The sequence below is a fragment of the Aethalodelphis obliquidens genome, unplaced genomic scaffold (genome assembly GCF_003676395.1).
Source record: "Aethalodelphis obliquidens isolate GAN/ISIS:26980383/991018 unplaced genomic scaffold, ASM367639v1 scaffold8, whole genome shotgun sequence".
NCBI classification, from domain to species: domain Eukaryota; kingdom Metazoa; phylum Chordata; class Mammalia; order Artiodactyla; family Delphinidae; genus Aethalodelphis; species Aethalodelphis obliquidens.
The window spans coordinates 22,012,136-22,276,866 of record NW_020837952.1 but is presented as its reverse complement, the minus strand read 5'-3'; the positions used below and the strand labels follow the sequence as shown (position 1 = coordinate 22,276,866).

At 36.3% G+C, this 264,731-nt stretch overlaps 1 protein-coding gene and 1 pseudogene across 4 annotated transcripts; both read left to right on the top strand.

Annotated features, from left to right (window-relative positions):
* The first annotated feature begins 5,803 nt into the window (after positions 1 to 5,803).
* Positions 5,804 to 7,001, top strand: LOC113621270 (cyclin-G2 pseudogene; annotated as a pseudogene).
* A 21,871-nt stretch (positions 7,002 to 28,872) lies between these two features.
* On the top strand, positions 28,873 to 227,328 carry KCNC2 (potassium voltage-gated channel subfamily C member 2). Of its 4 annotated transcripts, none has more exons than XM_027107058.1 (5): positions 29,007 to 29,552; positions 30,710 to 31,412; positions 216,585 to 217,512; positions 219,583 to 219,747; positions 225,231 to 227,328. In XM_027107058.1, exons 2-5 carry the CDS (start codon positions 30,729 to 30,731, stop codon positions 225,290 to 225,292), a joined length of 1,839 nt encoding a protein of 612 aa, XP_026962859.1. In that variant the 5' UTR covers positions 29,007 to 29,552; positions 30,710 to 30,728; the 3' UTR covers positions 225,293 to 227,328. The 4 variants fall into 4 exon arrangements, with proteins under 4 accessions (XP_026962857.1, XP_026962856.1, XP_026962859.1 ...); XM_027107057.1 differs by having other exon boundaries at positions 224,363 to 227,328; XM_027107056.1 differs by lacking the exons at positions 29,007 to 29,552; positions 225,231 to 227,328 and adding an exon at positions 28,873 to 28,971 and having other exon boundaries at positions 219,583 to 220,723.
* Positions 227,329 to 264,731: the final 37,403 nt, after the last annotated feature.

Genomic DNA, 264,731 nt, shown 5'->3' with positions numbered 1-264,731 from the left:
GTGTGTGTGTGTGTGTGTGTGTGTGTGTGTGTGTGTGTGTGTGTGTGTATTGGAGGGAGTTTAAGTAGATTATAATGGATATGGGTCCACCTGGAGTGGAAGAGTAAAATTTGAGTTTCTACTGGGACAGAGAAGGAAAGGGTTTTCCTATGCTAGATCTTCATGATAACAAAGTAGAATAAAAGATGCTTTCTGTCCTCAAGAAGGCTTATGGGTCCTGGAGACTGCAGATCCAGAAGTCAATGATTATAATAAGTGTGACAAGCGATTGACAACATAGATATAGAAATAATACTCTAGGTGAGCACATGTGCATTTGTATATGTGTCATGACAATGGGGGAAGAGACAAAGAAGATGATACGTAAGCAAGTTTAAATGGAGCTACCTAAGGCAATGAAGGCTGGAAGGCAGAGGGAGGGTAAGATTTTGATGTATTTCCTACTTATGTTTTTCTTTTGTATTTCAGTATCACTTAGAAGGTAACTATTCTATTTCTGAAATTTCTTGTGAACAATTTAAAACCCACTTTCAGGTTTCATCTGTAATGCCAGAAATACTAGAACTCCTTTTTTATACCCTCCACAACATTCTCTTTATCTGTTGTATCACTCTGCCACTAGTATTTGTCTAAATCAATTATTATCTTCCTTGAGAGGGCAGTTGACATTTTTAACTGTTCATCACTATATTCTCATAGTCTAGTGCAGTTCCTGGTTTTGTGTCTGGCACATAAATAGAAAATAAATATTTGTCCACTGACATAATACATAAAATTGTATCTACCTCAACAATCCCACTACTTTTGGATCATTTTTATATCATATATTTTATGTTGTTTATCTTGTCTATCCTGTCATATTCTTTATGATTTCTATATGAAGAACTGATATTTTTGAAAGTTATGTTCAAAAGTTACTGGAGTTATTTAAATTCCACACCAACTTCTTATAAATGTTTGTATTTTACCCTTTTAAATGATCACTTTTATCTTCTTTTTATTATTTATGAATCAATAAAGTAGTTTATAAAACATCCAAAGACTTTTTTTTTAGTTTTCCTGTAACCTTTTAGTTATTGATGTTCTAAGTGCTATACTCTATTGTCCTCTGAAGAAAGATGTATGAGTGGAAAAGATGTTGGAAATTGGCCTTTCTTAGTATGGCTCCTATAGCCGCCATGCAGTAGGGACAACTTGAGATTAGTCTTAGATCACCTGCTTTCTCTTTCAGGCTTTTGGAGACGTCACTCCACTGTCTTTGGTAGTCTGAAGCACTCTTAAATTTGGTTTCCTGGTGGTAATGTGTTCACTCTCCTTCTGCTTTTGAAGTTTAGTGAATTCTTTTTTCTTGAAATTTAAGGCTTTTATTAGGATACATCCTAGCGTTGATTTCAGCTTGTTCATTTACCACCAGACATAGTTTCTAATTTTTCCATTTCTCACCTTAGTTATTTTTCAGAATTTTTACATTATAATGTGGATTATCAATTTTGCTCTATTATTTTCTTTGCATATGTTAAGGTTGGATTGCAATGTTGTAATATCCATATCCATATTTCTTAAATGTTTGCTGTTTTCCATATTTTCTTGACTATCTTCTATTTTATAAACGGCACGTTCATATGTCACTATATCCTTTTTCTGTATTAAAGGTCCAAGTGTATATGTCATTATATCCTTTTCTTGTATTAAAGTTCTTTCTTTCACAGTGGAGTCAGATTAGTGTTTTCTGGTTTTCCTGTTACCTTGCAAGCTCTCCCGTCCCATCCCCAAGTTAGGACCTATCAATTGCATCTCCTGAGCCAGCTTTTCCTCAGAACTCAGTAAGAAGAAGTTATCTTTTAGAAAAGTGAAATGCATACACACGTGTATGCATGTGTGTATGTGTACACACACATTTATTTTGTACAATCCCTGTTCAGTATTATTTTCCAATTAAATCACTGAATTGTAGTTTCTTCATTAAGAGTCTCACTGGTGTTCCTTATTGTTGGCTAATTCTGAAGCTATAGATAAACACTGATCTTAATTGAAAGTATTTAGCCTAATTGTTTTTTACCCTTAAGCAGGCCCATAGTACTTCTCCTTTGTTATTTCCTTCAGCAAATATATACTGAATACTTACTATATATGTCAGGCACTGTGCCAGGCACGGAGAGTATACAAACACAAACCACATAGTTACTACACTTGTGTGACTGTCTCATATGGGAAACAGCTATGTTATACAAATATAAGCCAAATTATAAAGTATCAGGAACTAAGGAAGTCCCAGTAATGTAATGGTGGTGGCTAATCAGAGAAAAGTTCTTACAGGAATTGAAACCAGAGATACTTCTTAAAGGACGAGGAGGGGTTATTTAGTGAATACCAGGGATGGAGATGGGAGAAGTGTGGAAGAGAAAGGCATGAGCAAATGCACAAAAGTAAGGACCAGTATAGTACATGAGGTGTGTGTGTGTATCTGTGTGTGTGTATGTGTGTGTGTGCGTGCTCCCATACAGTTTAGTTTTGCTGGAATTTGACTAGTCCAACAAGGAGTGGCAGAAGCCCAGAGTAGGTCCTGGAGAGCAGGTCCTGGAGAGCCTTGTATGCCTTATAAAGGGACTTGGATTTTATGCTGAAGGTGAGTGGTTCTTAATCTTTGGATAATGTTCCCCTTTGAGAATCTGTTGACAGCACTGGAACCTCTCCAGAACAGTGGGGGGAGACTTACACATGTTCATAGATTAAAGGGCTTGCACTCAAGACACTTCATATCTTCTGCTCCAAATACAAGCAAATGACAAAATATTAAATGAAATTAACTGACAATAAAATGTTATTTTGTGTGCACATTTAAAATAAAGAATAAAATGAAAACTGTAAACAACAATAACATTGTGCAGGAAGAGATTGTGAAAGATGACATGATTGGCTAGGGGTAGAGGTAGAAATACTGTTACATTTTGCTAAAAATTATAGTTAAGTATTCATATCAAAATTTTAGCAGAAGTCACCAAAAAGAATAAAAATGTCATCTACAGTTTTAAAATCATAGATAAAAGAAAACATAAAAATATTTATCAAATGGAAGGTAAGTAGGGAAGGAATCTAAGAAAAACTTTGGATAAACAGAAACCACAAAATAGGATTGTAATAAAATCCTAATATACTAGTAACCATAATAAATACAATTGGGCTAATTTCACCAGGCAGATTTTAACACATTGAATAAAAAGAATAAAACTTTTAGCCACATACTACTTATAAGGGACACCCAAGTTAAATAATTAATTACCTAAATCAAAACCACACAGAAATGGATAAGGAAATATATACCATTCAAAAAATAACCAAAAGAGGGCTTCCCTGGCGGCGCAGTGGTTGAGAATCCGCCTGCCGATGCAGGGGACACGGGTTCGTGCCCCGGTCCGGGAAGATCCCACATGCCGGGAAGCGGCTGGGCCCGTGAGCCATGGCCGCTGAGCCTGCGCGTCCGGAGCTTGTGCCCCGCAACGGGAGAGGCCACAACAGTGAGAGGCCCGCGTACCGCAAAAAAAAAAAAACCAAAAGAAAGTTTATCTAGCTAAACTAATATTGGACAAAACAATGTAAGGCAAAAAGCATTTATGAGAATAAAGCAAGGGCACTACCTAAGAATAATAAGAAGATAAAAGGGAAGATTAAAAAATATGAGGTACTGATGGAGTACTAGGTAGCTTGGGACAAGATGGGGTCAAGGGTACACATGATGAACTTTAAGATTCTTGGGAAAGAATAGTGCAGATGGTTGAGAATGGGTGTAACCTAATTGTTGGCAGTCCTCTCTTGTGGTTAGAAAAATTGGGGTAGAGATAAGGAGGCGTGCATTTTCACTTGTGTCCAGTGGCTATTCAGAAAAAGCTCACTTTGAAGTTTTCCCAAGTTATTCTGGGAGGCTTGAAAGTGGTATTTCATATGCTCCCCGGACCATTCTGCCAGCTGCATTAACTGAGCTTATGGTTCAAGGATAAGTTCCTAGTCTTAGTACTGGATCGGCTACCTCCTCTCAGGACCATGTGGTTCACATTTTTCTTATGGGTTTGCTGAAAGCAAAAATAGGAACTGCATGTACATAATAAGCACAAGGAGGCTGATTACTCAATGAAAGTTTACTACTCTTATTTTGACAAAACTACAAAACATCAACCAAGATTGTTCTTGTCATTGGAGGTTCATGTATTAAAGATCTTTTCTTGTATTAAAGAGGCTTACCCATTTTATATTCTACACCCCCCTTCTCTTGACATAGAATACATGGTTGTCAGTGGTCTATACCCCTTCTACAGAGGGCAGCCATGAATGGGAGTTAAGGGGCTGGTGAGCACATATTAAGGTGGCAAATGAATGTCAGGTTAGATTGAAATCTGGGGGGAAACTGAAAGCCTATTCCTTGAAATGACTGCTAGGCATCTACTCATTGAACAGTATAAGCATTAGTTAGGACCTCTCCTCCAAATGCTAGCAGGCATAGTATGGGAATGAAGTCAGCTATTGGGCAGATTTCAGGCATCAGGATAAATCCAGATTGGCTTTTCTCATTTGCTACATTATCTCAATCCACATGACAGATGGTAGTGTCCTGGTATAAAATGATATCACTGGATTAGGATGACAGCTATTGGGGAGTTCAAATTCTGATCATACTTTGAAGATAGAGTCAAAAGGATATTCTAATGTTGCAAATGGTATATGGCATTACCTGTTGCCCCCCAAACCACCCATATGTACACTTATGATGTTGTCCAATGTTTTAGAAATAGCAACAGTTAACTACTGAACCCTTCCCGTTAAGTTTGGCAGATTGACCACCCTTGCCCATCAGCTCTCCCTCCAAAAACTTCATTAAAATATCAGTGAAGAAACAAAAAAGTATTAACCACAAGGGTAAATTCAACATAAGGGAAAACCATGGATGAAAGATTTCAAAAAATGTTTAGACAGCAAACTGATGGAGGAGATTTAATGAACTTACCAGACTAGAAGAAGTAGAAATCCAAATACCTGCAAGAGGTGGGGTACCTATAAGAATTTATCTAATTTGCCTTGAAGAATGCCTAGAACATGGGCTGAGGTGTGATTGGCAACATGATTGGTTTAATATCTGTACATCAACTGGTTGAACTTGCCTGCTCCCCTGCACTTCCCTGAGCAGTCAGAGAACGACTCTACCCACCTCCATCGTATGCAGCAACAGGTTTAGTCTGGAGAAACTAAGCTCAGGAGCTCTGGATTCAGAGACAACAGACACAGGATAAGATAGGGGTGAGTGTTGGAGCTAAGAATATTGGAATTATGTAAACATCTATGTATTGAAATACTGGACTAGCAGGCTGCTTCTCCTGCTTTGCTCCTAGAATCCTAGACAGCCAGGTTGCTACCCTCCACCAACACACACCAATGCACTTATTCCAATCAGCTTCTCATTTTTACATATAAAGGGAATGCCAATAATCACTGGACATTTGAGAAAAGACAACTCAAGAGGCAGAGACAAAAACAAACAAAAAAAAACTTGGACAAAAACAATCAATGGAACAGAGAACCAAAAAAATTCATAGTTAATATAATCAAAGATAGAAGAAAAGATTATCTGTTTATGAAGCCAAAACGGGATCTTATAGAAAAGGGAAAATCAAAGAACAATTTTTAACTTTGGAAATTAAGAATATGATGAACAAGAACAGGTTTGCTTCAGCTTCTGCTGATGGCATGGCATGGCCCGAGAGCTGCTGGGAGACCAGAGTCTGCAGGAGGAGATGCTGTCAGTAGGAGGGTGGGCATGGGCAGCGGTGTGAAGCTGGGCTCTGAGGCTGCGGAGGAGGTGGCAGAGGCAGTGGAGGGTTGGATGCTTGTTGGGGACACTGTTGAGCTGGTGGGTCACTGACCCAGGGAAGAGTCCATCGTGTTCTTCTGTGCTCAGCTCTCCCCAGGCCAGATGCTGCCTCTCCCACCTAGTGAAGGATCTGGGGGCATAGGTCTTGGCAGGCTGGAATAAGTTCAACTCTCTGAGCTACTGAAACTCTACTTGGAATAGGAACAGAAATTCCAACCACAAAAAAGGACTGAGCTTGACGAAGGCTTCCCCTGAGAACAATAACATTGTGTGTTAAAGACAGAGACAGGTCAAGATTTAAGGGATTTAACCAACTTTTTTATTTTCAATCTTGCACATAAACTTTTATCCTGGTTGTCAATATTTTGGACCGATCCTTGGCTTTTATGAAGGTGAAACCTAAAATTTGTCTTGCACTGGAGTCTGTTGTTTTTGCTGGCTGCCAGAAGAGTTGAAGAAGAATGCAATGATTCATCTTCTCATGAAGTAGTCTGGATTAGTCAATGTAAATGCACTGCTTCTGACAGAAAATGAAGGAAAAAAATAACTTTGGAAGAAAAATTAGAACTATGAAATGGAACATACTGCTGTATTAAACTTTTTTTTTTCTTACACAAGACTATTATACTTCTTCATATTTCGGAAAGGAAAGAAATATTGAGCCTTGATAAACTGGAAGCTCAGCTGAAAGCTTGCAATTTTCTACTAGTCTTTGCAAAAGCAAAGCCATCCGTATTAACTTTGTGTCTTCTCAATCTGGAAGTAGAAACGTAATTCATTAAGTTATCGCAGTTTCTCCAGCTTGTTATAAAGTATTCAAAGATTAATGATACTGAGTCCTTTTACTGGAGGTAAGTAAATAGTTTCTAAATGACTAGCTGGATATTTTCTCTTGAATGTTGCAAGAAGTTGGTTTGGATTGTCTATAGGCAAGAGCCCAGACCCTCCAAGACAGCAACTTTGGTGTTCCTGAGTTGTCAACAATACCAGAAGATTGCTGTCTTGATGAAAGTGAAAGTGAATCCCTTGTGGATGTGAGTTTTAGAGAATGAAGTCTCAGCAGTTCTCTCGCCATCTCAGTGACCAAAGATGCACGATCTTTTTCGACTCAAAAGTGGCACACTCTCTGTGTTTTCCATTTTAGAAATCTAATTACATTGTGTCAGAATTTAAAGTATACATATAGTTTATAAGCAATAAATGGGGAAGTAGGTAGTTTTTGGTCCAGCCCCTATCTAGGTAGGAATACAAAGACTGGAACACCTGCTGTCTATAATTATTCAGATCAGATCTGGTTTATTTTCATATTCTAAGCTATCAAATAGGTTAGGACCTCTCAAATGATTGAAAATGATTTAAATTTTGCACTGTAGTTTTTTCTTTGAATAAAATAATTTTTAGCTACTTTTCCATATGGATAATATATTTTGCTGGTAAGGATGTAGGGAGGTAAAGAGAGAACCTTTTTTTTCCCCATGATGAACTATAAAGCAGAAGACTTTGATATCTGCTGAGAATAAAAGAGTCGAGTCTGAGTGAAGATGAGGTTTGAGGGAGGGGAGTGGTGCAAGTTCTGAATGTGTTTTGAGGGGAAGGTTGGAGGGAACTAGTCAAGGAAAGTAAGAGTACTGAGGTTGATGCTGAGGTCCTAGCCAGGGCTGAAAATCATGAATTTATAGTAGTGCAAAATCAAAGAATTGGAAGATTTTTATCCAGTATTCTCAACTATCAAAATGTAGAAACAAAAAAGATTAACTGTTACTGCTCCAGGATTTGGGTTTTGCAGTTGCTGAACTTCTGAGGTCCAAGCTCAGTAAGGAAGGAAGTTAGCCTAGGATGGAACCGATAAATCCAAAGAAAATGGGATCCAGGGACTAGAGGGTTTGTGGAAATTGTTGTGCAGATTTGGTGGGAAGGATAGTAGGAGAGAGGTGAAAAAACAAAAATTTGTTTACAAAGTATAGAATATGAAACTTTGAAATTTCTGAGTGAGCTATTAAAATGTGTTCTTTAGAGGAGCGCTGTAATGCAGAGGAGGAAAGGGTAAGGTGAAAGAGGTCTAGGGAATTTGAAACTAGGATGCCATCCTTTGTCTACATGAATGCTAAAATCTCCTAGAATTACGGCAGAAGTATGGCAGAAAAATACTGTGAGCCAGGTCTGAAGGTCTACATTCAATGAAATGAGCTTAACAGGGATGATGTACAATAAATAGCCTTAAATGAGGATGGACTTTTACAGGCAGATGGAAGAGTAAAAGTCAGGAAGAAGAATGAGGGAATCAGGAGAATGTCACCTCCACTATCTCTCCATATATCCACTTTCCTGTGGACATCGGAAAAAGAATAGCTTTCAGTAGAGAGGCTTACGGGAGTACTAAAAGTCACAATTAATCAAGGTCTGTCTTCCTGTAGCATCAATTTCCATGCTTGGCAAACAATTTCATACATCTCAGATTAATAGAAACTCAGATGCATTTTGAAGTAGGATGCTAAATTTCTGTACATTAATGATAAAACAGCAAATGACAAAGAAAATTTACACTTATGAAATGCTGCTTTGGGCTAGTCCTATGGTTCCTTCCAAAGACTCTCTTTTCACCGTCACGTATGTGGAAAACTTTAGAATTATCTAGGAGGTAAGGGGAGGGGAAGCGGTCCTGAAAGAGAAGGACACAAGGCAGTTCATTATCCACAGAAAGGACTCTTGCATGGCAACGAATAAGGTGGAGGTTGTGTTGTTTAATAGAGAGAAAGATCAGGAAGAGACATTTGAAAACAGTAATAGTGCAGGTGCCCAGGGAAAGAAAAGAGGAGAAAGTGTAGGATGCTGCAATTGTTCAGTGATTAAGAAAAACAAGAATGAAGATTGTTCACAGGTGATTGTTCTCAGATATCTTCCATTCTAACTTTTGCACAAGTCATTTTTGTGTGGGAAGTACTGTACCCTGCTTGTCTTAGGCATGTGGTAAGGACTATATGTGAGGAGATTTCAGCCAGTGTTAAGAGTGCTGGTAAATCCAGGGTTTTTCATGGTGTTAGAAGCAGAGTCATTAGTTTAAGTTCCTTCCTCATAACCCTCCACGTATCTTATAATTAATTGAAATGGTGATGAGATGACTTAACTTTAGCTCAGTAACTCTTTTCTGTCAGGTCAGAGATAACCAATGAAGACCCCAAGACACGATTTCACTTTTTGAAAAAATTGGTTTTCATAATGCTTGTCTCTTCAACCTCCTTAGGAGAGACAATAAATGCATGCAAGCTACTAACAATGAGTTTCTCAGCACGTTTAACTTGTTAAGTGCCCAAGTATCCGATCTTTTGGCTTTCTGCTCACACAGTGTCTTAAATCCCGGTTCTTTTGTTGGAACTATTTGCTTTTATCAAAAATTACAGCAACACTGGTATTTTTTTCCTCCTTAAGGGTTATTTTGTCCTCATGAGAGATCTCTAAAAATGCATCAGAGTAAAGACATAACCTCAGAACCCTTGAAGCTCTTTTCCTCTGTTGCCCAAATGATTCTGCTATTTTGAAATTATGCAGCATTTTTCAACCAGAAAGCTTCGTGAAGAATACTTCCTTCCTCAAATGTTTTTGGGTATTGAATTATAGTCCCTGTTTTCCCTGTCAGTGAAAGTGATCACATTATCTTCACATAAACTAATTTCATGATTTATTAATATCATATGGCAGTAATTTGACCTGGTATGGCTATGAATGGTGAACTAGACTTTTTATGAGAAACTCTGGAATTTAAAGACGTATATTTTTGATCTAGCCTGAAAGAGCGGCAGTCATTTCCAGAAGGACTGAAGGCGAGTCAGCTGAAAAATATTGTGAGTTTGGAGCCACTGATAAAAGGGAATTTTTCTAAAAAGGCAGGCAGTGGCCTCAGGAAAGGAGACTTGCTAACGGTACTGGGTACAGACAGGAAATAATAGAATTGCCAAATTGGGTTTTTGAGGATATCAGGATGAGACTTAACCTGGAATTATTGAGTTTAAGTCTAGAGAGAAAGAACAGAGTAACACCTGGGGCTGTTATCAATGGTCTGCTAGCCCGAGAGGGTAATAACAAAGTAATGCTAACCCTAGCATAAATTGTTTAATTTTTATTTTTAAGAGATACTCTTCTCACCTAGGTACAATAAAGCAACAGCTGACATCTATTAAACAAAATCCATACTTACTCAGTCATTTAAGCATCAACTGATTTACTGAATTTTTAAAAAGACTTAAAATTGTCCTAGAAAATTTCCCAACTGTATTGAGAGGTAGTGGGGATTTGTGATGGATGTTTAAAGATGATGTGACTTTGATAATTTGAAAAAGAAAGTGTGTGACATAAGGACTAGGAAGAAGAAAGGCAATAGCTAAAAACAAAACAATGGAAGTCATATTATAAATATTAGAAAGCTATTTGAATGATAGATTGTTTGTATTTTTTTTCGAATGGTCACAGAAAAATACTATACATCCCCAAATAGAAAAGTAGCACTGATGTAGGAATCTTAATCAATGATGTCATGTTGGATGGGCGAGGATTATATAGACAATAGGGTGACGGTGGTGGCTATTGCAATTACATAAATACTACGTGAACCTCCCTTGCAGGGCAAGCAGTGATTATGGAAAAGTAAAGAAGGAATAGGTGTGAGAGGCTGTGGTTGTAGCTGATTGCATTTAAGCAAGCTGTTTCCACCATTGGTTTAAGATAGATGTGGTCTGTGTGATGGTGATTAGGTCTACCAGAGTCTATCCTGCCTAACTGAGGAGGCTTCTTGGATGAAAACTTGACCTCAGAGAAGAGGAAGTCAATGACTCAATCTGTAGATATTCAAACCAAAACCAGGCATTTTTCATCCTTGGGGAATAGTGATGCTGAGTACACATCATTTTTGCCAGTTAGATTTGTCTCCTCTATGGATCTATATTTTAAAGTAAAAACTAAGTTTTTTAAAAAAGTCTCTAAGATGGGAACAAGCAACTTGGCTGTGTTATCCTTTAGTAGAACATAACACAAAAAGTGGAAAGAAGCATTTTCCTCCAATTCAAAAATTTGATGCTTCTGGGATTTGAGTGCCACTATTGCAGCATCAGCAGAAATGATGGGCAAGGCTAGGAACAGTGATCGTGATCCTCCAAGGCTACATCACTAACCAGAAGACATGCTTGTATTTAATGAACAAGGCTAAGGAAGAAAAGAGGAATAACAGTACAGGTGAAACTTTAAAAAAATATGACTTGGTTTAAGTACATGCGAGGTACCTGGTGGAACTCCCAGAAGTGCTTGGAAGGAAAAGAATTTTGCATAGGATTTGTCCTAAATTATGAAATAAGGGGGAAAAAAGCAAAAAAAAAAAAAAAAAAAAAAAGGATGGGGGAGGTGATATTTCAACTGATTTGGATTAGATGATGTGATAGATAGAATAATGGCTCCACAAAGATGTCCAAATCCTAATCCTCAGAGACTGTGAATGTTACATGGTGAGGGGGAAATTAAGGTTGAGATTGGAATTAAGATTGCTAATCAGCTAATGCAGGAAATTATTCTGGATTTTGCAGGTGGGTTCAGTGTAATCCAAAGGGTCATCGAGGAAGAAGGAGACAGAAAAAATAGAACCAGAGAAATGGCAGCACAAAAAAGATTCAACTAGTCATTGCAGGCTTTGAAGATGGGAGGAGGCCATGAGCCAAGGAAGGTGGGTAGCCTCTAGAAGATGGAAAAGGCAAAAAAAAAAAAAAAGAATTCTTCCCTAGAACTCTCATAAGGAATGCAGTCCCACTGACACATTGATTTTAGCCCATTTCAGACTTTTGTCCTCTAAAGCTGTAAGATAATTGATTGCTGTTTTAAGTTGTTTTAAGCCACTAAGTTTGTAGTAATATGTTACAACAGCAATAGGAAATCAATACAGATATGAGTTTATGGGAGTTGATGTGATTGATCAGGGAAGGAAAAGAGAAAAACAAATATATGAATCTTTTTTTTTTTAAATTTAAGTGGTCAATTGGGATAACAATGCATCCAGAGAAACCAACCATAATTGGCAATGGGAGATGTTTCGGGGTAGAAGATAATGAGAGTCAACTGATTTATGTTGAGTTTGAGGTAGTAGAATGTTATGAAAGCGTAAATATCCAGATGAAAAAATAGATTTGGATTTGGAAATTGACAATATAGAGAAGTACAAGAATAGAAGATTAGTCTAAAGAGTATTTTAGGCAAAAATATGGTTTAATTTTAGAGATTTTCAGATTTAGAGGTAGATCAAAATTATAAAAAATAAAATAATAGAGCAAGCAGAAGTGGAAGGGGAACCAATAAAGGACAGGGATGAGTTTTAAGAGAGTTTGTGGAATGTAATTGGAGTTTGGTAAACATCTGTTGAATGAATAAAAGAGAAATAGCTTACAAACTAGATAAAGGCTAAGACTGGGGTGGTTAAACGTGGCCTTGATAGTCAAGAGCGGTGAAATTGCTCCTATAAAATAATATAGACTTAGAAATTGACTAGTTTATTATACATTCCAAAAAAACACAGATTAGAGTTTATGTCCTGAAAAGTATCATCTAATAGCAGTATATGTGAGTGCTTGTTTCACTATGACCTTGCCCATGTGGAATGTTATAATTTGAGGAGGATCTCAAGTGCATCCAACTAAATTGAGGTATATTCCTTGGTATATTATCAGTCAGTATATGACAAATTTTTATTTTGTATTTTTATACCCTTCATCTCCCAGCATGATCCCATCCCCTTATGCTTTCTTTCCTTTTGTGCTTAACTTTTGTCCTGCCAATTCATACTTCCATAAATGTCTTTACATGTGTCAAGGTAAAATATACAGTATTGCTTCATATAATGCATATATACTTATATATGTATATATAAATTACATAAGTTTCATATAAATATTAGATTCATATATTACTACATGTGTTGCATTACATATCTTACTTTTTTCATTCAGCCCATATGGAACTGGATTAAAAAATAAATATATTGGAATTATCCTCTTTTAGTACTCACCTAGGTTATCTAGTCTTCTATTGACTGATACCTAGATTGCTTCCAATGTTTTTCTACTGTTGTACTTCAATGAGCATTTTTATTCATGCCTATTTGTGTACCTGAACAAGAGTTTCTCTAGAGCTTGTTTTTGATTCTAGGAGATGTACATACCCTTACTGAACTAACAGATTTTATTTCCAAAATGAATGCTACTGATTACATCCAAAAATAGTGCATCAGGGTTTTTGCTTCCCTGAACCTGCAACAATACTTAATATTATTTGAAGTTTTGCCAATATGATAAACATGCAGTGTAGCCATTGTTATTTTTACTTGCACTTCTGTGATTACTACTGAAGTTGGTTTCCTTTTTGTATATTTAATGGTGTTTGTGTCTATAAATTGCCTATTCATATCCTTTCTCAATTTTTTGTGGTTTCCTTATTCTTTTTTAGTCTTTTTTAAAGAATTGAAGTATAGTTGACTTACAATATTGTGTGAGTCTCAGAAGTACAGCAAAGTGATCCAGATATATAATTTTTTTCATATTATTTTCCATTATAAGTTATTACTGGTTTCCTTTTTTCTTGATAATTTTTAAGACTTCCTTGATATTCCAGATCTTAATCCTTTTGTCACTTTTGGATGTTGCAAATACCCTCTTACTGCTAACGTTATCTGAGGGGCCCTTGTCTGAGGAAATCTTTATTTTTTGGATGTAATGTTATACATGATTTTTCTTTACCTCATTAATGCCTTTTGGTCTTATTTTAAAGTCATTCTCCATAGAGAGAGAAAAGATGTTAGAGTACACTTTCCACTAATTCTGCTTTTCTTTTCACAATATGTCTTCGATCCATGGAGCTTTTTTTCTGTGAAGAGTCATAATTCCTTTGTGTTTTACATAGTATAGTGAACCAATTATTTCAACATCATTCACAAAATAATCCATACTTTATCCTCTATATAGTACTTTAGTCTTTTATCTTTTTACATCCAATGTTGCTCTTTGGGAACCTCAGCTCAATGATTCAAATTTAACATTACCATTTTACCCTACAAATGTTGAGAATTTCTCTTTGTGTTTAATGTTTTTAAATATTTCTGTACTATTTATAAATATGTATTATTTTATCTTTTCTGGTCTGCTTTGTACTCTATGTGGCTTCTCACCTGAGGGCATGTATTTTTCTTTAGTTATGAAGATTTCATGACTATTATATCTTTAGTTTTTCCTCTCCATTATCTTTTCCTTTTTTAAATTTTTGGCTGCGTTGGGTCTTCGTTGCTGCGTGTGGGCTTTCTCTAGTTGTGGTGAGTGGGGACTACTCTTCACTGCGGTGAGTGGGGTTCTCATTGCGGTGGCTTCTCTTGTTTGGAGCATGGGCTCTAGGTGCACAGGCTTCAGTAGTCGTGGCGCGTAGACTCAGTAGTTGTGGCACACAGGCTTAGTTGCTCCGCGGCATACAGGATCTTCCCAGACCAGGGCTCGAACCTGGGTCCCCTGCATTGGCAGGCGGATTCTTAACCACAGCGCTACCAGGGGAGCCCCTCCTCTCCATTTTCTTATTTTTTTCTTTCTGGGATTTCTATTAGATGGAAATTGATACTTTGACCTTTAGTGTTTGTATCTTGTAACTTCCATTTTTATAGAGTTGGGCTGAGGGTTTGTACAAGTACATAAAAGTCTATCTCATTCATTTAAAAGGCCATGTAGTGGGAGGACCTTCAAGATGGTGGAGGAGTAAGATGTGGAGATCACCGTCCTCCCCACAAATACATTAAAAAATACATCTACATGTGGAACAACTCCTACAGAACACCTACTGAACGCTGGCAGAGGACCTCAGACTTCACAAAAGGCAAGAAACTACCCATGTACCTGGATAGGGCAAAAGAAAAAAGAACAAAGACAAAAGAAGAGGGACAGGACCTGCACCTCTGGGAGGGAGCTGTGAAGGAGGAAAAGTTTCCACATACTAGGAAGCGCCTTCACTGGTGGAAACGGGGTGGGGGTTGGGGGAAGCTTCGGAGTCACGTAGGAGAGTGCAGCCAAAGTGGAGAGATTCCCGCACGGAGGACCGGTGCTGACCAGCACTCACCAGCCCGAGAGGCTTGTCTGCTCACCCGTTGGGACAGGTGGGGACTGGGAGCTGAGGTTCGGAATACGGAGGTCGGATCCCAGGGAGTGGACTGGGGTTGGCTGTGTGAACACAGCCTGAAGGGGGCTAGTGCGCCACAGCTAGCCGGGAGGGAGTCCAGGAAAACGTCTGGAGCTGCCTATGAGTCAAGAGACCATTGTTTTGGGGTGTGTGAGGAGGGGGGACTCAGAGCACCGCCTAAATAAGCTTCAGAGATGGGCGTGAGCCACGGCTATCAGCATGGACAACAGACATGGGCATGCAATGCTAAAGCTGCTGCTGCAGCCACTAAGGAGCCTGTTTTCTTGAAAATGGTCAAAGGTACTCCTAATACCTAACAATTAAAACAAAAAACTATCAACATATAAACTTGGTATATGTAGCTTTAAATGCATGCATGACTTTGACTCTTCAAAGTTAGATACATTACTAAAGAAGCAAATGTATGAATAACATTAATTTTTTCTAGAGAATGGACTTGTGTACAAACTATTTTGTAAATAGTCTTGTAGTTCTGATAAAGTTGGTTTGTTTTCTGATGTTTTCCAAATAATGCCTTGACAAATATATGAATCAACACAAGGTTATTCAAGGACAGACTGAACAATATCTACATATGTTTAAGTCACTCTTTTCTATTAAATTTGTTAATCACAAAGGGCTTTATTTTGGCATAGTAAGTTATCTGAAGACTTAAGACTTGTTCCCTATGAAGAACAATAATTATAAAATAACAAAGTATTTTTTTCCTGTTGGGTCCCTTCTTCTTGGAATCAATAATGACAAGTGATTTTAACACCTATGAAGGATGTCAATGTCAATACTTTACATTTGAAAATGTTACACTTTTCAGTGTTCTTTTATGTATGTGATTCATTTGATTTATTTTAAAAGAAATCCTGTAAGGTAGACAATATGGGCTTTTTAAAATCACCATTTAAAAAACTGAGGCTATTGAAGACCATCAAAGCTAAATGATATGTCTAATGAATAAAGACGTTTTTGCCATGAGTAGGCATTAGTAAAGCCAAGGCTAGAAACTTTAAAATTCTAGTCCAGTATTCTTTCAAGAATATTCTTTATTCTTTTAATAAAGTCATTTAACTTTAGGTAACTATTGCATATGCTTGAAAAAGCATAGTTACTTGCCCAATTATTTCTGTTTTCCTCCAGGGATTTTAACATTCTTATTAGGCCTTTTACAGTGTCCCATACATCTCCTATATTCTTCATCTTTTATTCCTTTTCCTTGTATGTGTTTCAGTCCTGATATTTTCTACTAACTCGCTGAACTTCCACTTCACTAATCATTTCATCAGCTGTGTCTAATATCCTGTTACACTCATGTAATAATTTCTTAATTCCAATAACTATATATTTCATTTCTAGAATTTCTTATATTGTAACAACTAATATAATAAAGATTAATTCAGGCAAACATTATACATGAATGCTAAAACAAATAAAATGTTGGGAAAAAGAATTTTCATGTGATCTCAAAGAATCATCCCACAGATTACTAATTACCACAGTAAATGTACCTTTACCTGAAAAGATTTGGTGGTCACTTGATTACCAAATGACAACCTTAGCATCATCAATAGTAGTATAATTGGTTATTGCATGTCTTCAGATGTGATACAATAAAAAAGTATGCTATATCATCTATTATTTCCAAAAACTGTAATTGTATCTAATAATAAGAGAACAATCAGACAAATTCAGAATATGAGACATCGTGCAAGACAAATGGCCTGGCCTCTTTGAAAACATCATGAGAAACAAAGGAAGGGCAACAAGTTCCAGATGAAAGGAGATTAAAGAGACCTAATGAACACATGCAGATGTGTAAACATCGATTAGATCCCAGAATGGGAAAAATTCAATATTGAATGTTTATTAGACATTATTGAATTATTGTTAATTTTGTTAGGTATTATGGACATATAAGAGAATGTCTTCATTTATAGGAAATACATATTGAAATATTCAGAGGTGAAATGTCAAGTCATCTACAGCTTATTTTCAATTGATTCAGCAATATACACACACATATACACATACATATGTGTGTATATTTGTATATATAATGTAAGTCCTTATACATATAAATGTAACTAAATATACATATTTAATGAACAAGTTAAATTCACTGATAATAAAATAAATATAAGGTAATAAAACAATAAAGTATTTTCCTTCTATATCAATAGAGAGGATAAATTATGCTTCTTCACACAATTTACTAAGGCAGAAAATGTGAAATACATTTTAGGTAGCTTTTCTTAAAATATTGAAAAGAAAATATATGAAATCTAAAGGAATAACTGCTACATGTCTTGAAAATGTGAACTATCAGAACATTCACCAGCTATCCTAGATATTAGAAACAAAATCTTAACATTATATGTTAAGTGCGAACTGACACTTTTTTTCTGGAAGTAAAATGTTCAAGCCCTGTGGGGTCTCTTATCTCTTCCAGGGTAACATATGTGTAGTGGACATGTTGTAGTATCATTTGACAAATTATATTTCTGGCTGTCCTTTCTGGCCAGAGTTCCATCATTCCACTTTCATTGCAAGTATTTGTGCTCCAATAAAGTAATTTTATCTTCACAGGAAGAGAGTCAAGACTTTTAGTTTGCTAGCCTGAGAATGGGGCTTCCAGGTACACTTTCTTAATGGATTATACAAAGTTACTAGCTTCACCTATGCTTTTTAGTCTAGCAATTGCACAAAGATATTTCTGTATTGCTTTTTTTCACTGTGTAATAAATTCTAGTATGATTCCCATGAGGTAGATTCTGTGGAAACATTTTCCTTACTAAGAAAAAATGCATGTGAAATTAACTTGCTTCTAAATCCTGGTGGAAGTGATGAAACTTGATGTTTAATGATGTTTCCTTGCGATTTAAAGTGCACATTTCTAAGACAGGGACAAGACTACAATTAAATTTCTAGTTTCCTCTATTGCCTAGAGGGAGAGTTCATCCAAGTTGATCCAGGCATTACTTTCTAATAATTTCTTTTGCATCTGCTATGACAACACAACACATCGTACTTTCTTATAACCACTGAAGTCAGAATTTTTCCCTGTATGTCTAATGTAATTTCCAAACTAGCAATTTCATTTGGTGTTCTATTGTTCAGATGAGAGATAGAGTTTAAGAAATAGTATTTGAATGAACAAAAATGCGTAAGCATTTGTTTTATACTGGACATTTTCTCTATCCTTCATATATTATTGCTGTTGCTCAGGGTATGGGAGTAAAACAAAACAGGAAGATGGTAATTGACACAGTTGATGGGAGGAAGGTTGAGGGGTTTTAGGGCTGAATATTCTGCTCTATCATCCCCACTTTTTAAAGCCTGGATTCTAACTTATTTCTTCTATTTATAATTACAACTTCCCCAAACCTATTAGGTGAAGGACAAGAAAAAAAGGGGTATATGATTAGACTGTGAATCACTTTGCTTTTCATAAAACCACGAAGATTCAAGGAGGGGAAAAAAAAAGTCAGGAAAAAAATAAAGTCATAAGTAATTGCAGTATCTCACCGCCTGCAAAAGAGGGTTCTCTTTTTCTTTTTGACCTCTCCGCTGCACACCCTGCATCACATTAAGAAAAGTGACATGCTTCCCTGGATTCTGGGTGACTGATGCAGGAGGTAACCATGTCAAGACAATTTCCATGTGATGATGAGTCTGAGCAGAGACTTGAATGACATAAAGGGCAATCCAGGAAGAGATCCATAAAAATAGCAATTCAGGCAAAGGAAACAGTAACTGAAATGGTCTCAAGATAGGAACTAGTTTTAGTACATTATGGAATAGAAATAAAACTACTAGGACTGGAGCTTAAGGTTAGGTTTGCATCATCACAGGAATCCTTGTCGTTTCTACCATGATCTATTGGATTTATTGCTTCTGAAGCCCTGAGCTTCAATGTAAAGTGTATGACTACCCTGGGCTGCCATACTGGAAAAATTACATGGAGACATCCCATGAAAAGACCCTGAGACTATGTAGATGGCAAACTCTCAGTCAGTCTCAGCAGATCCAGACCACAGTCATTTCAGTCTTCCCATCTGAGGCCTCAGATATCATGGAGCAAGGATGAGCCATCCTTTGCCATGGTACCTGACCCACAAAACCATTAGAGGTAATAATAAGATGGCTCTGGTTTTAAGCCACAAAGTTTTGGAGTAGTGTGTGATGCAGCTCTAATCAGAACAGAATTTGGTTCTGGAAGTATAGCACTGCTGCCCAAAGCATTTTCCATTGGCTTTGGGACCCAGTGGTAGACCAAAGCTGAAAGGGTCTCAAGGAGACTGTTAGTGGAAGCTGGAAATAACCTTGAGGAAACCATTGGCGAGGGCTTGAAGGAAAGTGAGGAAAATGTCACTGGAGATTGCAAACAGAGGTTTCTTGTTATGTAGTGGCAGAAAGTTTGACAGTACTGTTGCCTACGGTCACATGAGAAATAGAAAGGAAACCTAAGGAACTCATAGATCTGGCAGGGGAGATTTTCAGGCAGAATGTACAAAGTGACAACTGGCTTCTTTTTGCTGCCTGTGATAAAACAGGAGAAGAAGAGATGCACCAAAGAAGAAGCCTCTAAATTTCTGAGCAGAATTTAGAGAAATTACATGAACCAGAAATTGCTGGATTTGAAAGTAAAACTGTTTCTTTTCTCAATCTTTCCCAATAAAAGAATACCAAAGTAAGAAATCAAATTAGATAGGGCTGTAGCATCCTTTGTTAAAATCCTCAAAAGATATAAGTTGGTATATCTCATAGATACTTTCAGTTAGACAAAAGCCATCTAAGGAATTTAAGGGTATGCCACATAGACCTTCCCTGTTAAAACAATAGAACTCCTAAGACTGTGAAGGGTTTTGTATCCTAGCAGCCTCACAGGGAACCCAAGATTTAGATGGGTTTTAAGAAAAAGTATATGAATGTATCTTTTGTTTAATGGAATAGATCCTAATTTGATGCACAAAGATTTAAAAAGAATTATATTAGATTGGGCCAGAAGTGGCAGGGAAAGTTCAAAATGAAAAGAGGCTTTTGGACTCTAACCTGCTTCAGATAAGAAGCAGGCTGAGAAGCATCCTTATATTTTGGAAGATTTTCTCTTCTTATTTTTTGAATATAGATGACATATTAGAATAGGACATTAATTGAAAAATAGTGTCACTAAGTTAATTTTAAAATTAGAAGGACATTGATCTATAAACTTCTGAATACCCATTAAAAACCTTTTACTTTGTAAACGTATTGTATATTATGGGTTTTGTAATTTTCCAAGGAAATAATACATTTAGAATTCTTAAGAAAAGGAAGCAGAGCTGAGAGCACTAGGATTCCACTGTGAATGAGTAAGATTGAATCATCAGAAATCCAATGGGAAAAGAATCCAATATCTAAAATTCTCGGTTGTAGAAACTCAAACTCATAAAGAGCAATTTCCTCCACATGGCTTGCAACATTCAATAAAATTCAACACAAATATTATTGAAAAAGACAACCTTTGCAGGCAAAACACCTGGATTCAAGTCTTATTTCCTCCAGTTACTAGAGGTTTGATTTCAGGCAATTTTAATAACCTTTCTATACCTACATAACTTTACCTCTAAAATGGGAATAGTCATTAACTTTAAAATGGGAATAATCATAGTACATATACTAAAGGATTGTTGTGAGAATTAAACGGAGGAATAAATGTAAATCATTTAACCCAGAATCCGGAAGATGGTAGTTACACAATAATATAATTATAATCATCAAATGCAATATAGTCAACATTGCAGTTATTTCATTATCATCATCATCTTCATTATCTTCATCATTGATCATTGTAAAGCAGGCATTAACCTGGGCATTGGGGATATAATTGTAGCCAAGAAAGCCTTGATTTCAGCCCTTATAGTCTAGCATGGGAGATAAGCAATTAAACAAGTAATTGCAATTCTGACTTCTAAGTGTCCCGATAGAGAAAATAAAGCATGCTATGTGCATATGCATAGTACTGAATCCACAGAACACAACATATTTTAGAGGACTGAGGAAGCCTGTGAGGAGATAATAATGTTTAAACTGAGATCTGAAGGTTGAGTAGCAGTTAGACATGCGAGGAGAGATGGGAAGGTTCTAAGAAAAAGGAATGGTATCTGAGAATTATCCTGAGGTAGTTCGAAGAAGGAGAAAGCGTCAGAAAGAAATGACCCAGGTGAGATGGACAGGGACATCTTAAGGAACTTGGGTTTATCCTAATTGCAAGAAATAGCCATTGGTAAGTAATAAAATAGGGCAGGGCATCATGAGTGTCTTTATTCTCTGAAAGACCATTTTGACTGCAATAAGCAGAATAGATTTTTTTTTTTTTTTTTTTTTTTTTTTTTTTGGTATCAATACTGAGGGCAGAGAGCTCTGTTAGGGAGCTGTGGATATTATGCAGATAACACATGGTGACTGCCTGGACAGTTAAGAATGGAAGGAAGTGAGCAGACATGAAACCTGCTTAGGAGAAAGAATTTTTTGAACATGGTGACAGAGTTGATCTTGGATGTGAGATAGAAAGGGATTGAGTCATGAATGTTTATTTTCCAAGTTTTTAGCTTGAGCATATCAATACCACTCATAGATTTCAGGAGGAAGTTGGAAAAGCTGAATTGGGGATTGAAGATAATGGATGATGAGTTTAGTTCTAGGTATTGTGTTTGCAAGGCCTTTGGGACAATTTTTTTATTTTTAGTTATTGTCCACCACTATGCTTGCTTGCTTTCTTTTTTTTTTTTTTTTTTTTTTTTTTTGCAGTACGCGGGCCTCTCACTGTTGTGGCCTCTCCCGCTGCGGAGCACAGGCTCCGGACGCGCAGGCTCAGCGGCCATGGCTCACGGGCCCAGCCGCTCCGCGGCATGTGGAATCTTCCCGGACCGGGGCACGAACCCGTGTCCCCTGCATCGGCAGGCGGACTCTCAAACACTGCGCCACCCGGGAAGCCCCCACAACTATGCTTTCTAAGTTGGTTCTACTGCCTAATACTTTTTTTTTTTTGGTCATTGCCTAAAAGGGGACAAAATAATTGAAATGACTACTAGTAAAAGTAGAAAGTATTGCCTTTAGGGTTAGGGAGGAATATGTATTGTGAGTATTCTCTTGGTTTAATATTTCATTAATAAATGTGTCACCCATCACAGTAATGAAATGAAATCAACTAAAGATGCTCTTAAATCTATTTAACTAAATGTGCAAATTTAATTATGGCAATAAAAAAAGATTCAGGACATTCAGAGAATGCTGGACTTTTAAAGATTATATATCATACTACGGAGTTAAAATTGATGCGTGTTTTTCTTTTTTTTTCTTGATAGAAATTTGAAACGTGTTTTATATCTCTTGGAAACAATTAACTGTGTGTTTCAGTATGGGGCATAACATTTTCTCTGAGAGGTTATTTTGTCATGCTAATTCATATGGAGTTTTAAACTATTTTTCACCTCTGTTCCCAAAATTGCATGATATTCTATGCTATCCCATAGTTCCATTTCTTTAAAAAAAAATAAAAATAAATTGAAAAGCAGGTTTCCATGCTCTGGTTAAAGAAGAATTTCAATAATATTTGTCTCTGTCTGGTTCCTTTTTAGAACTGCTCCTTTGCCCTGATATTATTTTTACTTCACTCAATTCTGTTTGAAACCTGAATATGGTAGCTTTTCAGAAGCCTGTTTTCCTACCTGTCTAGTTCTATTTCTAAATAATGAAGCTAAAATGGTGTGCTTATATTTGCTTTAGTCTTATTGCAAGTCTCTTTCAGCTTTCCTCATTCTTTGAGCTCATACTTTTATTTCCTGGGGAAACCCACCAGATTATTTCCGACCTTTTGCAAAACAATATTTGTGACTCATCATTTCCATTCTTCTCCTCTTGTATTAAATAAATCCAAACAAAGTCCTTCTTAAAAATCTGGTTTACTTCCCTACTTTGATTTCTGCTTTTTTTTCGTATGCTGTTTATTAAACAGAAGGAAGAGATACAGCTCTGAGATACTGTGATAATGGGTTTTCAATTCACTATACAATTGGTATACTTCAAATATGGTATTTATTTTTTGTTATGTCTATTTTCTTCTATTTCCTATTCAAATCATGGTTCTACATATATTCAAATCACGGCTCTACTATTTATTCTCTGACTAGGACACAAGCATTGAGATTAATTGCCTGTGTGTTTGAAAGTTACCATCTGTGTCTTATTAGTCATGTGACAAGTTATTTTAAAATTACGAAATCTCAGTCTCCTTATCAGTAAAATGCTGGTAAAATCATAGGTTGAGGATCAAATGAGTTACATCTAAAGCTCTTGGCCTTTTATTTTGCTCTTAAGTACTTAAAATTGTTTTGACTACTGCAGTTGCTAACAATTCTCTTTCCTTAATCACTCTGACAATCCCTGGCCTAATGTGAAGAAAATAAGTGTTTCAACACTTGCTTCTTAGACTTACTGTAATACTAATAAAATAATACATATATATGTCTATAGTTTGTCCTTAATAAATGTTAGTTCCCTTCCTGCTCCAGTCCTCTCTAATATATTCTGCAGATGCAATGTTCAGCTAATTTCTTGTTACATATTTATAAACATTCACTTCCATACAGCTTCCTAGGGACATTTCATAAAGTGTAGGATGCTTTTTAAAAACACAGATTTCCGGGCTTTCCTGGTGGCGCAGTGGTTGGGAGTCCGCCTGCCAATGCAGGGGACACGGGTTCGAGCCCTGGTCCGGGAGGATCCCACATGCCGCGGAGCAGGTAAGCCCGTGCGCCACAACTACCGAGCCTGTGCTCTAGAGCGCGCGAGCCACAGCTACTGAGCCTGTGCGCCTAGAGCCCGTGCTCTGCAGCGAGAGAGGCCACCGCAGTCAGAGGCCCGTGCACCGCAACGAAGAGTAGCCCCCGCTTCCCGCAGCTGGAGAGAGACCGCGCGCAGCAACAAAGACCCAATGCAGCCAAAAATAAATAAATAAAATAAAATAATTAAAAACAAACAAACAAAAAAAAAAAAATCAAAAAAACCCCCACAGATTTCCAACTGCAGAAACTGGTGCAGACCAAACCAACTGAATCAAAATCTCAGGGTGGAGACTTGCATTTTGAAAGGCTTCTTAGGGGAGTCTGATGCACTTTAAAGCATAGAACTCTCCAGCCCGGGGAGAGGGAGAACATATAAAGAGAGGGAATCTATAAATGTATACAACGTAGTAGAGTAAGCCATACAGATATGAAATAATTAGCAGGAGAAGGCAGGAAAGTACTAAAAATACAGATTATAAAATTTTAATGAAATATCTTATCTAGCATCCATGACCTATTGAGGAACAAGGACAATAGGAAGTAAAGTGCACCTGCCAATAATTTAACCCTTAGCAGTAAAACAGTTGGTTACTCTAGGAGAAACTACTGCAAATTGACCCATTTGTAAGTTAAAATGACATCAAGTAGTGCAGCGTGAATAACGGGCTGTTCCATTTACCAAAGCTTACCTACCTATCTACCTACCTACCTATCTATCTATCTATCTATCATCATCTATTTAAATGAATGGTTGGCACAGAGGACTATGACCCAGAATTTTTCATAACAAGAGGCTATTTTCAACTCTTGCTTTTAATGGTCATCAGTCAACATGATCCTATATTAGTGGGAAATTTTTCTCATCCTTTCTAAATGCCTTTTCTTAGCACTCTTGCACATTAATTTTATAAGCATACAGTAAGCTCAAATTGGCTAAATGTCTATGTTGTTATGCTGAGTATTTATGCAGAGCCTCTGACTCTTGATAACCAATGCAAATATGTATTTCTTACAAATTAAACGACCAAGTTGTAAAACTAGTAATCCATGAATTCTTTGTATTTAGGTCTATCTTATCATAATTGTCACAAGTAACTATGTTGGATAGTAAAAAAAAAGGGTATTGCATAAACTAGGTCATTAAAAGATGGTTAATACATATATTTTTAAATTAAAATAATTTGATAAGAATACAGACATATTGCAAAGATTCTAGAGTTTTGGTTTCATTACATCGTTATGGACTATTCAATATTTGAGCTAGTTTTGACCTCTCAGCAAGGCAGTGTGCTATAACAGATAAGAGTTAGGATTGCCATCAGAAAATACGGGTTATGGTCCTGCTTCTGCCAATTAGTAACTATGTGATTTTGGGGTGAGACTTCGTCCTCATTTGACAGTGAAAGTTACTATTCATAGATGCTTAAAATATGCCAGAAACTTTTTAAGTGTTTTATTGGCCTTATGCCATTTAATTCCCATAGTAACTATAGTGTCATCTTCCTCATTCTATAGAAGAGAAAATTGAGGCTCAAGGAGATGGGTAATTTTCTCTAGGTCAGACATCTAGCGAGTGACACTCAGAAGATAAACTCCATTTTATCTGTCTCCAAGGCCTGTGGAATCAACCACCGTAAAATATTACCTCTCAAAAAGTTATCGTTTAAGAAAATGTATATCATATATTGTTAGTTTTTTTAGAATTCACAATACATGATATAAATGTTAGTTATTGTTAAGAGGTCAGGTAAGTAGGCTCGTTTTTTACTTTTCAGATGAAGGGACCTTAGAGGATGAATCAGCTTGTATAACAAACCATTCCAAAACTTAATAGTCTCTACATAGTCTTTTCTTTAGTTCTTGATTCTGTGGGTCAGTGCATCTGGGCTTGGTTCAGCTGGACAGCTCTTCTGGACACATGTATAAGGGCAAGGCAGTTCTACTTCTGGAGATTAGCTGGGTATCCTCCAGGGGCAGAGATGAGAAGTTTTAGCTGTTGGTGCAGGGTGCTTTATATCTTTTAGGGGTTTATTTCTTTTAAATCCTTATTGTATTATGTCCTCTTACTTGTTTTCTAGTACTATTTTTCTTTGTACCAAAGAGGTGTGTGTGTGTGTGTGTGGTGTGTGTGTGGCCGGGTGTGTGTGTGATGGTATATATGTCTCTCATCATCAAGCAGGCCAGCTAAGGCTTGTTCTTGTAGCACTAGGGTAGGGTTCCAAGAAAGAGAGAGAGCAGAAGCACACAAGACCTTCTGAAGCCAAGGCTTTGAACTGGTACAAAAATCACTTGCACTTTTTCTATTGGCCAAAGCAAGTTACAAAGCCTGTATAGATTCAAGGGCTGGAGAAACAGACTTAATGGGAGCAGATGCAAAATCACATTACAAAGGGGCATACCTAAAGGAGGGGATGGGAACTTCTGGCCATCTTAAAAATCTACTGCAGAGAAATTTTGCTTATGAATATGTTGCTTTCTGAAGGTGAATAATATTTAAATAATCATTATACTGGACTTTAAAAGAGTTAATTTGTTAAAGTGTTAACATTTGACAAGTATGTCATTCTGACAGTCACAATGTGGCTTTATGAGATCAATCCACATTTCTGGTGGTGATGTAGCACAGTTTCTGTAGCCTTCTGTGATGCTGACTCAAGGATATAAAGGAAGCAGTATTTCAATTGCTTCTCTGCAAGAGGTAATGTCCATACATCTTTTAAATCCTTGCTCTACACAGACCAACAAAGGAAACCACAACTGTTTTTTCCTTCTCAGTTTTCCATTGCCATCTTTCAAAGGTTTGCTTCCCCGCCGTCCCACACACTTTTATGTGTGTTTTACAGCAGGATCAATGGAGTTAGTTAGCTGGAGGGGTTTTCTGTTCTCTCCTGTCTTATATAATGAAGCCTGGATATTTGTCTTAGGATCTTCCCCTCTTATAATGACCAGGAAAAAAAAAATGCGAGACTGTTATTTCATTCACTGTTTCATTTATCAATTCTCCATTGATAAGGACATCTCATCCTTTTACCTTCCCACATTCTTATTTTCAAATTTATCCAAAATCTTCTCTAATTTCACATCTATTTCTTTATGAATCACAAGAAAATTCTGAATTCTTCTAAAAGATGATCCTTTTGCCATTGCGATTATTTCCAGAGAGCTTATATAACCTCAGACTCAACTTGATTCGTTAGATCTTTGTTTTCTCCTTTCCCCCCATGAGTCCTTTGCATTATTTTTCACTTTTCTTTTGGTTTCTATATGGAGCCTTTCTAATACAAACTTAACATTATCAAGCTAAAAGCTTTAATTACTGATTCCTGCCATCTGTAGGAGTTATCTTTCTGGAAGTCTTGTAATTTAGTGTAAATACTTCCTCCATTTAAATTAACAGGGGTAATTTATGTAAAGCATTTTGCACATAGTAAGCTCTCACTAAATGCTATCTATAATTATAAATGCTGCTGCTACTACACTTACTATTACTAATTTATTTTAAAGCAAACCATATGCCTTTTTCTCCCTATTGAATTTACATTAAGCTATATAAGGAACTATCTAGACAATATGAGAATGCATGTTAGAATCTGAACATAATTTTTCTTTGTAAATTTTCTGGCAATGGAATTTACTATCACTGCTACTTTTAGAAATGCCTCAGTGACTGTGCAAAACTAGAATCATTCCCTCAGTATTTAAGCTTTACATTTTTTTTGTTAGTAAAATTTATATTTTCACAAGGTTAGGTAGGTTATTATTACACATTTACTGTCATATTGTTAGTAAATTTCTTATAAAGGTATACTTACCATATTCTCTTGCATTAGTTTCCTAGACATTAGTGGCCTTCCAAAGACTTTGTAGTTTGTTTAGTTATTTACTGTCATAACAGGTAGTTTTCTTTAGTGAATTGTTTATATTTAATTGCCTGCCTTGCAGCCCTGTATATTGCTAAAACTTTTTCATTAGTAACTCACAACTCTTGCTCTTTCCATAATGTCAATATCAGTATCTGTTTTTCAAAGAGACTTCCTCCTACATAAAACCTGGTGTTTTACCTACTCCATGGACTTCAAGTTCAAGCCTATCAATCTATCTCCATGGACTATGGTCTCTCCCTTCCTTCCTTTCTTTTCTTTCTAGAAATACACACACAGACACAGAAACACATAATCCATTGGTGGTAAGGTCTGATATGGGCTGCTCTATGTCTCAGCCTTCCCCTCAAACCTCCCCTCCCCCCAAAAAGAGACGTGGGAGTCCTAACCTCCAGTACCTCAGAATGCCATCTTATTTGGAGATAAGGTCTTTACAGAGGTGTCAAGTTAAAATGAAATTAATTAAGGTGGCACCTAATCCTATACGACTAGTGTTCGTATATAAAGGAGAAATTTGTTCACAGAGACAGGCATGCATAAAGGAAAAATGATGTAAAGAGACACAGAGAGAAGACAGCCATCTATAAGCCAAGGAGAAAGGCCTTGAAGAGGTCCATTTCTCACAACCCTCAGAAGGAACCAACCCCGACAACACCTTAATCTGGAACTTCTAGCTTCCAGAACTGTGAGATAATAAATTTCTGCTGTTTAAATAATCCAGTTTGTGGTGCTTTTTATGACAGCCCTAGCAAACTAATACAAGGTGCAATAAAAATTTGAGAAAGGGAGAAATTGGCTAAAGAGATCATTGCTTCGTTACTTGGATATCTGTAGCTTGTCTTTTTAGCTTCTGATAAACCTGAATTTTTACTTGCTAGAGCATTATGTTCCTGGAATAAACTTTTAAAACTTGTTTTGTTTTATATAACCATGATGTGGTGACTGGAGACCTACATTTCACTGAAAAGAACAAGCCAGAGCCATGGATAAGACGCGAGAAACCGGACACACTTGTCACCTGTAAGTAGAGCTCTCTCCCTTCAGCTGCCATTAAGAAAAAAAAAATGCACTTTGTCTTAGATTTTCTCTCTCACTTGTTGGGAGGGGTGCGGCAGCAGGAAGAGAAAGGGTGTAGACAGTGGGGTGTAAATAAGGCAGACAGACGCTCCAGAGAGGGTGGGAATACAGCTTCACTGAAGAAAAATAGAGGAACCTGGTTGGTACAACAGAGCTTCCCCAGGTCCACCCACCACCCACCGTTCCCTGAGCTCTGGGCTTTGGCGGCGGGGGCTGAAGGCGAGCGGCGGGGAAGGGACAGCTCCAGCAGCGGCTGCTTAGCGGGGAGAAGCGAGACCTGCAGGTCCAAGTCGGAGCCGGGTGGTCTCACCTTCGAGTGGGTGAGCTCTCCGGACCTCGGGTCAGCTCCGCGGCAGCCAAGGCCGGCTGCTCTGCCGGCTCCCGGCTGGGTCGCGGAGCGTCGGCTGGACCCGCCCCGAGCTCCATGGTCCGCCCGGCCCCGCGCGATGGTGACTCTGGGCGCCGAGGTTGGCGCGGAGCGAGCCCACAGCAGCTCGCACAATGAGGGCGGGTGGCGCGGTGCGCGGCCGGCGGGGGCTGTCTCCGCGAGCCCAGCGCCACGGGAAGCGGCCCAGCCACCTGAACCCGAAAAACGCCAACAAGTAGTTTCTCGCTGGAGAAGGGCGGCTCGGCTGGGTGTCGGGACTCCGTCCGGCTGCCCGGAGCACCTCGTCCACTCGGACACCATAGCAGAACCACTTTTCTCTCGGTCTCGTTAAGGTACTTAGAGGCGGGAGGGCAAGGGGCTGATTTGCCGGGAAGGGCGTGCTGACCCTGCAAGGCAGGCATCCCCCCTCCGTTCCGCAGTAGGATTGGAGAGGTGAAGCCCAGGGGAGAGGTGGCTGGGAGATCGGAAACGGGGACACTGTCAGCCAGGACTCCCAGCTCGGGGATGCAGGGGGTGTGCCTCCAGCAGCTTTTCCCCGGGCCTCGCTCCTCCTAGAAAGCACCCCTCCGCCCGCAAGACGTTTGCATTTCTTGGGAAAGGGGGATGGGGTGGGATGCACTGATCACTTCTGCTCCCCAAAATGGATCCTAGTCAGTAGTTTCCTTTCCCAAGTAATAATAATTTCAACAATAGCAGTAATGTGAAAAGGAAATTGGATCAGGAAATTTGGGAGAGGTCTCCCTGGTGAAAGGCACCAGCAGGGACTTTTTTTTTGCTCTGACTTCCGCGTTCAGTCTATTTGCCTGGCCCGGGAAGGGGAGTAGAGGTCGCGCAAGGGGCACTCCCCGCGAGCCGGCAACAGCAGGCTGTCCAGAGTTCACCGAGAGTACGCGTTTAGTGGGGGCTCGCCGCCCAGTCTGGGGGTCTCTCACCCAACACTGCCAAGTTGCCTGGGCAGAGAGAACTCCCTGCCTAAGGGAACAGCCTCCCGGAGAGGGTAGGAGGGAGAGGGTCTCGGACTATGAGGGAGGAAAGGGACGGGGCACTGGGAGAGGACGGGGGGTGGGGAGAGGGGGAGGGGAGGACTTAGGAGGGAAAGATAAGGGGTTTGGGGAGAGAGAGAGGGGGAGAGTTAGGGGCTGGGAACAGGTGAGACTTGAGAGAGGACAGAGGGCAGAGAGGGTGAAGGGTGAAAAGATGAAGGAGACAGAGCAGAGGGAGAAAGGTGTGAGGCGGGTAAAAGGTGTCAAGGAAGGTCAAGGAAGATTCGGACTGCTATCTCCTCAGTTCTCTAGAAACCTGGGAAAGGTATGATGCTTGGGGCGGGGACAGGGCTGGGCGCCAAACTCATCCTGGGAGGGCCCTTTGCCCCTCGCCTTTCTGTCAACCCTGCATCTTGGGACTCTCGGGCTGGGAGTGGGGGTGGGAGTCACAGCGCGGCTCCGCCGGCCGAGATCTTTAACTTGGTGCTGTGTTCGCCTCCCCCCAGTCATGTCTAAGGCACAGAGATGGGCAAGATCGAGAACAACGAGAGGGTGATCCTCAATGTCGGGGGCACTCGGCACGAAACCTACCGCAGCACCCTCAAGACCCTGCCCGGGACGCGCCTGGCCCTTCTCGCCGCCTCCGAGCCCCAGGGCGACTGCCTGAAGGCGGCGGGCGACAAGCTGCAGCCGTCGCCCCCTACGCTCTCGCCGCCGCCGCCGCGACCGCCCCCGCTGTCCCCCGGGCCGGGCGGCTGCTTCGAGGGCGGCGCGGGCAACTGCAGCGTCCGCGGCGGCGGCGACTACCCCCGGGGCAGCCGCGAGTTCTTCTTCGACCGGCACCCGGGCGTCTTCGCCTATGTGCTCAACTACTACCGCACCGGCAAGCTGCACTGCCCCGCCGACGTGTGCGGGCCGCTGTTCGAGGAGGAGCTGGCCTTCTGGGGCATCGACGAGACCGACGTGGAGCCCTGCTGCTGGATGACTTACCGGCAACACCGCGACGCCGAAGAGGCGCTCGACATCTTCGAGACCCCCGACCTCATCGGCGGCGACCCTGGCGACGACGAGGACCTGGCGGCCAAGAGGCTTGGCATCGAGGACGCCGCGGGCCTGGGGGGCCCCGACGGCAAGTCCGGCCGCTGGAGGAGGCTGCAGCCCCGCATGTGGGCCCTCTTTGAGGACCCCTACTCGTCCAGAGCCGCCAGGGTAAGGCCAGAGTCGCCCCCTTCCCTGCTGCGCCAACTTCTCCCAACTCCTTCCGCAACTTCCTGTTCTTTTCCGCCGAGGCCTCTGGGATGGGGGCAGGGGGAGAAGAGAACAGGGTTCCCTAACCAGGAGACGAGGGGCCCCTCCCGTGCAGGGTAAACTCAGGGACTCTGGCCCCGATCCTCCCTGCTCCCTACCCCCCGCCCCCCAGCATCCCCCTCCTCTCCTCCTCAACTGCAACTGAGATTTACTTCAGCAGATGGGACCGAAAGGGCAAATGTCGGCTACTCTGGGCGAGTCTGTCCGGACCCCTGTTCTGAAACCGCTATCACACTTTCTGTTGAGTTTCTTTTTCTAACTCTTGTTCCAACGTTTTCTTTAGCTCGGATGGCCCTTCAGGCCTTCTGGTCATCACTATTGGACCTTTACAGTGAGACCTCACACTGCTGCGCACCTGACTCCCCCAGAGCAGTGGCTCCAATTAGGGATCTAATCTGAGGACAGTAGAGGAGAAATGGAATATATGTCCGTGGTTGGGCCGGGAGAGGGTGTGCCAGGAGGTTCATTTTGTGAAAATCTCCCGAATGTTGTTTGCGCCTGTGTCCTTCCAAGAGAGAGCAGTGCTGGGTTTGCTTGTCCCCGTGAGTTGACGGGATAGCCCACCTGCACAGTGAATTTTGGAGTCTGATGCCTTTCCCCTTGTGCTGTATCTGTGTTTTCTACAGGTTGAACGCCAATTGGTCACTTTGGTGATCCTGGTTTAGTGGGAGTCTCTAAATTAAAGACTGGGTAATTTAGATTGTAGGCAACTTTATTATACTCTATAGATTGTGATCCCATCCTCAATTTTTCTTTTCAGTCTTTAGCTTGAGTGACAGTTTAAATTTAGTCCTTGATACCCACGATTAATTCTTCAAAATCCCAATGAAGAGATTATAAAAGTAACTAATAATGGTTTCTCTAGTTTTAAAGGAAAGAAAAGAAATATAAACAACCCAAAATTATACAGTATGTGAATGGTTTTTAATTATATGTGAGAACAGAGTACTGTATTTAGTTTAATCTTTGTAACTGCATGTGTCTGGTTTGCTTCTGACACCCAGAAAAGATTCCCCTTGGGCAGAATGGGAATTCTCCCAGCTTAACTTTGGCTATATCCTCATTATTGTGTTTCCCTGAATGTCAGAAGTCTCTGCATCTGAGATGTTGTGCAGCTGATAACATGTCAGAAGATGTGCTTCTGATACCACTTTAGTAGAAGTCTGAGGATATGTTTTGTTTTCAATTTGAAATAGAATATCAAAGAGACAATTTAAAGCATTGCTACTTTATGGGATCTGGTATTTAAATGCATACATAAATTCTAGTATGCCCATGTTCTCATATTTGAATGTAGAATTACTAACTTCAACTCTGAAATCTTCCTTCTAAGACCATTCTATAAATTCAGCAAGAGTTGGCATTCAGGGGAAAAAAAGTGCATATTATTTATTTAAGTTAAATCATAGACTCATGACCCTTACCTCTGTTGTTTTGGATTTCAGCCGAGTGCTACAGTGCTCTTTCCACTTGGCAGCTAAAAAGATAATCTGCATTTGTTTTCAGACTCATCCTATAATTTTCTTATTTTATGTGGTACAAAAAAAGACAGGAAGTTTTATTATCTTTCCTCATAATAATAGAATACATTTTATTGTAGACCAGGTTGCACAGCAAAAACTTTAAGATGTTCAGTTTTTATTATTGCTATGGTAATTGATTCTATTGATTATTGGTCAATGGCTAGACTATTGAACTGAAAATAGTTTTTTTTTAAATCTTACTAAGATTTCATTGTAGTAATATTAAGGATTTGACCTGCATCCCTTTTAGGTGAGGAAAAGAACACAGATAGATTAGAGATTAATACAAGGTCAAAGAGCCATTAGAAGCAGAATCAGCTCAGAATCATAGACCTGGAAAATTTCTTTGAGATCACCTCGTGAGGACCCTGTATTTTGTAGATGAGGAAAATGAAGACTGCAGATACTAAGTGAGGGCCAAGGTCATACAGCGAGTTATTAGCAGAGCCAAAATTATGCTGGAGGTCTCATGACATCCCCCCCAGGCCCTTTCCACCACAACCACTGATTATAACTGACTGTCTGGCTTGTGAAATCTCTGCATATAGTGTTGCTCTTGAGATTTAATGCAGCATAGGACAGTCACTAGAATTCTAACTTTGAAAGGTCATCTATGACATATGTGTGTATATATATATATTTTTCCAGGTCTTTGGCTGTACCACCCAACATTAGAGTGCAAATATGGGATTCCAGTTTTCTTAAAATGAAGCCTGTTTTAACTTTCCATTTTTATTGACCAGTTGATATGTAATGTTTTCCTTTTTGTTCAGATTGGCTAACATTTGTGGGACTTGTCTTCAAGAAAATCCCTTTTCAAATTATTAGGGGTTGCCTGAAGAATACTCAGAAGTCACCATTCTATTTAAATGTGATTTAATATTTTTATATGGACACTTTTAGTTCAGATGATTGACAGACAATGTTATCTGACTACTTTGATAAATAGAATTACATTGGGAGGTCACTGGATGAAATTATATTTTGCATGGACATGATTCTAGGAGACATAAAATCAATTATCAAGTGGTTTGTTTTAGCTGTGGTCTTACTGTCACAAGTCTCATTCTTAATAGAAGTATTTAACTTTTATAAGCCCTCTTACTTTTCATTTTACATTAGTTCATCTTTTATTGATATACTTGAGATGAACAATTTTAACTGTCCAAATTCTATTTTCAATTTGTTACACCTGTTTCAACATTGTCCTTATCCTTTCCCAACATTGAGGAGATTGGCTCAATTTTATAATAGACATGTTTAATTTCTAACTTTTATGATCTAAAGTGGCAGACTGAAACAAGAGTGATAGGAACTGGATAATTAATTGAATTCTACAACATTGTATTTTTGCCTTTTGTTTTGGTTGGCATTTCCCCCTCCTCTATTACTTTTAATTTATGATGTAAATACATATTTGAGAGGTCTAAATTGTTCAGGTTAACTTGGTAAATAAGTTTATACTTTTCATTTATGAATTGTATCCTTAAGAATAGTATTCCAAAATAGAAATTTATAAAAATTTAAATATAAGTTGTCATGGAAACCTGTTGTTCAGAAAATGAGATCAGGAAAGAAAAGGTGAGATTATTCCGTTGATGCCATTGAGTGATACTTACAAATAGTAAAAAACAAGGAGGCATAGATGTTTTTGTAAAAATGTTCTGCATTGTGTATTTCCAATTTAATGTCTAAGTTTTAGAAGGAAATGAAGCTTGTATGCGCTTTCCTATGAAGGCATATAATAGTAAGTGAACAGGCACCAGGCAGAAATTCTTTAATAGAACTTCTAGATTTTTTAGAAGTTTGAAAGATAATATAAGCACAAAATTTCCCAATATTACAGAGCTAAGAGTGGTTATATTAGATCTCCCTCTTCTTTTCACTTATTTTTTGGGGGAAGGAGGGAAAGTGATTGAATTAGGTTCTGGTCTAGAGTGTGGCCCTTCCTTGGCAGCATGTGTATCTTTGATTACCTGATAGACCTTTTTTTTTTTTTTTTTTTTTACTCTCAAAGAGAATTTTAGAAAAGAAAAACAAAACAAAACAAAAAAACTGCCATAGAACCATATTTAAGATGTTGGCTTTTTGGTGTGGGTCTGGATCACTTCGTATATGTTCTCCAGACCTTTATCTGTATACCACTATATGCAGATAATCCTGACTATACTTGGATTATGATAGTGAATCCACCATTTTTATAATCTTGAAAATATACTTTATTAGTATTTTAAATTGTTTATTTCCACAGCATTACTAAAATATACTCCTTAAAACTATTAAAATTTAAACTTAAATATCTAGAATTGGATTCAGAATTGCAAATATGTAATTTACTTTCTATGGGCCATTTTTTCCTCTACCTCAAAGCACCAAACAAAACAGGAGAGAAATTATCTAAGTAGCTATTTGCTAGCTTTAAGTGTAACGTTTAATTTTAAAAAATCATAATAAGGCAAAGACAATTTGAGTCATATATTAAGATTAAAGAAAGAAAGTGTATTAATTCTTGTTTTGTGAGCCTTGCTCCAGTTAAAAGAATTAATGGTCAAATATAGCTTGTTTATAAAATATTGCTCTTAATTATTAAAATTTTAGAATGTTTATTTAGTCAGTGAATACTGATTATGCAGTCACTGTACCAGAAGCTATGTAAGCTACTGGGAATGCACGAGAAGATATAGTGCTTTGCCCTCAATAAGCTCGCCACTCTATTTATAATAAGATATCTCCTAAAACATTATCTATTCAATTAAAAATGCAACAAAATAACAACAAACAAAATTCCAGAAATATTATAGATGTTTTCCTCAAAAAAAAATCTCACATAGAAATATTGCCTAGATGTGCAGGAAAATATTCCATCTAGAAATGATGGTCTCAGAAATTCCCTGGCGGTCCACTGGTTAAGACGCCCGTGCTTTCACTGCAGAGGGCCCAGGGTTCAATCCCTGGTTGGGGAACTAACATCCCACAAGCTGCAGGGGGTGACCAAAAAAAAAAAAAAAGAAATGATGGTCTTAAGGTATTGCTAGTCTTTATTTTATTATGTGAAAATGTTAGGCTTTTTCAATCTTGATTTTTCTGTTTTTCAAAGTGATTTATACACTCTCTTTCTGCAGCATTATTGAAGAATATGTTAAACGATGTACATATACCAAACAACTGAATTATTTGCAGTGTGGTCGAGTGTCTTCATCCCTTGCATTTTAATTACAAGTTATGACCAACCATATGACAATGCAAATCCAAACTTCAGGCCCCTAAAAAGAGTTTGGTGTAATAGTCTGGTGTGTTTGCATTTGCTGTATAAGCATCTAAGTGTCCTTTGACCTTTTCCAGGCCACTAATTGTATAGTTCACAAATTAATTTTATTCTTATATTCTGAGCATTGGATAAGATCAGAGAGTGCCTCATTCAACATATAATTTTAAAAAAATAGGTAACTCTAATAGAATTGTATTTTCAGTAGTGTATTTTATCACAAACTAGGTGATCTGATCCATTGCTGGGGCATTAGGCATGCCAAAGGTGAATAGCTGGACAGATTAGGTATGACTTTTTTCTGTTATATTTTCCCAAGAGTTCATCTGTAGAACTGAGTTAACAATACTAAATGAGAGTCAAGGAAATTTTTCTTCTCTGTCAAGAAGCTTATTTTCAAAGCAACTGAAAACAAGGAAATGTGTAGGTTTATAAAGAAACGCAGGTCAACCTTTCCCATTAGAAATATGTATCATTACTATTTATTTTTACTACTGCAAATAAAGTAAATGCAGTTTTTAGATCTCATATATTTTTCAAATTCTGAGTCATTCATCCTTTTTATTATGGCAACCTTTAAAGTATATCTGAATGAAATAGTAAAGGACACTAAAGGACTGATAACATATAAAAACAGATCTCCATAAGGAAATATAGAGTGGCAACATAATCTAAACAATAACCATCAATATATGATATAAACTTAATTCAATTCTTTTTGACGTATGAAGGGCTTTTCTTTTGGAAGAGCAGTCAAGATTTTTTTTTTTTAATGACAGGATAGCATTGCTTTTTTGCTTTTCTCATAGGTTGAAGGGTGGTGATTAATTTTAATACTCTGTAGTCAATATTTTCTCAGAAAGTGACTAAAATGTGGGTGTTGGGAGGAGAAGAGACTAGAAGTAGAGAATATATGGAAACAGCATTGGAAAAATGCCTGAGTTGGAATCCATGAGACCTAGGCACTAACCTTGATTTCACAACTAGCTGTGTGACCTTAAAGAATTTACTTCATCTTCTTGAGTCTTGATATCCTTCAGCCTTATTCTGAAAGAAAAAAATGGGGATGACACACTGGACTAGATAAGTATCCAAACTTCCTTCCAGCTCTAAGATTTTGAGGTTTGGAGGAAAAATAAGGATAGTGATTGCTAAAAATCCCTTGGGTGGGGGGAACAGTATGTCTGCACTGGTTTTAATTGTACTCTAGGGACCATCACCCTAATAGGGTAAACTAGTATGGATTTCTTTTGTTTTTTGCATTTTAACTTTCTGCCCTTCTTTTTCCCTACAGCTGTTGGGTAACTGCTGCTCTGGTTACCATAGAAACAGGTTAGCTCCTAGCTTCTTGTTTCCATTGAAAACAGCTTTCTCTCAACCACATATTGATCTCAGGAAGTCATTTTGCTGTGGCTCTGTCATGAAACCCATAAAGATGATCGGCTCTGTCATTTCCTAAGTCTAAGATTCAGTGCAGGTGTATACCCATCCACCCACAAGGATAACTGATTAGATAATCTCAGTTTTATTTCCATTTGAATAGAGCCTTGTCAAAGACACCAGCGTTTTCCCCTTCCCGTATCTTATACAGAAGGGAAAGTCTTACTCACTTGAGGATTTACAGGTATGCCTAACACATTGAAGTGTTTACAAAATAGTGTCAAATTATTTAGTCCTAATCTCTTTCACAGCTCACTCTATCAGAGTAAGCATAGAGAATGGTATGCTGTCTAGCACACTTCATAAGCTTGTATTTTAATGTACTCATTAATGAAGACTATTTCAAGAGAAATATATGTAGGTATTATATAGAGCACCATATTTCTCTTTTGGGAAAAAATAGTTTTTCTATTTCAGTATATACATATTTACATAAAAACATATATTCACTGGCATACTGTAGATACACACTCAGGGTTTGTATATGTTTATAAAATTTTTATATGGATAAATGAAGGAAGAGACTCATGGGAGTATTGCTTAAAGTTTTGATTGAGGATATTAATTTGTATGTGTGCATGTGTATATTTATATATATAATATATACTCTTTGAATGAGATTGGTATATAAAACAGACTTCTAGTGTGCATGAGACTTAGAATTGGAAGGAAACTGGTGATCACCTGACACAGTTACCTCAACTCACAGAAAAAGCAGCTGGCTTGTTCATAGCCTTGGCTAGTTAGTGACAGTAGCAGGGCTAGAATTTAGATCTTCTGACCCCTGGTGCTCTTCGCATTCAATCTTGATTGCTTAGTCTGGGTTGGGTTTAACGTTAGGTGCACAGATTTTAGCTTCTGGGAAGCAGTAAGTATGTTAGTTGGGGTAGGGTCTGTCCTCTTCCATGTCCTATTGTCACTGTTTTAGATATTCCCTCTATTTCCAGATCCCCTCCAGATGAATCCTTCCATTGCTGCCTTCTCTACCAGTTCTATATCTTACTGTTCTACTACCTTTAAAGCCTCAAAACTAACCTGCCTGTGCACTTACCTCCTGTTTTTTCCCTTTATCCTTGTGTGTGTGTGTCTTTTGTAATATGTTTTTCTACTTTTATTGGACTTATTGCCTTTGGAATTTTTAAATGCAGCCCTAGTTCAACCCATTGGTGATGGTTAATGTGTTTTATAGAACATTCTTTTCTCACATGTAATTAACCAGATCATGGTTGGCTTTACACAGGAATAACTGGTAAATCAGAGTGAAAGATACTTGGAATGGTTTTTAAGATCTGAAAATGAGATTATATATTGTTTGAGGTCAGCAAATACAGGACAGAAAAACTTTTCCTTCAACCTTCTTTTAGTAGACAGTTATCCAAAGGTGGTGTTTCCTTCCCTGTGGTGGGATGTAAAGCAGCATTATAATTTTTGGAATATTTGAAAGAATGCATTTTATGGGAATCAAAACAGAAGAAGTTTCTGGTAATATTGGGAAAAAAGTACTCCATAATTGCTATGGTTAGTTGACTGACCTTTTCTTCTGAAAGCTCATAATGATAGAGACATCTTTGTAATCTGACATTTCCTCAGTGTTCATGTATTAAGAAAATCCTATGCAGACACCTCAGTGTCATCTTCATTTTCTGTTTGAATACTCTGGTGGGTTTGCTATCAGATCTTGGAGCTTTGCCATTCTTTATGTATCTGACAACGTTGCTGATATCTTTAAAAACTGGAGCAAAGGTCAAGATAGCCCTTCTTGGCAAGTGATATGTGATTTAGTCTCAGCAACGGAAGGTGTTCTCCTTTGAGTTGTCTCCATGGGGAAAGTCCAAGTGACGAAAATATGCCACCTTTTGACCACAGACATTCTCTTATTTTACACCAATACTTTGTCCAGAATTTGAAAGTTATTCACTAAATGATAAAATGCAAATTTTTTTGTATAAAATAAAGTGATCCTAGATAATATTGTCATGATATCCAAATAATATTGTTAATTCTAAATTTAAGACATGTTTATGAATTATGTTTAAGCAAAAACAATTTGGACGAATATAAAATTATTCATTGAGTAGTTTGTCAGATTGGGCTTAATGAAAGGGACAGATTATTCAGAATTTCTGTAAATTTTGTATCTGTGTTTGTAAATTATACAACAGAAATTCAGGTATAGGGTTGCTTATATTTCTGTTTATTGATTAAGGATAAAATGCCATTTGCTAAAAGTGAATATTGTGTAATAACTGTATTGGAAACAATGGCAAAGTAATCATAGCAAGAGGAAGCTTCCTTACTATTGGGCTGGCCAAAAAGTTCATTCGGATTTTTCAGTAAGATGTTATGGAAAAACCCGAATGAATTTTTTGGCCAACCCAATATATTAATTTGGATAAAATTGTTATTTAGGAAAACAGAACAATGCATCATTATAGTTTGATTTACTGTTTAAATTGTCCTGCTTCTCTCTTGGGGTGAACAGTGAGAGGGCAATTATGAAAATTATTAAAATACTCTTAATGAAACCCATCTTTCATATAAATTGAGTAGGAAATGGACAGAACAGAGATTTAGCTGGCCCTTTTTTGGTGCAAATGGAATCTAAAGTAGCAAGTAGCCTTTTTTTTTTTTTAGCTGGAACTTTATTATCAGGCCTGAGTGACCTGTGAGGGTCATATAAAATGATTAGTGGGTGCATCAAGTTGAACAACCATCATATTTGTATCATGATGGAGAAACATTTGTGAGCTTATGCTTAATTCTTAGGTTCAAAATGGTGTTGACTGTGCTTTGATATTTGGAGTACAATGCTAGAGATATAAAATTCATGCAAATTAATGAAATCAAATATATTTTAATGTACTAATAGGCTGCAATGACATTCAAAATGGATTAGTCTTAATTCAGAAACAGGATTCTTTAGTTGTTTCACCTTCTCCTGAGAGTCCAGTGCTCAGTTTTTAGTTGTAACATGTACATACTATCAGTTCTTTAGTTTTTTTAAAATTTAGTGATTGTTTTCAATACTCATTCACTTTTCTATTTATGTATTAATCATGGATTTAATTCATCTTAAATTTCTCTATATAGGTGATTTCTTGGTAACTTTACTTTTGAGTACTTGACTTTGTGCTTCACTGCTAGGTTTCTTTGTCAACAACATTTTGTGTTTCCTCTACCTTGGCTTGCATCACTTGGTTGATGAAGTAGTGTGCTGTCACCAGGTATTAGTACATTTTTCTCAGCTAAACAAACTGGAAGCGTCAAAGATGAAAGTTTTCAAATGCCTTTGAATCTCTCTGCTGACAGTTATTGAGCTTCAACTATTGGTCAAAACTAGGTTAGTACTGAGAATGCAATGGTTAAAATTTGGCATTTACCTTCAAAATGCTTGTATTCTATTGGAAAAGAACAACTGTATGTCCATAGTTACAATATAATGCATTAACACTATAATAGAGATATTGGTATAGTGTGGACACACAGATTTGGGAAGGACCCAGTCTCCTATACAGAGGAGATGAGATTTTAGTTAACGAGCAAGAGATAAAGTTTTTCCCAGCAATCAAGGATTAGGTTAACAGAGTAGTGTGCAAACATGGAAGTTTGACAGAGAATACCATGCCATGTTATATGGGGTAATAAAAGGATCAGAAGGCAGGAAAACAAGCTTCAGAGGAAGAGAGGGCTTCTGGGCTTATAAATGAGATTTTCTAATGAGATGGATATTCAGTCCAGGGCAGGAATAAACACTGTTATCTCAGTTTATTCCAAAATAGTGGTTCTGAAACTTAGATAGGAATAATTTAAGATAATGACTAAAATTTTTACTTCCCGGGTCTCACTGCAGTAGGATTTGGATAGGATTCAGATAAGATGAACATCTTTGGGGTTGTAGTTGGCTACTGACCCAGTACGTGACAGTACTGTGATGTGACTGCTGCCGAAGCAAATACAATTTAACAGTGAATTAAGATAATAATCATGCTTGGACCAGTATCAAAGTGTGTTTTCTAGATCTGCAGCTCTTCAGGGTGTTAACAGATGTTGCCCCTCAAAAGAGTTCCATGGACAGATGAACTCAGAGACTAGTTTAAAACAAAGTTAACTAGGTTTTTATTTTTTAATTTTATTATTATTATTAATATCATTTTTACTACAGCTCTTTTTCAGGCCAAAGAGTTGAAGGACTAGCTGACAGTTGGTTTTGAGATGCGAGTGAATTAATGCGAAGTGAAGTGGTGTGAATTAAAACTCAGTTGGCTGAGTTCGAATCCTGACTGTACCACTTGCTTGCTGTATAACTTTCACAAAGTTGCTTCTTTAAGCCTCCCTCTTTTCATCTGGACTGGGGAGATAATAATTTTATCTGACTCAAGGAATCGTTAGAAGGGTGGATTGAGCATAGTCATGTTCAGAAGCCAGCATAGTGCCTGGTTCTCTAAATTTTAGCTGTAATATTATTATCATCATCGTCATCATCATCACTATTCTTTACGACAAGCATTGCTTATTTTGGGAGATAGCGTGGTTACAATAGCCCACCTTAAGGGAACTTTCTAGCATTTAGAATGTTCATAAAAAAATAAGTTGTCTGTTCCTGAGATTTTTCGTATGGGTCTTGGATTACTGTCCAGAAAATTGTAGGAGTAATTCTATCCCTAATGAATAAAGGGTGATTAATTAGAACAATATCTAATGTGTATGTATTATATACCAGGCATTTTACGAGTGGCAAGGTAAAGGCATATTTCCCGCCTTTAAGGAGTTGTGGTGTCCTGGAGGAGAACAGAAGGGAAATGATAGTGCAATGTCAGGAGAGCTCCAGTAGAAGTTAACGTAGTCTTGCCAAGGTGGGAAAAAGACTTCCTGGAGGAAATAGGCCTCTGTTGGTACCAGAAGATGAAGAGGAGGAAATAGCCAGACTTTTTAGAGAGAAGAGCTGAAACAAAGTCCTAAAAGGGAAAGAAGGCAAGGCCTGTACAAGATACTGTAAATAATTCAGGACAGCTACAGCATTGCGTGAGGGATGCGGAGATAGGGCAGGAGACAGAAGCTGAGGTTGGATCCAGAGGCTTGGTAAGCTCTGTTGAGAAGGTCTGGTCTTCCTCTGGTGGTAGTGGGGAGCTTTTGAAGGATTTTAAGCAGAGTAATGGCAGGCATGTTTGTAATTGGGAATATTATTCTGAAACCTTTATACTTGAAGAGGGGATTGGGCTGGGGAAAATGAGTACAAGTTTCTCAGAAGAGCTACAGTTTAGCATGTTATTGCAGTAATCCAGGTCAGAGATACCTGTGATCTTAATTAAAACAGTGGCCAGAGGGATGAAGTAAAATGAACATAATTAAAGTGGAATTGTCTATTAATTACATGCAGTGAATGAGGCAGAGAGAGACGTCAAGAATGTCTCCCTAGTTTCTGTTTGCACAATGGAACAAGACAAACTTTATGACTTTTTTCTAATTCAAGAGTCAGTGGTTATATGATTTGAGAAATCAACAGTTATTCTTTCATGGGATTTAACACTATTATATATATATATATATATATATATATTTTTTTTTTTTTTTCCTGGTACGCGGGCCTCTCACTGTTGTGGCCTCTCCCGTTGCGGAGCACAGGCTCCGGACGCGCAGGCTCAGCGGCCATGGCTCACGGGCCCAGCGGCCATGGCTCACGGGCCCAGCCGCTCCGCGGCATGTGGGATCCTCCAGGACCGGGGCACAAAGCCGTGTCCCCTGCATCAGCAAGCGGACTCTCAACCACTGTGCCACCAGGGAAGCCCTATAATATTTTGTATTATGTTTTGTGGTTTATCTTTTATACTTCAGTACCAATTACTCGATTATTAATAGCTATTTCATAGATTTTATAGTTGTGAAATTAGATGCAGAGTATGCCCCTTAAATTTTTTGGTTGCAGTAATTCACCACCATAAAAAGGTGGTGAGGAGTAAGAAGTCCTCTGTACAATAAATGTCAGCTTTTTTGGTTTAAAGCCCAAGAAAATAATATTAATTTTTGCATAATTTCTATGAAATGGAACTGACTAGTTCAATATAGTAGCTCATGTAGACTCCAAAGCTAGAAGCGTAAAGTGAATTGGAGATTTAAAACATACCAATAAGATTCTGTGGCTTTAAAATACTCTTTTAAATTGCTTTAAATAAATATTTCCTTTAGATAAAAGTCCAGGAAGGAGCAAAGGTAGTGAGGAAGAAAAGCAGAAATGAAAACAGGCACCAAAGGAGTTAAAATGGGAAGAAGATGGTGTGTTCAGATCCAAGGCAGAGTAATTCCTTCTAAAGCATTAATGTACCATGCTATTTTCTTGCTTACAACCTTGTTATCCCTTTCCTTTGGCTACATATTAAACTATATTTTCCTTAGTCTGGCTCTCCAGAATCTGCCCATCATCCATAAACATAATAATAGCTCTCACAGCTCTACCAGTCAGACTGCATGCTTTGCCATTCCTGAATACGAGATGCATTCACACTGTTGCACATTTGTGCACTGTTTTCACAGCCTAGAATACTTTCTCCTCCTCTGTGTAACAGGTTGATTCAATCATCTTTCAATAGCCTGTATAATTATGAAGTCTTACTTGACACCTTCTAAACTCTCTCAAAAGCAGTTCATTTCTTCCTCTGAGTTTCTCTATCACTTTGTAGATACAGTATTACAGCATTTAACTGGCTGTATTAGTTTCTCTGAGTTGTTGTAGCAAACTACCACAAACTTGATGTCTTGAAACAACAGAACTTTATTCTCTTATAGTTCGAGAGGCTAGAAGTCTGAAATCCAGATCTCAGCAGGATTGGTTTCTTTTGAAGGTTTTGAGGGAAAAATCTGCTCCATGGCTCTCTCCTAGCTTCTGGTGGTTCCTGGCAATCTTTGGTGTTCCTCAATTTGTAGACACGTCACTCCAATCTCTGCCACCCTTTTCACAAGCTGATCTTCCTTGTGTGTCTCTCTCGGTTTTCTCTTCTTATAAAGACACTAATTTTTGGATTATAGCCCTTAATAACCCAGTATGACCGCATCTTAATTTAACTAATTACAATACCTCTGCAAAGATGCTATTTCAAAATAAGGACATTCTGAGGTTTGGGGTGAATATGCATGTGGGTTGATACCATTTAACCCAGTACACTGACTTTTCCATTTGGGCAACATTTTTGTAGTATCCAATAAATCATTTATTTTCTGACTTCTCCTTTTCCATTTCAGTATGTTCTCATTTAATGGATAGAGTGTCTTCAGGAATCTCTGTGAAGATACCAGTTAAATAATTTTTAAAGTTCTGTCTCATTTCTGGTATTAACTCTGGTCCCTCTATGGGTATTTTTCTTCTATTCTTTCACCTTTGTTCTTTTTTATAGTATTTATTTTCTTGAAATATCTTTTCCTTTGAAAGAGAGTGGGGGTGATTATAGTGTTTTGTGGGTAGATAGGCAGGATCATGCAGAAACAAAGAATTCCCTTCAGGGTGTGTAGGGAGGAGCAGGTGGGCAAGCTAGGGACCCTCTCAAGGCCTAAGAAAGGAAGCTGTATTTGGGGAAAGAAATTTAGTGAATTTCAGTTAATGCAGGGTGACCTTTCTCTTTTCTTTTTCTCCATGCTCTTTGAGGAAATCTGAGGTACTAAGAAGTTTACTTTACTTTTCTCTATCACACGAACACACCTAATAGAAACTGTCTTCTCTACTGTTGAATCTCTACATAATTTAGAGAGCTATTCTTGCTGGCTATATCCTGAGGGAAAATTCTGTAGCCAGCCACTAAAGTAATTCAGGAACTTCCAAGGAGTTGTCCCACAGCCAGCTCCTTGTCTTAGGGCCCGTTGCCTCTGGTTCCTCTGGCTTCTGGATCTCTGTGGGAAGAATTGGACCAACTCCCAGAAAAGCTTCCTCTTGCACCTGTATTGAATTCCATTCTCCCTCTCCCCTGAATCTGCATCTCGATTCGTTCAATTCTGTTTGCTTTATATCTTAATATTTCTGGGTCATTGATAGCAATGTTTCCTGTTTTCTATCCCTGTGATACCTTTTCATCACTTTTAATGAGACGTGGCCAAGGAGATGAGGTATACTATCTTCCGCTAGAATTTGATTGTATGTATATAGACTTCTTGCCCATACTCATTACGAACTTCTGCGTAGGGGCACCGTTCCGTTCTTGTTGTTGTTCTCCAGAGTCATGCACAGTGTCTGGTAGTTTTCTCAGTGGGTTTTTATTACCATATGAACAATTCCATTAGTTCTCTTGTCTACAAGGATGTATTCCTCTATGATTCTTCCCTACAAAGTCATTGTTTCTTCTTACCTTCTTTGGGCCCACCTTCTTTATCTACTTTTTGTCTCTTCTGGTCCCCAAATATATATTCCTAGTGAAGAAATTCAAAGCCGACGTGTAGCGTGTGACTTTATCATTGCTATAAGAAGCTTGTTAGAGTAACATTAATATAAAATCCTAGAAAATTATCACTTGGAGAACAGTGACACTTTATCATCTGTCCACTGAAAATACATTTGTAAGAACATGAACATTGATGGTTAAACAGATGTTTGTGGTACTTAAAGTTCCCCAATAAAGTAACAGCATCAAGCTGAAATAGTGTTTACATATTAGTGTGCTTTAATTTTTTACACAGAGACATTGCCAGTGGGACCAAATGCTTAGTCCTTATTTTACAGAGAAACATCTGACTGACGATAATAGATGGCACTGATTGTCCTGCTTATTACATGGAAACGGGACCTTCAGTGAAGGGTGCTGTGTTCTAAGAAAAGACGCTGAAGAATGGACGTTGTAGCAGCAAGAAAATTAGACAAGGAGAACAGAAAAAAAAAAAAGATTCTTATGCATCAGAGTATTGTTATCTCATTTCATTTAATATAATGGAAATATCCAAGGTGACTTTTTCCTCATGCTACCTAGAATACAGTTTATCAAACCAGTGCAGTAATGAAGACCATTACATCTAAAACCTAATTATGCTCAGATATTCTCTCTAAATTGTGGCAAATATGAAGACTGAGAAAGACATTTAAAGAAACATATATACATTATAGTGGTCATGCAAATAGAAGGAATTGGAAAAGCCTTCATTTATACAAATATATTGTATATATTATAGACATCAAGTAAAACTTTATTGTTTTTAGGAAAAACCATTGTGAGATAGTAGGTAAAATAAAAATTATAAAATAAATCATAGTATTCAAAACGGAATAATTTTAGGACAAATTTGTTTTTAAGATAGGGGATCATTGTAATTTATTTATTTATTTATTTTTTGCGGTACACGGGCCTCTCACTGTCATGGCCTCTCCTGTTGCGGAGCACAGGCTCCGGATGCTCAGGCTCAGTGGCCATGGCTCACAGGCCCAGCCGCTCCGCGGCACATGGGATCTTCCCGGACCGGGACACAAACCCATGTCCCCTGCATCGGCAGGCGGACTCTCAACCACTGCGCCACCAGGGAAGCCCTATTTTTCTTTTTAATTTATTATTTATAAATTTATTTTATTTATTTATTTTTGGCTATGTTGGGTCTTTGCTGCTGTGCGCGGGCTTTCTCTAGTTGTGGCAAGCAGGGGCTACTCTTTGTTGTGGTGCGCGGGCTTCTCATTGCGGTGGCTTCTCTTGTTGCGGAGCATGGGCTCTAGGCACACGGGCTTCAGTAGTTGTGGCACGTGGGCTCAGTAGTTGTGGCTCGCGGGCTCTAGAGCGCAGGCTCAGTAGTTGTGGCGCACGGGCTTAGTTGCTCCGCGGCATGTGGGATCTTCCCGGACCAGGGCTCGAACCCATGTCCCCTGCATTGGCAGGCGGATTCTTAACCACTGCGCCACCGGGGAAGCCCAGGAAACCCTATTTTTAAAATAAAAAGTAGTCTTAAATCATAAAAGTAAATGTTCTTATTATGGACAATTAAGGGAGTATATAATAGACGAAAAAAGAAAATAGCCATTTTGTCCCCCAGAGGCTATTAGAAATTTACTATAATTATTTTATTTTTATTTCCTCTAAGATAATTTTAGTCATAGGGGTATAGAGAGTTTTTTTATCCAATATTTAATCTTTGTAATCAGGAACACAGTACCTTCCGATTTTATTCAAATCTGGTTTTACATCTCAAAAAAGAATTTTATCGTTTACTTCATATACGTCCTATGTGTTTACTTCAAGTATTATACTATATATTTTATGTTTAGTTGGTATTGTGAATGGGATCTTGCTCTCCATTACATTTTAACTAGTTATTGATGGCATATGAGTAAGAACTACTTTTAGTATATTAATCATATGTATAGTTATCTTACTGAATCCTTATTGATAGAAATAGTATTTCAGTTTATTGTTTTAGGTTTTGTGGATATGCCATATATGTAAACAATAATTCATTTTATAATTAATATATCTTTTATTTTTTATTTTTATTATATGTATATAATTGGTAACTATATTTATGGTCATAATTTTCAGATATATTTGTACCTGTTTAAAAAATGACCACTATTACTTTCTGTCATTATTTCTCATTTTTGAGTCAATTTGGAAACACTTCTTTGTGATACGCTATATATTTTAAAATTTATTTTTTAAGAATGAGTTGAGTATGATATATTTTTGTGGGTATTCATAGATCTGAGGATATCTTTCTGTTGCACTGACCTATGAAAATTGTCTTGGCTACGTTTAGAATTTTTGGATACACAATTTTGATCACTAGAATCTGTGGTTTCTGTCTCATATTTAGAAATAATGAAAATAGAAGAAAAAAGAGAATAGGGAAATTCCCTGTGCTATAAGCACAGGCAGGAGCACTAAACAAATCTTGGCCCCAAGAAGGACATCTCTTTCTGCAAGTTCCACTTCTACTTCCACCTTTAGTCTCCAGTTTTCTTGGTATTCTGCAGCCAAGATTCAGAATTGTCCTGAATTTCCTCCTAATCCATTTATGTCCTAGCATAACCTCTCTTAAGAGGCAGCATATTGTGGTGGCTAAGAGTAGAGATCTTGGCATCAGACAGAGCTGGATTTGGATATGGCCCTACGACGTATTAGTTGCATGACCTTGGATGATATAATTAACTTCTTTAAGATTTTGTCTCATTATTTGTAAAAGAACCTCCTCATAAGATGGGTATTATGAGGATTAAATATGAGAACTAAATGAGATAATGCATTTAATGTGTGTAGCAGAATGCCTAACATAAAGTAAGCCTTCTGTAAATGGTAACTATTATCATATGAAGCTTGAGAGCAGGCTGATGTGCAAAATCTTTAGTCTAATAATTGGTGGCATCTTTCAAATGCTTGTTGTATCCCTAGATCTTGGGACAGGAGAGCCTCTTTTCATTGGATCATAGGTAGAAAATCCAGGAGGCTGTGGGAGAGTTTCCGAGATTATTTGCATTTTTGTCAATAGCTTTTGGAGCACAGCTGACAACTTTCTATCATTGCCTTGACTATAATTCCACTAAGTTTAGACCCTGTGTTGAAATGATGTAAGATAAATATTCCTGATACCATTGCATGCTTCTCTGAAAGACATGAAGGGAGTAAAGATCATGAAGCACAGGGGAGACTGAAATTACTTTTTAAAAATTTTTTTAAATTTTTATTTATTTATTTGTGGCTGCGTTGGCTCTTCGTTTCTGTGCGAGGGCTTTCTGTAGTTGTGGCAAGCAGGGGCCACTCTTCATCGCGGTGCGCAGGCCTCTCACTATCGCGGCCTCTCTTGTTGCGGAGCACAGGCTCCAGACGCGCAGGCTCAGTAATTGTGGCTTATGGGGCTAGTTGCTCTGCACATGTGGGATCTTCCCAGACCAGGGCTCGAACCCGTGTCCCCTGCATTGGCAGGCAGATTCTCAACCACTGCGCCACCAGGGAAGCCCTGAAATCACTTTTGTTTAGTGAATTACTGATGCCTAGGACAGACTGAAGGTCCTCAAAGAAGTGTTTCCTGACAGACTGGCCACTGATTATTTTGTAAGTGGTGAGGTATACTTCCCAGCATGCAGTGCTCCAAAGACTTCTACTTCTTCATCTGCAAATGCATCTCTGAGGGGAGCAACTAGAAACCTTTCTTCCCGCAGCTCAGTGGCTCCCTGGGATGGTTGTCAGACAAGAAGGAACAGAGGACTCTTGAGCATTGTTACACTGCTGGTATTGGAGAACATCACACACTGGCAACTCTCTCCACTTCTGAACTATCAAATAATTGATAGTTCAGCACTAATTTTTGAAGCAGTTAGTGTTCAAATAGAGACAGATAACTTCTCCAGCTGTCCAGTGACACCACTGCCAGAACAACAACAAAGATGGTTGGTTCCTTGCCAGAGGTGATTTCTGTGGTCCCAGAGGTGGAGAAAGGGTAAAATTTAATACCATTTTCATTCAAACGTTATTGGACCAACATATCCCTGTATTTTTTTCTCTTCTTGTTGGCTTTTATACAACTTCTGCTTGCATGTTAATAGTCTCTTCCTAGTATATTTTACTCAAGAAACGTATGATGATTGCAAAAAAGAAGACTTTTAATTATTACTAAATAATTGCTCATAAAGGCTATGTTATTTGAGGAAAACTCAGTAACTGCTAATGAGCTATATAGAGATGCATCTTATTTCAGGTGTGTTTTAAAATATATGGGTATATGCATTCCTAACTTCTGGAAATTTGATTTCTCATAATTTTATTTTATAGTCCTCAGGTTATTATATATTTGTTATTAGTTGTGCTATTTTCATGCAGGCAATAGTCCGTGGGCAATTAAACTTAAATTAAGCAGTCTGTTCCATGATGTACTTGGGGCAAAGTAGCATCTTGCCTCTGCCTTCAGTTTGGTTCCACAGTCATTCCCTTTGGCCTTCACCGTGTCTCTTCTGCAAATAACTCTCCTTGCAAGCAGAGTCAGCATGCCCCACTGTGAGTTCCGCATGGTTCAGTAAGTGAGGAATAGGCAGGTGAAGGAATACAGCCGAGAAAATAAGGACAAAGAAAGAGGTTGGAACAAAAGAGCATACGCTATAACTGTAATTCAGTAAGACTGATTTTTCTGGTGTTTGGTAACTTGTCTCTTGGAGTTGGTTCCAACAGAGGATTTCTAAAAATGCTTTAAACAATGGCAATGTCATACTAAGGGCATAATCTCCTGAAGAGGAAGTGTGTTCTTCAGTACACAAGTCCTTTGAGATGCTGCATCATAAAAAACAAATTCTGCTTGAGAAATGAGTCACACTGTATCTCCACCTGTCGATTCACAGTGCACATTGTGCATTAAGCCTCTGAGAAATCCCATTTAAAACAAAAAGGAAAATTGCCTATCTTCCAATTTCCTTCCCCAAAACATATAGTTTCAAGGCGTATCTTTCATAAATACTGTCCTTTGGGCACTTTTTTAAAAGGAGATGATATCATTGCTTATCTGAGTTTTGATTTGTGTGTTTTTAAAGCCATTGCTGTGGAGTCACATATTGCAGGAAAGGTGTTAAAATGGCTAATGAAAGGAAAATGACACCTGTGATTCAGGTATCTAAGTTAAACTGCAGGACCGAAATGGGAAAATTTTATGAAATGAGGATTCGGTTCAACTCTGTGTGCCTTTGAGTTTGGCCACCATTCAAGATAACATTTGAGGGGTTTGATCACATGATTCCATAACAGAATAAGGAATCAAGAGCTAAAAAATAAAAAAAAGTAACATGAAAAGAATGTCTTCACGCTTAACAGCAGACCTTTCAAACATAGAAAAGACTAGTGAAATGCTGTCCAACTTTGTAAACAACGAAGATTGTTTCTCAATCTAGTGATCTTACTTTTAGGATGAATTATAAGAAAATGTATTCAATATGAAGAAACTAATCTTTGCACAAAAATATTCCTTGAATAATTATTTTATATTAGTGAAAAATTTGAAATAACTTTAATTTCCATCAAAGGGAGATAAAAGATATACGTAAATTATGACAATCCACATGATGAAATATTACTGTACTGTGAAAAATAATATGTATGAAAAAATCTTAGTAATATGGAAAAATATTTATAAAATATTCTCGTAGCAGGTTTAAATTCTACTTATTTCATATATTATTAGCAACTTAAATATATGGTAAAAAAATTCTGAGAATTAGTGAAAAGTTATTTATATAACTGAGCTATAGAGATTTGAGATCATTTACTTTTTCATCCTAAAAGGATTACGTGTTTCTAAGTTTTGTACAGTGGTCATTTGTTAACTTTATAAAAAATATGAATGTACCAGTTTTAAAGAGCACATTTCTAAGGTATAGCAGTGTGCACAAATGAAGCTCTTAGCACTGAAGATGTAGCAGGTCAGGAATTCCGTAAATCTTTCTGCTTTAAAGGAATAGGTAAATTATCAAAAATCTCACATCTAATGTCTAAACTCTAATGCACACCACAGAGAGAAATTATCAGTGAGAAAAATTGTGTCCAATTTAATTTTTACTTATTAATTGATTAGATATTTATTGAGCTTTATGCCTCCTAAGTGCTATTGGTACTGGAGATTATCTCTAGCCTGAAGAATCATACAGTCTAACTGGGATTTGGAGGTGCAGCAGACAGGTAAACAAATTACACAGTTTGGTAAATTCATGAGAGAGATACACAGAATGTCTTAAGAACCCATAGGATGAGCATCTAACCCAGACCTGAAAATCAGGAGAGATTTCCTTGAGAAGGCAACACCTGAGCTGAGTCAAATGACAGGTTCAAAGTAGGCAAAAGAGTAAGAAGCAATATGTTCTTCATAGAGGGGGCAACACTGAGAATGCCTCGAGTTTGAGTGCCCCATAAGGCAATCATTTTGGCTTGAGTAGAGTACAGATGCACAGAGGAATGGTGAGGGAGAGCCCAGTGTTTTTCCTTAAAACGCAGTAGATAGTTCTAGAACTCCAAGAATCATTCTCAGAGAAGCCTAAAGAAAATTTCCAATAGTCTAGGATTTGTAGCCTCTTTTGTACTGTGACTCCACTGATATACCTCTATTTTCTTTATTGGCATTACAATGAAATTGAAATTAATAACTAAAGTAACATTTATAGGAGACTATGATAGTACATTTATTTAGTAGATAGCAGATTTTATAGCATTCTGTTTTCAGAAATACATACAAATTGAATAAGTATGCAAACTAATAAATCACATAAACTTAGTAATGTGTTACCATTGTGCCAGTCCAAAGATGTCTTTCATAATTCTGTCCTCTATTATCTGGTTAAATATAGCATCTGTTATAGCATTCCTATAAAGGGTTACACATCAAGTCTTTTTTGTAACTCTTTTTTGGTGATACGCGGGCCTCTTACTGTTGTGGCCTCTCCCGTTGCGGAGCACGGGCTCGGGACGTGCAGGCTCAGCGGCCATGGCTCACGGGCCCAGCTGCTCCGCGGCATGTGGAATCTTCCCGGACCGGGGCACGAACCCGTGTCCCCTGCATCGGCAGGAGGACTCTCAACCACTGCGCCACCAGGGAAGCCCTGTAACTCTTGATTATTCTATTTCTTCCATGAGAATTCGACAGATCTTACATCATTTCAGATGTAGAATTTGCTCTTAACATTCCAGGTATGTTCTCTATATCCTTCCAGCTCTATACCTCTGTCCCTTCAGAGATAGTCTGCATTCATGTATCCATTAATGGATATTTACATACTAAAAATTTCCCATGAGAATATCAGCCCTGATTCTGAGTAGTGAGGATTGGGCACGTAACCACCACAAGTATTTAAACTCTGTTTTGTCTCTGTGGATTCACAGATCATTTTGCAGGCAGGCACTGAGATATGTGTGTCTCTTTAATCCATGCGTCTTACAGGACTAGATGAATATTTTGAATATAATCTTTCTTAGGTGCTGTGAGATAATTAAAAGAGATCGCTGTGAGATAACTAAAAGAGATCGCTGTGCCTGGTGACTCCTACCTACACTTCCTTAATTCAGGAAAAAAATGCTGTGTGGCAGCACATTCTATCAGGTAATGTAAGGGAGTAAAAAGAAGTGCCTGGCAGAATTAGACCTGGGTTTACATATCCGCTCTGCCAATTAAATTATTGATTTCCAGGGAGTTACCTCACTTCCCTTGCTGAAAGGGGAGATGTAGTAAGGGTTAAGTGAGAAAAATATATAAATTGACTTCACATAGAAGGTACTTATCTAATGGTTGATATTATTGTTAGTGATTAAATCCAGTGCCATTAACCCAGGTTTCCTTAGCCTAGCCGATCGACATCTGTGGAGACTCAACTAGATGATGAAGTTGGGACTACTAAGTATCTGCTCTTGAACAGTGCAAAAAATGTTCAGCTCTTACAAAAGGATGTATGATTATTAAAATTATTCATTTTGTGTTTCTACAAAATGGAAGACTCTGTGTCATTAATGGGGCTACACAAGTCCTTATAGAATTTACATTTAGAAAACATGAACCAATTATTACAAGCAAATATGATGTGTTATAACAGTGTGTATACAGGGAACATATAGAAAGTGGATTTAATCAAGCCAAGGTAATCAGAGAAAACCTACAGGAATTAAACTTTATAGATTTTTTAAAACATCTTTATTGGAATATAATTGTTCTACAGTGGTGTGTTAGTTTCTGCTTTATAACAAAGTGAATCAGCTATACGTATACATATATCCCCATATCTCCTCCCTGTTGCGTCTCCCTCCCACCCTCCCTATCCCACCTCTCTAGGTGGTCACAAAGCACCAAGCAGATCTCCCTGTGTTATGCAGCTGCTTCCCACTAGCTATCTATTTTACATTTGGTAGTATTTATAAGTCCATGCCACTCTCTCACTTCGTCCCAGCTTATCCTTCCCCCTCCCCGTGTCCTCACGTCCATTCTCTACGTCTGTGTCTTTATTCCTTTCCTGTTCTGCCCCTAGGTTCTTCAGAACCATTTTTTTTTTTTTTTTTTTTTTTTAGATTCCATATATATGTGTTAGCATACGGTATTTGTTTTTCTCTTTCTGACTTACTTCACTCTGTATGACAGACTCTAGGTCCATCCTTTGAAGGAAGAGTATGGATTAGGAGAAGTGGGTGTGAAGGAAATGTGTATGAGCTATGAGAGGGAGGGTGTCAGGGGGACGAGGGGTGAGTGCGATGCTCTTGAGGAAGAGAATGGAGCTGAGCAAGGCTGGAGCTCTGAGAATCTGAGAGGGACAGTGGGTGGCGAGATTGCAAAGGCAGATGGAGATAGTGGAGAGCCTGGTAAGCCACTTAAGGATGGATAAAATGACAAGGGCAAGAATGGAAGAACAACCAGTGAAGGAGGAATTACACAAATCGAGGCAAGATTCTTCTGTTTGAGCATCTTGGTGTACTTCCCCTTCATGGCTAATTGTCATACAGTGTTTGCCTATAGAAGTGTACACAGTGAATAGCAAACTTGAACTACAAGTTTCTTAAAAACAAAGCAACTTTTTATTGGACAATCTGGACTTTACTTATATTTTTTTAACTGGAAAATAGTAGCAGCTTCACTTTTTTTTGATCAACAAAATATTTTAAGACAAGAATATTATTCAGTTTACTTTCACATTCCAGGTTAAAATAGATTTCTGTTACTAAAGTTATTGTGGGACCATCTCAAGGGGAGCTGACATTTCATATTCTTACATCTCTTTATGGTGAGAAGAAAAAGATATCATTCAGTTGGACTTGAAAAGAAGCATAATGATTATGCTGAAATTCCTAACGTGTAGCTAATATTTCAAAGACACATTAAAGCCTTACAGAAATTTCAGATGTAGTTTGCTTTTATCTCTAGGATCTTGTCGTTTCCTGGTCTTTCCAGTCACTGGTTATTTTATTCCTGAGTATGACTGATAATTTTGGTGCATTGGGCACAGTGGTTTTTGTATTTTTTTACTTTTTGGATTGGACACTGAAGAGAAAGTTTAAATATTTTTATTATGGTGGATATCTGCTATAATAAACTACAGTTTGTTTTAGAAGTGATCATGGTTACAGAAGCTCTTACTTAGCACAAAGGATCTGTCAAATCTACGTTTGAGATATATGTATTAGTAGTCTGTTTGTGGGGAATATTTGAGCTAAGGTCACCAAAATCTCTGCATTATGTTACTTTATTATGAAACTTGTAAGAAAACTTCTAGTAGTGGAGTCACTCCTTTCAATTAATGCACTGTGATTTTGGAATGTCTCTGTTAACATATAAATATGTTTCCTGAGAGGGGTAACATTGTTGGGCTCTTTTTAGCCACAAACACTACAACAAATTAGTGATCAGATTGCTAACTGTTCCATCAGAGAGGGTCTGGAAGAAGTAAGAAGCAAAAAACAATCTGTTTGGGGATAGAAGGTCCGAATAACTTCTTCATTCTGTCTCTCATGGTCTACTGTTAGACATCACGTGTCCCTAGCACCCAGTACAGTGCCTGGCACAAAATAGCCCACAATATCTTGTCCTCAATTCTTAAATCCTGGGGCAGAGGGGGAAGCTCTGGAAAAAGAACATTTTTTAGTAACTGATTTGCAGTAAAACTTGTCCTGAAGTGAGGTGAGGCTATTTATAGTCTTCTTTATTTATCCCACTTAGTGTGAATGTTTGGATTGCTGCAGAAATATTAATATGCTTGATTATAGGGTGCTGCCCCAGACCCTGCTGGAGGTATTATGTAACATGTGTTAAAGGTACTGTATTGCCTTTCTAAAATTTAAAAAGAAATCATAATTCTGAAGTACATCTGGCCCTAAGGGTTTTGAGTAAGAGACTGAAGATCTTGGAAAGTATCACATATTCAGTGCTTCCCACGAGTCAGATGGGGCACTATGGGCTGACACACATCACCTTTTTAATACATGAGAGGCAGCTGTTTCAGAGTGGAAAGAGCAGGGATTTGAAAACCAAACTACCTGGGTTGGAATTTCAGGTTTATTCTTTAACCCCCTGTATGCCTTTGGGTACTAGTCTTTTCCTCCCTTTACCTTAGTTTTCTCATCTCAAAATAGAGAGGTAACATTTCCCTAATAGACTTGTAATGGAGATAAAATGACTTAAGAAATGCCAAGCACTTATAACTATGCTTCAGAGAATTATTATTGTTAATCATTTTGATAAAACTGTGATGTTGGCACAATGTTCCTCATTTTATAGATGAAAAAATTGAGATATAATGAAGTTTGATAACTTGCCTGTGTTCACAGAGCAGGAAAGTCATTGAGAAGGGTTTGAATCCATATCTGTGATGTCATCAGATCTGCACTTTTCACTGTTGTACTCTATTGCTTCTCTGCAAAAAATGGTGCTTTAATGATGAACTGCTTGGAATGAAAATATTGAGAGAAAGAGGCTGCTTGGAGAAGGTCAAGTGGTAGGTACTCTAGTGGGAGGCCTCAGCAGCCATGAAAAGGTGGACAGGTATACTTAAGGGAGGAGACAGAAATCAAAGGCCGAGATAAAAGTAGTAAACAGTTTTTGCTGCTCTACAGTACTGCATAGGATTGGTCGCAGCTGCATTGCTGTGGATAGGCAGGTATGTCCTGTAGACAGAAGGAGACAGGAAAAAGGGCGATTTAAGCATTGGAAAAAGTGGAAAAGTACTGTTGTTAGAAGTAGCGAACCAATTTACTTTATGGACACAGTTCATTATTCTTAAAATAAGGGTAAGGAATTATTATTTTCTTAATTTAAATGAGGTCCTCAATCCTCGTACCTGGGATCATAACTTGGTTGCATTTTAAATGAACTGACTTTTTTTTTAAACATCTTTATTGGAGTATAATTGCTTTACAATTGTGTATTAGTTTCTGCTGTATAACAAAGTGAATCAGCTTATACATATACATACATTCCCATATCTCCTCCCTCTTGCGTCTCCCTCCCACCCTCCCTATCCCACCCCCTAGGTGGTTACAAAGCACTGAGCTGATCTCCCTGTGCAATGCAGCTGCTTCCCACTAGCTATCTATTTTACATTTGGTAGTGTATATATGTCCATGCCACTCTCTCACTTCGTCCCAGCTTACCCTTCTCCCTCCCCATGTCCTCAAGTCCATTCTCTACATCTGCGTCATTATTAAATGAGTTGACTTTTGAGTTTTGCCTTACATTTCCATGGGGATCCTGAAAACCAATTTGTCAAGTTCGTTCCTTACTTTACATTGAGGATCATTATCTTCAGTATTGAAGACTGTCCACAAAGGCTCTCTTTTCAAGAATTTATTGTGAAGCATTGTACTCAACAAGTTATAAGAAAAACAAAAAGTATGCAACTATGTGTGAGAAAATAAGAAAATTGTGAAGAAATTTATGTTTTTGGAAAGGCATGAATTATCAAAAACACTAACTATGGAAGACCCTGAAAATTGCCAAAAATTACACTAAGAAGACTTGAACCTGACTAGTTTCATAACAAGTTCTTCTAAACTTTTGAAAAATGGTAATTTTCACAATATATAATTTATTTCAGAGCATCAGAAAAGATTTTATAAAAAGATACCAAGTAAATGTATGAAAATCTTCCAGTTTTAAATCTGACAGAGTAAACCTTATACAGCAAACTTACCTACAAGTATAGAATGCAAAATTACTAAATGGAATACTTGCAAATTGAATTTAAAGATATTAGAACATTGATCTACCACAATCAGGTTGCATTTATTATAGGCATTATAAGGGTGAAAATCTATTATTAAAACAAGTCAAATCAACACATCAAATAAGAAATAATAAACAGCTTGCATGCCTTGAAATCAAAAGAAAAAAAACAATAAAAACTTAATTGGAATAAAGAGTGTTTAACAATAAATTGAACATACCAAATTCATTAGTTTTCCTTATACCAAGAAATAACTTGTGATGAAATAGAACTAGTTTATACATGGATGTAACATATAAAAGAGGCTTCACATCGTTAGAAATTAATAGCACCGATTCAACTACATGGAGACGTACATGCATAAATTAACCAAAATACATTAGTAGGTCTGGGGGAAAAAATCAAATTGACTTCAAATCTTTTTTCTCATATAATTGGAATTGATATCCAATTACATGGGATTTTTTTTTAATGCTTTGTAAATTTCTTCTTGTCCTCTGATTTAAGGAACATTTCTTTAGCTAGTTGTCATATTTCTTTTTCTATATTTTAACCAAAATAGGAAAAATAAAACTGAGATTGATAAAAATGATAAATGGTCTTTTTTCTAAGGAGCAATTATTTTCACTTTTTAAAAATTATTTGCCCTCTGAATGTTTATAGACAAGTAAAACACTGTCATTTCCTACAGAAAGCCTAATTTTTACTAGTACTCTGATTCAACCTTAGAACTGATTTAATTTTGTAGTAGTATATACATCAAATATTGTTGGAAAAAATATATTGTTGGAACACGTAGGTAAAATTTTTTAGAATTATGGGATTTAATTCTTACTCTTTCATTATCTTCTTTCCTTTAGTGTATTTCTGTGTATCATAATTAATCTTGAAGTGAGATTTCCTTCTGGCTTGTTTGTTTCCTATAGGATTGTAACGTTCAATCCTAAAGATAAAATATGCACTGGGTTCCTACTACCTGATCTATTAGCTCATCTGTCCCAGAACTTTACTATTCGTGACCTTTTTCCTTTTCTGAATAAGGAGATCTGAAATGCTTGCACCTTTATGAAATGGCAGTGATACTAACTATATAATGTAATTACTGTTAAAGAATAGATGGGATGGATATATTCCTTAACTCTGAATTGCTTGCTTCATGCTGGCAGTTTGGATCCTTCTGTATCAAAGGCAGAAGTATCTTAGTGCTAAGCTGTGCTCCTAAATGTTTTCATTTATGCTATCCCATTTTTCTTTACTACAGTTCTGTGACTGTTTTTTTTTGGAGGGTGGTGAATTTTTGTTATTGTTATTATTCTGTTTGACTCAATTCCCTTTTGAGGGTTACAGAGCTCTGAATAGTTACATGCTTACAACGTTGGTAAGCTGCGAAACCAATTTCCAAACTTGGTATATCTTGCTCCAAATCTAGGGTACTTTTTACTCTACAATGAAGTGTTTGAAAATATTTTTAACAGTCAACAAAACACAATGTCAGGATATGAACTTTCCACACTGCCTTCACCAACATAACTCTGCTAAATGAATTTGATGTCGATTACACTAAGAGCTTCAAGAAGCATTTTGCCATCCCCGTGGATCAATTTTCCAGTTTAATTCTTACCCACCACCTGATTTCTTTTTGGGAAGGCCTAGTTTCTAGTGAGAGCTAGTAGGCCTATGCATCCACACTAATTTGTATGGTACAGTAGAACTGTATCGCTAAGCTTAGATGTAGGTTGTGATGAAAGTAGAAGAGTGTCTTGACTACTTCATTAGTATTTCACGGCTGGGCCATGCCTTCAGTGTGTTCCTGGGGATAATTGTATTACAAAAGTTGAGAGGATTAACCAGTATTCTCATTGGGCACTCCACATTCCAGAAGACATGGGCATCAATGGTAGGCCTTGTCACTCGATTCTTGGACAAGGTTTTTACTCTGTCTGCATATCACCTTTAGTGTGTTAATATGCAACTCTGGATATCATCTTTAGTGTGTTCATATGCAGACAAGGAACATTGTTGTTTACCTCTGTCCTCCACTTTGTTCCTTTATAAAATAACTCTGATTTTTTTTTAGGTAGACACTATTCTCTGTATACAGCTATATGTCTCAGGTGATGTTGACTCCAACCCAGATACAGTGGTGGACCTGAATGATCCAAGAACAATCCCATTTCTCTTGTCAATGAATGGTTCAATAAAACAATGAAATTTTAGGGCAAGTCTCCAAGGAAACTTTTGGAGAAATTGTCTTCCTTCTAAAGAGTTTGCCTCAAGATTAGAACTTAATTTTTCTTTTCTGTATGATATTATGTCCAGATATCATGACTGAAACAGTTGTTTGATGAAAGATGAAGTGAGTACAAGGGATCTCAGAGCAGAAAAATTGAAGGAACCTGGTCACTAGGGGAGCTGCTGAGTCAACCAACCTTGAAGCCACTCCTGGTTTGCATAAAGTTTAAGATGAATTTTCCTATATTTTAAGTCAGTTTTAGTCAGTATTTCTTGTTTATTGCAGCTGAAAGCATTTTAATTTACACAATTCCCAAATTTCCTTCCACTTTGACAATTCTTTAAAATATATATATATATACATATATATATATATTATTGATATTCCACAGTAAGCTTATAGGATTAAAAGCACATTTCCTGAACCCTGTGTCTATTCATGGAATAACATTACTTCTTCCTGGTGTTTCTTCACTGCTCTTTTTGCCAGGAAGTAGGGGAAGAGATCAGATTTTATTAAATTCTCTAATGTAAGTTTATTAAAACTTCTCCTTAATTCTCACTTCATCCCATAGCAACTCCTCTTGGAAAGTAGCTCTTGTTTTTTATGTTAACACTTGATTATCATATTAACAAGACAAAATAATAAAAAAAAATTTCAACTATAATTCCATTACTTTATGTTATGGGCTGAATTGTAGCCCTCCACAATTCACATGTTGAAGCCCTAACCCTCAGTACCTCACAATGTGACTGCATTGGCGATAGGGACTTTAAAGAGGCAGTTAAGTTAAAATGGGGTCAATAGGGTGGACCTTGATCCAATATGATTGGTATCCTTATAAGAAGAGGAAATTAGGACACAGAGACACCAAATAGAGAAAGAACCATGTGAGGACCCAGTGAGAAGGTAGCCATGTACAAGTCAAGGAGAGAGGTCATGGAAGAAACTGAACCTGTCAATGCCTTGATCTTGGACTTCTAGCCTCCAGAACTATGAGAAAATAAATTTCTGCTGTTAAAGTCACCCAGTCTGTGGTATTTTGTCATAGCAGCTGTAGCAAACTACTATACTCTAAAACAATTGTTTTCATTTCTTCCTGTTTTCTAATGTGTAAAGTCGAAGTGCAGTGTATAATAATTTGGAGAAATGTTTTACTTAACTTTCTTAACACTTTCATATTGATGCAGTCTTCCTCTTTAGGCTTTCTGAGAGACACACTATCCCATCAATATACTTCTTTTTTCACTATTGTGAATTAAATTATTGAGAACATTACTGAGGCATTAGTGTTAAGAACACATTTGAAAATACACATTTTTTCCATTTGAATTTTTTTGACAAACTCTCAGGACTTGGACTGCTATTTCAGAGGTCACAAATATTTTTAATGCCCTTTAATAAGAACTGCTAGATTAATATCCAAAGAGATTATATAAATTTACAGTATCATTTGAAATGAATCATTCTATCTGTTTCCAAAGTCGAGATGGTAGGGATTCATTGTTAGCTGAAGTGGTGGAAAAGACAGTTCAATCAGATCAATAGATCACTCTTACTGTAGTAAGGAGAATGGGTTTATAGAAATTAAGGCAAGAATGGCAGTTGGGAGGTAGACGGCTCCACTAGTGATTTATGGGGCCATGATGATTATTCAGTTAAGGCAGTGCTAGTGAATATGGAAAAGGGACTTGGATTTGAAATGTGTTAAGGACATGATTTTAACATGATGTCAAAGTGATTATGTGAAAGAGAGAGAGTCAGATAACTCCCAAGTTTTGGTCTGAGTGACAGGTGTCATTAATTAAGATTGTGAGAAAAGATGATAAATACAATTTAGACATGCTGAATTGATGTGTTTGTGGGACGTGCAGATGCATGTGTCCATCAGGCATTTGAACATATGCATGAGGCTCAGGGAGAGTAAGGGCTGGAGTATATTAGAGGGTTCAGGACAGGCATGTAGAGTAATGAGAATACCACCCCTAGAGTAGAACCCTAGGAGATGGCAAAACGTAAAGAGTGGGCAGAGAAGAGTCACAAAGTAGCTTGATAAATAATGGCCATGGAGGTAAGATATCATCATCCAAGAGAGAGCCAACCATCAAACAAAGGGAGTAAAACATTTACAAAGGATTCAAACAAAGGTCAGCATGACCTGTGCAGTCTAGAAGTCCAATAATATAAGGCCTGAAACGTGCCTATCCAATTTATCAACATGGAGATTATTGATGACTTTTGGATGAGCAGTTTCTGTGTGGGAAGCTTCCATATTCCAGTGGGATGAGAGGAAATAGTAAAGTCTAGTGTAAAATATTATTTTAAGAAGATTGTCTAAGAAAGGAAAGTAAAAGAGTTTTAGTAAGAAAGAACTGCAAATTCAGAGAACTGTGGATCTGGATTCAAGGGAGGATATTGTTTGAGGCTGGATATGACTTGAACATATTCAGAGCCAGGAGAGATCAAGAAATTGAAAACAAGGAAAATAAATAGCTTTTGAAATGAGTCAAGGAAAAGGTAGAAAATGAAATGACTTATAGTAGACTCTCAATATTTCCTAAATGAATAAATGAGTTGATACCAGTGGAAGGATTAATGAATCACACAAGAATCACTCATCCTCTGAGAATGAAGGTAATTGCAGTGTATCAGGTTTAAATGTAGATAAAATTCTAAATGGGTCAGGAGATGAGCCAGTTTATGTCTGCGGTTTTGGTTTTTATGATGAAGGTAGCAGGTGAGAAGTTAAATAGGACATTTGAGAGGATATTAAAGGCTTGTACCATATATATTAAATTACTGAGAAAAAGAGAATTTATCAGGAGGAAAGATTACTACATAATTATATGATCTGGGTTTGGAGATTTTTCTCAATGAAGAGAGATGAGTGTGGACAGGGGTGGAGAGGGAGATTAGGGCAAATCTCTTGATTCTCATCTTTCTCACTAAGATGACAACTAATGGGCATTGCCATGGAATATGGTATGTTGTATTATTTTTCTTCAGTGTATAGTGTTGTTACCAGTTTTTGTATTTTTTAATGAGAGGATTTGAATTCAAAGCTGCAAAAAGTGTGAATCTGGTAGAGTATAGTACATTGGGTACAGTTTATCTGTTTTTTAAAAAAAAATTATGGTAAAATATACATAACGTAAAATTCACCATTTTAATAATTTTTGTGTGTACAGTTTTATGGTATTAAGTACATTCACACTGCTGTGCAACATTCACCACCATTTGTCTCCAAAACATTTTCATCCTCCCCAACTGAAACTCTGTACCCATTAAGCACTAACTCCCCATCTGATTTTCCCCCACCCCTGGCAACCACCATTCTACTTTCTGTCTCTATGGATTTGGCTACTCTAGGAATTTCATATAAGAGGAATAATACAATATTTGTTCTTTTGTGACTGGCTTATTGCACTTAACATACTGTTCCGAAGTTTTCATTCATGTTACAGCATGTCAAAATTTCCTCCTCTTTTTAGGCTGAATGATATTCTATTGTATGTATGTATCACATTTCATTTATACATTCATCTATGGGTGGGCACTTGGGTTGCTTCATATTTGGCTATTGTGAATAATGCTGCTGTGGACATGGGTGTACAGTTGTCTATTCAAGTCCCTGCTTTCAATTCGTTTGGATCTATACACAGAAGTGGAATTTCTGGATCATATGATAATTCTATGTTTAATTTAGTGAGAAATTACCATACCATTTAGCAGCTGCACACATTTGCATTCCTATCGGCAATACCCAAGGTTTCCAATATCTCCACTTTCTTGCTAACACTTGTTATTTTCTGTTTCTCTGATAATAGCCATTTTAAATGAGTGTGAAGCTGGTATCTCATTGTGGTTCTGATTTTCATTTCTCTAGTGTCTAGTGATGTTCAGCATCTTGTCATGTGCTTATTGGCCATTTGTATATCTTCTTTGGAGAAATGTCTATTCAAGTCCCTTGCCCATTTTTTTATCAGGTGGTTTTTTTGTTGTTGTTGTTGACTTGTAGGATTTCTTATGTATTCTAGATATCATTCCCATGTCAGATATATGCTTTGAAAAATATTTTCTTTCACTCTGTGGGTTGCCTTTTCATTCTGTTGATAATATCTTTTGATGCACAATAGTTTTTAATTTTGATAAAGTCTAATTTATTTAGTTTTTCATTTGTTTACTGTGCTTTTGGTGTCATATCTAAGAAATAATTGCCGTATCCAATGTCATGGTTCAATTCTCCTATATTTTTTTCTAAGACTTTTATATTACTTTACCTGTTTTAATGGTAAATCATCACACTAATTATTTTTTAATACTATGAATAAGAAAGTATAATGGCTGAAATAAAATTATAATAAATATCTAAAATTAAACTAATAAAAATGAAAGTAGCATATCTCATGGAAGAATTTCCCTACTTATTGAAAATTAGGTTACAATAAAACTGTGCTTAGGGGCTTCCCTGGTGGCGCAGTGGTTGAGAGTCCGCCTGCCGATGCAGGGGACACGAGTTCGTGCCCCGGTCAGGGAAGATCCCACGTGTCGCGGAGCGGCTGGGCCCGTGAGCCATGGCCGCTGAGCCTGCGCGTCCCGAGCCTGTGCTCCGCAACGGGAGAGGCCACAACAGTGAGAGGCCCGCGTACAGCAAAACAAAACAAAACAAAAACAAAAACACAAAACTGTGCTTATATTCTTGCAATAATGCAAATAGTTTGCTAAACATTGATATGGGATAGGGATGAGCAAAGTTGATTGGGACATGGTCTGCTAAGAAATAGTGGATTATGGAATTCAGTAGGTGATTAAAATAAAGCAGGAGTGCCCATAAGGCTTGAAAATTCCAACTTTCAGTGAAATCACATGGGTCTCAAACTCCACAGTTACGTTGAAAATTTTTCTGCAATTTTCTCCTTATCCAATTGATGGCTGAGTTTAAAAATGTTTATCTTACTATTACCTCTTACCTACATATTCTTCCCATTTGCACACTGCTGCTCTTTTGATATTACAGAAATAGCTTCCACAATGAACTTCCTATCTCCTCTGCATGGATTATTCATGGGAAGATTATGGCATTGGGAAAGTTGGAGCATGTACTTTTCTTAAAAATTTTTGTATTAGGTATTTACAAAATACATTGAAAGAGGCATTTGGAAAAAAATCATAACTTTATTAGACTTCCGTACACTTATTTTATGGTTCAGGTTGTTTTCTAAAGTTATTTATTCGGGGTATGCCAACTACTCTTACACTATGTTGTTAATCTTGCTAAAGCACAACTCAGATAACATGCTTACTGACTTCAAATCATCCAAGGCTATTCTTATCTTCCACAGCACTTATGCATTCATTCATTTAAAAATATTGAGTAACTTCTATGTGCAAGTTGCTGTTTTGGGCACTGGAGATGCAGAAATGAACAAAGTAGACAAAACCTTTACTCTTGTGGATTTTACATTTTATTGGGGGAGCAGATAGAAAATAAATGAATAATTAAATGCTGTATATTATGTGGTGATAGAAGTATGGAGAAAAATATTTGACAAGAGATGAGGGCTTCAATGTCATAACTATGAGGAAGGGCTTCAGTGGAAAGAGAATATTTGAGCAGAGGCCTGAAGGAAGTAAGACAGGAAGTGGAGCAAAAAAAAATTATGTGAAAAGTGTATTCAGATAAAGACAGTGGGCAAGTGCACAGGTTCCACGCTAGAAAGTATGCCTGGTGCCTTTGAGGAGCACCAGGGAGGCTGTTTGGCTGACGCAGGGATGGAAGAGAGCAGCAGTAAGTGGAGTCAGAGTGTTTGAAGGGCCTGCAGGCTATTATAAGGACTTCAGATTTTACTCTGAGCCAGACGCTATTGAAACATTTGAGCAAGAAGAGTGACATGACCTGGCTTCTGTTTAAAACGATTACTGTGGTCATTATTGTGAAACATATTGTAGGGCTGGGAGCAAGGGCTGAGTCAGGGTTAGGGGGCTATTGTAAGAATATCGGCAAGACATAGTGGCTCTCAACAGAAAGGAGGTTATAGAAGTGAGTTACAGCCCAACCTACATTTCTTGTCCCATTCCAGCTCAGATGAGAGGACGGCTGGAGTGGATGACAGTGCTTAGGGCAAGCATGTACAATAATGAGAGTAGTACCAAGGATGGAACCCTAAGAAACAGCAAAATGCAAGGGTAACTGCCATCCCAGGTACACAGTGTTTCAGTTAAGTCTGACTTCCTGATCTTTGGCCGTTCTTCTGTACTTTTTGCTCTTTGGCCCTTTACCTGAGCATTTGCTTATCTTTCCTACATGTCAAAATTCTATTAATGAGTTAAAACTCGTCACAGATCCACTGCCTTCATAAATAGGGTTGTCAAATTTAGCAAGTAAAAATATAGGAGGTCCAATTAAATTTGAATTTCAGATAAACAATGAATACTTTAAAATATAACTATGTCCCAAATACTGCACGGGACACAGTTTACTATTTTTTCATTGTTTATTAAAATTCAAATTCATCTGGGAGTCCAGAATTTTATCTGGCCAACCCTATTAATAAGCTGTACTTGAACACTGAATTTTGTCAGGTTAGGTTTTGTTATGCCGAGGTAAAATGAAACTCCAGAGTCTTTGAGATTTTAGACAACAAAGTTTTGTTTCCTGCTTATACTACATGTACTTTATGGAGCAGCAGAGAAGCCCTGTTAATTGTAGTTCTTCAGAGACTACCATTTCAAAGTTGCGTCTTACGATGCCAGAGGAGGAAAATAGAGAGCTTTGCAGAATCTCACATGAGCAATTAAATGCTCTGGCCTGGAAGTAACAAACATAACTGCCACTTGCAACTCATTGGCCAGAAATAGTCCTTTGGGCCCATCAACTAAAGAGGAGCCAGAGTTCAATTCTATTATGTCGTGGGAAAGAGGGGGCTGGAACTATGTAGAGAAAAGCACCAAAGGTGTAATCTCTATGTACAATTCCCCATAGGTGTAATCTCCCCTTTCTTGAGCCCTGTAGGGATTTATTTGTTATTCCCTAATGATATTTATCTTATTTTAACCACTTTCTACTTATTTAATTCTTTTGGGATAAATTATTTGAGAGGCAGAGCTTAGAATTATATTGACAGAGAGTAGAACTTCAATTCATGTGTGTTGAATTGTTCTTACCTTTTGTGCCTCATTCACCTCTCTCTAGTCCCAGCCCTGTGTGAAGGTGGGATTTCATCTGAACATTGCTGTTGAGATGTCCAGTGTTGTGGTCTTCAATGGTCCTTCAGGTACACAGGCTCTCCTCTGCTTCTCATTTGTCTGGCTGTTTTCCTGGAAGTACTATGTAGCAGGCAGGAAGCAGATTCCTCTGCTTCTGGACACTACAGATTCTCTGCTCCTTGCACCTCTTTACTGCTGCTGTCTCCAGTTTGGAGGAATTAACCTGGTATCAATTTCTTTTTCTTAAGCTTTTTCTTTTCTGCTATCTTTTCAGTCAGGTTGGACAAACAGATGTTCACACATAAGCACATGTGTACAAAACCACAGTTAATTCAATAGAACATATAGGAAAATATGTTGACTAGTCAAATGGGAAACTTCTTTTTGAATCCATTTGGGATAAATAACCAAATTTTGGTGGATTTCTGCCAGAAATAGACTTCATTTTCTAACAACTGAGAAGACACATTTCAGTAAATACCAAGAATTGGAGAATGGAAGAAATTTGAGAGATTCAAACTCTAAGTGAAGACTGGATTTAAATGACCACTTTCATATCTGAGGAGTGGATCAGAGGCAACACATGTACTATGTCAAGGAAAATTCATTTGTATCTCAATAAGCGATTCAGACTATACAACAGTGCTACAAAGTTTTCATCTTTCTTGTGGTGAGAATGAGGCAAAATAAGATAGGTTTTTGCTACTGTTTATTTTATATTCACTAGGGGAATCCACGTGCCATGGAGAGCATCAAAAGTGATTAAGATAGTCATCCAATTATTATATTTCAGAACATTTGAAAAATTAGTTTTATATATCAGCACCCATTTTATGACAGTTTAGTTGTGTGTTTAATAATTTTTAAGAATTCTGATCAAGCTTAATCAATGATCTAGAATATTCAAGTTTGCTATGATTTTGATTACCAGTTAAATTAAGGAACTAGGTTGGAAAAATGTCAGAGCTATGAGGAAGAATAATATTTAACCAAAATTCAATCAAAATCTATATTAAAGAAGTTATTGTCTTTAAAATGACTTTTTTTTTTTGTTGGGAAGGATTACGTATATTATGAAGATTAAAAAAAATGAAACGCAGAAGAAGAGGAAGTGAAAATACCCTGAAAGTGATTGTATTGGTTAAAATTCTTTCCAAACTGGTTTTTTACCTCGTTGCCCAGAGAAGATAAAGTACAAATGAAGTTTGGTTGGTTAAGCAAATTATGTATATATTTCTTTTGATTTCACAAATTTTAAAAGAGAATTTTTATTTTGCACCCTAAATGATATTATCTTATCACTACTAATGGAACATCCTTGAAGGTCTTGTTGTATACATTTTGAATAATTTGTGCTATTTCATTGGTTATAATTAATTCTACTAGTTTTTTCAGAGTTGTTGCAGTCTTACGTCTATTTTGTGATAGTCAATGATTCATCCATTTATTCAAAAATATTTTTGTTCGGTGCTTACTGTGTGCCAGGCACTGTGCTATGTGGTAGTGTAGAGATTTACCTGGGAAAGACTATCAGGGCCAAAGACAAAGGCAATCCCAATTAGCTTTATGCTTGAAACAGATTAATTTAATTACTATGATTTGTTTTTGATCACATTGGTTTCTGGGTTTCAAAAATGGAGGCTACACATAGTAAATTAACTGCTTGGTGGAGAGATAACTTTGACAAAAAATGTTTACTCTTTCCTTTCTGGCATCTATCTCAACAGAAGATTGATGATTAAAAACATCATCTTGGGCTTCCCTGGTGGCACAGTGGTTGGGAGTCCGCCTGCCGATGCGGGGGGGCGCGGGTTCGTGCCCCGGTCCGGGAGGATCCCGCATGCCACGGAGCGGCTGGGCCCGTGGGCCACGGCCGCTGGGCCTGCGCGTCCAGAGCCTGTGCTCCGCGACGGGAGAGGCCGCAGCGGTGAGAGGCCCGCGTACCGAAAAAAAAAAAAAAAACCACCATCATCTACTTGACTTTTGCAAAGGAAAGCCTTTCTGTTAGTCTTATTATTTGCATTATATTTGTGAGCAAATCTTTACAAATAGTCATAGCAATGGCTTGAACCAAGTAAGAGAATCTTTAAATGAAGATTGTGTAAACGTTTCTTCCAAAAATATTGAAACAGATTTTTAATATTGATTTTGGCTGAATTAAATACATTTGGACAGATTCTAGGTTCTAGCCAGTCATACGTTATGTACAACCCCCACTCATACATTAAGTATACATTATTACATTATTTACAACCCCTACTTATACAGAATTATTTGGGAATAAGTATGATGAGGGAATAAACATTTTAAAAAATATTTGAGCAATTCTCCTTCTGCTGATATGGTTTTAAACAGAAAACACGGTTGTCAAAATTAAAGAAAGTCAAACGATTATATTTATCATTTTTGAATCTCAAAACCATTGTGTTTTGGTTCCTACTTAATTATATTTTCCTAGCAAGTTTACGTGAAACTTATTGTTTGTATGGAAACAATGCAGTTTAAAATTATAGAGCATAGGAGTTAAACCAACTCTCTGGTTCTGCAGCCTGGTACCACCACTTTCTAGCTCCTTTATGACCTTGGGCAATCAGCTTCTCTGACTTAGTTTTCTAGTTTGAAAACAGGGCTAGTGCTCTTATTTTGCTTTAGTAAAGGACTAAACACAATACCTAGTAAACAGACAAGTGCATAATAAACAGTCCATTATTATTTCTTATCGAATATATTTACCACGTATACCTACTAGACTTACGCATAGTAAATACTCAAAAAGAGAGATATAAAAGTCATTAAAGAATTTTTTCTTCTCCAGTGCTTGATTGATTTGCCCAACATAACCATGACTTTCAGTTTTCTCAAATCATTCATTGAAAAAAACAAAAACCAGCATTCATTTTGTCAATTACAGGAGGGTAAATGATGAACAGCAAGAAGAGATTAGATTTTTGGAGACAGGTATTCCAAATCACTTGGATGTGGAACTCATTTTGGTCTTTAGCAATCTCATGTAATACATTTTTAACAAAGAGTTATTCAAATATGGAAGATAAAATGTAGAGATTAAAGCAAAATTGGAAATGATGATTGAGGATTTAGGGTAACTTTTTTTATGCATTATAGATTAAAGGCCATCAAGATGTCAGACAATCTTGAGATGCTGATTAAATTCTATAAAATAGGAGTTATCCGAAAAGAAAGAGGATTTAAAAAGTGAAAATAATAAAAAATTTATCCTGTGGAATGCATGATTTAATAACTCAGTCTTTCTCATGGTACTTTTAAGAAAACAGAAATGCCCAAAGTGTAGAGCTGTAAACACAATGCATCAATTACAACTCAGATCGGTGAAAGACCTCTCTGCTAAGACAACTCTAGTTATCAACCTTTGTTTATTTCTAATTTCATGTGTCTTTACATATGTTAACCTCAAGGTTATTTTGTCTGTAGAGCTTTCTCACTGTGTCATTCCAGTATTTACCTATGATTTTCTTTTTGTGTGTTATGTTTATGAATGGTTCCTAGCTTGTAATTATCATTATTTCTAAAGAGGAAAATGTGACCCATCAGGAACTTTTATTTTATATTTTTGAGAAAAATGTTAGATTTTTAATCCATCAATTTACTCTTTGTAGTATTTATTAAATGAATTTTATTTTACAAATGAAAAAATTAAACAGTAAAACATGCTTGTTGCTAAATAGAAACAAAAGGAGAAAAAAAAACCAGATAATAGAGTAAAAATTCACCCATTGCCCTATGCTTGCTGATAACCACCATTATTATTTGGATGTTTTTTTTTTTTTTATTTTTCATATGTTCACATGTACATGAATGCACATACTACACTGTTTTATTTTACAAAAAATTAAACCATATAATATACAGTTTTGTTCTCTCTCGCTCTTTTTTTACTTTACAATATATATATATACTCTCATTTCTGCCTGAATATAGATCTACATGGTAATTTTAATGGTTACATAATATTTCTTAGAAAGCTACATTATTTAACAAATTCCCATTTTTGAACATTTAGAGCATTTATGAAAGGCAGTAATAGATGTGTAATGGTTAAGAGCATGGTCCCTAAATCTAGATTTTCTTTGTTCAGATGTCAGCTCCGCCACTAATGGATGAGTAATTTGGGGAAAGTTTTTAATAATTCTCTTGCTGGGTTTCCTCTCAGGGTTATGAGGATTTAATGGATCAATGATAAAAATCATAACATTTGTAAAATTGAGATTAATCTTGGGCAGGAAAAGCAGAGTGAAATCTTGTACACTGTCTCACTGCTGATGCAACAAAATCCTTCTAGAGGGAGAGGCCTGAAATAAACATTCTACAAGTCTCACCATTAGACATTTAAATCAGAGATGTATTGAATTATACAGACAATGCAAAATATCCCTGATCTATTGCAGATCCTTACTGGATTAAGTATTTAACCCCTCAAACTATCTGCCTAACTGTGGAAAGGATGAAACTGCTCTGAGGAAGAGATTTTCAACTTCAGCCTATGTTTTCTTTCTTAAATATACAATTTTTGATATATAAATGAAAACTTAAAAGACAAGTGAAAAGGCAAGAAAATCAAGGGAAAATTATTAGATAGTAGAAGCAGACACACAGATAATTCACACAGTAGGGTTAGCAGACAAGAACTTTAACTACAGTGGACATATTTTAAAAATAAAAGAAATATGAATTTTAAAAAGATGAAATTTGAAAAATGGAGAATTTTATATAGACTTTCAAACCATCAGAGAGAGTCAAGTGGATATTCTACTAATGCTAAACTTAGGAATTCATTAGGTTGGATTAAAAACAATTAGAGATATCAGAACACAGGTTTAATGAAATCAAAAGGCAGATCAATAAAAAACGCATCTGGAACACAGAGGGGAAAAAGAATAAAAAGAACAGAAAAAAACTTAATAGATATTTGGGGCATAATAAATGGTGTAAGCTTTGGAAACTAGAGTACTAGAAAGAGAGGGGAATGAATGAAAGAAGCAGTATTTAAAGTGATAGTGGCTGAGGATTTTCTAAAACTGGTAAAACTTAGGTTCAAAAGCACATGAAAAATGCTCAACATCACTAATTATTGGAGAAATGCAAATCAAAACTACAATGAGGTATCACCTCATACTGGTCAGAATGGTCATCATCAAAAATTCTACAAACAATAAATGGTGAAGAGAGTGTGGAGAAAAGGGAACACTCCTACATTGTTGGTGGGAATGTAAATTGGTGTAGCCACTATGGAGAACCGTACGGAGGTTCCTTAAAAAACAAAAATAGAGCTACCATATGATCCACCAATCCCAATCCTTGGCATATATCCAGAGAAAACCATAATTCAAAAAGATACATGCTCCCCAATGTTCACTGCAGCACTATAGCCAGGACATGGAAGCAACCTAAATGTCCATAAACAGATGAATGGATAAAGAAGATGTGGTATATATATACAAGGGAATATTACTCAGCCATAAAAAAGAAAGAAATAATGCCATTTGTAGCAACATGGATGGACCTAGAGATTGTCATACTGAGTGAAGGAAATCAAAGACAAATATCATATGATATTGCTTATATGTGGAATCTAAAAAAATTGTACAAATGAACTTATTTACAAGACAGAGTCACAGATGTAGAAAGCAAACTTATGATTACCAAGGGGGAAGCGCAGGGGGATAAATTAGGAGATTGGGATTGACATATACACACTGCTATATATAAAATAGATAACTAATAAGGACCTACTGTGTAGCACAGGGAACTCTACTCAATACTCTGTAGTGACCTATATGGGAAAAGAATCTAAAAAAGAGTGGATATATGTATATGTATAACTGATTCACTTTGCTGTACAGCAGAAACTAACACAACATTGTAAATCAACTATATTCCAATAAAAATTAATTAAAGAAAGAAGTTCAGAGAACCCTAAGTGAGAAAATTAAACACACCTAGGAATACAATATTCAAATTTCTGATAATGACAGATAAAAAGAAACAATAAATATGATTTAGCTGGATTTAGAAAAATAAAGAAATAAGACCCAACTGTATGCCAGGCACTGTTCTGTGTACTTGTGTAGCATCTAAAAAGCCATTACCTAACTCCAGACCACAGAGATTTACTCCTATGTTTAAGAGTTTTATAGTTTCACTCTTACACTTAGGTCTATTATCCATTTGGAGTTAAGTTTTGTATAGGGTCCAAGTTAAAGAACTAACTTCCTTCTTTGTATGTGGATATCCCAGCACCACATGTTGAAAAGACAATCATTTCCCCCATTGTATTGTCTTAACACTCTTGTCAAAAATTAATTGACTGTAAATATAAGGGTTTATTTTTAGAATCTCAATCCTACTCCATTGATTAATATGGCTATCTTTATACTACACTCTCTTGGTTACTATAGTTTTGTAATTAAGAAGTATGAGTCCTCCAACTTTGTTCTTTCTCAGAATTATTTTGGCTATCCTAGTTCCCTTGAATTTCCAAATTAATTTTAGTATCAGCTTATCAATGTCTGCAAAAAAGGCAGCTGGCATTTTGTTGAGTCTGTAGATCATTTGGGAAGTATTGCCATCTTAACAATATTAAGTCTTCTAGTCCATGAACATGGGTTATCTTTCCATTTTTTAGAAATCTTTTATTTCTTTTAAAATATTTGTAATTTTCAATGTATAAATCTTGTACTTCCTTTATTAAATTTATTCTCAAGTATTTTTGATGCTATTTTAAATGGAATTGCCTTCTGAATTTTATTTTTGGTTTGTTCATTGCTGGTGTATAAAAATGCAAGTTGATTTTTGTATATTTATCTTGTATCCGGAACACTTGCTCAAATTGTTTATGTTATAATTTTTTTTCAGTGGATTCCTTATTATCATGATATGTCATCTGTAAATACTTTTCCAATTCGAACGCCTTTTATTTCTTTTTCTTGCATAATTTTTCTGGTTAGGACCTCCAGTTTAATGTTGAATAGAAGTGGCAAGAGTGGACATTCTTGTCTTGTTCCTGGTACTGGACTATTCCTGATCTTAGGCTTTTGCCATTAAATATAAGGGGTTTCTTTCTTTCTTTTTTTTTTTTTTGTGGTACGCGGGCCTCTCACCACTGTGGCCTCTCCCGTTGCGGAGCACAGGCTCGGGACGCGCAGGCTCAGCGGCCATGGCTCACGGGCCCAGTCGCTCCGCGGCATGTGGGATCCTCCCGGACCGGGGCACGAACCCGTGTCCCCTGCATCGGCAGGCGGACTCTCAACCACTGCGCCACCAGGGAAGCCCTATAAGGGGTTTCTTAATGCCTTTTATCAAGGTGAGGAAGTTCCCTCTATTCCTAGATTTTTTTGTGTTTTTTATCATGAAAGAGTGTTGGATTTTGTCAAATACCTTTTTCTATATTAGTTAAGATGATCATGTGGTTTTTGTCCTATATTCTATTAATAGAATGTATTACAGTGATTAATTTTTAAATTTTATTAAATTTTAATAGATTTAATCTAGCCTTGTATTGCTGGGATAAATCCACTTGGTCATGATATATAATCCTTTTTATATTTTACTCAATTCAGTTTTCTAGTATTTTGTCGAGGACTTTTTTTTTTTTTTTTTTTTTGGTCTATATTTTTAGGGAGTATTGTTCTGTAGTGTGTGTGTGTGTGTGTGTGATATCTTTTTCTGGTTTGGGTATTAGGGCAATAATGGCCTCACAGAATGGATTGGAAAGTGTTCCTTTCTCTTCTATTTTTGAACAATTTGTGAGGGATTGGTATTAATTTTTTAAATGTTTGGTGGAGTTCACTAGTGAAACTATGTAGGTTGAGTTTTTTGTTTGTTTGTTTTTGTTGGGGAGATAGTTTTTTAAAATTACTACTTCAATCTCTTTACTGTTTTTAGTCCTATTGAGATTTTCCATTTAGTCCACTGATAAAATATGGGAAAAGAATCATTAAAGGATAGATATTATAAACACTTCTAGTCAGACTCAAAGATAACAATGCAGACTTCATTTTATCAGTTTCCCTTAGAATTTTCATAAATGGGCCCCATGGATTTGGGGGACACTACTAGGAAATGTACAAGTTCACTATCTTGACCTGAACAAGTTATAATCACTGAGAAATAAAATAGGAATTTAAGTATGTGTAGCAGTCATGGCTTGGCCTAAGAATAATTGTTATAACTGCAGTAGGTTGGTAGATCTTTTGGTGGTGAAGTTAGGGAAGCACATAATTGAAAACTTGACAGAGTTTTTTAAATGGGCTTTTGAAGTATTAATGAATATCCAACAAAATTTTTGAATAATTCATGCAGATCAAGATACTTTTATTTCAATAATTTCTGACCTATGAATAATACATAGAAAACTCCAGGTGCCATACTATTGGGTGTCCTCATAAATAAAAAATAGATTTGGGAGGGGAAACAAAACATTTATTACAGGTCCGTGTTTAAGGGACTCAAATTGACTTACCCAGAGAACATTTATGTTCTTCTTGCACATGACTGGTGGTTCCATTACCCAAATTCTACCTGGTAGCTGTTTAGTCCAGAGGAATGCACTCCAGTTAAGGATCAACAGTTATGCCCAAATGCATTAAGTGAAAGCCTGCAGGGACAGTGGCTACTGGCAAAGGATCAGAAATTCGAATTGTTTCCAGGAACCAGAATTTTCTCGTTAGGGCACAGTGTGAAATGTATTAGAATATGTTTGGAGCTGAGAGTATAATTTGACCTGTGATACCCCAGGGTAGTCATGTGATAATATAACCAGAGTAGTCCCTAAAGTGGATGCTGATTTATTGTTCAAAATGAAGTGAATCAAATTCGGTTTAGATGGTGGTGTGTTGCATTGGGCTGAGTGAACATAAGGGTCAACACACGCACTAAGTCCAAACCATTTCCTCCACTGAAAATATATTCTAAAAATACAACAACAAATAAGTGTGAGGCTAATAATGTTCAGAGGCTGGGCTTGTGTTCTCCTCAAATGACCAAAGAAAAGCTGGTTGTACAAGAGGGAGCTTAAGTCAGGTATTAAAGGCAATTCTTTTTGAGAGTTTTGAGAATTCCTGAGTTCAGGTATCATTCTGTTGCCCTTCTTTCATATTTTTCTTGCAAATTCCAATCAAGGGGAGTGTGAGATTTTCCCCAAGGTAGTTTTAGAATAACTGGGGTTTGCGTCACAGTAGCAGCAACAATCTTTGCAGGAAGTCTGACGGCAGTTTTGAAATGGGGTCACAGTTTGGAGAAGTCGAGCAAAACTATAAGTGTTGTAATACAAACACTTAGCGTTTCAAATTTTTAGGTTTCAGGAAAATAACTCATCTTTCCTTTTACTTAATGTAATCTATATTTTTCAAATCATTGACGTTGCAGTTCTCCAAGTGTAATGGTGAGATTTTCTAAATTACATTCAAGATTATGTCAACAGGGCTTCCCTGGTGGCGCAGTGGTTGAGAGTCCACCTGCCGATGCAGGGGACACAGGTTCGTGCCCCGGTCCGGGGAGATTCCACATGCCGCAGAGCGGCTGGGCCCGTGAGCCATGGCCGCTGAGCCTGTGCGTCCCGAGCCTGTGCTCTGCAGTGGGAGAGGCCACAACAGTGAGAGGCCTGCGTACCGCAAAAAAAAAAAAAAAAAAAGATTATGTCAACAGCTTTTTAAAAACAAATGGAGCAGAAATGGTTGGAATGAGTAAGTAGCCATAGGTATTTCTTATATGGGCTATATATCTATCTCATATTTTGAAGTTTAACAATCCATAGACCTATGTGTGTGCTTAATGCTATATTTAATGCTCAGAATTTTTCAACTGTAAGTGACTGGTATTAGAACAAATTATTAATGTGTAGAAACTAAATGCATCTGTTCCCAGTGAGAAGTGCTCTTTTTCTCCATCTGGTAGACTCTTGGCTTAGGTATCCCACTTGAAAAATTAGGTTTCTCCCAACAACTCTTTGTTTATTCCCTGCAGTGATTTCACAGTAACATCTCTTTTACCTGGAGATGACCTATCAATCCTTTTTACTTTGGGGTTTCTGGTCAAGGAATTGCAGACAAAAAGGGAATGAAATATCAGCTTTAGTGATTAATGGAAAAGAACAGGATGACAGCAACTCCCACTTTTCTTCTTTCACCTCCTCCTTATCCCCTCTCTCCCTCCTTGCTGGGCTTCTCAGGGAAGCTACAATATGAGCCTTAGGTTTTGAGGCAAATGGAGCATGTTATCTTCCCCTGAACTGAAAACAGTCTCACATGCTCAGGCTTGCCAGCATGGGGAGAGAGAGACAGGTCTGGATCTGCAGATCCACTTTTACAACGAGTTAAATAGGTGGGCTTTGTGAGGACAAATTGTAAGCGATATCCTCCTACCTTTATTTACAGGAAATAAAGAGGAAGTAGGTTGTGGCCTCAGCCTTTTAAATCTCTAGTAAAATATACCTCCCATGTGAATGCCTTGAGATGGGGACTGCTAAAGGAGCTGGAAGTATTTTCTTCCACTAATCTGCAAGTAGGCAGAGCGGGTGAAGTTACCTCTTCTGAAAAATGAAGCTAAAAGAAAGGGAGAAAGAGAGGTTTTCTGATGATGAGGCAACACAGATGTCATTAAGTCTGTTCTTTCTCCTCAAAATCTAACACTGCACAGGACAAGCCTCTTTTCGTAGAGTTTTAAGCAGGCTTGGTTGTGTGTAAGTGTGCATATGATTTAATAAACTTGAGCCAACCCTGGTGGCTTCAGGATGTCATGGAAAAGAGTTATCATTAGGTTGAAAGCAGCAAACCCTGATCATTTGGAAAAACTTGAAAAGCAGACCTTGGAGTCCATATAACCTAAATCTTTAATAAGTGAAGAAACTGAGGTCAAGCATTCTGTTGAAGAAGCTGTATTTAATAAATTTTAGAAAGATGTTTATAAAACATTAATTTTTTTAACAAAAGGTTTAGTTTTGAGACAGGTAAACTGGCTCAGTGGAATAGTTGGTCATACAGAGAGACTCACTATCAGAGAGAGCGAGAGGGAGGGGGTATCTAAGTCTGTTCGGACTGCTATAACAAAAATATAGCAGTGGTGGCCCGTAAGTGACAGAAATTCATTTCTCACAGTTCTGGAGCCTAGGAAGTCCAAGATCAAGGTGCTGGCAGAAAGAGGTGTCTGATGAGAGTTTGCTTCCCGGTTCATAGATAGCCATCTTCTCAGTGTCCTTACATGGTGAAAGGGGCAAGGGATATCTCTGGGGTCTGTTTTATAAGGGCACTAATTCTATTCATGAGGACTCCATTCTTATGATCTAATCACTTCCCAAAGGCCCCATCTCCAAATACCATCACACTCACGGTTAAGTTTCAACATACGAATTTTGCAGGGACACAGGCATTCAGTCTATAATAGAGAATGAGAACATGACTGGAATGTCTTTGTTTATTTTCTATAATCCCAAATAGAACCTCACATAGCACTCTGCTCATCGTGGGTCCAGTCATTCTTGGCTGATGAATGTTGGATGGTGTACAGGTTGGGAATATTATAAGCACAGAATTCACAACTTTGAAGGAATTTAGTTACTGTAAGATTTCAGTTCTATTAACGGTATCACTTCCCTTCTTAAGCATGTTTTCGTATCTCTGCCTGGATATTGCTTCTTAATTGCCAGTGCCTCTCCCCCTCTACACTTTAAGTCATAGTAATCTACTATGGGTAGGGGAACAAGGCTGTTTTTTCTTAGTAAGAAAATTTAGAGTTAAAATGTATTTACCAGTTAGAAACAGCATTACATGACTCCAGGGGGTTGCAATTCACATTCAAGTCTCTAGAATTGGGCAGCGGACAACCTCCGTGAGTGTATGTGACAGATCTAGACTGTAAAACTTGCCAGAACTATAAATTTTACCAAGGTGTTTTCTTTTCTTTTCTTTTCTTTCTTTACATTGCTGGAGGAGAAAAGGCAATAAACTTCCCTGCTGAGCAGAAATCAAGATGCGTTAACTTCATGTTGTTCAAACTTTGCAGAACTTTATTCTGTAAAAGACCCTGATGTTCGATAAAATGAAGTTTTCATTTAAGTGATATCAGTGTGCTCCACTTGACAGATTATCGTTATTCATTTGAACTCTTTGTTTTGGGACTACTACTTGAAAGTAGCTTCCTATATGGCTTTGGGTAAAATTAGTTCCTAATTGAGTAGATATCAGTACATTTTAAAAGTGTGCTTGTGGGACGAATCCACAGATGTTTACAACAATAGTTTAGATTTGATACTTTGGTTTAACTCTGAAAATACAAAGTTCTACATAATATTTATTGTTGTTGCCGTCAGGCTTTTATCAAAAGCAAAAGCAGTCCTGAGTTTATACTTTAAGATATTATCTGTTAATCTCTGAAACATGAGATCTAATTTATGGATGTGTCTAAAACCTTTAATGATGTGGGCTTGTTAAAACCCAAATATGTAGGTTTGCCACCTCACACAACCTAGTAATAAACAGGAATGAAACTTATTCCGTTTTTATTTTTAATTTTATTGTATTTCCTGTTTAAGAATAGACACAAATTCCAGTAAAGTTGTTTTTGTCTCATTTGCTTTTCATGGGAGATGCAAAATTTTCAAATCAATAATGTACTTGAAAGTTATACTGCATGTTTTAAAACTGTTTCTTGTGATTATTATCACCTACCATACATATCACTTGTGAAACTATGATAATGCATTTAACTGAGATGTTAAATGCATGTATTTCTTTTATATCTTAATGAAGCCTTGAGTACATTTATCTTATGATTTAGTAAATGAGGATCTGAATAGAGAAGATCTCAACGTGCATTTGACAACGATATTATCCGAAAAGCATGCTGTTTCCGAACAAATCACCTTCATGTTTTTGCAGATTGGATCCTGCTTTAGAACTTGGTTATAATTCTGGATTTATTAATAGAAAGAGCACATTCCATGCCATAGTACAATGGGTAAAGTGTTTGAGTTGTGAGTAAAGGTCACATTTTCACCCCATATTTCTAAGCCTTTTAAATAAGAATTTTTGTCATTCCTGTTTCATTTCTTGGGTCTGATTAGGACAAGACCAAATTAAATTTTGCTCAGTATTGACTCTATGACTTGATTATATTCAAAGTCTCAGGGGACTAAAATTAAATCTGTAGAAGATAGCCCTGCTGTTAATAAAACGCCTCTTATGTGGCCTTTGCCTTTGAAGTGTTACTAGATCCATTTTCAGATGAAGCTTCTGGGAAGGTTTTTGGGCAAAAAAAATCAAAGTAACTTTGTTGGTTGAAGCCTTGTTATGGTTTCAACATTTCACAAGACCCTGTTTCCAGTGCTTGAAAAGCCAGATTGATTTTTTTTTTTTTAAGGAAATGTCATAACCATGAAAAACCCTTGGTTTGGATTTCAAAGCACCAGGCCCTCTTGGTAAGGAAAACCAAGGCTCTACCCAATGTAAAGATCAGAGGATATAGACTGTTACTTTGTTTTTGCCATTAACTAAAAATGTATGGCTGCTTCCTTTTTTCCTCTTTGAAGCATATCTAAAAATATAATCTTCAGTGATATAGTGAATGATTTCCAAATATACGTATGGTTTACTTCTTACTAAAGGTGGGCAGCAAAGTTGTGTCAGTAACTTTTTTCCCACTTTCAATTAAGGTTAAAAGTTAGATTCTATAAGTTCAGAAAATTAGAACTACAGTTTTTTGGCTTATAAAGCAACACTATTTTATTACTGTTCCATTTCACAGCTTGGGTTTGGTGGATGACAGACTTAGATTCAGACAATAAATTGATAAACTAAAAGATTGGTAAAAACTTATGTATTCATTACTGAACCCTGTGTGAGAAAACATAAATAAGTCTCCCACTGACTTCTATTGACTTCAAATGTAAATTGTATAAGTTAGGTCCATAGGATCAGATTAATGACAAAGATTGGCCAAATTCAAATGTAACTTGAATCAGTGACCTGCCTGAGTGAGTTATGACTTAGATGGACTTGACATCAATAAAGCCTCCCTGTCATTTAATCTAGTCATTGTAAGAGAGAGAAGTTTCCAGGGGAGTGGATGAACCAAAGGTTTATGAAGTTTGAAGTTTCCATTGAAAATGTCTTTAAGTGATAAAGTAATTATATTGCTGATTTGCAGGATAGAGTTCAAGCTCCCAAATCAGAGATATCAATTAAGATCACCCCTGTCGGTAGTCAGCTGGCAGGGAGTCTCATTTAAAGTTCAGGATCTCAGATTCCTTTTCCCTATTTCTTTATCTTTTTCCCTCACTTTTGATGATTGGTGCTAGTAGATTACATAATATTACTCAGGCATAAATGACCAGAAGCTGATTAAAATAACTAAAGTGTAGTCTTGATATTTGGATGCCTAGACCCAAAGAAATATGTGGATCAAAGAACTCCTTGAGGGTGGATATGTTAGTTAAGATTGGATTTCGCTATAAGAAACAGAGAAACCAAAAGACAAATTAAAGGCTTTATTTTTCTGATTTACCAAGAAGTCTTGAGATAGAGCATTGCTGGTTCAGCAGCTCAAGGATGTCAAAGCCTAGGTTTCTGCAAATTTTTAAGCCTTTCTCCCATAACCACAAAATGACTGCTAGAGCTCCAGCCATGATGCCCACAGTTCAGGGAGGTGGAAGGGCACAAACTAAGAACAAAAAGCAGAAGGAGTAATCCATCCAAAAATGGATCTACTCAGTGATTCCCACTTACTTCTCATTACCACAATCATCCCTACCTTCAAAGTAAGTAGGAAAATGTAGTGCTTTGCTTTAGCTGGGCACATTGCTACCCCTACAAAACTGAAGTTCTGTCAGTGAGGAAGAAGGGAGAATGCAACCATCAGGCTCTGCACAGGGAGGAACCAGGGTAGCACCTAGGATTGTCCCTGGACCATGGTGGACTCTCAATAAATATTTCTGAAATTAAGTTGATTTATATGGAATAGGTGATACCTTACAGAACTTTAGTTTTAGCTAAACCACCGCCTGGCTCATAAACACACTGGCCATTTTCCTGGAAAAGGACCACATGGTAGACTTATTTGGGTATGATAATGATATTGAAAAATTCTAAATGGGCTTATGGAACCCATGACATATTATACAATTGGTAGGCTGTAAAGTTACATAAGGAGCTTAGACTTATCTGAGCAGGGTATCTATACTTTTTTTGAGTTTTATTATGTGCAAGATACTAGGTTAAGTGCTTTAGATAGTTTACCATTTTGTTTCACAATAAACCTTCAAGGTAGGTGTCATTTAAAGATGAAGACATGAGGTTTAAAGAAATTGAGTTTAGCTAAACATAAATCAGGATTTGAATTCAAGACCCAACAACTCAGAGCAGGGATGGAAAACTTTCTCTGTAAAGAGCCAGATGGTGAAGATTTTAGACTGCAAGTGTCATAACTCTCATGTGTGCTAAAATATTATTTTTGTTTTCACATTTTTCAACCACTTAAGAATGTATAAGCCATTCTTAGCTTGTGGACTGCCCCAAAAATGGGCAGGAGTGTCAGCTTTTGTCTGTGGGTCATAGTTTGCTGACCACTGCTCTAAATCCTGTGCTTTTGACCTTGGTGCTATACCTAGCCGCTATAGATATATCCAACTGGCATTTCCTAGATGTCTGCACTGTCTATGACATCTCCAACCTCAAAAACTACGAGGAAGTAATATACAACTACTACTCTTGGTGACCTGAAATCAGACCTTTAGAACATTTTTTCTAAAAGTTGAAGCCTAACTCCACTTTTAAAATATACATAGTGCTACATCATAGGTACTTATTTTTTGTTGATGCTCCCTGATGACGACATTTTCTCCTTTTTCAGATATAAGTAGTCCCATTTCTTTGGGATTTCATATTGCCCTCTTCTGTGAATGTTACCTACCTTGAAGCCTTATTGCAAGAAGAAATGATAAACTATATCATTTTAGCACTTACCCCAGTGACTTGAACCTTCCTAACCTTGTCATTATGTAATGGTGCTCTGCTTCTCTTCAACTGCTTAGCAATGTTTAACTTATTAATTCTTGTCCCGTCTTCCTCCTTGCTAAGCACCCTTTCAAGTTAGGGTCACCTGCAGTCTTAACAAGCCCTCTCGTTTTCTATCATCAGTGGGTAAATACAGCATATGAACTCATATGTCAGGATTAGATATAAAGCCTTGCCAACATAAACACACATTATCTTCATATAGTCCTAATTTCTCAGCTATGAACTCTAACTTTGAAGGAAATCTACATTAATTGGTTGGGACTCCATCTTTGTGAAATCATGCTGGTGCTGAGTTTATTCCCTTGAATGATGTGAGTTTATTTTTCTTTGTCTTTCTTGTCCCTGACATTTGTTTAAAACTGGATTTGAGACTAGCTTTTGGGGGAAAAAAGAATCACAGCTATTCTCAGTTTTTCTTTGTTTGTACTTTGTTCCTCTGCCCCCAAATCAGCTATTCAATAGTGAAGTGCATGAGAGAACATGGCTTCATTACAGGCACCATAGAATACAATTTCCTCAATTTATATAATCGGCCCTAACCCAATTTGTGCATTGATAGTTGTTATTGCATATTTGAACCAGGGGCTTGTGCAGGAGAGGGGAAATTTTCTTGAAAGAGAGTTGGAAGACAGGATTGAATCTAGTGTCTTTATTTGCCCTGAACTTGTGTGAGCTCCAAAGTGTTTGGTGATAGTTTTGAAACTCTCTTTATACTTAGCACACAGCATGGCATATCAGTGAAAAAGTGTGTTGGAACTTGAAAAGTACTTCTTGATAGAGACAATAAAGACAGAACAATTAACAGAGGAAATATTAGTTTTTCAAAATGCTTAAAATGTGAAAGAAATATCACATAGCAGTTGCCGTGTTGTAACTATTGTAGAAAACCACAGACTTCTCTATTATCTATTTATATACTGTGTATTTAGTTTTATAGCACCAGTACCATATGATTTATAAAATGACATCAAACAAAAATAGCTCAGAATTATAAAAGCTTTAAGTGAGTTTTCCTCTCCTGCTTACTTGGGTGACCAGCTCACACATTTCATGACTCAGGACACACCATTGCCAGTCAGATTTCTTTTTTAAACCATGATTCCATCTATCTATGCAGCAGCAGTACCAGATGGGATTGGGAAATTTAGTCAGTCTGATTTATCGTCGCTTATCCTCCACACGTCACAAATGCCAGAAACTAAGAGTCCTAATGCCTTGACATTTGCCAAGGTGTAAAAGTTGCATAATATGAGAGCCCCTGAACCTCCAAGAGAGAATCAGGCTGGGAGTCTGTATATAGACAACTGTGAGGACAGGTGTGATGATCCTTGGAAAGGAGATCTCAACTAAGGCCTCCCGGATCTCAGCTGCTCTCTCTGCAACAGCCAGTTTTATCTCAAGAATACGGCTGGTTTGAGATGCCAGTCTTTCAGATGCTCCCATCTAAATCTTCCACAATTATTTCTCCTGATACGACAAATGCAGTAATTGTACGTTTTGCTAAATAATTAAATATTAGGATGGACCCCAAGGAATCATCTACTTCAATGTGCTCTACCCGGTCAATTCTCTCATGAAACTACTCAATGGAATGAAAGTAAGTTTCCTTTATGAAGAGTCCTGATAGTAAAACGTTTTTATTGTGAAATACACCATTCCTATATGAGTGTGTAAAGTTATATGCATACTTCAGAAAAAAATGAAAAAATAAACATCATTGTCACATCACTGAGACTAAGAAATGGAAAATTGCTTGTATGCTAGGAACCCTCCATGACCCCTGTCCCATCACATACCACTGTATCTTCCTCAAAATGTCTATTATTCCAAGTCACAGTTCCTTTAAATGCATCTCTACAATATATGGTTTACTGTTGACCTATTGTGAACGCTAAATAAATGAAAAGTATTTCTTTTCTTTTCTTTTCTTTTTAACATCTTTATTGGAGTATAATTGCCTTACAATGATGTGTTAGTTTCTGCTTTGTAACAAAGTGAATCAGTTATACATATGTTCCCATATCTCTTCCCTCTTGCGTCTCCCTCCCACCCTCCCTTTCCCACCCCTCTAGGTGGTCACAAAGCACCGAGCTGATCTCCCTGTGCTATGCGGCTGCTTCCCACTAGCAATCTATTTTACGTTTGGTAGTGTATATATGTCCATGCCTCTCTCTCACTTTGTCGCAGCTTACCCTTCCCCCTCCCCATATCCTCAAGTCCATTCTCTAGTAGGTCTGTGTCTTTATTCCTGTCTTGCCCCTAGGTTCTTCATGACCATTTTTTTTCTTAGATTCCATATATATGTGTTAGCATATGGTATTTGTTTTTCTCTTTCTGACTTACTTCACTCTGTATGACAGACTCTAGGTCCATCCATCTCACTACAAATAACTCAATTTTGTTTCTTTTCATGGCTGAGTAATATTCCATTGCATATACATGCCACATCTTCTTTATCCATTCATCTGTTCATGGACACTTAGGTTGCTTCCATGTCCTGGCTATTGTAAATAGAGCTGCAATGAACATTGTGGTACATGACTCTTTTTGAATTATGGTTTTCTCAGGGTATATGCCCAGTAATGGGATTGCGGGGTCATATGGTAGTTCTGTTTGTAGATTTTTAAGGAACCTCCATACTGTTCTCGATAGTGGCTGTACCCATTCACATTCCCACCAGCAGTGCAAGAGGGTTCCCTTTTCTCCACACCCTCTCCAGCATTTACTGTTTCTAGATTTTTAGATGATGGCCATTCTGACTGGGGTGAGATGATATCTCATTTTAGTTTTGATTTGCATTTCTCTAATGATTAATGATGTTGAGCATTCTTTCATGTGTGTGTTGGCAATCTGTATATCTTCTTTGGAGAAATGTCTATTTAGGTTTTTGGCCCATTTTTGGATTGGGTTGTTTGTTTTTTTGTTATTGAGCTGCATGAGCTGCTTGTAAATTTTGGAGATTAATCCTTTGTCAGCTGCTTCATTTGCAAATATTCTCTCCCATTCTGAGGGTTGTCTTTTGGTGTTGTTTATGGTTTCTTTGCTGTGCAAAAGCTTTGAAGTTTCATTAGGTCCATTTGTTTATTTTTGTTTTTATTTCCATTTCTCTAGGAGGTGAGTCAAAAAGGACCTTGCTGTGATTTATGTCATAGAGTGTTCTGCCTATGTTTTTCTCTAAGAGTTTAATAGTTTCTGGCCTTACATTTAGGTCTTTAATCCATTTTGAGCTTATTTTTGTGTATGGTGTTAGGGAGTGTTCTAATATCATACTTTTACATGTAGCTGTCCAGTTTTCCCAGCACCACTTATTGAAGAGGCTGACCTTTCTCCAAGTACATTCCTGTCTCCTTTATCAAAGATAAGGTGACCATATGTTTGTGGGTTTATCTCTGGGCTTTCAATCTTGTTCCATTGATCTATAGTTCTCTTTTTGTGCCAGTACCATACTGTCTTGATTACTGTAGCTTTGTAGTGTAGTCTGAAGTCAGGGAGCCTGATTCCTCCAGCTCCGTTTTTCTTTCTCAAGATTGCTTTGGCTATTCGGGGTCTTTTGTGTTTCCATACAAATTGTGAAATTTTTTGTTCTATGTCTGTGAGAAATGCCATTGGTAGTTTGATAGGGATTGCATTGAATCTGTAGATTGCTTTGGGTAGTAGAGTCATTTTCACAATGTTGATTCTTCCAGTCCAAGAACATGGTATATCTCTCCATCTATTTGAATCATCTTTAACTTCTTTCATCAGTGTCGTATAATTTTCTGCATACAGGTCTTTTGTCTCCTTAGGTAGGTTTATTCCTAGATATTTTAATCTTTTTGTTGCAATGGTAAATGGGAGTGTTTTCTTAATTTTACTTTCAGATTTTTCATCATTAGTGTAAAGGAATACAAGCGATTTCTGTGCATTAATTTTGTATCCTGCTACATTACCAAATTCATTGATTAGCTCTAGTAGTATTCTGGTAGCATCTTTAGGATTCTCTATGTATAGTACAATGTCATCTGCAAACAGTGACAGCTTTACTTCTTCTTTTCCGATTTGAATTCCTTTTATTTCCTTTTCTTCTCTGATTGCTGTAGCTAAAACTTCCAAAACTATGTTGAATAAGAGTGGTGAGAGTGGGAAACCTTGTCTTGTTCCTGATCTTAGGGGAAATTCTTTCAGTTTTTCACCATTGAGGATGATGTTGGCTGTGAGTTTGTAATATACGGCCTTTATTATGTTGAGGAAATTTCTCTCTATGCCTACATTCTGCAGGGTTTTTTATCATAAATGGGTGTTGAATTTTGTCAAAAGCTTTCTCTGCATCTATTGAGATGATCATATGGATTTTCTCTTTCAGTTTGTTAATATGGTGTATAACGTTGATTGATTTGCGTATATTGAAGGATCCTTGCATCCCTGGGACAAACCCCACTTGACCATGGTTGTATGATCCTTTTAACGTGCTGTTGGATTCTGTTTGCTAGTATTTTGTTGAGGATTTTTGAACCTATGTTCATCAGTGATATTAACCTGTAGTTTTCTTTCTTTGTGACATCTTTGTCTGGTTTTGGTATCAGGGTGATGGTGGCCTCATAGAATGAGTTTGGGAGTATTCCCCCTTCTGTTATATTTTGGAAGAGTTTGAGGAGGATAGATGTTAGCTCTTCTCTAAATGTTTCCTAGATTCGCCTGTGAAGCCATCTGGTCCTGGGCTTTTGTTTGTTGGAAGATTGTTTGTTTTTTTTTTTTTGTGGTACGCGGGCCTCTCACCATTGTGGCCTCTCCCATTGTGGAGCACAGGCTCCGCACGTGCAGACTCAGCAGCCATGGCTCACAGGCCCAGCCATTCTGTGGCATGTGGGATCTTCCCAGACTGGGGCACAAACCCGTGTCCCCTGCATCAGCAGGCGGACTCTCAACCACTGCACCACCAGGGAAGCCCTGTTGGAAGATTTTTAATCACAGTTTCAATTTCAGTCCTTGTGATTGGTCTGTTCATATTTTCCATTTCTTCCTGATTCAGTCTTGGCAGGTTGTGCATTTCTAAGAATTTGTCCTTATCTTCCAGGTTGTCCATTTTTTTGGCATAGAGTTGCTTGTAGTAATCTCTCATGATCTTTTATATTTCTGCAGTGTCAGTTGTTACTTCTCCTTTTTCATTTCTAATTCTATTGATTTGAGTCTTCTTCCTTTTTTTCTTGTTGAGTCTGGCTAATGGTTTATCAGTTTTGTTTATCTTCTCAAAAAACCATCTTTTAGTTTTATTGTTCTTTGCTATCATTTCCTTCATTTCTTTTTCATTTATTTCTGATCTGATCTTTATGATTTCCTTCCTTCTGCTAACTTTGGGTTTTTTTTGTTCTTCTTTCTCTAATTGCGTTAGATGCAAGGTTAGGTTGTTTATTCGAGATGTTTCCTGTTACTTAAGGTAGGATTGTATTGCTATAAACTTCCCTCTTAGAACTGCTTTTGCTGAATCGCATAGGTTTTAGGTGGTCAAGTCTCCATTGTCATTTGTTTCTAGGTAGTTTTTGATTTCCTCTTTGATTTCTTCAGTGATCACTTCGTTTTTAAGTAGTGTATTGTTTAGCCTCCATGTGTTTGTATTTTTTACAGATCTTTTCCTGTAATTGATATCTAGTCTCAAAGCGTTGTCATTGGAAAAGATACTTGATACAATTTCAATTTTCTTAAATTTACCAAGGCTTGATTTGTGACCCTAGATATGATCTATGCTGGAGAATGTTCCATGAGCACTTGAGGAAAATGTGTATTCTGTTGTTTTTGAATGGAATGTCTTATAAATATCAATTAAGTCCATCTTGTTTAATGTATCATTTAAAGCTTGTCTTTCCTTATTTATTTTCATTTTGGATGATCTGTCCATTGGTGAAAGTGGGGTATTAAAGTCCCCTACTATGAATGTGTTACTGTCGATTTCCCCTTTTATGGCTCTTAGTATATGCCTCATGTATTGAGGTGCTCTTATGTTGGGTGCATAAATATTTACAATTGTTATATCTTCTTCTTGGATCGATCCCTTGATCATTATGTAGTGTCCTTCTTTGTCTCTTGTAATAGTCTTTATTTTAAAGTCTATTTTGTCTGATATGAGAATTGCTACTCCAGCTTTCTTTTGATTTCCATTTGCATGGAATATCTTTTACCATCCCCTCACTTTCAGTCTGTATGTGCCCCCTAGGTCTGAAGTGGGTCTCTTGTAGACAGCATATATATGGGTCTTATTTTTGTATCCATTCAGCCAGTCTATGTCTTTGGGTGGGAGCATTTAATACATTTACATTTAAGGTAATTGTCGATATGTATGTTCCTATTCCCATTTTCTTAATTGTTTTGGTTTTGTTATTGTAGGTCTTTTCCTTCTCTTGTGTTTCTTGTCTAGAGAAGTTCCTTTAGCATTTGTTGTAAAGCTGGTTTGGTGGTGGTGAACTCTCTCAGCTTTTCCTTGTCTATAAAGGTTTTAATTTGTCCATCAAATCTGAATGAGATCCTTGATGGGTAGAGTAATCTTGGTTGTAGGTTTTTCTCCTTCATCACTTTAAATATGTCCTGCCAGTCCCTTCTGGCTTGCAGAGTTTCTGCTGAAAGATCAGCTCTTAACCTTATGTGGATTCCCTTGTGTGTTATTTGTTGTTTTTCCCTTGCTGCTTTTAATATGTTTTCTTTGTATTTACTTTTTGACAGTTTGATTAATATGTGTCTTGGCATATTTCTCCTTGCATTTATCCTGTATGGGACTCTCTGTGCTTCCTGGACTTGATTAACTATTTCCTTTCCCATATTAGAGAAGTTTTCAACTATAATCTCTTCAAATATTTTCTCAGTCCCTTTCTTTTTCTCTTCTTCTTCTGGAACCCCTATAATTTGAATGTTGGTGCGGTTAATGTTGTCCCAGAGGTCTCTGTGACTGTCCTCAGTTCTTTTTATTTTTTTTTCTTTATTCTGCTCTGCAGTAGTTATTTCCACTATTTTATCTTTCAGGTCACTTATCCGTTCTTCTGCCTCAGTTATTCTGCTATTGATCCCTTCTAGAGAATTTTTAATTTCATTTAATGTGTTGTTCATCATTGTTTGTTTCATCTTTAGTTCTTCTAGGTCCTTGTTAAATGTTTCTTGCATTTTGTCTATTCTATTTCCAAGATTTTGGATCATCTTTACTATCATTATTCTGAATTCTTTTTCAGGTAGACTCCCTATTTCCTCTTCATTTGTTAGGTCTGATCAGTTTTTATCTTGCTTCTTCATCTGCTGTGTGTTTTTCTGTCTTACCATTTTGCTTATCTTACTGTATTTGGGGTCCCATTTTTGCAGACTGCATGTTCGTAGTTCCTGTTGTTTTTGGTGTCTCTCCCCAGTGGTTAAGGTTGGTTCAGTGGGTTGTGTAGGCTTCCTGGTGGAGGGGACTAGTGCCTGTGTTCTGGTGGATGAGACTGGATCTTGTCTTTCTGGTGGGCAGGTCCACGTCTGGTGGTGTGTTTTGGGGTGTCTGTGTCCTTATTATGATTTTAGGCAGCCTCTCTGCTAATGGGTGGGGTTGTGTTCCGTCTTGCTAGTTGTTTGGCATAGGGTGTCTAGCACTGTACCTTGCTGGTCATTTAGTGAAGCCGGGTGTTGGTGTTGAGATGGAGATCTCTGGGAGATTTTCGCCATTTGATATTATGTGGAGCTGGGAGGTCTTTTGTGGACCAGTGTCCTGAAGTTGGTTCTCCCATGTCAGAGGCACAGCACTGACTCCTGGCTGCAGCACCAAGTGCCTTTCATCCACATGGCTCAGATAAAAGGGAGAAAAAGTAGAAAGAAAGAAAGAAAGAAAGAAAGAAAGAAAGAAAGAAAGAAAGAAAGGGGATAAAATAAAATAAAGTTATTAAAATAAGAAGTAATTATTAAGAAAAATAATTTTTTTATAAAAAAACAAACAAAAAAACACAAAAAAAACAAACAAACAAATGGATGGATAGAACCCTAGGACAAATGGGTAAAGCAAAGCTATACAGACAAAATCTCACACAGAAGCATACACATACACAGTCACAAAAAGAGGAAGAGGGGAAAACATAATATATCTTGCTCTCAAAGTCCACTTCCTCAATTTGGGATGATTCGTTGTCTGTTCAGATATTCCACCGATGCAGGGTACATCAAGTTGATTGTGGAGATTTAATCCACTACTCCTGAGGCTGCTGGGAGAAATTTCCCTTTCTCTTCTTTGTTTGCACAGCTACCAGGGTTCAGCTTTAGATTTGGCCTTGCCTCTGCGTGTAGGTCACCTGAGGGCGTCTGTTCTTCGCTCAGACAGGACAGGGTTAAAGGGCAGCTGCTTCGGGGTCTCTGGCTCACTCAGGCCAGGGGGAGGGAGGGGTTCAGATGCGGGGCGAGCCTGCGGTGGCAGAGGCTGATGCGACATTGCACCAGCCTGAGGCGCGCCATGCATTCTCCCGGGGAAGTTGTCCCTGGATCACGGGGCCCTGGCAGTGGCGGGCTGCACAGTCTCCCGGAAGGGGAGGTGTGGAGAGTGACCTGTGCTTGCACACAGGCTTCTTGGTGGCGGCAGCAGCGGCCTTAGCATCTCATGCCCGTCTCTGGGGTCTGCGCTGATAGCGGCGGCTCACGCCCATCTCTGGAGCTCCTTTAAGCAGCGCTGTTAATCCCCTCTCCTTGCGCACCAGGAAACAAAGAGGGAAGAAAAAGTCTATTGCCTCTTCGGCAGGCCCAGATTTTTTCCCGGACTCCGTCCAGGCTAGCCATGGTGCACTATCCCCTTCAGGCTGTATTCACGCCGCCAGTCCTCTCCCTGCGATCGGACCAAAGCCCAAGCCTCAGCTCCCAGTCCCGCCCACCCCAGTGGGTGACCAGACAAGCCTTTCGGGCTGGTGAGTGCTGGTCGGCACCGACCCTCTGTGCACGAATCTCTCCGCTTTGCCCTCTGCACCCCTGTTTCTGCACTCTCCTCCACGGCGCCGAAGCTTCCCCCCTCCGCCACCTGCAGTCTCCGCCCACGAAGGGGCCTCTAGTGTGTGGAAACATTTCCTCCTTCACGGCTCCCTCCCACTGGTGCAGGTCCCGTTCCTATTCTTTTGTCTCCGTTTTTTCTTTTTTCTTTTGCCCTACCCAGGTGCATGGGGAGTTTCTTGCCTTTTGGGAGGTCTGAGGTCTTATGCCAGTAGGTGTTCTGTAGGAGCTGTTCCACGTGTAGATGTATTTCTGATGTATCTGTGGGGAGGAAGGTGATCTCCGCGTCTTACTCTTCTGCCATCTTCCCCCTTTCCAAGTATTTCTTTTCTTTTGACTTTATCTCAACATAATATTTTGAAATTCATCCATGTTTATTGTTGCTGTTTTCCCCGCTCTCCCTTTGCCCCACCCTCACCCCCACCCTTGCCGCAGTCTTTTGAGATAAATTGAGTTTTCAAATTTATTTTTCTTATTGTATATTTCTCCTCTAATTTTTGGAAGTTATGTGGACTATGACTTTTTCTAGTGGCTACCTTAGTACATACAGCAGGAATACTTTACTTGAGGCCTCTAAATTCTTATGCCATGTTTCTCTGCAGCAAATCAAATACCTTAGAATTCCTTATCTTGAACACTCTTATAACAACTTATGTATTATTATGGCTCAGTATTTTAATTGTAGCCTATTTACCCTCTACCCCACACAAACATACGATTAGTGATTTTTACTGCTAATGTAGACAATGAATGTTTGTTTAAATTTACCCAAATATTTATTAATATGTTATCTTACCATTCTTTTTTACATCTCAAATCTCACATCTGAGATAATTTTCCTTTGGCCTGAAGGATATAGATGAAAATTCTTTCAGTGAGGGTCTTTTGGTACTATACTTTCTCATTTATTACTTGTTTGAATATGACTTGAAATCTACAATACTGGAAATAGAACTGTGTTTACCATTGTTTGTTCTCAGTAAAGCAAGGGATCCATTTTTATCTGGATTCTATTGTTCAAAAACCAGCAATTATTTTAATAATCATTCTTTTGAAGATTGTCTCTATTTTTCTCTCTCACTGATATTAAGATCTTCCCATTCATTTTGGTACTTTTTATTTTAGCTGTATCTCTTTTTATTTTTCTGCTTAGGATTCATTGAGCTTCCTGGATCTGAGGATTGAGTCTTTAACTATAGTCTTGGAAATGTCTTCAGCATTATCTTTTTGAATAGCACTTGCTCCCCTTTCTCTTTATTGGCTATAATTATACATACATTAGATTTTCTTCCACTCCATGTCTCATATTCTCTTTATCATATTTTCCTTCTCTTTAACCCTCTGCATTATATTCTGGATAATATCTCAGGTGTTTATTGTGGTTCAATGTCTCATATTCTCTTTATCATATTTTCCTTCTCTTTAACCCTCTGCATTATATTCTGGATAATATCTCAGGTGTTTATTGTGGTTCACTAATTTTCACTTAAACTAATGCATTTAGTTGATCCGTCCAATAAGTTTTTAATTTCTTTACTATATTTTCCATTTCTGTAAGTTCTGGTTTTTTTCAAATATTCTTGATACCTGGTCATATTATCAAACGTATTTTATTTAGGATTTTAATTGCTTTAAATGTGTTAAATAAGTATATGATAATTCCAGAATCCGTTGTCTATTTTAATTTGTGTATTATTTATTTATCTGTATATCCAACTATCTAATCTACTTTCGCTCTCCCTCCCTCCCGCTCTCCTTCCCTCTTCTGTCTATCTATATATTACATTCTGCTTGTTCTCGTTTTGGCACAGGTTGTGAATTTTGACAGTGACCTATTCATTTCTCTTGGAATTTTTACCAGTGGGGATTCTTTGAGGTCTGGTTTGAAGTTGAGCTCTTCCAGAGTGATTTCATATTTATTTCTGCGAGTCATATGGCAGTGCACCAACCCAGGACACCTTGACATTCTCTACATGAGGATCTTGGGTCTAAACAGATAGTGTGAATTCCAACTGCAGACCTGGTTGAAAACTAATCTGTGGCTACAGATCCTCAGGAGAAATTTTAATTTTTCTTCACCCACATCCAGCAGCTAGACAGTCATGTATCTTTCCAAATGGAAGGGTTTATTTCTCCTGTACTTAATCTTCTTATCAGTTTCCCTGCATCGTGAGAACCTCAGGTTTTACCACTCTTGTCCTTTTGTGCAGTAATCACAATGGAAGCTCAAAGTCTTTTGGCTTCAGGTAAAAATTGTCCAGGTAAAAATCATCTTTGGTATTTGCTCATCCCCCAGAGCTCTTGCTTCCTCTTTTGTATTTTTTGCATGAGCTCAGTGATGTGTTCAAAATAACATTTATTACACACACATACACACACACTCTTATATATAATTTTAATTCCTCAGTAAGGAGCATCAGGCAGGGTATATAATCCACCGTACAGATGGAACTAGATATCCTGGGTGTTAATTTAGGGACTACAAATGCATACAAGATTGATTTTACCCCTAATTTTACTGTAGGGTTTTGAAGGTTATGTTTTACATAGCTGAGTTGCTGTTATAAGGTGCATTTTATTCTTGTAACCATATGAAGACAAATTTAGTGAATGAAGTAAAATTTAGTGAATTGTTGATATTCAGAGGGTCATAACATTAAAAGTGAATGTATGAAGTGTTGATATATTATTTATATAAACAATATAATATATAAATAATTTATAATATATAAATATATATAATTTTTATATATATTATTTATATATAAAATCTTTATTAGAGTAATGTGGTCATGTAATATATTTTGTTGTTGTTGAAGCCAGTATTTCATATGTATATGTGAAGATATGCTTGGCCAGTAAGACTTTACAGAATTTTTAAAACTTCTGTTAAAAATCTGGGCTTCCCTGGTGGTGCAGTGGTTGAGAGTCCGCCTGCTGATGCAGGGGACATGGGTTCGTGCCCCGGTCCGGGAAGATCCCACATGCCGTGGAGCGGCTGGGCCCGTGAGCCATGGCCGCTGAGCCTGCGTGTCCAGAGCCTGTGCTCTGCAACAGGAGGGGCTACTCTTTGTTGCGGGAGAGGCCACAACAGTGAGAGGCCCGCATACCGCAAAGAAACACACACAAAAAATCCGAAAAAAAAACAAAATCAAAGAATTGTGAGGATTACACAGTTTCATTTGTTTTCTTTTATGAATGATATGTTTATGGTGTCCATAAAAAGACATTATTTCTATGCTTAGGTTCAGTAGTAAAAGTAGCTAACTTTTGTTGAGCAGTTCTATGTGCTAGGGACTGTTCTAAGTTTTTAAAATTTATTTACTCAGTCCTCATCATGACCCTTTGAAGAAGGTACTTTTTAATACCTGTTTTATATATGAGAAAACCGAGGTCAGAGAGTCTGAGTAGCTCACCCATATTTACACAGTTACTTGCAGCCACGTCAGATTTAGCACCCAGACAGTATGGCTTCAGAATCCAATTTTCTTAAATGACAATACATTTACTAATTTACAATGCATTTACATTACAAATATTCATTCTCTAAGTGACTTGGAAGATTGAGGATATTATTTATGTAACAATTCATTCCTTGTTTTGAAAATTATTTCTTGAATGCTAACTATGTCCCAAGAATTGCTCAAAGCACTTGGGATGTTCCTGCTTTGATGAAGCTCACAGTTAAGTAAATGGATAGCCATGCAATCAAATAACTACATACCTCGAAATACATGTACATATTAATGGTGCTTAGAGGAAGGATCAACTCAATCTGCCTGTGAGAATCAAGGAAATTTTAAGAATGGTCTTGAGGGACTTCCCTGGTGGTCCAGTGGTTAAGAATCTGCCCTCCAATGCAGGGAACACAGGTTTGATCCCTGGTAGGGGAACTAAGATCCCATATGCCGCAGGGCAACTAAGCCTGCCCGTCACAACTACTGAGCCCGCATGCCACAGCTAGAGAGCCCGCGTGTCACAACTACAGAGCCCACGTGCTCTGGAGCCCATGTGCCACAACTAGAGAGAAGCCCAAGTGCTGCAATGAAGAACGGGCACACTGCAACAAAAGATCCTGCGTGCTGCAACTAAGACCCAATGCAGCCAAAAATAAATAAATTTTAAGAAAAGAATGGTCTTGATATTTTAATAGGCATTTACCAAGTTAATAAGTTGGAGATGGTGGTGATAATAGTTTATAAAAGCATAGCATTTTGTGCAGAGCAATATAATATAGAACTCTAAGCTCACTATTACTAGAGACTATACAATGTGTTAGTGTGGACGATGAGGATGTAGTGAAAAAGGAATAAACTTAAGCAGAGGTCATTGAAGTTATTTTATTTTTATGAATCATCTGAATAATTGAAACTGAATGATTTTCTGATTTTCTAAAAAAGTAACATAGGTAATAGCACAAAGCCAAACAGAAATAAATACTTAGCAGAAGTGAGCTCTAGTAGACTCTGGATAGAGGTGCAGTATTTTGGTTTATATTTGAGTTTGTTGTGATCAAGTGCCTTCAGGGGTCAGGCAGATAATAGGCAGTGGGTTATAGTAAGATATGAGGGCACCGTGGTCAATTAAAAAGTTTTTGCCCAACCTAAAGATATTTAAATTTAGTGTTTCAATAGCACTGTATCTGCTTGTTGAATAAAATGGGAATTCTAACTGAATTTTCGCAGTAATCCTCATTTGCACCTCTTAGTTATGATGCCCATGATTTGACTAAGAAGGTGTTGAGATTTTTCTGTCCAAACATAATAAACATATGTATGTATTTTGATTTATTATCTTCCTTTTAAAACATTATTAGGTAATTAAACTTGATTTTTTATTTCTTAGCAGATAATTAAATGTCTTCCAATGAGTATTTTAAATTCTGGGACACAGGTCAAAACATAAATTAAAACAAATATTCGCTATTTCACTCACAAATGTGGAGCACTAATGAAGATTAAAGATGACTAATATGAGATTTGAGCTAGAATATCTGTGGAAAGACATGCCACAACTAGTGATTGCTTTTTTTCGTTTGTATGGCTTAGAAGACTAGTAAAGTAGAACTTCCAGAGATGTAGGTTCTATCCATTTTTAAATGGTGTACATTTTCTTGGTTTTTACCATATTACAGAATAATTTTTGGAGGAGAGGAAAATATGTGATCTTCAGAAGACTAAAAGGTAATGAGAAGTAGACAATATACAGTCTTGATCTGTGAATGAAAATGTGTAGATGCAGGATTTGCTTATTTTCTACACAATATTATTAATGCAAGGAGTAGAGTAAGTGGGAAAACCATAAAATAAAATGCATACTTCACACACACACGGTTCCTCCAACTTTTCCACACCATTACCTTTTTTAATGACTAGATAAAGATTTCCTTAAATTACATCCTTGATTCATTAAGTTCCTGGAAATTGGTCATTCATCACTTGCAGCTCACATTTTAATATTCTGGTAGACAGTGATAAGATGATATCAATTTTCAATTTCCACCAAGGATCTTTTTTTTTTTTTTTTTAGTAACTCAGTTATCAAAAAGCTTTTCACACTCATTGACATCGTGAAATGCCATGAGACATAAGAAGTTTTGTAAGAAATAACGCAGCTTTAAAAATGTTTGCATTGGCAGACAGGAAATCTCAAACAGTTGAGTCGAAATTGAGGCAAAAAAAAATGAATTGGCAATGCTGATTCATTCTTTCTTCCCTAGATAGATATTAAAGAGAATTAAGCCAAAAAAGGATTTCACTGTTCTTTGAAGAATTGGACCAAAGTTTGATGAGAAACTATAAAACTACAGCAGTGTTTGCCAGTGAACTTGCATTATTTTTTTGGTAAAAAAAAATTAAATAATGCAATTTTATTTTACCTATAAAATGCAACATAAAACACATAAGAAATCTTTTTTCTTTTAATATGCTAAGTGGAAATATTAAAATCATAGTCACCAAGTTAATTTTTTGATTCAAATGACTATTTTTAACATTAGGAAGATATATCCAGAAGGAAAAAACAAAACACTTACTCTATGTTATCCATACAACTAGGGCAAGGCAGACCTCCTGACCTAAGCATACATAGTTTAAAAGCAAGTCAAGGAGGAAAAGCATTTCCTGAGAGCTCATTTTAAGTGAATAATTGGTACAGATTGGATGTCAGCCATAGAAGAGCTCTAAAGTTTTGTCAGTTTGGATGGAGGTTATCTCATTTACTGTTTTACTAGCCATGCAAAGGATTGAATTGGGACTTTGTTAAATTTACATGTCATAGATTTGTTTCTTTTTAAGGATGTTTGGGGATAACAGCCATGTCTTTCGATAACTTGTATTCCAGAATATTTAGTTCCCTGTGGATAGTAGCACATAGTAATTAAAAAACAGATGATAATTAAAAAAATAATAGTTATACTCACAGACAATACATTTGATGACTCTTATCTTTGTACAATAAAACTAATATTCTCCTTTTTTTGCTTCAGTGACAAGTAAAACTATTATAATTATTAATACAATGTCAGTCTTATAAAAATGGGTATTCACCATGAAGTGCAATGTTTTCTTAGGCAATCTTTACTCCCACACGATAATTCTTTACCTTCTGTGTCATTTTTATTATCAGATGAAAAGTATGTCTACATTCATATTAGAAAAAATATTGCTGACACTTAAATTAGTTTTATATAATTAAGACTCCCATCAAAATATATCATGCATAATAGGAGTTTTCAAGCTGACTTATGGAAACTTTGGGGAAGGTTTTTGCTACTATTTTTGCAAAAAGAAGCAAAAATCAAGGTGAAATCTACAAGAACTCACTAGACACTTTTGTTAAAGGCAGTGATGGAAAGAGAAAGGAATCTAAAATAAACATGAGAACCCAAGAACAGATGGCACTGGGGAATTCTAACCCAGAAAATCAGAGATTTCTCCTAGAACCTTCTTGGGCGTGTGAAGGTCAAGGAGAGCAGCGGATCAAGGATGGGGCCTGCTATTTCAGGGAAAGGTATGCAGAAGTGAATCTGAAGATAAATCTCTGACAAGTCAATCTACCTAAGGAGCAGGCTGCTAGGACCTCATCCAGATCAGTTACCAAACCTAGCCTCTACCATCCTAGTCATTTGGGACAGCTGAGTGACAGAGTTACATGTGATAGAAATCCTGGAAGGCAGGCTGTCCTCTGAGAGGGTTGTAGGACCAGGTACTAGGTGCCTAGTCACAGAGGTAGATTTTCAGAGGCAGACAAATTCTGTATCTGGGTGAGCACTAGAACATGAGGTATGGGACATAAGTATGGGAGAATGCGTAGGTAAGGAGTTACTTTCATCATAAATCTCCGAGGTTTTGGAGGTCACCTAGATCAACAACCGTTTTACGTATGAGGAAACTAAGGCCTGTAGAGTCCTTAATCATAAAACAGGATTAAGGAAACTCCTGGAATGAGATCTTGGATTGCCTGATTTCCCAGATGAGTGTTCTTTGAACAGCATGACTGCTTCTATAGGCCTGCAGGTCTGACTCTTCGCAAAGCCACTGAACTGCTTCAGCAGGGCTTTGTACATCCTCTTTACTAGAGACAGAGTTGATCTGAGAGTTGAGAGTGGGACTAAAGTTATTAATTAGGGTTAAAGGACTGTAGCTTTTAAAGTAAAATGAGTGCAAGAGTTTAATTTATCACTTTGACACTCCTCCCAAGAGGTGGGTGGCCATGTTTCCATCCTTTGAATATGGGCAGCCTGACTTGTGACTACAGCAAAGTGTCACTATGTGACTTCCCAGGCTAACTCTTTAAAGGTAATACCACCTCTGTGTAGTTCCTCTGGGACCCAGCTACCATGCCATGAGAGAACCCAAGCAGTCCAGGAAGGGGCTTAATATCCCTGGCTGAGGTCCCAGCTGACAGTCTGCACCTATCTTCAGGCTAAAGAACCATCTTGAAAATAGACCGTCTAGCCCCTGTTGAAACCTCCAACAGCTGATGCCACATGGAACAGAAGTGGCCTGTTCATCTCAAAACTGCAGATCCATGAGCAAAATAAATGACTGCTGTTTTAAGTCACTAAGTTTTGGGGGTGGTTTGTCACGCTGGATGCCATGTGCTCGCTTACTTGACTGAAGTTGTCAGTGAGACCCTATATTCAAGAGAGCTTTAAAAACTGTTTAGCATACAGCTTTCATTGTTTCTATCATTTTCTTTTCAAAACTTAAAGTTGGACTTGTGAAGGACAAGTCTACCCAGATAGCGTAACAAGAAATTTACATTTGCGGATTTGTGCTTTCTGGAACCACAGTTGTTTTAACTATTTTTTTATTGTTGTTTTATCCTGAAGCCAGACTGCCCTGGGTTCAAATATTTAATCTGCCATTTATGGTGGATCTTGGATAAGTTATTTAACTTTTCCTTGTCTCAATCTACTCACCTACGAAATAGAGCCAATAACTCTCTTACAAGACTTTTTTGTGGCAGTTGTACAGGAAATTTATTTAAGGATTAGAAATTCAGTTTCTAGAGTCTGACCTGAACTTAATTCAAACATTGACACCTAAAAGGTATGCACCATTAGGCAAGTCACTCAGCCTATCTAAAACTGAACTTCCTCATTTGTAAAATGAGAACAGGATAAGTACCTAGTAGAGCATTGTAATTTTGTGAGGATAAAAGAAATAATTCATGTAAATTGTATAGCACAGTATGGTACATAGTAAATGCTCAAAACATGTTAGCTATTATTTATTGTTATTGGAATTAAATCAGATGATCCTTCAAAGCATACAACTATTTTCTCCTCAGATACATAGTAACACCTGCTAAAGAGTAATGTCCTTCTTCCAACTCCTTCTCAGGTCTTCAGAGCTCACTGAATCCACAACGTAAATTTACATTAGTCACAACCTTACTCAAACATGGAAAAATTGCTTTAAAAGTGAGAAGATAGATTCAAATTCTGAATGACTTTGATAATTGAGTAAATTTTTAAAAAATGGAATGCTCAAATGGGAAATCACTGATTCAGTCTGAATAAAAGTGAAGAAGAGCTAGTAGCCATAGTGGCTGAGAAGCTCCATATTAGTCAATAATATAGTACATACTGTTAGTAAAAATGCCCATACCCGAGAAGGTTTACAATTAATGTGCCCAGCAGCTACTATAATTACTGCTTGCTAACATATTTTATACTAGTTACTATTTAAGCTCATTCTAAGAAACTGTATCAGTTTATTTAATCCTCAAGACAATCTAAGGTTGGAGACGTTAACTGCATTATAGTTGTCTCTGGCTAATCATAACCTAAGATGAAGGAGCCTCACTCCCTTGAGATGAATGTTGAAATTTTTGAGAGGATTTAGAAGAGTACAGTGAAAGTGATTCAAGGGTTTGAAAATAAAACATCTTGAGGAACAGTTTAGAAAACTGAAATTTAGTTTACAGAAGGGAAAAAAAAAAGTGATGTCATTAGAACAGCACTCTGGTGAATGGAGGGTTATGTGGTTGTGTGAAGGCGGTAACCAGTTTTCACGAGGATTGCCCAGACACAGGGGCAAAGCTAATAAGGGCAAGTTTTAGCATGAGTAACATAGGTTGGATGCAAGAAATGTCTTTCCCTCACTGAGAGACTACTGAGTGGAGCTAATGGAAGAGATGGAACTTTTTCTTCACTTTTTTTTTAAAGCATAGTTTTCTCTTTAGAATGGCATTAAATGGTGTTCTAGAGGAAATAAACAATCTCTCTTTTTATTTTTTTCTCATCTTTCTGGGTCTGTGACATTAATCATTCCATGATTTTTAAAGATTTATTTATTTATTCTTTATTTTTGGCTGCATCGGGTCTTAGTTGAGGCATGCGGGATCTTCGCTGAGGCATGCCGGATCTTTCCTTGTGGCGCACGGGCTTCTCTCCAGGTGTGGCGTGTGGGTTTTCTCTTCTCTAGTTGTGGCACGCAGGCTCCAGGGTGTGTGGGCTCTGTAGTTTGCAGCATGCAGGCTCCCTAGTTGAGGCACGCAAGCTCAGTAGTTGCAGCATGCTGGCTTAGTTGCCCCGTGACATGTGAGATCTTAGTTCCCTGTCCAGGGATCGAACCTGCGTCCCCTGCATTGTAAGGCTGATTCTTTACCGCTGGACCATCAGGGAAGTCCCAATCATTCAATTTTTTAAGCAATGATAGATTATATATCTCTACTTCTAACTTTTATTTCACTGAGTTTGTGATTATTCATTTGTCTAAGGTTTTTGTTTTTCTTTTTTGCCTATTAAGTAGCAGATATCTTTTTCTGTCTGCCTGCCTTTTGGTCCTTTATTCTTGAGCAGATATGTATTTCAAATGTGTTTCCACCGACATGTACTTCAAAGGGTATTTTTAAAATTGATGAAATTTGAATCAATCAGATTTACTGCATTGTAGGAAACAAGGTCAATGGTCAAGGGTGGATGGCATTGATAGACTTAGTCCAAGTTTACTTTTATAATTTTTTTTTACTATTTTTATTATACTTTTACTACTTGACTGTTTTGAATATTATAATTCTTATACTCATATGATTCTTTATAGTTACTAAATAACTGTAATACATTTTTGTTAGGTTGTGATAATAACTATCCCTAATGAATCACACCCCTGGCATCTACATGTTTGTACAATCCCCTCCCATAGTGACTCTAGGGCTGGTCATGTGACTTTAACCAACTGGATATTCATCTGTGTGATGCAAGCAGAGGCTTGAGAGATGCTTGCACATTGTGACTTGCTCTTTTGGAACATGCTGGAGAAGTTACATGGAGAAGAGCAAAAGTGCCCAGAACAAAAGTCCCAGTGAAACACCAGACATGTGAGTGAGACCGCTGTGGACCATCCATGCCTGACAGATCCCCCTCATGAGTGAACATAGGGGAGACGATTAGAAGACTCCATTCCAAAGCAGAATACTAAGTCAATAGATGGTTTTTGTTTAGACGCCTAAATTTCAGGGTGATTTGTTACACAGCAATAGGCAACTGATACACATATTGCTATTTGAAGCATGTGGGGATATCAACTCTGTGAAGCAGTTAGAGAAGATTTCATTGTCTCAATTTTATACATGAGAAATCTATAAGGTTGCTATTAGGTTTTCTTCTACTATGATACTTTATTAATTCCTTCAGCATATTTAGAAGAAAAACAAAGTCTAATAATTATGTTATAATAAGGTTCTTTAGAAATTTTTTAAAATTCTAGGACAAAATATGAATCATATTTCCAAGGTCAAAATTATTTTATTTTATATTTGAAAAAGTAGCTATATTTCTGCTAAGATATTTCTTCCTCAGTGCTGGAGAAGAGTTGTATTAGCCACCATCAGAACATACACTTAGAGGAAAAGAGAGAAAACCTGAGTGAGGGTAGTCCTTATGGATGTGGAATAGCAGTTAGAGTGGAACTAAATTTACACAGAAAGTTTTGTTCACATAAGAAAGTTTCACCCTCAGTCATGATCTCTTTTTTTGAGAGAATTTTGTGCTCTTCCTGGCTGCCAAATTGTATTTCACTTGCTGCTGTTTTTAAAGTAGAACATTGCTTACAATTTTATCAGCTTATTTCTAACCATAATTCACAGCTTCCTTTGAGGAAGAGGTAAAATTTTGGTTCATGTTTTATTCTTTTTCATTTCCTTTTCAAGGCATGGCCTTATTATTATATCTGGGCCAACTTGGATGCTTGAAGTGACTGATTTTTGTGCAGCAGAAGGAAGTGAAGTGAATTGGTTATTTTAACTCTAAAGAGAGCAAAGGCAGTCAAGCTGCTCTTAAAGATGTAGACAGTAAATAATATGATTTGTTAGGTCCCGAGGTCTCTAGGACATCATGCTAGAATGCCTTCATTGCCTTGGCTTTTTCTCAGGTGAGGAGCACAGGCAGGAATCTCCTTGAACCTTTTCTAAATAGGATCCCATTTTTTTAAAAAGTGAAACATTTTTGACAACCTCCTCTGCTTTCAATCGTTCTTTCTGATTTCTTGTTCAAAGTCAACTTAGTAAAAGCAATGAAAATGTCTTGTTTTCAACTTTAGTGTGCATAAGGATGACCTGGGAAGTCTATTAAAACATAGACTCTTACTTCACTGAAAATCTTCTGACTCAGTGGATTTCCTGGGGGGTCCAGGAATCTATTTTTGTTTTGTTTTGTTTTTAGAAAAGCATCCAGGTGATTCTGAAATGGCCTAAACCTTGGTTTCATAAACTCAGATATAATTATATTTTTGTTATCTTCTAATTGATATTGGTAAGTCACACATGTGTATAAACAATATTTTAAGACCTATGATAAAGATAGTGAGAACAATTAAGTGATAAAGTTTTTTATAGTGGATACAAGACAAGCAAATGACTAAACAGTGGATATTTTTTCTCTTGGCAAAGACAAAATGCAACAGCAAAAATTCAGGTGGTTGCTGTTCTCTCATGTCAAGAAATAGTCCAGATATGCAGTCCTCCTAAAATAAGCATTGCTTTTAAAAATGGAATTAGCAGGATTGTGTTTATGTCCATATCAGTGAGTCATTCCACATGAGGGCACAGCATGGGTCACTACTGATTAATGACAACCCATTCTAAGCAGCCACTACATTCCCATAGTGGGCTTTCAGCAATGCTCATAATCTTCATGAATTAGATTTTTCTCTTTAGAAAATGAACTCAACGCTGTATTTTCATTTTCATAGCTATTAAAATAAATGTAAACTGCTAACAGGCACATTTTTGTGTACCAAGGTTAAATCAGAGGTATTGGCACTCTGTTCCTTCCCATGCTGAAGAGATGAGGATATTTGATGGATGGAGATGTGCTAGTGGAAATGTGAACTGAGGAAGGAAATTTAAGCTAACTTTGTCTCAGTTATATCCTTTTTTAAAAGATCATATTGACTGTAAAGTTTTCTTCATTCAGAAATAAGAGTGAGCTGTGCAGAAATGTTTCAGCATAAAGATATATGTAAAAACAGTGCACTGGGACAAAATATTAATCATAATCCTGCTATTTTTAATGGATTTGACCATGTCATCATTTCTTTTATCCATACGATTTTTTCAGAAATATGATTAGTCCAGTTTTTTCCTTGGTCTTATAAAGAATTTAGTTATGACAGATAAACAACAATAACAAAAAATATACAGACTATTCACAACTGAACACAAGATCCTGGGACTTTGGGGGGAAGCCAGGAACACACTGATGCAGTTGTAAAAAGCCGTTATTGTAGTGATGGTGGATAAAACCAGTAGGTTATATGATTCTCCAGGTGGTGCATGCAGTGTGTGAAACGAGTTGAGGACGGGATCCTTGAGAAATTAGTATTTATAAAAGACAAAAAGGAAAAAAAGCCTACTGCTGGAGACTTAAAAGGAATGATCAGTGAGATAGGAAAGATCTAGGTGAGACAGTATCCTGAGGGCCAAAGAGAGAAGAAAAACCCTAAAAGAGTCCATTAGATTTAAATATTAGGTGATCACTGGTGACTTTGGCAAAGGCATTTTTGGAAGAAACTTACTGTAGTGAGTTGAAAGAAAAAAAAGGAAGGCAGCTAGAGTAAGCTATTATTTTGATGGCAGTGAAGAGAATGGTTATATATATAAAAGAGAGAAAGCATAATAGATGGAACTGAGTCCTAGATGATATGGGGAGATCTGAGTGCTTAAATTACAGATTAATCTTAACTGGAGGTGCACCTTTCCTCTTAAATTGACAGATTAATCTTAACTGGAAATTAAAGGAGCTGAAGCTAAGTTTAATGTATATAATGAAAAATGCTTAGTTTTTTCTCGATAGATTACACACGTGTCAAAGAAGAAACATGTTAAATTAGAATATCAACATGCTCAGGGTACAGGTAGGGTGCAACTATCCCTTGTACATAATTAATGACCGAAAATGGGGAATTACAATGAGCCAATTATTTTAAAGAGCTAAGCTAAGTCATTGGTCTGAGGAAATGAGTGGACAGAGATCATGTCCATTGTGATAGCCACAATTCTGTGATGTGTGGAGAAGGGAAGCCATTTGCCACAGTACAAATGTAGAATGTCCTTACATTTCTTCCTTTGATTTTCGATAATAAGCTCTATCAAAAGTTCTGCAATTATAAAACTACTGCTGTAACATCTACAGTATTTCTTAGTTTATAAATTCTCTCTTGGACTAAAAATACTTATTTTCAGAAAGATGTCTGAAGTTTGGATATAAGCATTTGTTTAGCTAGCTATTTCTTTATCTCTCTTATTTTCTCTAGAGAGAATTTTAGGACTTTAATATGAGGAAAGTTGGACATTGAGTCTCCATGTGGTAAATGTTTGAATGTCTGATTGAAATAACACAGACCTGCCCTGTAGCAAAGAGGACACATTAATTTAACTACTGCCATTATCACATTCAAGCAGAACTGTGAGGACATAATGGTCAGGGATTCAGTGACATTTTTGCCAGAAACAAACACCTGGAATGTTGCCTAATGAACCCAGCTACTCCCCATCTGTTTTGTCCTGGACTTATTCCCATTTGCTATGTAACTAATCCCTATGTGGATAGGGATTCTAAGGAAAACAAGTATTTGTGACCCTAGGTCATAAGAATCAGTATAATTTTTACTTAGTGACTTGGACTGTGTAACATTTGAGAGAGCAAATAGGAAAATATTTTGTATTTATTTAGAGAAAAATGATCTGATATTAGTTATGAATAAGTTTACTAGAAGCCATTCTTTTTTGCGAGTGTAATTATAATTATATGAAACCCGGTTAATCAGACTAACTGGGGAGAACTCCAGTTTGAATCAGAATTTTAGAACATTTAAAGCAAATGTGATTTTGTTACTTGCAAATGAACATTGCATTTAGTATTAGACTGAAAGTGTTTTCTAAGGGTAAGCTTTAAGAAACTTCCTGTATTATAAAATGATTATAATTGTATCAATAAATTATCTGTGAATAGTTGTTTCTAGAAAGACTGATACTACTTTAAAAGAATTTATAATCTTAGTGCCTTGCAAAATCCATTCTGAGTCTAACCCAAAACATTGGATTGGTCTATGAAAGGAGAATAATAATGTCCTTTATGTCTATGGATGGGTTGGGACTGGCAATGTTATAAATATGTGCAGTACATATTTATGTACATTGCAACAGCTTCCAACAATGAACTTAGACATTGAATCATTTTTAAGTCATCACAAAGATATCCATGCTTATTTTTCTGCCATTCTAACATCATGTTTAAAAAATAATAATTTATGCCCAATAGAACTGCATTTTTCTTGTTTCAGAGAATACAGATATCAGACCTTCTGTGTTATAAAAAATCCACGTGTGTCTATTAATCATATGCTTTCATGGTATGAGTAGAAACATAATATAATTATATATTTGGAGTATCACAATACTTTATTCAACAAGTAATCACTTGATGTTTATTACAGACAGTTCATTATGCTTTAATTTTAATTATACCATTTTAAGTGGATAATGGCTGACTTGCCAGGTGACTCTGACAACTGTCCAGGCACATTTTAATCACCATTGAAGATAATAATAGACAGCTTTCATTTGTATGACAAATTTTATTTGTTTGAGGCAATTAGGATAAATATTAACAAACACCCATTATTATATGCTCTTGTAGTACTCTTGTATCCCTTCACCTCTGCCACCATTTTCCTTTTCTTTCTGTTTTTTGTTTATTACTATTATTATTATTTTAGTTGTTCATCCCAACTATTCTGCTTAAGGCAAGAGCCATGTCTGCTTGGTTTATCACTACGTCACGGCTGTCTAGCCCAGTTTCTTGCACAGGTTATAGGTTCTGTAATATTTGTTGGATGAATGTATTCCCATTTTATCAAAGAATGAATTACTGAGAAATCAAAATATGTGCTCAAATTTATAGAGGCAGAGCCAGAATCTATTTCTTATATTTCTGGGTCTTATTTCCCCCCACCCACCCCACTGGGCCATATCCATGCTGTTTGCCTAAAATGGTAACCAATAAAATTGGAGCTCCAATAGATGTGGAGCTCAGTGACTGATCTTCAATTGTTGCAGAAGCCTCACAGAAAAAAGTGATATTATTAGTCATCTCAACTGAGAGAAAATTGAGGAAAATGATTCAATTCTAGCATTGGAAATATGAAAGGGTACATAAGGAAGGTTTTCCTGGTAGTGTCTTAGTGTAAACTTTGGAATTGGTTTGAGTGGATTCTTGAAAACTTTCCTTTTATAGACATCATTAATTGCAATGAATGTTCATCTATCCTAAATGATGGGGAAGTAATGCCATTGAGCTCTGAGCTTAGCTACAAAACCCCCTACATAAACAATACTCAAGCAATATCAATACTTGGTTTATAAATCATTCTGTAACATACGTCTTAATTTGTATGATGCTAGTAGCCAGATCTTGAAGACATTTTTAAGCATGAAAGACAAATACTGGACAAAATCATTTCCTCTTCTATAAACTTGTACAAGTTGTTTTATTTGAAGTTATTGAGTCTTGTACGTTCTTTAAAGCTGAAAATATTAATTTAATACTTTTTATTTCTAAAGGTAGATCCAAATAGATATTTCTTCAGTGATTGATGAAATCAGGAAGTCATTTATAACTTTTAACAAATGTTCGTACTTCTCCAGCCAGTAGGAGTTCTAGGGGGAATAAAAGCCAGTCAAATAGAAAACTACAAAAAAAAAAATCACTGTTGGATGGCTGTAGTACAGTATTGCTGAAATTCTCATCATTTGTTTAAATGATCATGATCTGTAAATGTATGTCTCCATGGCTCTTACCCATATTGAAAATCTCTAAAGGAGCCTTGCAGCCAGAAATGAACAGCTGATTAATCAGGGAAAGGTTTTGGCACTCCAGTCTAAATATTGGTTGAACTCATTTTCCTTTGATAAGGGACAAAAATTTAGATCAGGGCAATTTTTATGAATTATAGTCCTCATTTGATACAGGAGCTAACTTGCAGTGCCTGTTGCATTTAGAAAAGAAGATATTACAGTTTGGGGAATTATCCAACCCCTGGCACATACGCTTTATTTCCTTATTTTGCTTTTGCCCAGAATATCTTTCAAAATTCTTTTCCTGTTGGAAAAGAAGATTTTATTTTATAATTTTGTCTTAACATTGCTTTAAGAATCTGCTTGAGTAAGAGTCATCTTTTAATTTAGTTTGTTCAAAAATTCCAACACTCTCTTTAGGTATACTGACACTTCTGCCAAAACCTCACAAATAGACTCAAGGGAGATGAAAGCTGATCCACACTGGTTTCAAAGCAGAATTCTGATGCCTCCAAAATTGAATTGTGCTGCAATTAAAACAGATGATCGACAATTGGGCAATTATTATGGTAAGGAAATTACTAATGAATGAGGCTTTAGATAAGGCTTACCAAATTCATTGCTTACCAAATTCCAACCTTTTCCCATTATATAATATAGGATAACCAAATAATATACAGTACCCACAGATGTCAAAGAGAAACATTTTGGGATTTTAATACATGTAGCTTTGTATCACATAGAGTGCCTAATAGTGTATATCCTGATTTTAACTATTTAGCTTCCTCCCCTATAAAAAATATTCTTCCTTCTTTTGCATTCCTTAATGCTTTCTCTAGAATCATTATCACCAATTTTCTTAAGCTACAAAACCTCGCATGCTCATGAACTTCTTCCTTTGTGTCATTCTCCAGAGTCAGTGGTATACCCATCAGAATAAGTATTTCTAGAGTGATTTTTAAATGCAGTATTTCAACAGTTTTCACCCTGTTTTAGGCCCCAATCATAACTTTTGCCCTGTAATCCATCTATTACACTGTTACTTGGTGATTTTCTCATCACATAACTAACTGATTATGTTCCTTTTTAGGAAAAACAACACAAAACAATAAAAATAGTAGAGGTAAATTTCTTAGTATGGAATTAATGCTTTATGATTTTCTAAACACATTTTCCAAACTCTGGATTTTCTCCTAATTTAACTATATCCAGGCCACAGGGTAGTGATCCCTGAGAGAAGGAAAGTGAGTTCTACCATGGCCCCAGATGATTCCCTGGAGATAGTTTCCAGGCCACAGGCAAAGAGAAAGAATTCAAAAAGAACCCAATAATCTCTTTCAGTAGAGGATACACAGTCTAATGCGTGGGGATGTCAGGGCTGCTGTAATTTGCAGAGCAAAATATGAAAGAGGGTGTAACTGCACAGATTGTCTCAGACATATGCAAAGGAGTTTCTTTCAATTTTTGGTTGAGTACTCATTTGCATATGCAGGGAAAGAACTACTGGAAGGTGGAAGGTGGAAAAATCCCAAAGGCCACATGGGACTGGGCATAGCTCATTTTCCAACAATGAAGAATGGAAAGACCTAATACACAGGGAATTCAGTAGAATCACCAAGAGTCACAAAGAAGTAGGATAATACAGCCCAATAATCAGGGGGAAAAAATCAGTGAAACATAACAAAATAAATACAGTGAAAATCAAATCATAAGAAAGTAAAAAGGATAACCCACATATTTAAATAAAATATTTTCAAACTATATATCTGATAAGGGACTGGTATCCATGATACATAGAGAACTCTTACAACTCAGTAACAAAAAGGATAAGTAAATTTATTGATGGGCACAGGATCTGAATAGAAATTTCTCCAAAGAAGATTTACAAATGGCCAATAAGCGCACCAAAAGATGTTCAATGTCATCAGTCATTAGGGAAATACAAATCAAAACCACAATGAGATATAAGCACTCTACATCTATTAGGATGTCTGTAATAGAAAAAATGGACAATAAGTAGTATTGATGAGGATACCGGAGAAATTGGAACCTTCATACATTGTTGCTGAAAATGTAAAATGTAGCCACTTTGAAAAAAGAGTTTGGTACTTCCTCAACTGGTTAAACACAGAGTTACTATATAACTTAGCAGTTTCACTCCTAGCTATATACCCAAGAGAACTGAAAACATTTGTCTACACAAAAATGGAGACATGAGTGTTTATAGCAGCATTATTCATAATAAACAAAAAGTGGAAACAACCAGATGCCCATCAACTGATGGAAGGCTAAATAAAATGTGGTATGATTTGGTCATAGAAATGAATGAAGTACTGATATGTGCTACAACATGGATGAACAGTGAACACTTTATGCTAAGTGAAAGAAGCCATATACAAAACACCAGGAGACCTTCAAGATGGTGGAGGAGTAAGACATGGAGATCACCTTCCTCCCTACAAATCATCAGAAATACATCTACACGTGGAACAACTCCCACAGAACACCTAGTGAACGCTGGCAGAAGACCTCAGACTTCCCAGAAGGCAAGAAACTCCCCTCGTACCTGGGTAGGGCAAAAGAAAAAACAAAGACAAAAGAATAGGGATGGAACCTGCACCTCTGAGAGGGAGCTGTGAAGGAGGAAAAGTTTCCACACACTAGGAAGCCCCTTCACTGGCGAAGACAGGGAGTGGGCAGGAGGGAAGCTTTGGAGCCACGGAAGAGAGCTCAGCAACAGGGGTGCAGAGGGCAAAGCGGAGAGATTCCCGCACAGAGGATCGGTGCTGACCAGCACTCACCAGCCCGAGAGGCTTTTCTGCTCACCCGCTGGGGCGGTAGGGACTGGGAGCTGAGGCTCGGGCTTCGGCTTCAGAGATCAGACCCCAGGGAGAGGACTGGAATTGGCTGCGTGAACACTGCCTGAATGGGGCTAGTGCACCACAGCTAGCCGGGAGGGAGTCCGGGAAAATGTCTGGACCTGCCTAAGAGTCAAGAGACCATTGTTTCGGGGTGCTCGAGGAGACTGGATTCAGAGCACCGCCCAAACGAGCAACAGAGACAGGTACAAACCTCAGCTATCATCACGGACCCCAAAGACGGGCATCAGACAGTAAGGCTGCTGCTGCAGCCACCAAGAAGCCTGTGTGCAAGCACAGGTCACTCTCCACACCTCCCCTCCCAGGAAGCTGTGCATCAAGCCACTGCCAGGGTCCTGTGAATCAGGGACAGTTTCCCTGAGAGAACACACGGCACGCCTCAGGCTGTTGCAACGTCATGCCAGACTCTGCCGCCACAGGTTCGCCCCGCATTCTGTACCACTTCCTCCCCCGGCCTGAATGAACTGGAGCCCCCTAATCAGCCAATCCTTTAACCCCGTCTTGTCTGAACGAAGAACAGACGCCCTCAGGCGACCTACACGCAGAGGCAAGGCCAAATCCAAAACTGAACCTCAGGAGCTGTGCGAACAAAGAAGAGAAAGGGAAATTTCTCCCAGCAGCCTCAGGAGCAGCGGATTAAATCTCCACAATCAACTTGATGTACCCTGCATTTGTGGAATACCCGAATAGACAACGAATAATCCCAAACTTGAGGTGGTGGACTTTGGGAGCAACTGTAGACTTGGGTTTGCTTTCGACATACAATTTGTTTCTGGTTTTATGTTTATCTTAGTTTAGTATTTAGAGTTTACTATCATTGGTAGATTTGTTCATTAATTTGTTTTCTCCCTTTTTTTTATGTATATATATATATATATATTTCCTTTTTCTCCTTTTGTGAGTGTGTATGTGTATGCTTCTTTGTGTGATTTTGTCTGCATAGCTTTGCTTTTACCATTTGTCCTAGGGTTCTGTCTGTCCTTTTTTTTTTTGGATAGTTTTTAGCTCTTGTTATCATTGGTGGATTTGGTTTTTGGTTTGATTGCTCTCTTCTTTCTTTCTTTTTATATTACTTTTGATTTTTTTTATTTTTAATAATTTTTTTATTTTCATTATCTTATTTTGCTTTATTTATTTTATTTACTTTTTTCTTTCTTTCTTTCTTTCTCCGTTTTCTTCTGAGCCGTGTGGCTGACAGGATCTTGGTGCACTGGCTGGATGTCAGGACTGAGGCTCTGAGGTGGGAGAGCCGAGTTCAGGACATTGGTCCACCAGAGACCTCCTAACTCCAAGTAATATCAAACAGCGAAAGCTCTACCAGACATCTCCGTCGCAACAATAAGACCCAGCTCTACTCAACGACCAGCAAGCTACAGTGCTGGACGCCCTATGCCAAACAACTAGCAAGACAGGAGGGCAACCCCACCCATTAGAAGAGAGGCTGCCTAAAATCATAATAAGGTCACAGACAACCCAAAACACATCACCAGACATGGTCCTACCCACCAGAAAGACAAGATCCAGCCTCATCCACCAGAACACAGGCACCAGTCCCCTCCACCAGGAAGCCTACACAACCCGCTGAACCAACCTTACCCACTGTGGGCAGACACCTAAAACAACGGGAACTACGAACCTGCAGCCTGCAAAAATGAGACCCAAACACAGTAAGTTAAGCAAAATTAGAAGACAGAGAAATAAACAGCAGATGAAGGAACAAGGTAAAAACCCACCAGACCAAACAAATGAAGAGGAAATAGGCAGTCTACCTGAAGAAGAATTCAGAGTAAAGATGATCCAAAATCTTAGAAATAGAATGGAGAAAATACAAGAAACCTTTAACAAGGACCTAAAAGAACTAAAGAGCAAACAATGATAAACAACACAATAAATGAAATTAAAAATTCTCTAGAAGGAATCAATAGCAGAATAACTGAGGTAGAAGAATGGATAAGTGACCTGGAAGATAAAATAGTGGAAATAACTACTGCAGAGGAGAATAAAGAAAAAAGAATGAAAAGGATTGAGGAAAATCTCAGAGATTTCTGGGACAACATTAAATGCACCAACATTCGCATTATAGGGGTCCCAGAAGAAGAAGAGAAAATAAAAGGACCAAGAAAACATTTGAAGAAATTACAGTTGAAAACTTCTCTAATATGAGAAAAGAAATAGTCAATCAAGTCTAGGAAGTGCAGAGAGTCCCATAAAGGATAAACCCAAGGAGAAACATGCAAAGACACATATTAATCAAACTATCAAAAATTAAATACAAAGAAAAAATATTAAAGGCAGCAAGGTAAAAGCAACAAATAACATACAAAGGAATCCCATAAGATTAACAGTTGATCTTTCAGCAGAGACTCTGCAAGCCAGAAGGGAGTGGCAGGACATACTTAAAGTGCTGAAAGGGAAAAAGCCACAACCAAGATTATTCTACCCACCAAGGATCTCATTCAGATTCGATGGAGAAATTAAAACCTTTACAGACAAGCAAAAACTAAGAGAATTCAGCACCACCAAACCAGCTTTACAACAAATGCTAAAGGAACTTCACTAGGCAGGAAAAACAAGTGAAGGAAAAGACCTACAATAACAAACCCAAAACAATTAAGAAAATGGTAATAGGAGCATACATATCGATAAATACCTTAAATGTAAATGGATTAAACGCTCCCACCAAAAGACACAGACTGGCTGAATGGATACAAAAACAAGACCCATATATATGCTGTCTACAAAAGACCCACTTCAGACCTAGAGACACATACACACTGAAAGTGAGGGGCTGGAAATAGGTATTCCATGCAAATGGAAATCAAAAGAAAGCTGGAGTAGCAATTCTCATATCAGAGAAAATAGACTTTAAAATAAACACTATTACAGGAGACAAAGAAGGACACTACATAATGATCAAGGGATAAATCCAAGAAGATATAACAACTGTAAATATTTATGCACTCAACATAGGAGCACCTCAATACCTAAGACAAATGCTAACAGCCACGAAAGGGGAAATCGACAGTAACACAATCATAGTAGGGGATTTTAACACCCCACTTTCACCAATGGACAGATCATCCAAAATGAAAATAAATAAGGAAACAAAAGCTATAAATGACACATTAAAAACGATGGACTTATTTGATATTTAAAGAACATTCCATCCAAAACAACAGAATACACTTTCTTTTCAAGTGCTCATGGAACATTCTCTAGGATAGATCCTATCTTGGGTCACAAATCAAGCCTTGGTAAATTTAATAAAATTGAAATCGTATCAAGTACCTTTTCCAATCACTACGCTATGAGACTAGATATCAATTACAGGAAAAAAACTTTAAAGAACACAAACACATGGAGGCTAAACATTACACTACTAAATAAGCCAGAGATCACTGAAGAAATCAAAGAGGAAATTTAAAAATACCTAGAGGGCTTCCCGGGTGGCGCAGTGGTTGAGAGTCCACCTGTTGATGCAGGGGACACGGGTTCGTGCCCTGGTCTGGGAGGATCCCACATGCCATGGAGCGGCTGGGCCTGTGAGTCATGGCCGCTGAGCCTGCGTGTCCAAAGCCTGTGCTCCGCAACGGGAGAGGCTACAGCAGTGAGAGGACCATGTACTGCAAAAAAAAAAAAAAAAAAAAACCTAGAAACAAATGACAATGAAAACATGATGACCCAAAACCTATAGAATGCAGCAAAAGCAGTGCTAAGAGAGAAGTTTATAGCAATACAATCCTACCTCAAGAAACAACACACATCTCAAATAAACAACATAACCTTACACCTAAAGCATTTAGAGAAAGAAGAACTAAAAAAATCCCAAAGTTAGCAGAAGGAAAGAAATCATAAAAATCAGACCAGAAATAAATGGAAAAGAAATGAAGAAAACAATAGCAAATATCAATAAAACTAAAAGCTAGTTCTTTGAGAAGATAAACAAAATTGGTAAACCATTAACCTGAGTTATCAAGAAAAAAGGGAAAAGACTCAAATCAATAGAATTAGAAATGAAAAAGGAGAAGTAATAACTGACACTGCAGAAATACTAGGGATCATGAGAGATTACTAAAAGCAACTATACGCCAATAAAATGGACAACCTGGAAGAAATGGACAAATTTTTAGAAAAGCATGACCTTCGGAGACTGAACCAGGAAGAAATAGAAAATATAAACAGTCCAATCACAAGCACTGAAATCGAAACTGTGGTTAAAAATTTTCCAACAAACAAAAGCCCAGGACCAGATGGCTTCACAGGTGAATTCTACCAAACATTTAGAGAACCACAGCCAACATCGTTCTCAATGGTGAAAAACTGAAACCGTTTCCCCTACGATCAGGAACAAGACAAGGTTGCCCACACTCACCACTATTATTCAACATAGTTTTGGAAGTTTTCGCCACAGCAGTCAGAGAAGAAAAAGAAAAAAAGTAATCCAAATTGGAAAAGAAGAAGTAAAACTGTCACTGTTTGTAGATGACCTGATACTATACATAGAGAATCCTAAAGATGCTACCAGAAAACTACTAGAACTAATCAATGAATTTGGTAAAAGAGCAGGATACAAAATTAATGCACAGAAATCTCTTGCATTCCTATACACTAATGGTGAAAAATCTGAAAGAGAAATTAAAGAAACACTCCCATTTACCACTGCAACATAAAGAATAAAATACCTAGGAATAAACCTACCCAAAGAGGGAAAAACCCTATATGCAGAAAATATAAGACACTGATGAAAAAAATTAAAGATGATACAAACAGATGGAGAGATATGTACCATGTTCTTGGATTGGAAGAATCAACATTGTGAAAATGATTATACTACCGAAAGCAATCTACAGATTCAATGCAATCCCTATCAAGCTACCAATGGCATTTTTCACAGAACTAGAAAAAAAAATTTAACAATTTGTATGGAAACGCAAAAGACCCGAATAGCCAAAGCAATCTTGAGAAAGAAGAACGAATCAGGCTCCCTGGCATCAGACTATACTAGAAAGCTACAGTAATCAAGACAGTATGGTACTGGCACAAAAACAGAAATATAGACAAATGGAACAGGATAGAAAGCCCAGAGATAAACCCATGCACATATGGTCACCTTGTTTTTGATAAAGGAGGCAAGAATACACATTGGAGAAAAGACAGCCTCTTCAATAAGTGGTGCTGGGAAAACTGGACAGCTACATGTAAAAGAATGAAATTAGAACACTCCCTAACACCATAAACAAAAATAAACTCAAAATGGATTAAAGACCTAAATGTAAGGCCAGACACTATAAAACTTTTAGAGGAAAACATAGGCTGAACACTGTATGATGAAAATCACAGCAAGATCATTTTTGACCCACCTCCTAGAGAAATGGAAATAAAAACAAAAATATACCAATGGACCTGATGAAACTTAAAAGCTTTTACACGGCAAAGGAAACTATAAACAAGATGAAAAGACAACCCTCAGAATGGGAGAAAATATTTGCAAATGAAGTAACTGACAAAGGATTAATCTCCAAAATTTACAAGCAGCTCTTGCAGCTCAATATCAAAAAAACAAACAATGCAATCCAAAAATGGACAGAAGACCTAAATAGGCATATCTCCAAAGAAGATATGCAGATTGCCAACAAACACATGAAAGGATGCTCAACCTCAATAATCATTAGGGAAATAAAATCAAAACTACAATGAGGTATCTCCTCACACCAGTCAGAATGGCCATCATCAAAAAAATCTACAAATAGTAAATACTGGAACGGATGTGGAGAAAAGGGAACACTCTTGCACTGTTGGTGGGAATGTAAATTGATACAGCCACCTGGACAACAGTATGGAGGTTCCTTAAAGAACTAAAAATAAACTACTATATGACCTAGCAATCCTAGTACTGTGCATATACCCTGAGAAAACCATAGTTCAAAAAGAGTCATGTACAACAATGTTCATTGCAGCTCTATTTACAATAGCCAGGACATGGAAGCATCCATGGACATGTAAGTGTCCATCGACATATGAATGGATAAAGAAGATGTGGCACATATATACAATGGAATAGTACTCAGCCATAAAAGGAAACAAAATTGAGTTATTTGTAATGAGGTGGGTCGACCTAGCGTCTGTCATACAGAGTGAAGTAAGTCAGAAAGAGAAAAACACAGTATGCTTACACATATATATGGAATGCAAAAAAAAGAAAATGGTTCTGAAGAACCTAGGGGCAGGACAGGATTGACACAGACATAGAGAATGGAGTTGAGGACACAGAGAGAGAGAAGGGTAAGCTGGGACGAAGTGGGAGAGTGGCATGGACATATATACACACTACCAAATGTAAAATAGATAGCTAGTGAGAAGCAGCTGCATAGCACAGGGATATCAGCTCGGGACTTTGTGACCACCTAGAGGGGTGGGATAGGGAGGTTGGGAGGGAGACTCAAGAGGGAGCATATGGGGATATATATATATATATATATATATATATATATATGTATATGTTATGCTGATTTACTTTGTTATAAAGCAGAAACCAACACACCATTGTTAAGCAATTATACTCCAATAAAGATGTTAAATAAAAAGCAAACACCATAAATATATTGTATGATCCATTTATATAAAATATCCCAAATCGGTAAATCCATAGAGACAAAAATTAGATTAGTAGTTGTCATCTGACTGAGCGGAAGATGAAATGGGAAATGTTTGCTAATGAGTATGGAATTTCTTTGTGGAGTGATAAAAATGTCCTAAAATTAGATAATGGTTATGGTTGCACACTGTGTAAATATACTAAATACTATTGAACTGTACACTTCAAATGGTGAATTGTATTAGATGTGAATTATTTACATAAAATTATCATTAAAATAAATTTATAGTATGAATAGCCCAAAATTTATTAAAGAAATTAAATTTATACCTAAAAATAATCTTTCTATCAAAACATACCAGACCCAGATACCCTCACTGATAGAGACTATAAATCATTTTAGGAAGAAATAATATCAGTTCTTCAAGAACGTTTCTGGAAAATAGAAGAGGAGGCAATGTTCCCTACTTCATTTTATGAGGCCAGTTTAATGCAGATTCAAAATAAAAGAAATTACAAACTAAGAAAACTACAGATCAATATCTCTGGTGAACAATCATTATCAAATATCAGAAAATTGGATTTAACAGTATATTAAAAATATATATCCTGACCAACTGATATTTACCCCAAGAATGAAAAGTAGTTTTAACATTTGAAAATGAAACAATGTAATTCACCTTATTAACAAAATGACAAAAGAAAATGATATAATTTTCACAATAGATGAAAAAAAAAAAGCAATGACAATTCATGATAAAGATTTTCCACAAATTAGGGATAAAAGAAAATATACTCAATCAGTTAAAGTGCATATAAGAAAATTCTACAGCTAATATCACTCTTTCTGGTAAAAACATGAATGCTTTCCACTCAGATGGGGAACAGATCTATTTTACCATTTCAGTTCAATATTTTACCACTTTGGGAGAGGGCTGAGTATTGAACCACTTGACTTAGCCTCTGGGGGAGAGCAGTAGAGAGCTCTACTGCCATGTTTTGCTTCCTTCTTAATATTTTTGCTCATCCCTCTCTTATGTACTATTTAAAAGAATGAGTCATTTTGGGCAATTAGAAACATGTAGGATATCTTTGTTTGCCTCTCAGGTCCTCTTCCCCACCTCCCTCTCCTAGAGATGTCTTCAGTGCTTGCTTGCTCTTTGTATCCCAGTAGGTTTCAGCCAGTTGGAAGTATTGACAAGAGACCAGAGGAAGGCCAGAAGTCTCCGTATTTCCCTCCTTGCTGGATCTTAATTTGGTAATAGCTGTATCCCTTGACCAAAGGTTTCTCCCCTGTAGCTGCAGCTCTCCCTGACACTGTCCCTTCATTGGTCTTCAGGCCTAGGGATAGTAACCACTTTCTGCTGTTGCCAACTTCAGGTGATTCAGCATCCTTCACGAATTTCCTGAACCTTTCCTACGACTGTATAAATAGCCCCCCATTCCTGCATGAAACGATCCTCAATTATCCAATTTTGAATGGTCCATCTAACTGATACTGAGAGAAATTAAGCTATCACCTAGTTCAAATGCAGAGGTACTAATTATAATTCAAATACATCTGGCTCTGATGTTAGCTTTGCTACTATTCATGCGAAAATGTGACTAAAGAGAGGACGATATCACCGGTATGTTTATCCCATGGCTTTCCCCAACTCACTGGCTGAAGGTGTTTCTGGGGTCAGTACTCTCTTAGGGTTCTGCTTTGCCCCTTGCCCTCCCTACTTATTTACTATTTGTAGAATTAATGTTCCTGAGCTAGGAATAGAGCTGATTCACTTGGCTTCTATGTGCTATCTTTCTACATACAGAATGATTACTGAGTTGGTCCTAAGGGTCCCTGTACAAGTGAATTGTGGTTTTAACTAGGAGTACATTTGAAAAATTGAACAGCATCTGCATTCAGTTTTTAGCAGCTAGGTTATTTTTGCTCATTATGATCAAGTTGAACTTCATAGAATCAATGGGTTTCCTTAACACTACTTTAATTATGATGAAATATATTGTCCTTGGGGTTAAAATTTGTCTTTACATTTTAGCTGATTGTGGGAATGTATATTTTAAAGAAAATCTAATGAATAATCAATCATAATCACTGTAATATAAACACTAGAAATATCCTTTCCCCCATTCATCTGGGAGAGCAACTAATTTATTAGTTGATGAATTAGAAAAATGTCAATTTAAATTAGTTTTCTCCACATGTATCTTGAAATGAGTACACATCATCTTTTTTTCTATGTTATACTAGAACTAGGTCTACTGAGTATTATTCTGAGGATTATTGATAGGAACCAGGTGACTATCAAATCCAGTGCTTATACTTTTTCATCTTGACTTGCTTTTGCAGTCTGGTGTTGTACTCATTTATTTATCAATTCTTATAGTATCCAGAACATGCATTACATAGACTGAATTTTGTAATTATCACTTGATTATTAAAGCCTATAAACTTTATCCTAACTTTCCAGGTTTAGTATCCATTTCACTCATATATAAGGCCTAGACTATATTTTTTGGTACTAAATTTCAAAATTATATCAGAGTTAGTAAAATCTGAAAGGAAAAGTTTGCCATTTTATATAAGAATACTCATATGAAAAGCCAACTGTTAAATGGTAGAAATTTTGTATACAGTCTGCACATGAGTGGTAGGGGTCATGCTAAGATATTTACAATTTCAGAACCCTTAACCAAACCATCTATAATAAATGAAAATAAAAATCTTTGGTTACAGGTAGCTAACTATTAAAAGAAGAATTATTAAGCTTTTTGGTGTCTGGATAAAAGTGAGGTGTATAATACATTTGATAAAGACTACAGTCAATCTTGTAGTAACTTTATTAATTTTTCTTTAATAATTCAGAATTTACAGTGATTCAGGATTCAAAACAACCTCACATGCTAATTCATCAACTAGAGATTCAATGTGAGAGGGAGTCAGTAGGGAATTAATGAGAGCAATGCCGAGCAGCGGTGATAATGCAGTGACAGGAAGCATGGATTAGCAGGGGAGCTGTCATTAAATTTATGTTACATTTCTTCAGCAGTGTTGCAGAATCATTTAATTTGATTTAATAAGCCTATTTTAGAACATTCAATGTGTCACTTCACTTTGTGAAGAATTATTAATTGAATAATAAAAATATACCATATAGCACTTTTATTTTGCATTGAGAATTTGCTTCCCTTTTATAATTTGATTCTCTTAACATCTCAGAGACAGATAGGGCAGAGAGAAAAAGCAAGGGTGAAAACGAAGGTTTCTTCTCAAAACTTGTAATTTTGCTAATAATAACAACTATCTGTTTCACCTTAACATAGGATGTTTTCTTGGTCAAACACCACTGGCAGAATTTTGTTTTGTTCCAATGCTTTTGTAATAAAAATTGCCAAGCATAAAAAAATTGAAGCAATTTCACAGTAAGCATCCATGTATCCACCACCTCCCTTCTGCCATTAACAATATATTATACTTGGTTTGTCACATATCTATCCATTTATCCAACCCAATGTCTATCCATCAATCTGCTTATTTTTGATACATTTCAAGGTAAATTACAGACACTTACACATCCAGCTAAATATTTCAGTTGCATTTGATTTTAAATAGAAATAGCTAATATTTATTGAGCATATATTTTAGACCAAGCACTAGGCTAACAATGTTACTTGCAGTATCTCAACGGTACTCCCAACAAAGCTATGAGGAAGGTATTGCTTTTATTAAATTAACTTTCCAGGTGAAAATACAGAGCCTTAGCATGGAGACATAATTTTCCTAATGTTATGCTTAGTTGTAGAGGCTGATTGACTTGCAAGGTTGATTAGAAAACTTATACAAGTTGATTAGTAAATTTTCTGAGATTATATCTTTGTGGTAGGGCTGGAATTTGAACATAGAGAGTCTTGACTCCAGAGCCAGGGCTTCTGTATTAGTTTTTTATTGCTGCTGTAACAACTGACCACAATCCTAGCAACCTTAAAACAACATCTATTTATTATCTCACAGATTCATGTGTCAGAAATCCGTGTAGAGCATACCTCATCTGGGTCCATTGTTCACGATCTCTCAAGGCTGAAAGCAAAATGTCACCTGGGCTGGTTACTTATCTGGAGGCTCTGCAGAAGATTCTGTCTCATTCACGTGTTGGCCAAATTAAGTTCCATGCAGTTGTAGAACAGAGGTTTTCCTTTCTTTACTGGCTGTCAGTCAGGGGACCATTTTTGCTCCTAGAGGCTGGCTGACTTCCTTAAACTTTCTATATAGCCCCACTCCAGCAATGATGAGTTGAGTTTCTTTCATGCTTTGAATATCTCTAACTTTTCTTCTACTTCATCTCTCTACCTCCAGCCAGAGAAAGCTCTCTGCTTTTAATGACTCATCTGATTAGTTTGGATCCACTCAGATAATCCAGAATAATCTCTGTATTTTAGTGTCTATAATCTTAATTACATTTGCAAAATCCTTGTTGTTATGTAAGGTAACATATTCACAACTCTGAAGACACTGAGGAGTTCATTCTGCCTGCTACAATCACAGTTACATGCCATTGCTTTCAGAAGTCCTCTATTTTGAAAAAGAGATCCTGATTATCCAAAAATTTTACTAAGAGTGAACTATAAAGAATGTAATTAATATTTGAGGATAAGATCTGTGAGAAATTATCATAATGTTTACATTTACCTTTTGATTTCTGCATATATGTTGAAAACCAAATATACCAAGATATCAATAAAAATTTTGGTCATCTTCCTTGTGAAATATTCCCTTCCATAGGCTGTGAGTCATTTTGTATTTATTTGAGGCATTCTAGCTGACTTGTTGCATTGCACATCTGAAAATTTATAATCATCTAGTCTTGTTTATTTTGGTGGAAACATACAAAGTACCCCAACTGCTCTGAAGCTTTAGGTCTTTTCTCAACATACGTTTATTCTAGCTATATCCTGAAGGGTATTCTACACATAATTGCATTGGTGCATCCAAGCAGCAATAATTTAGAAGGCACAACAGATGGAAATGATTTTATCTGTGAATGGAAGATATTGGTCGTTCATTCAGAATTGCCAGTGAACTAAAGTGGATTCTAGGGCAAACTAAATCTGAGCTTCCCTATGTGGCTTTCCTACCTCACTTTACCTGTCCAGCATATGCATTGTTTTTTTAGTAGGAGATCTTTCACAAGATATGAAAATCCCTATATGATTTTAAAAGTGAAAGTATCCAAGTCAAATAAAAAATTCTTGCCCTCACAAATATGGATAGCATATGCTTTCAATATCCACATCGATGCAGATGAATTAGTTCTTCCCACATCCTTACAATAATTTCTTGATGGTTTTATCGCTTTCTATGTTATAATAATCTCTGTAAGCTCATTTAAGTCATGACTTACATGACTTCATATTTATAGCCCTAACATTTCCTAATACTGATTCTAATACAAAATATGTGCTCAATTTTGATTACTTAATTACATCATTCATTTTTGCGTAGAGCTATTGTGGGCCTATCTCAGGACTGTTAAGTCCTGAGATGAGAGAGATACACTGGAAAAAGATACTTTAAAAATTTGTGGAGTAGCAGAAAAGAACAACATATAAATAAATTATTATAATACAATAATGAGTGCTATGATCAAAGTATTAAATAAACATGGAGGAGAAAGACCTAACTGAGGTTAAAGACTTGAAAGATATAAATATTTGTGTGGTGTTTGCACTTTAATACAGGTATACGAACTAAGACTGAAAATGTGTTATAAGCACCTCAGAACTGTTTAGGACCATTCCCATACTTTTGAAAATTAAGCCTACTGGCATATCATGGATACTACACCGAACTTAAATAGTGTTATATAGACTTAATGATTTTAGGACTATGCATGAGATTTATTTCTGCATATGTCTTTAGGTAAGTTATTTACACAGTCAAGCAAATATGTAATCAAATTCCTATTCTGCCATAATTTTTTCAGCCTTCTAAAATATATTAAAGTACAGTAAGCTCTTAGGCATCATAGCATTCTACAGATATCTTATTAGTATAATGATTATCAGGACCATTCAGAATGTTCTGTTTCTAGCGAACACTTCCTATCCCCATTTTTTCTGCATGATTTCCATATAGTGGTACAGATTACAGAAAATCATTTTATTTCTTCTCTCAGTGCCTTTTCTGTTTTCTCTATTCACTTTCCTTTATTTCAAGGTGTATATATTAAACACTTCTTGTGCATCAAGCAGTGTGGTATACATTGAAAAGGGAGCCAAAACAGTGAGAACACAGTCTTGCCCTTAAGGAAATTAGAATGTGGGCAAGAGTCAAAATATAAACATCAGTGAAAGCACAATGCTCTCTATTATTTAATATTCGGCACTTAGTAAACTGAGTGGTAGGGAAAAGTGAGCTCAATGTAAGCCACTTTATCCATGAAAACTATCAGTGGATATATGTGCTGACTTGTTACCGAGGCTAACTGGCAACCATGGCAGAGTTATACTGGGACTCTTTCATAGAATGTTAGTGCCCTGACTCCCTGGCTGAAACATATGTTCCAAGAGGGGTTGCTCATCCCATGGTGTTGATGTGCTTGTTTGTGCTGATCTGCCACTATTTTCCCATTTCCCTTTGAGATCCATAGCCTGCATTTATAAGATAGTAGTTTTGCAAGAGTTATGGGTGAAGTATATAACCATGAGAGAGAGCAAGTATAACTAGCTTTTGAGAATTTCAAGTTGACATCTTGGCAACCTCAGTGTGATTCATGCTTTAAATGGTTTTCTCCCTACTTATATCAATGGGCAGATTATTCAGACAGAAAATCAGTAAGGAAACACTGGTCTTACATAACAAATTAGACCAGGTAGAGTTAATAGATATATACAGAAAATTTCATCCAAAAAGAGCAGAATACACATTTTTTTCAAGTGCATGTAGAAAATTCTCCAGAATAGATTACATGCTAAGCAACAAATAAGCCTCAATAAATTTAAGAAGATTGAAATCATGTCAACCATCTTTTCTGACCACAATGCTATGAGACTAGAAATCAACTACAAGAAAAAAAACGGCAAACACTGCAAACATGTGGAGTCTAAACAACATGCTACCAAACAACCTATAGGTCACTGAAAAAATCAAAGAAGAAATTGAAAAATACCTGGAATCAAATGAAAATGGAAACAGGACAATCCAAAATGTAAAGGATGCAGCAGAAATGGTTTTAAGAGGGAAGTTTATAGTGATACAAGCCTGCCTCAGGAATCAAGAAAAGCTGTGACAAAGCAAGAGAGAGGCATGGACATATATACACTACCAAATGTAAGGTAGATAGCTAGCACAGGGAGATCAGCTAGGTGCTTTGTGAGTGCCTGGAGGCGTGGGATAGGGAGGGTGGAGGGAGGGAGATGCAAGAGGGAAGAGATAAGGGAACATATGTATATGTATAACTGATTCACTTTGTTATAAAGCAGAAACTAACACACCATTGTAAAGCAATTATACTCCAATAAAGATGTAAAAAAAAAAAATCTAAATTTACACCTAAAGGAACTAGCAAAAAGAACAAACAAAACCCAAAGTTAGTAGAAGGAAAGAAATAATAAAGATCAAAGCAAAAATAATGAAATAGAGACCAAAAAAAAGAATAAGTCAATGAAACTAAGAGCTAGTTCTTTGAAAAGATAAACAAAATTGATAAACCTTTAGCCAGTCTCAGCAGGAAAAAAAAGAGATGGCCTAGATAAATAAAATTAGAAACAAAAGAGAATATACAACCGACACTGCAGAAATACCAAGGATCGTAAGAGATTACTGTGTACAGCTATATGCCAATAAAATGGATAACCTAGAAAAAATGGATAAATTCCTAGAAATGTACAATCTCCCAAGACTAAATCAGGAAGAAATATAAAATATGAACAGACAGATTACCAGTAGTGAAATTGAAACATTAATGAAAGAGAAAGAAAACTCCCAACAAACAAGTTCAGAACCAGACTGTTTCACAGGTGAATTAAAAAAAATATATTTAAAGAAGAGTTAACACATACCTTCTTAAACTATTCCAAAAAATTGAAGAGGAAGGAATGCTTCTGAACTCATTCTATGAAGCCAGCATCATCCTGATACTAAAACCAGACAAACTACAACAATAAATTACAGACCAATATCACTAATCAGCAGAGATGCAAAAATCCTTAACAAAATATTAGCAAACTGAATTCAACAACACATTAAAAGGATCATGCACCATGATTAACTGGGATTTATACCACAGATGCAAGGATGAGTTAATATTTGCAAATCAATCAATGTAATAGACTACATTAATAAATTGAAAAATAAAAATCATATGATTACCTCAAGAGACGCAGAAAAACTTTTGACACAATTCTACATCCTCTTATAATAAAAACTCTCAGCAAAGTGGGTATAGAGAGAACATACCTCAATATAATAAAGGCTCTATATGACAAACCCATAGCCAACATCATACTTAACAATGTAAAGCTAAAAACATTTTGTCTAAGAACAGGAACAAGGCAAGGATGCCCACTCATGCCACTTTTATTCAACATAGTATTGGAAGTCCTAGGCACAGCAATCAGATTAAAAAATAAAAGGAATCCACACTGGAAAGAAAGAAGTAAAACTGTTTTCAGATGACATGATACCACATATAGAAAATCCTAAAGATACTACCAAAAAACTATTAGAGCTAATAAATGAATTCAGTAAAGTTTCAGGATACAAAATTAATATACAGAAATCTTTTGTCTTTCCATACACTAATAACAAACTATCAAAAATAGAAATTAAGGCTTCCCTGGTGGCGCTGTGGTTGAGAGTCCGCCTGCCGATGCAGGGGACACGGATTCGTGCCCCGGTCCGGGAAAATCCCACATGCCGCGGAGCGGCTGGGCCCGTAAGGCATGGCCACTGAGCCTGCGCATCCGGAGCCTGTGCTCCACAACGGGAGAGGCCACAACAGTGAGAGGCACTCGTACGGCAAAAAAAAAAAAAAGAAATTAAGAAAACAATTCAGTTTACAATTGCATCAAAAATAATAAAATACCTAGGAATAAATCTAACCAAAAAGGTCAAATCTGAAAACTATAAGACATTGATAAGAAAATTGAAGACAATACAAATGGAAAGATGTCATGCTCATAGATTGGAAGAATTAATATTGTTAAAATGACCATACTATGCAAAGCAATCTACAGATTCAATGCAGTCTTATACCAAAGGCATTTTTTCACAGAACTGTAACAAGTAATTCTAAAATTTTTATGGAAACACAAAAGACCCCAAATAGCAAAAGTAATCTTGAGAAAGAAGAACAAGCTGGAGGGGTCATGCTCCCTTATCTCAAACTAAACTACAAAGCTACACTTATCAAAACAATATGATGCTGACACATAAACAGACACATAGGTCAATGGAACAGAATAGAGAGCCCAGAAATACTCACATTTATATGGTCAATTATCTGTGACAAAGGAGGCAAAAATATACAACGGAGGGGAAAACAGCCTCTTCTACAAATGGTGTTGGGAAAAATAGATAGGTACATACAAAAGAATCAAACTGGACTATCTTCACACCATATACAAAAATAAAGTCAAAATAGGTTAAAGACTTAAATGTAAAACCTGATACTCTAAAACTTCTGGAAATAAAGATAGTAAACTCTTTGAAATAGGTCCTAGCAATATTTGTTTAGATCTGCCTCCTCAGGGAAGAGAAACAAAAGCAAAAATAAACAAATGGGACTACACCAAACTAAAAAGCTTTTGTACAGTGATGGAAACTATCAACAAAAGGAAAAGGCAGCCTACTGAATAGAAGATATTAGCAAACAATATATCCAATAAGGGGTTAATATCCAAAATACACAAAGAACTCTTACAACTCAACATCAAAAAAATTCAATTAAAAAATGGGCAAAGGTCCTGACTAGACATTTTTCCAAAGAAGACATACAGATGGCCAACAGACACATGGAAAAATGCTCAACATCATAAATCATTGGGTAATGCAAATCAAAACCACAATGAGATACACCTCACACTTGTTGGAATGGTTATCTTCAAAAAGAAAAAAAGTAATAAGTGTTGGAGAGGATGTGGAGAAAAAGGAACCTTTGTGCACTGTTGGTGGGATTGTAAATTGGTGCAACCACTATGGAAAACAGTCTGGAGGTTCCTCAAAACATTAAATGTAGAACTGCAATCCATAAATTTAACTTATGGGTATTTATCTGAAGAAAACAAAAACACTAATTCAAAAATATAAATGCACCCCAATGTTCATTGCAGCATTATTTATAATAACCAAGATATGGAAGCAACATAAGTGCTCACTGATCAATGAATGGATTAAGTGTAGTATATATATGTGTGTGTGGTGTATATGTGAATATTTATATTTATACATAATGGAATATTACTCAGCCATAAAAAAGAATTAAATATTGCTATTTGCAACAATATGGATGATCTAGATGGTATTAGGCTAAGTGAAATAAGTCAGACAGAGAAAGACAAATACCGTATGATCTCACTTATATGTGGAACCTGAAAAACAAAACAAAGAAACAAAACCAAAACCAAAACAGACATATAGATACAGAGAACAAACAAGTGGTCGCCAGAGGGGAAGAGGGTGAGAGGGAGAAATAGGTGAGAGGATTAAGAGGTACAATCCTCCAGTTATAAAATAAATAAGCCACAGGGATATAATATACAATATAGGAATATCGTCAGTAATGTTGTAATTACTTTGCATGGAGACAGATGTTTATTAGACTTACCATGGTGATTATTTTGTAATGTATATAAATGTCAAATCACTGTGTGGTATACCTGAAACTAGCATTATATTGTACGTCAACCATATTTTAATAAAAAAATAAAATATCTCCTATGACTCTTCAGGTTTTCTTTAAAAAAAAAAAAAAAAAAGCTATTTCTGCTACCTGGATAATAATTTCGCTTGTAGAAGTCATTGAAGAGGATTTTCAAGTTGGTGACAATCTGACCTTAGTTTCATGAATCTATAAATGGAAATGCCGAGAGGCATGAAGCCACACATTTGATTAGCAGGTGAGAGGCTAATTGCATCTTCTCCAGAGAAAACATGGAAATAAATAAAGCATGAATCAATAGACAATGGGACTCACCACTGGTGATTATCTGATTGTATGCATTTCTCTTTGCCTCCTATATGAAATTAATTAGTTTAAAGCTTAACATTCTTTTTGAATAACATCACCAGGGTCCGAAAACCCTCTTGAGGCTTGAATATCTATTATTTTTCTCTTGTAGGATTTGAAAGAAAAAACCCTAGATAGGTTTTCTTTTCCTATTAACAAAGAAGACTGGTATTGAGTATGCATAAATGTTAAAGTCTAAAATTCCTGAAGTGCAAATATGAACTACTCTTTTTGGTAACAACATTTTCTTTGACTCTGTAAATGGGGAGAGTAGGTGCTTACATTTAAAAGTACAAGGGACTTTCATTCTCTAAGCATTAATTGATTTAAACAACACCTATTTAATGGTAGAGTTTGTTGACTTGCTGTTTTAACTGATTTTGTAAACTAGGTGTTGGGATCATGAAATTATGAGGAACTTTGAAAGGTCCACTACCCTGGCATGTTTGAAAGTATGCTGAATATGAAGCTGGCTTGTAAGAATTTATTTACACCCTTCAGTCCTCACATTGTTTTGATCACTGATAGTGTTCTGCAGAAATAGGCTTAGATAATTACATGCATTTGTCTTTTTCTATGTTGAATATATTTCTACTTATGAATGAGTATAATAGAACAGATTTCCAACATGGGCCACAGAGGACTGAACATCTTTTATTGACTAATTTTATGGTTATTATGCTGAAGATTTTCCTTTATCATTCCAATGCCCATTTAAAAATCTAAATTGTAAATATTTGGGGGCTAAAGATATTATAATAAGAAAAGTAGACTAATTATGAGAAAATAATAGAAAATAGACCATAGAGTGTACTCTGTAATACGAATTTTCTGTGAAATTGTGTTTTAAGCTGGTACATCCTATTATATTACTAGACATTTTCATTGCTACACCACTTTAATATTGAGAAATTTTTCATCATTATGTCCTTTATTAATGAAATAATAATGGTTTTGGCTTGACATGTTTCTGTCTTAGTTTAGAGAAAAGTCATATCCATATATTTTTAGATGATTATAGTCTTCGTTCCTCTCCAGGTAAATGCCATGAAAAAATTTTAATATTTTACTTAAAGATAAGAAAGGAATTCCATTAGCAATTCCATAATTGATAATTTATTTGAAAAGGTACATTGAGTTGTGAGATAGAAATATTCCCTTGAGTTTTTTTTTTTAATGGACTCAACTTTCTTCTCATTATATTTGTCTTCCAAACATGCTCACATCTGCATTTTTTTCAAATGTTAAATTCTGTCTTTTTCACTTGCCTCCTTTTTTTAGACAAATATGGTTTGTTCTCCCTTTTTTTTACTTCTCCATCATTTCTAGTCTTTATTATTTTCATTCTTAAGGGCAATGTGTATATTTGCCTCATCATCCTCTTTTTTTTTTTTTTTTTTTTTTGCTGTACGCGGGCCTCTCACAGTTGTGGCCTCTCCCGTTGTGGAGCACAGGCTCCGGACGCGCAGGCTCAGCGGCCATGGCTCAAGGGCCCAGCCGCTCCGCGGCATGTGGGATCTTCCTGGACCGGGGAACGAACCCGTGTCCCCTGCATCAGCAGGCGGACTCTCAACCACTGCGCCACCAGGGAAGCCCTCATCATCCTCGTTAAAGCTTTCCAGTTTGGGAATGAGAATCTATGTGTTTTGATTACTCAATAAAGGACTAGTTTTTTTCCCTATGCTTTTTCTTTATATTTTCCAATTGACATGTTCAATTATTATTTCCAAACCATCACAAAACAAATAAAACAGACCACTGGGACTACCAGTTTTCTCCATGGTTCTATAAAGCCATAGACAATTTTCCTTAAATATCAAGCTCCTTTTTCTCTTCCTGTCAGCAGTTGGAGAACTGACCTTTTTCTCTGAAAGCAAGTGAGAGATCCTATAATTTTCTATATTGTTTGAATTTAATCCAGCTACATTTTCAACTAGCACTGTTATGTAGCTACTAATTCTCACTTTGTTAAAGTGTGGCTTTCACTAGAACAGTAAGATTGTTACTACCCGTTTTCTGTAATTTCCATGGTGAGTTCTCATTTATAAATCTTTGAGACAAGTGCCAAACCCAAAACATTAACTGAGACAAACTAGAAAGCAAAAGTCTTTAACAATATACAGTACATACAATATACAGTATAATATACAATGGTATACTGTAGAGTAGGGAATGCTTAATACAGCAGTGTTTTAGTAGGCATGATGGAAAGTTTGTAGAAATGTTTGGTTATTATACATGAGTTTTTCTTTTAATATATCTGGGTAATTTTGAAGAATTGACTCTCGACCATGTGATTTAAGAACACCGGGAAATCCTTCCTGCCCCCAAATGCTTCTCCAAAGTCATATTTATAATCTTCCTACTGCTAGAGTAACCTTTTTTGTAACAAAATCCTTATCCTGAACCTTCTTGTTTATAATCCTTTGATGTCCCCATAGGATTCAAGATAAAGTTCAGAAACTTCAGCTTTAGCCCATGACCATGACCCTTCATTTTAAACCTCTACATTGAGCCTTGCGCATCGTCTAGAGCCATTTTGAATGGCTTGTGATTCCTTCCTTGTCTCAGGCTGTTTCACACCTGTGCCTTCTTCACGCAGTCCTAAGTGTCTGGAGCATCCTCCCTCTCATATCACCAACTTCCTAATCCTACAAAACTCAGCTCATTTGTCACATTACACATGAAACCTTTGTAGAATGTTTTCTCCAAACTCCTTTTGTTTCCATGGCATCCTGTGTAAACCTCATGTATTATATATCACTCCACTGTAATCAGTGGTGTTTAATTTTCTATATCCCCTGACATAAAATACTTAGAGATGTAAAAATAGCCTATTCAAGTTGTACCCTTAACAGCTTATACAGTGACTGGCACATTGTACAGTGTTCAGTAAGGGTTTGTTGAATGAGTGTGTGAATGAATAAATTAATGCTGATATTTCAACATTGGAAATTCATTTTCCTGTTTTAAGGACTTAATTTACCAAGCTATTTTCTTTTAAAATGCAAATTATTATAAGTGAGATGACACACTAACTCAGTTTGACCTCCTTCAATGCAACAAATATTCTTTAAAACTAGTTCATGTAACACTGGGCTAGGCTATAAAGATTAATTCCCTTACTATTTTGTGTAGTAGTAAGGTCTTGAGTTTGAGAGAAGAGGGACTTGGGTTTCAGTTTCGGCTTCACAGCTTGCTAGATATCCATCTCTTGGCCTTATTTCCCTTATCATTTAAAAGGAAGAGAATGATTGCCATGTTTCAGTATTATTATAAGGAGCAAAATGAAATGTCTCTCTCCATGTCTATATCTATCTATCTATCTATCTATCTATCTATCTATCTATCTCGTTTCCTAAGGGTAATATTCAAGTAGAAATTTTATTTGAACACTTTATTTTCCAATGCATGTTTCTAGGAAAGGGAGAATTCTGATGAGGAATGAGAAAAATAAGTGAATTTAGTTTGAGGGTGCTAGCCGGTAGCCTGAGTATGTATAAGTTTGATAACACTGCATACAAAAGGGTTAAAGGAGTACAGAAGGGGCGTTTGGCGCACAAAATGGCAATGACATAAAATTTCTCTCCGTAAAAATTCTTCCCATGACTGACCCTACACATTCTAATAGTCTTGGCTAAATACCTTACAAAAGGTGATATTGAAACTGAAGCTATGGTTCATATTCAGAATGATTATTTTCTGATTGCACCATTTCATAAGGATATGCAAATAGTGCAGCTAAGAAGCATCTGCTCCTCTTTTCTTCACTTAGTTTGGTTCTTCTGCTGAGAAACACAGTTGATTACTCTTGATTGTAACTATATTGGTAAGTTTCTGTTAAGAAGAATAACAGTATAATCATGGAACCCTAAACTGTTGGTTGATTGGCTAAAATAGGTTGGTCTGATTTTGGCTCAAGTTCAAGACTTCAAAATTATTTTCCAAAACATTCAATTTAGATGTGTACTTTTACATGCTTTGTTAATCTGTTTATCACCCACACTGTGAAAAACTTGCTGCAGGAGAATGGTAGCCTCATGAGTTTGACAAATGGCATAGTTATTCCCGCCATGGTGGACTATACATCAATCATATGAACCTCTTTGATGTTCTTTGCCAGCTTGGTCATCATATTTGCCCACAACATTTGATGTATTTTGATTAATGTCTCCTCAATAGGAATAGTAATAAAGATATCAAGGATGGTAAATTTCAGTGGGAAGATTATGAACTTCTTCACAGAATGTTGCAAAATATTTTTTATTTTTAAAGTTTTATGAACCTGGTAGGAGATAGAGATTTAATCACAATATATGCAAATTCTACATCTTTAATCCTTCTTTGATATGTAGAAAACATCTTTATCTTCAAAGACTCAACTGTGTCATGGCCCATTTCTATAGAATCATAGTTCTGCAAAGGATCCCCAGAGCTCATTTTTTTGTCTCTATGTATGATTAAATATTTAAACTATCTCCGATAATTAATTCTTTTTTTTTTTTTTTTTTTTTTGCGGTACGCGGGCCTCTCACTGCTGTGGCCTCTCCCGCTGCGGAGCACAGGCTCCGGACGCGCAGGCTCAGCGGCCATGGCTCCCGGGCCCAGCCGCTCCGCGGCATGTGGGATCTTCCCGGACCGGAGCACGAACCCGCGTCCCCTGCATAGGCAGGCAGACTCTCAACCACTGCACCACCAGGGAAGCCCAGATAATTAATTCTTAATCACTTATTAAAGCATCTTAAAAGCCTCCTCTACCATCAATTCATATTTATATCTCATAAAAACCTTCTCATTGAAATCTAAACTCTTGTTCTGGCCTCAGTGAAGCTATAAAACTTCTATATAGTAAATCCTCATAGAGCTAAAGATTATGATCAAGTAAAGTTGCAGACTTTTAACTTAAAAAATTATAGTGTAAAGGCATTTTGGGGTGTTTAACTCCCTTGGATATGTTTTGTGAAGTATGAATAGTCATACCTTCGGGTTTTTTTGAAGCATAAAAATTGATCAGTAGAGGACAGATTGTTTTCTCTTCTGGAGTTATACACAAGGTGAAAATTGATTCAGGGGAATGCGGATGATTTAAGTTCATACAGAACCCAATCCTGTATACAGAAGGTAATCAAATTTCATGTAGCAAGAATTGAAAGGTTTGGACTCTTTAGTGGAATTTTGTACTTGCTTCCTTTAGCGACCTTAGGTGAAATTTTATTCCCTTTACTAGATGAATGGGGAACATATAAGACTTTAGAGAGTGTAGTGTTTACTGAAGGATAGCTCCACCGTGTTGCAAAAGTGGTATTCAGTTTTGGATTTTGACAAGTAGCCTTTGCAACCTCCTCTGGTCAGCTTCCTCTAGATCCAGTGTTCCAAATGCTGCTGATTCTGAAGTTTCTCCTGATTTCTATGTGATTCTGAGAGGTGCTCATTGATTCCTGGGGTTTGTAAGACCATCAGATCCCTAAGGGTTTCACCATGGTAAGAAAGAATTGAAGGAGAAAGAAGTGTGGAGGGGTGCATACCCCAGAGGAAGAACTGTACTCAGATTGTATTGGACTGACATGCAGGTCAGGGAATCTGGTACCTTTTAACCCTTGACTTAATTGGTCTAGAATCAAGACCTTAAACTGTGTCCTCAGATAAAATCGTGTTGTTCCCACATGAAAGGAAGGAGGGGATGTTGCTGTATTGGTTTCCTTTGCATTCATTCCTAATGAATGATTAGGGAAGAGAACCTCAGGTAGAAGTAAGGATTACAAACTCACTGACTATTCAGCCCCAAAAGAGGCACTTGGGAATTCTCCCTTTTGGGATTCATAGAGAAGCTTAGAATGGTGGGTGGATACCAATCTGTTTGTTTTGCTCTTCTCATGAAGTGTATTTTTAAAACATTTAATTAGAAGAAAAGTATTTCATTGTATCTATTTTAGTACTATTAAGAATAGAATTGGTTTCAAATGATGCTCTAAGATTTATATGTCATTGATTCTGCGCCAGTTAAAATAAACTTAATGTTTAGGCTTAATACGCAGTAAAAACTGCCTTAAAAAAAGAATATTTTGTCATGTGTGTTTCTCTTATACCCAAATTTGAAGCTGAAATCTTATGCAACTGCTTTCATTTTTGTCCTAAAGTGGTACCTTAAGTTTATATAATGATGTTAGAGAAACATTCATCCTTTAAAAATGAGCAAGACCTATATACCAATCTTCACTTTTTTCTACAAAATTTGTACTTGCTTTTGCAGAAATATATTTAATTTAATATAATTATCTGATCTAGTTAGGTAGGGATTTTATTTCATCGAGGATTTGCTAAACACTCAATTTAAAAAATATAATACTTGATAAAATATCTTTATAAATTATCAAGGCAGATTGGCCTAAGACCTGAATTAAAATATCCTCTGATTAATATAATTCTGAGTTTCAGACCTACAGCACTATCTGATATTTTTCCAGCTTTCTGGTTTTAACTAGTATCTGATATTTCATTATACAATATTAGCAAATGTTAGAAGATAATGAATATTCCATAGATGAACAAAAGAATGTTTGTACTTCCTGGTTTACTTTGATGCCTTTTAATTGTATTAGTGCTTATTTGGCCTAACAGATCAAATAAGAACATTCAGTCCATGAATTTTTCTGTTTTACTTACCAAAAAATATACCTAATAGATTTTCCTGTTTCGGCAATGATTTACTTTGATACTGAAGCCATGTGGAAGAGGTGAATCCTATTTTCCTTATCTTAAATATAGGATTAGTGATCAGTTCATAAGGATTAAATGAATGTCGTACATCACACAGCCACAGATGGGAAGAACTGGGACTTGAACTTTGGTCTTTGGATTCTGAATCTGTCATCTACTTATTACAGGCTGTTCTTATGTTTTGCTTTAAGGATGTGTGAGCTAAGTTTTCTAGAAGGTTGAGATTTAAGCAATGGAATACAAAGTTTAAAGACCCTTAGGATATGTACTGTAGAACTGAGATTTTATTGAAAATGTGTCATGATGTATGCTCAGTTAGCTGAGCTCTTTCAAAGTCACTTAACACAGCTTCAAGAAACAATTTCACTCACGTGAATATAGACTATAAAGATAGCTAACATTTCCTGAGTGTGTGCCAGACATTGAGTCAAGAAATAAGTCTACATCATTCAATACAATACTTGAAAAAGTCCTAATAGAAACATACAGTTATTGACCTGAGTTTATAGGTGACAAAATGTCTAATGAGCAGCAGAGCCAGGATAAAAACCCAAGTATGTTGAAGGTCAGAACCTTCAGCTTTGAAGTTCTGTTTCCTGTTCTTCTGACTTTTTAAAAACAAAACTTTCTGTTGATAAGTCAACATACAAAAAAGGGCACTCACCAAGGAAATTTAACGGAAAATAGTACATATATTACAACAAATTTAACTCTTTAAATTCATACCCTATTTTTCAACATTGGTAGGTGTAATGGGAAATGTGGCAGCTTTGGATTCCCACCTATGTGGGTACTAAAATGAGTGCTGTTTTTCTCCACCACATAAATGGCTCTGGGACTCAGTTTCCGCATCTGTAAAACAAGATTTCATATCCTATAGGCTTGCTATAAGACTTGGATGATGATTTTTGTAGGGTGGTCATGACTGTATAAAATAGCTGCTATTTCTCATCTCCCTTCACACTAACAAGTAAACTCTACTGTCCATGAGTCTAGGGAGGGCAGAGATAGCTCCATTTTTCTGGCAAGAAGACTAATGTTCTTGCCTTGATGGTGGTGGAACATGGCTATTATTTCCCCAGATGCTCCTTCTCTTTCAGTGTACCATCCTTCTAAGTACTTTGGTTGGGGCCAAAGTACTTAGTGTGACTCGAGCAGTGTCCGCAGCAGCCTCCATGTGATGCTTCTGGTCACTCACTTTAGAGGCTGAGTCAGTGCTCAAGGAGCTAATAGCCCAGAGCTCTGTGTTCTGACCTTTTCCCCATCATGAACTTGTGGAGTCCTTTGGATGAGATCACTGAAGCACAAAAGGACTTCACTTTTCTCCTTTATACAGTGGAGGTAGCCAAGGATCCCAGTGAATATCAGAAATGGAATGCAGAATTTTACTCTGACATTACAACTGAGCTGGCAAATGAGTTGCACTTATTTTAATCCATCAAATACGGTCGTGGGAAATGAATGCTTCTGTTCCATTGGAAATTCCAGAAGAAATAAGACCAAGCTCTCCAGGCACAGCTGCAGAGTATCTGAATCACATGCTGAATATTAACCAAACTAATACAACATTCTGATTTCAACAGCTCATTAAAAAAGTGCAATTAAACAAAGAAGAGTGCTTATGGTCCCGTGACAAAGACAATCACTTCTTCAGGGGCTTTCCCTGACTCCCTCCCACCTCCAATATTTTTTACTAGCACGTATCACAACTTTCATTCTCTGGTTATATGTGTGATTACTGGCTTAGCATCCTCTCTTTCCTGAGGGCAGGAATCATGTCTATTTTTCACTGCTATGTTCTTAGCATCTCACCTTATGCCTGGCCCTGTGCTCAGTAGCTAATTGTAAAATGAGAAAAAGGACTTGTAAGCAAATTGTCCTAAATCAGCTGACTCAGTAGAGAGAATACTTGGCTTGTCTATGAATCCCAAAAGGGAGAATTTTGAAAACAAAGCAGGTATAATAAGTAGGAAATCCATTGAAATCAGCTCTGTATTTAAGAACCAAATGGGGAAGTCAACAGCATTGGTTATAGAAGTGTGTAGTATTAGGAACTAGGGGTGAGATGAATTAAGAACTGGAAACATCATAAAGGCTAGGAATATAAAAATAGAAGGTATCCATGGCCAGTCTTGGCACTGTGGGTCATGTGGCCCAGAGAGAGGTGTACACAGAGGACTAGAGTAGAAAGAAGCCTGCACTGTACAGTAGGCTGCTGTTGGTGAAGTTCCATATTAACTCAGACAAGGGGATAAAATACAGCATCACCTACTGTTGAAAAATACATAAAGTAATTCTTTTGTGGTTTTATAACCAGAGCTAGTGTTTAAGGAAAAAAATGTTACAATGATTAAAAGGAAATGAAAAGATGTATGCAGCTAAGAAATGAGAGCATAATCTCAAAGTCTTCTGAAAAGACATACATGGAGCCCCTCTCAGGTAATTCCCACAATTCCTCTTAAAGAGACGCTTTCTGAGGACCACCAAGTGACTGCCTTTCCTGGGAGCGTAATTAATAACAAATGCCAAGGAAGGTTTTGTAAAAGACTCTCCTTGTTGCCAGAGTCTTTCATCAAATTTAGCACTTTTGTATTTGGGGATCGGGACATTCCTTTGACGGCTTTGGCCTCATTTGTGGCTTCAGTCCATGCAGCTTCAGAAGCTTAAAAGGGTGCCATTCCCTAAGACATAAGATATAGCATATGAATTTGTTCCAGCTGTGAAAAGAACTGGCTGGGCTCAAGGCATGGCATTATAAAGAAGCGCCGCTGCATGGAATCCCAGCTGTAAATCCTGCTTGATTTAGAATATGGGGTCAAAGGAGGCCAGCACGGGGGAGGCTAAGGCTCCTGGTGGGAGGCCAGGTTAGGGTACTGTGTCTGCCAAGCCTGACTGCCAGAATGCCCAGGAACCTATGGTCTGTGCTCCAACATAAATCAATCCTGGATATTGACGAAACACTGCTGCCATATTGTGGAGTCTCTGCAACTGTTAAAATGATAGAATATTTGGGGTTAATGGGAAGTGAGTTATTCTGAACATCTCGTAAATGCAGATGGCTGGAACTATTCAACTGAAGCTCATAAGAGACTAAATTGGAAACATTTAGACACAGAGAGGTTGCAGATGATGTAGAAGAGTCGGCTTATAGATCCCTGGAGCTACATCTGACCTCAGAGCCTGTGTTCTTACCCCCCAGCACTAAGCAGCTTTCTGGGGAAAGACAACGTTTTCTAAATGCAAGCTTGAGTAGAGTGATGGAACTAGCATGACCTTGAACGACAGAAGAACTGGCTTCAAGTTCTGACCTAGTTGACCAGTTACTGGCTGAGTATTCTTGGTTAAGTCACTAACTTCTCGGAACTTGTTTATTCATCTCCGTATTAGAGATAATAATAATTATTATTATCCTACATCACAGTGCTTGTTTGAGGATCATATGAGGCATTGTATGGAAAAGCACTTTACAAATAGTGAAGTGACATAATATTAGTTATTTTTAACCAAACTCTTTTCACTATCTCTATTAGAGATAGAGGATATCTATCTCCCTAGTTGTGACTAGGTTTGGTCAAAGCCACTTTTTAAAGAAAACCTAAATTTTGAAGTTATTTGTGAAATGGCTCATTTGGCAGTCTCTGCAGCGAGTTTTTGTTGTATTCCTGAAAACAAATGTGAGCAGCTTCAAGATCCACCTTGCCGTTACTAAGTTGTGCATTTAATATTAATCTATTCAAAAGGGCCATCGAGTGAAATGAAAAGGCCTGAAAGGATACACTGGGAGGGGATATCCAGCAAACACATTCCACATAACCTTTCAGTGTAATTGGTGCATTGCTTTGTTCTTTGTAATTTCAGTGTCTCACTGTGATTTACCTGGACTCTTGTAAGGCCTGGTAACTTAGAGTGAACTTGTTAAAAAGTAAGGTGCAGGTCACATTTGGCTTGTAAGGAAATTCCTGTGCCTGTAAGGCATAAAATTTGGGCTATCATATTCATTCAGTACATTCTGTCTAGTTAGAAGTTCTTTCTCTCACTGTGGTAGAAAGGGATGTAATGCAAAACATAATCTCTTTCCTGGATTACTGTACTGGGCCCTTAACTGAACTTTTAGCCCTTTTCTTACCTTATTTTCTATATATTAGCTTGAGTACATTTTCTAAAGTTTAAATTGTATCCCACTGCTTCCCTGCTTAAAACCATCTAATGGATTTCCAATGTAACCAGAATAAAGTCTGCCCTCCTGACCATGACTTATAATGCCCAGCCTTTCCTTCTGCCTTCTTCCTAAAATCCCCTGCTTACTCACAATATTCCAGCCACTCTGGGTTTCTTATTACTCCTTGCCAGCTTGTTTCAGGTCTTGATCCTTGATCTCCTTCTGCTTGGGTTGCTTTCTCCAGGGCAGCCTTCTCAGCATTGAGGTTGAAATGCAAAGGTCACCTCTTCCAACAGGGCAGGTTGTAAACCTGCCAACCAACCCACTCTAGACCCTACCACCCCACCTTATTCTTTTTTCTTATCAGTAGTATCTGAAGTTCTTTTATTTGCTTACATGCTCATCATCTGTTTCTCCCCAGTGGAATGTTAGCTACTATACGGTAACAGTTATGTGTTATCCTTGGCTGTGCCCTTGGAATCTGGCACACCATAGTATTCAGAAATGGTGCTTTGTAAATGACCAATGATCATTTAACTGAAAGTTCCTAATTCACTTATCCTTTCGGAGATTTGGCTTCTTGATTTATCTACAGAAAATAATAATTATCTGCTCTAATTCCCAGGGATTTTGTAACACTCTCTGAAAATGTTAGCATTCACCTTTTAAGGCCTTGTGTTAGGACTGAGGTACAAGGAGGAAGGATAGGGCCTGTTTTGAAGAGAGCACCATGCAGTGAGGTAGGCAAGGACATAGACAAATAACTTTGACACATGTTGATCACTATGCAGGATCACTGCTTTGTACAACTCCAGGGGTGCCATTCAGTTTGTGGTAGGTAATACCCAGCTTCATTGCCCTAAATTATGTAATGCATTGTTTTAAACACTTTTAAGCATTAACTCATATGATATTCATAAAAAACTGCTGAGGATGATAATTAAATGTCCATATTAACAGTTCACTATAAGAGAGTGTATATATGCTATTCTTACATGTGTTATTACTGTTATTTAGGTATTGCATGAATTTAAAATTTGATTATTTACCTCTCTGCTTTATCTTTGCAAACCTAGAAGCTCTAATTTTTAGTTTGTTCTCAATTATTGCTGATTTCCTTGTTTTTTAAAAAAATTCCCTGAACTCTCTTCAGTATTACCTTGGTTAAAGAATAATGATTAAAACTGTAGTCTGCAGTGCTTGGTTATGTAGAAAAATAGCATTTGACCATAAAAGTAATTTGGACATTCTGAGACTATCCATGGTTCTAACAATTACCACAAAAGAAAAAAGTCAGCATTACAGTTCTTTTGGAGGGCGGGGGAGGGTGAACAGTTGTTATGGGTAGATTATATAAATTGTCTGCTGTCTTTTTGGAGGCTGCAGTCAAGATAATAAAAGCAATACAGGGCCAGCCTGTTGACAGGGCAGCCTGTATCTGGTGCAGATTTTCTCCTTTGTATATTTTGAAAGGAGCAGGCAAAATGAATTCAAAACAAAACCTTCTCAGAGCATTAGAAAGAACGAAAAACATTAAGCTTTTACACCCAGAAACTTCTCAATGTATGGAGGTAAATGTGTAATTAAATCTGGAAGTCATTCCTTTCTTTTTGTTTTCTCTTTCTTCTTCTTTATTTAAAAACTGCCATGCAAAAAACAAACAAACAAACAAAAAAAAACCTCAATTACCAGTGATAACGAGAGTCAGGGAGTAACTGTGCCCAAAACAGAAGAAAAATTGTTTTGCTATGTGAATGGAATTTTAGGGAGAGCAATTGTAAAGGAAAGTTTTCTTATGCTAAGCTGGGAATTATAGCTGAAGCAAGTGAGATACCACCCTTTACTGCTAGATAATTAAGGCAAATCCGGTTTTTTTGGAGGTAGATGGGCTGCAGGGAAAAAGTTGTATCAACCGTGAGTTGGAGACATGTCTATGGGGGTCAGTCTGTGGAGTCTACTAAGGAAAGTGGGTGCAGCATATGGGCTGACGTTGCCAAGACAGAGGATGTTAGGAAAGGGGCCATCTTGCAGCTCAACATTTCCTGCATTTATTACTGTTTTGTTCCACTTTTAAATATTGTTTTGTTATCTAGTGACCTGAATCTCAGGATAAAATATGGTGCTTTGTCTCTTATTCCTACTGTTCTTATTTGGCTATTTTTAAATGTTGGTTTGCTCTTACAGTATTTTCCTCTGCTGGAATATGTATAGTCAGCCAGTTCCCTCAGAATGTTCATTTCACTTGAATCTGAATAAGAAGATGATACTATGTGAATTGGAAGAATTCCTAACAGTGATTCTTAGTAGCTGCCTTTATAGTCTTCCTTTTGAAATCTAATAATATTTCCCTTTGCTTTATTTTTGTTATTATTTTATAATGAGCAAGTCCAAAAATATAACCAGGTGGAAATATTCATCTGATACTCTCTTTGAGGAAGGGAGTGTGAGTCCCACTTGAGCCCATCTATCCCTCCTTCTGTATGTCTACAGAATCTGGATTTACATGCTTAAGAGGAATGTCTGAAGGGAAATGGAGGGATAGATGGGCATACAGATGGCCAAGAGGCACATGAAAAGATGCTCAACATCACTAATTATTAGAGAAATGCAAATCAAAACTACAAGGAAGCATCACCTCATACAGGTCAGAATGGCCATCATCAAAAAATCTACAAGCAATAAATGCTGGAGAGGGTGTAGAGAAAAGGGAACCCTCCTACACTGTTGGTGGGAATGTAAATTGGTACAGCCACTATGGAGAACAGTATGGAGGTTCCTTAAGAAACTAAAAATAGAGCTACCATATGATCCTGCAATATGATATATGCTACCATATATGGTAGCATATACCAATATGATATATCCTACCATATGATATATGCTCACTCCTGGGCATATATCCAGAGAAAACCATAATTCAAAAAGAAACATGCACCCCAGTGTTCATTGAAGCACTATTTACAATAGCCAGGACATAGAAGCAACATAAATGTCCATCAACAGATGAATGGATAAAGAAGCTGTGCTATATATACGAGGGAATATTGCTTAGCCATAAAAAAGAAAGAAACAATGCCATATACAGCAATGTGGATGGACCCAGAGATTGTCATACTGAGTGAAGTAAGTCAGACAGAGAAAGATAAATATCATATGATATCACTTATATGTGGAATCTAGAAAAAATGGTACAAATGAACCTATTTACAAAACAGAAATAGAGTCATGGATGTAGAAAACAAACTTATGGTTACCAAGAGGGAAAGAGAGTGTGGGAGGGATAAATTGGGAGATTGGCATTGACATATACACACTACTATATAGAGAATAATAACTAATAAGAACCTACTGTATAGCACAGGGAACTCTACTCAATACTCTGCAATGACCTATGTGGGAATAGAATCTAAAAAAAAGTGGTTCTATGTATATGTATAACTGATTCATTTTGCAGTACAGCAGAAACTAACACAACATTGTAAATCAACTATACTCCAATAAAAATTAATTTTTAAAAAAAAGGGAAAAAAAATCTAGATTCTGCAGCCAGGTTCAGAATTCACAGCTCAATGACCTCAAAACGGTGGGGTTGAACTCTATTGTGCTCCCTTTTTAAAGTTATAATCCCCTGATCTTTGGGTTCTGCAAAATGCATCCAACTTTCTTATTTTGCAAACTGGAATTAGATGAGTTTATGCTGAAAACCTATCACTTTGCATAATCCAAAGCACAAGATTCTTTGACAGGCAAGTCACTTAGTATATTTGTTCAGCACTGTACCAGGCACTGCAGGGAGCTCAAGAGAAAATAAATCATAGCTGCTGTTCTCAAGGAATAGGTAATTTTCTTGGGTAGTTTAAATAGATGCATTCAGAGCAAGGAGTCCAGGGATGAGTTTCAGGTATGCACAATTGTAATTGTAATGTAATTGTATTCATTATTTTTCTGGGGAGAGTGTCTAGAGCTTGCTTTAGATTCTTAAATAATTTTGTTTAGAAAAAGGATTAAGAATCACACAAGTAAAGAAAGAAACAGGTTCCAATCTGTGCAATTTTGATTCCAAGTGTACCTTAACTAATTTGGAAAGGCATTGTATCATGCTGAGTCCTGAAGAATTTAATACGTACAGGAGAAACCTAACAGAATTCCAGGCAAAAGCACTGAAAATCATCTAACTCCTTAACTTGGAAAAAAGACATGGGACAAACTGTTTTGATGGAGGAGTATAAATAAATAAATAAATAAAATTAAATATATGAAATTGTATAAAACTGGGTATGGATTTTGGCTTTGCCATTTAATAGCTGTGTGGTCAGAATCTCTCAGAAGGTCAGTTCCCTCATCTGTAAAACTGAATAGTAATACCTACCTTATAGAAGTATCATGAATATTTAGTGAGATAATACGTAAAAGGCTATGGGCAGGGATCCTTGTTCATATTAGAAGTTCTATAAGTATCACTTCTTTTCTCTTTTAGATTCTAAGTTCAATGACATTTGGTGCAGATCACAGTACTTGGGATAGCTGGCCATGAAAGACAGAAGTTGAGTATTGACTGGAGTTTTTTGAGACAGGGTCATGGAAGCATGCAAGAAACTGATTGGATTCTAAAAAGCAGCAAAAAGGGTGGTAGGCATTTTAGAGAGGGAACAATACAAGCAAATGTACAGATAAAGGAAACAGAAGATGTAAGTAACTCTAGATACAGAGAGGATTCCAGGTCCTTTGAACATACCTGGAGGAAGGCTCAGTTCCACACATCACTTACACTTTGATCGAATGTTACCTCTATGGGCTGTAATCCCCAATCTGAAATATTATCCTCTAACATTTTCTTGTCCTGATATAATATTCTTGATCGTGCTTATACCAATAGCAGCAGTACATTATAAAACACAGACTCAAGAGGGCAAGACTTAGTCTATTTTGCTCACTACTATGTATTTGCTGCTAAAACAGTATCTGGTATTTATTAAATACTCTCTCTATATTCATTAACTAAATTAATAACGCCTGCAAGATACTTAGGAAAAAGAACCCACCATATTTGCTGACAAGTTGGCTATAGGGTACAAAAAAGGGGAAAGATCGAAGCTGGCAACTATCTACAATTTTATCTTAACCTTTTGGATTTATTTGTTTAGTGATATCTGTTCATAGCTGGTTTTGACTCTCTGAACTCTCATTTTGGTTGATTGCTTTACATATTATTCCATCAGATTTCATAAGTCTTTCATTCTGCTTCAAATTAAAAATTTAGCTGAATGAAGTTCAAATGTGAGTTAGAGTAATTAAACTGTCTGATTTTTCTTTTGATTTATGTATGAAATTAAACTTTCATACACAAATATGTGTGTGGCGGGGAGTTACATTGGGTAAGGAAAACTAGATTTAAAATAACTAAGCCAGGGCTTCCCTGGTGGCACAGCGGTTGAGAATCCGCCTGCTAATGCAGGGGACACGGTTTCGAGCCTGGGTCTGGGAGGATCCCACATGCCGCGGAGCAACTAGGCCCGTGAGCCACAACTACTGAGCCTGCGTGTCTGGAGCCTGTGCTCCACAACAAGAGAGGCCGCGATAGTGAGAGGCCCGTGCACCGCAATGAAGAGTGGCCCCCGCTTGCTGCAACTGGAGAAAGCCCTTGCACAGAAACGAAGACCCAACACAGCAAAAATAAATTAATAAACTCCTACCCCCAACATCTTTAAAAAAAAAAAAAGAAATTTGTACAATACAATATTTTGAGAAAGATAGAGAGACCACATTCACATAACTTTTATACCTGTAGATTGTTATAATTGTTCTATTTTATTATTTGTTATTGTTGCTCATCTCTTATCATGATTAATATATAAATTAAACTTTTTCATAAGAAAAAGCATAGTGAATATAGGGTTTGATACTGTCTTCAGTTCAGGCATCTACTGGGAATCTTGGAATGTATCCCCCACAGATAAGGGGGACTACTGTGCAGGGGAAATAGTGGGTTTAATATTCGGTTGATCACAGACTGCATATCCAAATGACTAATACATTTGGGATCAAGTTTGGGAACTCAACCTTCAAGAGATAATGCTGAGATCTTTTCTTATGAAAATTAAGTACATTCACCTTACTGCTCCAAATCCCTTGGTATGGAAATTTTGATTAGTGTCAGTACATTGATTTTAAAGCAATTAAATTCATCAAGTAGCAGGCACTGTCATATGTATATACTCACTTTGAACATTCCAGATGTTCAAATATTGGTATATATATAATTATAAGCATCCTTTTCTACCATATAACGTGCTTCTTAATTTTGGTGTCTTCTGAACTATGGATGGTTACTTATTGCTTATCTTTTGAGATAAATAGTAAAATGAATACAGGTTTCCTACTTATACTAACTTGATTCTGCTTTGTGTAGATTTGAGAATTTTCTATAGCATTTCAATTTCCTATTATTTGAATATCAAGGCAATGCTGATTGTTAAGGAAAGAACTAATACTTGTATACTCTAGGCGTTTTTTAGCAGTATCTCCCACGTTTTCAAATTTTTAGTTTTGCCATGGTGACTTTTTATCAGTATTCATCTTTTGTATTGTAATTCAAAAGTTATGTACTTAAGATTTCTATTAGACTGTTGGTCTCCTTATGCTTAATTTTACGGCTGCTATGTAGTTTGGTGGCTTGTTATGTTTTGTGGTACTTGTGCTATGCCCACTTCTGGGCAATATTGTCTATTAACAAAGTTCAGGCTTGCATTGATTGTACATTCCAATTGTACAAGTAAGTGGAGAAAATACGTAGGAACTTGCAGTTGAGGAGGAAAAGAAGATGATATTGGCTCAAAGAGAAGTAAAAAATGGAGAAAACGGGGGAAAAAGTAGAACATAGTAGAATTTTTAAATGAGATAGAATTAACATGGAATGGCCAGACTTGAGGTAGTAATAAAACACATGGGGACAGGCCGATTGTAGGAAGGGTTAACAAGAAAAGCATAAAAAATTGGAAAATGTAAAAAATCTTTTGGTTCTTAGAAGTTCTGTTAAACTAAATGTAATCTTCAGTAGCCATTGCTATCAAGGAGGCATTAATTCAGAAAACTTCAGTTGAAATATTGTTCTTTTCTTAATATATGATAGTTGGAGAATAATTTGTGAATTATGAATAATTTTCATAAGCAAAGAATAGAATTGGATACTCTTTTTTAAGATATTAGCAATCTTTTGTGGTAGTTCATTTTTTTCATGTTACATAAAGTTATAAATAAACTTAATCAAGAAGTTTGATTAATAAACTTGATTAATAAACTTAATCAAGAAGAAATTATAACACTGTATAGCACAGAGAACTCTGCTCAATATTCTGTAATAACCTAAATGGTAAAAGAATTTGAAAAAGAATAGGTACATATATATGTATAACTGAATCACTTTGCTGTATGCCTGAAACTAATACAACATTGTTAATCAACTATATTCCAATACAAAATAAAATTTTTTAAAAAATTTATAAAAGAAATTATAACAGACATTTTGTATTTTAATAGAAAATGTTTCTAAAAATTAAAGATACAAAATCTAGTGTGAATTGGATGGAGAATTCAATATTTTCATAATTTTCTTCATCTTGTCTATAGATTGTTTATTTTTTAAACGATGAGAGTATTTTAAAAGTGTCTAATTTTTCACACAACACTGATGGGGTATTTGTCGAGGATCTTTAAAAATGAAATCGCTGTGTTTCCTGTTTATGTGTTTGCTCTAATACCCTAGGGAACATTAGATTTTGGCAGTAAGGAAGAGGGTGATTAACAAGTCGCCCATGGACTGACTTTAGCTGTAGATCTGTTTTATTGGGCCAACCAGTTTTAGTTCACATAGCATAGTTCCTCACTGTATTTAAAAATTGTTTAGTTAGTTTCCAAGTAATTTCACGTAAAAGCAAAACAAAATAAAACAAAATTGAGTTAATAGGCATCTTCTGAAAAGTTGGAAGATATGCTGCTCTGGCCCACACTCCCACATGGCAGTGTTTCCCTGAAGCACTGTGATCAGCCTGTGTGTTCCAATTCACAGCAGTGCACATCTTTCCCTACTATACCCCGACCTGTCTTGATGTACTTAATTATGTCAGTTACCTGAATTCTTTAGGCATTTGCATTTGTGACCTGTTCTAGTGAACTAATGTAACAATGATGAATTATGACCATCTCTCTAAAAACTCCAGGCTCTTTATTATTATGAGTGTTATGGTAGTTAACTGTAAAATGTGATTAAAGGACAATGATGATAAAGGCAGCTAGAATGAAATACTGAAGACAGTTTGGAAAGTAGAAGTTCCTTTTTTATTTTGTATTTCTTTTATTTTAGTGTAGTCATCCCTCAGTATCTGTGGGGGATTGGTTCCAGGACCCCCACAGATACCAAAATCTGCAGATGCCCAAGTTCCTTATATAAAATTGTGTAGTATTTGCATACAACCAATGCACATCTTCCTGTATACTTTAAATCATCTCTAGATTACTTATAATACCTAATACTATGTAAATAGTTGCAAATACAAGTAAATGCTAAGTAAATAGTTGCTGGCTTGTAACAAATTCAAGTTTTGCTTTTTGGAACTTTCTGGAATTTTATATTTTTGAATACTTTTAATCTGTAGTTGGTTGAATCTGCAGATACAGAACCCGCAGATATGGAAGGCCAACTGTATTTACCTGTATTTAATTACATCTTCTTACTTTACTGGTTTATTCATTCATTTACTTTTTTACCTTCCAGTTTCTTAAGATGAGCACTAAGTTATTTTTTTCAGTTCCTACTTATTAATAATGATGATACTCAAGTCTATCAGATTTCCTCTGAGTAGATCTTTAGCTCTTTCTAAAATAAATCTTTATAAAAATACATTTTTTTTTTTTTTTTTTGCGGTACGCGGGCCTCTCACTGTTGTGGCATCTCCCGTTGCAGAGCACAGGCTCCAGACGCGCAGGATAAGCGTCCATGGCTCACGGGCCCAGGCGCTCTGCGGCATGTGGGATCCTCGCGGACCGGGGCACGAACCCGTGTCCCCTGCATCAGCAGGCCGACTCTCAACCACTGCACCACCAGGGAAGCCCTTAAAATACATTTTGTAAATTTAGTTTTGGTTATTTCTTTGACTCAAGGGTTAAGAAAACTTTTAGAAAATGCCATTGTAGTAAGATTTTTAGTTGTCTTTTTATCATTTCTAAGTTTATTGGTTGATTCCTATTATTTGAATATCAAGGCAAGGCTGATTGTCAAGAAAAGACTGAATATCTGTATACCATAGGCATTTGTTAGCAATCTCGCTCACATTTTCAAATTTTTAGCTTTTGGCATGGTGACTTTTATCAGTATTCATTCTTTGTATGGTTACAATTAATTCATTGCTAAGTTTATTGGTTGATTGATTAATAATAGACATTCATATATTTTGTGGCCTTTTATTTGAAGAATAAGTACATATTTTTCTTGATCAGTTGGATGCAATTGTAAGGAAAAATTACTCTATTGATTTTATCATTTCTAAGTTTACTGGTTGATTTATTCTTTGTAAAGTATACTGAATATTTTTAATTCCTAAGTACGTGATGCATTTTTGTAAATATTCCTTGGTCATAAGACATGAAAAGAATTTCAGTGCTCACAGTATAAGACATAATTAGATAGATACAGAGATGGATAGAAAATATAAATCAACATAACTGAGATTTTTGGTCGTATTTTTCAGACCCCTCATTCCTTAACAAATGTTTTTGCTCTGTATTCTGTTCTATTCAGAAAGATGTAAATTAGCATCTCACACTATAATTGTTTATCAAGGTCACCTTGTACTTTGAGTAAGTTCGAGTTTTTATATTTAACTGCAGAGTTTATAGAAGAACTTTGTAAGTTGCGTCTTTATGATTACATTACATGCCTCTTGTCCTATTTGATGCTTTGACTTTAAATTCTACTTTACTGATATTGTCACTTCTGCTTTGCTTCTATTTGCATTTGTCTAATAGCTGACCCTCATTTTATTTTTAGACTTTTTGTTTTATGTGTACTTTTAAAGAAAAAACAACAGAGGGGGTTTCTTGTGCTTTTTTTTCGGCCCCTCTTCTGTAATAGGGGAAAGCAGCAGTCAAGTCAGTCACGTTTAATGTAACTAATGATAGCTTTATTGCATGATTTTTAATTCTGCTCTCTGAATTTTTCTAGTTATCTTCATTCTTATTTCTTATTTTATAAACTGATAGGAATTTCTTCTGTCTAAATTGATAAATTTAGAGCTTTTAATATATCTTTCATTTCTGCTGGTGCTTACATTCCCATTCTAATCATTAGTTTTTTGGGGGGGTTTTTTTGTTTTTTTGTTTTTTTTGCGGTACGCGGGCCTCTCACTGTTGTGGCCTCTCCCGTTGCGGAGCACAGGCTCCGGACGTGCAGGCTTAGCGGCCGTGGCTCACGGGCCCAGCCGCTCTGCGGCACGTGGGATCTTCCCGGACCGGGGAACGAACCCACGTCCTCTGCATCAGCAGGTGGACTCTCAACCACTGCGCCACCAGGGAAGCCCTAATCATTAGTTTTTATATTCATATTTTGTGATTATTATTTAAAAAATGAAACAAGTATAATGTGCCTCTGTCCACAAAATGCATATTTAAATGCACATATTTTAAAAATGCATATATTTCCCATCTTTCCCTAAATCACTTCAAGTCTCTAGATTTTGAGGAGATAGCTTAATATTCTTAATTCCAGACTTAATAAGTTTTCTCTTTTAATGCGTCACTAGCTTTTAAGACTCATTACTTAGTGACAATGCCAAATCTTGACAACTTTCAGTGAAAACTCATACACTACTGATGACAATGAAATTGGCATTACCTTGTAGAACATATATTTATTAATATACAAAAAAATTGATATATTTATCTTGGTATGTTTTCTAGAGAAACTATTGCACCAGGAAATATAAATAGAATTGCTTATATCAACGCTGTTTGTAACTGCTAACGACCAGGTTTCTCCAACAAAAAAAATAGACAAACTGTGCAGTGGGTTCATGCGGTGGATTATATCCTGCAGTGAAAGCAGATCATCTACATAAAAATATTCATGGACTTAATGAGCATATTACTGCATAAAAAGTAAGGTCTAGAAAATTGCATAGTCTGACACCAGTTTTTATAAATCTTAAAAACAAGAAAAGCAAAGAATGTATCATATAGAAATATACATATATATTTTTTAAAACATAAACTCAAAAAAGCAAGAAAATGATAGTGGTCTCTGCTGATACAGTAAGGCAGAGGTATTGTAGCCTACAATCAAGGTATTGGAGTAGTTAGGTGTTTGGTTCGTGAATATTCTTTATAGCTTTTATATATGTAACATACTTTATAACTAAAAACATTACATTAAAATATTTCCAAAAAAGAATGCATATTTACAACATAACATATCAATCATCAGCCTTATCATGGCTATCATCTCTGTTGACTTATCTGTGTGCTTTACGAGGTTCCTGTCTTCCCATTCTTCCCTTCACCTTTTCTGATCCCAAGGTCTCCAGTCTTGCTCAGTTGATATTTGGTACCTTCTCATATTTTCTGCAAATGGGAATACGTGAGTGACATAAGCTCAGATTCCCTGTGTATCCAGAGATATACTTCTTTTCTTTTCCCAGGTGACAGGTGTCTCATCTGGGTATGGGTTATTGATTACAGTCCTTTCTCAGGGGCCTGTGAATATGAACTTCTTTTACCTTCTGGGATTTCAGATGAGTTTGAATGCTACTCTGATTCTTTTTACTGTGAAAGTTACTTTGTATGGAAGCTTAAAAGAATTTACCTCATTTTAGGAATTTGGGATAATTTACCAGAGTACTTATAAAAATATGTTTTTTTCATTAGTCTTTTCTGAGACGTGGTGAACCTTTTCAATCTGCAGTTCAAATGTTTCTTCAGTTGATAAAACGTTTTGTCTATTGTTGGCTTGATTATTCTCCCTCCTCCAACTGTTCCTTTTCCTTCATCTGAAATTCTTTTTCTTTTTTTTTAAGAAGCAATTCTCCCAGGTATGGGATAAGGAGGGTGGGAGGGAGGGAGATGCAAGAGGGAAGGGATATGGGGATATATGTATATGTATAGCTGATTCACTTTGTTATAAAGCAGAAACTAACACACCATTGTAAAGCAATTATACTCCATTAAAGATGTTTAAAAAAAAATAAGAAATTTTCCATACTTTTGTTTTTTTTGCTGTGTTGGCTCTTCGTTACTGTGCGTGGGCTTTCTCTAGTTGTGGCGAGCAGGGGCTGCTCTTCCTTGCGGTGTGTGGGCTTCTCATTGCAGTGGCTTCTCTTGCTGCGGAGCATGGCGTCTAGGCGCTCAAGCTCAGTAGTTGTGGTTCGTGGGCTCTAGAGTGCAGGCTCAGTAGTTGTGACGCACGGGTTTAGTTTTTCTGCGGCATGGGAGATCTTCCCGAACCAGGGCTCAAACCTGTGTCCCCTGCATTGGCAGGCAGATTCCTAACCACTGCACCACCGGGGAAGCCCTTAAATTCTTATTACTTGCCTATCAAACCTCCTGTATTTTTCCTTCAGACTCTTAACTGTTCTCCCATGACTTTTTATATTCTAGTATCATTTTTTGTATGTTTTGAGATATTCCTGTTCATTGATCTTTTCCTAAACGTTGTCATCTTCTCTCTCATTTCCTTTACTGAATGTTTTTAAAATTCCAGATTATTTTTTAAGATCTAAAGGATATCTTTATATAGTCTTATTGCTTTCTACTAGTTTCAAGTCATCATCAGACTCTTCTTAGTGAATTTTTTCAAAGCCTTCAGTTTGGGATCATCTACTTGAAAGTCCTCCCAGAGGTTTCTGGGTTCCATTGCTTGTTGGTAGCCATCAGATCAGATTATTAGGGTCCTGTAAGTGCTGGCCAACCAGGAAAGGGAGCCCAAATGATTTTTGTTCCTTTAGGCCTGTGGTGAATAGACAGGGGACTTGAAATCTGTTGAGGCACCATGAAGGAACTTCTTGGGTGCTCCTAGACCTGCTGGGGTGCAATGTAAGCTTTAATACTCCAGGAACTTCAAAGACCGTTAGCAATGTAGCTCCAATTATAGCTTCTCAGACCCCACATAAGCATGACTTCCCTAAAATAACTCACAGATTTTCAAGGATGAGGTTATTTCTGGGTGTATGAAGGTCCAAATAATCATCCCAGACCAGTGGTTTCTGGACTCCCATCAAAACACAGAGGAGAGTGAACAGTTTGTCTTCAGTGACTGCTGTCTTGAACCATAGAGCAAGAGAGAGTATGGTGGGAGCATTAAGGTAAAGTTTAGGAGACACTGCCTCTCCAGAATCTCCCAGATCTTTCTATAAGATTGATCAGTTTTACATGAAAGATAATACCTTTTATGGGGTTTACTATGTGTCGAGCATTATCTACTTTTAATCACCACATCAATCGCACTAGATATGTAATAGTTGCCCCACTTTAAGTGAGGAAACTGAGGCTTAGATAAATAAGTAACCCTCTCACAGTTGCACGAGTAAGTGGCTTAGATTTTGTCTGCAGTTTGTCTGGACTTTAAACTTTGTACTCTTTCCAATAGGTGACTGTCTTACTTTCTGAGTTACCCTGAACTTAACTGCCGAAAAATTGTGAAAGTTGCTATAATATTCCCTTCTTTCCTTCTAGCACATATGTGAAAGTATTGCTAGATACTAGGGATGGTATTTACTGTAAAGTTAAATGGCTGTATCTGATAGCTTGATTACAGTTGAACTTCTGAGAAAAAATGCTTAAATTTCCATGCCCAACAAAACTATCTCAGCCTTGAAACTACCACATTGGATTCATGAAAACACCATTTCTTATTTGGTTTAGAATGGAATTAAGCAGAATCCATTTACAAGAAGCTGTGAGGGTTTGGGGGAGCAAATTGTCATTGCTGGCTTTATGAAATTTAGCAGCTGTTTTGGGATGGATAAGGGCAGTTAAAGGCTTGGTCATGGTAAACAGTAGTCCCAATTCTAAATGTATTTTTAAAATAATTGCTTCTAAGGTGAAATGGATAAGCAGCAATATTAGAGAAATTGTTCTAGAAGCTGTCGAGGGGTAAAAGGAAAAAGATGGCAACATCTCCTTTTCTTGCCCCTAAATAGTCTTCAGTTCAATAGTCATAGAAAAGATAGGGTAAACAAAAATATGCAAATATTATTAATTATTTTATATAGCTATAATCAGAACCAAATTTTAGTCACTGTTCTTTCCTCCTCTAATTTTTAATTAAATTTGTTCTCAAATTCACTGTCATATGATAATATAAGGAACTAAGTAGTTGGGGTGGTGGGATGCCTAACGAATGGACATGGATGTTTCTGAACCTATTAAAAATTATGAAATAGAAGGGAGAAATATATCATCACAGTGAGGTTGGGAAAGGCTGTACGAGGTCATAATCATGGCAGCAGACATTTCATTTTGTTTTGTTCCAGACCCCTTCCTGAATGCTGTTTATTTATATTATCACAAGTTACCCTATAATAACTCATTAAATTAAAAAATATATATATTTTCTTATTTGATGGATGTGGAAACTAAAGATTGGAGAGGTTAATCAGCTTGCCCAAGGTCACATTGGTCTATTGCATATCAGCTTTTTAAACCACTAGTCATTCTGAGTCAAGATTCAGGCTGTTAATTAATTTTTCTTGGATATATTCAGTTAGCTTCAGAGAGGTCATTTTCTAAAGAGGTAAGTGGAAAATAACCCAAAATGCTGTTCCAAATATCTGCTCAATGTTTATTGATTGATTTATTCAGCAAACATTCTTTTTCACTATTGACTGAAGTAATGTGTCAGCTCTCAGAGGTCGTAGGCCTAAGGACAGTTCTGGTGACTTTATTTTCTACTCTGCAATTGTCTTCTTTCTCTTCCCTGTTTTGTTTTTTAATTTTCTTTTTCATCTTTTGTGATATGAATACAGAATTTAAAAGTAAATTATGTTTATATGCAGGATTCTGCTTGCTACTTTCAGAAAATAAGAGTATCTGGAGAGCTCTGTGTTTTAATATGCATCAGGTAAAAGTAATTCTTTTGCAGTTTTTCCTGATAGTTTAGAAAAGGTAAAAATCAATGATCTGGGCCTTATTTTTTCTTTGTTTGCTCTTACAACTTATTCTAAAATTTATATTCTTTATGGTTGTCATCATCACATTCCTTTTACTCTTCTGATTTTTAAACTTAAAAATTATAGCTGTGTTATATGAAAGATATTTGCAAGAAACATATTCAAATAAAAAGACACACTTCATGTTTTCCTTCCGCTCTTCAGCTGAAAACATAAATCTAGCAAAGACCTGAGAAGATTGAGTGGCCATGTCATTAATCGGAGATTAGTCTTAGAGAAATTTTTCTTTTTCTGACAGAAGTTAACAAAATCGACTAAACATTTCAGATAATACATAGAAGATGGAAAATATTATTTGATTTCTATATGTTTTTGATTTTATAATGAACTCTATAAGAAAAGCTTTTCATAACGAGTGATTATTCCTACTCTTTCAACTCTATTCACATCCCTGTGTTATATTATTTTTTGGTTTATCTTCTTATTATGAAAGAAAAAAAGACAACTTTCAATTTGCTGACAGAAAATTGACTTGATTCAAAAAACTGCTATTTTTTAGTATATATTGTTGTTTGATTACTCTTGGCTTTCTTTAAATATTAACATGTGTGGAATTAAAAATATATTTTTGAAATCGAATATATAAATTGTTTTGTTGCTGACATCAGCTTACACCATAGTAATGTAAGGATAATATCTAAACTAAAAGATGTATTAAATCACATAATTACTGGACCCAGCTCTGTGCCTGCTACATAGCTGATGCTCAGTGAATATTAGTGGTGATTGTATTTGTAGTATAGTTTATTCACTTCATATTTTGTTGAGAAAATAGTACCAATCTGAAAGAAACCTACATGTGCTTCTAGCCACCTGTCTGCATCTATTAGCCATATCCACATCCTTTGCTTTCCCTCCTGTTTCCATGAATGAACTTTCCCATTTCCCATCTGATAACGATCTCTCCTCTTGTTCAGTAAATCCAGTTCATCTCCTCTCCTCAGTGACACCTCTCCAGCAATTCTCCCTTCTCTCTCGTTTATCATTGCTTTTTCTCTTACCCTGGAATAATTTTCATCAGCATAGAAACATACTATAATTTCTTCCTGCCACCACCTTACTTCTCTGCTCTTTTACAGAAAATTTTCTCAAAAGAGTTGCCCATTTTTTCTCTCTACATTCTCCATTTTACTAGTCTTGCTTGAATCTACCACTCTCAGGCTTTCAGCCCTCAATTTCACAGAGACTGCTCTTTTCAAGGTAACCGAAGTCCTCTAATTGCTAAAACTAAGGTGAAAACTAAGATGAAATCATTAATCCTTGGCAACACTAACACTTATCAACAGCATTTCACACAATTGATCATTCCATCTTGCTTGAAACATTGGTTTACAGGTCATCTGATTTCCCCTTGACCTTCTCTTTGCTCCTTCTCAGTCTCTTCTGCTGTTTTCTCCTCTGCCCAATGTCCTAATGATTGAGTCTCTAGGAGATAGGTCCTCAAAATTTTACTCTCTCTAGTTCCCCCTTTGGTGATCTCTTCCAGTCTAAGAAATTTAAATTCCATCTATATGTTCATGCATATAGTCCTCTTCTCCAAACTCTGCAGTCTTGTATTCAACTGCTGTAATTGACATCCTCTTCCTGTTGCCATATAGTCATCATTGCAGACTTAACATGACCCCAGATGAAATTCTGGTAAGCTCTAAACCAGCTTCTCTAAAAGCCTTCCCCATCTCAAGGTATGGCAACTTTATCCTGTGACTCCAAAACACAGGAGTCAAATTTAACCTCTCTCTTCTTTTACTTCCTATATCCTATTCCTCAGGAAATTCTATTTGCTCTGCCTTCAAAATATATCTGGAATTTGATACTTCTCTCTATCTCCACCACCACTAGCCAAATCCAAACCACTATCATCTTACCTGTTTTTGTACAATAACCTAATGGATCTTCCTGCCTTGACATTTCCCCTCTTAGTCCATTCTTGACCAAAACACCTTTCAGCTCAAAATCCAAAAATGGCATCTCATTACTCTTAAAGTAAAAGCCAAAGTCCTTCCAAGGTTCTTTGGACCTAGGTTTCCATTTATCTCTGACTTCACTTCTGTTAGTCTATTCCTTTGTTCATGCTGCTCCTGCCACACTGGTATTCTTGATGTTACTCATAGAGGTTAAGCATTTTTTGGCCTTGGGACCCTTGCAGTTGCTGTTCCCTTGGCTAGAATGCTCTTCCCCCAGGCATCTACATGTTACACACATTCACCTCCTGCAGCTCTCTCTTTAAATGTCATCTCTGTAGTGACATTTAAAATATCAATAGGAAATCTTCACTTCCTATACACCTAGACTTTCTTATTTCACTTATTTACATTTTTTTCTCTAAAGCACTGACATGCCATATATTTTACTTATTGATGATGGCTATTTTCTGACTTTCCCACTGGAGTACAGCCTCCCTGAGGTCAGGGACCTTGATATGTTTTGATTCTAGCTTCATCTCAGGCACATAGATCAAGACCTGACATAAGGTAGGCACTCAAAAAATGTTTGTTGAATTAATGGATTATAATAATTGCCATTAATATATAGAACATGCTTTTATTACTTAAAGGGCCCTTCAAGCTAGTGGTAAGATTCTTGAGACTGGAGTCATACTGCCTAGGTTTGAATCCTGGCTCTATCATTTACTTTGTATGACCTTAGACAAGTTACTTAGTTATCCCATCAGTTTCCTTACCTGTATATATACTGCACAAGGAGTATTATTATTATTAAATTGATGTGTGAATTAGACATGTTTCAAAACGATGCTCAGGTTGGTGTAAAAGAATGAAATTAGAACACTTCCTAACACCATACACAAAAATAAACTCAAAATGGATTAAAGACCTAAATGTAAGGCTAGACACTGTAAAACTCTTAGAGGAAAACATAGGCAGAACACTCTATGACATAAATCACAGCAAGATCCTTTTTAACCCACCTCCTAGAGAAATGGAAATAAAAACAAAAATAAACAAATGGGACCTAATGAAACTTAAAAGCTTTTGCACAGCAAGGGAAAACATAAAGAAGACGAAAAGAGAACCCTCAGAATGGAAGAAAATATTTGCAAACGAAGCAACTGACAAAGGATTAATCTCCAAAATATTCAAGCAGCTCGTGCAGCTCAATATCAAAAAACAAAAAACCCAATCCAAAAATGGGCAGAAGACCTAAATAGACACTTCTCCAAAGAAGATATACAGATTGCCAACAAACATATGAAAGAATGCTCAACATCACTAATCATTAGAGAAATGCAAATCAAAGCTACAATGAGGTATCACCTCACACCAGTCAGAATGGCCATCATCAAAAAATCTACAAACAATAAATGCGGGAGAGGGTGTGGAGAAAAGGGAACCCTCTTGCACTGTTGGTGGGAATGTAAATTGATACAGCCACTATGGAGAACAGTATGGAGATTCCTTAAAAAACTATAAATAGAACTACCATACGACCCAGCAATCCCACTACTGGGCATATACCCTGAGAAAACCATAACTCAAAAAGAGTCATGTACCACAATGTTCATTGCAGCTCTATTTACAATAGCCAGGACATGGAAGCAACCTAAGTGTCTATTGACAGATGAATGGATAAAGAAGATGTGGCACATATATACAATGGAATATTACTCAGCCATGAAAAGAAATGAAATTGAGTTATTTGTAGTGAGGTGGATGGACCTAGAGACTGTCATACAGAGTGAAGTAAGTCAGAAAGAGAAAAACAAATACCGTATGCTAACACATATATATGGAATCTAAAAAAAAAAATGGTTCTGAGGAACCTAGGGGCAGGACAGGAATAAAGACACAGATGTAGAGAATGGACTTGAGGACACAGGGAGGGGGAAGTAAGCTGGGACGAAGTGAAAGAGTAGCATGGACATATACACACTACCAAATGTAAAATAGATAGCTAATGGGAAGCAGCTGTATAGCAAGGGGAGATCAGCTCGGTGCTTTGTAACCACCTAGAGGGGTGGGATAGGGAGGGTGGGAGGGAGGCGCAAGAGGGAGGGGATATGGGGATATGTGTATACATATAACTGATTCACTTTGTTATACAGCAGAAACTAACACAACATTGTAAAGCAATTATACTCCAATAAAGATGTTAAAAAAAAAACAACTCTGCTCGGAAGTAAAATATATTGATATAATGGTGGTCATAGAACTAGTTTGATTATACTTAATTATTAGTATTGTTTCTTTCACTTCCTGTTTTGTGGGGAACACATTGTACTGATCCCTGTATATGAATGTCACGTTGTACAATTAATGTGGGTTTTGGAATCTGATTTGTAGTTCCAGTTCTCCCACTAGCTGTGTGGATTTAGGTTACTAATGTTAAATTTATCCACCTCATTTTTAAATGGGGGTATTTTTGTACCATAGAGATGTAGTATAATAAGCAAATGAGGTAACAGATATATTGGATTGGCCAAAAAGTTCATTTGGGTTTTTCGTAACATCTTTTGTAACCCAGTAGAATGTCCTACAGAATGGTTGATACTAAGTAAATCAATTACTCAGCAACCGTGGCACTGAAGAAGAAGGACCAATCCCCAGAACATATAACTGCTGTCCTTGCTTTGATATCTTACAGAAAGTTACTGATGGGATTTTATGAGTGGCTATATTTTCAGGTTTCAAGAAAATGGATAAGGACAAATCGTAGGCTTTCCTTAATAATTCTACATAACAATAAGGAAAGAAAAAACCCTACACTTTTGGGAACCATAATAGTGGATATAGAACCCATACATCTAGTCTGACTCATGGTTGGAAATTTCCAATTACATTCTTTGGCTTGTTTTCCATGGAGTTAGATTTAACCCTTTTAATCATTTTCATTTAGAGAGCTTATGATTTGCCCTTGGAGATTATTTTGCAAGCAATTCAGCACCCTCTTAGGAAAAGCTGGAATGTGTCTTGACATTCTCAATTTCACCTCTTGGCATCCAGGCTTTGTCTGTCAGGCTTGCACTCAGAGGAGGCATCTCACGCCCCAGTGCTCTTCCTCCAGCTATGAAGACCTGCGCTGAGGAAAGCGTTAGTTACAAATTTTTATATCATATCGGAAAAGTTCAGATCAAAACATTGCATTCCATAGATTCCTATTTGAAACACATTATCTTATAAAATTGAAGGCTTTGTTCTCTATTAAAAGATCCATTATCAGTAAACCTGTATGGGAGGGGATATGTTCCATGGGCAGTGGCACTTACTGAAAACTGAAAGTTCACCATGTTATAAACCTAATTTTTTCTGTACTTCCCCTAATTAGCTCCATTAAGAGACAACTCTTTGATCTTAAAAATAAAACACAACATAGACATATTGCTTACTCTTAGAACTCTGGTCTGACTTGGAGGGCCCTCTGGGCTATTGCTTAAGAATTGAGGAGTGGGGGGATTAGCAAATCCCATAAGAAGATGCTCTTCCACTCTCAGCAGCCAGGAAGGGCCACAGGAAAGGAAGTGTGGTATGAGAGGCACTACAGAGTTAATTGAGATAGGAGCCCTGAGAATTTGTGCTATCTAAAGCCCTACTGCTCTTTTCATATGCGTTATATGTCCCAACATTTATTGTCCTATAAGTTTCTTCCTTCCAGCTTTTCTTGTTTGTTTGGAGGTATCTTTTTATCTTTCTTTTTTTTTCTTGTTTTAGTTCCCCATAGGTTTTGCCAAGGAAGTTCGAATCACACATGGTTCTCTAAAGTGATACTGAAAAGCTCTGAGTAAACTGAAATAGTCCATGAATCCTATGTCTATGCATATCTTTCTATAATGACTTTTTAAAAACTAGCCCTTTATTGTTAAACCACAATTAGCATAGATCTATTTTTTGAAAAGATGTTTATTGAAGTATAATTTTCATTTTAAAAGAGCACCCTTTTCAGGTCAGAGTTTGATGATTTCTGGTGAATGTATACAGTTGGAAGCGCACCTCAATCAAAATATAGAAGATTTCCATCACTCCAAAGTGTGATGCCCTTTTACGTTCAATCTTTCTTCCTTCATTGCTCCCAGCCATCTCAGCCCCTGGAAATCACTGCTCTCCCTATTCCACATGTCAAATAGATAGAATCACACAGTGTGTACTCTTTTGTGTCTGGCTTCTTTCAGTCAGCACAATGCTTTTGATATTCATTAGTGTTGTTGCTTTTTATTGCTGTATAGGTTTCCACTGTATGGATCTGTCACAATGTGTTTATCCATTTATCTGTTGTTGGAAGTTTGGGTTGCTTTCAGTTTTTGGCAATTGTGAGTGAAGAATTTGTGTACAGGACCTTGTTTGACACAAGTTTCCATTTCTCTTGGGTAATTACCCTATGAATTATTGGGTTGTATAGTAGATATGCTTGTGACCTTATAAGAAACTGTCAAACTGGTTTCCAAAGAAGTTGTAACATTTTGCACTCTCACCAGGAAATTTTTGAGCGTTTCAATTTTACTGCATCCTTGTCAGAAATTTGTATTGTCTTTTTTTGTTTTGTTTTAATTTTAGCCATTCTAGTAGTTGACTTATTGTGGTTTAATTTGCATTTCCCTGATGACTAATAATATTGAGCATTTTTCATGTGCCTATTCTCTTGTTTGGTGAAGTGTCTGTTCAAATCTTTTGTTCCTTTTTAGATTGGACTGTTGGTTTTCAAATTATTGAGTTATAAGCATTCTTTACATATTGTAGATACAAGTTCTTTAACTGATAATGTATTTTGTAAATATTTTCTTATAGTTTGTTGCCTCTCGTGCCATGTTTTTAGTATGAAAACAGGAAACAGAAGATTTTTACTTCTGATAAAGTCCTATTTATGTATTTATCTTCATAAGTCCTGAATTTTGTGTCCTATCTAAGGATGAGTCTAACAGAATTTCAAAAAGATTTTTTTTTTTTTTTTTTTTTGCAGTACTCAGGCCTCTCACTGTTGTGGCCTCTCCTGTTGTGGAGCACAGGCTCCGGATGCGCAGGCTCAGCGGCCATGCCTCATGGGCCTAGCCGCTCCACGGCAGATGGGATCTTCCTGGACCGGGGCACGAACCCGTGTCCCCTACATCAGCAGGCAGACTCTCAACCACTGCTCCACCAGGGAAGCCCTCAAAAAGATTTTTTTAACGTATTTTCTTCTAGAAGTTGTGTAGTTTTGCTCTTACATTTAAGTCTATTATCCAAATTGAGTTGATATTTATATATGATTTGGGAGATCTGCTTTATTTAAACACTTTTACTGGTTCATAATTCCTACTATTTTTCATGTTGTATTTCTCTTGATACCTGATTACTTAAACTCCTAATTTCACCTTTATCATTAACTGCTTCTACAGAGCTTGTAGTTCATGATCTAAGAAGAATAAGGAATATTAATTTAATACTTAGACTTGTCAAGTTTTTTCCTAAGACAAAAATGTATTAAAAATAAGTGCAGTCAAGTTTTTGTGCTATAAGTTGGGATTTTTTATAATCACTGTGAATATACTACATTAAGACTTTCTAAATGTATAGTCTCTCTAATCAGCAAAGAAGGGGGACCCCTGAAATGGTAGTAGCAATATTATTCATAAAAAAGGAAAATATAGTACTTCATGATACCCAAAAATACGTGTGCTGTACATACATTTTATATAAATATTATTTCCACATAAAATAGTTCTATATTCAGTATGCAAAGTTATATATTCTTTTGTAATATCTTTAGGGAGCTTTATTGATTCATGGAGTTTTACATTTTCTTACTGCCTTTTACAGGTGGTTTGGATTGCTAGAATATGTTTTGCTGTGTGGACGTGCACAGTAAGTACATAATACCATAATAACAACAAATAAACCAAAGGAGGGGCAAACTTCTGATGTAGACCTGTTTGAGGAACAGGCTGATCAGGATTTGTCTAAAATTCATTGAATTTTTTTTCTAGATTGGCTGGTAGATATAAAAAAGACTATAGAAATAATCTAATTATTTAAAGCATGTGTAGAAAAGGAAACATTTTTATTAAATTAAATCTTATGATAATCCCCAAGAATAAGAAAAATAAGCGCAGAGTGATTCTAATGAAAAGGGGAGTGAAAATCCTACCCATGCGAACTTTTCTTTCTCCTTTTTTTGTAACCTTAACCTTCCCCTACAATACCTTCATAGAACCCAGAGGTTCTGGAATACAATTTGAAAAAACATTCATCTAGTCTATTCTCAAATGTTATGTGTAAATGGAGGTCCAGATAGTTTCCAAAGATCACAGCATCATTTGGGGTCAGAGAAAGCTCTTCTGATCCTGGTCTATTGCTTCACTTTTCCACAGCAAGTGTTTTGTTTTATTCATTCTGACAAATATTATAGGTCTTAAGAAACATGACATTCTTTCTTGTGATATATTTTGTTTGTTAATTTGAAGTTATTCAATAGAGACTTGAGATTGAAGTGGGAATAATAGAAATCTGGTATTTGAGCACAAGCTGAGTTGTTTATCTTGAGATGACTGGTCGTTCAACAACTATCTAAGGAAGCCATAATAACTCAATCAGGGTTGAATTCTTATAAATGCCATATTTTTGTATAAGAATCTTTAAATAATGTCTTCTTTATAATCTTCGTGTTCATCGAGTCAGAAGCTTTTCTGTATGACCCTCAAACAAAGAAAATATATGTCTACAATTTTTATTTGCAAAGGATATAGCAGGAGTACAGAATCACACTAATAAAGCTATGATCGAGAATGACTGATAAACAGCTGGGCAAGCAGCTGGGCCTTTCATGGACAAAACAAAGCAAAATGTACAAAAATTGAACTTTATTTGACTTTGAACTAAATTCAACTCCAAAATCCCTGGATGCCTTGTACAGTTGTGCGTTTGTGTGTGAAATATTCAATTTGTTTCTCTCATTTGAATCTTAGAAATAGAAAGTAAATTTATCTCAGCACAAATGGCACCTTGCATATGTGCCAGCCCTCTAGACACTATTCGTAATTTTTCGAATTAATACATTCCAGTTTTCTTATCACATTTTGCATAAATAATAATAATGCTTTGCATTTCTTAGCAATATTTCTGCTTCAGATTTGTATCATAAGGTAAGGTTATTAATTCATAAGTTGTCATTAAAGAATGTAGAAGATGTTGACACCTTTTGCTCATTTTCTTCCCGTAGCGAGGAAGAGTTCTTGAGAGAGGTCAAACAATGAATCAGCAGGACACTGAGAACAGAATCTGCCCAAGTTCTCTGAGGGCAAAGCCCCACTCTGGATCAACAGCTCTCTTAGCCTTTCTCAGACCATGCTTGGCTTATGGTTTTGTATAGCTTCAGAATTCTTCCAGTATGATTTCTGAGAAATAATTCCTTGTACCAGACCAACACAATTTAAGAATTCCACAGAGAAAGCAGATTTAAGATAGTTTTAGAATGTTCGAAAAGCTTCTCTGTAGTTCTCCATGGAAATAAAACCTGAATCAACCAACCGAAGTAATGTGAAATAAATACTTTACAAATAGCAACAGATTGCACAGTAATATAAGCGCCCAGTAAAACATGTAAGTACTTAAAGGGCTTCTCATACTTCTTATTAGGAAGAACAGAAGCAAACTTCTCTTCTATTAAATGCTGGTGATGTTTTGTTTTGTTTTGTTTTTTTTGCGGTACGTGGGTCTCTCACTGTTATGGCCTCTCCCGTTGCGGAGCACAGGCTCCGGACGCGCAGGCTCAGCGGCCATGGCTCACGGGCCCAGCCGCTCCGCGGCATGTGGGATCTTCCCGGACCGGGGCACGAACCCGTATCCCCTGCATCGGCAGGCGGACTCTCAACCACTGCGCCACCAGGGAAGCCCATGGTGATGTGTTTTAATATGAAATATTCAATAAGATAATCATGTCCTTAAGTTGCCCTTATCTGGATGAGAACTGCCTCTACTTAATGAAGTTCAGATTGGAGCCTTATTGCTATAAATTCACCACTTCTTTAAGGCTTGAAAATGAGCAAGACTTCTGAATTGCACATATTCATAATAATGTAAATAATAAGCTTTCCTACTACAGAACTTGAATAGGCAGAAGGTAGTAATTTAAAACAGTGGTTCAAACTGAACCATTTCATAACTTGATGCTGCTTTTATTTCCAAAAGAACAAATAAAAGGACATTACTAGTTTTTTGAGTATTTCATATTGAGAAAAAGCAAAGGGAGGGAAATAGGTACAAATATCACCTCTATTTTGTAAATGATGAAACTTAGTTTTTGAGAGGTTGAAACTTTTTTTCCCAAGGTCAAACAGGTGGTAAACAGCAAAGCTTCAATTGAAATCCTGGTTGAGCTCTCTTCAAAGTCCTTGTTGTTAAAAATCATGCTATATATAGGCTTCTAATGCTTTTTTTATAAGGTAGAATTACTTCACTACTGTACTTTTATTTTCTCTTCTCATTTTTATGGGCCTTAAAAATAGACTTTATTTATCTTTGAGCAGTTTAGGTTTTCAGAAAAATTGAGCAGAAAGTACAGAGTTCCCATATGCTTCTCCCCTCCTCTCTTCCCATTTCCACATCTTGCATTAAAGTGGTACATTTGTTACAATTGATGGGCCAATATTGATACATTATTATTATTTAAAGTCTTCAGTTCACACTTGCTCTTTGTGTTGTACATGCTACAGTTTTGACAAATATATGATGACATATATCCACCATTATAATATCACACAGAGTATATTCACTGTGCTAAAAATCCCCTATGCTCCATCTATTCATCCTTCTCTCCCTCCCCCTAACTCCTGGGACTATTGATCTTTTTACTCTCTATATAGTTTGGCCTTTTAGCAATTTGCATTTAAGTTTCTTCCATGTCTTTTTCTAGTTTGATAGCTCATTTTAAAAATCATTGAATAATATTCCATCGTACGCATGTACCACAGTTTATCCATTCACCTATTGAAGGATATCTTGGTAATTTCCAAGTTTTAGAAATAAAATAAAAGCTGATATAGGCACTCATGTACAGGCTTTTGCATGAACATATCTCATTCTTTCTTTATTTAGTTACTTTTTTTTTTTTTAACTTTAGCCGTCCTAATGGATGTGAAGTACTATCTCGTGTTTTTGTTTTCTTGGGTTTTTTAATGAATTGATTAATTTTTTGGCTACGTTGGGTCTTTGTTGGTGGGCTTTCTCTAGTTGCGGCAAGTGAGGGCTACTCTCTTGTGGTGCATGGGCTTATTGTGGCGGCTTCTTTTGTTGCAGAGCATGGGCTCTAGGCACGCGGGTGTCAGTAATTGTGGCACGTGGGCTCAGTAGTTGTGATGCAGGGGCTTCGTTGTTCCGCATCATGTGGGGTATTCCTGGACCAGGGCTTGAACCCATGTCCCCTGCATTGGCAGGCAGATTCTTAACCACTGAGCCACCAGGGAAGTCCCTAGCTACTTATTTTTATTGAAGTACAGTGGATGTAAAATATTATATAAGTTCAGGTGTTTAATATAATGATTCACAATTTTTGAAGTTATACTCTATTTAGTTATTATAAAATATTGGCCATACTCCCTGTGTTGTACAATATGTCCTTGTAACTTATATTATACACAATGGTTTATACCTCTTAATCCCTTACCCGTACATTTCTCCTGTTCCATTCCTCTCCCCACTGGTAAACACTAGTTTGTTCTCTATATCTGTGACTCTGTTTCTTTTTTGTTATACTCATTAGTTTGTTGCATTTTTTGGATTTTACATATCAGTGATATCATACAATATTTGTCTTTCTGTCTGACTTATTTCACTAAGCATAATACCCTCCAAATCTATCCATGTTGTTGCAAATGGCCAAATTTCATTCTTTTTATGGCTGAGTAGTATTCCATTGTAGGTATATGTATATATATATATTATATATCATACATATTATATATAATATATATATAATACATACATACATCACATCTTCTTTATCCATTCATCTGTTTATGGACACTTAGTTTCCATCCATATCTTGGCAATTGTAAATAATGCTGCTGTGAACATTGGGGCATATGTATCTTCAAATTAGTGTTTTTGGTTTTTTGAGATATATACCCAGGAGTGGAATTGCTTGGTCAAAAGGTAGTTCTATTTTTAGTTTTATATTTATATAAATTAAATTATTCTCTATAATATTAAAGTGGAAATTCCTTAAAGGCCTGAAACTAATGAGGATATTATTTATGCACTAAACATTATGAGTTACATTTGATTTTAAATTCATCTGTCAATCTATGAATTGCAGAATTTTTTCAAATTCCTAAATCTGGGTAAACCCATTTCCTATGTGCTTAAGGATAGTAGGTTAATGATAGTAGGGATGAATATGTGCTTCTGCTACTTCTTCTTATTCTTGTGTTGTTTACTACTCATCCTTTTTCTCCTGTAATTACATAATCACTTGCCTTTTGTCATTCAATCTTTCTTCTGAAGAAATATACCATTTCTTTCTTTGATAAAGATACTTTGAGTAACAAATTGACCATATGTTTTTTTCCCATACTCAACAAAAATATTTTATTTAATCACTTAGAACTGTAAGTGGACTTAGACAATTTTTAGCAGAAGAATATCTTAAACGTTATGAGAAAACGCAATGAATAAGGAAGATAAATACAGTTGCTCTGGTAGAAAGTGGGGAATTCACTGGGATTCTTTCCTATTTTCTCCACTTCCCCAAGTGGAGAAAATCTGTTCTTAAAATATTTTCTAAAGTCTGTTCCTAAAATATTTTCATGAAATATTAAATAATGTAAATAATAAGCTTTCCTACTACAGAACTTGAGTAGGCAGAAGGTAGTAATTTAAACCAGTGGTTCAGACTGGTTTGAACTTCCCCAAGTCTGTTCCTAAAATATTTTCATGAAATCAACAATATTAGAAAACATTAATCTAATTCATTCTTCTCAGTTTGAATCTCCTATAAGCATGGGAAATGAAAGTTTATCTTTATTTCTAAAGGAAAATAAAATTGAGCTGAGCTGTTTGTGTTTGATTTGGTTGGAAGTGGTGTAACAGAAGTGCAAATTGTGGGATTTGTCCATTATGGTATATGGAGAAAATTAAGGACTTCAGCCAAGCTGTAGATGGCCTGTTGTAGGGAGAGGGTGAAATCTGAATTCTATAGAGTCATCCATAACTTTACTATTTTACCAAAAGCCATTCTAAATTACTTTCTCAAGTAAATTATTTGACCACCCCAATATTACTTGAAATAGATTTCTGTACCCATCCACATTACTATCTAATGGAATAAGAATAAAATATCATAATTATGGTAAGGAAGTAAAAATTAGGAAATTTTTTAAAAATTAAGGTTACTTGGTAGATTAAGCAAACAAATATTTAAGAACATGATTAGCTTCACTCATTCATTCCTTCAACAAATATTTATTAAGTGATTGCGGTTGAGGTCTTTGAGGGACTCTTATAAACAACATTAAAAAATTTTTTGTCCCAAAAAATAAGACAAAGAATGAATAGACAGAGATCCCAACATATTACCTCTAGTAGTATTAAAGGTGGAAATGGGGAATGTAGCTCATGTGCAAGGGCAAAATGGGTTTCCTAATACTGCCTTCCAGAATTAGGCAGATTTACTGTCCTGTCATGGGATTGACTAGACCAGGCATTAAGTAGGAGTCATGTTCCCTGTGGGTTAGGTGGCTTTAGATAAAATAAAGAAACATTCATTCAGTGTAACAGGAGGAGACCCAAGTTTATATGTGTATAGATGTAGCTAGGTTGCTGAATATGGTTGCATGAGGAGGTGGAATTTCTCTTTTGATTGCTTTCATTTTCTTTTTAGTAAAATAATATACCCAAACCATCAAACTGAGAGCAAGAAAGGAGAAGACACTGGAATAATAAAAGGAAGCAATAATAATTATTTGCAAAAGTAGAGGAATATAAGAGAGATTTGACTAGAGACCGCACAGGCAACACAAAATGTCAGAGTCCTGTTAAATTATTAAAAAATTCAAGACAGTGACAGCTATGCATAAAACCAAGCATGGTTCCTAAGTGTGGGCCTTGTGCAAATACACCCATGCATTTTAAGGTGGCTAAAAGATTACAGTAGAATTTCCTGCCAGCACTGAGGAACAACTTAATGATTAAAATCATAAATTGGACATGAGAGCGGAAAGTATGGTTGTGTAATTTTCTTTGTTAATGATCAGCTATAAATCATTCTCTATCCTTATATTTCTCCTTTACACTTCTTCTGTTATCTATAAATCAGAGATGAATAAACACAGATCTTCAGTATATAAATGTGCTGACAATGTATAGTCCACTCTATGTGAAGCATGATGCCTTTAAGACTTTGTTCTATCAAGGGGACATTAGGTGTTATTAATTTCTGGTTTTACCCATTGTTACTTTTAAAAGAGCTAGATGTTCCTAGACTGCATTGGTCTGTTTCCAAGCACAGCAGGTCACTTATCCTCTATCTCATTGTAACTTCATTTTCTGTAATGTCTTTGCAGTGGGGATTTGCATTTGAGATAGAGAGATGCAGTAAGTCTTTATCACTGACCAGTTCTGTTGACAGAGTTTTTATTTGATTATTGTTCCCACATCAGGGCTGTCATGAGGACAGATGTAGCTAATTAATCTTTATCAGTTCTGATTCAATTAAAACTTCCTGGAAACTTCTCAATGTCTGCTTGAATTGCCCTTATGGAAACCTTGCTGTTAGAAAGGTGAAAGTTCTTGCTGAACAGGAATAAGGATTTTATGAGTCAGACATTTCCCTGGATAAGAGAAGGGTTATATATATAATTGATTTAAATGAGAAGGCAAAATATTACTGAACATAATTATGAAGGGGTGGAGGAGACTTTTGCTATTCAGGTTCAACTTTTAAGCTAAGACAATATGAGAATAGGTGTATTTCTTTATAAGCAGACAAGAGGAGAAAAATTCTGCTATATCACCTTTAACAAATAGGCTATTACTTCACTCAACTTGAGAATGACAATTCATTCAACTATGTATTATCTTGGTAGCAATGTGTTTTGGCGGTCCATTCATAAAATATTAGTTGACGGAATATTTGATGTTAGTATAGATGGAATAGATAACTTTTTATTTTTGATATGTAATTTCTGTATGTTTAAATTTTATTTAATTGAAAAATCAAAAGACAACTTTAAAAGAAAAATCATATTTAACTTTACTTTTAACAAGCAGAAAGTTGTACCCACCCCACCCAAACTGTGAACTAGTCACTAAATGTAAGCAGGACTGGTATTCTGAAACTTAACCCAATTGGGGGGCAAGAGTTTGCTTTTTTGTGAACTGGAAAATAACTAAAATTTTAAAAGGAGGACCTAATAAAACACTACACTGAGATTATGCGTTATTATACATTCAAAATGTACTAAACTGCACTCTTAAAGTGGAACCTTCTAGTAAAGCAGCCTCACATTATCGGTTTCTTGCTGGTCAGTACATATATGTTTACTAACTGGAAATAATAAGGATTATAAATTAATCTTTTTCAGAAAAGCTTGAATCTTTTATGGGTAACCATGGGTCTTAGTTGCCACTGGTCATTTAAATTAAAGCAAAATTAGTGCAATAAGCTCTAGTCAATGTCAAGTTGTGCTGGGTTCTCCATACCTAGGAGGCTGCGCTGTAAATTAAGTATCTTTGACAACTTCATTAGCCCTTTTAATTTAAGAATAATTTACTTTTATTATGTTATTATCTATACTTCTAGATGAAATTAGTGCTTCTATCCCTGAGTAAACTAAAAAAGAGCTTCAAGTTTTTTAATCTTCCACAAATCCATGGGTGACCAATCAGTGGTGAAAAGGTCTAAAGAATAGATGTTGCATCTGGAGAAATCAGGCTTGTTGGGCCATTAGCTTCTTACAGAGATTGATTTTTCACAAACACATGAGAGAAGGAACATATTTTAATATAATATTTAATATTTTAATATAATTTTCTCTTTTTATGGACATAAACTGATCCTGTAACATATGCAGAGTTGACACTACTGAGACAATTGTTATGGTGAAAAAAGAGAACAAATTTTAAAAGAAGACTTTCCTGAATTTCATTTAATTTATGAATTGCTGCCATTCCATCCGAATATACACATTTCTTTTTATGTATGGTTGCCAAAGTATTTTGGATCTATGAATTCATAAAACGATATAAAGGAACAATTTCAATTGCTGTATTGGTTTCTTTCCGCTCCCTATCCTAATTTTTTTAGAGGTTTCAAGTATAGGGGAAGGAACAGATAGCTATTCATCCAATTAAAAAAACTGAAGGTCAAATTACAACCACATACTGGATTCATGACCTTTTAAAGTTAGCGTCATTCTTGTGATAAAGATATGTGATGAACTGATTGAACAATATATGCAAGAATGACTTCTGGCATATGATAAACTTATCCACATATTAGGTTTAATTTGAGCATAGCTATTAATTTGTGCCTTTTATTCAAAGAATGTTTTCTTCAGGACTAAATGTGATATTTGATATGTGTTTCCTTTAGAGACTGTGACAGAAATATGAAGAGGTAAGGGAAGGGAAGATTGACAATTATTCTTTTATTTTCCTTAACCATACTATTTTAATTTTTTTATCATTATTGTTTAGAGTTTTGTGCAACTGATTATCATAATCATCACTTTCCCAAGGGAGAGTCTCATTTTTCAGGAATAGATATCTTTGTTCAATTTGCCTTGAAGATATTTATACAAGTTGTCATCAATGAATTTTAATGCAAACTTGAGTAAAATATATTTGAATATGTTTGCAAGGCAATGAAAAGTAAGCTTTCCCTCCAGAGAAGTGCTACACTTACACTGATTAAGATATTTTACAAATAAATTTACGTTGGATATATAAGCAACCGTCTGTTTTCCTATTTAAACTATCAAAACTTTGTCAAGAAAATTTGAAAACCAGATCTGTTATGCTACAGGGTAATTATGCATGCTGACTATATCCTCAAGTAAGGACTTCCAATTGTTCAGTGTGATTTAGAGGAGAGGATGGAGATGGGCCACGTGGCCTTTCGTCTGCCTTTGGCTTTGTCATTTAATTTCTTTCACTCTAAAAAATATAGTGCGGTGTTTTTAAATTTTGAATACCTAGGAGTTATCTGAGGAGATTGTTAAAATGCAGATCAGGCACTGCCTCCAGAATTCAAATTCTCCAAGGCATTTGTATTTCAAACAAGCATTTCAGGTGGATCTGATACAGTTGATCCAAGGAGCACATTTTGAGGCACATGATATAACGAAATAATGTTGGTATTTGAGGGAAATCATACAAAAGTGCAACATGTACGTTATTTCCCTCAATTAGCTAGTAACCACAATTGAGTTGTTGAACATTTGCCATAAATGACAAAATAATTGAGATCTTATAAGTTCTGTCTTATAACCAAAGTGGATAGTATTTGCATATATCTTTTTTTTTTTTTTTTGCGGTACGCAGGCCTCTCACTGTTGTGGCCTCTCCCGCTGCGGAGCACAGGCTCCGGACGCGCAGGCTCAGCGGCCATGGCTCACGGGCTCAGCCGCTCCGCGGCATGCGGGATCCTCCCGGTCCAGGGCACGAACCCGTGTCCCCTGCATCGGCAGGCGGACTCCCAACCACTACGCCACCAGGGAAGCCCGGCATATATCTTTAAAAAAAATTTTTTTAAACATCTTTATTGGAGTATAATTGCTTTACAATGATGTGTTAGTTTCTGCTGTGTAACAAAGTGAATCAGCTATACATATACATATACATATATCCCCATATCCCCTCCCTCTTGCGCCTCCCTCCCACCCTCCCCATCCTAGGTGGTCACAAAGCACTGATCTTACCTCCCTGTGCTATGCAGCTGCTTCCCACTAGCTATCTGTTTTACATCTGGTAGTGTATATATGTTCATGCCACTCTCTCACTTCGTCCCAGCTTACCCTTCCCTCTCCCTGTGTCAAGTCCATTCTCTACGTCTGCGTCTTTATTTCTGTCCTGCTCCTAGGTTCTTCAGAACCTTTTTTTTTTTTTTTAGATTCCATATATATGTGTTAGCATACGGTATCTGTTTTTCTCTTTCTGACTTACATCACTCTGTATGACAGACTCTAGGTCCATCCACCTCACTACAAATAACTCAATTTTGTTTCTTTTTATGGCTGAGTAATAAAGGACACAACTTTATATTTACCTACAGTCCTTATGGCATTCTGTTCTGTTATGGTTCTCAAAAATAACCATAAATATTTTTACCACCAGTGAGAGAGGATTCTCCACATATTCTAAAAACTTCTAAACTTTGTTTCAAAAACAAAATGAAACAAACACAAACACATAGTTTGCATTATAGAAACTGAAGACCTTTTAATTAGAGTAACTTAATACTTGACTTTACACGTATTTTTTATGAGGATAAAAGTTCTATTTTAAGGACCTCTTATTTTATAAATTGCTTTTTAAGCATTTTTTAATGTTTTTTCAAAATAAGACTGTTGTGTGAGGAAAGCTGAGATTCAAGAGGATTCACTTGCTAGGACAGCCTCACAAAGATGTTATGATCTTTCAGCAAATTTGATGCTTTTGTTAATAACAAGTTGCCTTTATTAAATCAAAAGGCAGCTATTTTATTAATGACTGTTCCTAAATTGTTGCTGCATGAAGAGCTAAAAAAAATAAACTCAAAGAATTAAAAAGCTCAAATGAAAGTGAAGAATGAAAATTGGTGAAGGTTGTCAAAAGGTACAAACTTCCAGTTATAAGAAAAATAAGTACTAAGGATGTAATGTACAACACACGATTAATATAATTAACACTGCTGTATATTATATGTGAAAGTTGTTAAGAGAGTAAATCCTAAGAGTTTTCATCACAAGGAAACAATATTATTTTCTATTTTTTTAATGTTGTGTCTATATGAGATGATGGTGTTCACTATACTCATTGTGGTATCATTTCATGATGTATATAAGTCAAACCATTATGCTGTACACCTGAAACTTCTATAGTGCTGTATGTCAATTTTGTCTCAATAAAACTGGAAGAAACAGAAAAGAATGAAGATTTAGATAAGCCTTATAGTAACAATATTCCAGTCATTTTTATTTAGTAGTAATGTGGTAACATTACCAACTGGATAGACTTGGTATTGTAATGTGTCTGAGCGCATGCAGGCTTCAGATGCAATCTTTGCATCAAGAGGTAGATGAAGTACAATGAAAATTTTTGCACTAAATTCAGAAGTCTTATAAAAACAATTTAAAGTCATTTATAGCATTAGGCTTCAACAGCCTTTGAGTAACTTTTAGTAGTAATGAGAAGGTCATTGGTATCCTGAGGCTACACCCTAGTGATACGATTGGTCATGGCAAGTGCATGGTGCCTTGTCTGACCTATTTTTCTTCACCAGTGAAATGAAACATAGGGATCTTTAGCAATTTGTCTATGCAGACTTCTTCGAAAATGCAACCAGAAATGTGGAGGTTAGAGCCAAATGAATGGTGATGTTGAAGAAGATGATGATGATATAAACAGCAGCAATTTATTACGTGGCTTAATTTTAAGCTCTAAATTATCCCTAATTTTAAGCTCTAAATTATCCCTGAAAGTAAATATTGTTTTTTTAAAAAAATATTTATTTATTTATTGGCTGCGTCGGGTCTTAGTTGTGGCACCCGGGATCTTTTGTTGCGGTGTGTGGGCTTCTCTCTAGCTTTGGTGCACCGGCTCCAGAGCACGTGGGCTCCGTAGTTGTGGTGTGCGGGCTTAGTTACCCCGCGGTATGTGGGATCTTAGCTCCCCGACCAGGGATGGAACTGGCGTCCCCTACATTGCAAGACCAATTCTTAACCACTGGACCACCAGGGAAGTCCTGTAAATATTCTTTCCCTCACTTTATGACAGAAGAACTGAGGGTCACAAAGATTAAAGACCTTGAACTTATTTTCAGGTATTTGGAAAAGGTTTCAAAATATGCCAACAGGGGTCACCAAGCCATTGTCAGGGGCAGCAGTAGCATGTGTAAGGGTTTATGAAGTTCCTTAAAGCTATTCTCAGGAGTTTGCCTTTCATTTTGTAGTTGGATCTGTCATATTATCTGTGTTCTAGTAAGGCTGCTGTGGCTTTTGTTTGGAAGATAGATTAAAGTGAGAAAAAGGTTGATAAGAGTGCATGAGGGTAGAGAGGAGGAAAAGACAAAAAAGAATTACGTGATTGAAGAAATAGCGCCGTAACCATTTTAGAGGTATGAGGAGAGGAAGAGTAAGAAATCAGAGACATGATTTTGAAGATTATGTTGACATGGCTTTGGAGATGGTGGTACCATAAACATAAATAGAGGAAGAAGGGAAATAGAAACCTTGGAGAACTGTGTATGGCAGATAAGTAGAGCTTCCAAAAGCAATGAGTTTGAGGATATTTAGAAACTTCTGGCAGATATGTCAGGCTATTGAAATGAGGATTTGGAGCTCCTTATAAGGTAGTATTCAAAACCTCCCTGGTTTATTAATAATAATGACACTATATTATTTAAAAAATCCATTCTCGTTTATTAGAAAGTCACAAACTGGACTTTTATGCATGGAAAAGTGAAAGCTAAAAATAGTTTGATTCTAAAACCTATTTAGTGGCTCTCCAATAGCTGTTTCATATCTGCACTTCCCTATATGGCAGCCACTAAGCACATGTATTTACTGACTACTTGAAACATGGCTGGTGAGAGTGAATTTTATGTAATATATTAAATATCTTATTTATAAATTTAGATATTTATAATTTATATTCATAATGTATAAATCTAGATATTTTACCCATATTTTAAGCACATATTTAAATCTAAAACAGAGTGCATTATTAACAATTTGTAGACCACAATTCCATTTGCAATATTCCACCAAATTCATCACTGATAAGGAAAACGGAAAAAAGTGCCCAGTTAAATGTAAAATTGTTAAATGTTGCATGTTCTTTTAGCTGCACATCTCCCATTGACATTAATGAAACCTGTAGGTAAAACAGTGTTCAATGTTTTAAAATTCATAAATTGTACATTAAATCTACCTAGGTTGCATTTTTATTTCCCTAGTTTCACTATAATTAAGATAATCTTTCAAAGCAGAGCCCAATTCAATTACTGATGCAACTAGAGTCTATTTTATAGTTATATTACATAGAGTTCTAATAGAAGATATCAATTTAGGAGTATGACATAGTGAATGTTGAGAATACAATGGCGGTTTCTTATTTAACATAAAAGTTTATGCATTGATGGACTGCAGATTAAATATATTCCTTTAGTGTGTTACAGCAGAATTATATAGGCACTTAATTTTCAGTAGAATATTAACAGAGAAAATAAATCACCAGGATGTACCCAATCTCTGTTCACTTTTTCCTTTTGCAATTAAAAATATCTATATCTATATCTATGTCTATATCAATGGAATGCTGACATAGAGCATAAAGATGTATCCTTAACTTATAATCAGTTAAGTAGTCAGTCTTCCAGAATTAGCAAGTTAAGCTCTTTGGGCTTCCATTCGAAAGATATCACATTTTTTTGCTTGCTCTAGCCTTTACATACTGTATCTTCATTATGGGGTGGCGGAAGCTATTATCTAGCTACTGAGAGCAAAGTGTTCTGTTTCAGACACATTTAGGTTTGTGATTCAGCACTGTTGTTTACTAGTGGACTTAGACAAATTATTTCCTTGCAAGGTTATTTTGAGGTATAATGGAAACGTGTGTATGAATCCAGTGACACATTTCACATTTTCTTTTTTTCATTCTCTACAGTTTTTACTTTGAATTTCTGTGAACGAGAGCAAGCACTTAAACTTGGGAAGTAATGAATGTGGGAGCGTCTACATTTTCAAAAACTCTCTAGTCCCCCTTCCTGATCTTTCTTTTCCTCTCTCATGTCCAATGCTGTAGAATTTTTCATTAGTTTATGTAGATTTTTAATTAAATTATATTTAATTCCATAGCATCTTCATCAGTCTTTATAAAATTTAATTGAATTATGAATTTACAATAATAAGGAAAATTTGCAAAAACAGCACTGCAGACTAATGCAGAGAGTACTTGGAGAGCATACAAATTTTCTGGCGTGTATGGAGGGCATGGGTGTACTTGTAGAGTAGGCATGTAATTTATCATCCATGCCTAGAAGCTTTTGAGAGTAAAAGAAAATATAAATTATGACAGTCCTGGACAAACTGAGGCCTATGATTACCATAGTTAGAGGGTGTGTCACTAGCCATGCTGTTTGGATCCTTTGGACATCAGCTCATATGTTTTACACAAAGAACAGAATTTTTGGTTAATCTAGGCTATTAATTAATTAGAGGTTAAGAGAGCTTCCACTTTAACTTTATGCTTGTGCAATATATTAAGAGTTCACATTTACTGAGCTCATATTATAGACCTGACACCAGGTGAAATGCTCTCATGCATTACCTCATTAAATTCTCAAAGCTTATGGGATAAATTATTTTTACTTACATTTCACAGATGTGGAAATTGAAACTTAGAACTTCATCTTTGTACAATTTGCTAAATTCCATTGATTTCACTATATGCCAGACAGTGTGCTAAATACTTATGTTCATTGCCTCATTTAATCCTCATAATTATCCTATTGGATCAACCTCCAGTTCACAGGTGAGAGATAAAAATGCTGCCCAATGTTATACAGCTGATAAGTGTCATAGACTGGATATAAACCCAGATCCACCAAATAAAAAGCCTGTCACTCAATTATTAGGCTAATTTCTGTTACCATGAAACTTTTGGTTCTGTCACTTGGGGCAATCAAGAGCTTAAGGAAAAAGGAAGAGGATGGTACTGGTGGCCAAAGGGTTTCATTTGAAACACTTTAGTCAGATTATTGGGGGAAGACGCAGCTTTCCACAGGCCTATCTTCACGTTCTCATGCCTGGTCCACTCCCAGCCCGTGCCCAGGCTTTGCGTTATTATACTCCATGGTAACATGTGCCCATGCATGGGGATCTGCAAAGTAACTAGCAGTGCTGGCCTGGGTTTCCCCAAGATTTAATTTGAAAGAGTTTAATGGGGACAAGTGGAACTAAGGTCATGGGCATCAAAAAGAAAAACCAAATGGTAATTTCCTTGAGTGATAAAGGTCACGAACTTCAAAATAATGAAAGTACTACAAAATATTAATTAATCAAAAAATGTATAACGTCTTTACACAATTATTAGAGCTTTAAAAATTATTGAAATGACCAATTGTAGGAACAATTGCTTATAAAATGATGCTGAGACCACCAGCTAATATTACTTTACATATCTAAAATAATAGCCAAAGGGTTTATAAATCTAAACCTCTAGAATATTATTTTTACTAACAGGAAGACAGGGAGTGCACTAATGCTAAGGTGAATGTTACAGATGAAAAGTCTCATCATGATTTTGCTTTCAGTTAGCTCTCAGGCCTTAGAAGAATCCTGCTATACCTCCAAACGCCAATGCTACCTTTAATATGGGGATGCAAACATTAACTATTTTAACTCAAGGTTACTGTGAAGATAAGTGGTTCAACACTTTGAACATTCTTTCATATGGTGCTTCTCACATAGAATAATAATGATTTGTTATGTGTTTTCCTTCTCAAACTCCAAAGCTTCGTAAGCGCAAAGACTAACACAGCGTCATTTATCCTTGCATCCCCAATACATAGCAAAGAACTTGGTACAGAGGAAGTATTTTGACGGTTTCCTTTTTGTTGAGCCGTGTGTGGCATATCTGGCACAAAATCATGTCTTCTAATGACCAGGTTTCTCACCCATTGCCCCCTCCACTCTTTCTCCCACCCCACCCAACACACACGCCAGCAAAAGCCCTTCCCAGTAGTTTTAGAGCAAAATGATGGCTTCTTGAATTTTGGGGTAGAGAAATTTTACAGTCACGATTGATACTTCTTGCACCCTAAATCTTTCCTAGAATATGAATGGAGCATACTGAAGGTGGAAAATATATTTATCTAAAAAAGCTGAATTATATTAAAATTATAAATTTTAGAACCAGCATGGGCATGAGTTAGGCTGATACCTTCAGCAGAAAAGGAATTTCACCAAGAAATGTTTAGAGAGTGGGAAATCAGGTCTTTTGAATCTTAATGTAATATTCTTCCATCACAACCGTTGCATTAATGGCACAACTTTAAGTTCATCTTTTTCTAATTTTCTTGTTATTTGTATTTTGAGATATGAGAATTTAGGAAGTTACTAGATAAGTGATCATAATCAGTTAAAAGGAATCTATCTTTAGGAGTACTAGTGTGAGAGACTGGTAATAAAGACCTTTTATTGGACCAATAAACTTCCTAGAGACACTTATTATTTGAAAAATGACCCTTAAAGACACTAAGATATATGTGACCTAAGAGAGTTAATGGAATTTTCAAATATCTCTGTAGATGGTAAGAGTGTAGGCTCTGACTTCTGATGACGAATGTTTGAATCCTAGCTCCGCCACTCCCTAATTGTAAGAGCATAGGGGTGGTAATTATTTTAATCATCTAAAAATACTAGAACTAGGACGAGGTCTTATTTTTATGAATTCTTATGGTATTTGGGGGGAGCTTAAAATCCTACTGTTTCTCATATTTAACTGGTGTATTTATGTGTGTGTGTATTTTATTTATTAGATAGCCAGATAGATAGATATAGATATAAAATCAATTAGATTATGAACTCCTGGAGAGCAAGGTTTCCTTTTCGTATTGTATTTGGTAAAGAAGATGCTCCTTAGATACTTTTGGGTGAATTACTTTCATGTCCACATTTTCCAACTTTCTTTGTGAACACACTTGAAGTGGTTTAATTCTAGGATACTTCAAGAGAAGTATGAAACACTCAAATCAAAAATTAAACAGAGGATTCTAATTAAAAGGGTGTATCCAATTTAGGAATATCGGTGCTTACATATTCCACTTGGTTTGAGAATACAGTATAGAGGGAATAAAAATGAATTAAATTCATTGAATTTAACTAAATGTCATTTTATTTTATATGTCTTGATGTTTCTGAATTTTTACTAATTGCAGTACAGAACATTTCTAGTCTATAAAAAAAGAGTAAGAAAAACATTAGTAAATCATGTATTTATTATAGTAAAATATCTTCTTAAAGGGTTAAAAATGCTAAATTTAAGTATTTTGTACTGATTAACAGACACGACAATTAACTCACATTGTAATTTTCCTGGTTTATTTTTAAATAGTAATAATCACACTGATTGTAATACTTATATAAACTTTCTTAGATTTTATGTGTACTGCCAGAGTCAGTATTTACATATATCTGTTAAGGTAGAAAGGCAGTTATTTTTAGCCCAATTTTATAAATGAAGTAAATGAGGTGTAGAAATTTTTAGGAAATATTTCAAGGCTTTGTGCCTAGTGAATAACGAAGTAGGATTGTAGCTCTTATTTTCATGACTTCTAATTTATTATTCTCTTTTGGCTTTAACATGTACCCTTATTAATTTTATCAAGTTAACTACTAACTAACTACATTCCCCACACATTGACCAGTTAAATGCACCCAGGGTGGTTGTCTCTAAGGATTTTTTTTGCGAACCTGAAAAATTTTAAATATGATGCTAATTAATTACCAATAAAATTAACAAACAGAAATAAGTTGTGATTGGAGAAGTCTAAAAGGGTATTGATTTTTTTCTGCTCTCTATGAATTAAAACAGCTAACAGAAAACAATAATGATACTCTTCTTGGTAAGATGATGCTGACCTTTATTCATAATTTTTTTGTCTTTACAAATGACTTTTTTAAAGAAAATATTACATATTAATTTTTTTAATTCTAAATTTTCTAAATTTTTAAGCAAAATAAGACAGATAAACAGAAGAAAAAAAATCTAATCCTCACTACCTATAGATAACCACTTCTAAACTTTTGCTGTATATAGATATAGGTATGCATATAAATATATATGCATACCTATGTCTATGTATTTCTGAATCTGTAATTTTATTGCTATAAATATATTTTATTACTCTGTGTAGATATCTCTATCTTTATTTTACTTCCATGTCCATCTTGGTAGGTATATCTGTCTCTGTCTCTCTCATTTTCTCTCTGGTTCTATCTCTATTGTACAGATGTCTTTCCATCTCTCTATATAGATATCTCTATCTCTGGATGCAAAAATGAAATGTATGCTGTCTTTATATAAACAAAATAGAATCATCCTCAATACTAATTTGTACACTGAGGTTTTTTTCAGTTAATTTGTGAACATTTTTTTCATATCATTAAGTATTTTTCCAGAATACCATTTTAATTGGTTACAAAGAAGTTCAATATATGAATGCCCCAGGATTTACCTAAATTATTCTTTGTTTATTACCTTTACTGAGGAAATGTCCATATTTTTACTATGAAAAGCAGCACCGCAATGAATATTCTCATAGCAAAAAATTTTGACACATTGAAGATTAATTCCTTTAGTTGATTTTCTAAAAGAATTTCTGGATCAAATAGAAATTAAATTTTTAAGATTTGGGGCTTGTATTATAGATTACATTAAAATCTTCTGAAATGTTGTACCAGTTTATACTCCACCCGGAGGAATAAACATCCCTGAATTTTATAAACATTGGCTCAAAAATGTATTTGATTGGCAGCAAATATTGTTTGAATTGCGTTGTTTTAGTATAAGTGAAGCTAAACATTAAAAAAAAACATGGAATTTGTATTTCTTCTCTGTGAATTCACTGATTGTGTTCTTTGACTCATGTTTCACCTTAAAAAATTGTATAATTAATTTAAAAAGTAGAGTTTTTCACATATTAAGTATGCTAATCGATGTCACATATGTTGCAAATGTCATTTTCTTCTTAGGTTGTTAATTGTCTTTTCATTTTACATGTGATATTAACAATCTGAATTGTCTTTCTACACAGTGGTAGTGACAACTAAATTTCAATTATGTACCTACACATAGGGCAGTATCTACCTGTGCACAGGTGATAACCACTCCCTCATAAGGAAGTGTCTACTCTTATATAGAGCAATCTCTCTAATTTTAGAAGTTTAAATTCTCATTAAATGCTAGAAATATTAACTGTATCTTGGTCAATGACCATTAAAAATAAATACTCACAACATGTTGAAATGCAAAGAGCAGAAGACCTGGTTGGAAATCCTAGCTCTGGTAGTTAAAAGCTGTTTGATTTGAGCACATTATTGAACATGCTTGAGACTGTTTCATCACCTCTGAAATAATTAAAACTATACCCATTTACATTAAGGATTGTTGTAAGTCTCAAATGAGATTACTACGTAAAAACAACTGGCAAAGTATCTGGTATATAATATAGTGCTTAATAAATAATGTTGTCTGTCCTTCCTTCATCTGTGTGATAAGAGTGCTATTCATTGTATTTTTCTAGAGGTTGTTATCTATGAAAGTTTTTTCTTTTACACAAAAAACTGGTGTTGGTGGTAGTGGCAGGGTCAGGTGTAGAAATCTCACTTCCATTGTCATTCTGTAATTTTAAGTAAAATTATTATTATTTCATGAATTTATAGATGATTACAATGCCTTCTGATGTATCATTTGTTTCCAGGATTTAAAACTTCCCTAAGATAATTTCTTACTCCTCAAAATTGTAATACCTTGTGTTTATATAGCACTTTTCAAAGTTGTCAGCAAACAGTGCTTTTAATTAATCTTCACACCACTGAGGTAATAGTAAGAAATAAGTATTATTGTGCCTCTTTCACACATTCTGAAAATACTTAGCAAAAAGGCAACTTCTTCAAGCTTGAGCAGAAATTAAGTGGTTCTCAAGAGATTCTATGGAAATGCATACGTCCAGGAAACTGGAATCAACTTAGTTTTGTAACGTAATCATTTTGAAGATGCGTGTGAGTAGAAACCAGTAAAAAGGTCCGGTCCACATGGTATTGGCTTTGGGTCCAGCACAGGCTTCTAGGTACTGAACAATTATATCAAAGGATGTCTACTAACATGGGTTATATTTGTTTTCTAAACTTAGCAGATGTGCGTCATGATTTTCAATTTGTGTGTTTCCACTGAAGCATTTATGCTTTTCTTTTCTTAGGTATAAATAGTTCTCATAGTCTTTTTATATTTTTCAAACAATTATATAGGCATGACTCCGTTACCTGCAATGGAAATTTTTATTGCTAGCATTTTCCAAGATAGCTGAGGACATTTATTACAAGAAGTGAATCAGGCTGTTTGTAGATAAAATATTTAGCAAACTATCCCCAGCAACCAAATTATTACAAGAAAGCTGTAAATCTATAGAAAAAAAGTATTTTGAGGTTGGTCAAGTCAGTCTCAGGTCGTATTATTATACTTTACTATCTTTATAAATCTTGTCTTCTGCCAAAGGGGATTCTAAGGTCAAAATAAGTGTGTTGACGTACCCGAGTCGTGATGTGAAAAAAAAAAAATTCTCTGGGATGGGACTTGGTTTAGTTTGAATGCTGTTCCAGGAAGTTTAGAGATTATTGGGGAAAACTTCTTAAAGTTACACTTCTGATAGAATGGATACTGAAGACAGTGTGTAGAGTTACAGGGAGGCTATAGAATATAATTACAGACAAGAGAAAGGCATTCTGAAAACCACTGATTTTACCCTGTGCTAGCATATCTTCTTTCAGGGAGGAATTTGCCATGAGAAGATTGAGAAGCCATAATGGATCCATCAATTTTTGTCAGTTAATGTGACTCAGCCCTGCACTATGTGCTGAGGTTATGCCGTCATGGGGGTGGTCAAATACAAACTCAAACAACTATCTAGGAATGAAATTCTAGTATAGGCACATATCTCAGTGCTCTGCCTGTGTGTGTGGGAGTGGGGGCCTGGCACACGGCCGGAGGACAGAGGGTTAGAGAGAGGCTCTGCGTGTAAAAGGGGCCAGGGGAAGCTTCAGTGTAGAGCTGTTGCTTGAGTTTGTTGACCTTGAAAAAACAAAAGAGCCAGTTATTTTACCAGCAAAATGAGTTTATTTGGGAAGATCAGAGGAATTGCAATTTGGGCCAAACTATGGTGAACCATAAGCAAGTCCAAGGAGACAAATGGGAGGTCAGCCTTCAACAGGTATTAGGAGGAAACTGGGGAGGCTGGGATGGCTCTTCATCAGCTGCAGGTGGTGGGAAGCTTGTTGTTGCTGGGTCAGAAGGGAATCTTTCTTCCTGCTGGGACCGGTAAGCTGTGGTGAGTGATGTGTGTGTGAGAGTTCCCCCTCAGAGCTTCCTGACTTTAATTTAAATTTTTTTCTTCTAGTTTTATGGAGATATAATTGACATACAGCACTGTACAAGTTTAAGGTATACAGCACAATGATTTGACCTACATACACATGAAATGAATACCACAATAAGTACAGTGAACATCCATCATCTTATACAGATACAACATTAAAGAAATAGAAAAAAGATATTTTGATGAGAACTCTTAGGATTTACTGTCTTAACAACTTTCATATATAACATGCAGCTGTATTAATCATATTTATCATGTTCTACGGTACATCCCTAGTACTTATTTATCTTATAACTGGAATTTTGTAACTTTTGACTACCTTCATCCAATGCCTCCTTCCCTCCACACCCCCTGACTATGGTAACCATGTATCTGACCTCTTTTTCTATGAATTTGTTTGTTTTTGAAGTGTTAGTTGATCTACAACATTATGTTAGTTTCTGGTACATAATATACCGATTCCATATTCCTATACATTTCAAAATGATCACTGTGTTAAGTCTAGTTGTCATCTGTCACCGTACAAAGATATATAATTATTGACTATATTTCCCATACTATACATTTCACATATGTGACTCATTTATTTTGTAGCTCAAAGTTTGTACCTGTTAATCTCCCTCACCTATTTCTCTCCTCTCTCCACCCTCTCCCCTCTGGTAACTACCTGTTTGTTCTCTATATCTATGTCTCTGTTTCTGTTTAGTTATGTTTGTTCATTTGTTTTTAAATGAGGTTTCCTTTATTTATTTTCACAATATATTTCTTCAAGGATAATTGTATCTTAAAAATTGATCTGTTATGTGTAATTTAGTACGATTCTAGCCCAGTATAACATTTCCATTTATAGAGATGTTATATGTGTTCAAAAATGCCTTTTGTTTTTGTTGTAAATTTGAAGCTCTAAAGTTGGAATGAACTCTGTGTTCCCTTTATGCATGGCTATTTGGTTTATATCAAGAGACAATTTGAGTAGTTTCTTAATGTTTTGCTTTTTCTTCTATATTACCACTCTAAGTGGAGCTTATGCATGATGGTGAATACACACATTCCCTTGCTCACATATTCAAGACAAGACAGTTTCTAATCCTCAATCTTGGTGCACAATGCCACAGATAAAGGATTATTTGCACGGTGCATCTTTTTCTGTCTTAGCATGTTATTTAATTACTTTTTCTACATTTTTGATTTTTAAAAATTATTTTCAGTGAAATTCTTAAGTTGTTTTGGACGAGTAATTCATTGCCAACAGAATTGATCCTGAGATTGAGCAAGAAAATAGAAAGAACAGAGCAATATATTTTTAAGTTAAAAAAGGAAAAATTTCATGTAAAATTAAACTGATTGGAAGAAAGTCTCTACTGAAGAACAATTACAGTCATTGACCCAGCCTCCTTCTCTTACAGTCACTGCCAAATCTAGCATCTCATTTATTCCTCTTTATTCTCATTGCTGATGAAATGCAGAAAGTCTTCAGAGACAAGAACAGGAAAACACATTGTCCCCGGTAAAAGAGTTGCATCAACGAAAGAAATGCTTTGTATCAAAGAGGGATGCTATACTTTTCCCCTCTCTCTATCTCTAAAATGTTAAAAAATATGTCAGAGAATTATCTTAACTTTTGATTATTTGGTTATCTTATATTGAGAAACTCTAAGAGCTGTAAAATTCAGCTAGCCATTTAGATGCTTAGATTTATTCCAGATTTTGATGTTCAGTAACTGAGTGTTTGTTTTATTTCTGTTAGAATTCTGGCCTTTTGTAGAGACTGCTTATTTTTATGATGCATGATAAGATTTACCTTGCAGTTAGTTATGGTGATCAGTTTTTAAGCGTCTATACACTCATACAAACATACCCATTTTAAACACATAGATATACTACCAAAGGGGTTCAGTATACATTTATTCATTCACTCATTCATTTAGTCAACAAAATATTCCTTCATAGGTGTTACATGCCAATTACAATAAATATAACGATTCTTAAGATCTTGAGACCTTAGATTGTTTTTCACAGTTGAACTTTTTTCCTTTTGAAATTGAAATTTTACATATAATCTTTCTATTCAGGGTTGAAGACAATTGCATTCCCTAAGGTAGGGCACTGGAGAATTTCTGGGGAATCATGGAGAAATTGTAGCTCTAAGGCATTTGGAAATGTGTCCATAGGAAAGATCAAAGCTTTGATCTTTATTCATGTTTAACAGTGGAAGAGGCACAGACCATAAATATGGTTTAACATATTCCTATATACTCTTACCCACAACACCACAAACATTTTCTCTAAGTTGCAAACACCATTTGGTGTTATGTATTTTAGGATCTATGTAAAACATATAATTCTAGTTTTCTCTGCTCTCCTAGTCTAATTTCAGCTTCTCATGGTAAAATATGAAGCTTTTGTGTTTAGTACATGTTTATCTCAGTGAAGTAAGAAAATACACTTTAATAAAATTCTCTGTGCTCTTACATTAAACCTGGGTATAGATAGAATCTACAGAAATTTATGCTACCATTACTTAGGTATTCTCTAGTCATACCCAAGTTAATTAACTTGTGGTATTCAAAGACCATCTTAAGTGAAGACCGCTGAAACTCTAATATAGCAGGGATGTAAGTTATGTTAAAAGTATCCTCACTATACCTTCACGTCATTCCTTTTGCTTACCAGATTTACTCTCCTGGTTAATATAGAAGCTGACTGACTAGATTGGAATCCCAGCCCTACCTATGTGAATTTGCACAAGTGAATGTCTATGTGCTTCACTCATTTATAGAATGAAGGATTTCCTCGAGGATTACAGGGGTTGACACATGTACAGAGCTTAGAACCGTGCTTGTTATGTAGTAAGAGCTTTCCATATGTGTTGACTATTATGATGATGAAGACTGATTGCACTGAAGGAAATTGCTATCACCATTCAACAAGTCATTCTGTATTCTCTATGCCAGTATCACATTTTCTTGAAAGTCGTTACAATGATAGAATATAGGTTTATTTGGAAATGTTGAACTGAATGTTCAAAAGCATAAGTCTGAGCAAAGCCAGAAGTTAAACTCCTTTGTATTTATATGTCCTGAAAACAAGTTATAATAAAGTGCCCTCCAACCAGGGTTGGTCTCCCACTACCCACTACTCTGGTTTTCTGAGCCTGTGAAATCTTTATTCAGACTACTTTTTCCTAGCACTTATTCACAGTTTATGGTTTCTTATTCTTGACCATTCTGCCTAATGAATATTATATACAAGCTACCTAAGATGGGCTGAATGTATTTTGTGTTATTAACCATAGTCACCCAAAAATGGAAGTAACAACACAAAGTATGAATACAAGTGACAAGAATAATACAGCCAGAGAGCTTGAGTTCTGAAGTAGAAAGGGGAATGTAATAATAAGGATAATCAGGGGTCTCCTCTTATAACTCAGAGAGTAACTGAACATGTACTATTTTTTGCAACACCAGCCTCCTACTGGGATACCTGGATACTATGTATTTCTGCTCTTAAATGTTCTACTCTCCATCCTGCTTTCCTTTCAGAAGTACCAGAGGAAGTGGGGTTTCAACTCATTTGCCCCTTTACTTGTAAATTTGTGTAATACATTTTGGAGGTCTTACTGTGTCATTACTTAGATAGTCTAACAAAGGACATTGCCTAAATAAACCTAGACTTCCCTTCTAAAATTCTAATGGTTACTATATGAATAAATATATTTTAAGACAGCTGACAGATCCGTGGTTACAAATTAAGGTGTCTCTTGGAATGCTTTACAAGAGAGGAAATTTTTCTCCTTCAAGGTTAAAATGGACTAAACAATAAAAGAACAAATGAGTACTGCCAAGAAGTTGATTTGCATCAGAAACCTTACCTTGTTTTCTCATTTAAAGTTACTAGGAGCCATGGAATATCCCATTAGGAAACAAACAAATTTGGTCAGACAGCATGTGATGAGATATTACCAAAATGACCATGTGTGGAAAGTAACTATTGTATGAGTCATTTAGATCCGTAAAAATAAGAATTTATTAAGTCTTAGAAAATTGACTTTAATGGGGTTTATCATAGAGATATGGTTGCCTTTTCACTTAAATAATGAGGACAAAAGTGATTTTTTTCTCAGCAAATACTAATGAAACTAGCACTGGCATTAGCAAGGTGTACTATTGATGTAATAAATCTATTATTAAAAGTTGGTGAAACTAAAATTTTTATGAATTGACATGGTTTTTTCATTGAGTAGATTAAATTTGGAGCTATTTCAAACCACAAAAAATCTTACTTTTAAGCTTTATTGGAACTCAATAATGCTTGTGAGATATTTGGCTAGGTAGAGAGAAATAGATATATATAGCTGGAAAATAAGATATTAAAATAAACTTGTAAAAGGATGTGGAAAAAGACCCTATACTGTACCTCTTCCTAGGTATACTTCTTAAGTTATTAATGTAAGTAATGGTATATAGTTTATTTTATTTAGAGCATGAATGCAGCCATAATTCCATCAATTTTTTAAAATTATGAAGTCAGGAGTTTCAACATTTAGGTCAAAACTTTAACATTTTGGAAACCGATAATACAATCATAGCTGTCATCTGCCTTCTACTCAACCCCAACAGATTCCAGACTGGCTATGTGTTTTTCTTCTAAAGAGGCTTCCATTAATTCCCTTTCAGTCTTCAGATTAGAAGGTATACATGCTGAGGAACTTTTGCGTTTTGTTCTCCTGAGACTTGTATTTAATGTTTGGAAACATTCACCTTTCCTACAGAGAGATTAAGATTATTCAGATCCTGAAGGGGTGTTTTCTTCTGAAGGGATAATGTGAGGAGGAATCATAGCATCTCTTGATCAGAGCAGAGTTTAACCACCAACATTGGCCTGGTGGGGTGGGGTTTAGGATAAATAGATAAAACAAGAGAACAAAACAAAACAAAACAAAGACTTTTGGTTACTTCACATTTTAATCAGAGTATAGAAGATCTATCACTGTCTTGCACAGACCTTCAATATTGTTTTGGGCTTAGAGTTCAAAGTCTGTAGATTCAATTTAGGTTCCTAAATTATTTCTTTTTTGTCTGATCTTTCTAGACTCACATTCTTCTGCTCCTCCACATAAAACTGTCGCTCAATAATACTACATATGTTGCTTTCTAACATTTCTATTCCTTCTCTTTCTTGATCCAGGAACACCTTTCCCTCCTTCAGTGATCTGGACTTTGGTTCAAGTGAACCTTCCCTGTCCTCCTGAGTTAGGCCTCCTTCTGTGCTTCTATAGGCACACGGTGTTTCTCAAACACACTTATACCTTTACAATAAGTATTATCTTACCCATCTCACTTGTTTAGCACTTCAGTCTCTTTGAGGTAGAGAATATATCATATACATCTTTGTGGTATCAGTATCTCATATCTAATGTTTGCAAAAATGTAGGTCTATAATTAATGTTTATGAAATGAATAAGAGCTGAGCGAGGCTCAGTTCTTAGACCAGGTGGATACTTTTGAACTTGAAAGTGGTCTCCAAGATCATATCCAAATCCTGAATTACACACAGGACCCAAGAGGTCAGGACTTCAGTGACAGACTGAGACCAAAACTCTAAATGAGGCTGAAACTAAAAGTGTTAATGCAGTTATTGCCTTGAGGCAACTTGATTTGATGTTAAGTTTCCAGAAGGGCAAGGAAAGCAGAATTGGTGAAGTAGTAGCAACTTCATAAAGATTTGGGTATCAGAGAGAGCATTCTAGAGAGAGAAACCAGGCTATGTATGACTCTCCCCTCTTCCCCTCCTCCCTGTCGTTGGCCTCAAATCTGTCTGTGGGACCGCTCTACACTTTCTACCCTGGAAGCTGGCCACTGATGAGTTTTGCAGAATTTCAACAGTGACTTTACGCAAATGGCAAAAGGAACATCCGTGAGCCAGCTTTGGTTAGCCTCCCTTTCCCAGCTTGCTGATTCCCTACTTAATTTCTCTTATAACTAATAAAGTAACAGATTTTCTTTTTTATTTAAATAGATTCTTATGAAAATCCTAAAACCAAACCACTATCTTCAACTCTAAATCTATTTTTCTGTTGGCTGTTATTTTTTATGAGCCACGTTTCCTCTCAAAATGCTTACAATTTCAATAGGCAGACAAAAAATAAAAGTGCTACTATATGTGAAATTGACATAGGGAAAAGGCACTTGTCCAGAATGTTTAGGAAGAACTACAATACAAAATGGCAACTTTAATTAGGTTAAGTACCTCTAGTTTTATTTGGATTTATTGAGTTAAAGATCATCAGTTGAGAGGCATAGCAACATCTTAAGGATAATTACTACCTAGATCTAGGTAGCCTGTAAATTTATATGCTCTCTGGAATTTTAAATCATTTCCATGGTTTATTTAATAGAGGCATTCGAAAGTCGTCTATTTCTGTATTTATGGAATTTTATATTCTTCCTTCTCTAAAGAGATATCTTAGTTGTATATAGTTTATATGAATAATTCACAGTCTCCTAAATTTAGGTGCAGCATTTCTAATTGTGCATTAAGCAAAGAAACAAACAAAATACTCAAAATAAGATCATTTGTACCTACTTGAAACTAATGTAATATTACATGTATAGAGGGAAAAAAAAAAAGAAATGAGCCTGGACTCAAGCAGATTAGATCAGACTTGTTTTCCTTCAACATAAACAGTCATTTTTGTAATGAGGGATGTATTTCTAGTCCTTTGAATGGGCACCATTCTGCCCACATCAGTAGAAACTGTCTTATCGAAAGATCCTAAATCCCCTAATAGTCTACAAGTTATATTTATTTGACAGTTTTGACAGATTTGTGTTTTAAAATCATGTCAGATCAAAGCCATTTCAAGATCTTTGGTTCAAAACCCTTTACTGAAATAGCATTAAAGGTCTGATTGAAACTGACAAGCAAAAGAAAATTGCAAGTTAAGGTTGTCATTCCCAGGCATTCAGCAAGTTCCAGAGAAATTTTTGTGTTCTATAAAAGAGTTCCTGAAATGCTAATCATAAAATGACCTTTTGTATATAGGACTTACTTGAGTTTTCTATTGGTTTTCCCTTTTAAATATCCTGATGTTTCATATCTTTGGGTTTCCCAGATGTTATCCATTTTTAAAACTTCAGCTATGTGGGGAGATTAAGCCTCTGTAACACATGCACTTAATAGGACTTCCTGAAGGACCTCAAGAAGGATCTTCTTGAAGGATATATTTCTGAAGTATCATTTTTTTGTAATTATAGAAGAATAAGTTTCTTTCCTTTTTACCATTATTTGGTTTTATTTCCATAAATATCAGTTTGAATCATCTATGTTGAATCTATTTACCAGTGATTAGCATAATTTTAAACCTTAATTGAATCAAATTAGATATCACATTGTCGTGCCACAGTGCCCACAAATGTCAAGGTCACTTTAATTCTCCCTTTTGATGACATGATGTCTAGTAACAGCTATGAACAGTTAGGTAACAGGGGCATCAACAGAAAGACAAAGAGAGCAATATGCAACTTCACAACCAGCTCCATGACATATTAATTCTATATCAGCTATGTTACATATATCAAGTTGACATTATTTTAAGGAATACCCTTACTGAGCTTTCATTTGAAAGAGATTTATATAAACAAAATCTCTGTATCTGGCATTCTGTTAACCAGCACCTAAGCTAACTCTCACTTGGATAGAGGGTTAATTGTTTTCATGATGACAGCCCTGAGGAATTATCAATAGAGTATTCTTAAGTGTCTGCTGAAGGACAAAAGAGGTTTATCTGGTGGAGTATACTTTTAGTAGGAAGCATAGTTCATTGTTTTCTAATTCTTTGAGGCACATATGTGCATGAGGTACATAGGATAACTTCCAATAAGAATAAGTTATGAACCTAACCATTTAAGATAACAAAGATTGTGTTGGGTTTCCTTTTGAAGTGTTTATATTAAAAACATAAATTTTTAAAAAGTGTACCAATATTTTTAGCATACTTCTTTATTCATAAACCTGGTGTGTCTAAGAAGAAGAGGGGAATGAAACATAATATTTATTAAGTACCTCCTTAGTAAATGTTAAGGACTCTGATTTAGGTTTTGCAGGTTGTGCTGCATGTAATGGCTCCTGTCATGGGGTATAAGTGGGGATCTGAAATCCCCTCTCTCAGTTCCTTAAACCATGAGACTTTGGTGAAGCACGGAAGCATTTTTAGAAATTAGTCTGCCCAGAGCCAATGTTTATTTAAATTGCTTTCAAGACATCTTATGCTAGCAGAGACCCTGGAATTATGCAGTGCCTTTTACATAGATCAGATAATTTTGAAGCTCAAATAGTAACTATATAAAGAGTTTATTATCTCTCTTCTTCAAGTGGGACACTAATGGCCAGAGTTACACAGATAGTAAATGGTGAAGATATGATTCTACTCCAGTCCTATAAAATTTATTTTCTATTATACCATGAAAGTGTGGTTAGGTACAGGAAAACCATGAGAAAGATGAAAATAAAGAACTTAGCAAAATAAATATAAGAATTAATGTGAAGAATACATCTGTTGCTAATAAAATAGACTATTAATTTTAAAGCTTGTATTTTTAAAATGTAATTTTCTCCCTATATTTTTATGTCCTATGAGTACATTTTAGCACCTTAGTCTGAAGAATAAGTTTTTCAGAACACTTGTACTCTCCATTTATTTCCCACAAATGCTGTTTTAATCAGTATTTATAATTTATAAAGTCATTTTCTTTTAAACTAAATTAAAAGACATCTTATAAAGGGTACATATAAATTAAAAGACATCTTATAAAGGGTACATATAAATTAAATGTATTATAAATGCATTTACACATTTGTATATTATCATTTTATAATTCTGTATTTAAGAATGTGTAAAGGATTTTTTTAAGTCCTATTTGTGAATATCACCTTGAGGATTGAGATAAAATGACAATGTAGGTATCAGACTGTGTGGGAATTTTTCTCTGAAAATATTTAATTCTCCTTGAAAGGATTTGCCTTTGCAATTTTTAATATTATGCAAGTTAAAGAGTGACTATTCTTTGTCTAAAAATGTATCATAAAATATTTCTTATACTAGCAAGAAGAATAATCTTATTTATTAATATTCTTTTATTGATTAAGTGCATTTTCTTAAGTTAGCTCATAGAGCTTAGCTAATGATTGTTAACAGCCACAGTTCTATACATGAATAAAGGAGCCAGAGAGAGAAGTCTCCCACTTGTGAAATTTGTTGCAGAGGAGTCACTTAGATCCTGTTTATTGTTTTCTTGATGTATAGTGGGGGCTACTGAAGTTGACTTTACAGCCTCAAAAATTGATCCTCTGAGGCCCACCTGTACTCCTCTGGGTCTCCCTGAAATAGGAAAGATGCAGACAGTTTAGCTGAGGCATAGAGAAGATAACTCGTTATGGTCTTGAAGCTTCATTTATCCCCTAGGTCTGCAAGAAGCTTCTACCCAGAGGCTGAAGGTGGAAAGGAATGCTTTCCTTTTCTTGTTATACCCAATAAAGGGACTTCCTTTCCCCTTTTTTCAGTATTTGGTAATAAAGAATGGTTAATTAAGCCCAGTTATGATCAGATTGGAAGAACAGAAATAAGATCTTTGTAAACCACTGAAATTTGTCCACAGTAGTCATTGTGCAACAGCCATATTGTATAGTGAAATTTTGGCCCACTGGAATCATTCAACAGAAACAGTACACTAAGCCTGAGGTGAAAATCATTTTGATTTTTAGATTATATAAAAGTGAAGCTATGTTTTAGTTCTTTTGACATGTTTCAATGGTCCTTTATTTTAATTCTTGAAGATATTTTCACAGAGAAGTGTGCTTACTCCTGTATATTCAAGCTCTTCCTTTCCACTGATTTCTTTCTTTCTGCCTATTTTGAGTATTCATACTCAAAATATCTTCTAAAAGAAGAGCAAAAACCAAGCAAAGACAAACAGACCTTCCTTTAACTCTTCCTCCCCTTCAGCGTTTTGCTTTCCTGTTATGGTGAGTTTTGTGAAGAAGAGTTAGCCCTTCTTTCTTCTATGCCAGTCTTTCCTAAACCTAGTTTGCTTCTGGGCCCAATACTCCCTTGAAAAGATTCCCATTCTGGTCACTGATTACCTCCCATTGCGGAAGTCCAAAGACCCATCTTAAGTTTTCTTTTATTTCTCCCTGATATTTGTAACTGTTAATAACACTCTACTCCTCAAATTTTGTTCCTCCTTTGGGTTTTTGAAAATTAAACTTATCAGTACAAATATAACCATTCTGTCAGTAGACAATTCCCATAGGAGTAAAGCACACTTAATTTGTCTGGATAGCTTCACCTCTTATAATTTCTAACTTCTGCTTTCTACAAATTGACCTCATTAAATAATTCCTAACAAAATATATCTGTACATTTTGTTTGTTTCACCACATAAATATATCTTGAACCTATTTCCTTACTCCATCCTGATGGCTGCTGCCATGGCTTTAACCCATGCCCTTGTCTTCTCTTGCTTAGTTGATTAGAATATACTCTATTTAGTTTTTTTTCTCCAAATTCCTTCCTTCTTATTAATTAAAATTTATTAAAAAATAAAGATTGATTATGTCACTACCATGCTTAAAACTTTCCTTGGATACCTGTGGTGAACAGAAAAACACACAATGTTTATTATGGCATCTAAGACCATTCCCTATTTAGATCCAACTCATCACCCATCATTTACTTCACAAGTAACATGCCCCCACTTTCCATACCATGGTTTACCCCTCCAAGTATGCATAATTGACTAAACTCTACCTCAGACTTAGTAGAGTCTTTTAAAACTCTGTACCTCTTCCACTTTTTTTCCTTCCCTGGGAAGTCATTTTCCAGCTTCTTTGCTTAAGAGGTAAACACTGTGATCATCCCATTAGACCCAGTTTACTTTAGTTTAACAGAAGTTTTGTAGGGGCTCTCTATGTGCATAAGACTGAGAATATAAAGAAAAAATGATTTCCTCTGCTCTGAAAGAGTTCACAGTCTGTAAGGAGAATGTGAGAGATATTGACTAATTGATAGAATATCATGGAAACCCAGGAAGGGAGTAGCTAATCAATGACACAGGGAGTTACAGTGATAGTAGCTACTACTTTTGAATATATTCTCCATAGTGATGCTTTTTCAGATCTTTATATATTTAGAGCAGGTAGCTAAAGATTAGAATCTATTTTCAGTGCTGCCATAGGATTTGGGGTATGATTCTTCTTCTAACACAACTAGCCATGCAGAAGAGAGTCAGGGAAAGCTTTTTAAAGGAGTAGGTGGAGTCTAATATTTTCTCCACAGTGAAGCCTTTCCATATTCCCCCAGGAAGAATTCACCTTTTCTGTCTCTCCATTCCCATAGAACTCCATTTATATCTGTCATGTTATATCACGTTATATCTGATCATGTTATATCTGATCTATCATGGGTCTTACCTACCTATTGTAGGTGTTCAACAAGTATTGGTTAAATGCACATATAATGAATTTCTCAAATAGGACATAATATACTACATTGTTTTATAATTTATCTGTTTACTTGTGTGTAAAATTTAAAAAATAACTGTATGTAAATACCTTGGTGAGTTAGAGACTTTGCCATAAACTATCTAGGTGACTCTGGACATGAGACCTAACTTCTTAGGCTTTTTTCATCCATAAATTGAAGAGGTTAGACAAAAAGCTTTTAAAGTTTTTTTAAAGTCTAAAATTTCCTTTTCTATCAATTTGTAACAGATAAAAATTAATTGGAATATATTTCCTTGGTATGTTTAAGGTAACAATATCACTTTTAAACCACATCTTGTTAAATTTGGAAATCTTTATTTTCAATTAACTAGTAAGAACAAGAATACATAGGTCAATTCCAGTCCCAAATACGTTAGATTTATTAAAATTAATATTTTAAGCTTATTTATTAAATGGTGAATGATTACTTAAGGAGAAAGAACACATGGCTTAAAATCAGGTCCATGTAATATAACTACATCATTCAAGTAGTAACAGAGTGCTGTTTATTTCAGTAACATTAATTGAAGTTAAGTGAGTTATTTGATTTGGATATTATCCAAATCTTTCATTTTTATATGCAGACGAATTATTTCAACTGAGTAGCATTATAGTCCAAAGGCTTAAATTATCTAGGAAATTTTAATTTAGACAAAGGTTGTGACATTCGTATAATCCAACTTATAAGTGATCTTGCTCTGTTGAAAAAAAAAAATTACTATTTCTTCCAATGGTGTGAGGAGCACATTATAGTTTAAGCTTTGTCTTGTAGGAAAATATTAATCTTTACTATATTAGACCTCATATAAAAACAAAATTTATAGCATAACCTAAGGCAAACTAGACATTTTATTTTGACACATTAGACATTGGCTAACTATAAAAAATAGTGCCAAATAAATGGTAAAGAAATCAAAAAATGATAAAGATGGCTGAAAAGAAAATATTACTATGAAGTTAGGTCTTCTTGAATTATTCTTATATTTCTATAAAAGAAGAATAATGTCTTATTTTTAATAGATATTTGATATTGTGTTTTAAGATAAGATTTTGATAATATATTTCACATTTTTAAAAAATTGGTGCAAATGGGATCGATAGCAAATTGAAAACATGAATATGATTTTACTTAAGAAAGTCACGAGAAGCCTGATCAAATGCTGTTTTTGAGCAGTTATAAAAATAAAATTTAGAGAAAATGAATAACTGGCAATATCATACATATTTATAATATTATAAAATTTATAAAAACTATAAATAATTAAATTTAAGTAAAATCACATGGTTATCAATTTCTAAAAAGTTAGAATTAGGTCAAACTGGGGCTTCACTGAGGCATACCAACACACTGAATGACTACATTTGCACTGCTGTTGGGGTCCTTTGAAGAAACTGAGCCAAAAAATATTGATTGTTACTGTTTGCATCCCTACTAGGGATTCTTTGAATCCCAGTGATTCAGTCTTGCATTACCACTAAAATCCATTTTTCAAGTACTGATAATTATATTTAATTTTGTATTTTATAATGTAAATGCTAGCTAATAAGAAAATCAAATTAGTGAATAAAGATTATTAGATGTTCAGATGGTGAAGAAATTCACTGATACTAGATTCTCTTTTCCACCTATCTAGTTGCCTATGTTATTTGGGGAAATATACACACAACTTCATAAGTTTTATATAACTTTTGTATGATATTTGTTGGTCCTATGCTACACACACATGTATATATAATGGAGTGTATACACTCACAATCTAAATAATGCATACCAAAAAGTTTTGCCTGGTGTAAAAGTTGTAAATGGCATACTTCAATGGAGGGTTAAGTCTGCAAAATTCAAGCATGCAACTTCAAAATTTAAAACAAGAGAACATTTTCTGATCGGTTAATTTCAAAGTTAAAAGGCTATACACCCTGTCGTAAGAAATAAACTTGGAACTGACATTTTTTAGCATAATTTCTATTGTCATTTCTGAGTCCACTTTTGAAAACATCTATCTTATTGAAAAACAATTGCCACTGCTGACAACAGTGAGCAAAAATTCAATGGAAAGAAATTGTAATCTAATAAACACAGTAACAAAAAATTAGGCATCATTTCTGTATCTTCTCTATAATGCATATAATTTAGAGAAATATTTATTGTCTTCCTAATACAATTATGTGAAACACTTAATATATACTTCTTGATCAGAAGAATTTAGTGTACTCAAGCTTTTTTCCAGGAAATGAAAAGTTATAATTGTTTCAAGAAAAATTGGGACACCTTATTAAAATAGTCACAGCCATAACATAGAGCTGCATCGTGAAAGATAAAGGTATTATGGGGAGGTGATATTGCTTATCCAATGTGGGTTTTTTTTGGCTTTACAATCTTTTAGAATCCAAAAAGAGACATTGCATATAGCACCTTAGAGTAGTAACGTAATGGAATAAAGGAACAAAGGAGCTAATGAAATTATTCCAAAATGGAATTTAAGAGAGATTAAGTGACATACATATCAATTTTTGCTTCTCGGTATTTATCTATCTTGGAATCAGTCTAGTTTTAATAATTTAATAAAAGTGTCAAACATGATGGGAAGATTTTTTATTATATCCCCATGTTAGGAACTTATAATTAAGAAATCACTTTTATAACACCAAGAAAGTGAAAATTATGTAATTTTAGTTGTAGTGTTTCAAAGTTCATCCAAATTATTATGAATCATTTGGGAAAATGATTTTGGGAAAAATAATAATTGACTGTGAAAATTAATACATTGGCAAGCTAAGGAAGTGTAGACATACTTGATTAGTCTTGCCTCTGCATCTAATTTTTCTCATCTAGCTTCTCACATGCCTGAACATGTTTATCATAAATTGTGAAAGGATTTGTCCTGTCTCTGGTCCATATGCACGTTCTGCCAAAATGTATAAAAAGAAACTTAAGGATCTCAAACATTTTCTTGAATTTACCACCAATGACTCAATGATTGTTTATTGAATGAAGTATTTGAGGTGATTTAGTTCATGACATGACAAGTTACGGCTTATTCAGCTCTGCTCCCCCTTCCATCCTCAACCTGTTGCTAACACACTCCTATCAAGTTCCTGCTTCTTTCATTCTGGGTTTTGAAAATCATTTTTGTGTGCAGAATAATTGCCCTTCCAGTATCAGAGAAGGCAGGTGGGTGCTCTGAGAAGGCTAATAATTTGGCACCAATTCAAGCCTAATTTCTAATATATAAATTGAACATTGAATAACTTCTAATTTCCAACTACTCATAATACTCACTTAATATGGAGTTTTCTCCATCTCATTGCACTGCCTGCAATTTTTTCTTGCTTCGAGAACAACACCCCACTATTCCTCAGTTACCCCCCACTCCTGAATCTGACTCTGCGTCCTTGCTTTCAGATCTCCTTCCCCATTGTACGTTTCCACCTTCTTAGCATCTATTCTAACTCCTTCCTGTGCCTACAGCAACCTGGACCATGATGTTCTTCTCTTCTTTCACCTGGTCCCGAGAAACCCACAGTCCATTTTGAGTATGAATTAACTAATTCAGTATTATGGACTGAATTGTGTCTCTTGCTCACCCTGCAAATTCATATGTTGAAGTCCTAACTGTCAATGTGACTGTATTTGGAGACACAGCCTTTAAGGGAGTAATTAAGGTTAAATGAGGCCATAAGGGTGGGGCCCTAGTCCAATAAGGCTGATACCTTATTATAAGAAGAGGAAGAAATACCAGGAATGAGCACACATAAAAGAAAGACCACGTAAGGACACAGGGAGAAGGTAGCTATCTACAAGCCAGGAAGAGTGGTCTTACCAGAAACAACCTGCCTTAATCTTGGACTTCTAGCCTCCAGAACTGCAAGGAAATAAATTTCTGTTATTTTATTTAAGTCAGTGGTTCCCAACCTTTTTGCACCAGGGACCGGTTTCGTGGAAGACAATTTTTCCAGGGACTGGGTCGGGGGATGGGGGGTTGGGACGCTTCAGGCAGTAATGAGAACGATGTAGGGGATGGTTCAGGTAGTAATGTGAGCAATGGGGAGCGGCAGAAGAAGCTTTGCTTGCTGGCCTGCCGCTCACCTCCTGCTGTGTGGCCCGGTTCTTAACAGGCTACGGTCTGCAGCCCGGGGGTTGGGGGCCCCTAGTTTAAGTTACCTAGCCTGTGGTATTCTGTTATGGCAGCTAGACCAGACTAATAAACCCAGATTATAGTTCATTTTCCTATCATTCTTCTACCTCCTTGCCTAAGTGAAACCTAACTTTTCCTGAGATTGCTTTTAATTAGCAGTGCCTGCTTTTGCCATGCCTTGAAAAGTACTTTTCACTTTCCTCCCTGCTGCCAAGTTCATACCATGTTTTGAAGCTTTCCTTATTTGAAGTAAAGTTGGCCCCTGTAGTTTATGCATTTAGGCCATCCCTTTTCACTGAAATTACCCACAGAATTTTTGAACCTCTTCCAATCCCTCTTGTCAACATTAGACTTTTTCACCTAGATTTCTTTTAGTAAATGCTATTCTCTGAATCAATATCTGCAGAAACTCACAGTTCTTGAATTAATCATTTTCAGAACCCTTTAATTCCACTCTCCATATGTTATTCGATGGCCTTGGAGCTGTTTTATGTAGAGGCCCTGCACTCTGGGCAAAGGAAGGCTGTGGTACTTTTAAAATATTCCTCTAATTCTTGATATTTCTCCCTTCAAAAGGCAGTGTTTGATTTCTCCCTTTTGAATGTGGGCTGGATTTAGTGATTTGTTTCTGACAAATAGAATGTGGAGAAAGTGATGGTACATAAAGTAACTTCTGAGACTAGGTCATAAAAGACATCACGTTTCCTTCCTTGTTCTTTCTGTCTCTTGGATTCCTCACTCTGGTGTGGGCAGCTGACACGTTGTGATGTTATGAAGGCACTCAAGGAGCCCTATGGAAAGGCCCACATGGTAAGAAACTGGGGCCTTCTCTCAATAGACAGTAGGAACTTAGGTCTCCTACCAACAGACTGTGAGTGTGCTACCTTAGAAATAGATCTGCCAGCCCCAGTTAAACCTTAGGTGACCACAGCTGCTGGCTGAAATCTTGACTACAACCTCATGAGAGGCTCTGAGTCAGAACCCACCCAGACCCACCCTGACTGTTGAAATTGGGATAATAAATATCTGTTGTTTTAAGTTGCTGAGTTTCGGGGTAATATTCACATAGCAGTAGATAATTATGACTTTCATGTCTGGAAGCATGGGAGCAAGGAGATTAATTAGAAGGCTGTAGTGATTTCTCAAAGAGATGATTGTCACTTGGATTCCAGTGTGTTAGTGAATTAGACTCTGAAGTGAGGAGGAAAGGGAGGCACCAAGATGACCTCTCAGTTTTGACTTGTGTTCCATCTACTGAGATAAAGAAGATGAAGGGAAGAACAGATTTGAGGGGAAAGAAATTTTAAAATTTGGTGAACCTACTTGACACCATGTCCAGTGACAATGACAAGAAAGCAACTGAGCAAGAATGCAGTCTAGAGCTCAGCGAGGTCAGGGCTGGGAATATAAATTTGGAACCAGAAGCAAATGGATGTAGGTTTTAATCACTGGACCATATCAGGTCGCCTAAATATAGAAAGGGATCTGGAGCCAAGTTGTATGTTGTTCTATCATTTGGAGATCAAGTGGAAGAGAGGAAGTAGCAAAGAAAACTGAGAGTACTGTCCAGAGAAGTAGGGTGAAAATCAGAAGAACGTGGAAAATCATTTAGTGAGAGTGTCTCAAAGGGAGAGGACCTTTAGTGTTTACTGATTCTGAGAGTGAGAACATAAAAATATCCATTGGAATTGGCCACTGACTTGCAACTGATGACCTCTACAAGAACCGGCTGCTGTAATTGGAGAAATATGAATGGAAGACAGACTGAAGTGAGTGGATGGCTGACTTTTAAACATTTTGTCTCTTTCTTATTGAATGAACAATTTCTACCTTTATTTGAGGCATTTGTTTCTTTTTATCTTTCCCCCCAAATAGATTAATGCTCTTTGTACATAAGAACTTGTGGTTTCTCCAGAATCTCAGGGCAGAGAGCCTTCAACTTAATAGTTGAACAAGAAATATTTATTGAATTGAATTAGACTCTTGCACAACCAACAAAATTATAGAACAGACAAGAAAGAAAACTGTAGGTCATTAAAAACATCCCATGAAGGATTACTATAACCATTTGAGACGGACTTTTAGGTACGGGGGGTCCTTCTCCAGTCCTAGTTCTTTCAAAAGCTTATCCTGTCTTAAAGAAATTTTCACATTTGCAAAATCAAAATCAACAAAGCCTGTTGGATATGCAAAAACTGTTAAATGGCATTAGATGGCTGATTTGCTTAGTATTCCTAAAATGTGTCCCTGATGCAAACAAAACAAAACAAAAATGACAAAGCAGAACAAAATAAAACAAAACCTAGATAAAATTTGGGCTGTTGCCAAATGGTTGAAGTTCTAAAAAGAAGAAATAAGGTAATAAAAAAATGGGATGTTAACAAAAACCTAAAGCACAGTCACAGTTCTCTTTTCCTGATTGACTAAAACTTTTAGCACATATTTTAAAAGAAATGTTTTACCTTTAAGAATGAAAGCAATTCAAGTTGTGAGTGTCATTTTAGGGCTTACAGCATTTTTAAGATTCTACAGTGTGGAAAAGAGATACTTTGGGTTTCTTTCTAAGTCAGCATTGTGCAAGCTCAAGAGAATATTAACTGTAGGATTTTCTAGCTCTATTAAATATTCAGAAGCTTCCCTTCTGTTGTCTCTGTATCAAGGGCAAATCCTGTAAACCTTGCTTTGGAAGCTCTGAAATGAGCTAAATAATCTGTGAAAACCACCATTTCTTTCTCTAGCTAGAAGATATATTTTTTAAAAGTATGTAAAGGAGGGCTTCCCTGGTGGCGCAGTGGTTGAGAGTCCGCCTGCCGATGCAGGGGACGCGGGTTCATAACCCGGTCCGGGAAGATCCCACATGCCGCGGAGCAGCTGGGCCTGTGAGCCATGGCCACTGAGCCTGCGCGTCCGGAGCTTGTGCTCCACAACGGGAGAGGCCACAACAGTGAGAGGCCCGCGTACCGCAAAAAAAAAGTATGTAAAGGAGGAGAACCCAGCTCATACATGTCCATTCATGCAAGTTTCAGACATTTTTAGATACTTTAGGAACAAAATGTATAGTTGACTTTGTCCAAGTAATGAACACACAATTGCTTTCTATCCTGACACCTGTTTGCTTAGTTATTTTTGCTTATGTAGAATCAGCATTTGGTTATTATATCAGTTATTTTGTAAGGACCTTGAAAAAGTACTATATATAAAGATCCATAAGATAAATCAGGAATAAAGCTTAGGAGTTTCATTTTCCTGGCTTTGCTGCTTTTGCACTATTGTTGAAAAAGTTTAGCATGTGTGTGTGCATGAGTGTTTGCATGCATATATGTGTATAAAATGCTATTTATTGGAATACTGTAATATTTATTTTCTAAATATTTGTGTTCAGTAGGGTTTAAGATTCTTGTGTTGAAAAAAAGGTGAATTCAGAGAAGCAATATATGTTACAAAACAGAGAGCTTTGACCTTAGTCTCTACACCTCGGTTCACTTTTCTTTAAAATGGGATAGTGGAATCTACTGTGCAATATGTTTGCAGGATTAGAAGAGATGCAAATTATTTTTTTAGGACAGATGCCCTCACTGAATTTTACCTGTTAATATTATTATTGCTTTGGTTTTAGATTGTTATTTGTATTATTTTTTGGTTGTTATTTTTAAATGACAAAGGCAGTGTTGCTCTTGGCATCTTAAAACTATCCCTAGTTTTTTAAAGTATCACTTATTAATCATATAAACTGTCATTGGTGACATAGCCTGGAATTTCTTAGTTTCCTGATGTCTCTGAGGACAACGGACACTGAATTAGATTTGGGAGGTAGAATTAGTTAAAAACAGTATAAAACAATTGTGTAGTTACCATATTTTGCTGATTGGTTATGGATAGAAAATGTCTATGATTTAGACAGTTTTATAGTACTTGGGAATGTTTGGTATTAGCTTTCATTACTAAGCTCTTATCTTCACAATTTCAGAATTATGGTCTGGTGCTGTATTCGCTGAATAACTTTTTATATTTTCTAGAATTGGCCCATTTTGTTTATTCTTATAGCAAGTAAAGCCAAAAAATTAAAAGTTGGTAATGATCTCTATGAATAAAACTGGCTTACCCTTGTGAATGCTGTAATGTGTGTGTGTGTGTGTGTGTGTGTGTGTGTTTGCGACTCGTACTTTTCAGCGCCCACTAGTTTGTTAATCCCTTGCAATCTGGATTCTCTCCTATTTCTTCACTAAAAGTGCTTAATCAAGGGAAACCAAGGATGGCCTAATTATCTCATTCAAAAGTCCTTTCTCCATTTTTATCTTCTTTGAACTCTGCAGAAATTGGCATTGTTAATTCCTCTTCCTTGAAGCATTATCTTTCTTTTCTTATCTCTGACATTGTCCTGCTCTTGTCACTCAAACTGACAATCTGTGCCTGTATTAGTTCCCTTATTAGTCCCTTATTAGTCTTAGTTTATACTTTTCTTCCTAATCTATTATGTTTGTTGTTTTCATAAGCCTTCTTAAACATCCATTTGGGGGAAGTGGTTGGGTGTAAATAAGTGAACCAAAGTTCTGTTAAACTTTATGTTTGGCGTGGCCATAGTCTGCTATTGTCAATATTTATTAAGCACTACTCAGTACCATTGACATAAAATAGGAATAAAAATTCCTGCTGTCACAAGCTTGTGTTCAACCAAAGGAGAAAAAATAAAATATTACAGAAATGAGGGAAGTGCTATAGTAGAGATATGAATAGGAACCTAACAAGAAGTGCTTAATTTTGCCTTAGATTTCAGGGATTTCTTTCAAAGACTAAGTGATCTCTGAGTTGAGTCTTGAATGTTAAGTAGTTCTTTGCCAGTCACACAAAGCAAAGAGGTGTATTTCAGACAGAAGAACTGCATGTACAAAGGCATCGTACATCATAGAAGATGGTGAGGTTCACAGCAGAAAGGTGTGTAAGGTCCACATAAAGAAATTTCTTGAATGACATACTAAGAACGTTGTGTGTTATCCTGTAATTGGGAGCCATTAAACTATTTTAAGCAGATGAGTGACATAATCACATTTGTTCCCTTAAAGGAGTGCTTATTCCTAGTAATCCAAGACAAGCTAATTAAAGGAAAATTAGAAGATAAGCCACTGACATTGGGAATGGAGAGAAGGGAGAAGAATACTAACTAGAGGTATTTCAAGTCTGAGAATCTACACAATTCAGTGATTCAACAGCCAAAGGTGTTGGGAAAATAAATAAGGAATCTAGGTACCAAGCTGGTTAATGGGTAAATGATGGTCAAAATAACAGAAAATAGGGCTTCCCTGGTGGTGCAGTGGTTGAGAGTCTGCCTGCCGATGCAGGGGACGCGGGTTCGTGTCCTGGTCCGGGAAGATCCCATGTGCCGCAGAGCAGCTGGGCCCGTGAGCCATGGCCGCTGAGCCTGCGCGTCCAGAGCCTGTGCTCCGCAACGGGAGAGGCCACAACAGTGAGAGGCCCGCGTACCACACACACACAAAAATAATAATAACAGAAAATATAAGGGAACAGGAAGATCAGATTTGAGCAGTATATTAGGCAGGTAAAGTTTGAAGTTCCTTTAAAATCTTCAATAATAAAATGTATAATAGTGTGATGGTTAATTTCATGTGTCAGTTTGACTGGGCTAGGGATGCCCTGATAACTGGTAAAACATTATTTCTGGATGTGTCTATGAGGGTTTCTGGAAGAGATTAGCATTTGAGTCCGTACACTTGAGTAAAGATCCCCTCACCAGTGAGGGTGGGCATCATCCACTCTGCTGAGGGCCAAAAAAACAGAAGGGTGAATTAGTTCTCTCTGCTTGAGCAGAGGTGTTTATCTTCTCCTGCCCCCGAACATTGGCACTCCTGGTTCTTGGACCATCAGACTCAGACTGGGACTTACATCATTGGCTGCCCTGGTTCTGAGGCCATCAAGCTTGGGCTGGGACTACACCACTGGCTTTTCTAAGCCTTCAGGGGGCAGACAGTAGATCATGGGACTTCTCAACCTCTGTAATCTTGTGAGCCAATCCCTCATAATAAATCCCTTTTTATATACTATAAATATCCTATTGATTCTGTTTCTCTGGAGAACCTGGACTAATAGAGCCATTGTTTTGATTACCTCCATATTATTTGTTAATTTACTGAGACTGAAGAACTGTATGGATTTGGAGAATTATGATTATAAATCACAAAGAAAAGGTATAACCTGAAGATTGACATTTCATGCATTGATGGCAGTTGGAATTGTGGAAGTAGATGAGATTACCAGATTTCCAGAGATTTCAATATTTAAACTGTGGACGCAGATATTTCTGATTATTCCAGATTTCTGTAAATACCAAGAATTCCTTTGGTTAGAGTTCAGTTCATTCATGACAGCTTTAAAAGTGTTAATATGACAAATGCATGGTTTTTTATCTAGTAAAGCAGCTAATTGTATTGAAAATCACATTGGAGACCTTGTGATCTTGTATAGAGTCACTGTTGGGTCCTATTAGCTATATATAGAAGGGTCAGGAGATACCTATTTTCCTGGATTAGGATGTAACTCAGTGATGTGAGCAAATGTATTTTTAATAAAAAATAAATTTTTAAAAAGAATAGCATCTCTGAAAGAGAAAAAATAAAGTGAGAAGAGTGGCATTGTTTTACATTTTTGCAAATCTCTTTCATGTCTGACTTAATAGAAGATGGCTGGATTCTCATATCTCCTTGTGCATTCAGTCTGTTGTAATACTACATGTCATGTAGCTTCTGGAAAACTTCCCTGTAAACTGGTGTGACAATGAGAAAGGCAAAAATCATTTTAATATCATTACAAAGCTAATTTTGATTTTGTAGACCCAAACAAGGTTCTGAGGACCGCTAGAAGTCCCCAGGCCACACTTTGATAGCTGTTGATACAGTTAAATCGCTAAGGCAAGCAGCATTAAGGTCGACCCTACTGGGTTTCCAATTACACAGCCAATCAATCCCCTCCTGATTTTAAATATGGTTTTCTGCGTCTCGTAACGAAATTACAAGTTACACATAGGCTTTTGTTTTGTGGAATATAGAAAATTTGCCTCTGCCCTCTGGGAAGAATTTGAACTATTTGCAAGATGCCCAAGATCTTCAGGTAGAGGAGGAACTGAAACTCTAGTGTCCTCTATCCACATAGGGATACCTGTGGAGGTAGACTAGAGTGGACTGGAAGGTCCTGACACAGGCTTTGTAGCAAGGAAGAGCAGATGTCCACTAAAAAAAAATCATCTTGAGGAGGAGGGAATACTAAAGCCCTAACAAATATGTTAATCTGTTTGTGGAACGGCCAGATCCATTGGAGCTATGCCTGGGCTTGGAAGACTCTCAGGACCCAGTTACCTTGGCACAGGTCCCGTTTATAGAAAGAATTACTGAGCAAGCAGATATGGCAAAAAGAGAACAATGTATTTGAGACCGAAGCTTGGGACACTCTGTGATGTACAGCAGAGGTGACACTGCAGGGTAGACAGCCATTCATGTCACTGGGTAGAGTGTGTTTTAACCACAGCACCATAGTGTTGAAAGAAACAGATTTATGAGTCAGTGAATCTTTGGCAGGTGTTTGAAAGCTAGTCACCTCCCTTCACCTTCAACTAATCCTCCCTTAATCTCTCTCACTTTCAACTGAGTAAAATCAAGGATCCTTAAATAATTCATTTTGGAAAGTAATTGTTAGTCTAAAGAAAGATATACTGGGGTACATAGGGCTTAAAATGGGCCCCCTATGTAAAATCCTAGATCATGGTGGTGTACATCATATCATTTCAAGACAAACTGAATCATTTAAAAAATAAATTTAAGACAAATTAATATATGCTAAAGATGGAAAATTTGGTTTGGGGAGAGTTTTCAATAATTGGAATTTAGGGTATACAATTCATGTTTATGGTGTGAAATGACTATATATAATCTGTTATTCTTATGACTCAAAAGGTATAGAATTTTTCTTCAGTCTAATGAAACGGTTATAAAAATTATTTTCATGAAGTATGTTAATTGTACACTTTACATTTCATTGTGAGACTTAGAGAAGTAAATGATATTGTATATTCATATTTGATGACTTTTAATTCTAGTTCCCTAACTTTGAATATAACAATCCAATATGATAAAACTAATATTATGTACAGGCCTCTCTTGCCTGTATCCTGGAAAATTATACTTGGGTGTGAGTGGATAGGCCTTGACTGTAAACAAACAACTAAAATTTCAATGAAATCAGTCTGTGGCATAGAAAAAAAAAATGTAGGAGAATGGTATATATATTGGATAAAGGTACCAAAAACATGATTGAAGATATTTATTAGGGGCCACATAAGTCTCAGTAGCCAAAAGAAATATTGGGGTATATTTTCTTGATTTACAGAATCTAAATCTTATATTGTTCTATGTCTTTTGGGTTTTTTGTCTGTTTCTATGCCTATCTATATAATATATTTGTGTCTATATTTAATCTATACCTACTGTGTATAATACACATATATCCATACATATAACACATTTTATATGTAGATATAGACATAAAACATATAACTTGTTATAAACACACACATGATTATGTACAGTTACCTGTAGCTTAATCTTCTTCACTGATTTCTGAGTTTAGTAACCATGTATGTGATCAGCTTTCTTCAATCTAATTCAGTACAATAAATGCAGTTAAGTTTGTGGAACTGCTTTTAAATGGTGAAACTTAGATGAAGAGAAATTGATTTTACCAGCCTCAAAAGAAGTCAAAGTAATTGTCAACTCTGCATGGAACCAGCAGACACTGGTCTCTAGTTTTCCCTGTTTGGTTGGCCTTTGAGGATAGACTTACTAATGAAAGAGACTTTTTCTCTCTCTAGAGACCACATTTCTGTAACCACCACCACACTTGTTAATTACGGCAAAAGTAGTACAAGGGACTTGAATAGTACATAATTAAGAGCATCTGCTGAGTTTCAGGTGCTGTAGAAAAGAAGAAAATTTGCAAATGTATAATTTCTATGGACAAATAAAATCAGCTTAATGGTCATTGAGAATGAAGATCCAGGTATCCTCTCTTGGTCATTACTTTCTTTGAATTTTGTTTTAAAATTAAACTTAAAATACATGATAAAAATTTTGTGAAACATGTAAACTTTGCAGGCATTTATAAAATCAGTTATGATTCTCCATTAGCAACACACTCACCTGAGGCCACTCTTATACCCAGACATCACCACTGCTGAGAATATAGTGTTTCTATTTATTTGCATACACTAGTTGTACATAAAGAAAGAAATGGGATTGGACTCTGTGTATTGTTGTGCCACAGCCATTTAGAATAGAATCAGATACTTAGTATTTACTATGAGCCACTTGTTGTTGTTTAATATGTTTCATTAGTGATCATTCTGTGTCAGTATGTATTGAACTACATCATTCTTTGTGATGCGATTTTATGACAATACAATGACTAGGAATATTTACATTTTTCTGGGTCTCTTCGGGTACAAGTAATGCTTAAATTAATGCCCTACATATATCCTTGTACTTTTATATACATATTTTACCCGAGTAAATTTCTAAAAGTGGAGGTTTTGGATCAGGAGGCACTATGCGCTCTGATACTTCATCATTGGAAGTCCTTGCTCTTCTCGTGTATTGATTTCATTTAAGCTCTCGAAATACAAACTAAAAACAGGTGTACCTCATGTGGGATTGTGAAAACAAATTCCTTAGCATATGTTGAAGTAACTTGTCTTAAAAATCTTCTCATAGTTTATTTCCAAGTATTAAATTATCTCATTGACTTTCATTAAAAAATAGAGGTGAATTTAATTTTTCTTCAGATTTTTTCTCCCTTTAAGTTTTGCAATGAAGGTCCATATTTCTGACTGTGAATTGATAAGAAGTGACTTTTAAAGAGAGATTCCGTGTTGTGGCCAACAGAATTTTTATGTAACAAATAAATATTTTTAAAAGTGCTGCTTTACTAATTTCATAAGAACTGAGCACCTACTTCTTGTCATGGGTTAGGCCTTGTCCTTGGCTCTAAGGATAGATGTTAAATTCTTCTCTTTGAAGAACTTGTGGGCATGTAGAATCAGTAACAAAAGTGTGTGAAAATTGCTACAATATCATCAGTGATCCTGGGCTAGGGAAGCATGGAGAAGGGTCACTTAATGAGTCTTGTTCTCATTATGTTTGTAAGTTCTGGAGCTTTTGAATTAGTTATTGAGTTCAATTTTATTTATTTATTTATTTAGCTAGCTAGCTATTTATTATTGAAGTATAGTTGCTGTACAATATTATATAAGTTACAGGTGTACAATATAGTGATTCACACTTTTTTAAGTTTATACCCATTTACAATTATTATAAAATATTGCCTATATTCCCTGTATTATACAGTATATCTTTGTTGCTTATTTTATACCTAATAGTTTGTAGTTCTTGATCCCTACCCCTATATATTGCCCCTCCCCCCTTCCTCTCCCCACTGGTAACCACTAGTCTGTTCTTTATATCTGTGAGTCTGCTTCTGTTTTTTTATATTCACTAGTTGAATTTTTTAGATTTGACATATAAGTGGTATCATATAGTATTTGTCTTTCTCTGTTTTACTTATTTCACTTAGCATAATGCCCTATAAGACCACCCATGTTTTTGCAAATGGCAAAATTTTATTCTTTTTTATGGCTGAGTAGTATTCTATTGTGTGTGTGTGTGTGTGTGTGTGTGTGTGTGTGTGTATCTCTACACCACATCTTCTTTATCCATTCATCTGTTGATGGACACTTAGGTTGCTTCCATATCTTGGCAATGGTAAATAACGCTGCTATGAACATTGGGGTGCATGTATCTTTTTGAATTAATGTTTTGGGTTTTCTTTTTTTTGGATATATATCCAGGAATGGAATTGCTGAGTCATATGATAGTTCTATTTTTAGTTTTTTGAGAAACCTCCACTGTTTTCCACTGCAGCTGCACCCATTTACATTCCCACCAACAATATACAAGGGTTCCCTTTTCTCCACATCCTTCCCAACACTTGTTATTTGTGTTTTGATGGTAGCCATTCTGACAGGTGTGAGGTGATATTTCATGTGGTTTTGATTTGCATTTCCCTGATGATTAGTGATGTTGATCATCTTTTCATGTGCCTGTTACCCATCTGCATTTTCTCTTTGGAAAAATGTCTATTCAGTTTTTCTGCCCATTTTTAAATTGAGTTGTTTGTTTTTTCTATGTTGAGTTGTAGGAGTTGTTTATATATGTAAGATATTAATCCTTTATTGTTCATATCTTTTGTAAGTACTTTCTCCCATTCATTAGGTCATCTTTTCGTTTTGTCAATGGTTTCCTTTGCTGTGCAAAAGCTTTTAAGTTTAATTAGGTCCTATTTGTTTATTTATGCTTTTATTTCCTTTACATTAGCATGGATCCAAAAAAATATTGCAGTGATTTATGTCAAAGAGTGTTCTTCAATTATATCTCAATAAAACTAGAAGAAAAAAAGAATAGTTCTAATAAAAAAATAAAATGTTCTGCCTATGTTTTCCTCTAGGAGTTTCATAGTATCTGGCCTTACATTTAGGTTTTTAATCCATTCTGAGTTTATTTTTGTGTATGGTGTTAGAGAATGTTAGTTGTTGAGTTCAGTTACATATATTTTAATGCTAACCTGAAAGAGAAAATGATGAAACATAAAAATATACCACACTTTCCCCCTGTTTCTCTCAGCCTATTATATATACCTGGAGATTCTACTTGAATGTTTGCTTCGAGGTTGATTGACCTAATACCGTCTATGTAGAATCTGGACTCTGAGGACTTCTACTCCATAATTGCTAATTGGAAAAAAAAGGGAGAGAGAGAGAGAGTTTGGGGCACTCTATGTTGCTAAGCATGGGCACTGAGCTTATGGAGAAAAAGTAACTACTCACTGGACGCACAAGCCAATATTTTAGTAGGATATTCCCAGTCTGAAACTGCCTTGGGTGAAATATCAGTTCTGTGAATTCAGTCAACATGCTACATTTTGTCTGGAAAGCTTTCTAACATTTTAATTAGTATTTAACATGCCTCTTTTTATTTTCATTTAATGCTTGTAGGAGTCTGTGGTCTTATCACAGGGGAAAAGGAAGAGAAAGATGGCAGTATAAGTTTCTTCCCCAACTCCCTGGTAAGATACAAACTTCATTAACAGAATGAATGGAAGCTAACATTTGGACCTGTGAGCCAATTCAGTTTGCTTCAGCTGTAAATTTGGCTTTTTTGCTTCAATATGCGGACTTTCATTTTTCATTTCTGTTATTTCCTTTTTTCACATCATTTTTATCCTCATTAGAATATAGTCTACCTTATTTTGTTAATTTATTCATTCTTTTATTAATTTTTCCATCCTTCTATTCTTCCATCCAGCCATACTAAATACTAACTACTGTGACAGAAGCAGGAGGTACAGAAATGAATATGACATCATTCCAGTCCTTAAACAGTTCCCAGTTCAGTGAAGAGGAAAAACAAATAAAACCTTCTTTTTCCCCATTTATTTCCTTTTTAATTTTTAAAAAATATTATTCAATCTAACCTCATATTTACCCATCTCGGCTTAACTCAGTGAGTCAGGAACAAAAGAAGACATTTTCTATATCCAAGACTCTTAGATTTAAGTTCAGGTAAAGTACACAAGTTCCTTGCTAAAGGAATCCAAATGTGGCCTCTGGATAATTCTAGATCTTCAAGGTTTCTGGAGTCACCCTTTCATTTGATACTCAAACTAAGTTCCTAATAAACTGAGACCCTATTCTTCATTCCATGGGAAGCTCTGTCTCCCAATATCTCCAAGGACTTTATTGGGAGCTGCATTTCTCCTTATTACGTTTTACTTTTATTTGTTACTCTCTTATGGTTTTGAATCTCAGTACGTATTTTGCCTCTCGTGGTTGACTGATGTCCTCTTTTTGTTCTCCCATGGTCCAATGCCTTCATTACTCAAAGCACCTTCAACACCAAGCTGTTTTGTACAACCACCTTTTGTTGAAGGCCTAACAGAGCAAGCATCATCTTAGAATTTAATATTCTCCATTGGTCTCCCAAATTTCTGCTGCTGTACCTGTGGGGGGATTTCTCAACTGTTTGTGCTCATATTATGGACCTCTCCTCCTTCACTTTAGAGACATTTTCCACTTCCTTCTCTTCAGAATTCAACTTCCTTCCAAGGTCCTCACTTGCAGTCTGATAGAGGCCAACTTCCAATTTCCTACCATGTTATTATGAAGCATACTTTGGTTCTCAGTTACAACTCTTGTTCTAGACCATACCTAGTGTCCTTAGCCTTTATAAATAAAAAATGACCTATCAAGCTGATTTTTAAGCAAAATAATGAGGTACTTCTAAGATGAATGTTGTATATTTCCAAGAATATCAAAGTTTGTTTCCATTCTTTATACTCTTTTTAGTTTCCGATTATAGTACTATCACACTCCAGCAGATTTACAAAGTCTTTAAAAGCTAAAGATATACTGAGTTATAAAGATTACAATGAAGAATAATACAAATACAAAAATCATCATGTAGTTCTTTAAATTATGCTAAAAAATATTTATAAATGCAAGTTCCAATGACATAAAAACAGACAATTTTTGGTTTCTAAAGTTTTGTGTCTTAGAATTGTGTATATTTAGAAACTATTCCATTGCTTTGTTTATTCACAGGTATTTGTGTAGTTCTTTAAAGCAGATAATCTCAGGCCAAAGTTTTTTTTTTTTTTTTTAGTCTTTTTGTGTATCTCTTATGTATTTGGCGAGATCTGTATATCTCGTCCATTGAAGATCAACCAGGGGCAAAAAAAGAGGTGGTTTCAATCTCTTCTTGAAACTTAGATCTTTTCAGTGTCATGGTTGAGATGCAGGATATTAGGGAAGAGCTTTGGGTTTGGGATATACCCTATTATTTCTAAATAATGGCCTCCCTCCACTTGACTGATGACCTCCTCCTGCTGAATAATTCATTTGTTTAGACATTCAAGGAATAGTCTCTTGGTATTCATTAAGCATGCTCAATCTAAGAGCGTTATCAGAGAGCACCAGAAATCTGCCAGCTTCTTTGAAAGCCTCTGGTGGTGACAAATGGCAACAGTGCCATTTACTAAAACAACTGGGTTTCAAGTTTTCAGATCTTTAATATTAAGAAGTATGTGATCCCAAGATAAATAAAGGTTTCAACATATTTGTATTCTACATTTGAGAGTTTGGTAGTTATGGGAACAGAATCGGGGGCAAAACTTACCAAGTTAGTGTCTCAGGTCTATCACTTTGTAATCTTATGACTTTGGAGAAGTGACAAACTCTATGACTGTAAAAGGTGTTGGTGTAGTGTTGTTATGAGTGTTGACGTGAGTTAATTACGTAAATTGCTTTGAAGACTGTCTGGCGCTAGTAAGAACTATATAAGTGAGAGCTTTTATTATTATTCTGTATTAGTAGGTGTGTATTCATATATTATTGACCAAAGAAATGTTGAATTTAAAAAAGATCCTGCAACTTTATAACATATTACTTTAACATTTGGAGTTCTTTTTCAGGACAGGAAGAAGACTGCCTTTTAATTTGTTCCTTAACTCTTTCTCTCTCTTCAGTCTCGATGCCTCCTCTTCCTAGATTTGCTTTTTTGGACAAGACTCTGCCTTAAGTTGATATAATATAAATGGTAACATAGCTCAAATTTTTTTTTTTCATGTTCATACCTCATGACAATCTGAACATTATAGAAGAAACCTACAGTTAAATATGGGTGGCTACCAAATTTCTATCAGTGTGGACTGTACCTTTTATTTATGGTTGTAAATCTTGATCTAATATGTGAAGATCTCTAGGATGGTAAAAAATATCTGGAGCCATTGTCTACATTTATTTTTTTTTCAGCCTGTTGCCCTTTAACATTCTTTTGCAAGGATTTTTATGCTCTTTTCACAGGTATAGTGTCTTACACAAAAGAGTCAAATTATTTTCCAACATAAATCAAAACTTTTTGCCTATATAAGCTGAAAACAGAACTTGAAACATATCATCAGTGCAACTCTAATGAATGTTCCCTACACGTCTTCTTACACTTGAGAAACATGCCAAGTGAAATCTTCAAATATATGTTTATACTTTTTCTACTACAGGAATTGATACATTTAGATTTGGATTGAAATATATTATGTTTAGATCACTCTGTGTTTCTTCTTTTATTTCTTTTTTTTTTTTTCTCTACAGTTTATTGCTTTTGCTTCTTTATTCTTCATCCTGGTTTCAATCACAACTTTTTGCCTGGAGACACACGAAGCTTTCAATATTGTTAAAAACAAGACAGAACCAGTCATCAATGGCACAAGTGTCGTTCTACAGTATGAAATCGAAACAGATCCTGCCTTGACGTATGTAGAAGGAGTGTGCGTGGTATGGTTTACTTTTGAATTTTTAGTCCGTATTGTTTTTTCCCCCAATAAACTTGAATTCATCAAAAACCTCTTGAATATCATTGACTTTGTGGCCATCCTACCCTTCTACTTAGAGGTGGGACTCAGTGGGCTGTCATCCAAAGCTGCTAAAGATGTACTTGGCTTCCTCAGGGTGGTCAGGTTTGTCAGGATCCTGAGAATCTTCAAGCTCACCCGCCATTTTGTAGGTCTGAGGGTGCTTGGACACACGCTTCGAGCAAGTACTAATGAATTTTTGCTGCTGATCATCTTCCTGGCTCTAGGAGTTTTGATATTTGCTACTATGATCTACTATGCGGAGAGAGTAGGAGCTCAACCCAATGACCCTTCAGCTAGTGAGCACACGCAGTTCAAAAACATTCCTATTGGGTTCTGGTGGGCTGTAGTGACCATGACTACCTTGGGCTATGGAGATATGTACCCCCAAACGTGGTCAGGGATGCTTGTGGGAGCCCTGTGTGCTCTGGCTGGAGTACTGACAATAGCCATGCCGGTGCCTGTCATTGTCAACAATTTTGGAATGTACTACTCCTTGGCAATGGCGAAGCAGAAACTTCCAAGAAAAAGAAAGAAGCACATCCCTCCTGCCCCTCAGGCAACGTCGCCTACATTTTGCAAGACAGAATTAAATATGGCCTGTAATAGCACACAGGGTGACACGTGTCTGGGCAAAGACAATCGGCTTCCGGAACATAACAGATCAGGTAAGGCACGATTTCAAATGCATGCCATTAAATACTTTATAGACCAGTATGTCCCTGAAATAGAAGGCAAGCATTCTCATTTTCCGCAAATTTTCATGAGTTTTCCATTCTACCCCTTCACAAAAAATTTGTTTGTGTCAGGCTTGTAGATAGCTAGATTATAGCTTTTCTAAATGAATCCTAAGTAGAAGTCTGCATAGCTGGCTATAGAGCTCTCCTGCTTTAGTGGGAATGCCCTTTGCTGATGGTACCAATATTTTCTTTTGCCTGTTTGTTGCTTTTGTGCCAATGTTTCTTTGTTTCCCTGCACGATGTGATGGTACGATACTGGACATTTTCCATCCTTCATTCTCAAAATGTTAATCTCCATACCATTTGGCTTGGCGTGTTTGTCTCAGTTTTATCTCTGCCACATGGGGCCATGCATTTTAACCTAATTCACAAGAAGAAGATATGTAAGAAGAATGGACGTTTACATTTCAAAGGCCTAAACACCAAAGAGGTGATATGTAAGATGTCCCTTTTCAAAGTAAATAGCTTCCTCAGTAATATTACGGAGAGTTCATTAAGTTTTCATTATTCTTAAATTAGGATATTTCAATATAATCCCTTTGGATTGGGTAAGGTGCTATGTAATATAATCAGCCCAACATTATTCAGGAGCTAGATGATCTGCTTTGGCTAATCAATGGCAAGGTTGAATTTCTCTGTGGATTTCCTTTTTTATGCACTCTGCATTGGGCTTTGTTCCCTCCCAGAACTCAGTTTTGGATGATTTACTGCTTGAATTAGTTGAATTGCTACTCCTCTCTATTGTCATAAATAATCTAGGGTTGATTGTAAGCTGACATTCAGTTTGCCAAAGTGATAGTCAATAGTGTCATCTCTAGTCTATTATGTCTACTACAGATGAAATATTTTGTAGTTTACACAATTTAGATTTTGTCCACTATGAAAAGTTAAGGTATATGCATGCCCTATAACTTAGATAGGTTTGATCTTTTTCTTGTAGAAAAATGACTTACTAGAATCCCATGTGAATAATTTTGCGTTATTTAGAAATAACAACAGTTAAAACAAGCAAGGAAACAAAAACAGAAAAGGCAAGTGACATTTTCACAGGTTCCCTCCTTAGCTTCCAAAAGTTATTATGGGGTACATGGAAAAAAAAAAACTGGCTGGAACTGAACTGCTTTTTCAAAGATTTTATTCGCAGTCCTTATGTTTATTTCGTAGATTGTTTTGCAAATTCTGTCAATATGTATCTGAGAATTGTTATGCCAGGAATGTCTTTATGAAAGATGAAATTTAGTTGGTGTTACTGCTCTCATTAGACTGCTCTCACGTACTTGCGCAGAGCCCGTATGAAGGGCATGGAAATGAGGACACACTCTCAGCCTGGGCAAACATTGTTATAAGTTAGTATCTAGGCTGATAGGATGTGAAAGTCTTTGGCAAAAACGTATAGAAGTAAACAGTTGTTTCAAGGGCATTTGAGAAGTTGATCTTTTTCCACTGGTATGCTCAAAAATATTATGTCACCTCAAAACAGAGAACCTGGACATGAAGTTTGTGAACTTCAGGATTATTTTCATTACAATTTATTGGGGAAAATTACTTTCAGAAAATAATAAAAGCATGCGTCTTAAAGCACTGCAAAGACAAATATTTACTTAGGAGTTTTTCCTTCAGCAGGCTCCACTTTCAAAGATGTCTATTTGCATTAACTAGATAACATGTCAAAAATGGAAAGATATTAACTTGTGTGCTACTTCATTATCACACTTATTTTGAATTCACATTAATTTTGTAAAAGTTATTGTCCTATTAGATAAAATCCAAAATGAAGTTAAAATTTCCCAAACAACATTTCTCTCCTTTTCAGTACATTTCCATTTTGCTCCACATAAATTTTTGTAATGAGTGATGAAAATTCTTTTTCTTATCATGATGTGATTATTGTGTTTTGTATATCGAGTGACTGTACTATGGACATTCGGCGTAAACTCTTTGTACTGTCTCATTTCCTCATCCATCACTGTCTGTCAATGGGCATGGTGCTGTGACCAGTGTTATCAGGTGACGACAGTACAGGAAGTGAGCCGCCATTATCACCCCCAGAAAGGCTCCCCATCAGACGCTCTAGTACCAGAGACAAACACAGAAGAGGGGAAACATGTTTCCTACTGACGACAGGTGATTACACGTGTGCTTCTGATGGAGGGATCAGGAAAGGTAGGCATGCATTTAATCAGATCCTAACAGGTGACTTAGCAATTAAATGCTGCAAATATATGGAGTGCTGTAAAATGCTCTTTCATCATTTTCTAGGAGCAACTGTGCAATCATGGTGCTCTTTTCCTCATCATATCTTCTCTCCTTATAAACATTTAAAAATACATATCATAACAGCCGACTTGATTGTCATATCTAAAAGGCATTTCACCCTTCTTTTTTTTTTTACATTTTGTTTTTTCATTTGTCTATGGGCAGAATTGTAATGAAGTATTTAAAAATTAAGTCACTCGTCTAATTACTTTAATACAATGGATTCAGCAGTCTTTAAAAGTTATCTTTTTTCCTACAATGAATTAAACTCACTAATTGACACTATGCATATATTTGATAAGTAATTAATAATTTAAAACAATAATAAAGCTTTTTTCAAGGTAAAACATTAAACGTACTCTAGTTGTCTCTTATCCAGTATTTGGGCCACTTTTCCTAGTGGTTTACCTGAATGTCAGAAGGTTGCTAAGGTACAAGATCCTCAGCCATATAGAACAATATACCCAATCACTGGAAAGGCTACTTGTGTACTTACAAAATGTATTGATGGAATTTTTCTTCAGGGCAGTAATAATTCTAAGTTTTTTATTTTTTTAATTGACACTGAACAGTGCATGGCACATAGAAGATACTTAATAAATATTTGTTGAATGAATACATTGTATCGGACAGACATCTTTGTTAAGGAATATAACAGGATACTGAAGCTCCACTCCAGCACAGTTTCATTTCCCTAGATTGTGCCAGGTGTCTATGACTATTCCTTAGGTGCTAGTTTTTGTTTTTGTTTTTGTTTTAGTAAATTTTACGAACCAACAATTGGACCCTTTTCTTCTCCTTAAGAAATAGTTTTGTGATACTTATAACCCACCATTGTCAAAGTGCTGGTATGCTCTTAGATTACCTCCTACTTTGAGAATTCCAGCGGCTTTAGTGTTATGGTTACTTTTCTCTGTTTATTGACAGAATAGAGGAAGAACTATTAATTTCTTATGAAGAAATAATAATTTCTTATGCAGTTGACTGAATTTGAATGAAAAGCCACACCAAAACTTTCACGTTAGTGCAAGTGCATTTTTAAAATATTGTGCTTATTTGCTATTCATTGCAGTTTCTTCCTATTGAATACTTTACCATTTTAAGCCTAAAATATTTATTTTGTGATGACTACTTTCTTTGAAATAGCTCATTACCCATGTTGTGCTTCTCTTTCATTTCTTCTGAGCACTTTACATTGTTCTTTCTGTCTCCATACCTGTGAGTCGTGAAAGAGAAGACAAAGGACTCTTCTTTTGTTTCTTTAATATGTAATATCTTAAATCCTTCTTCATTCTAAGAACTTTCAATCTCTACCTCTATCCCTTGCACCAAAATGTATTTCAATCATCTTAATAGATTTATTTGATTTTTTGCTATTTTACATTTAAATATCATGTTACAACAATTTTTAAATATTTTATAAAGATAGTTAATATTCTGTCATAGTATTTGAGCAAAATATATGTACATATATTAAATAATAATATCTAACTAATAATATAGAACATAGTATTTTAAGTGCATTGTAATCTTAAATCACTATACGTGTATATACATATATACTTATATATGTATATATGTATTTTTATGTAATATGTGGTTAGATTTATGTGCATTTTGAGCATCATTCAATAAAGTATCACATGCAATATTTATACTAGGGTTACATGTTTAAGGATCTAGATAGAATTTTTTTTTCTAGGTTAGAAAATATTTTGAATTTTAAACTGTCAAAGGGGATCACATTTGAAAAAAGACTGCAAATTACAAAGCACTATATAAATATAGTTTTTCCATAAAATAGCAAACTTTCATGAGCAAAGCAATTCATAAGATATTCAGTTTATATGAGAAAACTATACATTCAATCTTATTTCACAAATACAAATTCTATCAGTGAGAACATCTTTGAAAACTCATCTATGAGCTTTTTATTCTTTGTCATTTCTCACCATAATCAACTTCGTTTTCATTCTTGCCCAATTCTTTTGCAGATTTGTGTTCTTTTCCTAGGTCTGATAACATTTCTGGCTAATTTCACTTAATCTTCTCAGTGTCTTATTTTGTCATGTCTATTAGAAATCCATTCATTTCTTCTCCTTTTTCCTTTATGTAGATTAGAGATGTCTCCTATTACTCCTACTCAGATATTTATTTCCTATATGATTTCTTCCTTGCCTTTCAAATTGGTTTCTACCTTAACCTGATTTTAGAGTTATGAAAATTCTCCCCTATGTACATGAGATAAATGACTGGATTCCCATTGTATTATTTTTCTATCAACAAATGTAAATGTAGTTGGGCATACATTAAGAAAACATGTGGATTCCCTAAAAGAGTAAACTCCCAAAACTTAGAACCTGTGTTTTCATTTATATAGTAGTTTTATGAAATCATTTTACATGAACACAAACATACCCATTGATAGTACATGAATAGGAAGTTTCAATACTGTCCCAAACTAATATGTGCTCTTAAAAGCTGTATAAAGTGTATACCATATATTGGGTTCAACATTGTTTATTCTTATGAATTATATTTTTAGTCATTCCATTCAGTAGAAGTTTGATAAGGCAAAATTTTATCAAATTTTCTGTTCATAAATGAACCTCCAGAATAAAGGAACAATATATTTATATGAATAACTTATAATTTTACTAATTAAATACTTGTTACTAAATTATAAGGGAAGCCTTCTCAAATGGACATTGAAATCATAGTTATTAAAAATAAAAGACCTATAAATAGAATAAATAATATTTATGTTAATAACTATAATTCAGAAAAGTAAACATTGAGAATGGCAACCAAGATTTACATGTAACTAGCATGATTAATGTAAATTGTCAAACAGATTTTTTTACCTTTTTGGAAGTCTTATAGAGAACATGGTGACAGTGAGGACAAAAGGTACATTTTTATAAGGATGAATTTTAGTTGTTAACAACCTCTTTGTTTCATACATATTCACTAGTTTGCTTTTAATCAAAACCAATCAATGTTTATAGTCTAGTTTACATTTTTCGGTTACACTAAAAATCCAAGTCAACTTGTATAAATTATTCTTTCTACAATTTCCAGTTATATTTCCAATCGCATTACAGAAGAGTAGTGATAACTAGCCCTCCAGGCACGTGAAGATCCCTATGTAAGAAAAAATGACTTGCAATTCCTTTTTAATTATTTAAGACATTCTCCCATTAACTACTCCATTAGCTACCAAAGGAGAATGAAATATATATCACCTCCCATGCTTTATAGCTCAAAATACTAACAAAATATATAGGCAGATAATTAGCAGAAATTATGTCCTAGAGAACTTCATTGTAGTTAATGGAGGACATTAATTTCCATCTACAAAATATCAAAGAAGACATCTAATCTGCTGAAAGTTTGTGGGTGTATATGTAGGGAGAGGTTCCTATTATTCCAATCTTACCCCACAGTAGAGCTATTTAGTTTTCCTATCTACAACACTTTTTTCAGTGGAGCTGTCAGAACATTTATTTGCTAAGCTGTATAATATAACTACTTTTTCAGTTAATAGTTGCCTGGCTTTTAAGACAATTTTACTTCTAACTTTATACTAGGTACTCCTTTCCTCATTTACCTGCCTCTAATCTTTTCTAATAAAAAATACTGCAATATATGAATCCTTCCAAAGGTGACCTTGATGGGGTGTTGCTTGAGTAGCTAAGGCAAATCAATAGGTTAGAGCTTGTGGGAAGTATCTTTCATTCTGTAAATTCTTGATGATCATGAACAAAAGATTAGAATGCACGATAATAGAAAGAAAAGGTGGATTAAGATCAAATTGTTCTCAATTCCTGGCAAGGGAGAGTCAGCTGAAAATATATAATCAAAATCAGACTTTAATTTACTAAAATTTTGACTCAATTTATATTCATTTCTTTTCTTTTTTTTTTTTTTTTACTTTTTTTTTAAATACAAGGGATTAGAAATGGGCATTCATTCTACATCATCTAGATAATGGCATTAAAAACCATTATTTAGGAATCATCCTTTTAACCCCATAAGGCTGGAAGATTAAATATGCTGGAAAAGAGTTGTCCACTTAAAGTTAAGCATGCTTTATTAGCTTAGTAATAATAAAAAGTGAAAAGAGAAAAAACAGCTCATTTTTTTTAAGGAACATATTCTGAAATTTAAAAATATTTGCCAAATTTATATCTTACTTAAGTTGCTTTGCCTAATTCTTAAAAGCTTTCTGATATTGTGTATGCCAAAATTACATCAATACAGACTGTAATCTGCGAACGAATAGATTTTGAAGTATTGCAACAGTAATTTGTGATAGCTGGTTTAATCTTTTGGAAGTGACAACTACAGTGAGCTTCATTTTTTTTTTTTTTAGAGTTGTAAATTGTCTCAATATTGAATTCTTTGTGAACAAATTCTTTGAGCTCAAAAATAGCACTTTTGATTACCCTGCATGATATTGTTTGTCTTTGTCTATTTTCTGGTTGAATTCAACTGATGTCTGTGCATTTTTTCATAAAAGGATATGAAAAATCCCGAAGCTTAAACAACATAGCGGGCTTGGCAGGCAATGCTCTGAGGCTCTCTCCAGTAACATCACCCTACAACTCTCCTTGTCCTCTGAGGCGCTCTCGATCTCCCATCCCATCTATCTTGTAAACCAAACTGCATCAGTCGGCTTAATTGTCTTAATTCAAGTACTGTTTACCCCATAATGGAAATAATTAAACATAGACTTACTCCAAGCTCCATTAATACAGTACCAATCCTGCATGATACTACTATCTGAAGTCAGAAATGCCATTTGGGTAGCCAACAAATCTTATCCTGGCTTTAAATGAATCTTATCCTGGTAGTGCTACTACTTCTCCATATTAATTGCCCTGATCTCCTCTTGCAATAAAATGACAGATAGCATCAGATATTGGCCAGTACCCTAATACATAAACATATCTTCAGGGAGATATATTTAAACCAGTGTGCTTCCAAATGCCAACCACTTCATGGGAACTTCATTTCTTGTGACTCTCTAAACCATTCTGAAGATGTCTGGGATTCTATTTTGATTGCTCACAACATGACTTTGGTCAGCTCATTTGCATGGACCATCTTGTCTCTATCACCTGAAAGCAATGTCACAAAGTTCGGGGACCATGGATGGCTCGGGATATGTGTACTTGCATTGAACCATCCTGCTGATGTGAAAGTACTGGTCGACTGTTCTGCATGTTGAATTGTGGGGCATGGAGGGCGAGTTTCTCCCTGACATATTTTTTTTCTTACTCTTTGAAAAAAATATTTGTTTTAAAAGATTTAATTTCTTGATTGATTTACTTTTGTTCCAAAATGCTGTATTGGAGTTCTGAATATCTCTGGTTGTTTGCACACAGATAACTGCAAAGAGGTTGTCATTACTGGTTACACGCAAGCTGAGGCCAGATCTCTTACTTAATGGCTTGGGGAAGGCACAAAACATGAGAGAAAGGTAACTGCCAGCCAGGCTCGCATTGTTTAGATAGGAATTGCTGCTTGGTACTAGAGTCATATATTTTTTTTAAATCCCGGAATTTGTCATCATTTTCAGAGGCAGAGTGCCAAATATCATTCAAAGCTCTTGTCATTTTTACCCCCTTCCTTTATTTTAATTATTAATTTTTTTGCAAACAACAAGGAGCATTGTTGTTCACAGGAAGCTTTCTTGACCAGCCTTAAATTTCTGACTCACAGGATTAATCAGATTTTCAGGCAGTATTTAATCAGGTGCTTTGTCCTGTATGTTGTTCTGTCCGTTTGTCTTAGCTCCCTGTCTTAAGTGTATATGCCATCCGTCTCCATGAAGCACAGAAATGCCTTGATAAGGTGTTCATGATTTTAGTACTGGGTCTTCTCCCCTGCCCCTTGCCTTCTTTGGTTACTTGGAACAAGCCTCTCTGCTTGTTCACTCCAATGAAACCCCCAGGGTGTCTTATTCAGTCCAAGTGGAAGAAATTCTGTTTACACATCCCTACAAATGCAATAGCAGTAGTGTGTCTGGTGTACTGGGCATGAGAGGGAGGAAAAATGTCATACTATAAATTGAGAGATAAACAATATTTCTGAGGCATTTAGGATCCTAGAGACTGCTAATTCCTAATGCTCATGTTTATTTTCAGTTAGGAAGATAATTGCCACTTTTATGATTGGCCACATAACAAGTACTACTTTATATTCCTAAGTCCTAGAGCATGACCTGCATGTCAAAGACCTTGTACAGCAATGTATTTACTCAGACATCAACATCTGATATTTAGAGATTCAGTGATGCTTTTGATAACACCACACATAGAAAGTTATAATTACACACAGCTTTATGGTAAAGAAATTAATATACTGTCTGGTGCTGCTGTTATTGACTGCAGTGTTGTACAGAATTTATCATGGATTTTTGACTGCTGAAAAAGGGACTGTGGAATTTAGCCATACCAAGGACTGTACTGGAAACAGATTTCTGCTGCTGAATGTGCCCTGATGTGACCAGGTTGCACTTGGAAGAGATCCTCCCGTCTTCATGAGGCATTAAAAGTTCGTAAAAGAACAGTGGATGGAACTCATTTGGTGCTCCCCATATGAGTGGTCTGCTTGTGGACTGGCCGGCGTCCATGAAACAACTGTAAATACCAGCGTGTGTGCATGGATCAACAGCTTTGGCCATCTCACGTCAAAGGAAGCCAAATTCATGATCAACATCTCTGGAGCTTCAAGTAAGGCCCATACCTCTGTGAATTACCACCTCATGGAGTTGCAGTAGATTGTGCTGTGAATCATAAAAGCAGTGATATTGGTGTAGTATAGGTCTGTCTTAATTTCCCTTATTTCTCCTTTGTTGGTTGGATCCACAAACACTAACTGTATCATTTTTTTAATAAACCACTTATATGATCAGCTTGTCAGATTACGTTGTGAAATTTTCAGTGCCTATTTATCAAAACTGACCTATTTTGAATCCCACATTTGTTTAAATTCTGAAAAATTGTTTGACTTAAAAAACTCACTAATATTACTTATAGTTTAAGTGTTTTGTCATTGTTACCTCAATTATTAATATGACAAAAAATAAAATTCTGGCAATGAGAGTATTTTTTTATTAAATGATCAAGGAACAATGTCAGTATATAGTAGAATATTAATTGAATTATATCCTAAAATGTATATTTTGCATAAAAGAGATATTCTTCAATCAATTACTTTTTTGTGTTTTGTGGCAAATTAAGCTTGTACTTGTCTTTAAATCTGTTGTAGTTGAAACTGTGTAAGAATTCTTCGTCTTGCTTAATCAGTATTTCCAGAATCTATTAGTTCCCCTGGGATTCTGAATATAACATATAACCTAATTATGAACCTCTGTATCGTGGACCTTTTGTGAACATCTCAAGGTGCATGCACATCCTTGTTGATAATTGATGGAAATGTAAATAACTGAAATGAAGAATAAAAGGCAAATAAGCTGGGGATAAACTTGAATCCTATCTGATTAAATTCTTCATATCCTTTTCTTGGCTCTTCTCTTTGTTTTGGAGTTTTCAACAGGCTTTACTATTTTTATGCATCATTATACCAAACCTAATACTCATACATTATAAAAAATTTGAGATGAAAGGATTTATAAACATACATAGCTCACATTTTCATTTAAGTCTTAGGCATGTGTCTTCCTTTTCTAAGTGCTTTTTTCTCTTATGATTCAGAAGTGGTAAAATTATGAATTATTATGGTATTTGATTTTTATATGGCATTTTATGACTAATACTGAATTTTCACTTACACTTTCCAACTTAATCATCACAGAGATTCTGGAGGTAAATATTTTTTGTTTTCATTTTATTGGTGGTGAAGTGAAGGATCACAGAGGCAAAACTGTGTCACAGATAATTTCCCCTGTCATAGTTTATTATGGTTTAAATATTTACTGAGCCTCTTGTTGTAAATACTTACCTTCCAAAGATGGCTTCTGTCTCACTTTTGGGTAATGGACCACTGTTTCAGCAGCGCACCACACATAGCTGACATTCCATTTGTATTGGGGGGTTATGTGTAAATTTATCCTGTAAATTCTATGATGCCAACAGGATTAGAGGAAAGGTAAAATGGAAAAGAGAAATAAGGTTGGGTAATCCAACACTTTCCCATAATGCATCAACAGAATCTTTTCTAGGTCTAAAAGTGCTCAGTGTTGATTATTAAGAGACTATTAAGAAACTGAGATTCAGAAAAGGAAATCTGTCTAAATATAATTACTGATAAAAAGGTTTTAATGATTGTGTCAGGATGTAGGATTTACTGTAAAAAGGAAAAATATGTAGGATGGGGAAAGAATACATTTTAATAGATAATTGACATCAAATTTTGATTAAAAAATCAAGGTTAAATAGCCATGAATGAAAAGTGAAGATATTCATTTTATCTTTGAAATAAATCACAAGACAGATGAATTGAATAGCAACAGTGAACTTAACTTGGAAAGAGACAATGAATATATTAAAAGGCTATAGTACCAAGCGGGGACTTTGGAGGATTTATAACATGCTTGAAGACATTTAGAGCTAAATGAATCTGTTAAAAAATTGAAATCCTTAGCAGTTTATGATGATTAAAATATGTGGTTTAAAATTTTCCTTACTGAAAAAAATTGTCATCCTTCCTTCCAATTTCCCCTGCCAAAATTTAATGAATTGTTTAAATACTTGGACACTATTAAACTATAGATTTATACAAATTTTCTCTAACATGGTTGCTGTGTCATTAATATTCATCTTAAATTTTGTTACTTCCTGTTCTCCCCTAAAATAATTGTTTTCATTATTGTCTAAAAATTAAATAATTTAATTGAATTAGTATTACATGATTTCTTTTTTTACTTATCAAACCGTCACATCAAAGTGACAGATCACTGAATATGCATTTTGAACATTAAAATGTTCAAAGACTATGGATTTTCCATTGAGGATCCCAGGTACCTAGCACTCAATTTTTAAGAAATGAACTATATTTTAGAGCAGTTTTAGATTCACAGCAAAATTAAGCAAAAAGTACAGAGTCCCCATTTATCCCCTGCCCCTCACCATGCACAACATCCCTGACTATCTGTATCCTACACCAGTGATATTTGTTACAAGTGATGAACCTGCATTGATGCATCATTATCCAAAGTCCATAGTTTACATTAGAGTTCATTCTTTTTTTTTTTTTCGGTACGCGGGCCTCTCACTGTTGTGGCCTCTCCCATTGCGGAGCACAGGCTCCGGACGCGCAGGCTCAGCGCCCATGGCTCACGGGCCCAGCCGCTCTGCGGCATGTGGGATCTACCCGGACCGGGACACGAACCCGTATCCCCTGCGTTGGCAGGCGGACTCTCAACCACTGCGCCACCAGGGAAGCCCAAGAGTTCATTCTTGGTGTTGTACATTCTATGGAACTTGATAAATGTCTAATGACAGGAATCAATTATTGAAGAATAATTTCACTGCCCTAGAAATCCTCTGTGCTCTATTTACCCCTCCCCTCATCTTGGCAACCACTAATCTTTTTATTGTCTTCCTGGTTTTGTCTTTTCTAGATGTCATACAGTTATAATCATATAGGATGTAGTCTTAGATTGGCTTCTTTCTCTCAGTGGTACGCGCTTAAGGTTGCTCCATGTTTTTTCATGGCCTGATAGCTTATTTCTTTTTAGTGCTGAATAATATTCCATTGTCTGGATGTACCATAGTTTATCCAGTCACCTACTGAAGTTGCTGGGTTGCTTCCAAGTTTTGGCAATTATGAATAAAGCTGTTACAAACATTTGTGTTCAGGTTTTGTGTGGGCATATGTTTTCAATTCATCTGGGTAAATACCAAGGTGCACAGCTGCTGCTATTTACACTCATTTTTTTTTTTATTTGGTCCCCTGACACATTTATCAGAACTACTTTTCTCCTAATTCATCTTCTTACTGTCAATCATGTGAACCACACAGGAGTTATTTATAAATCTGTCACTTCACTTCAAGCTGTAAATATGTTGATTGATTATCCACCAACAGATTTTTCTCTGTAAAAGTAATTTTTTTTTACAAAAAATAGTAAAAGCTCTTATAGAAATCAAAAAAGTTTAAAAAATTAACTATAATTCCATAATTTTCCACTCAACAAATCAAATGTTTTTGTTTTATCAATTTGCCTTTTTTCCCTTTTGTTATTTTTACTTTATAATACTCATGTGTGTGTTCGTGTGTGTGTGTGTGTGTGTGTGTGTGTGTGTGTGTGTGTATTTAACCTATCATTCAAGTCATGCTGCAATTTGGCCTACTACCTTTCTAGCCTCTGTTCATTCTCTCTCATGTACGGTGTTCTAACTATGTGCATGTTCATGGAAGCATCCCAGGGCAACACAGATGAGTAAGACATCATTCCTAGCATTGAAAACTTCATCTACTATGTTGATCTCTAATTCTGGCTCTGCATCAGAAAAACTGTTGGTGTCCTTTAAAAAAACTAATGCCAGCGCTCAACTCTAAACTTTTGAAATTATATCTGGAGATGAGTCCTAGACATACACTGTTTTTAAAAAAGACTTAGCATATATATTATTAACAAATGTAACAGAACAAACAAAAAATTAGCATGAATTAAGCTATTATAGAGTTTAGAAATATCATGCCCCTATTTACTGTATAGCTAGTCTTTTACTAGCAGACCAACCAAGTACTTCATTAGGAAATTCTTTTTTTTTTTTCCATAGTCCTTAAATGTGATTCCAAATTTGAGGAGCCATTTAAAAATTTTTTTGTGCATGTATTATAAATCCATAGAGTTTAAATCTTCATTTCTCAGTATATTTCTTATAATAAAAAATGATATAAGGACATACCATGTAACTCAATATCAAGTAACTTATTTTTGAGGGAAACTCAATTTTTTGATTTTTGTTATAAATTTGATAAACACTTAGACTTTTGTCTATGAGCCAGGAAGTGTTGTCGTCACACCAAAATGATTAAAATTTCTTTGGCATTAGTGAAAAATTCACATTTATCTTAGGAGTGGTGAATAGTGACATGAAACAGCTAGCATATGAAAGGATTCTTAATGTAATTTGAAGGTGGTAGTTTCTGAAACCTTTGATTAAACCTTTCTTTAATCAATGGGCTCAGTGTCTTTATTTCCTTTTGAGATCTGTTAGCAATGAACTGAACTCTTATTTAAAACCAATTCTTTCTTAATGGCCAAGAGAAAGTATATTACTTAAAGATATGCCTAATTTTCTGATCAAAAATAAAACAAAACAAAACCTGTAATTTTATTGCAAAGGATTAAGCATGAAGGCAGTACCTAAGGACTGAATGTATATTTCTTTATTTTTTTCTTTTTTTCCCTGAGAGCTCACATTTTACCAGTAATTTGGTCTCTCTGGAAACAAAGGGCACCAGTTTAAACACTCTACAATGATGTTTACTCCTGTTGCAGTAGCTGTTCCTTATCACACTGGGTGCTGGCAGGAAGATTAAAAAAATCATGGGAATTCTGGACAGATGGCTGATAGAGAGCATCAGAACCTAAGATAGTAATGATTAAAACACACATATATACTGCTGGATATTCAGAGACAAAGAAAAGCCAAAGATAGAGCAGCAAACGCTGAATATTGCCTGAAGCAAGGTCATTTAGTGTGAAATAAACAAAAGGACAAGTCAAAGGTAAAGGAATAATTATATAATTCTGCTTCATAAGCCATGTTAGAATAAATTCTGCACAAAAGGACCAGACATTCTTTTCACTGGAGACCTTGAAAGGTTTGCATTACATCACAGGGGGCTAGAGAAGAGACCATCAATTTTCACATTCCCTAACGAAGAATGAATTTAGACAATTTTCTCTTAGATGCTCTGTTTTTATTTGCTTCTTTCAGTTTTGACAAAGAAATATCCTTTCTTTACTTTTACATTAATGTTAGGGTTAAATGTTTTCAGAACCAACTGATGACTGTCAAAATATAAAATACCACTAGCTTTATATTTGTTTTGATTTGTGTAAAATGTATTTGTACAAGTTTTTAAAAATTTATTATAAGAGCACCACATGACAGAGTACTACTGAGAACACACTGCCTTTTAATGTGAAACTCCTTAATGACACAAATGAGATTCCTAGGAAAAGTATCATTATAAGGTTTATTTTCCAAAATTAAATTTCTTCAGGCTCAGATCTACCTACTTGTTTTTTAGAACTGATAATGCATAACAACCATAACATTGAGTGTCAAAATATTAAGGGGAAATAAGATTATTTGCCTTTAATATCATCTTTTCTTGGCACCAAATGTTCTTGTGTTGACATGCGGTGTGTTGGACCTGTGGAAAAAGGACACACAGAATTACTCCTTAGAAAGCATCTTCTGACCTAAGTGGTTCACTTGAGAGCCATAGGCAGTAACTTCTACAGCCTCACACCATTGAATAATCCTTCATCCAACTAAACTAGGTTTAACTATGAGACTGTTTCATGACACGAATGTTATCTTTTGAATTGCCAAATGGTGGTTATGACCAAGATGCCTTAACATTCCCCTCAAGTCCACAAAACATGTTTCTTCCTGGCCATCGGCCCCTGACAACCTTTTTCTTAGAGCATTTACTTTTGAAAACTTGCTAGTGTAAATTCTTTCTCTGCCCCTTGGAAGTGTAAGTCTTCTCCTAGCTCTTGCCAGTTCTACAACCCAGGAATATCTTTCTCAAGGGCCCGGGAGCCCTGAAATGTAATAATCATGAAAGATAGCACCTCTAACTCTGTGGGAAGGTAGGAGCCTAACTTTCTTAAGTGCCAATTAGCAAACACCGATGGCCGAATCACATTAACCAAACTCCCCTCTAATGTCCTCTGGTACTTTTCACTAGCTCACCCCGGGGCTTAAAATCTCTACCACTTTTGTTTCAGTGTAGTTGAGTTCCATCTCTTTCCTTTATTGCAGTAGTCTTAAATAAAATCTTCCCTGCCTAACTAGTACCACGCAATTTGTCTTTAACAGTTCCTTGGTAGATATTATAAGTTGTGGTGAATCACAGAAAAAAAAAAAAAAAAAACTTTGAGGACGTACATGGGTTGGGCAGGAGTGGGGAGGAATTCCAACCACTCTGTTAGTCACTTTAATTTTGAAATAAATCTTTAGAAGATTTTAATAATATCATAAATATAATTTGAAAATGAATAAAAATCAGCTCCTTTCCTTTTTTGAAACAGTTAAGTTTCCTTTTTTGAAAGGATTAAACTGAAAGGCAGCTGTAAGTAAACTGGTAAGTTGCTGCCATTCATGTCTTTTCATTTTACTGCCAAAAATATGATAAAATGATCTAATTAGATCTGCTCTTTTTCTTGACACTGTCCCTTGGAGTCTCCCAGCAGGCATTCATCACTCTATTTCTACTGCTTGGCACACTACCAGGCTCACTGAAGAATCTCAATACATATTTATTAAATTGAACTGTTATGGGCTTCCCCGGTGGTGCAGTGGTTGAGAGTCCTCCTGCTGATGCAGGGGACACGGGTTCGTGCCCCGGTCCAGGAAGATCCCACATGCCGCGGAGCGGCTGGGCCCGTGAGCCATGGGCGCTGAGCCTGCGCGTCCGGAGCCTGTGCTCCGCAACGGGAGAGGCCACAACAGTCAGAGGCCCGCGTACTGCAAAAAAAACAAACAAACAAAAAAAATTGAACTGTTACTAAGACTCATTTTTCTGAAATTTGTATCTCACTATGTTCTTTCCTAGTTGTACATCTATCAACATCAGAGTAAAATGCAAACTTTTAAGCTTGCCATTTAAGACATTTTATCATTTGGCTTCTTTTTACCTCTCTATAGTCAACAATTTATTCTTTTCTTTGGTTCCTTTGTTCAGTATCTCCAGGGCCTCACAGAGTCTCTAGGATACGGTAGACACAGTGTTCACCATTGTCCCTGCACCTCTTGCAGCCCTGCCTCACCTATTGGTCTGGACCTTCTTGGACACTAACAACTATCTGGATTAAACTTCAATTTGCCACAGATTCTATGGTTACTCTATTTTAAACCTCTTTTATATTTATCTAAACTTTTTCAACAGCAATGCCAGAATTAACTCCCAGGATCAGAAATTCACTTTACAGATCTCCTCTGGTGCCCTCTCCCCTTAATTAGCACAAGTAATTAAGTCCTATTGTGCTTTGTAGATAAACCTACTTAACCTATGGTAAATCAAATGGTATTTAGAGTCAAAGTAAATTTGAGTTGGAATCTTGTTCTCATCCTTTACTAGCTATATGATTTAGGACAAGTAATTTAAACTATAAATTTCATAGAAACTTGTAAACTTCTGAGAATAATATCTACAACATAATTTTGTCATGAATTTTGAATGAGAAAATGCATGTAATATGCTTAGCATAGTATTGTATCCAGAGATTCTGCTCAGTAAATGTGAACTGCAATTATGATTATAATTATTATTACTTTTTTTTTTTTACAAAGAATTTTTATAGTGTAGTAACTTGTAATTTTTTCTCTAGTGTTGATGTTTTTGTATGTGATAGACATGGGACAAAATTTTGACAACAGTTTCTAAACCCATTTCCAATTGCCTTTAAAGATAATGAAATCTTCCTTTCAAATTCATCCTGGCATCAACATGAACATAATTTTAATGGTTTTTAAAAAATTGTTTACAGACTAAATCTCAGAGATGGAGGTATTTACATTTTATAACAGCAAATAGAAGTCGGCAGAATCTCTTTGGTAATTTAAAGTTTCAATATGATTGGAAAGTCTTAGCATATTTCCTGAATAATATAAAAATATTATATGTATATATAATTTCTATTTAATTCTGCAAAGTAGGCTTAAGAGATTCCAAGATTACCCCCAGGTCACACTAAGACCACCCAAAATTAGACATGATCTTTGGGTGGTGTTGGTACTTCCCTAGTCTATTAAGAATTCTTTAGAAAATACCAAATCCACAAAAGTGGAATTGTCTGTTTATTTTTCACATTAGGAGGAAGTTTTATTCTGAACTGGTTCAAGTAATGGTTTTAATAACATGGTTATTCTCTTAGTCATTTCTCACAATACTGTGAAAATGGAAAACAATGCCCTCATTTAGCTTGGGAAGGGGGGAAGCAGTGGCCAATGTTGTTAACAACAACAGTAACACAAGACTTTGGGTTTGTTCTTTTCTGAGATAATATCAGAATGGTGATCATGTCCTACTTAACAAAGAAACGACATACTAGATAAGCGAACTCTTCCAATATTTGTGACTGAATAAAACTACATGAAATACATTTCTTTAGCATTTTTCCAACACATTCATATATATAAACTATAAAAAAAACCCTCAACACTATAAAAATAAAATTTGTTGCTAATGGAGGAATGAAATATTCTAAGGAATGGAATAATTTAATTATGCAACTTCTCTCTTTACATTACCACATTACTAATAAAACATGCACTCACTCTCTTTTACCTAGGATTATGTTATATATATTCATATGAATAAACTCTGGGCTTACAAAGCAGTATCTAGAGTTTCTGTATTAAATATCAATGATAAAAAGGGTATAATTTTTAGGCATGCATTTTTTAAAGGACCGTTTTAGTTTTCAATTTGCAGTTTATTCTCAAGACTTGATAGCTTTATTCTGAAACAAAACAAAAGACATGACAGAACCAGATGCCTTAGCTTGTGTCATTTTCTTTGAGAAAGCAATATTCACTAAAGAATCAGAGCTATCATTTTCTTGACATGGGCAAGGATGGGGGTGGGGTGGGAATGGCAGGTGTAAACCTAAGCCAGAAGCAAAATCCCTCCTATATCCAAATTGTGCTACATAAAACGTTCAAGTACATTGTTTTTATAAATGGAAGTACCCTCAAAGGCAAAATTTAAAGACCTTTATCTTTTGAGATTTCAACTTTAGAAAACTGTCTCTCTTGATGTGAATTGCTGAGATAATTATAAATCTCTTGCTCTTTAAGATGCATAGCTTGAACTTAAAATAAAATTGAGAAGTAATTTGAATGTAATATTGAACGCATATTGTAATATTATATTTTGAATTTCTGATATCTGACACCAAAAAGAAAAAAGTTAGAAAAAAAAATTATTCCCAAATGTTCATTATATTCTTATTAAATAAAATACACTTTATTTACATAAATCTGAATATAATAAACAAACATTGGTAGGTTAATGTCCAAAGATCAGAGAGATGACTATTTTCTGCAAATTCTGTTGCGTATGTGGTGACTTTAGTTCAGGGTATGGTAAAAATATTTACTGATTGCTTACTATTTTACAGGTACTCTCCTAAGTGCTTTGGTGTCAGTGAACAAAACAGATTAAAGACTGTTTCCTTTGTGAAGCTGATGCTCTAGAACACAACTACTTAAAAACATTAATCACTTTAATAAAATTTAAATAAAACCTTAATATTTAAAAAATTTTAAAAACTCTCAAATTGGCTGTTAAAAAAAGCAACACAAATCATCAGCTCCTTGGTCTTCTCCCAAAGCACTGATTTTTTTTTTTTTTTTTCCGCAGTACGCGGGCCTCTCACTGTTGTGGCCTCTCCCATTGCGGAGCAATGGCTCCGGACGCGCAGGCTCAGCAGCCATGGCCCACGGGCGCAGCCGCTCTGCGGCATATGGGATCTTTCCCGGACTGGGGCACAAACCTGTGTCCCCTGCATCGGCAGGCGGACTCTCAACCACTGCGCCACCAGGGAAGCCCCCAAAGCACTGATTTTTGTATTACAATTAATTGACAGAACAACCCAAAATAACTGCTAATGTTCTCACCTGTTCATGAAAAGAATATAACATAGAGCCAACATGAAATATTTAAAGATCATATTCTAGGCCTTTTTTTCACTTTAAGTAGATTTATACTGTTGGAGCATAATTGAATAAAAGTTGGATCTTTTTTATGCCATGATTTAACGATGCAATTTTTAGATCCAAATTAGTCTTATTTTTCCTAATGTTCCTTAAATCCTTCTCTGGTTTGGAGGCTACAGAAATGTATGGTAGTAGCCAAAAGGGAAATTTCCCCAAATTTGTAGTTGATTATGTAACCCAGAAGCAAATTTGTTTTATAATCCTGTGGGCAATATATCAATACCATATTTGGCATTAGTGGTCTTTCCCTTCAAGAGTATGAGTTCTCAAAAATGAAATTAATATTCTAGCTATTGAAGTTATTTAAATTTCAAAGGATTTAGGGCCATTCAATTCTGTAAGTGAAAACGTAAGAAGCTACATTTACCCCTAAGGTGGACACAAATAATTTTATTTCCAAATTGCAATAGGAAACTTTGAGTAATAATGAAACATTGCTTACATTTTGTGGCATATATGAAGCTTCATAAAAAAATGAAGGAATCTTGACTACTGAAATAATATGGTATAAAGACAGATAATATGCTTATTTTCTAAAAACTCTTTATCTCAAGTGTTGTGGACTGTTTAACTGTTTAATGACTCAGAATGGCAAAATTGTGAGTCTTATATGAGCTCCATTTTTACAAACAGAATATAAAGGATATTGGTTTACGTGGCAGTTCAGATGAGGTCATTGGGCATCAAATATTCCTCTCGAAAAGTTTACTTAGGCACAATGGGTATCTATACATAGGTAAAAAGACCTGACTTTTGGACATTTTTATTTAAACCATCAAACTGCCACAACCCAGTTCCATACAGGCACAGTATTCACCTGTGTTTCTCTCTCTTTCTCTCTCTCTCCCTCCCTCCCTCTCTCTCTCTGTCTTTCTCTCTCTCATGTTTGGCCACAGGGGTAAGGCTATCAGTAAAACAGTACAATGTTTACTTAAAATAATGAAAAACAAGTCATTTTACTTTTCAATATTTTTCAATGTGTAACTATTGTAAGTGGATAGCTGTTTTCCACAAATAGAATAAAGCTAATATTATTTGCTTGAACTTTCCAGAAGAAAGGGTAATAAGAGAAGATTCAGAATATTTTTGCTAGGCTTTGTTGTTTTTCCATTTGATCCGGGTTTATTTCATCCTGACTTGACAACCTGATGGATTCTTTCAAAGGCTACCAGCCCAGAAGAAAATATCTCTTAAAATATTGTGAAATTGTGTTTCTCAGAAAGACCTTTTCTTTTTTAACCTTTCTAAAAATGTTAAAAAAAAGTTATCCTTTTAAAAAGGTTCATCATCAATCTGAGGACTATAGCCCATATTTGGTGGCAAGAATTGCTTGCTTGCTTATTTATTTATTTTGGTGTTGGTTTCATTATCCCTCATGTTTCCTGTAAACTATGGCATGGCATTTCCTTTTCACCAAAAGGACATTCCAAAACCATGCATTTTCTAATTGGATCATCAATATATTAATTCTTCCAAATAGATTTTGAAAGTATACTCTGAGGTACACAATCAGGGTAATGGTTTTCATGATAGTCCTTCAAGGTAATCTGTTTATTTTATCCTTGTTTTCTAATTAAAACATTCTGCCTGTGAATTTGGGGCTTTTGAGTTGAAAGGTGAAAAAATTGATTACTATGTTTATTTTTACTGCTAATTTTTAAAGAATGCATCTCTCAAACCCCTATCCATGTTCCATAATGCAGCGCTTTTGCCTACAGATGCTAGAGCATAGTAGTAAAACTGTCACTCTTTGCAGATGACATGATATTATATATAGAAAATCCTAAAGATGTCACCAATAACTACTAAAGCTCATCAATGAAATTGGTAAGGTTGCAGGATACAAAATGAATGCACAGAAATCTCTTGCATTCCTATACCCTAATGATGAAAAATCTGAAAGAGAAATTAAGGAAACAATCCCATTTACCATTGCAACAAAAAGAATAAAATACCTAGGAATAAACCTATGTAAGGAGGTGAAACACTTGCATTCAGAAAACTATAAAATACTACTGAAAGAAATGAAAGATGACATAAACAGATGGAGAAATATAACACGTTCTTGGATTGGAAGAATCGATATTGTGAAAATGACTATACTACCCAAAGCAATCTGCAGATTCAATGCAATCCCTATTGAACTACCAATGGCATTCTTCACAGAATTAGAACAAAATATTTTACAATTCATATGGAAACACAAAAGACCCTAAATATTCAAAGCAATCTTGAGAAATAAAAATGGAGCTGGATGAATCAGGCTCCCTGACTTCAAACTATACTGCAAACTATAATCAAGACAGTATGGTACTGGCACAAAAACAGAAATATAGATAATTGGTACAGGATAGAAAGCCCAGAGGTAAACCCACGCACATATGGTGACCTAACTTATGACAAAAGAGGCAAGAACATACAATGGAGGAAAGACAGCCTCTTCAATAAGTGGTGTTGGGAAAACTGGACAGCTACATGTAAAAGAATGAAATTAAAACAGTACCTAATACCATACACAAAAATAAACTCCAAATGGATTAAAGTCCTAAATGTAAGACTGGACACTATAAAACTCTTAGAGGAAAATATAGGAAAAACACTCTTTGACATAAACCACAGCAAGATCTTTTTTGACCCACCTTCTAGAGAAATGGAAATAAAAACAAAAATAAACAAATGGGACTTAATGAAACTTAAAAGCCTTTGCACAGCAAAAGAAACCATAAACAAGATGAAAAGACAACCCTCAGAATGGGAGAAAATATTTGCAACTGAAACAACAGACAAAGGATTAATCTCCAAAATATGCAAACAGCACATGGAGCTCAATATCAAAAAAACATACAATCCAATTAAAAAATGGGTGGAAGACCTAAATAGACATTTCACCAAAGAAGACATGCAGATGGTCAAGAGGCACATGAAAAGATGCTAAACATCACTAATTACTAGAGAAATACAAATCAAAACTACAATGAGATATCACCTCACACCTGTCAGAATGGCCATCATCAAAAAATCTACAAACAATAAATGTTGGAGAGGGTGTGGAGGAAAGGGAACCCTCCTGCACTGTTGGTGAGAATGTAAATTGATACAACCACTATGGAGAACAGTGTGGAGGTTGCTTAAAAAACTAGAAATAGAACTACCATATGACCCAACAATCCCACTACTGGGCATATACCCTGAGAAAACCATAATTCAAAAAGAGTCATGTACCACAATGTTCATTGCAGCTCTATTTACAATAGCCAGGTCATGGAAGCAACCTAAATGTCCATCGACAGATGAATGGATAAAGAAGATGTGGCACATACGTACAATGCAATATTACTCAGCCCTAAAAAGAAATGAAATTGAGTTATTCTTAGTGAGGTGGATGGACCTAGAGTCTGTCATACAGAGTGAAGTAAGTCAGAAAGAGAAAAACAAATACCGTATGGTAACACATATATATGGAATCTAAAAAAAAAAAAAATGATACTGATGAACATAGTGGCAGGACAGGAATAATGAAGTAGACATAAAGAATGGACTTGAGGACATGGGGTGGGAGGGCGAAGCTGGGGTGAAGTGAGAGTAGCATCGACATATATACACTACCAAATGTAAAATAATTAACTAGTAGGAAACAGCAGCATAGCACAGGTAGATCAGCTGGGTGCTTTGCAACGACATAGAGAGTGGGATAGGGAGGGTGGGAGGGAGGCGCAAGAGGGAGGGAATTAAAAAAAAACCCAAAAAACAAAAATCTACAGATGTAGACAAGTATGTTTACTATGTACTACATACATCAGTTTCATAAATAAAAACCCAACCAATTGGTTGTTCATTAACTTAGAAATTGCCATCTCTGGGCACACAAACTTAATTTTCTACTTTCTCAGAAAGAAAAAAAAAATGATGAGAAAATGAGTAACATTCCAGAAGGATATTCAACTTTTTCTTCTTTTTAGGAGGACAAGCTATTTTTTTCACACTAGAAGCATCTATAAGCATAGAAACATTGGTAGGTTGCTCATAACCTTGACATCATTTTAAGAAAAATAGTTCAGTACTTGAGAGCTGCAACATAATTAGGTCAATGATACAAATTTAAAACTTTATCCTTTAGAAATATCATATCATTCAGATTTTCTCATCTTCAGACTAGTCTTTTCCATCTTTTTAACACTCAGGACTAGTCAGGACCAATAATTCAGATTATTATTAGAAATAACTGGAAGTTATATGCCTTTGGGAAATTGTTATTTATTTAGACAAATTAGTTAGATGACCAATGTATCTCCTCCAATTAGTTGTGAACTACCTAGGAGGAAGAGACACTTCACGAGCTGTTTTAATTAGCAACAACAATAAGGGATATTACAGTCCTAGGATGAATCCTAGATACAGACAAATTTGAGGGTGCAAATTGGGAGTGAATGCGGATTATGTTTTAAAGTCAGGAACAAAGGTAAAAGTGTGTGCACAGTGTTAGGTAAAAATGATAGAATTTGGTAAATAAAGGTAAAAATGATAGAATTTGGTAAATAAATTCAGTAGAATAACATTAAAAACAAAGTGAAATTTAATTAATAGAACTCTTCAAATTAGAGTTTTGAGTATTAAAATTTTGCTTCCTACTTACTTTGTAGTTACACTATTTTAGATGCTGCCTATGGTTCATTTTACAATGATAGGGTCTTTATTAGAGATTCTTACCTAGATCATACTGTGCATCTAACCAGCATCTTAATCTGGGACCTGAAAATTCAGCACTGAAATTTTCTTAGGGAAAGTCTGGATAACCAGTGCCTTTAAAAAACAAACAAAAAGCAACTATTACATTATTCTTAAGGCTTTCCCTTGGCCTGCCCTCCATAATTCTTGAAAGCAGTTGACAGCAGCTGTAGTTCTTTCAAGTGAGCTTCAGGTAGAGGGAAAAGCCCTAGCTTCCATTTTAAAGCTGGATCTCTGAGAATGATTAAGGTTTCAAGTGAATATCACAACTCATGAAAAAATCGCTGGTTGGAAAATAGGATCTGGAAATAGCAACCACAGTAAAAGTAGGTATGCTCTAGAGAGTATACCATTAAATTATTAGTACATCATTAAATTATTCAACATCTTAATTACATTTCCTTTCTCTATCCAAGAGCCTACTAGGAAATATCTTGTGACTGTTGTCACTGCTTCTTAATGATCAAAACTGTCAAAATAGATATTTTTCTGTGCTATATTTTCTGGGCTTTTTTGTGTGTGTGATAATGAGAGACAAGGATGTAATATCAGCTAAAATGTGAACTATCCAAAAGCACTAGGTTCTTATGTACAAATATTTGGCACTGAAATCAAAAACTGAGACACCCCAAAGTGTTTATTGTGATAATGTTTTTAAAGTTCCTGGAACAGAATATGCTCTAGTTTCTTTGATATTCTTAAGCAAGGAAATAGTATGCAAGTCAAGTCTTTGTGTTTTATTTGCATAACAATTCATTCTTTCTCTTCATCATTGCTTTGAGGGCATGGAATGTTCAACATGCAGCTCCCCAGCTCTTTGACCTCACTACCAATGAGTTTCCTTTCCACTCCACCACCTCATTCATTCTGAGGGGCCATCTTGCTGCCACCTGTAACTATTTCATTTTCAGTCAGAATTAAAGCGCATCACACTCTGATCTCAAAACTTCTCCCATTCTAGCTGCTTTGATATATGACTTCATTGGTCTCTCAAGGCCACTGATCCCCTGTACTTCTTCCCTGACTTCAAATATCTCCAATTTCATTAGAGTCTACTATCCATATTTCAACACACTCTTGATAATACTCTCAATTCCTTGGCCTCTTTGGCTGTTTTGTCACATGCATCAAACAAACCCCGAACTGAGAATAGGTTCAACCACTTGCTTTCTCAGTAAATGCACTTCACCAGTCACATACTGTTGAGACTAGTGTTGCAGCAAAAATAGAAATGAGGTTTTTCCTCTCCTGATAACCAGGAAAATAAAGGGAACAGTGAACAGGCTAGAGAAGAAACATAAACTGGCCTGAGTTAATCAGTCCTAGTTTTATTTTTTATTTATTTATTTATTTTCGGTACGCAGGCCTCTCACTGTTGTGGTCTCTCCCGTTGCGGAGCACAGGCTCTGGACGCACAGGCCGGCGGCCATGGCTCACGGGCCCAGCTGCTCCGCGGCATGTGGGATCTTCCCCGACCGGGGCATGAACCCGTGTCCCCTGCATCGTCAGGCGGACTCTCAGCCACTGCGCCACCAGGGAAGCCCCCTAGTTTTATTTTAACTGTTACAAATCTGTTGTGTCTGTAGTTAGATTTGTCCTTCACAAAGCTAATCTGTCACCCCTAACCCTGTGTAATTTAAATAATTTACATCCTGTACCTGGTATTTACTCTTTACTCTCCCTATAAACTCTTGTAGCAAATCACCCATGTAGCTGTTTACATTTCAGAGGGGAGGTCGTAGACCGATAACCCAGAGGCTAAGGGACCCAATTACCGGGTTGCCTGACTCCAGCTATGACTATTTTGAAATAATGCGACAAGAAGAATGCAAGACCTTCACCATTTTGATCCTTATCAGTCACTTTGGACTGCAAACTCCCCATTAAGAATCCCTGTAATTCCCCAGGAAGGTGGGGCACAGTTCCTGAGGCTCTAGCCTACTGTGTCTTCCCTTTGCCTGGCAAAGAAAATAAAAAGCCTCTCTATTTCTTATCTTCCAATTCTCTGTCTCCGTATTTTGATTTGGCATTGGTGCACAGGGAGCCAGATTTGGCAACACTAGCCACATTGTACCACAACACAGCAAAGTGATCACCAAATTAAAATAGGTCTGAATGCAATTCAACCATTCTACTATCGAACATATGCAAATCACTGAGAAATTTATATCATCCTGAAATTTCTGAACTCCAGAAATATATTTCCAACTAGGGTTCCAATATCCTTAATTGGATGCCTCAAAGGCAACATCTATGAACTCACTATTGTCCCCCTAAGTTGGATCTCTTCCACTGTTTCCAACATAAATTTCCATTGCCCTCTCCTTTCCTCCAATGTAGAAGTCAGCACTGTGAATAGATTTTACGTCCTAAATATTTCTCAAATCGGTCTTCTCTCCGTCTCCACTGCCATTGCCCTAGTCAACACAGTATTGTCTCCTTCCTACTGCAATTGTCCCCAAAACCAGTGTTGCATCATTAAATTTCTTCTTCACACTGAAGCCACATGCTGTATGGTATGTAAACTTAGACATATGATCTCTTGTTTTAAAACTTCAAATGTTCCAACATATTTGGCAGGGCCCATAAACAAGGCCTTCCAGACCTGACCTTACCTTCACAGCTTCATTTTTCTCCATTTTTCCCTTTGCTATCAGAACTCTAGCCTTACTTAACATTTTTTTTGATTATTTGTTTGTTTGTTTGAAGTATAGTTGACTTTAATATATTAATATCAGTAGTATAACATAGTGATTTGACATTTTTACAGATTACACACCATTCAAAGTTATTATAGATTATCATACTAAGTGAGTAAGCGAGACAGAGAAAGACAAATATCATATGATATCACTTATATGTGGAATCTAAAAAAAGATACAAATGAACTTATACAACAGAAATAGACCCACAGACATAGAAAGCAAATTTATGGTTACCAAAGAGAAAAAGTGGGGGGAGGGATAAATTAGGAGTTTGGGATTAACATACGCACACTACTATATATAAAACAGATAACCAACAAGGACCTACAGTATAGCACAGGGAACTATACTCAATATTTTATAATAACCTGTAAGGTAAAAGAATATGAAAAATAACATATATATATAAATATATATATACACATAACTAAATCACGTTGCTGTATATCTAAAACTAAAACAACATTGTAAGTAAACTATACTTCAATAATATAAATATATTAAATACATAAAATAAAGTGCAAGGATATAGCATACAAAAAAACCCAAAGTTATTATAATATTGTTGACTGTATTCCCTGTGCTGTACCTTACATATCTGTGACTTATTTATTTTATAACTGGTTTGTACCTTTTAATCCTCTTCACATATTTTGCTCATCACCGACATGCCCCTCCCCTCTGGCAACCACTAATTTCTTATCTCTATTTGTGAGTTTGTTTCTATTTTTTTTAACATCTTTGTTGGAGTATAATTGCTTTACAATGGTGTGTTAATTTCTGCTTCATAACAAAGTGAATCAGTTATACATATACATATGTCCCCATATCTCTTCCCTCTTGCGTCTCCCTCCCTCCCACCCTCCCCGTCCCACCCCTCTAGGTGGTCACAAAGCACTGAGCTGATCTCCCTGTGCTATGTGGCTGCTTCCCACTATCTATCTATTTTACGTTTGGTAGTGTATACATGTCCATGCCACTCTCTCACTTTGTCCCAGCTTACCCTTCCCCCTCCCCGTATCCTCAACTCCATGCTTTAGTAGGTATGCATCTTTATTCCCGTCTTGCCCCTAGGTTATTCATGACCAATTTTTTTTTTTAATTCCATATATATGTGTTAGCACATGGTATTTGTTTTTCTCTTTCTGACTTACTTCACTCTGTATGACAGTCGCTAGGTCCATCCACCACACTACAAATAACTCAGTTTCGTTCCTTTTTATGGCTGAGTAATATTCCATTGTATATATGTGCCACATCTTCTTTATCCATTCTCTGTTGATGGACACTTTGGTTGCTTCCATGTCCTGGCTATTGTAAATAGAGCTGCAATGAACATTGTGGTACATGACTCTTCTTCAGTTATGGTTTTCTCAGGGTATATGCCCAGTAGTGGGATTGCTGGGTCGTATGGTAGTTCTATCTTTAGTTTTTTAAGGAATGTCCCTACTGTTCTCCATAGTGGTTGTATCAAATTACATTCCCACCAACAGTGCAAGAGGGTTCCCTTTTCTCCACAACCTTTCCAACATTTATTGTTTGTAGATAGTTTGATGATGGCCATTCTGACCAGTGTGAGATGATATCTCATTGTAGTTTTGATTTGTATTTCTCTAATGATTAATGATGTTGAGCATTCTTTCATGTGTCTGTTGGCAATCTGCATATCTTCTTTGGAGAAATGTCTGTATAGGTCTTCTGCCCATTTTTGGTTTGGGTTGTTTGTTTTTTTAATATTGAGCTGCATGAGCTGCTTGTAAATTTTGGAGATTAATCCTGTGTCAGTTGCTTCATTTGCAAATATTTTCTCCCATTCTGAGGGTTGTCTTTTCATCTTGTTTATGGTTTCCTTTGTTGTGCAAAAGCTTTTAAGTTTCATTAGGTCCCATTTGTTTATTTTTGTGTTTATTTCCATTTCTCTAGGAGGTGGGTCAAAAAGGATCTTGCTGTGATTTATGTCATAGTGTGTTCTGCCTATGTTTTCCTCTAAGAGTTTGATGGTGTCTGGCCTTATATTTAGTTCTTTAATCCATTTTGAGTTTATTTTTGTGTATGGGGTTAGGGTGTGTTCTAATTTCATTTTTTTACATGTAGCTGTCCAGTTTTCCCAACACCACTTATTGAAGAGGTTATGTTTTCTCCACTGTATATTCTTGCCTCCTTTATCAAAGATAAGGTGACCATATGTGCGTGGGTTTATCTCTGGGCTTTCTATCCTTTTCCTTGATCTATATTTCTGTTTCTGTGCCAGTACTGTGCTGTCTTGATTACTGTAGCTTTGTAGTGTAGTCTAAAGTCAGGGAGCCTGATTCCTCCAGCTCCGTTTTTCTTTCTCAAGGTTGCTTTGGTTATTCGGGTTCTTTTGTGTTTCCATACACACTGCGAAATTTTTCGTTCTAGTTCTGTGAAAAATGCCATGGGTAGTTTGATAGGGATTGCATTGAATCTATAGATTGCTTTGGGTAGTAGAGTCATTTTCAAAATGTTGATTCTTCCAATCCAAGAACATGGTATATCTCTCCAACTATTTGCATCATCTTTAATTTCTTTCATCAGTGTCGTACAATTTCCTGCATACAGGTCTTCTTTCTCCTTAGGTAGGTTTATTCCTAGATATTTTATTATTTTTGTTGCAGTGGTAAATGGGAGTGTTTCCTTAATTTCACTTTCAGATTTTTCATCATTAGTGTAAAGGAATACAAGCGATTTCTGTGCATTAATTTTGTATCCTGCTACTTTACCAAATTCATCGATTAGCTCTAGTAGTTTTCTGGTAGCATCTTTAGGATTCTCTATGTATAGTATCATGTCATCTGCAAACAGTGACAGCTTTACTTCTTCTTTTCCAATTTGGATTCCTTTTATTTATTTCTCTTTGATTGCTGTAGCTAAAACTTCCAAAACTATATTGAATAATAGTGGTGAGAGTGGGCACCTTGTCTTGTTCCTGATCTTTTTTTTTAAATATATTTATTTGTTTTTGGCTGTGTTGGGTCTTCGTTTCTGTGCGAGGGCTTTCTTTAGTTGTGGCAAGCAGGGGCTACTCTTCATCACGGTGCACGGGCCTCTCACTGTCGCGGCCTCTCCTGTTGTGGCGCACAGGCTCCAGACGCGCAGGCTCAGTAGTTGTGGCTCACGGGCCCAGTTGCTCCGCGGCATGTGGGATCTTCCCTGACCAGGGCTCGAATCTATGTCCCCTGCATTGGGAGGCAGATTCTCAACCACTGCGCCATCAGGGCAACCCGTTCAACATTTCTTATATTTTCTCCATTCTATTTCCAAGATTTTGGATCATCTTTACTGTCATTATTCTCAATTCTTTTTCAGGTAGACTGCCTATTTCCTCTTCATTTGTTAGGTCTGGTGGATTTTTGCCTTGCTCCTTCATCCGCTGTGTGTTTGTCTTCTCATTTTGCTTAACTTACTGTGTTTGGGGTCTCCTTTTCGCAGGCTGCAGGTTTGTAGTTCCCGTTGTTTTTGGTGTCTGTCCCCAGTGGCTAAGGTTGGTTCAGTGGGTTGTGTAGGCTTCCCGGTGGAGGGGACTAGTGCCTGTGTTCTGGTTGATGAGGCTGGATCTTGTCTTTCTGGTGGGCAGGTCCACATCTGGTGTTGTGGTTTGGGGTGTCTGTGGCCTTATTATGATTTTAGTCAGCCTCTGTGCTAATGGGTGGGGCTGTGTTCCTATCTTGCTAGTTGTTTTGCATAGGGTGTCCAGCACTGTAGCTTGCTCGTTGTTGAGTGGAGCTGGGTCTTGGCGTTGAGATGGAGATCTCTGGGAGTTTTTCGCTGCTTAGTATTACGTGGAGCTGCGAGGTCTTTGTGGACCAGTGTCCTGAACGTGGCTCTCCCACCTCAGTGGCACTGCCCTGATGCCTGGCTGTAGTACAAAGAGCCTGTCCTCCACATGGCTCAGAATAAAAGGGAGGAAAAAAAGAAAGAAAGAAAGAAAGAAGAAGATAAAATAAAATAAAGTAAAATAAAATAGTTATTAAAATAAAAATAATTATAAAGAAAAAATTTTTAATAAAAAAATAAAAAACAGGCCGACAGAACCCTAGGACAAATGGTAAAGGCAAAGCTATACAGACAAAATCACACACAGAAGCATACGCATACACACTCACAAAAAGAGAAAAAGGGAAAAAAATATATATCGTTGCTCCCAAGTCCACCTCCTCAATTTGGGATGATTCGTTGTCTCTTCAGGTATTCCACAGATGCAGGGTACATCAAGTTGATTGTGGAGATTTAATCCGTTGCTTCTGAGGCTGCTGGGAGAGATTTCCCTTTCTCTTCTTTGTTCACACAGCTCCCGGGTTTCAGCTTTGGATACGGCCCCGCCTCTGCGTGAAGGTCGCCTGAAGGCGTCTGTTCTTCGCTCAGATAGGACGGGGTTAAAGAAGCAGCTGCTTCAGGAGCTCTGGCTCAGTCAGGCCGCGAGGAGGGAGGGGTAGGGAGGTGGGGCGAGCCTGCGCCGGCAGAGGCCGGCGTGACGTTGCACCAGCCTGAGGCGCGCCGTGCGTTCTCCGGCGGAAGTGGTCCCTGGATCACATGACCCTGGCAGTGGCACGCTGCACAGGCTTCCGGGCGGGGAGTTGTGAATGGTGACCTGTGCTTGCGCGCAGGCTTCTTGGTGGCGGCAGCAGCAGGCTTAGCGTCTCATGGCCGTCTCTGGGGTCCGCGCTGATAGCCGCGGCTCGCGCCCGTCTCTGGAACTCCTTTAAGCAGCGTTCTTAATCCCCTCTCCTCGCGCACCAGGAAACAAAGAGGTAAGAAAAAGTCTCTTGCCTCTTCGGCAGCTCTAGACGTTTTCCCGGACTCCCTCCCCGCTAGCCGTGGCGCACTAACCCCCTGCAGGCTGTGTTCACGCCGCCAATCCCAGTCCTCTCCCGGCTCCCGGCATCCGACCTCCGAAGCCCGAGCCTCAGCTCCCAGCCCCTGCCCGCCCCGGCGGGTGAGCAGACAAGCCTCTCGGGCTGGTGAGTGCTGGTCGGCACCAATTCTCTGTGCGGGAATCCCCCCGCTTTGCCCCCCGCCACCCCTGTTGCTGTGCTTTCCTCCATGGCTCTGAAGCTTTCCCCCTTCGCCACCCGCAGTCTCCGCCCGCGAAGGGGCTTCCTACTGTGTGGAAACATTTCCTCCTTCACGGCTCCCTCCCCCTGGTGCGGTCCCGTCCCTATTCTTTGTGTCTGTTTTTTCTTTTGCCCTACCCAGGTACGTGGGGAGTTTCTTGCCTTTTGGGAGGTCTGAGGTCTTCTGCCAGCGTTCAGTAGGTGTTCTGTAGGAGTTGTTCCACATGTAGATGTATTTCTGATGTATTTGTGGGGAGGAAGGTGATCTCCACGTCTTACTCCTCCGCCATTTTGAAGCTCCTTTCCCCGTTTCTATTATTTTATTCCTTGTTTTGTTTTTTAGATTTCACATATAAGTGAAAAAATGTAGCGTTTGTCTTTCCCTGTTTAACTTATTTCACTAGGTGTAATATCCTCCAGGCCCATTCATGTTATTGCAAATGGAGAGATTTCATTTTTTTTTTATGGTTGAGTAATATCTATTTACCACATCTTCTTAATCCATTAATCTGTCACTGAACACTTAGATTGCTTCCATATCTTGGCTGTTGTCAATAATGCCGCAATGAACACTGGGGTGCATATATCATTTCAAATTAATGTTTTCATTTTTTTGGATAAATACCCGAGTGAAATTGCAGGATCATATGGTTGCTCATTTTTAGGTTTTTGAGGAACCTCCATACTGCTTCCCATAGTGGCACCAATTTATATTCCCCCCAGCAGTGTTCTAGAGTTCCCTTTTCTCCACACCCTCCCCAACACTTGTAATTTCCTGCCTCTGATGACAGCCATTCTGACAGATGTGAGGTGGTATCTCATTATGGTTTTGAGCTGCATTTCCTTGATGATTAGTGATGTTGAGCATCGTGTCATGTGCCTGTTGGCCATCAGTATATCTTCTTTGGAAAAATGTCTATTCAAGTCCACTGCCCATTTTTTATCACAGTGTTTGTTTTTTCGATGTTGAGTTACGAGTTCTTTATTGGTTATTAACCTCTTATCAGACATATCATTTGCAAATAAGGTAACTATCAACAAAACACAAAGGCTGCCTATACTGAATGGGAGAAGATATTTACCTTCGAAGAGGTTATACTGTTCCCCTGTTTGAATGCTTCCTGCCGATTTCATCTTCCCCACCACTTAATTTCTTTTTTCTTCATATTTTAATTCGGTTATTACTTGCTTAGGGAAATTTCCCTGGCATATACAAGCAAGTAAATGCCCAATTTAGAAGTTTAATAGTATCACCAGCTTTTTGACATAGCTTTTATCACAGGTTTAATTTTACAGCCTTGTATGCTGCTTAGATTGATTTCTCATTGAATACAAGGTGAGCTCTCTAAAGATACAAAATACAATGGAGTTGCATGAAACTCCTCTAATACTAGTAGATTAGCCTATTAATGCCATCCTTGGTCTCATCCTGAAATATATGCAAGTAGCAGCCTAAATTTTGAGAGTGTGGCTGGTAAGAAGTAAAGAGATTCTTTTGGCCATTGCTACATGACCAAAAGTCAAATCTGCCTTGTGGTTTGTCCAACAGAGATTTTAGCTATATTGTTTAACCACTGCAATATACTACTTTAAACAACCCAAACAAACAAAACTCCTTTTCCATTTTCTTTCTTGTTGATTAACCAATCATTCTAATAATTGGATCTTTTCCAATCAACTTTAATGTTATCATGACTAGATTGAAATTTTATTGTGAGATTACATGAATGCCAGCTGCTTATCTGCTTGCCTTGACTGCTACCAAATGCATAGCTCTTAGCTCTTTGTTGATTATTTGCTCCATTTCTACTTGGATAGATTACCTGAATTTTGTATGCTGATTGAAAATTTAGGTTAGAATCACAACCACCACCACTGTATTATTTATTTGTTCACGTACTATCTGCTGCTTTCTCACATGGAATTTCCTGGTTTTGAACTTATTCTCAAAATTACTTTGTTCTGATTATTCACCATTCAAATATCTAACTCTGGCCTCTTTCTCATGTATTCAAAACTGTATTTTGACTCTGCATAATTCCACCGGTCAGTCAGTACACTCAACTCCCATACTGTGTGGTGATGGAAGGAATTTTCTGCTATTGAGGTATAGGGAAGGCATTATGAATTATACATGCTTTAACCTAAAGTTTCTGCAACTAGAACAACCTGTTTTGTAGCCTATTAAACATTCATTGTGTATCTGTTTTAACCATTAAAGAAAAGAATGCATTTAAAAATCAAAATGGAGTAACTTGTTCAGGCATTCAGAATGGAGCTGGGTGGCCATTGTGGATATGGTTTCAGACATGTTCCTGCATCACTGAGAACATGAATTTTCTGAACTATATCAAACTCAAGGACACGGCAAGGCATTCTTAAAACAATATTGCTAGCAGCTGCTAGCGGCAAGGCATTCTTAAAACAATATTGCTAGCAGCTGCTAGCTGCAAGCTTATGCTCTCAAGTTCACCCCTTGTAACTATGCAACCATTTCGGACCCCAACCAATCCTTGTTTAATAAGCACCCTTACTTTTTGCCAGCTCCAATCCTAATTCTTGAAAAATAGTCTACGTAATTTTGCAGGTTTTGCCTTTTATAAGCCTCCCTCATTTTGTAGTCCAGAGTTTCTTGAATCTGTGTCTTCCTGGCTTATTGTCCTCAGTTTGGTTCAAATAAAACTCTTTCCTATTCCTATTATAGTTTGTTTATTGATTATTTCCATCAACAATGGCTTGTCCTGTGGCTATGCAAGAATTAATGGTGCCAAGTATGAGGCTCTAGCAATCATTATTCATGCTTAGCAATTATACCATGACATTTGTGTAGTGTTTAAAAGTTTGCAGATCTCTTCACTTAAAATATTTTATTTGATCCTCTCAATTACTCTTAACGAGTGGTAGGATTATAATTATCATACTACCTGGATAGGAAAATTAAATTCAGAAAAGGTAGTCAACCAAAGTTTTATCATTATTAACTAACAAAACTGGAAGCCATTTTTTAAAAAATAAATCTATTTATTTATTTATTTATTTTTGGCTGCATTCGGTCTTAGTTACTGCGTGCGGGCTTTCTCTAGTTGCTGCGAGTGGGGGCTGCTCTTCATTGTGGTACGCGGTCTCCTCATTGAGGTGGCTTCTCTTGTTGCAGAGCACAGGCTGTAGGCGTGCAGGCTTCAGTAGTTGTGGCACGTGGGCTCAGTAGTTGTGGCTCATGGGCTTAGTTGCTCCGCGGCATGTGGGCTTTTTCCAGACCAGGGCTTGAACCTGTGTCCCCTGCATTGGCAGGCAGATTATTAACCACTGTGCCAACAGGGAAGTCCCTGGAAGCCAAATTTTGATGTTCTCATTTGAAGTTCAATGCTTCTTCAGTAATAATTTCACTTTCTGCTAATTCTTTTCAATTTATATATAAAAATATCATTCCATTTTGGGGACATTTATAAAAGATCCCAAATCTACATTTTTTCTACTTGGAAATCATTTTGAGAATATCTGACCAGCATGCAGTGAGCCATTAAAGAAAATGAAAGAAAAATGAATGTGTACCAAAAGAGGCCAGTCTTTCGCGGCATAAAGCCACAAAGGATAACTGACTTGCCTGAGCATCGTTAAATGTAGTCTTAAAATCTTGCACATCAAAGTAATGTAGTCTCCTAGGAATTACATGGAGACTCAGGTTGCAGCGGACTATATAGCTATGTATCAGGTGAAACTATTAAGATAATAGTCTCTAGGTTTCCATACAGTTTCTCACAACAAGCTTTATTTCCAGAGGCATTAAAGTGTGATTTTATAAGGTAAAGACACTTAGCCTCAGAAAAATAAGTTTATACATAAAATCAAGAGGTTCTCAAGTGCAACAGAAGATAAGGCTAGCCCTCCAGGAAAACTAATGTATAATATAGCACCACAGATAATATTATTATAATTGCTATTGCAGGTAACTATGGAATGAGAGTTTGGAGCTTTTTATTTTTTTGGTGGTTGTTTGTGCTTAAGGATGAATAAAGTAGACATACAAGTTACTCTTAGTTGATTCTGTTGCTTCTGAGAATTAAGAGTAATTTTTACTATATATAATTTTATATTTCATATAACTGTGCCATGTACATTATTAGACCTATGTATTTGAGGTAACATTTTGAGTTGTGTCATCCTTCACTGCTTATTTGTTAATATACTTCACCAAGATTTCACTAGGAGAAGGTCTGGAAACAAGAGAATGTAACACCCAGTGCCTGTTCTCAAAAAATAAACAAAGCAGTTTTAGAAAGATATGAAGTAGCTAAAGAAATGTTTCCAAATGTGGGTCCATTCCCAAATGACTGGTATAGGCATTAAGAATGCTACAAGAATTCAGAAAAGGGAGCAAATACTAAAGAGTAAACTAGTCTAGTAGTGAAGATTTCACTTTGTTGAGTTTGAGGGAAATACAGGCCTCAGAAGAATGTAACAGAAGCATACCCTGTATGGCAGGGCTATGTTTCAGCAAAACTATAATGAAATACAGAAAATCTAAGAGATACTTAGAGATATGCATGATCCAGAAGAAAAATGGAAAAAAAGGCTTTTGGGGCACATTTATAAGAAAGAATGATCTGAATGTTATTCCAACAGCTTGCATGGGAACATGCATTCTTGAAAGTAGCCTGAGAGTCAAACAACAAAATTAATAAGGCGTCTATACTACGGTGCTCATTTGGCTAAGGCAAGGAGTATCATGCCTGTATCACACCTCTATCACATGAACTTTGGGAGGCAAATACATATATTATGTTTGAATAAAGTGGGTTAATGTAAGAAGAAAGGAAGTGGTTGAGCATGTGGCTAACTGGAGAGTATATTAAAATGTCTTCTAAATCAAACTTTAAACTGTGCTAACCAACAAAATATATCTGTGGCCCACAAGGAGCTGAGCCTACAACCCTTTCTGCACTATACCTGTCTTGAAGGTACAGGAGGTGCTTTATGTATCTCAGTATCCTCCACCTTGGTATAATATTTGAAATATATCAGTGTGGCTTGAGTGAGTAAATGAATGAATGAACTCACTTAAAAATCAGCCCCTCTTCTGAGCATGCCAGTGAAGCAATTCACTGCTTATGAGAGACTCTTGGTTTCTACTCATATACACAAGTCATCCCTAGGTAATATAATAGCTAGTTTTTTTACCTTGTTTAATTTACTTTTAATAACCCATGATATAGTCAGAATTGGGATTGTTCTTTCCACTTTATAGAAGGAAGAAAATGAAACTCAGAGGAGTTTTGTGAGATGGCCAAGGTTATTTAGCTAAGATGAAAATCTTAAGTAGCAAAGATGAAATTCAAAATTTTGTGTATTTATATGTGTTTGCCAATTTCTTCTGGCAATAAACCAATTACGAATTTTACTGAGACCTAACCTACATGCTTAGTGCCTTATCATATAAAAACATAATGTATATACAGCACCAGAATTTTCAGGAATTACTAGATGTTTTACTGGAATATTTTCCACTAGCTTCTGAGACAGCGGTCTATGAAGAAAATAGAATGGCTTTTGGTTTGAGGCTGCATTGCAGTGTTGTATGTCACAGGATTTTTGAGATCTGTGAACATTTTTCTTCAACAAGGTCTATTTTACAGATGGCACAGTTAATAGAGTAACCTGCTTGCTTAGAGTGACTTGCTTAAGGCCTCTGATTCTCATCCAGTCAGTACCCCATTGCCTACCGCCTTAGAGACACACTGATCTAAGAGGGTAGTCCGGAAGTCTCAAGAATGCTGAAATCTGCTAAGATTGGAGGTGAGATCATTTTAGGGTAAAGCAACCTCCTTTGTGTCCCATTTATTTCAAGGAGCATTTTAGAGACTTATGCACTATCCATTTGCAGAAATGCATCGCCCTTCTCCTTCAAATTTACGATCTATGTCCTCAAAGAATTCACATCAATATGATGACCAAGTGACTCATCTCCCTATGTCTTACTCACTTATAACTGTCACTTTGAGAAACACTTACCTCATTCCACCTTCCTAATATATCCTGGATCCCCTGTGGTACAAATACTGCTAAAAATTCTTTAAAATACCTTTAAATAGAACAGTAGAAATGGAAAAGCCAGTCTATTAGACTTTCCAAATACCAGGTTGCTTTAATCTACCTAAAAAAATAACAATTTATAACAAGTGAGCAAAGTGAACACAGCTCTAGAAGCTAGAGGAATTTTTTAAAAAATCACTTGTGTGTTTTCTATTATGATTTTTGTGAAAAAGTTCTCTTAAAAGTTACCCCATTTTCAAAATTCATCAACTACAGCTGAAGTTTTAAGGTAGTCTTGGTTTAATTGTCTCAGAAGTTGGGGAGGGAGGAAGAGTCAGAGCAGAGCCAAACTCAGTGGAGAATGGCAAAAACATTGGCTTTGCTGTATGTACTTGATCAATGGACAGCAAAGAAATGATAAAAATGACAACAGCATTCATATGAAAATATTAATGGAAATATTTCAATGAAGATAGATTGCACATTTTATTATAAGTAAAATCATTTAAAAACACTACCTGATTTTTTTTAATTCCTATTTTTCTCTTTTTTTTCTTGTTCTTTTTTAAAAAAATTTTTCACGTGGAGGGAGATGCAAGAGGGAGGAGGTATGGGGATATATGTATATGTATAGCTGATTCACTTTGTTATACAGCAGAAACTAACACACCATTGTAAAGCAATTATATTCCAATAAAGATGTTAAAAAAATAAAATATGTAAAATTTAAAAATTAAAAAAATGAAAACACTATTTGAGAAATTTATAAAGGTCTTGGATAAATGACATTTATTTTGTTAAGTGTGTTTGGAACAATTTGTTTTAATTCAGCATAAGAGAATCCATATAAGAATTATTCTAAAAACATTCTTTAATTGATAATTTTTCTTATGGATCATGAATATCATATATAAGTACTGCCAAGAAAATCATTACCTTTTTACATTAAGAGCAGTTTTTTAAAAAAACTGAATAGGAAAGTAAGAACAAACACAGTAAACAACTTTATCACCTAGCAGGTGTTATCTAACTTCTCAGGGCCAAAACATCTACATTTTTCTCCTACATATTCATTTTAGTACTCATAGTGCAATAGGATGTCCAGTATCTATACTGCACCATCATGGTTTTAATCTCCTTTTCTTTGGGACCACTTTTCAGCTTGTAACATCAGAGAGTCTGTTTTTAAAGATCAGTATAAGACAACCAAGATATTGAGAACTGGAGACGAATTAAGCAGCATCACTTGAAATGTGCCATCAGAAACCTTAAACTGTCTTCCTTTCTGTAGACAGGAAAATGTTTTGAAGCCAATCAAGGAGCTGTGGCATTATGTACATTGATTGTAGCTGGGGAAGATGCCAGATTGAACATCTGCCTCTGACAGAAATTGAAAAGGGCAGTTGGTAAATGAAATGATATCAATAAATCTCAATGATAAGATGATGATAGGGGATGTCTGTGAGGAACTCCAGGAAAGGTGGAAATGGACTCATAAGTAGAAATTTAAGGTGTTAAATTATAAAATTAGGTATCTACATTATTTATTGAATCTCAGTGCCTTTAGGAAGACGATAATACCAGTGCTGGAATTTTTAGCAGTGGGGAGAAAACACTGGAGTAATAAGATTAAATAGTAGGATTAAAGGAAAGCTGGCAACCAGTGGAAAGATTGGATTTGTTGTTAGTAACCTTGGGCTAGCGTTCTGATTCAGTCAGTTACTGAGAGCCTTGTGGTCTTGGTGACCCACGCTATTTCTCTTCTCTGCCATTCTAACCCCTCACCATAACTTATCTCCAGTGTTTAAGGCTTGAGAGTCACATTTTGATCAACAGACAGCAAGTACTAATAGCTAGAACAAGCAGGCATTAAATGTCTCAAAATACAAAGAAATTCATATTCTTAAATATTAAAATTAAGAAACTTTTATTGAATGTTTACTGGAAAACAGGTCTCTTTCTATAAGCATATTAAAAAAAAAAAAAGCAAAACTCCATTCTCAAGTGGCACAAAGTCCAGGAGGGGAAAGAGACAATCAAAGAGGCAATGGCCAAACATTGAACAACTATTAGAAAAATGTGCTCCATGTTCAAGTGCACAGAGATGGAAGCCAGTTAAAGAGAGAACTCAGCAGAAGATGTTACCTGAGTTGAATCTTAGAGGACAGGTAGGCACTGGTCAGATGGAGAAGATGGAAAGGTTATTCCAGAAAAAGGGAACAATATTTACAAAGAAACAAAGAAAAAATGGTGTTCCATCTTAGATATAGCAAACAGTTCAGTAGGGCTGGAATGGAGCATTTGATATTATGCTTAAAAAATAAGTATAGAGGTCAATCATGATAGATTCAGTATATTTTTATTGTGGATCGTGATTTTTTTTCTATAAAGCAGGTAACATATGTTAACTGAAGAGGCTTTGTGAATTGCAGCTGCTCTTCATTTCACCTCAGTCCAGAGGTGCACTGATAAATGTTTAACAACTGGTCTCCAAGGTTGGCTAAAGAACCTGACCGTTCAAGCTACCAGCAAGGTGCCATTGAACCTGAAATTTGGAAGAGACGTGCATACTCTTTCTCTTGAGCCAGAACTAGCCAGCTCCAGCATACCACTGCCTCAGTCTTACCTTCGTATACCAGAAAGGAGTCCTGACCTGACAGTCATTTGATTATTTAGGAGTGATGAGGATTGTGGTAGACTGGAGAATATTTTATTATCTAAAGTGGCTACTACAAAGCACAAACTGTAATCACCCAGTGTTGCCACAACTTCCAATTTTTCAAGAAATGTAGACTTACACATTTTGTTTGTGAAGTATCCCAAATCCAAATCGTAACTGTTGATAAACCATAGTTTTAAAATACTATGAAGGCTAATAGTGAATAGACCTAAGAAACCATGTCTGTCAGATACACCCAGTCTGAAGGCCTTGAGTTGGTATAAGCAATGCAAGCTTCTCCAGGTTTTAAGCTAAGTGAGTGACACAGTTCCATTGGGTGAAATTAGCTCCCAGAAGCATCCAGAGTGGCCATCTTTGTTTCATGTGGCTTTTCCCCATACCTGACCTGCTTCCAGACAAGCAGGTTTTTTGGCTCCATGTTTTCCATATGCCTTTCTTTTCACCTCTTCCTTTAAAGAGCTGACTCAGCTTTACGTTTTCGGCACTGAGTGTAGCAGAGAGGGTGCAAAGGCTTGACTGAATAAGGCAAATAGAGAATATTGCTTGCTCTACGTTCCTCGTAGGCAAGCCCTGTAGTCCACAGCTAGTCATAAACCAGATCATGAAGCTGAATTAAATAATCAAGAATTAACTGTACCTGAGCTAGAAAATAAATTCTGTGCTACAGTGGTTTAGAATCCTTTCTTCAGGTCTGTCTCTGAGACCTTTCCTTATTAGTGATAAGCAGTGATAAGCTAGGCAACGATTCCAAGCCTAGACCCCTACTGCTTCCTACATCCGAGCTAGAGAAACAAATTACATTCCAATTTAAAAGCCAAGATTTTATCTTCTTCACCACGGTAGTTAAGCATGTTAGCTAAAACGAATGTAACTTTTGTTTTATTTAATCTTTCTGTCTTGGGAATAGCATTCATTCATTCAAGTATGCATGCATTGATGCAACAAATATGCGTTTATTAAGTACCTATTCTAAATCAGGCTCTAGAACATAAAGATATTTAAAAATATACCCCTACCTGAAGAACGCTCACAATATAGTGGGGGAAATGCTGAGAAAACACACATATACACACATACATTCACACAGTATAACAAGTGAATGGAAGAGATAAAAGCAGGTGCATTTATATTATGTCTGCTCTCAATTTCTACGCTTATTTTAGGGTCTTTTCTAACTGCTCCGATGATAATAAATAAGATAAAGGTATGCAAATATTCTTTATCTAAAAATAATCCATATTCTCTGCCAACCTCTTCACTATCCTGATCTCTGTGATATTTCAAAGTCTGTGTCCTTTCTTTTAAGAAGCTAAAAATTGGTGTGGGACTTAGAACTCTAAGAAAACCCCTTCTTCCTTTCCCTGCCCTGACTGAGTTAAGGTAGGGCTTTTTTAATGCCAGTGATGTCAGGTTCAAGGGGACATTATTTCCTGAGTCCAAACCTAGGGCACGCACATCAACAACAGAAAATTTTAATTTGTCACTGACTCAGAAAATCCAGGATTATGTGACTGTTCTATGTCTCAAAGCTGAGATTATATGTATCAAATAACTCAAAAGATAGAGCAATATTTCTATATTCAAAGACTGAATTCTCCCAAAGGATCTGAATCATCCTTGGAATCTTTGGCAACAGGCTCTGTTTCATGTAACTGGAGATGGTGACACCTTGGTTGTTTACTGTTCCCTGGCTAGATCTCAGGAACCTGGACTGTTCCTTCTTGGGTTGCTTTCTTTTTTTCTTTTTTCTTTTTTTTCTGTAGTACGCGGGCCTCTCACTGTTGTGGCCTCTCTCTCCGCGGAGCGCAGACTCAGCGGCCATGGCTCACGGTCCCAGCCGCGCCGCGGCATGTGGTATCGTCCCGGACCGGGTCACGAACCTGTGTCCCCTGCATCGGCAGGCGGACTCCCAACCACTGCGCCACCAGGGAAGCCCCTAAGTTGCTTTCTTTAATCACCTTTCCTTTCCATTAACTTCAAGAAAGCTGTTTTCTTTATACTATTCTCTTATTCATAGAGAGAAGCAGACAAGACTCAACACATAGCTCAGCCCTGACATTTCCAATCCAGGAATAGAAAACCAGAATGCCAACTGGGAGTCTATCCCAGTAATTTTATTTCACATGACCTGGAATATTGATTTTTAAAAAGAGAAATCGCAGGAAGTTTTATATGTATCCTGGATAATACATATAACATAATTTCTTCATTCAACCCTGACACTTACTGTACCACTTGTTGCCCTTCACATCTAATTGAAGCATTAAAAAATACAGAAGAATTTTGAAGTTCCAGAACCAAGCACCATAGATCACCACATTTATCCTGGTCTCTCCCACGTTGTTTTTACACATATGAGCTAGAGCTAGCTAGTTACAAGATATTGAATCAAAAATTTACCTTTGTATTTTTATTTTATTTCAGCCTCTCCTGCGGTCATCACTTTTCTTGATCTGCCCCTTAACTTCAGTGATGAATGTCTTTACTCACTTATCTTGAGTCTGTTATTTCTTTTTTTTTCTTTTTAGGACAGAATTCTTCTAAGACCTTTTTAATATTCTTAAAAAAAATTTAATCCCATAATCATTGACAATATTCATCTTCTTTTAAGTTTTATTTTTATTTGTTTGTTTGTTTATTTATTTATTTTTGGCTGTGTTGGGTCTTCATTGCTGCCCTCGTGCTTTCTCCAGTTGTGACCAGCGGAGGCTACTCTTCGTTGTGGTGCATGGGCTTCTCATTGCGGTGGCTTCTCTTGTTGCAGAGCATGGCCTCTAGGCGCGTGGTCTTCAGTAGGTGTGGCGTGCAGGCTTCAGTAGCTGTGGCTCGCAGGCTCTAGAGCGTAGGCTCAGTACTTGTGGTGCATGGGCTTAGTTGCTCTGCAGCCTGTGGGATCTTCCTGGACCAGGGCTCAAATCCGTGTTGCATTGGCAGGCGGATTCTTAACCACTGCATCACCAGGGAAGTCCCAGTATTCATCTCTTGCCTATTTATCATATTCAAGGAGCTGGTAGCTTTGACAACTCATTTTTCATGAAATCTTGAGCGTACGTATTAGAGCTGGGGCTAGGGACATTTTTGAACAGGTAAGAGAACTAACCTGGTTTAACATAAGACCTCCGTTGGCTCTAGTGGCAAGGAATTTATGATACCAGACAGAATGTGTCAGTTCTTAAGACCACATGAATGAACGTAAAGAGGTTCCTGCCTTTCCTCTGCCCTCTGCAGCACAAACCTTTTTGATGGGTTGAACAGCTTTGCTTCTGAATTGCTCTGTTGCTTCAGCAATTAAATTTTGTAATAAGAATTCCCAAGATGACTATGCCATAAATGAGAACAAAAATTAAGGTTATAAAGATAGTTAGACCAGAATCTGAATTACTGTTTTCATAGAACCTATAAAACTTTACTGTGCAGTGCTACAGTGAAACATCAAAAGGAACATTTAACCCATACGTTAAGCTTTCCAGTTCCTTCTGGGCTACATGTTGTTCAGTGAAATGAAGTACAATGCACAAGTGCTAGATCTGTGAATGTAGTGGTAAACAAAGTCACTGATCTCATGGAGGTTAAACATTAGGTAATATTTGTGACGTGATGCAAACTATATCAATTAGCATTATGATTCATAATTCACCACTGCATCTAAATCTCTTATCTACTTACCTGATTGAGATATGTTTCCACAAATATTTGTCAGCTGAGTCTTTTGTGTGATGCTCAGGAATAGTTTTCTCAGTTATTTTGAAAGGTGTTCTGCTTAATTATTTTAGCTAATATACTTGTTTTTTTTTTAATTGATTTGCAGCCAACAATATTAATTAACCAGGCTGCCGTGAAATAAGCATTTTTAGTAGAGAAATTGTTCATTTGATTACTACTATTATTCAGTCCCTATAATTTTGCCTTTGCTATTAGCTGCTTGAAGTTATCTTCCACAGATTATTACCTCAATAATTGCTTCCTATTATTGAAGATCATCATTGTTTTAAATTTTAATTATTGTTATTATGAACCACTTTGGAATGTATGTTGAAGAGAGAGCCTTAGTAAACACATTTTTTAAATGGTTCAATATCCTAAAATTTCATATTGGAGAAACTCTGTTAATGTCCTTCAGGGAGAGATTTACATATGTATTTTTATGAGATGTATACATCTTTTAGATATTAACTTCATATGCCTAAGCACTTAACACATTTCTACAGAGCATTGGTGGTGGTCATCACAATGCACATCTGTGACTTAATGTGACCAAAATGGAGGTTAATAACACCTGCGCATTTTACTTTTTGAAGTATGTTAGTAAATCATGCAACTGTTTTTATTGGCAGTGATATGTATCTATCAACGTAGGTAATCTCCAGCATTTTTATATTGTTCTGTAGCAAGATTCAGAGGTATTTGTAAATAGATTTATTCTACATTTGTATATATATATGTATGTTTTTGTAAATATATGTATACACACATAAATAGACATAGATTATATACACAAATAATACTTGTGAATATTTTAACAACTTATGCGATACTTGCTCCAAACCATTTGTTTAAAAGAACAGGTGGAGACCATGGCTTTATTTATCTAAAAATTTACTGTCATTGAGCAAGAAATAATATTCTTTGAGGCTTCATAGCACAAAAGTGTTCCTGACATTTTTGTAGTAACTAAGGCTTTAACTAATGTGTGTATTTTATTAACAAAATAAAAGTCCTCTCATCATCATCATGCTAATTCCAAGGATGTAGATCTAATTATATATATATGCAACATCTGTTGAAGAAAGTTGATCTACTTGAAATAAATATATTTTCTCGTTCAGGCATTCATAAGATGGATTTTGGAGTTGCCAGCAGCAATTCAGGGCATTGTTTATTCATGGTACTTACTCTAACTCTAAGAAATCTAAATCAATAGAAATTTTATCTCTACAATTGTCAGTTTTAGTAGTAGCTTGGCTTTTTTTTTTTTTTTTTCCTAGAAGATGGCTGTCTTGTATTGAGCTGAAAGTTACTTTGATTTATCCTTTTGTACTCCCTTGGGTATTCTATACGAAATGTTCTAAACGAAAATGCTTGGCATTTCTGCTTGAAATATGTGTTAGCATCTTCCTCCACTTCTGCCATTTTCCTCCCTCTGTCCCTCCTCCTTTCTTTTCTTACTTTCTTTTTCCTCTCTCCCTTCCCCCTTCTTTCCTTTCCTCCACCCCCTTCCTTCCTTCTTTTTATCTTTGAAATACTTAGTACATTAACAACTTACCTGAACTGAAACTGTTGTTTGTATTTATTTTTGCCAGTTAATTATATAGAATATTTAGTGAAATAAAACTATGCTTCATAGTCATAGAATCACAGGTTATCCTTCTGGCTTTGCCTTCGTATTTATGTGATATTGGACAAGTTACACAGGTTTTATTTCATCATGTGTAAAACAGGAATATTAATTCCCATTTCTTTGGGTTGTGGTAGAGATAAGTATTTCTCAAATGATTAGTTCCCTGAAGATGCATTGTAGGTACTCAGTAAATGTTAATTCCCTTTTCATCTTGCATGAGATAGATGATACCACAGTAAGAAAGGTACGTTCTCTGCTTGTGCCTGACCAATGAAGATGACTGAGCACAAAAGTAATATAAACCAGACCATGTGTATAAGAGTTTCTTACAATGTATCATGAGGTTCAAAAAAGAGGCTATTATTTTTGTCAAGGAGAATTAAGAAAGGCTCCATGGAGGAAGTCACTTTTGAAACAGACCTCAAATAATAGATAGGTTTGGGCTAAGAGGAGACATTTAAAGGTTGTTGAGCTAGTGAAATTTTCATTCTAGGTAGTGAGAATATCAAGAAGTGCTGAGAAAGTATAACCAATAAAAACAATACAGAAGGCATGAACTCTCTGTAACATGTTGGGAAATGGCGAGGGATAACTCTAGAAAATTAGTTTGAGGCCATGTTGTGAAAAAACTTGAGTTTTGGTTTTCAAAATTTGCAAATTAATTCCTGTCTTAATTTTTCTTTTTACTTTTCCTCCACTTAAAATAGCCTGACCAAGTCCATGAAGTCAGATTTTGCTTGGTTGTTTCTGATATTGAAACTTGCATATTTTAAACTAAACACTCTCTTTCCAGTTTCCACTTAATAAACTTTTGTGGTGAATGTGTAAATTAGCAGATGTTTTATTATCTTTTAAATAAATTATAAAACAAGAAATGAAAGTCTTATTTTTAATTTACCATTTTTGGAATTTTAAATTTTTTTGGTGTAGATCTGATCTTCTATCTGGGATTATTTTCCTTCAGCCAGAAGACTTCCTTTTAGCACACCTTGTAGTGCAAGGCTGTTGGCGATTAATTCCCTCATCTTTTGTTTTTTCTGAAAATGTCTCTGTATCAGCTTTATTTCTTAAAAGTATTTTTGCTGGATATTAAATTTTAATTTAATGTTGTTTTCATTCAGCATTATAAATCTATTCCATTTTCTTCTGGTTTGCATTATATCTAAAAAGAAGTCGATAGAAATCTAATCCTCTGAATGTAAACTTATTATTTCTTCAAATATTTTCACCATCGAATCTCCTTTCTCTCCTTCTGTGATTCGAACCACAGAATTTTAGACTGCTTGATATTGTTGTACATGCCACTTAGGCTTTTTTTTACTTTTTCAACCTTTTTTTTTCTTTATGTTTACCTTTGGAGAGTCTTTTATTGTTTTCTACAGCGTCTAATCTGATATT

Excerpts from the sequence above, each read along its gene's own strand:
- KCNC2 (XM_027107056.1), top strand. The coding sequence starts at position 30,729 with ATGGGCAAGATCGAGAACAACGAGAGGGTGATCCTCAATGTCGGGGGC. Across the intron at positions 31,413-216,584 it reads ACTCGTCCAGAGCCGCCAGG|TTTATTGCTTTTGCTTCTTT; the intron begins GTAAGGCCAGAG and ends TTTTCTCTACAG. Across the intron at positions 217,513-219,582 it reads TCCGGAACATAACAGATCAG|TGTTATCAGGTGACGACAGT; the intron begins GTAAGGCACGAT and ends TGCTGTGACCAG.